Below are 277,322 nucleotides of genomic sequence, written 5' to 3' on the forward strand. Positions count from 1 at the left end.
GCCATGAGGGGTGACTCCTGGCTACATTATCTGCAGGGGGAAGCTCCAAATGACTGCAGGCTGCTGTGCCCGCACGGCCATGAAATAAAACAGACCCCAGCCCTCTTGTGTCAGAGGCAAGAGCAAATGAGCGGGAACCTTCCCTGCCATCACCAGGGTCCCAACACACAGGTGAGGCAGCAGTTTCTGTGAAACCATCGTCACTTCCGACTGGTGCCATCTCCACGCCACTCATGCAATAGATACTGAATATTTTTCCTTTAAAAAAAGATTTTATTTATTTATTTTTAGAGAGAGGGGAAGGGAGAAAGGAAGAGAAACATCAATGTGTGGGTGCCTCATGTGTGCCTTCTACTGGGGACCTGGCCCACAACCCAGGGAGCACCCTGACTGGGAATCGAACCAGCAATGCTTTGGTTTGCAGGCTGGCGCTCAGTCCACTGAGCCACACCAGCGAGGGCTAAATATCTTTCTTTAAATCAATTTTTAATGTAATGCTTTTTTAACTTAGTCTTATCCCAAGTAACACAAATAACAGCCTGGCTTAACATATTTGTTCTACTACACATTCAAAACTATATGACAAGTGAAATAAAAAAATGTTTGTCCATATACTACCTAAAAGCCTTTCTTGCACCAAAGGATTCAATGTAGCAGTTTCGAGAAACTGGAATTAACGTTTGCCTCTGGGGAAGCGCCGTGAGCCACGTGCACCTGTGAGTCCACCGCACAAAGCACTCCCCTCCCTCCTCTTGCTGGAGCGCGGCCTCGCCCAGCGCCCAGCGCGGTGGTGCGCTGAAACCCTGGCGGAATGTCTCCATCTAGTGGCCCTCACTCTCGTTACACCCAGAAGCCTGCTCCTGCGACGGAGCTGGTTACTGGGTTTCCTTTCAGGGGTTTGAAAGCTTTCTGGAACTAGGTGGTGGTGATGGCTGCACACCTCTGTGAAGATGCTAAAACCCACCGAGTTGTGCGCTTTAAAGGAATGCTTTACGTGTCGAATCTATAGCTCAATTTTTAAAAAGGAACGCCTGTGAAAGGATTCAACGTGCCCAGAAAGTGAAAACACCATTTCCGCCTTCTTCAGTGAAATTACCTGACCCGTGGCGAGGGTGCCGTTTTCGTTCCTGCCTGTTGGGGGCGTGACATTTACACCCAGGGACCAGCAGTCTTAAAAAATGAAAACTGCTTCTCTCATTTGCGTGTGTCTGAGCCATGGCTACAGTCCCCATTAAATGCCATTTCCCCAGGATTCATTTATCCGATGTTCTTTTTAAGGCCATTTCCCCCTAAAAAGTGCTTCCAGCGGCGATGACACAGACCTGAACATGCAGTGGTCGCCTTCGCTCCTGTTCACAGTGGAGTCCGTGGGTGACACCAGGAGGCTGAGAAACATCTGTGCTCCCGGAAGCCGCGTGTTACTACAAGACACTTGGCCAGACACGTGCCCAACACGCCCCTCGCGATCACACTCCCCTGCAGCACACCGGCTGCGCACACAGGCCCTGACATCCCATCACACACCCGCTCCAGCGTCTCCCTGGAGCTTGCAGGGATGGATCACTGCAATTACTCTGTAAAGGTCTTTGTCACTGGATGCAGAACACCCAGAAAGAGTAATTGTTATCATGTAGGACTCAAGCATTAATTTTCCAGCTGAGATGCAGCCTCAGCCACACACAGCCACAGGTGTGGGGGAGCAGAAAACAAAGCCCCCTGAGCACAGCACATGTGGGGGGCAGGGGGCTGGAGACAGGGCCCCGACAGGGGCTCTCCTGGTCCCAGGGACACAGGATCCCTCCTGACCCTTAGGTCTGCCACTGCCATGCGTCGCCTGTAAGCCTCAGAGGATGCACCGGTGCTGGCCCCGCAGGGAGGCCCTGCTGCCCAGCTGCAGCCACAGTGGGCGGAGCCCCCCACCTCCATCCTCATCTGCAGAGCTGCGCACAGGCCAAGTTGGCAGCTGGAGGGCCACACGTGCCCCGAGCGCCAGGGGCCAGCTGGGCAGCCAGCGCTGCAGTTCAGCTCCCCTTGCCCGACCTGCATCCTCTCCTCTCCTCTCCTCTCCTCACAGCACTTGGTCCTAAACACACCGAACACCCTGACATTGACCCCAGGTCAGCAGTCTGCAATGCACAGCAGCCATCCTGACAACGTGCCCCAGATGTCAGCCTTTCTGCTGCCCAGGGCTCTGCTACCGGAACCCCCAGAACATGGATCATGACAGTCCTGGCGCCCATTTCCTCTTCTCCTCGTGTCGAAACCCCATGCACCGTCTCCTTCTCCCAGGTCGGGGGGAGAGGCCGGTGCCACATCGCTGCCACTTTGCAGCAGAACTGGGGAAAACGGGCACCTGCGAGCTCTGGAGACAAGGGGGCTGAAAGAAAGAAAACCCCAGAGAAAGAAAAGCTGGCTCTGGGTTTCCTGCCATCAGTGGCCTTTCCTCCCCCAAGGCACTTCTTGAGTGTGGGCCGAGTCTGAGCCTGAGCTTGTCGAAGATGAAGAGACTTGGCCACGGTGAAGACAAGCCCCCTGTGTGGGCTGTGACAGACTGGAGTCAAAGGTTCTCCTCCCAGGACGTTTGCAAGGTGCTAGGGAGGCCTGCAGGGCTTGGGGCTGTGCCCAGGCTTGCAAGGCAGTGTGCAATCCCCTGCCGTTCGAGAGGAGGATAAACAACTTCCCACCAGCAGAAAGGGCCTGCCACAGAGCCCAGGGAGCCTCGCTTTCGAGACGCCTGAAGCCAAGAGGACGGAGCCGTGCCTGACTCCAGGGCAGCCCTGGCAGAGCTGGTTGCTGACTTGAGTGGAGGTGATCAGCCCCGTGCCCTGTGTGGCTACTGAGGGAAGACAGGTGTTCTGAATGCCTGGCATGTTCTGTGGAAGTTCCAGGGACAGCACTGGGCCTGGAAGGGAGGTGGGAGTGAGTCCCGAGACTCACTGAGGGAACAGTGCCTGGGAGAAGTTGAGAGGGCTCTCTGGGGTGCTGCAGAATGGCCTCTGGAGGCGTCTACGACTGTTTGGGGAGGGCGGCAGCTGGAGAACTTGCAGGAGCCGCTGAGCCTGGAAAAGCAGGCTTCTGTGACAGCTGGACTGACCTGGGCTGGTCAGAGGGACTGAGGTCACCTCCTTTTGTCAGGAAAAGGATTCAAGCTTCAGAAAAAAATAAATAAATAAGAGGACCCCCTCTGCAAGGCAGGCTGGACGGTCCGCACGTCACTGTGTGGCTCAAGGACGGGGGAGGCTAAAGTAGGTTACAGCTGTGAGTATGCAGGACAAGTTCATTCGCACAGTTCTTTATTAGTTGTGGTGTGACTAATGATGGTTGCCCATAGGAACAACTGTGTTAGGGTGGGGGACGGCCAACCGCGCCTGCGTGGAGCAATGTGAACGGGGTGTTGCTGTTTTCCAAACAAGGGTCAGTCACTTTAATAGGAAATGTGTGCTTTCACCAAAAGCACTAGCTGCGTTAACTCCAGAGAAGCCGTGTCCCCGAGACGTGCGAGCTTCCCGGAGAACCAGGGACAGAAACACCAGCATCGGCTGCTGCCGGGCAGGGAGGCTCCCTTCAACACCGGCCACCCCCGAGGACCTGGGCCTGCGAGGAGTCCCTAGGGAAGGCCCGGGGCCTCGGGGAGCCTCTCCAGATTGGGGCCAGGACACGGCGCAGAGTAACAGGAGCCGCGGGGCGCCCTCGCCGAGGGCGGGAGTCCCTGAGGCTTTGGTAACATTCGCACAGTGGGGTCAGCGCCAGCGCGGGCTGCAGGCCCGCTCCTCCTTGCCGCTTTCGTTTCCGCACTTCTGCTCCTCCAGGGGTTCACCTACTTCGCCTGACGACTCCGACTCCCCACTCGGCGACACGCGGGCGTCCACGCCATTCCTTCAGAACCCTCTTCAGGCCTGTGGGGTCGGCAGTGCTATTTTCCCTTTCGTTCCTGACTCGAGTAATCCCTTTTTATTTTCTTGTCAATCCAGCTAGTTTGGTCAATTTTAAAAATCTTTTCGAAGAATCAACTTTTGGGTTCATAGGTTTCCTCCACTGATTTTCTATTTCATTTATTTCTTGCCTGCTTGCTTTGGGTTTCGTTTGCTCTTCTTTTTCTGATTTCTTATAATCTAGCCAGAGGCTAGATTATTGCTTTGAGAAATTTCTTCTCCTTTAGCTATAGATATTTTAGCCATACATCCTAAGCTCTGCACTAGCGGCGGCACACAAGTTTTGGTCTATGTTCTTCCTTTCAATCCCATCTTCTTACTGCTCTGTGACTTCTTAGATACACTCGTTACTTAGTACTGTTTAGTTTCCAGCCAACTGCGAATTTCCCACGCAGACTCCTAATTTAACTTCACGGTGGACAGAGAACAAGCTCGGTGTGGTTCACGCACCCTGAGAGACGTTGTTAGTCCCGCCCGAGACCGGGGGACGCGCCTGCGTCCTCGTGTCGGGCACCCAACCTCTGCTGCGGCGGGGACAGGTGCTTCAGTACACAGTTGCCTCAACAGCAGGTGTCTAGTCCCCGCTATGAGGAATGCCCTTCACGGTCACCATCGCGACTTCCAGAAGCTCTCCGTACTAGGAACTGGCGACGGCACCAAGGCATCCCCACGCGGGCACGTAGGCAGAACAGCTCGGACAGCAGCCGAAATACACAACACAAGACGACCTGAGGCGCCCATCGCCCTCTGACCCCTGACGGCGCTCTAGACTGCCGAGACTGAGACTCAGAGGCCCGCGTTGTATGCCGGGACTCGTAGTTCTCAGGACCACAGCCTTAGCGCGGGAAGGGTCAGGACGGCTGGTCGCGTTGCATGCTGGGACTCGCCGCGTCTAATAGAGGTCCGCGGTGAGGTGGCGTGCGGTGCATGCCGGGACTCGTAGTTCCCAGGGCGCACACCTCAGCGGACGAGAGGACGGTAGGTCGGCGGCCCGCGTTGCATGCCGGGACTCGCAGCGCCTCACGGTGACTGAAGTAAGGTAGCGCGCGGTGCACGCTGGGACACACGGTCGGAAAAAGCTCCCAAGTATCAGCGCGTAAAGGGTCCTGTGGGACAGCGGCACGCGTTGCATGCCGGGACCGGTATTCACAGAGTAAAGCGGGCGTAGCAACACTATTCCCGCCAGGGCCAGCCCCACGGGTTTGGTCCAGGGATGCTTCTGGTACATATGGCTGGTGCAGTGCTTGTGGAGCCCCGCGTGGGCTTATGTTTACACACGGGCCCCCTGACGCACGCACGTGGCGTAACGACGTCACACGCTGTCCCGGAAGTCGGCGCGGACCCGGGTGGCGGGTGGAAGCCGGTGCCGGATTGGGAGTTGCAGCGCAGCCACCGCCGCCGCCTGGGCCAGAGTCGCCGGCCTGCCTGTCCGTCCGCGATGGGCGCCGAACCCTGAGCGCCCGCCCGCCCGTCCGCCGCATCTCCGCAGCGACCCTGCCGGCCACGATGGAGGCGCCGCCAGCCGACCGCGTTCCCGCCGAGGGCACCCCGCCGCCGGCGGCCGTGGCGGAGGTGCGCTGCCCGGGCCCCGGGCCGCTGCGCCTGCTCGAGTGGAGGGTGGCGTCGGGCACGACCGTGCGCATCGGCTCGGTGCTGGCCGTGTGCGAGGCCGCCTCCTCCGCGCCGCCCGCCGGCCCAGCCCCTGCCCGTGCCGGCTCCGGGGGCTGCGTGCGCTCTGAGCGCAGGCTGAGGTCGGAGCGCGCCGGCGTGGTGCGAGAGCTGTGTGCGCAGCCGGGCCAGGTGGTGGCTCCCGGGTGAGTGTGTGCAAGGGGAGGGCGGACGGGCATCCTGGGCCAGGAGAGGGGCTAGGGGCTGTGCTCGCGGGGAACTTTCCTAGGTGAGACTCCTCCGCCCAGCTGCGCGTCTGCGTGCCTTTCCAAGGCTGCACGGTGGTCATTGCCTGCGAGTTGTCTTTTGAGGTGGGTTGTGTTCATTTCTTCTCTGTAATAGGAGCCTGTTTTCAAGACACCGCGTTTGTGAATTAGGAAAACTCGGGGGCGACAGCGAGCACAGGACGCATTAGTACGCTGCACACTTGTCATCGTGCTATAAACTCTCGGGGGTGTGCACTTAAGATTCTCGTAAACCTTGTGGAACGCGATCATAAAACCCTCTGTGGTTCTGCGTAGCAGTTCAGGAAGGGGGTGCAGCCGGGCGCGGGTGGTAGTATACCGTCCTAGGTGGAGCCCAGCCGCCAGGGCTTAGTGTTAACCTTGTAAACGGACTGGTTTTCTCTGTTGGGGCGTGTGAACCTATCGGTGTATACTTTGTGTGGTCTTGAGATTGGGTTGAAGTGCGCACAGGTTTGTGTGCCTGAGACTCCTCGATGTTTTTATTGTCAGGAACAGGCTGGGCAGGTGAGCATTCCTTCCTCCCCTTGGAGTGATTGGTGCACAGCCTCTGTCCAGGGGGCCACAGTGCATCCCCTCGCAACTGGTCTCTTTCTGTCCACTCCTGTCTTTCATTGGTGGTGCTGCTCCCTGGTCTGCTCCCTCACCCTGGGGCTTGCACTGACTCTCAGCTGCCAAGCTTATACCCCCTCTCGGAAGCTGATGACCAGGGAGAAATGGGATAAGCCCATCCTTCGTCCCAGTTCTGATAACCTTGCCCTGCGTCCACTCTCCCTGCTCATCCTTTGGAGATGAAACTGGGTACCCAGCCTTCAGCCCAGGCGCCCAGGCCTGCCCAATGCCTGGGGGAGGGGGGGTGCGGCCCCAGGACGGAGCTGGTTTCCTTAGAGGGAGGGGCTCACTGGTGTCCTTGTGACACGTTGTGGAATGCTGTCATCACTGCTTTGAAGTCAGATTTCAGCTGACTTTTGCTTGGGGCCTGATGAGCCTGTAAACCCGCCATCTGTGCCTGATGGAGTTGAAGCCCAGTCCTGGCGTGTGTCCGTGTAGAACACCCCTGAGATGAAGTGCTGTCCACTGCCACTCTGCTCCTCTGTGCGGAGAAGGCCACCACAGCCCAGGCAGGTCAGTGACGGGACACAGCCAGCGACTGGGAAACTCCGTGCACTGTGCTTTGGTGACGTCTGCGGGTCTGGAGTCAGAGTGGCCCAGCGCATCACCCTCCCAGCCAGCCCAGCCGCTGGTCGGAGGGCGAGCTCCCTGCACAGAGGAGTTGTCCGTGTTTCTGCCACTTGAGGCCCTGGAGTGTCTCACTGTGGCGGTTCATCACAGGGCTCTGTGAGAACTGGCGGCTAGAGCATAAGAGGGAGCAAGCACAGGACAGGGCCAGCGCAGGTCCAGCACACCCAGCTGCGTTGTCCTTGTTGCCTTTGTCCCCACTGTCAGCTGTGGTCCTCCTCAGCAACGAGCAGTTGTGGGAGCTGAGGAGCACTGGCCCTCTTCCGGCGGGCCGGCACCTCATCCATGAGGACTCATGGGGCCTTGGTTTACTCAGTGGGTTCTTACTGTTACTTGTCCTGGGGCCCAAAGTATCCCCAGGGGGGTCAGTGGGAGCCCCTTCAAGCTGGCTGCTCTGGCAAGGTCCTGTCGGTCAGAGCACAGCCCTGGCTTCCCACACAAGCAGTGTTTAGTCCCCAGCTCCCCAGGCCCTGCCCTGGAGTCAGCCACTTCTCCGAGAAGTCCTGCTCCGTTCTGGTGGAGAAGGGCATTTAGAAACCAGGATCTGGGTGCAGAGCACCCTTGTTTTTCCTGGACACTCAGAGCTTAGGGGAGGCCCGGTCTGCCCACCCACCATTTCACAGTGCGTGTGCACTCCGCCAGCTGGCGCACCTGTGCCCTCCACCCTCCCCACCAGAGCATGTGCAGAGGCTGAGGACAGCATCCAGGGAAGTTTGGTGTGTGTGTGTTTTGGGGGGAAATACACAAGAATTTTCCTGGGCTTTGTGTGAGTGTCAGTGTGGGGGGGTCCACATGTTAGAGTCCTTTGTGACGGTCACACACCATCACAGGATGATGCACTTGGGCAGTGTCGTCTGTGCTTGTGCCCCATGCGGTCCTGTTCAGCGCTGAGCCCCAGGCCTCCCTCCCCGCCGTCCTCCCCGAACTGCAGAAGCTCTAGAGACTGGGCTCAATGGGTGGACAGGTGTGCAGACCTCAGGCAGGACTTGCTGGGCAGCCTGCAGCAGCCTCAAACTCACCTTTAGCCAAGATGTGTCCCCATCTCTGAACACTTAGCACCCCTCCCCCAGCTTGGTGGTGGTGGCGGTGGCAGCCCGCTGTGCCGACTGGCGTGTGACACATGAGGTGTCCAATGAGCTGTGGGTGCATGGAGCTCTGGGTCCCCCACCAGGAGAGGCTCCGAGCCAACACCTGTCGGTGTGCTATGGGCACCCAGTGTGCCCTGGAGCCCTGACCTGCCTTGTAGAGTGTGCCAGGCAAAACCTCGCGCCACAGCATGGAAAGTGATGTGACTCTTACTGTAACCAGCGAGTGAGAGACTTCAGAGAGAGGCGGGGCTCGGCCCCCCAGCCAGGAGTGTGCGGGGGCCCTGCGCGTGTGTGCTCTCACCTGCAGCCTGCCCACCGCTGGTCTTTGCCCGGGACTTGGAAGCCAGGCAGGGCCAGTGCCCCCCTGCCCTCTTAGGGACTCATGTCCCTTGGGCCCTGAGTTACAGGATGGCAGGAGAGTGTGCCACGTGCCATCCAAGGCAGTGGGAGCTGAGACCTTGGGGAGGAGGTGCGGTTCCGGGTGTTGGGGACACTGGGCAGAGGTGGCCCAGGCAGAGAGAGCCCTGTGCCTGGGGTACTTCCAGCAGTGCTTGGGAGCCTGTCCTCACCCGGCATGTCACCAGTCATGGTGGCCCTGGGGAGGGGCAGTGAGGTTGCGCCTGTAGGGTGACATGCAGGTGGCTGCTGCCCATTCACATGTGTGGGTTCCCGGGCTACTGAGGTTGAGTTGGAAGCCGGCTGGGGGGCAGGTGGTGTGGGGGGAGCCGAGATGGACCTGGGGACTGTGGGCAGGACTCCCCGGGAGTGGCCTGGGCCCCCCTTGTCCTGTCGGAGGCCCTTTCTGAAAACCACCCACAGCCCTCGATTGACCGATCCGGCGGCCTGGGCACGTGTGCCTGTGAGCAGCCGGCACCGTGAATCTTCACAGACGTGCACCTCGGAAACCCCCACCCACGTCCAGACGGGACCTCTCTCTCATCCAGACGTGTGTTTTGACCAGTCTGGTCTCATCCGTCTCAGGGGCCCGGTCAGACAGATTCCCCAGTGACTGCACAGAAAGCTCGGGGAATCGGACTTCCTCAGAACTAAGAGCTCAGTCTTCAGAGGCACTGTTACGAAAACGGAAAAGCAGACCACAGACTGGAAACCCATACCTCGTAAAGCGCTTTGACTGTCACTGGGGGAGCTAGAGACACCCGAGTGTGTCTTCAGGTTAATGTTTCTAGGGGCGATTAATGAAGTCCTGGTACAGTTTTGGGAATTCCTGAAAAAACACCCTCCAAGCCGTAAGTTTTAGGTTAAAAACGAGTGAGGGGAGTAAATGCAAACTTGGGGCGCCCTTCTGTCCCTGGTGGTGTGTGGCCTGCTCGCGCTCGTTGGTCAGCAGGACCGGAGTAAAGTGTCAGCAGTGTTGGCACTGTTGCCCCCGAGGATGATGAGCGGGCTCTCCGCTCTGTCTCTCACACCGCCTGCCGCCAGCACCCAAGGGGCAAATGGCATTCCCCAGGCTCCAGCTGGCCCATTCGCCAGCGATTGAACTCAGCTCTGGCTTTCGGAAATGGCTTGGGGCCCTCTGCTGACTCTGCCACTTGCTGTCGGACGGGCAAGGGAGGAGCCCCAATGGGGAGGGCGCCTGGATCGAGAGCATTGGAAGGGGGTCTAGGAAAGGGGCGGGGCAGAGCTGCAGGCAGGGTGGGTCCTTAATGTGGGAGCTGGGTGCAGGATTGGAGAAGAGGGAGCAGGTGCTCCTGTGGGGTCACTGAGTCTGGGTAACTGGAAGAAGGGGTGCCCGTGTGTGGTTGGGTATGTGTGGGGTGCTATGGAGCCACCTGGCAGAGAGGGGCAGTGGGGCCGGCGTCCCAGGACCAGACCCAAAGGCCGGCTCTGGAGACCAGAGGCACGAAACCTGGCAGTGAGAGCGGAATAAATTCCGGGAGCCCCGAGGGCCCAGGTGGGAACCTGAGGCAGAGGTGTCTGGCCACACTCCATAGGGCAGATAGCTCTGAGGAGCGGTTTGGGGTCCAGTGCGGGGCTGGTCTGTTTCTGTTGTTTGTTCAAGCTGGGAGGTTGGGGCAGTCTCTGTTTAGGTGTTAACAGCAGGGGAGGGTCCGCCCAGGGAGAGGGATGCCCTGCTGGGGACAGAGCACGCTGGGGCTGGCGACTCCTGGGACCGGCTGTGAATGCGGGACGGAAATGGCAATGACCCCTGCGTGCGTGCGTGTATAGGAACTCAAGGTGGGATGGTGGTCCTAGCAGACACGTAGCTGTGTTGCAGCCTCTCTGCCCCACGAACAGGGGAGGCAGGTGTCTGTGGCTTGTTGCTGTTGCTGTTCCTCACCTGTGCGCACCCTGTCACTTCTGCGGATTGTTTCTCAGCAGCTAGAGGGTTTGGGACAGTTTCCACGTTACCCCACGCCTCCTCCCCCGACTCGACGTTCACCGTCCCGCACCTGCCCTGTGTGGTTCGTTGTGTTTCAGGGGAGATGAACCCACAGGTGAAGCGGCCCCCCCCTTCATTTTATGGCCTGAGAGCTGGGCCCTGGAGGGGGAAGACCTGCTGCCCAGGTGCACAGTGGGCCAGGCGTCGTCCTCCCCTCAGTGTTCTCGAGAGGGCGGGGGATGCCAGAGCTCCAGGGCCGCCCTTCCTCATCCCTGCGTTTGCCCCATTCCCAGCGCGGTCCTGGTACGAGTGGAAGGATGCAGCCACCCAGTCGTCATGAAAGGCTTGTGCGCCGAATGTGGCCAAGACCTGACCCAGTAAGTTCCAGTTGGGAGAGAATGCGGTGCCCCTGGTGGGGGCAGGGGGTTGGCATGGGCAGGCTGGGGGCCAGCCACTGCCGGCAGATGCCCTTCCCCACACCCTACACACAAGGCTCAGCCCTCAGGTGACCCGCAGTCGGGGAGGGGTGCCTCTGGTGGGTTCAGATGCATTTCTGACCCCACTGTGCATGGGGGATGCCTGCTGGTCCTGTCTCCACAGGGAGGGCTGGCGTTCAGGAGCGCTTGGGCGGCTAGGACGAGACAGTTGGTCCGGTCGCCCGTGTGCACTAAGTGGGGGGCGTGGAGCGGGTGCCAGCAGCACACGGACCCACACGGAAGGGCATGTGCGCGCTGTGGCCACCTAACATCCCTTGCACTTTCGCAGGCTACAGAGCAAGAACGGCAGGCAACAGGTGCCGCTGTCCACAGCCACCGTGTCGATGGTGCACAGCGTCCCGGAGCTGATGGTGAGCTCCGAGGTGAGTGCCGCCCAAGGGTCCTGGGGCTGCTGGAGGGCAGCTGTGTCACTTCTGTCTCTGAAGTGACCATGGGGGTGGGAGGATGGCACTGGCAGGACTGTGCTGGTCTCTTCCCCAAGTGATTCCACCCGAGGGCCCCTGGCTCCTGCTGTCTGGGGCTGCAGCTCTGGTCCCCTGGTCCCCTGGGCTGGGGGGATTAGCCGAGTGACCACGGGGCTCGGTGAGCGGAGCTGTGAGCCACAGACCTGGTCCCTGGGGCTCAGTGCACAGGGGCTGCAGAGTTCCCTGGGGCCCCTGTGCATCTGCGTGCCGGTGGCCCCCACACCAGAAGTGAAAGGTCTGCACAGGTGGGGTGCCTGGCGCTTTATACCGCTGTTCCTTCCGTACGTCCCAAGAGCCCCAGAGTCCCTGACGCCTAGTGTCTTCATGGTCGGGGTCGCCCGGTGGGCTGGCGAGCGAGTGTCCCCAGGAGAGAGCCCAGGCGCAGAGCGGCTTCAGAGCTGGGCATCCCCGTGGGTCAGCGATGCGTTGTAGCCCCTTCCTAGATTTGTGCTTAAGTGGTTGGTACCGACTTTATTTTCTGTGCAAAAGACAAAATGCCAGACACCCAGCTCTGGTGTCTGGGGATTCCTGAGCTCTAAGCAGATGTGCACATGTGTGTGTGTGCAGTGGAACTAGGGGGTCAGAGGGCAAAGAGAGAAGAAAGTCCCCCACTGTTCCTGCCATTGCAGAGTCACTGTTGGCCCCAACCCCTGCGGGAACAGGCGAGGACGCTGTGCGCCCTAGGAAGTCCAGGCGTTTGTCGACAGTAGCGACTGCATGTCATTCGCAGTGAGAGGCGGTCGTCATGCGGCCCCAAGTCCTTATCGTGGGCTCACGCCATCCCCCCACTCAGCTGAGTGAGGTCGGACCAGGCCCTTCCAGGAGCAGCCGACCTGCGAGGGCAACATCTGTGCTGTGTGTCTCTGGGTCCCCCGGGTCTCTCCCGAGGTGGAGCCTGGTGCTGAGCCAGGACACCTGGGGTGCACCCCACACGTCTGCTGCCTCGAGGCCCATCTCCCCGCTCTCCCTGAAAGCGCTGTGGCTCACAGGCGTCAGGTCACACCGCATCGTCCACCTGAGTTTTTATAGGAACGACCCTTTCCTTCTCTCCTCCTCCGTGGGTTCACACCCTTGATGGAACAGCAGCATCCGGGTCCCTGGCAGAGAGCCGGGTGCAGGCAGAGCTCACACTGCAGGCTCCCGGGCGGACGCAGCCCCGTGCCCCGTACCCCGAGGGCTCTGAATGGTAGCGGTCCGCTGGTGGGCAGTGCAGGGCACGCTCAGCCTCCTCCCGTGAACTGAGTGTTGTCTTGTACCCGAGTGTACTCACCGTGGTTTCGCTTTTGCTGCAGCAAGCCGAGCAGCTCGGGAGGGAAGACCAGCAGCGCCTGCACCGGAACAGGAAGCTGGTGCTCATGGTCGACCTGGACCAGACCCTGATCCACACCACCGAGCAGCACTGCCAGCAGATGTCCAACAAGGTGCGTGTGGCGGTTCACACTGCCCAGGGTCCCCACGGCCAGTGCGCTCCCGGCTCCTCGTCACCCGAGCACGCCATGTGCTGGGCCCATGAGTGGCCATATTCACTGGGGGCTGAGGGCTCAGGAGCAGGCCGGGAGGGGAGAGGAGGGGGCCGGTCTCACGGTCCCTGGGAATGTCTGCCGTGTCAGGGGGCAGTACAGATGGACACCTGGCTACAGTGGAGGCTGGACGCCTTACACAAGTTCTCCAGGACGGGAGAGTGGGGGTTGGGGGCAGAACCCTGCCTCCTGTCTGTAATCTGCTGTGCTTGGCACGGGGCCGAGCAGGTGACTTTCGGGACCCTCCGGGAGGTTTTCAAGCTGCGACGGCCAGTGTTGGCTCCTGCGGTCATTCCCCACAGAGACGCAGCGTTTCTGAGGCTGCCGTGGTTTTAACCTTGTGGCCGCTGGACAGTGACGTGCAGACCTCTGCAACTGCTGGGTTTTTGCTTGCACAGAGCTCAGAGGCCTGGTTAGGACAGCACCGCGGGAAGGTGTCCCTGACAGGCGGGGTCAGGCCAGCTCTCAGACTTGCTGTGCCTTTGAAGTTGGTCAGACGGTTTGAACGGGTTGTAACTTGCCGGTTTCTCAGCCATTGTGGTCCAGAAGACGAAGGTGTGCAGCACCAGCGTGGCCAGGCCTCCGACTGCTGGTGGCTTCCTTGTGCCTCTGCCGCACCTTGCCCATGGGCCGTCCCTCGGCAGGGCCCACCCATGTGCTGCCGCTGGACCTGGGCCCTGCTGGTGACTTCAGGAAGACGCCCTTAACTCCTCACTCGTGCTTTTAAGGACGTTTTCACATGTCAAGGACTCTTAACTGCTGAGTGGGGCAGAGTTTAAAACCTCAGACACCTGAGTCTCTTCACAGAGAAGCCTCATAAGGAGGACTTGGAATACCTTGGACCGAGGAAAAAGTTGACTGAGCCTGAGGTCGTTTACCCTTTTTTTTCTTTAGCTGTAGCTTAGAGTATTTTTACTGAGAAAATTAATGGTAAGCGAGGAGAAGGATGAGAGCGCACGCCCTACGGAGTGTGAGCTCGTTTGCTGGGCGGTGTGCAGGAGCAGGGCGCTGTGGCTGCCCGCACCTGTGTGCTGAGGGACTCAGAACTCTGCTTCGGGGGCCCTGCCGTCAGCGTCTGAAAGCACGGTGTGCGCGGCATCCCTTCCAACACTGGCTCTCATCCATCGTCAGCGAGAGTGGGCATGGCGGGCAGGGAGTGAGCGGGTCTGTGGGCGTCCTCGCCGGCCTTCCGTGACACCGTGGTGTCTGGCACCAGTGGTCTCTCTGCCTTGCCTATCGAAGGTGGTCACTGTGGTTCCCTCAGCAGTTGCCGTGGGTTGCGGCCACGTGGGCCCTGCGGGTAGAGTGCCGAGGCCCCAGGCCCCCCTGCTGACGCCCCCCCCCCCCTACTCCGCAGGGCATCCTGCACTTCCAGCTGGGCCGGGGCGAGCCGATGCTGCACACCCGCCTGCGTCCGCACTGCCGGCAGTTCCTGGAGAAGGTTGCCCGGTTGTATGAGCTGCACGTCTTCACCTTCGGCAGCCGGCTGTACGCACACACGATCGCAGGTGAGCGGGCCGCTCGGGGCCCACGGTGCGCGTCATTGCCTGTGGTGCAGTCCCGAAGGGGGCAGGGCTCCATCACGGGGAGCCAGCGGGTGGGGCAGCCAGGCAGCAGGATGTCGCTACAGCTCCAACCCCTGGTCTCCTGGTCAGCATCTCCTGCCCTGCCAGGTACCCTCAGGCTAGTCCAGCGGGACAGGCTGCTGTCACTCATGTCGGGTGCAGCCACGGGCCAGCGTGGAAGTTGGTGAGTAGCACAGGTGTCTGGAAATGGAAACTTTACGTAAGCACACTTAAAAATCTGGCTTAAGTAATTGGCTTGGAAGTAGGTCTGGAGCCACGCCATTCATGACTCTGCCCTTAACACTTGAGGTGCCGGCAGACGGCTCTCACGTTGGGAGTGAGCAGTGTGGCAGCTGAGCCTCGTCCGGCCGTCTCCGCAGGCGCTGGGCTGTGCGACTGAGCTCGTGCCGTGCGTGAAGGCAGGAGCCCTGGTCCTTGCAGCATTGCCCACGGTGGCCGTGGGGCTGGGGGCAGAGTGTGGGGTGCAGGGTCACCTCCTGCAGACAGGGGCAACTGGGATCCGGTCCCCAACAGCTGGAGGATGTGGCGTCTGTGGTGTGACTCGTCCCAGCTCCCTGGTGTCTGGAGGGAGCTGGTTCGACTCAGCGCAAGAAAATTCAGACCGCTTCCCCGGCTGGGCTTGGTCTTGTCCTGTTGATGGAGAAAGGAGTTGCCCACCCCCGTTCACAGGTGGTGCCTTCAGAGGAGATTTTAGTCTCGAATACGTGAGCGGCATGTTACAGTCGGCCATCTCGCCGCTGAGGTGCAGCACAGGTGCCGTCAGGCGGAGCTGTGGTGGGTCCCCATCTGCTGTGTGGGGACAGCACGTAGGCCCTCTCGGGACAGACCTCAGAGTCCCCGTGCGGCTGCCCCTGCTGGATTCTGGCGTCTCTGTCTCCAGGTGCTAGGCAGTGAGGCATGTGGCCCAGCGTGAAGACAACACCGGCTTCAGTCACAGTGCCTGCGAGAGGCGTCCCCAGGGGTCCGGACGATCATGTGCCCGTCACAGCATGTTTGGGGCTGTGGGTGGTGCAGCTCCCAGAGGCCCTGTGGCAGGCTGCACTTTGTGCTGAGAATTCCCATCTTGCTCTGTGTCTGGACGGGGCGCTCCGAAGAGACCGCAGACCCCATCCCAGTGACAGGGCACAGGGGACCTGCGGTCTCTGTGTGCCACCCCACCCCTACCCATGTTGGCGGGGTTTCAGGACTGATGACGTTTCACACTCTGGGAGGACTTGGGAGGGAGCTCGTCTGGCGAACAGGAAAGCTGTGGGGCCTTCGGGGATGGGAGTTCCCGCCAGGCCAGCTGAGGAGCCTGAGCTGGGTGTCCGCCGAGGTCCTTGGGTTTCGTAGCCAGATGGGGTCAGCAGGTGGCCGGTCCGAACAGTCACTCAGGAGGAGGGGCCCAGGCTTTCGTCCTGACACCTGGAGGCTGTGTTTAACGACGGCATCTGCAGCTTCTTCTTAATTCTCAACTTCTAACTTTGAAGGTTGCCGTTTTCACAGAACGTGCGTTTTCAGTAAAAGTGGGACAGAGATACTGTTGTTAGGTCCTTCCACGTATTTTGCCACAGAGACACTGGGGACCCCCCGGAGCTGCAGGGTCGGGTGCTGAGCGGGGCCGCTGTTGGCGCAGAGCCGTGTGTCCTTTACACCGCGAGAGGTGACACGGCATCCCTCCCGCAGGAACCAGTGCTTTCTGGTGACGACTTGCTAACAACTCGCTGATCCCACGGACGTGGGCCGGGGTGGCGGGTGCCCCTGTTGGTGGGTGGCAAGTCCTCAGGGAGATGGGGCGTCCCAGGGTGGCAGGAGGGGCTTTGAGGGGCTGAGGCAGGGGGTGGGTGGGCTTTGCTGGTGGCAGCGCTCTGAGGACAGGTGACTCGGGCTGAGGATATGTGATGACCCGTGCTTCCGAGTCGGGGTGTGGGCCGCACTGATGGGGTTGCGCCTGTAAAGGTCCCAGAAACCACGGCTGTGCTGTCAGGGTGAGTTCACAGGTGCTTCTGAGGTGCCCAGTCACCCCTTTGCTCACCAGTGACTGGGGTGCGGGAGCCCACACAAGGCAGCTGCCTCGCCCAGGGCGGGCGCTCTGCCGCACGCGGTGGGCCCACGCTTCCTGGGGGGGCGTGGCCGGGTGCCATCTACTGTCTCCTGTCCCGGCGATCCCGGGCGGTGTTAGGGCCAGTGTCTCCGGAACGGTGCCCCAAACACTCGCTCAGTGAGAAGTGGACCGTGAGTGGTGGCGGCCTCACCTGAAAGGGTAGGAGTGGTCGGTGTCCAGGTGTGACGCTCTGTCCGACTCTGACGAAACAGGAGCTCTCCGCCATGCTGTGGAGCCCCTGGGGTCTGGGACACTGGTGACCTCACGCCGTCTCCTTCTCGCAGGCTTTCTAGACCCTGAGAAGAAGCTCTTTTCCCACCGGATCCTGTCGAGGGACGAGTGCATCGACCCGTTTTCCAAGACCGGCAACCTCAGGTGTGTCCCCCCACGCTCCTGCGGGCACACTGCTTGGGCCCACAGTGAGGCCGCATTCGGGGCGACAGAGCAGCGACTCTCTGCTGCTGCTGCCGGGCCGGCCACCATCTTTGCCATCACCCCCTGGGCAGACCCTCCCTCCGCCTTCTCGGTGTGTCCCAGCGGCGAGGGGACCCAGGAGGCCGGGTGGGTGGGAGACATGGCCGGGAACAGGGCAGGGCACAGGAAATGGGGGACAGTGTGGGCAGAGAGCGCAAAGCTTTCCAGGTGCAGGCGGCTGTCCACTCAGTCACACCTTAGGTGTGACGTCGATGGAGCTGGACTGCTGCAGAGGCTGCAAGTGTGAGGGGCCTGGGTCACGCTCCCATCCTCCCTCTGCCATCCCCACCCCTCCTGTCATCCCGCACGCACCCTTCCTGCCCTCTGTCTCTGCCACGGGGCCGCCCTGTCCCAATCACAGGGGCTTGAAGAGACTGCAGGTGGGTTCCCTGGAGCAAGGCTGGGCCCTCCCGCCTCTCTCTGGAGGTCCCCGGCTCTGGCCTGCGGGTGGGTAACTGGTGACTGTCGGCGGTGGTGCCAGGCCACGGCCCCCTGTTTGAGGTCGCCCGTGAGGCGCCCCAGCCTCTGAGGCAGGTGGCTGAATCCTTCTGTGAGAAGCCCCAGAGGCAGCGGGGAAAACCGTCACCATCCACGTTACCTTCTCTGGGAACGGTGTGACCCTGCGCCTGACAGAGGCCCCAGTGTGGTTTGCACCCGTTTGCTGTCAGTTGGCTGTGTGCTGGTCATGTGTAAAAGGTCACCGTGACCTGGAGCGGGTGAGGCTCTTTTGCAAGTTGTGCTGGCAGCTCTGACACGCGTTTACTTGTAGAAACCTCTTCCCGTGTGGAGACTCGATGGTGTGCATCATCGACGACCGGGAAGACGTCTGGAAGTTCGCCCCCAATCTGATCACCGTGAAGAAGTACGTCTACTTCCAGGGCACGGGGGACATCCACGCCCCGCCTGGGTCCCGGGAGCCTCCGGCAAGGAAGAAAGGTGGGCGGCTGCCTTCCGGGACCTGCCCCACAAGGGCTGGGCGTGCACCTGTGTGGTGATCATCCCAGTCTGGGGAGGCTCTGAGTCCAGGAGTCTGTCTGTGTCTCAGGGTCACAGAGGCTGCGGGGTCGCATCAGATTGGAAAGCAGGGTGTTACTCGGGTTCAGTTCTGGGTTTTGTTAGCAGTGCTGACCTGGACGTCTTTGCGGTTGAGTACGGTTAAGTCAAGTCTTGGGAGGTTTACAGTTTCTGCTGCAGCCACTGTGCTGGGACTGCGGGGCCGGGCCAGGAGAGAGTGGGGTGAGGCCGGTGCGCCCTGTGTCTTCCCATCTTGGACATCACAGTGCCCTCTTCTCTGTGTGCACGTGCAGTGAACCACCCTTCCAAAGGGGCCGACGCCGCAGAACGTGCTCCGCCTGTCAAAGACGCCGAGGATGGAAGGCAGGTTGCTGGACTTGAGCAGAGCAACGGCCTTGGGAAGCCTACAAGGGAGCTCAACGGGGACGTGGCCTTGCCTGGCCCGGCGGAGGAAAGGGGCCCCCGGCCTGCCACCCGCACCCCTCCGGCCGACGATAGGGGGCCCCCAGCATGTGCTCAGCAGCAGAGTCGGACCTCGGCAGAAAGGCGGCCTGCCCAGGGCACAGTGGGTAGTGACTTGGACTTTGACTTGTCCAGTGACAGCGAGGGCAGCGGCGAGTCCGAGGGCCCATCCTCGGCTGCCTCTGATGGTGAAAACGGGGAGAAGGGCGGCCAGAGGAGGCCAGAGCCCACGCGGGACGCCGGGCGAGTTGGGCAGCAGGGCGGGCCCCCTGGCCCCGGAGGGGAGCGGCCCCTGGAGGCGAATCACTGTGGGGAGCCTGCGCCTGGCGTCCACCCGGACCTGCAGGAGGAAGGAGAGCGGGACAGCCTCTGTGGGCTGGCAGGCAGCGCCGTGGACAGGAAGGAGGCTGAGACAGAGTCACAAAACAGCGAGCAGTCCGGCATCACGGTGGGCGAGTCCCTGGACCAGAGCGTGGAGGAGGAGGAGGAGGCTGACGAGGACGAGGACGAGGACGACCACCTGGTGCACCTGGAGGAGATCCTTGCCCGTGTGCACTCCGACTACTACGCCCGGTACGACCGTTACTTGCGTGGGGAGACCCCGGAGGCCCCCGACATCCGGAAGATCGTCCCCGAGCTCAAGAGCCGAGTGCTGGCGGACGTGGCCATAATATTCAGCGGGCTGCACCCCACCAATTTCCCGGTGGAGAAGACGCGGGAGCACTACCATGCCACGGCCCTTGGGGCCAGGATCCTCACCCAGCTGGTGCTGGACCCTGACGCCCCAGACAGGGCCACCCACCTGATTGCCGCCCGGGCGGGTGAGTGCCAGCCAGCCTCTGGGCCTCCCCGGGTTGGGGGCGGCTGGGGTGGGCTACCTCCTGGTGGGCCTCTGCAGTCTCTCTCGGAAAGTGGCAGGGCTCCGACCTCATGGGATTTTCGGATGCGTCTTCCTGGTGATTCAGGTGCTGGTGACGCCATAACAGGGCTGGTTCTGTGCCTGTCCGCCTGGGCCTTTGCACGCACGGGGTGGGTGAGGGCCACCTGTGCAAGTGCTGGGCCCCTGGACAGCAGGGTCGCTGCCCCCTCGATGCAGGCACGGAGAAGGTGCGGCAGGCCCAGGCGTGCGGGCGGCTGCACGTGGTGAACCCCGACTGGCTGTGGAGCTGCCTGGAGCGCTGGGACAAGGTGGAGGAGCAGCTCTTCCCGCTGAGCGAGGACTATGGCAAAGCGCCGAGGTGAGCTGCGCACGGACGCGTCCCACCGGCGGGGAGAGGGTGCTGTTCTTCTCAAGACTGTGGCTGGCTGTCGGTGGTGGGCTTCGTCAGTGTGTTTCTTGCACGGCTGCAGGTGGCTGTGTGAGCCATATGGCTGCTGCAGAGCCCGGTGTGGGAGAGGCTGGGCCGTGGCAAGGACACCTGAGTGCCCGTTCTGTCTCTTCTGTCTCCCCCTATCGTTCTGTCTGAGAGACGCTTGGAAAAGGCTTCCCGTTCTCTGTCGGAGTGTGAGTGTGGAACCTACAGGGAAAGCCCCGGGGCGGACGTGAGCGATCGACAACGCAGTCACACGGTCTGCGCTGGGACCTGTGCCTGTGGACGCCCTTCCTCGTCCTGACCCACATAGGCGCCGGGTGTCCGATGGAGAGAGGGCTCAGCTCACGGCCTGCTCGGGGCCCCCGAGTCCACAGTCAGCCCAGCACTGACTCACAGCCAGTTCTCGCCCACAGGGAGGATGGCCCCGCGGCCTTTCCCGACCGGCAGGGTGCGCTCCCAGCTGCCCTGTTCCATCCGACACCGGTGCACCCCAGGGCCCAGCCGGGCCCCGACGTGCGGATCTACGACGCCAGCACGGGCAAGCTCATTCGGAAGGGTGCAGCCGGGCCTGGGCCCCCTGGCTCCCTGCAGGTCCACGCGGAGCACTCCTCCTTCAGGTACATCCAGTTGGGCTCGCCCCAGTGGGCTGGGGTCGGTGTGTGGGGGGGGTTCTGGGCTGCGCCTGGTTCTGGGCTGAACTCGGCTGCCTGGCTATGGGCCCTGGCAGCCAGCATGGAGCTGACCCCCCACCCCCAACTTCCACATCCGTCCTCTACATCTTCTGCCCTGTCGGGTCCCAAACTGGAACAGACAAGCTTGCAGTTCAGCCTGTCCCCAGGTGTTGGGGACCCACTCACACGGGCTCACTGCTGCCTCCACGTGCCGTCTCGGCTGCCTCCCAGTGGGTAACGGGCCTGGGGGCTGGCCTGACCCCTGATGGCATTGTCCTCTGGGTCTGGCCCTTGCACAGGGTAGAGAGGCAGCGTGAGGCAGGTGGGTGCTGGTCCTGGGCCAGACTGTGTGGCCCCAGCTGCTGGTGCAGCCTCCTGGCCACCTGCCCACTTCACTCAGCCCAGCTGGCAGGTAGGGGCATGGTGGTTGTGAGTGGATGTGGAGGAGAGAGACCCAGGGGACCGACACTAGTGCTTCCTCAGGCTCTGATGCACAGAGGTGGCCGGTGGCCGGGGCGGGCCTGTGTCCGCCTGCTTCCATGCAGAGCATGGCCTGTGCTCATTCTCACCAATGAGTCGTCCTTGAGGGGTGGGGCCGTCCTCACGTTTGAGGCCCCCATTTAGAGGAGACCTGGGCAGTGTGTGGGGTGCACTTGGACTTTGTGTTTCTGCCTCTTCCGAGTGTCTGGCTCTGCTTTGCCCTGGGACTGGACACCACGTCCCCACCCCAGTGGCCTCACGGCAGGGGTGATGGTGGTGGTGAAGGGACTTCCCCAGCAGAGGTGTCCGAGGGGCACATGGTGGGGGGCAAGTGCCAGGTGGGGGCTGCGTTCCCCACTCTGACGTGTGCTGATCTCTCTGTGCTTGCACAAGAATGGCGGGGTGGACAACCCTCTGCTGACATGGCCACTGGCCTGCCAGGACAGCCAGAGCCCAGGGGCCGTGGTGGCCCCATGTGGACGTCCCCTGGACCCAGCAGGCCGTTACAGCACCATGGGGTGGCAGTGCAGGTCGGGGCGGGGGGAGAACAGGGGCCCACGCTGAGTCTGGGGCTCGGACTCGGAGAATGGGGGTGACGGGTGGTGGCACAGCTGTGAGGCCGACAGCGCTTCCAGCTCCAGGAAGCCGTCCTGCTCGGACTGAACCTCAGTCCAGCGTCCACACCAGGTACTCGGGGCAGTGCGGGGGAGGGGTGGCCACCCAGTGCAGTCCAAGCTCCGCACGCAGCTCCTGGCTGCCCCGGAATGCGTGTTGGCCCTGGGCACCCACGGAGGGCGCTTGGGTCCCCCTCTGGAACGGTCTAGTTCAGTTTCAGCGCACGTGGTCGGCCCCACCGCGATCAGAAGCCACAGGTGCTGATTGGAGGGAGTCCACGTGTGCGTAGCCCAGGCCGTGCCCACGTCGTTCAAGGGCTGCTGTGTGCTGCTTTGTCCGACTCACGCAGTCCGACCTGGACCTGCCTGGAGTGGTCGCTGGGGAGACTCAGGTGGCCGGCCCTCTGCTGCAGGAGGAGGGCTGTGATGTGTTGGGTTGAACGCAAGGCACAGAGAGGCTGCCACTCCTGTCCCAAACGCTGTGATTCTGTGCTGCTGGGGGAGGGCCGGGCAGGGGTGCTGCACGGCCGGGATTTCTGTTCTAAGCAGGTGCTGTTCTGCGTGGTGTTGGGATTTGTTTCAGAAGTGGGGTGTTAGGAGGGGCCTGTGAGTCGAAGTTTCACAGTGATTTCCAGAATCCACAGCAGTCACACGGCCGCCGCGCTGTCTGGGTGAGTGGTTCTTATGTTTTAAATCTGCGCTTACGCTGTTGGGAGGGAAACCGCAGCGGTTGACTTCTCAGACGTGAAGAGCAAAGGCGCATCGCCTTGAGTTGGTTGGGATAGTTAAAAATGGGGTGCCAGCGTGGGTTTTGGATCCGTCAGCCTTGGTGCGTGCAGGACAGGGCCCCGGCCAGGTGGTGGCGCTCCAGGACAGGGACAGGCCCCCCTGCAGATGCCCCTGGTCAGTTCTGGAGCTGGTGCAGTTCACGTGCAGGACGCACTTGCAGGACCCGGGAACAGACCTGCCACCTGGGCTTGCTTTTCTGAGGGAGACCTACCCCGGGCTGTACTTGACTCTTAAGGCGTTGTCTTTCGATGAAGTTTTCTTCTTTTTTGAGCTTGAACGTGCACTGTCTCCACGGTAAGTCACTGCACTAGCTGATCGTAGGTGTTGCCATGGAGCCGCCCCTTGCATCCTGGGGCCGATCATGGCAGAGGGGCCCCGAGGCGTTTCCAGAACCACCGCTGCGCCTCCTCACTGGTGTCTGCAGGGAACCGTGTTCTCCTGGAGTTCGTGGGCACTGGGGCGCTGTGCGGCGAGTTCTGCGTTCCAGATCGATGGGATGTCTGAGTTCTGTGAGAAAAGACGGGGGTCTGCGGGGACTGGGGGTGTTCTCAAGGGCTTTCCATGTCTGCGTGGATTTGGTGGCACTCCCAGTGAAATCGGGAGTCGAGCTGCTGCCCCCCACCCCGTGCCGGAGGGTGGCACTGTGTCTTACCTCAGCAACACAAAGGGGGGCGCTTTTTCTTGTTAAAGGTTTTATCTTAAGATAGTTGTAGATTCACAGGGAGTGATAAGAATTAACATAGAAAGACCGAGCTGCCCTCAACTGCAGCCCAGCCTCCTAGCCAGGGTGGGGACAGGGACGGGGGCCCACACAGCCGCCTCCTCTCCCCGCTGGCAACCACGCACCTGTCTCCATCCCCAACTCCCAGCATTCTGAGGTTCTCAGGGTAGTCTCTGTCCTCACTGCTGAGCCGTGCTTTGTGGTGACCATTCGCCACCGTGGATGTCGGGGTGTATCCTGTGTGGGGCTGCAGACACAGCCGCCGTCTGTCCCCGGGGGAATGCCTGGCCGTGACTGCCATGCTGGGCACTGGGAGTGTGTGTGGTCTCGTGAGGACCTGCCCGGCTGCCTCAGTGGGGGACCGTCTCGCGCCCCCAGCAGTGACCCTGATACTCGGCGTCCACCCAGCATTGGGGTGTCCCCTGCCGTGTCACTGGCCCTGCAGGTTCAGCCTCACCTCCACACAGTCGGCTGGGCGGGCACCTCGTCTGGCTGTGTTGTGTCTGCTGCTGGCTTTCAGGGTGCGCTCTGCGTGTCCGGCATACGCCTTCTGTCACTCCCGTGGCGGGCAGACACTGTCCCCCCTCTGCCCCTTGTCCGCACCGTCCTGCAGAGTCGGCAGCAGAACAGAGGTCCCCATGCAGACAGGGTTGTCTCTTCCTCCTACGGTTCCGCTTTGGTGTTGGCTGTCAGCTCTGCCTCTTGCAGGCCCTGAGACTGTCCTCTGACCCTCTGCCGGCAGGGCTTGCAGCTCTGCGTTTTGGTCTCTGTGTTGTCCGCTGGGGTCCTGTGTTGAGGCGCTGGGTGGAGTGCCGGGGCTGCCACCCACACCCTGGAGTGCGGGGACCAGTCAGAGCAGGCGGGACCTGGGCTGACACTGAGTGTTTCTCAGCTGCATTCGGGGGGCCCGTCCCCCCATGCCTGGAGCTCCATCTCAAGTGGGTGCTGCTCCGAGGCCTGTCTGCACCAACAGCCGGTGCTCCTCTCGCCTGCCCCTCTCACCTGCCCCTCCCGCCGTGGGGAGCGCCATCGAGAGCCCCGGACAGGAGCGTGGTGCTGGCCGTGGGCAGAAGCGCCTTGGTCTTGGCCACTCGAGCAGACCACAGACATCTGCCGGGAGTGACCTTGTCTGTGCCTTGTGGGCAGGGGCTGTTCTGTCTCTGGACCTCAGCGTCACAGGCTTTCTGTCTTGCAGCCTGGGTAACGTGGGAGTAGTTTCCTTCTTTTAAACCTCCCCCTCTTTGACCTTATTTTGAGGATAAGTAACACTTCCTGCTGGTCTCTGGGAAGTTTTTCGTCTTTGCTCTTCCCATTTGCTCTTCGTTAGGAAATGAGTGAAGCCACGTGGACGCTCCGGGATCGGGGGTGGGAGCTGGCTCCACCAGCTCAGCCCATGTGGCCCCTGCGAGGAGCAGACAGTGTGTGTGTGTGTGTGTGTGTGTGTGTGTGTGCGTACGTGTGTACGCACTCGCGTTTGCGCACCTGCCCCAGGTCAGCAGTCTGATTCAGCACTGGGACGGGGACCTCCAACCGACCGACCTCCCTCACACGGGCCCTCAACTCTTCCTTGTAGGGCTGTTCAGCCGCACCAGCAGCAGATGTTTGGGGAGGAGGCGCCAGGGGCTCCCGACGCAGCGCGGCCAGGCCCTTGTCGGAGACAGCGGCAGCCCAGCATGTCCGAGACCATGCCGCTGTACACGCTGTGCAAGGAGGACTTAGAGAGCATGGACAAGGAGGTGAGTCCCTCGCCATCCCCAGGACCCAGCCGCCCACTGCGCTTCGGGCTGAGTGCTCTTGCTTCCTGGAGGAGTTTGGCCGTGCCAGGAGCCGTGTCGGTGTGTCGGTGGCATAGGCGGTTTGTGTGCTGACACATGGTCCTCAGCCCCTCCCTTTCCCCGGGCACCTCACAGGGTCCGCACATGTCGTTGGTAAGGGGGTGCCCCTGGTGACACGCAGGTGGGGCCAGGGTGTTGCCTGTCCCCAGTTTGTCTTTGAAAACAACAGAAACTCTCACACCAGCCCTTCCCTGGTCCCATGCAGCCCGCGTCCTTGGGGACACCCGTGACCCTTCTGCCGCCCACTGCCTGTCAGGGGCCAGGCCCCTAGGGGAGAGGTCGCGCCCATCGGGGTCTCTGTAGGTCCTCAGAAGGCAGTCCCACCCCCGTGGCATCGGATCCCAGAAGAGGGCAGAGGCCTCCCAGGGTGGCGAGGGGGCCAGTGGCACAAGCCGCGTCTCTTTCCCGCGAGCACCGGGTTCCCCCAGGGCTGGCAGGCTCTGGGGAGAGGGCCACACTCCAGAATATTCCAGAGGGATGCAGAGATGAGGCCGTACTCAGGTCTTACCCGCGTGCAGCCTGCACGGGCGACAGCTGGACCCTGGGCCAGGGTAGCGTGGGGCTGGTCTCTGCCGTGCCCGCGCACGAGCTGTTGGGAGCTGCAGGGGCTGTTGTTGGTTTCCTGAGACCCGAGTCTGTCTGCGTGCGTCTCAACACGGCTGACATGCACATGGCCCGGCCACCCTGTGGTCAGCACAAGGAGTGTGGCCGAGCTGGGAGCTGGGCAGGGATGCCACTCAACGTGCTGAGTGACTCTTTGGGGCAGGTGCTCACGGGCTGGCCAGTGAGCTCTGAGACTCGGGGTTGGTGGTGGCGATTCCCAGCGTTGGAGAGCCTGTGTCTGCACGTGGAGCCTGTGTGTTGGGGGCCAGGAGCCGTGCGGTGCTGTCACCAACGTTCCAGACACCTTGAGTGGTGGACACCTGCGGCCGTCAGCCTGAGGGAGGGTTGCACGTGAAAATGGCATTTCAGCATCCTGGTCGCGGAAGAGGAATGCGTCACGATCCCCTTCTCACGTCTCGGGGCACCCGAGTCTGCAGACTGCTGCCTGGGTCGGCCAGTGCGGGGCAGCACCCAGGCTTGGGGTGAAGTGTGCAGAGCAGGAGGGGGAGAAGGCACGGCCCCTAAAGGGCTCGGGGAACTTGGGGGACCACAGAGGTTGTGTGCGCTGCCTTCTCGCGTAGGAAAAGCTGACTCTCCATGTGTTCGTAAACACTTCCGTCTTGCGAGAGAGGACACAGCACCAGGAAGAGTGGGTGTGTGCTCCTCCGGCCGAGGAGAGGGCTGCGTCCACGCTGGTTCCCGACGCCTTTGTAAAGGTGGCGTCAGGCATCACGGGGATCTGTTCCCTGAGGCCAGAGCCTAGCACCCCTGTCATCGGCTGTCCTGCCTGGGCACCTCTAATCTCAGCCAGCACGTACAGTGTGTTGATTTCTGCGAGGCCCCGGGGGGAGGTGCTTCCTGTCCAGATTCCCTCTCTTTACAGGTTCTCACCAAATATGGGACAGCAGGGGGAGGTGCCAGGACCAGGGGCTGAGAGGGGGCCTGAGGGCACCTGTGCCCCTCCACCCCACCACACCGCCTCCAGGTCGGTTCCGGTGGGTCTGGGGTGCCGCGTCTCACTGGGCCACTGGAGATGGTGCGGCAGCAGCGTGTGTGTAACCAGACGCAGGGGATTTCAGTAGCTAACTCAGTAAAGTGAGTTTCGTTTCTCTTCACATACTTGTTTTCAGATTTCTAAGACTTAACCTATTTACCTTTGCGTCTGTAAAGTAACCTGAAGTGAACAGCTCCCCACAGGTGACTGAGCCTCGGAAAGAGTGAAGTGGCCGTCGCATGCAAAAGGCCCGGGCAGCTGCCAGCGCTCGGGTGCCGTGTGTGAGGGGAGCAGGAGAGGGGTGGACTCGAGCGCGAGGCTCCCGTGGCTTTAGTGTCTCTGACTAGCCGCTTCTCGGGCAGAGCAGCCGGCCCTCTGGCCATGGCCCAAGTGCTGGCGCCGACAAGGAGGTTTGCCCCCGGCCGACACGCTGCGGACCCCAGAGCCACCCCGTGGGCCCTGCACTGATGGGACGGGGACCGAACTGTCAGACTTACAGTAGCTGGTTTTTAGTCCCTTCTTTTCTCTTGAAGACGTGTGATGCAGTTAAAGACCTGAAGTACTTTGGAGCAAAACTTCACATTCTAGCAGGAAGCGTGCTGATGGAAACAGTGACGCGCCTAGTGAAGACACTGGGGAGGGTCGGGCCGGTGCTGTCTCCCCTGGGCCCGGTGCCCCTGCTGAGAGCAGGCAGCGCTGCGGGCGCCGCTGGAAGGTCTGCCCATCGAGGACCTGAGGGTGAAGCCTCCGCTGGCCTGGGTGGTAGCGGTGGTCAGGGCGTGTCGGGGTGTGAGCGTGATGCCAGTGCCTGGCCAGTGCTCTCGGTCAGCGGTCGGTCTGTTTGGAGCTGGAGACTGGGGCCACGAGGGGCTGGCATGGGCGCACTGGGCGGGGCACCCTCCGTTCGATCAGAGCTGGTTCTGGGCTGTCCAGACCTGTTGTGTGGGAGGTTGTGGTCCCGCGTCACTCAGAGGAGCTCCCGTGACCAGAGGGTGGGCGTCCACTGCAAGCACTGCAGACACCGATGCCCGGACCCCCCAGTTGAAGGTGCCCTCCCACGTCAGGTGCCCCAGGTTGTAGCCTCAGTCCTGACAGCCGTCAGGGTTCCCGTGTCCCCAACTCATTCTGCCATCGGCCAAACAGCTCACGTGCACCGGTTTGTCACATGGTGGAGGGTTCACAGGGGAGGCCCGGGACCCCAAGTGTAGGAGCTTCCGTCCCATGAAGCGGGGGACACTGCTACCCAGCATGTGGACGTGCCCTCCCACCTGAAGTGCCCAAACGGCCTGTGCCGGGAGGTGCCAGGGGGCCTCCTCGCAGAGGTGTGACCAGTCGTCCACTCCATCTGCAGCCCCAGCCCCCAGTCCCCAGTCCCCGGAGGCGGCAGGGGGCTGAGAGCTGTGAGCTTATCACCACAGCCTGGTCTTTCTGGTGACCATCCCTGTCCAGGGGGCCACCAGAGTCACGGGACAGAAGTCACTGCTCTCGCCCCAGAAACTCCAGGGGTGTAAGAATCCACGCTGGGAACCAGGACAGAGTCCAGTTAGCAAATGTCACCTGTTTCTCAAAGGAGACCCGCTTGGCCAGTCTTGTCGTCATGGTGACGTGAGGGGTCGTTTGGTGTCAGTGTTTTTTCTGTTTATCTTCCTGGGAAAAGCAGAACCACCATCATAGCTGTCCTGCCTGAGCCCACGGGCGGTGGTGGCATCCCCTCGCCAGTTGAATCCGCTGGCATGGGGTGGCCGGAGTGCCCGGTCACAATGCTGGGTGCCGGGGTTTGGCCTCACTGGGCCCTGTGCGGGAGCACAAAGCTGCATACGACACGCAGGCCACGGGCTGTGCTGCAGGCGTGTCTGCTGGGTAACCAGAGGGGCAGTGCATCAGACCTGCCTGCGGGGACGTGTGGGCGGGCTCTTCCGGGGGTCGCTGGGTAAGGAGCTGACTCTTGCCCCCCCCAGGTGGACGACATCCTAGGGGAAGGCAGTGACGACAGCGACAGCGAGAAGAAGAAGCTGGAGGAGGAAGAGCAGGAGCAGGAGGGCGGAGCTGTGCCCAGGGAGCCTGAGGCCCCAGCAGCCCAGAGGAGGCCCACGCTGGAATCCAGACCACCCAGCGAGAAGAGCGGGGCAGACGGCCGGGGGCCCAGGTGAGGGTGGGCCCTGGGGGGGCGAGGGCAGCCCCCGGCGCTCAGAGTGAACAGAGCGCCGCAGAGCACGCGAGTCGTGTTTCTGTTTGTGGTGAGGTGAAGCATGGCCCGGGTGCTGGTGTTTGCTTGTAGGCCGTCGGCCCAGCCTGTGCTGGCTGAGGTTGCAGTGCCGTTGGCAGCAGACCCTGTGGATTCTGCGCGGCCAGGCTGCGCAGAGGAGGCTGGGCGCCACTGAACGTGATAGTGCGCTGTCCCGGAAGGAGTCGGGTCTGTTTGTTCTTCTCAGCCGAGACCTGACTCACCCCCCGGAGCAGCAGCCAGCAGGTGCCGGCTGTGTGTGTGGTGGCAGACGCCTCATTGCCCGGGGGTCCGCCTGAGACAGACAAGGCGGGAGCGTTTGAGGAGCATTTGCCCTGAGCAGAGGTCTCCTGCGGCCGCAGTCGAGAGAGAGCCTTCCTCCTGGGTGTTCGCAGAGTTGGGGACGAGTGACGACGACAGGTTGGCAGGTTGGGAGAGGTGGCAGCATCCCAGCGTCACCTGCTGACAGTGACAACAGCCAGCATTTCCTGCCCCAAACACCCTGATCTCCGAATTCGGTGCTGGTGCTGCAACCGCCCACCGGCCACCTGGCTCCTGGCTCCCGACCACCTCCCGGCCGTCGACCCCACACACGGGCGTTAAAATGGAGAAGGAGATAAAACTTCCTTCCGAATGTCAGCTCCCCTTGTGGTGCCCCACGGAGCTGGGTGGTTTCGGCGCCCCACCCTGGGCTTCACAGTCATGCGGCCTTCCTCACGTCTGTGCGACCATTGAGCTGTCTCTGGTCTCTCCGTGCTATGAGGACGACCCTGGACTGGCCATTGGCGTACGTGGGAGTTTATGGCTCAGGTGGACTTCTCACGCAGAACTGCCGGTAGGAGGTACATGCACTGTGACCGCCCACCAGGCCCCTTAGGCGGTGACAGCGCCCACTCCCCACCCCCTAGCGTCAGCCCGACAGGCGCCCTGCCACCATCCTGCACCTGTGCTTGTTTGTGGGCTGGGCCCACCAGGACAACACTTTGGGGACAAGTGACTTCACCGAAACAGTTCTGGCTGCCACCAAACAGCAACAGGAACTAGCCTTGAAGAGAGGGAGACCAGGACCCAGGGCTGCTACAACATAGGAACTAAAATGTCTACTTTTCAGCAAACTAAGACGTAGATGAGACAGCAGAGTCTGACCTACGTGGGAAGAGAGCCGGCTAGCAGGCCGCCTCGGAGCTCACAGGCCAAGACTGCAGAGGCACCGTTGTACATGGGGTGTTGACAGGGTCGCAGGTGGACGACGCCTGACGGGCACCCCGCCGTTGGGAAGTGTCACAACTAAGTGAAGGTTCTCCAGGGGCCCAGATTTCATTCAAACCTACGGAAGAACTCACAGACTTGGAGAAGGGTCGATGGAGATTGTGATAGAAAAGAGGAGAAGGGCACAGGCTCAGGGTGGGCAGTGTCCTGCGCACCATTGAGTCGAACTGGGATCCGTGGATCCACACCTGTGCGGGCAGTGGGTGTCCTTGGGGCACCAGGCCTCCGGGCAGAGAATGGAAAGGGGGGGGCCAGGAATTAGATGCGGACACGTGCCCAGGTGCCTCTGCAGGTGCAGGTGGTCCTTCCTCTGCCCCCACACGTGTCCTCCCAGACACGAAGGACAGACCAGGTGACCGCGCGTCACACTTTATAGGGTGCTTCATGGGTCCCGGGTCCTCACCCTCAGGAGGGGCCGGAGCCCCCGCGCACAACGAGGCCTGTGGCATGGCAGACACTTGGGTCCTCCTCTGCCAGGGTGCGCCTCCTCTTTGCAGGCACCGGGCGTGTAGCCCAAACGCCTGCTGGTTAGGCTGATGTGACTCTCCTGTCACACACGTGAGTCACATGGTCTTCGCAACATGGGCAGTGGTGGGTGCAACCTGTGTGTGCGTGTACATGGCGTGTGTCTTGAGCGTGGTACATGGGTGCTGCATAGTTACACGTTGTGTGTGCAGATTTTTATTTTTTTTAGTATGTTTTTTAAAGATTCCACTTATTTTTAAAGAGACGGGAAAGGAAGGAGAAAGGGGAAGAGAAACATCAGTGTGTGGTTGCCTCTTGTGCGCCCCCTACTGGGGACCTGGCCCACAACCCAGGCCTGTGCCCTGACTGGGAATTGAACCAGCTACCTGTTTGCAGGCCGGCACTCAGTCCACTGGGCCACACCAGCCAGGGCTGCGTGCAGATGTGCAGATGTTAACGTGCTGCCTTGTGTGTGCACATGTGTTGCACATATGCTGCGTGTGCCAAGTCCAGTGCCCTGCCTGTCCCGGTGACAACTGTCTCAGCACAGTCTCTGCAGGGGACCCTTCGGGGTTGTGACGTGAGGCTGCCCTGCTTGGTCCTGTGTGGGGGTGCAGTCAGGACAAGGTGGGGTTGCCTGGCACCTGTTATCAAGGTGTGGCCAAGTGTCCCCAGCACAGTGGTACATCGGGGTCTGTGAGGCCTTGGTGGGGACCCCCGCAAGCATCCACACCTGGGACCTCAGCACACCTGTCCCAAGTCTGCAGGGCTTGTGAGGTGGGTGGCAGTGCAGGCTGCTTACGGGATACGCCCATGTGGCTGCAGTTGAGTGTCAGAGTCCCTGGTTTTGCCCGAGGACACCATGGGCCGCAGGCTCCCTGGGCTGGGCCTCTGCTCCGTGTCTGCAAGACTCCTCCATGGTCCACGGGGCTGGGCAATGCACTCATGCGTGGTGGCTCCTTGTAGGCACCGCGCTCAGCAGGTGGCTGTGTGTCGGGAAAGGGGGCGGTGGCTCCAGGGTGGGCTGGACACGCATGTCACTCATCCTGGCCAAGGCCCATTCTGCCTCCTGTTCGCCCACGAGTGGTGCCTCCCGCTCAGCCTAGTGCTCCCATGGGGTGGGGCCTGGCCAGTGCCCTCAGCCTCCGCCCTGGGCTTGCTTCCAAGTGGAGCCTGGACACCCCTGGCGTCTCCAAGTCCCTGCTGACAGCTGCAGGGGCACGTGTGCTGACGTGTCTCAGCGAGTGCTTCTCTTTCAGGGGCCACAAGAGGAAGCTGAGTGAGGAGGACGTGGCCAGCGAGTCCAGCAGGGCGTCCAGCTGTGAGGACGAGGAGGGCAGCAGCTCAGAGGCGGATGAGATGGCCGCGGCACTGGAGGCGGAGCTCGACCTTGTGTGACCCCCCGAGGATTAGAGTGGACCGACCCCGCTGTGCGCTGGCCCGCGCTGGCCCGCACGTGGGGTTTTCTTCTCCAGAAAGATGTGTGTGTTTCGCAAACCTCCACGTACGGAAACACGCTATTTTGCAGAAATGGGTGTTCTGAGAAGTTTTACTACCGGGAAGTGTGGGCCATGCCAAAGATCTCGCAGAACCCGGCTGCACGGGACCGGGGCACGGTTCCTGTCGTGGAGCGAGGGGCTGGGGGTGTTTTCCTGCAAACACCACAGCTGACGGTTCAGAGTACAGGCGGGGACCTGACGGGACGTGGAGATGCGGCAGGAACCCGGCAGCCTGTGCTTTCTCACCCGGAAGCTCCTGGATGTGCAGGGGTTTCTGAGAGGCTGATGTCCACAGTGGACAGGCCTGGGGGCCCCGCAGCCCCCACCACCCTCAGGGCTCATTTCTGAGTGGCACCGGGTCCCTGGCACTTGGCACAGCCCGGCCGTCCACTTCCGCTCCTCAGACCCGATGTAAAGTTTTGTACATTTCCTACCTAATGCGCCACACGGTCGTTCCTCCATTTAATAAAGTCCTTTTTGTAAGTTGTTCTGTCTGATGCGTTGCCACGGCAAGTGGGCCCCTCCTCGGTCAGAGAGCTTGTAGAATGGGACTCCCCGTGCCCAGAGGTCCCCAGGTGAAGGACCCACTGTGGGAGTCTGTTCTCAGCCAACCATGGCTATGGGTCCCTCTGTTATTTGGAGACACATTTCAAAGCTTGTGGTGAGGCACTGAGAATGCAGAGGTCGCTGCCGATGCTGATTATTCCATTCATGAAGACGAAGACGGCAGCCTGCAGAAACACGCGCTGGGCACAGGAGCCCCTCGCTGGCAAGCTGTGAGACAGGGCTCGTCCCACACAGCATGTCAGCCGGAAGTCTGGATCCCCCATTGTCCTGAGACCCCTGGGCCCCTCCTCCAATCCCAGCTCAGCTTTGGCTGTGGGTTGAGGACACAGGAGGCCAGGAGCACCTGTGGCCTGTGAGGCACTGGGTGGAGTCGGGGGCCCCCACCCTATGCCTCGTGTGTTTTGGCCGCTTCAGGTGTGGAGTGTGCCAGCTGCGTGTGGGTTTGCTTCCCCCACCCTGTGCTCCTGCTCCCCGGCGTCAGGAGGAAACTACTTGCCGAGTCCTGCAGATAGTAGAGTGACCCTCTGGGCACACGTGTGTGCACCCGACTGATTGCACACAGGAAGTACACAGCACGTGCATGTGCACAAACGGGCACACACGTGCAACTTGTGTGCGTGCATGTGCCCACGTGGGAACATACACCCACCCTGGAGCTGACGGTTTCCCACTCCATTTCCCATGGTCCTGTCCTCCAATGGCTGGAGACAAAAGCTCTCAGGTGCTTTCAATTCTGGGGTTTTTCCCCCCATTAAGAAGCAGCCTGATTTTTTTAAGCAATGTTTTCCTTAGGCCTCGAGACTGTGTGATCCTTCCCTGGCCCCGTGCGGCATTCTGTGCGGAGAGCACGCTGTGAGCGTTGTTCACGGGCAGCGGGAACGACGGAAACATCACTGGCCTAAATAACCCATCAGGTGCTTTCCACACACCCACAAAAGTCACTTGGTCCAAAAACGCAAAGCTCGGTGTGGCAGCGTTTGGCCCAGCAGGCTGCACTCAGGCCTTCCCGGTAAGCGGTGCTGCTGAGCTCATTCATGCCTTCAGGCGTCAGGCTCGGCGAGGGACAAGGAGGCAACCTCTGGAGCAGTTGGCACCCCCATTCCTGCTGAGCGGGGGGCCTCCTGTCTCTGGAGGGGAACGCAGCTCCTGCCTGGGCAAGTCTGGAATTTACAGCCAGGAGGAAGGGCTCGGCTTTGAGGTCGTTGACTGAGCCCCACAAAGAACACGGCTCCTCAGGGCCCCTGGCAAGGTCAGTGGAGCCAGGTAGGGTGACCATGTGATTCCCTTGCTGGGCGGGGCCAGGCGTCCTGGCCTGAGGCTGCCTGTGCGCATGCGTCCCTGGGCGCGGTAGGACCACGGGCGCGCACCGGACGTGGAGTAGCCTCTCCTCCTCCCTGCGGTTGCGGAGGAGGTCGGGTCTGGCCGTCCCATGAACCTCCGCTGCTTCTGCTCCAGGGTCCAGCCGCGGGCCTCAGGCTGCGTCCGGGCACCTCGGCGCCTCCATCTGTGGTCCCGGCTGTTGGCGGGAACTGGCCCGTATTCCAGGCCGCACCCTGAACGTGGCCTTTTCTCGGGTCGCCTCGCGGTTAGGACCCACCCGGGGGATGGCCCAAGCACTTCGGTCTGCCAGGGGACGGAGGCCCCACTGGACTGAGATGATGTTCGGGGAGCGGCCTGTCTTCACACAGAACTTCCAGGGAGGGACGAAAATCCAACACGGTCAGCAGAGGAGCACAGAGAGCGACAGTGAAGGGCTCGCACCCATTGTTTGAAAAAGAATCAATGTTACTTGAAGCATCTCGCGGAGAGAAAGAGTTTTTCAATGCACTGGTGAGACCACTCACATTTGTGTGTGTCGTCGGGGGTGTTCCGTCCCAGCACCAGAACAGCGTACACGTGAGACCCACATGCAGAGCCCGCTGCATCGATCTCTCCAGCTCTGACAGGCCTGGAGGACTGACCCCTGTGGCTCGCCCTGTCCACGGGGCAGGAGCACAGATGCGGGAGAAGTGACCTGTCCTGGAGGGACCAGGCCCGACGGCAGGGACGAGGCACAGCTCACAGGTGTGATGGCCCAACAGCCAATTTGTCCCGGAGGCTGAAGGCAGCAGGGCTCTGGTGCGTTGACTCAAACATCCTAAGTCCCAGATGCCTGGGGTCTGCGGACCTGGAGCCACCACCCCACAGGGACACCCCACCCTCTGCGGGAAAGGCCCCAGGGGGAGGCCCTGCACCCCCGGGGGAGAAGGACAGCCCTCGGCTCAGAGTGCAGGGGCCGGCCCAGGCAGCCTCCCGGGCAGTTCCAATCACAGGGTTCGAGTCTCCGAGGAAGGACTGCATCAGGTTTTACACATTAAAATCAAGTGCCCAGGTGGAAGGGCACGGAACAGGGTCGGAGACCAGGTGCCCATCGTTGAGACGCAGATTCGACTGTTACGACGCAGGTCCGTCCTGTGGGAGGAGGCCTGCTGTCCTCAGAAGCTCTGGGGCCGGGCCCAGGCCCCTCTGTGGCTGGGGGGCTGTCCTGGTTTCAGCCCCCACTGCGCCTTCCTGGGCCTGTGAGTGCGAATGTCTCCACTGTGGTTCATGCAGCCCAGGCCACTTGTGGCAACGGCAACTGGAGGGCTGGGGCTGAGCGGCTGTGCAGACTGTGAACCAGCCGGGCACAGGCCCTGCTTCTCGCCTGCCCTCGCGTGTGCGGCTGTGGAGTTCCCACCCGCCCAGCTCACCTGAACCAGGAGTCTCCCCACAGTGGTCTCAGGTGAGCCAGTGCACAGACAGACCTGAGCTAGAATTCGTTTGGCAATGAGCAGGCTGGTCCGCTGACCTCCGGTGTGAGTCCCCCGCCTCCGCCCGGCTGGTTTCAGACACGACCGCCTCGCCTTGCCAGCAAAGACAACAAGGAAATGCAGCACTTGGGGACAGGTGAGCTTTGCTCTTTGCTGTGTCTCCATCACGGTTGGTTTATGAAAGTTAATCTCTCATAATGGCTGTGTGGCCACTGCCTCGCTCTCTGGGCCCTGAGGCAGCCCCCACCCCCACCCTTGCCCCGCCCACACTGGCCCCCGGCAACCGCGAGGTGAGTGAGCTTTCTTAATCAACGCTCGCCTGCTCAGCTGGTCCCTTTATAGCCTCTTAAGAGCCTCTGTTCTTTTCATAGAATCAAATAAATGTAGAGCAGGAGCAACCAAACATGGGGGGCCACGCTCTGGAACTTTCTCGATGGATTGTGGGCATCCTGTCGGGGGTCCGGGGTGGGGCCTGAGTCCAAGTCTCCAACAGGCTCCCACAGCTGCATCCACCTCCCCTGACAATGAGGTCAGGGGCTTGCTGCCCAGAGAGGCCCCAGAACACCCCCAAAGTACGTCACTTGCTGGTTACACTGGGCTGTTGTCCCTCCCTCCTCTCACCGGCTTCTGCCAGCCAACTCTCACCTGCCTTCTCACCAAACTTATCACAGACTCAGCTCTTCCAGGACACCCCCCCCAACACACATGTGCACACGTGCACACACCCTCACCTGCAGACACAGGCGTGCACACGTGCACACACACACCCACACCCACACACACCACACAGGCAAGCTGCTGCAAGGCTTGTTGGCAGAGGAGGCCACGCACTCTGTGCAGCCTCTGCTGCGCTGGCAGTCGGCCACATCTGCCAGACCGCCTGGCCCAAGGCCCCCCCACCCTGTGAGTCTCCTCCATGGGTGTCCCCAGCCCTGTGCAGGTCCCCAGGCAGAGGCGAGGTGGCTCTGCTCGGGGGAGGAAGCCGGGACCGTCTGCCCTCCTCCCTCAGGAGACAAGGGCAAAGCTGGTCATGTGCAAACTCACATCCAGCAATTTTAGCTAAAGACGTTTTATCCTGGAGGGCAGCACTTCGGAGGTTTATCTCTGGGCGCACACGGGATGGCCCCGCCACGTTCTGTGCCCCTGGGGGAGTGGACCCCAGGCATGGGGGCCATGGTGACGATGGCAGCGATGCTGGGACGTTTCCAGATCACACGCAGTCACACCTGGACGGGGCGCAGGGCTGGCTCCGCAGATGATGCTCTCCCCTCGGGCAGAGATGTGGAGCGCGACCCGCCGAGACTCTCAAACCAGTCTCACTTCCTTCTAATCTACGTCTTCAGTTTCATACTTGGCCAGAGTCCAATGTGACAGACAAGAAAAATCTAAACCTGGCAGCATTTGGTACTTTTTCTCAGTAGCAACTGTGTCTCTAGCTGCTCTGGGCGCCCAGCGAGCCCGTTCGGTGGAGAGCCGGGCCTCCTGTCAGGCTGGATCTGTCTGAACAGCGTGGGGTCTTTTATCTCTGCCTCTGGCTACTCCGGGGATTTCCCGGCGGTTCCACAGCAAATCCAGGAGGGGTGGGCAGGCTGCACTCATCACCCATAACATCCTGTTTCCAGCTCCACAATCCCCACAGAGGAGGTCTGAGACCTTGGGGATGATGGGGCAGATTGCTATAGGGGGGCTCTTGTATTTGGAGGCATCCTAACCACACCCACAAGATGCCAGTGTCCCTCCAAGCAGCTCCTCCCCCATCCTGGTGAATGACTCCCCCACGCTGACCCACACCGAGCGCCAGGGAGTGGGAACTGCGCCCTGCGTGTCTGCTCTCCCTCCCCGCCCGTGGCACTGCTGCCCTCTTGGATTTCTCCGTCTGCGCTTGGGCCAAGTGTGGCCTTTGGTGGCAGCGGTGGGACAGGTGGAGGTTCAAAGACAGGATGAGACAGCTTCAAACGTCCAGGGGAGAGAAGTGGTCCGGACCGTTCCAGGGCATTTCCATTTATCTGAGAAGAAAGGACTTGGCGGGAACACCACATGAAAGGTGGCAGTGACAGCAGGTGGAGGGGCCTGCGTCACCTGGACCGGGGGCGTGCGCACACCTGCTGCAGCTGGCCTCCCCCTGCTCCCCTCCCTCCCCACCTCCCCGTCCTGCCATCCTGCCCGTGGGAGCTGACGCAACCATCCCCGCTGCAGAGGCAAAGCAGGGCCCTTGCCCCAGCCTCCCGCCAGAGGGGTCCCGTCTTGGGGCCGACAGGAGCCACAGGCTTTGTGCACCACGCACCCACGGTGACTGCGGTAGAGACACAGACAAACTGCAGCGGGTGGGAGTTGCCGGGCACTGCGGCCACGCCCGGGGCTCAGGGTCTAGGGGCCGGGACAGCGTGAGTGGATCTCTTTGGCAGGCAGACCCAAGACAGGTCACATTCTGTCCCCACCCGGCCCAAGGTACATCACCCCCACCGAGGCTCTGCCAGGAAGTTCCCCAAGACCCATCATGACCGCATTGTCTGTGTCCATGGACTCCGATGGTCTTCTGGCCAGGGCCTCGCCTCATGCTCTGCAGTCCCCGTCAGGGCAACCACACTCCTTCCCGGCAGCCGAGTGCCCCTCGAGGCAGGTGCCGCTGGCAGGGCAGCCCCAGGTTGAAGTGCTATCAGCACCTTGTAATTGAAATCGGGCCTCAGTGGGTCGTTAATGTTATTCCTCAGCAAAGAAACACCAAGAGCTGACAGGTGGAGCAGGGAGTTGCTGCCAGGCAAAGTCCAAGCCGACCAGGCCAAGGGAGGGCCCCTTGCCCCCGCACTGTGAGGTGGAGATTGTGTGGGAAACCAGCCCAGAAGGAGTGCCTTTAACAGGAGCCCACCTGCAGGTGTCACCACGTGAACCGATTCACAGTCTCATGACAGGTGCCGGCTCGTGCGCACTTCCATTTCCCACATGGACGCAGTCCGCCCCTGGACCACGCAGACGAGGCGCAGGCCCCAGTGAACTGTGTCGAGAGTATGCGGCAGCCGGAGGACGACTGAATCCGCACACGTCCCCTGTGTGGAGCTCGAATTACGATAGAAAACGGAGTAACGGAAATGCAGGCCCAGGGACGCAGGGCACAGGATGGAAAGTAGTGAACTTTTGAAGGAGGAAACTGGAGAAGACTCAGACAGAGCACTTGCTTTGTGACGGGCCGCGTTTGATCTTTCAAAGTGAATGTCAGGGCAGACGAGAGAGGCGGACCTGGACACCAACCGTGGGCATCCTGGGGAACCGTGAAGCAGCCTGGACAAAAAGGGCTGCGAACCCTCAGGAGAAAGAAAACCGGGGAACAGAAATGCAGGAAGACGCGGTGTTCTGGGGATGCTGGGGTGGCAATTGGTGGGCGGAGCCCACTGTGGAGAGGAAAGAGCTGGCTGCCCCCACCCCCCACCCCATGCCCCGTGCAGAGAGGGTGGGAGACAGAGTCAAAAATGACTCCTTCCACAAGAAGAAGAAAGAACGAAAAAGAAAGCTTAGAACCAGGCAGACAAAAGGAAGCCTGCCCATGTCTGAAGGCACGGAGCCTGTAGGGAGACTGGGGTCACTGCCCACGGGCAGCTGAAGCCCCTGCCGTCTTGCTCTGTGGTGCCCGCAGCCCCAGAGGAGACAGACAGACAGACAGATGGCAGCCGGTCCGTGCTGCAGAGGCTGGGAGGGCTGGGCAGTGGTGAAGGGCCCGGCTCCCCTCATGGGTGGCGAAATGTTCTTTGTGGAGACGGGTGAGCAGCTCTGAGCACCCCAAAATCACTGAACTGCACGTGAGAACATGTGGATTAGGTGGGTCTGAATTCTCAGTCAAGCTGTGACCGAAAAGAGGGAATGTCTCACCTTGTTTTGAAAATCAGCCAAGCAATGAAAACTATAGCTCAACATCCAGACAAAAATCACTAAGTTGGGAAACCCCGGTGAGGGAAGAGTGTAGACGTCTACCTAGGCGCCGTGCCCGCCCTGTTCCTTGCTGGTGCACTCTCGGGCTCTCGGCGACTGCTCGCGGGCACACCTGTGGGTGCCAGACCGGGACCCAAACGCACCTGCCCTGCCCGGGACCTGGCGCTGACTCACCGACGTGCCGCTGTGGTCCGGGCAGTGGCTCAGCTTGAGCCTTGGAGCGTGTAAGGCAGCGCACCTCACAGCGGTGAAAACCAGGAGAACACGCGTCCAGTGGGAGTTCCAGTTGAAGGAGCTAGCACAGGATGGCGTTCAATGCACTCACTGAAAATGATGTGGGAGCCTGCAGACGGGTGAAAGTGCTCATTTCCTGTTAGATGATAAAAATCCGGTGTACAGTGTGATGGTATTTTGGCACATAAACAAACGCAGACGTGGTTTATGTTAAAAAAAAGACCCCAACAGAAGCGGGGAAAACGTTGGGACGATGCAGATGGGAGACACAGGAAGTTCCTTATTTTCTCCTTTGTGTCTGTCACAGAAAGCTCACTAATTTCTACAGGGGCCATTTACTACACACAGCAATGCTTTGTAACGTTTCCTCCTTTCCTAAAATAGACGCTGCGCACAGTGCGGATGCAACCGCCAGACACAGGCCTGGCGTTATTTAGGAGAAACAATAAGGAGTCTGCGGAGGACGACTGCCACCTTCTGCAATCTTGTCCCCGGCTGCCCTGGCCTCGTGACCAGGGTTGGGATCCCAGACGCCTGGCTGCCAGGACCTCCTCGCCTCACTGACGCCTCATAGCTGTGACGTCAGCCTGAAGGAGATGTAGAGTCAAACATCCAGAAACACGGCGATCAAAGCAACCAAGGGAGAGCGTGGCAGCCAGCAAGGGAGTGGACGGGTTGGAGAAGTGAGGGGTGCACACGGGAACAAAGAGGGATTTAAAAGGACGTCAGTCCCCGAGACGCGGGGTGCACGCACCGGCTTGCCGGCTGGGGCTCTGCGGCTGTGACAGCCCCTGGGGACGCAGGCCAAGAAGTCCTTGGGGGCAGGGGGACTGTGTGACGTCTCCAAGGGTGCCCTGGGTCTGCCGTTGCGTTTCAACATCCCTGAAGCACTCCTGGTCATCAGTGTTGTGTGAGCCCCCGAAACAGCCCTGGCTCTTGGTGTGTCCACTGTGGGCCCACAGTGTCCTCGTATTGACTGGCTCAGCTGTGACAAGGAGCAGCGGAGCCTGTTCCTCTCTGGCTCCCGTGGTGCAGACAAGGGGGCCGGGGCGCACAGAGCTAAGGGACTTGGTGAAGGACACAAACCTCAAGTGGTGACCCAGGATTCACACCTGCGGGGGCCACAGGGTCACAACACACCGTTTCAGAAAGAAAGGGGTGAATGTTAGTCCAATGCTGCAAAAAGTCATATAAGACAGACCACATTTGCTGTCTTTTGAGGGGGGGAGGGGGCATATTGGATTCTCAGTTCAGATGCCTGACTGGTTATATTTGATTTCAGAAAGGCCTTTGCCAGTCTCGATGGACAGCCCCCAAACAAAATGGAAACTTCGAGCCTAGAGCGGCCTGGGTCGAGACAGCGCAGCGCCTGATTGGTCGTCGGTCTACACGGAAGCGGGGACCCCACCCCCCAGCCCCAGGCACCCTTCCCTGGGGAACGCTGACTTCAGGATGACTTGGGCTAGGGTGTCCACCCTGCTGCGTGATCGGGTGGAGGTTCTGCAACACCTGGCAAGCTCACCAGAAAGGTTAGTAAAGTCTAATCAGATAAAACTGAATAGGAACAAATATATTGTAATGTACTGCACCTAGAGTTTCAAGACCAAATAGCTGAAACCGACAGATCGGGAAAAATCTAAAAACAGCTGTGCTAGCGCAGACAGAGCGATCTACAGGGTTTTGTTGACTAAAAAGCCAGGGTTAACAGAGAGTGTGACCTGGTGCCAGGAAAGGCTGGATACACCAAGAGGTAGTGTCAGGGTCCGGAAGGGGAGTGGCGTCTGGGTCCACTCTGCAGGGTCACAGCGACCCAGGGACTTGGTACAAGGTGCTCGGCCTGCAGGAGGCAGCCAGGTGGGGCTGGGGCAGGGATGGGGAACACTGAGCAGAGAAACCACACATGCCGACCTACGTAAGTGAGGCCACCACCAGCTGGTCGCACCCTGTGCCAGGCAAGCGCCGGGAGAGCTTCCCATGAAGCATCTTGTTTGCTTGTGTTTCAGGGAGTGTTTCTCCGGGGCGTGGGGGGTGGGGGGGACGGTGTCCTATGTTGAAGGGAATCTTGCCCAGGTCCCTGGGCAGCTACAGATGTCCACTCCGTGGTGGCACATGCAGGGAAGACTGTGAGGGAGGCTTCCTAACCGAGGGAAGTGGCCTTCCAGGGCTTCGGTGGCCCGGCCTCTCCAGCTCTAAATGCAATTAGTGTTTCTATGGAGAAAAAGCCTTCTTTCCGGCCAGGGTATTCAGGCCCAAGCTGCAGAGAACAGTGCCTTCTGGTAAACCAAACGGTGAGATTCCTCACCAGAGCGCGCCTGGTCATCCTGATTCTCTGGCATCACCCGCCCCACACAAACGTCTCCAGACCCCTAGTGGCTTCTCTGGGGCCCTCAGCATAGCGCCCACTTGGCAGCCCCTCCTCTGCCCTTTGCTCGAGGGTTGCTTGGGGTGTGGGAGGCACTGTGTGTATAAGCGCCAGTGCCTGGTGGGCGTGGTGCACACAGTGGATCCCAGGCTCTTGCGCCTGGGGGGTTCGCTCTGGGTGGACTCCTGGCAGCCGCGCTGGGGTCTGCTGGCCCTCGCGACCCGCGGTCAGGCGCGAGGGGGCGCCACGCCACTGCAGCCGTGTGGATCTCCGGGGCCGGGCCGGGGGCGGCGCGCGGGGCGGTGCCGGACTCCACGGGCTGCGGGCTCTGGAGACGCCGCACTCCGCCCGGTGGAGGCCGCTGGCCAGGCGAGAGAAGCGGCAGCCGAGGAGTCCGGTCCCGAGGTAAAGTTGGCCGTCCGGTGGGGCTGGGAGTCTACACCAGGGGGTCCCGGGGAAGAAGCGTGGGCTGGGGAAGTGGTCAGGGATCTACACCGCAGGGTCCGCGCGAGCAGAGCAGGGGGCGTGGGGGGTGGGGTGCAGGCACCTGTCCTAAAGCAGCGATGGTCAGGCGCGCGCAGCTTCTACCCGGTTCCGCGGTGGTGTGGGGACGAAGGAGATTGGGGAGGGACGTTGGAAGCACCCTCCTTCTGCACCCCCCCCCCCCCCCCCGCCCCGGCCCCTGGAGCTGGGGTCCTGGCTGTGCTGGGCACCGCCCCCTCGCGCCCCGCAAGCTCGGCCGCTGGGTGCGCTCTCAGGGAGGTCCGGGCAGCCGGCGGCTGGAGCCTGCCTCCAGCCGCCACCCCATCTGTCCGCGTGGGACCTGCCCAAGCCCAGGTGAGACCAGCGAGAGGAGAGGCAAAGCGGCGTCTGCGATGTGGGGCAGGGGACCTGGGTGGGAGGTCAGTGGGGGCACCCGAGTGGGCTGACAGTGTTCTACCGGCGCACGCCCTGGCTGGGTTGGTGGGAGCACCGGCTCTGCCAAGAGGAGGCAGAATGTGGGCGAGTTCTCCGCGCTGCTCCGGCCTTTTCCTGGCCCTTTCCCGCCCCTCCCTACCGCCCCTGTGGTAGTGAACATCGCCCCCATGCGCGCGCGCGTGCGCGCACTTGCACACACACGCACATGCTTGCACAGGCACACACCAAAATGCACCCAAACACGCGTACACACGCGCACACATGCACGGGGCCCTCTCAGCCTGGCCTTCTCTGGCCGGGGTGTGACCGCGGGTGCGGACCTGAAATCCGAGAATTCTACAAACTCCGACCCTGAGCGGCAGAGCAGCAGGGGGCTTCCACACAGGCCCGCCCCCCCCCCCCCCGCGACCCCACCCCGTGCTGGGGAGGGGGTGCAGGGAGCAGACCAGGGTCAGGACAGTGGGTGGGGCAGGGGCCAGGGACTGTGCAGATGGCAGTGGGTCAGGCAGGGGGAGTTGGGCTCTCTGCTCCCCTGAAACTGCCCCAGCCCACAGTTTCCTGGGGCCCTGCGGTCAGTGTACTCTCCATGTTTGCAGTCCAGCAGTTTCGGGGTAACCAGTGCGGCCCCCCAGCCTGCCTCTGCTCCCCAGTTGGGTTCCAGGGTTTGGCTCTTGGAACAGGCTGCATGGAAGTGGTGGGCTGTGACTCCCTTGTGACCTCTTCCAGAACCACAGCCCAGAGCTCAGCCTGGGATGGACGGATTCCACGTCGTGGCCTTTACAGTTCCAGGAAACCCTCTTCCCCCACCTGGAGGCTCTTCTCTCCTCCCTTCTCTGGGGCTCAAGGCCAAAGTGTGGAGGGGCTGGTCGTAAACTGGATTTTAATGCGGTTCATTGGGATGGCTCCTGGGGAGGGGCCTCTGAGGAGCCCCAACTGCCCAGGCCGGTTCACCCCTCAGCCCCACTCAGGGGCAACTGCTGAAAGGGGGCTATGGTTAGGTGAGCTCCCCAAGGTCACCCTGTCTTCCAGGCCATGGAAGCACAAGGGCCTAAGTGGAGGAGTTTTTATTTCTGCTGAGACGTGCAGCATGGCTCCCCAAATCCCCCCACCCCTGCTCCGGTCTCCGGGATGTACCGTGCACGCAGCTGGCCCGCCCGGCTCCACTTCACTCACGGTTCCCTCTTACTCAATGGGGGGGGAATGGTTCTGGCTTCTCTTACACTGTGAATTTTGGGGGCCACACAAGGGGATTAGGTCCCCTTGGCTGTGGGAGCTGGGTGCACCCAGCCCCACACACTCAGGACTGAGCGGCGCTGCCAAGCACTGTTATATCTGCACCCGAACTGGGGACATGTTATGAAAACAATTTTCAGATTCTTTCTGAGGCCAGTGCCAACTAGTGTTCTGAATCCTTTCCTCTTCAGTTTATATATTCCACTTCGCAGTCATTTTTTTTTATACCTTGAGACTTCCATAATCTGAGAAGAAATTGGGTGTCTTTGTGGGCACGGAGGGAAAGGAGGGAGGCGAGCCCTTCGCTGCTGCGGAGCGGGAGGCTGTGCAGTGTTCTCCTCGGTGCCTGGCAGAGTCCGCGATGCCAGATGCTCCAAAATATGTGCTGGTGGGTCCGCTGAGTTATAGCTGCGAGTTCCTGCGCAGGGCGCGCTGGCACGGCGCCGTCTCCATTACGGGTGTGCGCTGTACTTCACACTTCGGGCTGAGCCCGTGGCTCGGAAGGGATGACATGTTGGGTTGGCCCTGGCCAAGCAGGTGGGCCTGAGCATCCCATGGGCTGGCAGCGGGGTCCTGCAGCCTGGGCCCCCTTAGGCAGGGGCTTGGCTGCCCTCCAAGGAAGCCTGTCACTCAGGCACCGGAGGGCGGGGCCCTGAGGATGCAGGCGGGCGTTGTGGGAGGAGGTTCTCACTTCTGCAGAGTTCGGATGTGTGGGGGCGGCAGTGAAGGGGAGCAGATGGGGCAGCACCCGGGAGCGTGGGCACTGGGGGTCGGGATGCACCAGGAGAGGTGCCCGTGGCTATGGGGTGAGGGCGGTGAGGGTCCTGGGGGTCTGAGAAGAACAGCATGTGTCTGAACATCTGAGCGTGTGTATGGAGGGGCACTTCCATGAGGGAGGGGACAATGGAGGGCTAAAGTCATGGAGGCCCCGCTGCCTGCAAGCCTCCCACTGAGGCACTGGGTGGGGCGTCCCCCAGTAGCCCCGTGCCCAGCACAGTGAGGGGAGCTCGGGCCAGCCAGCCCAGGGCCCCGAGGGACAGGCTCCGGGGCTGGTCAAGGACGCAGTGCTCGGCCTGCTCGGGTGGCTGGTGGGACCTACCATGTGAGCGATCTTCACATCACAGTGAGGACCCTTCAGGACCCACTCGGGCCGCGTCGCCTTCACTGTCCAGCACTTCCCGAGAGCTTCGGCAGTTTGCACAAGGTCAGCTGGAGCGGAGCAGAGGAGAGGGGTGGGTGGCCCCTTGGCTCGGAGGCCCTCTCCCATGGGCTCGCACCTGTGGGCGCCTGCAGCCTGCCCTGGCCTCCGCTCACCCGGCTGGTTCGTTTGTAAAAAAAACCCAAATCAGAAAACTTTGAGGAACAACCAGACCGACTGTCAGGGTGACAAAGACCACCGTGAGGAAGCCGCCGGGCCGCTCAGAGCCACGGAGCTCCCAGGAGGAATTTATAAATGGTCCCGTTCAGCCTGCCCATGTGACCAGGAGGTCAGACTGGCCAGCGACACAGGAACGGGCTGCTCGGAGCTTTGTGGTGACCACACCCTCGGAAACCAATGGACGCGCCCTGTGAGGCCGTCACGCGCATCCCGGGCCTGTGAGACGGGCGGATCTTCTCACACCTCCAATGCCTCCTGAGTCGACGAGGGCTGCCCGCCCGCTGGGCCCTCTGACTTCAGAGGAGGGACTTGTGTCAAAACCAAGGATCAGGAATCTCATGCATTTGCTGTAAATGCAAACGCCCAAGGTTGTAATTTGATTGTGTGTTCAGAAAAGACTTGTGGACGTGTCGTGTAGAAATGGCACAGAAGACCTTTACGTCACTTAATTAAATCAATACAGCAAGACCCTGACAGAATTCACTGAGCCAAAGGCCCCCTAGCCCCACCTCCAGGAACCGCTCTGGGGTCCTGGTGCTCTGTGGGTGGGGGTGGGCCCCCCTTCCTCTCCCCCATCCTCTGCCTCCTCCCCCTCTCCCTCTGAAACTCAGGGCCTGCTTGACTTGGGTCTCTTCCCTTGCCTCGCTGGCGCACCTGCCGGGCTGCTCCCGCTCCGTGCCCAACCTGGGCTCAGCCTGGCTGGGACGCACAGGCTGGGTGAGGAAGGGGGCTTGTGCACGTGTGGCCCGAGCCCCGGGCTGCAGCTCTCAGAATGCAGTGACCATCCTGGATATGTTCAACCTTCTCAGATATATAAGCCATGGTGTTTAGGTCTTAGCATAGACTCGGAGAGTGCTGGGCGCGTGGAAATCAAAGGCTGGGGCTGCAGGACCTGGAAAAGCTTCAAAGCCGCTGGGCTAGTCCGGACGTCGCAGCCGCTCTCACTGACTTCTGGCTTGAAGAGGCAGGTCTTTTTCCGGAAAGGATTCTCTCCCGGCTCCGTTCTCACTGGCCTGTGGAGGTGGGGGCCACAGAGGGTCTGCCTCCAGCTGGCTGGCCTCCCCAGGCATCCCAATCTCCTTCCCCTGAGTCCAGCTGAATGAGGTCTAGAATTTCCCAGAGGGTTAGTCTTGCCCCCAGCCCAACACGTCTGCTCTGGCAGAACCAGGACTCGTGCAGCACCCTCACCCAGCAACTTGGGTTGCCTCCAGAACTCACAGCCAGGATGAGGGTTCCCTTCCTATTTTCTTTCTGTTTTGTGGGGGAAAGGGGTTGGGAGAGGTGTTTCTGTTATTAACAGGGAAAAAAGCACCTGACCGTTTTGCATCGGGGCATTTTATTTAACGGCATAGCAACTAAAGCCACGGACTGGAAGTCTCGGCGAAACCCAATGCATGGAGGCCCATCCTGCAGATCAGCTGGCGAGTCGAAGCCTCGCGTCAGCCCCGGGGACGGGGGCTCGAGGTCACGAGGAGGCAGAGTCCATCTTCCTCATCTCCTGTCGGGCCTGTTCACTGGGTCACGGTCACGACAAGAAAATGACAGTTTCGGACTGTGAACAAATCTCCTTGAACTTCTTTCCACAAAAACAAACAAGGAAAAAGACATCTTTTAGATGAGGAAAGGGGGAAAATCAATATCATTGGCTTCTTTAATACCAAATGAAAATGGAAACTTCTGAAGTCTCGGGAAATGCGGGGGTGGGGGAGCTGCTGGGCAGCACACTCTGGCCGTTTTTCTGAGAACCTGTGACGAGGAGCAGGCTCCCTCGGGCCCAGCCCCGCGAGGAGACCTGGCCTGTGTGTCCTGGCGGGGCCACAGGGGACGCCTGCTAAGTGAGCTGGGAGGAGACTGTCGGACTGGGGGAGGGTGATGTCGAAAACCAGGCACATTTTCCCGACGCAGCGAATGCGATCTCAGCCGCCTGTTGCAGCTCCTCCTCCATTTGAGAGAAGCGCCGGTATTCACAGAGGGCCCAACACATCAATGAAGGAAAACGCACGTTCTTAGCATCTTAGGCAGCAGCACTCTGCGGAGGTAATGGGTCCTAATTTATTGGGAGACTTCCTTCTGTCTCTCTCAGTATTTGTATACGAATTACACACGGACACTCTCACGCCGCCACACCCGCGGTCCCGGTCCAGCCAGACAGTGTGCGCCCCAAACTTTTCCCGTCGCAGGTCCCGCTAAGCCCGTTTCCTGTTGAATCCGAGGGAGGGAGAGGGTCAGGGGACACTGTGCATGAGCCGTGTCCCGGAGCAGCTTGCTGCCTCGGTGGCGTGGCGCCCTTCCTCCATGGCCGCCCCGCCCCCCTGCCTCTCCCTGTGCACCGGGGGCACCCAGGGAAACCACGTGCAGACACCCCGCATGGACGGTGGGTGTCGCAGTGGCAGGCGAGAGGGGTTCCCTTCTGGTTTGTTGTGCTGCCCAATTCTCCACTCTTCCGTGGCCCAGCTGTATAATTGGGGCATTATTTTTTATGACAACGAATGTCTAAGACTCATGCAGGCAAATTAAGGTAGAGAAGAATAAGAAGCAGCCAGACGTCCTCCTCTGAGGTCTAACAGGGTCAGAGGGAAGTGCCACCCGTCCTGGGACTCCCTCCCTGGGCCCCAGTGGCTGACCAGTAGCCTGTGGGTTTTGCTGAATGAACAAGTGAAAACTTCCTAAGTTGGTGGTGGCTGAATCTCGGGGTTCATGTGATGATGCGTTTTGGTTGAATCAATCCCCAAAGTCCTGTCAAGACAGCTGCCTCTGCGGGGTGGGCTGTGGAGACTGAGACACATTTCCTGGGGGGACCAAAGTGCAGAGGGGGAAGTCTAGGCAGAGCCCCCAGCTCCTAGTCAGGTGATGGGCATGCTGGGAGTCACTCGCTTTCAGCCTGTGTGTGGAAAGCCCTAACCGTCATTGACACGCAGCTCAGATGGGCTCAGGGACCCGGTGACACATGGGGAGGTCACGTACCCGAGACCCGGAGACAGCGGAGCATTCGTGGGGACCGCCCAGGAGGTGCCTGTCCATTGGGGTGGCTCCTCCTCCCGCTGCTGTGGGCCGGGCTGCAGGGTGCCCCTCTTCCCGCGTGTTGGGCATGTTATCGCTCAGCATATAGATGGCGTGGGAATGAGCCGCTTAGATTATCCCAAATTCGCTGTGTTTCTTCCAGAAATGGCTGCAGGGCCCATTTCGAATTGAACTCGGGGGATGTTGACGCGTGTACACATGCTAACGACCACGTGTCACCTGCTCTTTCTCACGAATGTTAAATCTCCAGAAACCACATTCTCACAGGCCTGATGGAGCGGGCCTGGGGAAGGTGCTGCTGAGCTTGAGTGATGCTGTCCACGCCCCCGAGGGCACCGGCGGGGAGGGGAGCGGAAGGGCGGCCTGGGCGCTGTGGGGAGAAAGCCAGGACTCTGGGACACGCTTGCTAGCACCGGCGTCTGATTTTGTCCCTGAGCAAAGCCAGTGCAGGGCCTGGTCCTGGAGACGGTGCTGTGAAGCCCCCGGGGCAGGATGTTGGGGCTTCCCAGGGACGAAGCAGGGCCCTACCTCACCTCCTTCCTATGGTGCCTCACCAGTGACCCTGCTGGCCACCACCCCACAGGACAGACAGACCGACAGCCAGCCAGCAGTTAAGGACGCTGGGCCAAGGACAGAGGCTCTGGGCCCGTCCCAGTGGGACTCCAGGGGCTGCAAACCAGTTTGCTGTCCCACGCCAGAGCCACAGGACCGGCCGCCACGGGACGGCCACCTGGAAGAGGACCTGAGGCAGGAGAACAGGGCAACAGCTTCCTGTCATTTTGACGGGGGGGCAGGGGGCGTCCCATGCAGGATGAGCGTCTGCCCCCAGGAGACAGGCCCCGGCAGGCGGCCGCCCGCCCATCTGCCCTCCCCCCTTGCTCCTGAGCCAGGTCTTCGTGCTGGCCGTGACGAATACGCATTTCACCAGACGACACTGTCTCAACTGAAGATTCACCAGACGACACTGTCTCAACTGAAGAGAGCACAGCCCTGAAGCGGGCGACGCAGCTCTTTGCATCTGGAGCCCTGCCTGTTGCCTGTTACAGGCACACGAGGTAGAAAGTGCACGGCCTCCGCGTCCCACCACACAGACTGTCTCCCAATGAACAGATTCTCCGTGGAGCCTCCGCACTGCCGTCGCCTCGTCTGAAGGTGCTCATTCAAGGTGTGTTTCTCTCTGGCCCCAACTGGCCGCGTCCCCACCCCAGCCGGCGTTCCTGGTGGGGCAAGCTCACAGACGTCTGCTCACCAGGACAGAAAAGTAACTTGCTGCTGTCACCACGAAAATAGCTGACTTTGGCCGGAAGACCTTGTGACAGGAGGGACGTCACCTGCAGGCACGGCCTCACCCGTCCTTACGCGGGGGTGCAGCAGTGGGACCCAGGGTGGTTGGCTGACTTGCCAGCGGCGTCCCAGTGCATCACCTGGGTCTCAGCCACCTGGCTGGGGGCAGAAGCCCTCAAGCCTTTGGTGGCCGGGTGTCCCATGGGATTGGGTCCAGGTGTGATACCTCCAGAGGCAGGCTGTTTCCGCAGCTTCATCAGTCCGGCTCCTTGCTATGTGTCCTGAGTAATTATTGCAGGAAAGAGCATGGCTGTGAGGGCCTCGGCACTCCGTGGGCAGTGAGAAGAGGGAGAAGTCGCGTGTTCGCTGCCGGGTCGCCTTTCCGCTACGTTAAGCACCCTGCGTAGGTGGGAGGCTCACCCTGGCCGTCCCCCGCGGGCCTCTGGGCATGGCTGCCCTGGGAGCAGGCGTATGGCAGGGTGAGGAGAGGAGAGGAGGCAGGTGCTGAGGAGGGTGCCAATGGGGGAGCAGAGGGGCTGGAGCCCTCTGCAGGTGAGCTCGTCTAGCCCTTGGCCCAGGCTGCAGATGTGGACCCGGCGGGGCTCCATGGGGACCGTGGCCTCTCAGAGCCGCCTTCACTCTTGAATCTCAATCCCGTCTCCAGGCTCACAGAGGGGACCCCGGGTCCCAGAGCCTCCTGGGAGATAGTGCGGCAGCTTCGTCACAGCCACCACCATGGGCCCCCACCTCAGATGCTGCCGGTCTGAGAGCGCAGCCAGGGGACTGGCCGAGGGCTTGTTGCAGTCCTGATGGGTGCGGTGGGCCGTGTCACTGTGGTTTTCATTGTCATTGCTTTTACAGAGATAATGACATTGAGCGTCTCTTCACGAGTTTGTTGGCTGCCTGTTTATCTTCTTCGGAGAAATGTCTTTTCACGTCCTTTGCCCATCTTTTTAAAACAGAGGGTTTTGTCATTTTTGTAGAAGTCCTCCCCACATACTTGGGGTATTAATCCTTTATCAGAGATGTGGTCTCAAATATTTTTCCCTATAATCTGATCCGTGGGTTGTCTTTTCACTTGGTTGATTTTGGTGCACAAAATTATTTAATGCTAATGAAGTGCAGTTAATCTATTTTTTCTCTTGTTGCCTGTGCCTTTAATATCATATCCAAGAAATCACTGCCAGCTCCCCTGCCCTGGAGCTTTTCCCTTCAGAGTCTCACAGCTTCAGCTCTTATGTTTAGGTTGGGATCCGCTTTGGGCTGATTTTTTTAAAGCGATTTTATTTATTTATTTTAGAGAGAAGGGAAGGGAGGGAGAAAGAGAGGGAGAGAAACATCGATGTGTGGTTGCCTCCCACACACCCCCTACTGGGGACCTGGCCCGCAACCCAGGCATGTGCCCTGACTGGGAATCGAACCGGTGACCCTTTGGTTCCCAGTCCACTGAGCCACACCAGGCAAGGCTGGGCTGACTTTTGTATGTGCTGTTAGGTAAGGGTCCAGCTTCGGTCTTTTGTGTGTAGACATCCAGTTTTCCCAGCACCATGCATTGAAAATACTGCCACTTATCATTCAGTAGTCTTGGCACCGTTGTCAAAACCGCTGGACCACAGCGGTTGTCAAAACCGCTGGACCGCTGTCCATGTCCATGGACAGTCTGGACTGTCCACTCTGTACTGCTGGTCCGTCTGTCTTTACGCCAGGCCCACACTATGGTGTGTGAGTGGAACCTTCAACTCTGTTCTTTCAAAGGTCGCCTTGGCTGTTCAAGGCCCTAGAGATCCCACATGAACTTGAGGATGGGTTTTCTACAACATCTCTGCAAAACCGTGGTGGGGGTTCTGGTGGGTTTTGAATCTGCCCACCACTTTGCGGAGTGTGGAATCGTAACAATATCAAGTCTTCCCGACCGCGACCATGCGTGTATTTCCGATTGTGTGTCTTCTTTCGTTTGTTCCGGCATGAGCTGCTGCTTCCCATTCGGCTGGCATTAGTCCAGTGACGTGTGAGGCAGTGGCGCACACTGGCCACGCCGAGGGCCCTCGGAGAGGTCACGCGGGGCTCCGTCTGCCCCTTCCACGCCTCCCCGCCCCCGCCCCCAGTCTCTTTACTGCCTGGTTTGTCCCCCCTGGATTTCTTCCGCACAGTGTGGCAGACGCCTGCACCGCTCCACGCACCCGCTGTCCCGCCCAGAGGGTCCTTGGAACCCGCTTGTTCAGCTCACGATGCACCTGGAGCCGCCCCACTCAGAGCCCTTCCTTGTCGCTTTTGCCGCTGCAGGCTGCAGTTCTGGTGGTCTGTGTCCCTGGCAGATTACCCATTTTCAGATTTACTCAGTCAGACGACTTCACCGGGTATCTTACGATTTTTGAAATGTCTTCTGTTTCAAAAGTTAAATTTCTGTAGTACAATCATGTGGTTGCAGAAAGGATCATTTTTAAAGTGGAGTGACTGGAAAATCTCATCCTAGAATTTTGAGCTTTATTTCTGCAAAGCAACGCGTTACTGAGTATTGTTGGTCCTGGTGGATACAAAAGTATCTCTTCTGTCCATCTGCTGCTGCTCAGACAGCGCTTGTCGCCTGGGAGTTGCGGGCGCAGGCTCAGCAGCCAAGAGGCTTCGCTGTCAGGGTATTAAATGCCAAAGTGGACTGAACACAAAGGTGTACTCATCACACTGGCATTTCATGGGACTTCCATCTCATCCTGTAAAAGACCCTATGATGGGATTTTCCCTCTAAAATTTGAGTATTTTATTCCTTTTTCTAGATACTAACGTTATTTGTATCTTTTGCTTTAAAAAAAGAAAAGAAAAACAAAACGAAAAAATAGAAATCACCTGAAGTTACCCTGCCCACACCTACGTACTAACAACCTGCTGGTGCCTTTCCTTCCGGAAGCTTCTTTGCGCACCCGCCCACAGGGGCAAACGCTGTGCACGCACACGGTCACCCATCTGTGCTGTGCCGTGCGACCCGATTCTTCCGCCGAGCACCGCGTCCTGGGCGCCTTCCCCAGGCCTGAAGAGGACGTGCGCAGGAGAAGAGGCCGGCCCCGCAGGGGAGCCCCGGCTCTGTCCCGTAGGTCTGCGGCCAGGAGGCGTGGCCCTTGCGTGGGGCGCAGGCATGTCCGGTCCCGCTCTGTCGGCCACGCCACCGTGGCACCGAACGGCAGTTTCTGGAGCAGGCCGCCACGTGCGGCAGCTGCCTCGGACTCCCTGGGAGACTTACTCCTGCAGAGAGTCGGCTGGGGTGTGGGGGGGGTGGGGGGTGTGGGGGGTGTGGGGGGTGTGGGGCTGCCCCGCTGAGGGAGTCGCAGCCACTGGGAGCCGGCTGCTTGCAGGGGCTTCTCCTCGGCCTGTCCCGCACCTGCGCTGCTGGTGGCGGCGGGGTGGCCTCTGGTTCAGCTCCCCTCAAAACTTCATCGTGTGTGATCCGTGCTGTCCCTGCGGGACGCTTGCTCGGTAACGTCGACTTAAGAACTGTCACGATTTAGAAGTAGAAATTCAGCAGCTGGAGCGCTGGCTTTGGCCGGCGCCCCTCTGGGGTCGGGTGATTGAGATATGCCCTCTGGCGCCTGCGAGGTGCTGGCCTGGCCTCTCTGGGGTGGGAAGGCACCTGCTGGTCTTTAATGGGGTGCAGTGGGGGGCCCAGGCCCCTTCTGGGGCCCAACCTGGGGACCCCCATGTAAGGCTCAAAGAATCCTGGGATGGGGGACTGCTCCAGGTGCGGCCCATTCTCCAGGTGCCGGGATACCTGGTGACACAGGGGTGCACTCCCTCCACCCCGTGGTGGTGCACCCAGGAGGGTTTCACAGCACGTCCCCTTTGCGTCCCCTTCAGTCCGGTAGCTCAGTCTCTGTGAGAGTGTCTTCTCAGTGTTGCATCCAGGGCCAGGCTGGACCAGAGCCCTGACCTCTTGGGCGGGGACGCCGAGGGGCCCAGTGAGGGCTCAGGCCCCTCCAGCGGGGAGCAGATTCTCAAGCTTCTCAGTCTCAGGACTAGCGGGCATCAAGGGGCTGTGGGTCAGTGTGATGTATGCACGGTCGTCACCTGTTAGAAACGGGCAAGCTGCTGAGGGCCCAGGCCCTGGAGCCCCCTGACATGCCAATGGCCCATCACCCACTGTCCCCAAGACCATCCTAGAGGACAGATGCTCACTGTGGATGTGGGGATTCTGGAAGGACAGACAGAACCCCTGAGAGTGTTACCCCTCGCTCCAGATCATGGCTCTTTCAAACTGCTGGCAGCACCACCAGTGGGCAGAAGGGTGAGGCCGTCACCCGCCGGCCGGGCACACAGCTCGGACCCTCAGAGGGGTGGGGGATGGAGCCCGTTCTGGGCGTCAGAAGCACAACTGCTTACGCAAAAGGCTACTTGAGGCAGAAATGGGTTAACAGCACATCGCGAACACACATGCCAGCTCCGTTTCTCTTACTTACACACGCGTGAGAGCAGACTCGGGGCTGGCATTGTATAGGAGCATGATGTTCTCCCTCAAGGTCTCAGGAACACAGGCACAGAGAGACATGCTTAACGCCCACATGTGTACGTGCTGGGCGACTGCGGGTGAGGAGACGCCAGGTGACAGACACTGCGACTGACCGGGGAAACTCTGGGAATATAGACTACGTGTTCTAAATGCTCTAAAGTGTGTTCGTATGGAAGCAACGGAGCTAGAGGAGCAGGGCTGGTTTTGAAAAGAGGAGTCACTTTGGAAGAGTCAGTCCACCCAGGCCGGGACCTGCCGTGTGGCCGTGTGAATCGGACACGCGAGACGTTTACACAGATCACCCGGACGGACCAGGAGGTCCAGACACGCACGCAGTCATGCCCGGCGGGTTCTGGCAAAGGTGCGAAGGCGATTCGATGGAGGGAAAGTGGTCTTTTCGGCCCGTGGTGCCGGAACCCTTAGACAGCCGTGGGCCAGAAGCCTTGACCTGAGTCCCACTCCCTCCACAGACACTACTCCAGGTGGGTTAGGGTTGAATGTGAAATGTGAAGCTGTACAGTTTAGAAAACCTTTGGGAAGTCGGACTTAGCAAACTACCCTCGACACCAAAAGTACAGTCAATGAAAGGAGAAACGATAAATTGGACTTTCTCAAAACTAAAACCCTTCGCTTCACTGGGCACTTATCCCAGAGGAAAGGACGCCTTCTGTGGATTTGCTCACAACACTCCAGTCCTGGAAGGAGCTCGGTGTCCTGCTTGTGAATCAGCACCCGGGCCAGGCACACCAGGAGAGATGGCTGAGGGAGTCCGTTTCTATGCCGCCTTGGAACACCAGAGGGTGGAGATGCAGACCAGGCGGTAGTGTGTCTGGCCCGCACCCGTGTGGCATCTGGGCTGGAAAGCAGGGCTGCAGTTTGCAAGATGTGACCACTGGGCAAACTGGGCAGTGGGTACCAGGCTCTCTGCAGCCTCAGAATGAAAAGTGGGATTTAAAAACTTCTTCAGGACTGTACATGCAGCTGGGCTGTGTGCACCTTTCTTTGGGGATGAGAGTCATTAGTTACCACATTTCTGAATTTGGAGATTCCATGTGGCTCTCATAAATCATAACAAAGGAAATCATCAATTTCTGTTAATGGCATGGCTGAGAATAGCTCTAATTAGCGAGCTCTGAGGTCTGCCCATACATGCACTCTAGAAGCCTTTTGTGGTCTGTGTAACTTTGACAGAAAGTAAATCCATTTCAAAACAAAATAATTAAACACAAATGAGTTTAACGATCGGCGAGAAATTATGGAAATGACCCTAAGAGTTCTTTAAGACTCTGCACACCTCCTGAAGAGTCGTGTCTTACAAGAAATCAGGCATTTACATTGGGCTCTTCGTTTTGACCCCGTAGGTAACTTTACTTGTGACTCATATGACGTGTGTCTTGGGAGGACATTAAGAACTGAATACAGCCAGCAGAGGCGGCACATCTTTATTATTTTATTTTTTAATTATTTTTTGTTGTTCAGGTACAGTTGTACACGTCTTTATTTTCACCCCTCGGCCACAGTGGGTCGTGGGAGAAAAGCGAATCTTGCTTAGATTGCGTTTCCTTAATGGGGCACGTCCCGCTTCCTGCGCTTGTGCTTGGACCCCATGTCCAAGGACATGGAGGGTCAGCGTTCCGACCGCAGAGCACAGCCAGCCCACACATCAGCATTGGTGGCCCCAGGGTGGCTGCTGGAGAAAGGAACTGAGGGAAAAGGTAAAGGAGCGAGACCAAATTTACAAAAACCCACAAACCAAGATGGAGGTAGAGAACAGCTCGTTGACACCTGGAACTGCCGGGTGAGTGACCTTGCCACTCCTAGAGCAGATGGCTTTTAAGCTGAGACTGAACCTCGGTCAGCGCCCTCCTCGCTGTGGCCTCCCGCTGGCCTCCACAGCCTTGGGATGCCTCCTGGCCCCACATGGGTTTCCAGCTTCGTCGCTCCCTCCTGCAAATGGCTTCTGGTGAACTGTGTGCTCAGTGGGACATTATTGGAACGGGCGCCCCCAGTACACTGACGATTGCCGTCCTGTGCCCTGTGGGGTGCTGAGCGGCACCCCGACCCTGCCCACTCTGTGCCAGCAGCCCCCGGTCACAACGAGCGGTGTTTGCAGATGGTGCCACACTTAACCAGGCGTCAGGGAGGGGACACAGTGGAGCCCGGTTGAGACCTGGGCCGGACCCTGTGACCATCGTTTCTGAGGAGCCCAAGCGGGGCCGCAGCTCAGCCTGGCCTCAGCCGTCTCCATTCTGGAGGTTCCTGCTGGCTGTGGGGACTGACCCAACTCTGCAGGGCGGTGGCCCACCACTGTGGGGGGGACGCGCCAACCCACTGGGCAGTGAACTGTTTCCAGTGATGTCGTCACCAAGAATGAGCGAAATGTATGAGAGCTACTCAGACCCTTTTGCCACCCGGTGGGTGACTTGGGGCGTCTGGCTCTGCTTTAAGACTCATGGTCCCGTTTGTGGACCATCATTCTAATTATATTAAGAATGATTATTATGAAGAACAGCCGGCTGAGCCAACCACCCTCAGGTAGTAACTGATTCATCAGAAGACAGGAGATGCAGCAGGGGCGGAGCCTATTGCTTCCCAGGTGAATCGGTGTGATTGGAGTGGAAGGCAGGCGGCAATGGATCCTCGCTGTCACTTCCAGGGTGTGGCTGGGGAGTTAACCTCTCTGCGCCTCAGTTTACCAATCTGTAAGATGTCTCTGAGGGTCCCGTGTGTGTGCCGTTGGGTCGGCTCTGAGTCCCGGGGCCCTATGGATGAGTGACGTCCCCAGGGTCCTGTCCCCACAGCCCAGCTGGGCCCTGCAGACTCCGCCGATGGCTTCTTGTGTGGAGTCCATCCATCTCACGTCTGGCCTCCCTCCTGCTGCCCGTGTTCCCAGCATCATTGCGTTTCCCGGGAACCTGCCTCCTCCTGACTTGATGGAGGAGGGCAGACTCATTTGGCTGGTGTTGCCTCCAGCGCCGTCTCGGCCTTGACTTTCTCTCAGCCCCATCTGTCCGTCTATCCAGCAGTCCCGGGTCTCTGTGGGGCTCTCCTCCAATGCCACGTTTCAAGTGGATGCGTTTCCCCGTCAGCCTCCTTCACTGCTGGCCTTCGTGTCCTCACGTAGTAGCCGGGGCGCGGGGTGTGGACGGTCTTGGCCTCACTCTCCAGTGTCGCATCTGTGCTCCCGGTGAGCGTCCCTAGAAGTGTCTTGGCCATGCCACCCAGGGGCTGTGTGCACCTTAAGGACAACAGACTCTCGAAAGTCCTACCCTCAGCAGGTCTCCAAAGAGGCTGTCTGTGCCTCCCCCCATCTGCCACCTCCAGCCCACACTGCTCATTGGGTAGCTGGGGGGGGCCCCAGGGACCCTCTGCTTCTCTCAGTTCCATTTCTGGTGGCTGGGCCAGCAAATGAGCAGGGATGCCTGGAGTCCATGTGGCCTCCCTCCACAAGTGGCCTGAGAGAGCTGTCTCGAGATTGGGTGGGAAACAGACACTCAGCCGCCATGGGCCTGAGGCAATGGCCCAGCCCTTCCCAGAGCGCCTGCCCGGGGCATTGCTGTGGTCCCTCTGCTACCCCTGGCGCACGGCACCCACGGGACCCTGTGTCAGGGTGGTTGTGGGACAGCCCGTGCACTCTGGGGTCCTGGTGTCACTGTTACAAGCTCCCTGTTCCTTCCAAAGAGCGTCCCAGTTTGGACATCAAGTGACAGGAGCTCCCTAAATTGCCTGGGGACAGAAAATGATGGGCAGGGCAGAAAGCTGGGCATTTGGGGGCACACAGGCATATCAAATAGCACCAATTCTTACCAAAGACCCGGTAAAGCAGCCCAAGACAGCATCGTTCGATTCCTTTTTGCTACTATAGGAAGAGGAAGTTCTATTCTGAGTGGCATGATGCCCAGGAGGCCTTGAAAATCGTTAGTTGAGTGAATGAATGAACGAGTGAGTGAGTGAGACCGTGGACGACATTCTCTGTCACACACTTTCTTCCTGCACGTTCCTGTTTCCGGGAAGTCCCAGAATGTGTGGGCTCCAAACTCACCTCCCGACGGTCTGAGTTCAGGTTCCTCCTGAGCAGATTCAGCAAGCTGCTCATTTGGGGAACGATCCCAGCAAAACCGGTGGGGCTGTCAGGAGCTACACAAGGAAGAGAAGGGGGACAGAGCAAGTCAACAAGCAAGGGCCCCCTGGAGACGGGGAGCAGAGGGAAGACCTGGCAGCAGCCGGGAGTCCACTGGTGTGTGCATGGGGGGGCCAGGGGCGGGGGGGTCGGGGGGTCATGGTATGTGGGGGCCAGAAGGATGTGGGGGAGAGGTGGATGTGGGGGGCAGATGGATGTGGGGGACAGGGGGACCCAACAGCCTTGCTCCAGCTCCCAGTCTAATCAGGGTCTCATTTTAAAGATGACCTCCTAGTAGAATGCTGCCTCTTTCTGCAAAGGAAAGAGATTGTTCCTAGAAGAGAATACTTCATGTCTTCTGAGATCTCAGACCTCATGGTCTGCTGGAGAGGTTGGAGTCCCTTCCAGTTCATGTTTTTAAGCCCAAGTTCAGAACAGGAAAGTCAGTCATAGAGTGTTTCCTCCGCTGTGGGCTGGCCTTCCCGTGCCCTGGACCCCATTCCCGATCCGTGCATTCTCCTCCTTTCTCTCCTTCCGCTGAGACGAGGAGGCCCTGCCCGAGCGTGCTCACATATGCTCACACGCACCCACTCACACTCACACATGCCCACACAGGCTCACTCACACTCTGCCAGCTCTGCCTCCGCAGTCCCCCAGGAGGGGCTGCCCCTAGCTGGGCCTCCTCCCTCAGTTTGTGTTCTCTGTTCTCGAGCAGCCTGCTGGTGCTGCGGGCGCTGGTCCCCTGCCAGGGGCTGCTGCTGTTCCCAGGCTTGCGTGGGCAAAGGGCTCACAGCTCCAGGGCCTGGGGGTGAGGCTGCCGGGCAGGACTCCAGGATGGAGACAGCGGGGTAATGGGGAGGACACTTCTCTGCACCTCAGAGTGTGGTTGCCTCGGAAAGGAGTGGACCCAAGCTTTCTGCTGTGACCCTCCAGATGTGTCCCTGCCCCAAGTGCCAAGTGTCCTGGGGTCTCAGGCTAGGAATGGAGCAGCTGAGACAGCGAGGGAGGCCAGCAGCCACAGGCGGTCAGCACTCAGGCCCGTCTTTCCCCTGAGCAAAAGCATGAGAGCTTCCTCCAGGTTAAAAACCATCAGGTTCCACTGCATGCATTTATTTTAGGGCTTAACGCTCCCTGGTCCCCCATAACGCACCAGGCATGGAATTTTCCGCCTGTCTGGCACCCTAACACTGGAGATCATAAACCCTGACGCCTTTGCTCCCTTGGTTGACTGTTGCCTCTTCATCTGGGATTCCTGGTCAACAGATAACATCGCTGTCTCCTCTGTGTGTGACGTCTGCCTCCTGTTGGCTCCTGTGTGCGCCCCTGGGCGAGGGCACTGCCCCCCTACCTCCCCCTCTGACTTCCAGTCTCATCCCCGGACTGTTTGCTCATTTCTGGGAGCTGCGTTCCTTACTGAGGTCCTCCTCAACCTCTCCACGAGGTCATTTTTCCTCTGCGCTTTTAATGCCTTCTGCCATATCTTTATTTTTGATGATTCTTTCTCTGAAGTCCCTAGAAGCCTCATCCTATTAGTTGTGTGTCTGCTGGCATTTACCCACACGTGCTGTTGCCCTGAGTGTTTCATAATTCGGGTTTGGAAGGTTGTTTTGGTTGGGGCTTCATCGGTGAGCGCCCCATGAGGCTTGAGCAGAGGGCGTGTCCCTCTCCCTTTGTCCTGAAGATTTCAGCAGCACCCTGGTTTCTCTCACACCCAGGCCTGACCTTGCCCAGCGCCCCTGGGGCAGAGTCGCCTGTCCAGGAGCCCTGCTCCACACCGAGTGGGAGTCTGGTGATGACCCCTGCCTCAGACAGGCCGCCCACCGGAGACTACTTACGGGGCTTAGCTCTGAGCTTCACAGACCAACATTCCCACCTCCAACCCACTGCGCAGGTAGGAACTAGACACAAACACACTCTGTTTCACCTGGGAGCAGGCAGGGCAACCTTACAGCCTTTCCACAGCCGCAGGCAAGTTTTCTCCTGGACACCATGGGCCTGAGCGTGCAGCCCGGCAGGGTCCCACTTACCGCAGGGCCTGTGCCGACTCTGCTCTGCCTGTCACGGGGGTGCAGCCCACCCTCCATCTCAAACGGGAGCCTCTCAGGGATCCCGCACCCTGGCGCTTTCAGTGGCAAGAGTGTGTGGGGAAATCTGACATGTTTGGTTTTGTCGTCGTGAGTGGAGTCGCCCCTCTTTTCGTAGGTTTCGATGCCACTTTCCCTGCACGGTGAACTTGGTGACGTCTTGCCCGTTGTTTCTATGGAGCTGTCAGTCTCTTAGACTCTTGAAAAGTAGCACATCCGTCACGCTCATGTTCATAGATGTATATTCGGGGGGAAGCGAACTTGACAGCAGGAGTCGCAGCTTCTGCTGGTTACCCACTCTCCTCATTGATTATGGTGAGGAAGATCCCCACTGCAAAGAACTGGGAGCTCGCATTTGATGTGGTTACAAAAGGAGCCGGCCAGCCTGGTCTATGTCGTAGCACGCGGCCCCGCGGGGACATGGAAGGGGAGGAATCAGACCGTGCCGGGCAAGGATGATAGAGTCTCAGTTTGAAAACGCCCTCTTTCCCCCTTGACCTTTACTGGGTGACTGTCAGACAAGGCTGGTGTCCGGTCCCGGCCCAGATTTCCACAGGCAGCCTCTGCAGGGCGGGCTTCCTTGCCTGGCAGGTTAGCCAGGCTCTGGGAGATAAACTGAGGCAGGCCACCACTTAACCTGGGTCTGGGGAAAAGGCTGGGGTCTGCTATTTGGGTCACGTGCAGACGACGGCAGGACTGCCAGAGGGAAGAGGAGAGGGCAGGCCGAAGGGAGTCCCTGGTTCTGCTGGGTCCCCAGGCCCAGGGATCCTGCAGGCCCGGTGGTCAGGTGTCCACCAGCCTAACGCACTCTCCTTTCCTTTCGCAGGCCCAGCCTCCTGACCTCAGCACCACGCATGGGGCCATGGCCCTGCTCCCCGGACCCTTGGAGCCCCCCGGCGGCAGCAGCAGTGGCGGGGCCCGTGCCCGGCATGTCATCATCAACGTGGGCGGCTGCAGGGTGCGCCTAGCCTGGGCCGCGCTGGCCCGCTGTCCCCTCACGCGCCTCGAGCGCCTGCGCACCTGCCGCGGCCACGAGGAGCTGCTGCGCGTGTGTGACGACTACGACGTGAGCCGCGATGAGTTCTTCTTCGACCGCAGCCCGTGCGCGTTCCGCGCCATCGTGGCACTGCTGCGCGCTGACAAGCTGCGGCTGCTACGCGGCCCGTGCGCGCTGGCCTTCCGAGATGAGCTGGCCTACTGGGGCATCGACGAGGCGCGGCTGGAGCGCTGCTGCCTGCGCCGCCTGCGCCGCCGCGAGGAGGAGGCTGCGGAGGCGCGCACGGGGCCAGGACCCGCAGAGCGCACGGTGCCCGGAAGTCCAGGCTGTACCCTGGGGTCCCGTGGGCGGCTGGCACGCGGCCGGCGGCGCCTGCGTGACATGGTGGACAACCCACATTCGGGGCTGGCCGGCAAACTCTTCGCCTGTGTGTCCGTGGCCTTCGTGGCTGTCACAGCAGTCGGCCTCTGCCTGAGTACCATGCCGGACATTCGCGCGGAGGAAGAGCGGGTGAGCATGCGTCAGGGTCGGGCTGGGAGCTAGGGCCCGCTGGGAGCTAGGGCTGGCTGGGGTGGACTGGCACAGGATGCAGCAGGGGAGCCGAGGCCTGGACCTGGGTCTGGATCCCGGGCCTGGAGGCAGCCGGGTTTAGGGAATGCCCACTGAGTGGGGTCTCAGAAACCTTCTGTCGCTGGTGGTGCAACTACAAGCGCTGGACCCCCTTGGCGTGCTCCTTAACGCACCCTGGGCGCCCCCCACCCCACAGGCTGCCATTGCTGCGGGGCTGTGTGCTCACAGGAGACGCTAGGTTTACAGGGATGGCCAGAGCTCAGCCAGGCTGTCAGGGCAGCAGGCCCCTTCTGGAACCATCCCCCACCACAGGCCCTGGACTCTTGGTTAGCAAGGGGCTGAAACACCTAGTGTCATGAAGGCTTGTGCGCTCGTCCTGGACCCAAAGTGTGTGGCCTCTACTTCTTTGTAGGTGTGATAGCCAGGCCAGGTGCGTGCCTCAGGCGACCCAGGTACTGGCTTTGTCCAGAAGGGGGGCAGGGGGGTGTTGTTCTGAGCACAGGATAGGCGTCCCATCACTCCTGTCCTGCAGGAATGCCGGCAGGGGACCGTTGGGGAATGTCGCTCTCGAGCCAGTGGCTATGTGCCCTGGACACGGTCAGGGAGGCCTGGGGTCTGCTCTGTGACGGCAAGAAGAGGGCGGTCTGAGTGCTTGAAGGGCGTTGCTGGGTGCTGCCCTGCCAACATGGCCCTGCGCTTCCTGATGGAGGCGGGGGCAGGGCGAGGGCCCATCTCGCTGCAGGAGCTGGTGCTGGCTCCACGTGGAGCCCTCCCTCAGGCAGGGCCGAGGTGCTGGGGGTCCTGGCAGAGCTCGCCCGGTAAGTCCAGTGAGTCCACTCAGCATGCGGACATTGAGGAGCTGGAGCGGATGGTCCACATGCCCCTGGACCGAGAGCCGTCAGCTGGCCTGGCCTCAAGCGCGGCTGCCCTGGCTGCAGGTTAAATTTAAATGTGAACTGCAGGGGCTGGGCTTGGCACACTTCGGTGTTTGCGTGTCTGCTGCCCAGGCTCCTTCCAGCTGTGTGAACCGGGCCCCAGTGTCAGGTTAAGACGCCCGCCGCGTTCCGGTTTTCAGAGCAGCGACTGCGCCACGCAGTGTGCGGAACTGAAGTCACTTAGACGAGGGTCCAGGACAGGAGGCATCAGGGCTCCTCAGCCAGTGGAGGCCAAGCTGCCCTCACAGAATCCTCGGGGCGTCCACGTCTGTGTGTCCTTGTCATCCTCTGCGCCCTGTCCTGGAGGGCAGCTTGCACAGCCAGTCACAGACGCCAAGGGCCCTCACTGGGGCCTAGGAAGAGCCCCTGCCCACCCTGAGGAGGGCCTGGCCCACCCCAGACAACTCCAGACCAGAGTGCGGAGGGCGGCCCTCCCTGTGCTTGGCTCTCCTGGGTCATCCGTGAGAGTTGGGCTGGGAGCTGAGGTGCCAGAGTCGGCGGGCTGTTTGCTGTGGAAGCTCCAGGGAGGGTCCTCTGCACCCTTCCCACTTGTCCCCACGCCCCTTCTGTCCTTGGAGCCAGCACCATGGTCCTTCTCCATCCCGCCTCCGACCCTCTGGCCTCCCACACATGAGGACCTTGACCGCACTGAGCCCCCCATAGCCAAGGGTCCCCCGGCTCAGGATCCTTACCTTCATCCCACCTTCAGGAACCTCCTGCCAGGGAGGTGACACACTGCAGGTCAGGGGACCAGGGCACGGATGTCCCTCAGGCCTTGCGAGCCACCCCAGTGAGGGAGCTGTTCCCACTGCCTGTCCCACAGGCCCCGTCTGGGTCGCTGTGTGCTGATGCTGCCCCCCAGCCACCGAGTGTGCCTGCCGCCCTGACAGCCCAGGACACTGCCGCGCCCCCACTCCCTGCTCACGAGGCAGACAGGGGACCTTCCTCCCTCCCTCCACACAGGGTCCCTCCCCCCATCGTGGGAGAGGCTCTGAGGGTGAGGAAAGCGCAGTGGGGTTTCAGCGCTGGGACACTGGAGGCTCCAGGACAGCACTGTGGCTTCTATGGGGAGCAGCTGAGACGTTTATGGAGTAAAGGCCTGTTGGCCGCCCCGCTGTGACGGGAGGGCTCGGGAGCAGTGCCCAGAAGACTCGCGGACACTCAGTTCCACATTATCTTTGAGCAAAACACTCGCCGTGTGTCCCCAACAGCTGTCAGCAGAACATCTTCAACAAAACAGAATGTGCTTCCTCTCTGCGGGCACCCAGGGCGCCCCTCAGCCCAGAAAGAGGGGGACAAGGACCTCCACCCCATCTGCACCGCACCCGCACGCCCCCAGCTGCACAAGAGCCTGGGCTGTGGCCTCTACCTCCTGGACCTGCAGGGCCTGCACCGGGGCCCACCCTGCCCCCTCTGAGAAGGTCCTCGCCTCCCAGCGCCAGTCCACGGCAGGACCATCCACGCAGCGGCTATGGCTTCCGAGGAAGGAAAGGCTTAGGGGTCCCCAGACTCAGACCTTAGAGTGACTTGCTCGACGGTCCCCTCTTGTCTGGGGGGTAGCAGCACCAAAACCCTAAGCATCCACAAAAAAATATGAGTTTTCTGATCCCAAAAAACATCCTCTACTCAACAATATCCACGGCAGGTGGGAGCCTTGCTTTGCAGTGATTCTGGGGAGAAGCAGTCACAGCAGCAGCAACAACCGGAGGATTCTCCGTCACCTACGTCGCAGGTTGGAGCCGGCAGACAGGTAGATGTTCTGGTGCCACGTGCGGGGAGGCCTTGGAGAGAACTCAGAGGCAGAGGTGGTGACCTGTCACCTATCTCAGAGCAGGACCAGGCTCAGTAGAAGGGGCCCCTCCGGCTCTCAGACCGCGAGGCACCCCTGTGGTCAGCTAGGGACCCCAGCCTCCTAGCCCTCGTCACTGTGGAAGCCCCAAGCCAGAGGGGACAATGAGACCCCCACTTCCTGTTGCCCCTGTGGTGTCTCTGGCGGGTCTGTGGCCTTCATGGCTCTGTCTGACCCGCTCAAGGCCGGACACCTCGACGGAGGCACCAGCGAGCCTCCAGGTGTGACCGAGCACCCCAGTTTCCACAGAATAGCCTGAAGTGTGGATCCTTCCGAGAGTGTGTGTCTGGAATGAAATTCGTTGACAGCAGCACGGTCATTGGGACCAAGTGCTCTCTCTGTAGCCAGGAGAGGTCAAGGTCATGTCCGGGTGTAGGCCGTGTGGACGGTGCATAGGACCTGGAGGAGAGGCCTGCAGAGCCGGCAGAGGGCGGGGGCAGAAGCCAGTGTCCCAGCAAACGGCTCTGGGGTTCCACTGTGTGGTGGCGGCCAGGGTCCTGCTTGGAGATAGTGCTGAGCACCCCAGGGCCTGGCGGAGGGTGGGGGCAGGCTGTGCACCAGCCTGCAGGGGACCAGGGTGGTCTGGCGGACCTGCAGGGTGGGGCTGTGCTGCGGGGAAGCCACCACACTCTCTTCACTGCTGGAGTCTGGCTCTGGGAGTCGATTTTCTTCCTTTTGGCTCATGTGCTTCAATCAAGACCCGCCTAATTAGTTATAGATTTCACGACCGGATTGCAGCGATCAGATTCACTGAGGGTGTTTGGCAACGGCCCGGGAAGCTGGTGACAGAGTTTCCGCCGCCCGTGGGCACACGTCAAGCTGTGCCCACCGCCTCCCGGAGGCAGGGCTTTGCCGTTCTGAGCAGCATTAGCTAGGTTCCCGAGAGCAGAGCCGGCAGGAGATGTGCGCACAGGGCGGGCAAGAGCAGGTCTGCAGTTGTGAGGACGGGAGAGAGCTCATTCCTGTGCTGTTACTCGTTAGTCTTTGTGCTGTTTTCCACACAAACAACTCTCAGCCCACTCCTGCCCACCCTGTGTGTGTCCGTTTTACGAAGAGCTGGCTCCCACCGTGCTGGAGGCTGAGCACCCCCAGAGGCCTGCAGTTGACTGGCTGGAGACCCAGGAAGGGCCAAAGGGGAGGATGCCCCAGCCTCACACACGGGCTGCAGGTCCCCCCTCTGCAGATACCAGCCCTTCTGTTCTGAGCTGGCCTTCGGCTGCTGGGGCCAGGCCCACCCCACCCCCACGGGACCACTGGCTTCACTGGGGTTTAGCGACGTGAGCGTCAGTCTCACTCAGAAGCTCCCTTGCAGACAGACCCAGAGTCACGTTTGCCCAACTGTCTGGCCCTCATGGCCCTCGCTGTCCTGTGGTCCCAGTGTCCAGCTCGGGTGGGAAGTCCTGTCCACTGACATATTGCACGAGGCGGGGCCCTGAGGGAGGACAAATCACACTTCAGGATCTAGGGGGACCCTTGCTGGGGCCTCCCACGGAGCCACGGCACAAGACTGTCCGCCCCCGTCCTGAACGCAGGCCAGGAAGCAGAGACTCGGGCCTGGGCCCTGGCCAGCGGGGGCTTCTGCACTGAGAACCCATTTCTTAGGCTAAACGTTGTGTCCCCCAGATTCCTAAGTTGAAACTGAACCCCCACTGCGATAGCATCAGGAGGTGGGGCCTTTGGAAGGAGGTGTGGTCACCAGGTAGGAGCCCCCATGAGTGTGATCTTAAGTCCCCTAAGGGCCCTCCCGCCATGTGAGGACACATGGAGCAGACAGCCATCTGGGAACCAGGAAGCAGCCCCGCCAGACCCCAAATCTGCGGCCCCGGAATCAAGGACTTCAGAACCGAGAGAACTAAATGTCTGCTGGCTAAGCGGCCTGCTCTACGGTGTCCTGTTACAGCCACCCTGTGAGTGAACGTCCTGCCCTCCTGGGCAGCCGGGTGCCCAGCCCCAGGCCCTGACTCCACACCCGTCTGTCTCCCCAGCTGCTGAGTGTCAGAGGACAGTGTGCGGCTGAGGGGCCGGTTCTCCAGACACCAGCCCCTCCCCTGAGGCCCAGCCCCCCACCCCGCCCAGAATCCCCTCCCAGGCCTGGTTGACTGTCAGCGCCCACTTCCAAGTGGCCACTGCCTGTTTTCATGGAGACCCCGCTGTGGCTCTCAGGGGCACCGGCAACAGCCGGCTTTGCCAAGGGATAAACATGAACCTCGGGACTTTTTTCCATCTATTCTCTGCACAAATTTGTCAGCCAAAAAATAGGGGATTTGAGTTTTGGATTTGTGCTTATCTGGAAAACAATGACCTGTGCTCAGATGCCTGGAATAGAAGCTGTAAGATCTTTTTTAAGGCTTTATTTTTTGGGAGCAGAACTGGGAGAAAGGTGTTGAGATTTCCCATGTCCGCCCGCCCCACCCGTGCAGCCAGCCCACACTCCACAGCGGCCTCCAGGCAGGACCTGTGCTGCGGCGACAGGCCTGCACCGAAGCCTTGAGGCCACCCCCCTCCATGGCTGACCGCAGGGTTGCTGCCGGGGGCCAGCCCGTGGGAAACATCGCGCCCACCACCACGGTGTCCCACGGACACGTCTCCTGACCGCCCCCAGCCCTGGCACACACAGATCTGCCTCCTGTCTCCACAGTTCAGCCTTTTGCAGAAGGTCATGTACTTGGAACATAACAGCCTTTGCAGACTGAGTCTGTCACTGAGGAGAGTGCACTTCAGGTCTCTCCAAGACTCTTCATGGCTGGACAGCCGTTCCTGTTTATTGTGGACCAGATCTCCACTCTGTGGAAGGGCCCCCGAGTGATGTCTTGGCGATTTCTCGGAGCAGCAGCGTCACCCCTCGCCCTCCCTCCCGGGGCCTTGGGCCAAAGGCAGCTCTGGACGCCGAGTCCGAGCACAGCCCCTGTGGCCCCAGGATGAAGGGGCAGCTCCGCTGGGCAGAGCTCCTGGAAGGCTCCTGGGTTCCGCAGGGCCCTCCCCGCTGCCTCCCTGATGGAGCCTGAGTGCCCAGCACCAGGCCTGAGTCCTGCTGTCCCTGAACAGCCCCCTGAGGGCACAGGGCGCTGATCACACTCCCACAGGCAGCTCGCAGAGTGCCCACTGCCTAGGCCCTGCCCCAAGGGACCCCAAGGGAGCGGGAAAGTGTGGGCAAGAAGGTAAAGCGGCGTCTCTGATAACAAGGCTCCGACAGGGGCCCTGAGCCCCCAACCTTTTGCACAGGAGGTCGCGGTGTGCACCCTTCCTAAGGCACCAGCACTGCCCCCAGTGCTGTGTGGGGACCTGAGCCAGGATGGGGGGCCTGTGATGGGGGCAGGAGGTCCTCAGGCAGCTGCTGCAGGCAGTTTGTGGTGGTGGGAGGGGTCTGTGCGAGGAGCGTGTGGCCCCGATGCATCGCCAGGGCAAGAAGCCTAGGGTAGATGCTGACAGAAGGGGGAAAAAAGTCAAACTATAAATTCGTAGTTAGTGAAATGAGTGAAGTATTTTCCTCTGGGCACTCGGGGAGGCTAAATGACCCTCAGCACACAGTCAGGGTGAGTCAACAAGCCCACAAGCCCAGTGCTATCTGCAGGCTCTGTCTGCACGGCGTCCTGTGGGCCATCGCCCGCTGGTCTGTTTGTCCAGACACACAGTGTCCATGATGGACTGTTGGAGACAAGGGCCTCAGTGTCCAGAAAATGCAGGCAGCAAAGGGATGTGGACACTTTGGGGACAGAGAAGAACAGGAGAGCTCAGGAGCCTCAGGGTCCTAGATGAACCTCAGCTAGGACCTGTGGCCCGGCTGCGGTGGGGGCTCTGCTGGAGCTCTCCCCAGTCGTTGGCTTCCGGGGAAGACTCCCCACTGGCTGCCCCCACCTCCTGCTTCACTGGAACCAGCCGAGTGCTTGGCAGGGCTCACGCCGCTGAATTTTTGGTGTTCTGAAATGAGAGCAAGGCCAGGGTGGGCATGCACCGGGGCCAGGCCTCTCCCCAGAGTCAGCCGCTGACCACCCCACGGCCTCTGTTACTAATGAGACTCAGCTCCGAGCTTTCGTTTATTTTCACTAGAAAATAAAAACAGTGCCAAGTGGACACCATGTGGGAAGGCTGTGCCTTCCAACAGTGGTTTCCAAAATGCTGCTTTTCCAAAAGCTAGCTTGGACCGTTGTCACCATCCCTGGCCAGCCTGTGCCCAGGCCTCCTCGGCCTGGCATGGACGGCTCCCTCTAGGGCTCTGCTGGCGCTCCTCCAGCCCTCTTGCCCTGCCTGCAGCTGGGTCCCGCAGCATGAGGGTTTGGAACGTTCCGAGCCACCTTGTGTTTGGTTGAGTTTTGTAATAGCGGATGACGCCACCACATCGGGCCAGGTACGCACGCACATCCCTCCCCACGGCCGGTAAGGGTGTCTGTGATTAGCTCAAAGTTCACGAGTCCTCGAGCTGCTTCCTTGGGGGCAGCTGACTTTAGTTCTTGAGCCACGAGTCACTGGAGGAGGCCCAGTTCCAACCCTGGAAAGAAACCAAATTATTGGAAAAGGAACTGGAACCCTCTGGCCCCCAGGAGCAGCCAGCTGAGCAGCCGTCAGCAGGATGCTCCGTCCACCCTGGTCGTCAGCCTGATGGGAGCCCGGGAGCAGAGCCGGTGCTGCATAGCGGGCCGAGCAGGCCGAGTTGGCCAAGTTTCAGAGGCGCCCAGCTGGGCTGGGTGGGGCCAGGGGGGCAGCCGCATCTGGTACGCAGGCCTTGATGAATGCATACAGGCACCTGGCCGGAGGCCGGATGCGTGAAAGCTGTGGACATCTGCGAAACACAAGCAAAAGCCAGACTTGTCTAGTTGGGGGAGGGGGTCGTCAAAACCTGGTGAGCCAGCTGAAGGGAAATTTATTTCTGACCCAATTTTGGCCAAATAGGCCAGATGTGTCAAACTATGATAAATCAGGATCTGTTTTCTGGGTTAAAAGTTCCAGAAATAGCTCACTACAACCTGCACAGCTGGTCCTTAAGGAGAGGGCAGGGAAGGGCGGTGGCGGGGCTCCCACAGGCCCATCTCCTCCAGAATCCACCAATGGATCTGGCTGCAGGTCGGCACGCCGGTAGCTCCTCCTGTGTGGGCGAGGGTCCTTCCCGGACCAGCCCTCATGGGACCACAGCCTGCAGCATCCTCTCCCCAAACACGGTGGTCACAACACCCCCATGGGGACTCATGTCGCACCTGGCTGGGCTCTGGGGCTGAGACACGGGGGCCAGACAAGGGGCGTGTCTGGGGCTGTGGGTCGCAGGTCACAGCACCACCACAGGCTCCCTCGGCTGCGGTCATCAGGCTCCTTCTAATCAGACGGAAGCCCGGTGGGTGCGTCACTGCCCTGGTCTGGCGTCGTGCCTGACCTTCACTGGCCTCCCGTCTGCCAGCCACCGTCCCTGAGGATGTGGGCTCCCTCCCCCTCCCTTCCTGGAGCAGGGGTTCCCAACCAGCTCTGTCCCAGTCCCCACGGGCCCCAGCTGTGTCTTCACTGAGAACTTGTGGACCTGGGTTTTCCCCAAGTCCAGTTACATGCCCTGGTCCAGCAGAAAGGCCCTCCTGCTCTGTCCCGAGACGGTCTCTGACCTCTGGGAGTTTAAACCCAACTGGACATAGGCATGGCAAAGTCAGACCCCTCCTGGTGTCCCCCAGGCTCAACGTTGGGGCTCAGAGCCCCTACCTGCTGTCCCATGAGGCCCAGGACCAGAGTCAGCGTTTCCACTGGCCCAGGCAGCCCTAAATATCGATGAGACTTCACTGCCCTCGGGACGAACAGGCACCAGAAATTGCTGGAACAAAACCTGCCTGAAACCTAGAAGCAGCAAGCCGCACTGGGTCCCCCACGGCTGTATGCTCTGCTGGGCCTGGGCCCAGATCCGGGGTCACGCCGGTCCCCATGACCATGGCCACGGAGACCCTTCCTCCGGGCTGCCTCCTGGCTGAGCTCAAACAGAACCGAGAGCCACCGCGCAGTGGGGCTCTTGTTTAGGGATGATGCTGGGTGTGGGGCGAGAGGCCCAGCACACCTCCCACGGGGGGCTGCCGGCCCTGCGCTGGCCCAGAAGGGTCTGGAGTGGTGCTGGACAGCAGAAGCCGGGGGCCTGTCTGGGGCGCCCCCTCATTGTCCAGGAGCCCCTCAGGGAAGCCGGTCCGTGGCCAGGGTCTCCAGGCCTGCCCCAGAGACCATGAGTAGTGTAGCAGGTGTGGTGCTGGACTCCGACAGCTCGTTAATGGGGAGCTCCGCTCAACACACATGCCACCCACCCAGCCATGAGTGTCGGTCCCAGGGAGTTCGTGGGAGCCCCATTTGCCCGGTTCCTGGCCGACCAGTGATACATCGGTGCCTCGCGTGGAGAGATGAGACAGGACTTAGAGAGCAGCCCTGTGGGGCCCCACAGTCTCTGTGCGCTCGAGTTCTCAGGTGTTGGAATGCTGACCGCTGACCCCTGACCTGGTCTCCATTTGATACATCAGTTGGGTCTCGAGCTGCTGTCTCTGGGTGGCAAAAGGTCACTGCTGTTCCCCCGCCCCCACGAATCACCTGCTGAGAGGGCTCAGGGAGCTGGGCAGGTGTTGAGGGTCTGTTCTCAGTGTCCAGAGGGACCTGAGCCAGGTGCAGGGCATTGCGAGGCAGGGAGGCCAAGTGGCCCTGGTGGGGTCCCCAGTGGTCTCACCTCCAGCGTGAGGCGGGCCCGTGGCTCAGAGCACATGGCCTCTGCTGAGCAGCTCTTCTCCACCCCGTCACCTGGGTTGGGCCCAGCAGCATGCAGCTGGGGCAGCCCTGGCTTCTGAAGCCTCTCTCCTGCTTGGACCCTTGGCTACAGCCTCTCGGGTGGGGGATGGAGTCTGTGGTCACACAGGAAACCCCCGCCTGCCTTCGCAAATTTTCGTAGATTTTCTTGTCCGGACGTTTCATTTGCTGCTCACCCTCAGGACCATTTCCAGAAGCTCTGGCTGTTTTTTAAGTGCTTTTCATCAGTTTGCTGGGGAGCAGGTCAGCTGAGCGCCTGTGGAAATATCATCTCCAAATGACTCTTTTATAGGAATCAGGCATTTTTGTGGATACCCGTGGAGCTCCCCCAGTGGCACGCTTGCATGGGCTGGGGTCGGGAGTCAGGTCCCCTCCACCCCAGGGTGACATCCCCCATCCTGGGGAAGCAAGGGTGGGGGCCTCCCAGCCCCCAACACGTGTCCCTCTCCTCCCCAGGGTGAGTGTTCCCGCAAATGCCGCAATCTCTTCGTGCTGGAGACGGTGTGCGTGGCCTGGTTCTCCTTCGAGTTCCTGCTGCGCTCGCTGCAGGCCGAGAGCAAGTGTGCCTTCCTGCGGACGCCACTCAACATCATTGACATCTTGGCCATCCTGCCCTTCTACGTGTCGCTGCTCGTGGGCCTGGCGGCGGGCGGCATGCAGCGGGCAGGTGCGGGCGCGGGCGGCAACAAGCTGCTGGAGCGCGCTGGGCTGGTGCTGCGGCTGCTGCGTGCGCTGCGTGTGCTCTACGTGATGCGCCTGGCGCGTCACTCACTCGGGCTGCGCTCCCTGGGCCTGACGGTGCGCCGCTGCGCACGTGAGTTTGGGCTGCTGCTGCTCTTCCTGTGCGTGGCCATGGCTCTGTTCGCGCCGCTTGTGCACCTGGCTGAGCGTGAGCTGGGCGCGGGCCGTGACTTCTCCAGTGTGCCAGCCAGCTACTGGTGGGCCGTCATCTCCATGACCACTGTGGGCTACGGGGACATGGTGCCGCGCAGCGTGCCCGGGCAGGTGGTGGCACTGAGCAGTATCCTCAGCGGCATCCTGCTCATGGCCTTTCCCGTCACTTCCATCTTCCACACCTTCTCGCGCTCTTACTCCGAGCTCAAGGAGCAGCAGCAGAGGGCCGTCAGCCCTGAGCCATCCCTGCGTGAGGATAGCACGCGCTCTGCTTGCGCCACCGAGGACAGCTCGCAGGGTCCCGACGGTGCCTGCGAGGCCGGGGACTCAGCGGACGGCGCATGGGCACGTGCAGGGCCGGCCTGACCGGGGCGGGGACCCTGCCTGCACCCAGAGGTGGCTGTGGCTGGCCATCACTGGCCATCACTGGAGGCTGCTCCTCTCCAGCTAGAAACAGAACCACAGTCCTTGCCTCCCACCATGCAGGGGGACAGGGACTGCCCTTGGGGACAGCAGCTCCTAATGTCCAGAGGGGCCCCCCCTCTAGTCGGCTGTATGCAGCCCACGAGCATGCTGTGAGGAGCAGGGCCACACAACTAGGCCTAGGCTGGCGCCTGCCTGGAGGTGGCATCAAAAGCTGTCCTGTGCTTTGAGCAGGTTCCCTAGAGGGCACCCAGCCTATCCTCCTTCCTGCTGTTTCCCTTTGAAGTTCTGACTCCTTGGCTAGCTGATAAGAAGTCCCAGGACGTCCCAGCCTGTAGCAATACCAGGTCACACTGCCCCCAGGCCTCTGCCTAACTCTTCCCTGCTCTTCAGCCTGGAGGTCTTTGGAGGTGAGGGGAGGGTGGGGGTGGGACACACTGGGGCACAGTCCTGAAGGAGCAGCCTGGGGGACCGTTCCCAGGGGAAGGGGACAGTCCCTTCCACCTGCCATGTCATCCGGTGGGCTGTGCCCCCTGGGAAGAAGGCCTTCCCTGGGCACCCAGCTCTGCAGAAGTCTACATCCCTGCCAAGCAACAGGCATGGAGGTGTCACATTGATGCTCGGAGTCCACTCAGTTCCTTTGGGGGTGCAGCCCTGACCTCTGACCTCCTTCACTGGCCCTGTCCTGCAGGGATCTCCCTGGGCCGCCTCCTCGCAGATGTCCCCTGAAATGCACCACCCTTTCAGCTGCCAGGGGACCGCGTCCTACCCTCTGGGACCCTTGTCTCCTGCGGGGACACTTCCCTGGAGCTCCAGGCCTGAAGGGGGTTCAGGGAGGAGATGGGGGAAGGGGCCCTGGGCTTGCAGCTGCTAAAAGCCTGTTGTTGTTACTGAGGCCGGAACCTTTTCTCCTTTGGTGAGGGGGGCAGATGGAACCCACCAGTGAGCTGAGCCATGACTCCTGCCAAAGACCCGGCTGCAGGGGACCCTGCACCACTCAAGAGGCCCACAGAGGCAGGGCACCTGCCCGCCACTGCCCCTCCTGCCTTTTGGAGGGGCCCCGGGGGGGCCCTGAGATGGGGCAGGGGCAGCGGGCCAGGAAGCAACAGGCTAGGGAGCAGCCTTCTGTAGAACCTTCCTGCTGGTCCTCTCAGGCAGCACCGGCACCCACTCAGGGTACAGGTGCTGGGGACCAGGAAGGGGTTCCTGTGCTCACAGGGAGTCTGGCCACGCAGAGTGTGGGGCCGTCTACCTGGGGAGCACCCCTGCATGCAGAGCCCGGGTGGCCCTCCTGTTCCAAGAACCCCCAGCCTCTCGCTGGCCCCACCCCTCCCCGCCCCCCAGGATGGGGCTGAGTGCTCCAGGGGACCGGCCAACATGGGAGCGGGTGGCACATCCATGCTCAGTCAGGCTCTGCAGGGACAGGCCAGCTGGGCCACCATGAGGAGCATGGGTTTCCCTGTTGTCTTCCTCCTCACTCCCAGCCACGGGTCAGCCAGCGCAGGAATGCCTGGGCCCCACCGACTGAGTCTTGGTCAGTGTCAGGTGGACAGGGGGCCTGGGAAACAAACAACTTGGTCTTACCAGCGACCGAGAAACTCTCTAGGGGTCATACCGAGCCGAGGGTCCCCAACCATGGGAGGTGAGGCCCGTCCCCCACCGTCCAGGGTGCTTGTGGCAGCTTACACCCAGTGGGGAGATGGGGCTGTCCAGGGTGGACGAGAGAGGGGCTTGGCACCTGGCCTGACACCTGTCACCCTGCCTGTGTACACAGACAGGCCTGCCCAGCTGCCTGGTCAGGTGTCTACCCTGGTCCCTCTGTGTCACTGCCCTTGGGGCTGGTCTGGCGGGCCATCTCACAGGACAGGGGCCAGAGCGGGGCCCCAGGGGATGTGGACATTTCTGGGCAGAGGCCTATGTGGAAGGCTGGCCCTTTCCTGGAGGCCCTCGTGGTGAAATAAGAACATGGGACTGACTGTTCCCTGGGCCCTGGGCGCTCCTTGAACTCCGTTCACGCGGCCACCCTGGATCCTCACACAGTGTATTGATTTAGAGTCTCTGTACTGACAGAACCTCGGGCACTTCAGTCACCACCGTAATCAGTGATATTTTAATTTAGAGGCAATCATTGCTACAGACATCTCCCTTCGTTATTTTTTAAATAAATGTTTTCAAAGCATCTTACAAGCCAAAGGACTAAGCAGGAGTCCCACCCCAACATTCAGGAGCTTTTGAGGAGAACAGGTGGAGGAAACAGCTTCTCACCGGCCACCGCAGATGCCTCGGGTGCAGTGGCCTCAGGCAGTGCTGACAAGGCACAGAGGGCCCCTCCACCCAGCAGAAGGGGAAGTGCTGCCTGTGGGAGCCACACAGAAGCCTCTGGAACACATGGCGTCTGGGGGCCTGGAAGCTGGCGCAGGGCTGGCCCAGTGGAGGTGCCCATGGACGACTGGAAGGTGAACAGCCGTGGGTGACAAGCGTCAGACCAGCGGCCTCACCACCACCGCATGCAGCGAACGTGGAGAGCCATGTGGACAGGAGAGGGTGGGCAGGGACGCCCGCGCCAGGCCACCCTACTGCCCTGGAAGGTCACTTCAGGCCCTGGAGCTCGGAGTGTGGGGTGCGGAGCTGCTCAGCGTGTCCCCATCCTGGCAGATGGGCATCACAGGCTGTGTGCTGGGATGTGCACACTTCCCAAGAAAGAGGGGAACTGCCGCTCATGCGGCTGCCCACCGCGCCTTCAAGGGCTTGTGGAACGCTCCAGGCTCTGGGTCAAAGGCCCCTGAGCTTGCTCTGGCCAACGCCCAGCTGGCACAGACATGGGCGGTCCCCTCACCCCCCCGGGGAGGAAGCCGGCATAGCAACGAGGCCTCCAGGCCCAAGCCGAGCCGAGGGCAAGGGCTGGGTCCCAAGTCCTGTGAGGCAGCAGTGCTGAAGGTGGCCCAGGCAAGGCCACCTGGACAACGAGACTGGGACATGTGTCAAGTGCATCGCTGTGGCTCCCCTTCCACGTGACCACAGCACCTGGGACATGTGCTCTGTGCCGGGCCCACCCCACCTGAGCCCCAAGCCACACGCTGTCCAGCAGCGTGTCTGTTCTGGGCTGCTCTGACCACGGGCCCTGCCTGCTGGGGCCTGAGCTCTCCCTGTGCCGTCTCCACTCTGGGCCTAGGGCTGGGCCGGGGTTTCAGGTCACATCTGGCTGTGGCCACCTACCGGGCCTCCTGATGGCCCGTCCTTCCTGCAGCAGCCTGCTCCACTGTTTCCCAGTTTGTGGGCATCTCCCCAGGTCCCCCAGTGCTCTGAGAGCAAGTGGGTGTGCAACCTGCTTTTCCATCACCTGGGAACGACTGCTGTCCCCAGCGGGGGTGACGCCTGCCACGCCGCCTCCGGCGAGTGAGCGCAGCCATGGCGCCAGGGCCCACTCGGGAGGACAGGTGGCCAGAGGTGCCTGCGGCCAGCAGTCACAAGTCCTCGTTCTCTGGGCCGCCTCAGAGGGCCTTGGCACTGGCGGGGTGCACCGTGTGGGGGCTGGGCTTCGAGGGGTGGCGGGCGAAGGCATAGGCCTGCGCGAGGATGGCCAGGTCCACCAGCACCTGAAGCAGGCCACACACGGAGAACTGCAGCGGGGCGCCGTTCAGCAGGAAGTACGCCGTCTTGAAGGTGTCGCCGCTCGTCCACATGAGCACCATCTTGATGCTGTGGAGACACAGGCCAGGGTCAGGGGGCAGCCAGGCCAGCCCCGCCCTCCCGGCCTCACCCTGGGGTCACTGCCTGGCAACCGCAGAGATAAGAAGGCCCCTCGGCTGGGGACCCTCAGCCTCCAGGGCAGAGACCAGGCCCACATGGGGCAGACCCACCACCTCGCAGAGGCACCGGGTGTGGGCTCCTCGGGGGGTGGGGAAGGGGAGACCTCCACCGGCTCTGGGGTCAGCAGCGCCCGAGAACGTTCACTTTGGGAGAGCGGCCCTGGCCACAGGGACCCCTGGGACTGGCTTCGGAGGTGCTGGCTCCGGCCTGGCTGTGCCCCATGAGCTGCAGGAGGAGCCTGGCCTGGGGTTGGTGGTCCTCTCATCCCATGCCCCTCTCCTCCAGCCCAGGGAGACCCCGCCTGCACCAGGTCCACAGCAGCAGCAGGAAGTGCCTGGAATGACCCCAAAGTACTGCGACAGACACCTCAGAAGGAGCCCACGCAGCTCCCGCCCTTCCCACCTGCTGTGTCCGGTGAATCGGAGTGGAAGGCAGGGGCACAACACCCAGTCCCCACCACGAACCACTATTATGGGGCTCTCCTCCCTGGAAATGCTCCCCCTAACTACCCAGACACTCAGCTGCTGCACCAGGCACACACTTCGCTCCATCGGGAGTTTGTTCCGGAAACGTCAACACAAAGACACGTCTGCGTTCTCTCCCGGGGTCTCCAGCTGACGCTGACTCGTGATTCCTTCCCGAGGTTGGGCTCACACATCCGGCCATATGTGTGCGGCCCTGGGGAGCCCATGGGGCAGTGGGGCCACTTGGCTGCTGGGGCCCCTGGGGGAGGGGCAGGGAAGCTTATCCCACCAACGCAAACACAAGCAGGTGCTGGACTCTCGGCTCCCGAGAGCCCGGGTCGCACTCCTAGTCAGACAGTCAGGGGCCGTAAGGGGACACGCCGTGACAGGAGCTGGAGTTGACAGGTGCAGCGTGGGGTTTACTTGACACCGAGAACTGAGAAACCCATGAAGAAGGCAGCCCCACCATGGCACCCTCACACATGCGTGCCGCCGGCTGTCCTGAAACAAGACGGGGTGGGCCGCCTGGCTCCCGCCTGGAGAGGAAACTGAGGCACAGGTCGGTTTAGCGGCACACCCCAGGACAATCAGCAGGTGCTGCCCAAGGGGCAGGAGGACGGAGGCGGCACGGCCCACCATGGGGCAGGGGCGCTGGGGCCACCTGCCGCTGTGCTGGGGCTGCCTAGCCTCTCGGCCCTGAACACACAGGTGCACTTGTCCCCCGGCCAGTGAAGACACGAGGTCATCGCTGGAGCTTGGCTCTGCCTGACGCTCAGGAACATTTTTAGCTACCCAGACACTTCACCTGGCCTGGGCCCTCGGCCGGTGACGGGGACAGGAACGCAGCAGCCCTTCCAGGGCCCCACGACCGCCGCCTGTGCAAGGGCTCAGGGAGGACGGGGCTCAGCAGCCACTCAGAGAGCCTCGAAGGGGGGCTCTCAGCAAGCCAGGAGCTCCGCCTCTCCCAACATGGGTGTTCGGCAACCCCTGCCCTCCTGAGGGGCAGCCTCAGAGGCCCTGCTCCTGCTGTGTAGCACGCCAGGAGGTCTGGGCAAACACGAAGTCCAGAGCGGCAGGGTCTGGCCTCATCCTGGGAGCAGGAGTCCCGCCCATGGGGGAAGTTCAGCCAGCATGGGGCTCCAACAGGGATACCCCAGCAGCCCACCCCAAGCAAAGAGAACCTTACAGATGGGCAGTTTGAGGAGGAAGGGACACTGTCACCTCCCAGGGCCCAGGCTTCGCTCTCCCAGCCCAGGCTGGTGCCTGGTAGCTGGGCTCCCTTTTCCAGCACCCCTCACCCGGCCCCCAGCTCCAGCTGCTGTGTCCTGCACCTGACCCTACCCCCCATGCCCCCCACCATTTTAATCCTGACCCCAATGACCCCATTCTTGGCTCCAGGGTTTTGCCTCCCCAACTGGGCTGCCAGATCACTATTCCTAAAATACCTCTCACCTCATCCACAGCCTGTCCAGCAGCCAGGAAAGCTCCCAGCCCAGGGCCCTGGAGATGAAATCCCCCCAGCTTCTCCGCAGGAGCTCACATCCCACGCAGCCCAGACCTAGCCCTCCTCCCCACCCAAAGAGAGCTCTCTGCAATTGAAGCTCCGCCCACACGTGCCCCAGAGGCGGTCTCTCGGCCTGGGGACCCTGGGTGCAATCCAAAAAGCATAAGCAACGAAATATATTTGTGATGTCATCCAAAGTAAAAACGTTCCCGCTGCAAAGGAGAATGTCAAGAAAGCACAAAGACGACCTCCAGCAAGGCAGAGAGGGTCGGCAAGTCACGCATGTGACGAGGGTCTGGCACCCAATGTGTGGAACTCTGCAACTAGATAACAAAAAGACAGAAAACAAACTTTAACATAGACCAAGGACCTGCATCGGCCTTTCTCCAGAGAAGACATGCAACTGTCCAATGATCATGTGGCAAGGCGGCAGCATCATTAGTCGTCAGGGAAATGTGAAGGGAAAAGGCAGAACCACCACGAGCCCCACATACTGGACAGACGGTGGTGAGGTCTCTGAGGGTGTGCAGAGATCAGACCTCCACCCACAGCTCGGGGGGGATGTTAGCCGGTGCAGCCGCTGGGGAAATCAGTCTGCAGACCCTCGACCCACAGGGACCATGTGACCCAGCAGTTCCGCTCCCAGGTGTACTCCAAGAGGAAGGAACACACCTGTCCACCCAGGGACTTGTAGACAAATGCTCACAGCAGCGTGATGCACTACGGCCAGCCCGTGGATGCCCCCCGACGTCCCTCATGGAAGACGGACGGACACAGCGCGGCCACCCATACGGTGGAACATCGCGCTCGGCCTCAGGTGGGAACACGGCGTCCACGTGGACGCCAGTGCGCACACTGGGGGCACGGGCACACGACTGAGTGCTGTGTGTCTGCTCGTGCGAAGAGTCCAGGGCAGACAGACCCACACGGGCAGCCGCAGATCCCGGGGGCCCAGCGGGGGGGAGGTTTGGGGGCAAACGAGGCGTGGTCCCTAAGAGTGCAAATTTCCTTTCGAGATGATGGAAATGGCCTAAATTAGACTGTGGTGGCGGCCACGCAGCTCTGAAAATAGTGAAACCCATCCCACTGCAGTGGGTGAGAGTGTGGTGGGCGGTGCCCCGGTAAAGGCGCTTTTTAGAGAGGCCAGCGCTGTTGCTGGACTCTGCTCCAGCCCGTTTGTGGGGCTGCTGACCGGACGGGGTGAGTGGGCGTGTAGTGAGTGTGCACCTGTAACCACATGCATGCCTATAACCACACAGGTGCATAGCACACACCCACTGTTTCCTGGCCCATTTTGGGTCAAAAAGACACCAAGACAGACCCTGGAGACACAGCAGTGAGGTGGCCAGGGTGGGGAGATGCCTCCCAAGCAGCCGAGACCCCAAGCTACTGCCTCCAGGGGTCTGGGTGATGCTGAGCAGGACCAGGTGAGACCGTTTCAGGCTTTGCCATCAGGTATGAACACCAAGTGTCTGGCTGGGGGGGCAGGGCTGCTCAGCAAGTGGGGTTCGAATTCTGCCCACCACTGCCGCAGCAGGGACCTGCACCTTGACCACATCCCACAGTGGCCGAGACACGTGCCACACACACACCAGGGGGCAGCCTCCCGCCCCCTGGTCCCCACCTCCCAGGGCCTGCCGTGGGGACCGGCCACTCTGGTCTGTGCCCCTGAGCCGAGCTGTCCCACAATCCCAGTGCATCCAGCACACCCTCCCCGTGCTTGTCTGAAGCTGCAGCCCCCTCTGCCGTCTCACCGCCCTGGGCTCTCCCGTAATTACGCTGGGGAACAGTCTTAAATCTACAAAACGTGGAGAAAGGAGGAGGCAAAGGGTCCTACAGAATCTGCCTTTCAGAGTTTCCTGTGTTAATTAGTAAAGTTTCTTCAAAAGCTTCATCACTGCTTTACTGGTTCAGAAGCAATGATCACTTAACATTTTTTTAAAGGAAAATCATTTAAAATATCTCTGGCAGTGGCTCCAAGGCAGAAAAAAGTCTATGTGTGTGTACCCAAGTGTGTGTGGGGGGGTGTGCACATTGGCGAGTGTGCATGGGGGCCAGTGTGTGGATGTACACACGTGTGTGTGCTCACGACGTCCCGTGAGGAGCAGGTGCCAGGTGGCTGACAGAGCCTGCCGACCTCAGCAGGCGTCATGGGGCCCAGTGGCCTCCCCGGCACAGAGCAGCTCAGGCCCAGCGCCCTCTGCAGGGAGGGTGCGCATGCGTCCCACAGCGCCGGTGCTGGTGGTTCTCAGGGAGGGAGAGGATACTCCATGCTGCCCGTGTCCAGGTGCATGTGACCTCCTGTTGGTGTGTGTGCACACGGGTGTAGGTGCCCTCGTCCCATGCACACTGTCCTTACGTCACCATGACGGGGAGATTGCTCGCCAGGAAGCACACACGCTCTGCCAGACGCACAGGCATGCTCATTTCTCACTCTGGGTCAGGCAGTGGGATTCCCTGGCCTCTGACTGCCAAGCTATCCTGGCTGCTGGGGACACCGCCGGGCAAGAGAGCTTGGTCCCTGGGCGGGGGAGACAGAAGGACAGCAAGGACAGATGGCCTTAGGCAGTGCCAAGTGCTGCAGTAGACGGAGGCAGGACGGGGCCGGTACTCCAGGCAGGCCGGCGAAGGGCCGGGCGCAGCGAGCTCAGCTGGGAGAAGTCAGTGCGGATGGCCAGACCATTGTCCCCTCCTCAAGGCGAAGCTGGGCTGGTTTGTCTGCGTGTGTGCTCAAAATTGAGTCCGTCACTGGACAGAAACACCTTTAAAGTTCCTCTCACATGGATGTCTTTGAAATGAATACATTTTTGGAGGAAACCAAACTGCGATTGGGCTCCACCAGGCATTGCCCTTCACATCCATACCCACTCTGCGTTTGCCGAGAAGAAGGGTGTTTTATTCTAAACACACAGGCAGAGGACACCTTCCCAGGTCAACTCTAGCACGCACAGTGTCCAGGAAGGAAATGGGACCTTGCCCGCCTGTAATAGAACACCCGTGATCCTCCACGGCCCGGCAAACTGCTCCCTCCACGTCCACCTCATCTCTCTATGAGCTGCGGTGTGCGGCGGCACCGCCAGGCCCCACGCAGGCAGAGGGCAGGGCCACAGGCGAAGGGCTCAAGGCCCTGGGACCCCCACGGCCCGGCCCTGCAGATACAACCACATGAGCCCTGGCCAGGTCCCTTCAAGTGGTGACTCTACCAGGCAGGGGTCCTGTGGCTCATTTAACGTGACAGCCACGTTGAACAAGCGCCTAACCGAGTCACCCCTCCCCCAGGGCCAGGCCCGTGTGGAGGTGTGAGCTGTTTTTCAGTGAGTGTCCCAACAAGGTGATGTGGGTCTCGACGGGCCCTGCCCTGCACCTGACGGACTCGGTGGCTCTGTCCCTGACAGGCCTGCCCCCGCTCCATGGCACAGTTCCATCTCTCCATGGCCTTCTGTGCGGGTCCCCACCCCGGGTCCTCGCACAGACTTACACCCGTCACTGCACCGGCCAAGCCTCATCAAGGTAACCAGTGTGCCCTCCTCACCTGGGCCTTCTGTAAAGGGCAGCGCCCTGCTCCTGCTTCCCTTGCCTTTAGCACCCTCTGGGAGAAGGTGAACGGGGCGGGTGAAGGAGCATTTGGGGGAGGGGGCCTGGCCCCCGTGGCTGAGGGCCACACACATCCTCAGTCTCCCGTGTTAATGTCCTCTACGCCCTGAGTCAGGGTTCCAGGGGACGTGCATGGTCCCTGACCTGTGCAGTGACTGCAGCCTCCCTCTTTTCAAAGCCAAACACTTGCATGCCAGGCCTGCCTTCTGCACGAATCAGCCACAACCACGGGCCACAGAGAATGGAGCTGAATGAACTGCAAGTGGGAGTGGGGGCAGGCCAGCCCACCCGGGGCTCCAGCAGAGCAGCCTACACTCTGGAGAGCCGGCCTGGGCAGCGTCTCCCTCCAGCACTCCCCCTGCTACCAGTTCTTCAAGAATTAGGACAATCGCCCTGGCTGGTGTGGTTCAGTGGATTGAGCACTAGCCTGAGAACCAAAGGGTAGCTGGCTTGATTCCCTGTCAGGGCACATGCCTGGGTTGCTGGCCAGGTCTCCAGTAGGGGGCATGTGAGAGGCAGCCACACATTGATGTTTCTTTCTCCCTTCCTTTCCCTGTCTCTAAATATAAATACATAAAATCTTTAAAAAAAAAGAATTAAGACAATTGGCCAGATGCCTGCAGTGGGAGACCCTCCACATTCATAAATGCCCCCAGCTGTTCTCCCAGCTTCCAAAGGCGATGTAGATGGTTTAGAGAGCCAAGTACTGCATCTTCATTCATTCGTTCAATAAGTATTTTATGAGCTTCTATAATCTTCCCAACACTGTGTCAGGTGATAGGGAGACAGTTGAATGGGACACAACCCCTGCCCTCAGGGCCTTTGGCCCAGTGGCCGAGACACCAAAGTAAAACATCTGGGCACCCGGGCAAGGGCGCGTCTGGAGGTCATGGGCATTCTGGTCAAACACTAATAAGAGGAGTTCCCCAGACAAGAAAAAGCCAAAGGAGTCTGTGGCCACCAAGCCAGTCTTACAAGAAATGTTAAAGGGCCTCCTTCAAGGAGAAGAAGAAGAAGGGAAAAAGAAAAGCAGAGGAAATAGTTAAAAGAATAAAATGCCCATCAATGCAAAAGTCAGTAAGAGGAAGATTGAAAGGCCTGCCTGCGAGACCACAGAGCCGAGGGTTCGCACGGAGACAAAGACTTCAGCTTCCTGGAGGACCGGCTCCTCCTCCCACAGAGCACACCTGGAGCCTGGCGATGAAATCCACACATGGGTAACTGTACTTCTGTGCACAAGCAAGCGCACAGAAATGCAATTTCAGGTGCAACACCAATCACAGGTGCTCACAAGCAAACGAAATATTTTGCTGTGGATTTAACCCGCCATGACCTGGGTTGTGCCCTGAGAGAGCGTCTGGTGACACAGGGGCCCGGAGCTGCGTGCCTGCTGCTGCAGGCAGAGCCTGCTCCCCCCATTCCAACTCCTGGGCTCAACGGCCCGGAAGGAGCAGCTCTCTGATCCCATGACCCGCCACCTCTCCCGAGAGGGTCTCAGCCTCTCCCCACCTGTCACACACAAACACGAGGCTCAGGCATCGCAAGGTCAGTGGACTGGTGTTCACACCTGCACTGCTCTCTAACTGGCTGTTGTACACATGTAAGCGAAAGTAAAGCAGCCAGCTTTGTACCCATCTGAGCTTCACCAAATGTGCATGCACCTGGTGCCAACGAAGGCAGCCACAGCGCCGTGCACCCACCCACCTCATGCCCTCTGTGGACTGGTGGCGGTGGTTGCGGTACAGCTGTGGCACGCCCAGCATGGCCTCTGTCAGCACAGCCAGGAAGCCCAGGGTCTCCACAAACAGCGCTGAGTCGATGGACAGGTACGTGACATAGCCAGCAATGCCCGCGAAGGCCAGCACACACTGCAGGTAGTCGGCAAAGCTGCTCCAGTGCCAGAAGTGGTGAGGGTCAAAGTCTAGGGCGAGAGGGGGAGAGGCCAAGGTCAGCATGAGGAGAGGGACGTGTCCTGGGTGAGGGGGTCAAGGTCAGCATGAGGGAGCCGGATGTGAACTGAGCTCCCACCTGCTCTGCACCAAGGCACTTTGGAGGAAGCCTGAGTTCCTGCAGATAACAGCACAGTGTACCGGGGCTGAGCCCTCCACCCACCCTGGCGCAGCACTGACAGCCGCCCCAGAGCCCCAGGGGTCTCTTTCCCGGGTTAGAGCACCTGCCCCTCCCCTCCTCAACCACAGGGAGGGACCCACAGGATGCTGCGCTGCTTCTGCAGGTGGAGGAGGGGAGGTGCCCTGTCCGGCTGTGTGGCCCTGAGCCCCAGGGGGACAGCGCCCGCCCTGCCCAGGGGCCCCGTAGGGGTCACACTGTCACACAGCACTCAACATAATGCTCACGCACACACCCCGGCCTCTCTGAGGGGCGCAGATGGGCCCTGGGCCCCAGGCCACCCTGTGACCCTGCAGACCCAGGGGGAAGGGGGGAGCCCCCACCCACTGGTGCTCCCCGCTTCCCCAGGGGGTTTTCAGGCAGCACCCCATTGATGGCCTGCTTTTACAACCGCTGGGCTCCAGACCGGGCAGCCCACCAGCACCCCCGTGTGGCCGGCCCCTGTCAGTTCAGGCCGAGCTTTCCCTGCTACCAAAGCAGCGCGAGAACCAGACCCTGGTCCCCCTGGAGGACACAAGACGGCCCCCAGACCCCACGGTGGCAGCTCGCGGTGGCCATGGTGATGCGATAACCTGCTGGAGACAGTGGTGGGAGCCCCACAACAGCCATGGGGCCTCCACATGCCCCACTTTCAGGGGAGAGACCGTCCTCGGGGGTCTCTGCGCTAACAAGACCCCACATGCCCAGAGGGGCGCCGAGTGCAGAGGGCTCAGGCCACCAGCGGCCACTTGTCTCTCTCACAGAAGCTGCCTAGGGCCCCGAGCCCCTGTGCCACACCTCCTCCCAGTGGCGCACCACACCCTCCCCCACCCCCCAGGCTCTGTGAGCGCCCAGCGCTGCCCTGACAAGGCCACCCTGGAAGGGCTTGCACACCAGGGCCCATTGCAATGGTGCCTCAAGGGCCTGGGACCAATCGTTAGGACAGGACAGCTGGTGACCACATAGCCAGCAGCTCCCCCTTAGTCAGGGTCACACCCAAGGGAGGAGGAGAGGGACTCCCATAACTGTCACCTTGACCTCATGCCTGTGTGACATGAGATAAAGGGACAGAAGGCCCGGTGCCAGTGCGGGAGCCAGCCTGCCCCCTGGAGCCCACACCAGCTCTGCGAGTCTGGGGATGCAGAGGAACCTGCCACCAAAGCTCTAGGCAGCCCCCAGTGCCTGGACCCACACAGAGACAAACCACCCCCATGCTGGTCACCCTGGGGCTCCCACACCCACCCTGAACCTACACACCCCCCCGCCATGCAGGCCACCGTCGGAGCTGACTCCAGACCCCGATAAAACCATGGGGAACTGCTGATGACAAGGTATGGGCAGCAGGAGATAACCCAGAGCCACTTCTCTGGGGAATCGAGTGGACGTGCAATGCACAGAGGGAAGAGGGAGCTGGAAAGGCCCCAGTGTGGGGGACAGGGAGGCCCGTGGTAGTTGACGAGGAAGTCACAGCAGACCCGCAGGGGGCAGGGCCCTGCGGTGGCCATGACTGCAGACCCCAAATAACTCATCCCTCCTAGGCAGACAGCAACAGCAAAGCACCCCTGCATTCCCATCTTCTGCACGTTCAAACCATCCGGGAGAGCCAGGCGAACCTCCTCGTCAGGCAGCTCAAGGGACCGTGGCTAGAGGGCCCTGGAGGGTCCTGGCAAAAGGCCATCACAGCCACAGAAATTCACTAAAGTAGGAAAAGGCTGGGCAGCATGAACAGTGTCTCTCCCACAGTCAGGACCCTAGAACCCCCAAAAATCACCTGCCAAAGCAGCAGCCAGGGAAAGTTCCCCAATCAGGCACCAACAAGGGGAAGGTGCTGAGTCCTGGGCTGGGTAGCAGCTGCCCAAGGTGACAGGACCATCCCAAGGTGGCTGGATGCAGAGACACGTCAGAACAAACAGGTGTACTCACTGTATGAAGCAGGCAGCCCTGTGCCCTTGCTGTTGAAAGTAAACATGGGAAATCTGAGGAGGATCTGGCTGCAGATCCTTTCAAAGCGCTTCCCAGAAATAGGGATTAATCTCTGGTGGGAAAATGTGGGACCAGAGGCAGCAGGGGACCAGGACGCCCCTGACGGGGAAAGCTGCCTGGGGCCCGGGACAGTGGGTCTCGAACTGACCCCTGGGAGCCTGGGTCAGGGAACTGCTCCTGAGAACCAGGAAATGCAAGGGCAGGCCTGACTGAATCCTCTCCTCCTGTTAGGAGGAAATGTGACACCTGCTGGGGTCTAGGCAGCAACAGTGGGGGGTCACAAGCGCAAGTCCCTGTTTTTAGGAAACAGATGTATTCGGGTGTCATCAGCACTGAGTCGGAGTAGAAAAACAATCGACAAAATCAACACCACCATTGTTGGTTCTCTGAAAACAAGTCAGTAAAACTGAGAAACACGGAGCTAGAATGACCACAAGAAAAAGGAGAGAGAGAGAGGAGCCTCAAATTACTGAAGTCAACCACAAATGAGGGGCTGTAACTACCAACCTCACAGAAATGAAAAGAAACACAGGGAGCACTAAGAACAACCGTAATCCAACACATTAGATAACGTAGGTGTAATGGACAAATTATAAAACAACTATAAAACTAACTCAGGAAGCAATTGAAAAACTGAATAGACTTATACTAGGAGACTGCGTTAGTAATTTAAACACTTCCCACAAAGAAAAGCCCAGCCCCCCAGATGGCTTCACTGGGTAATTCCACCAACATTCAAAGAATTGATAGATGTGCAAAGCAGTTAATAAGCCCTGGAGAGATCATGTTCGTTACAGTGAACATAGACAACAACATTGTATCACAATCATCACACATGCTCAGAGACTAAAACTAATTATTGCAACCACCAGGAAGAAACAACTATGTAACCTGGGAGACTGCTAGTCATCGCTGTGATGGCAATCATATTGCAACAGAGATAAATGTATACAATTAACACGTGCACCTTAAGTTTACACAATGTTGTATGTCATATTTCAATGTAAAATTTTTTAATTAATAAAGAATGGATGCCAATCCTTCACAAACTTTTTAAAAAAAATAGAAAAGAGAACACTTCATTTTCCCAACTTACTTCATAAAACCAGCACCATCCTAATACTAAAATCAGAGTTATCACAAGGAAAAAAATCAGTATCTCGTATGACTATGAGCACAAAAATCCTCAATACATTGCTAGCAAACAGACTCTAGCAATTTATAAAAAGGACTATACATCTTGATCCAATGGGATTTATCCCAAAAATGCAAGGTTGGTACAAATACAAAAATCAATCCATGCAATACAGTATAATAATGGAATACAGGACGAAAACTATGTGGTCATCTCAACGGACACAGAAAAGCATGTGACAAATGTCAACATGCTTTTATGATAAAAACACTCAACAAACTCAGAAGAGGGGGTTTGCTTAACCCCATAAAACCCATCATACTCAAGGGAGAAAGGCTAACGCCTTCTCGGTAAGGTCAGGAACAAGGAAAGTGCACCCACCCAGGTCACTTCCAGCCAGGCTAATTAGGCGAGGGGAAGAAATATAAAACAACCAGATTGGAAAGGAAGAAGTAAAACTATTTGCAGATGACATAATCTTGTATAAGAAAACCCTCAGGCATCCACTAAACACTGTGAGACCTAACAAATGAGTTCATTGAAGCCACAAGGGTATGAGATCAATACACAAAAACCTATTTTATTTCTACAAAGTAGCAATGAACAATCCAAAATGAAGGAAACAGTTCCATTGACCATAGCATCAAAATTCTAAAGCTTGTCCTCTAATCGTTCCTCTTTTTCTTCCTTCTCTCTCACAGACCCGCACACAGAGAGCACGCGGGCGTCCAGGAGCTGCTTGAAAACAGCAGCCGTGAGCTGGTTAGTCTGTGGGAGACATGGCCACACTGGTAAAACGAGTCACATGCATGGACAAGATGCAGCACAGGTGACAGTGACAACAGAGAGGGACAGAGCTGACGTGAGATGACCCCCTCCGCGTGGGCAGCCCCATGCAGGGTGGTACATACCCAGATATGACCGCCTGGGGGGGGCTTTGGTTTCCTCGTCCTTATTCTCTGCAGCAACATTTAAAAAGGGAGAGAGAGACAGGAAGGAAGAAAAGACAAAACAGACGGGTTTTAACACAGAAAAGCAGCTGCATCTCTCAGCCTTTTCTGCGTTTCTTTTTTTCTTAATGCTTTATATTCTCTTTTTTTTGAAGATTTTATTTATTTATTTTTATAGGCAGGAAGGGAGGGAGAAAGAGAGGGAGAGAAACATCAGTGTGTGGTTGCCTCTCCCGCACCCCCTGCTGGGGACCTGGTCCGCAACCCAGGCATGTGTCCTGACTGGGAATCGAAGCAACAACCCTTTGGTTCACAGGCCGGTGCTCAATCCACTGAGCCATACCAGCCAGGGCTCCATTTCTTTAAAAAAAACAAAAATAAAAACAAAACCATCAGAGCAGAAAAGACCACAGACTTTGGTTTCTGTGCGTTAGGAAATCCACCTTTGAACTATTGTTCTCCAAACCTGCCCTCTTCCAAAATAAGTGCTTAGAAGAGGAGGAGGAAATTTGGACCAAAAATGAAAAGTAGCCGCATTTTCACTTGACTGCTAAGGTCAGAGGTGGCGTCTGACTCAGCAGATTCTACTTCTACCCCCACAAGTCATCAGTCAGCTGCAGTTTAGCCCCAGGGTCAAAACTCTGCAGAAGGCTGCTTGAATAAGCTGTTTTCAGAGGATTCTCCCGGGGAGCTGGTTCAACCCAGGAAGGTGAGAGGCTCGAGGCAATGCTGCAGCCCACCACAGCCGCCCAGCCCAGGAAGCTGCCCAAGACCCTGGAAGACCTAAGACACGGCTGGAGCAGAGAGCCTGCAGGTGGGGACCCTGCAGGTGGGGTCCCACAAGGAAGGTGGTTACACAGGAGAGTGAGCCTCCAAAAATACTGTGAACACCAAGCAGAGGCGGGATCAAAGGTCACCTGCCCCAGGCCATGCAGACTCATCTAAACATGAACATTGGCAAATGAACAGCTAAAAGCAAGTAGCAGCCCCGCTTCCCGGACTTGGGACAGCGTGGGAGGGCCGCACAGCACCACCCTCACGGCGCCCACAGCTGCACCTGCCTCCCTCCGAGTGGCACTCCTGGTGCTTCTGGGCTCTGACTACCCAGGGTCCTGTGGGTCTTCACAGCCTTTTGCTTCTATTTGTTTTTATTTAGACCGATTTCACCATTCACTGGCACCTTGTCTAAAGATCAAGGTCCCAAAAGAGGGAGACGGAGGGGAAGGGGTGTGGGGGGAGGATGCAGGAGAGAACTCAGCTTTGCTCCCAGGCAGGTGCAGTTCAGATGCAAACAGCTGTTTGCTTTCCCCAGTGCGGGCCAGATCACCCTGGTCACAGGACAGAAACGCTCCTTTCAGAAGAATTTACATAGAACACCAGAAATGGAGAGAGATGGTCAGATGTCCACCATCCCACTCACTTCACCGGGAACCCTTCTGAGAGAGGACCCCCTGGGAGGCACATGGCCCTGCTCAGGGTGCCCTGCCTCCTCCCGAGCCAACCTGGAGCCAACCTGGAGACCTGCGGGCAGATCCCGAGGGAAGTGGGTGTGGGGCTGGACGCAGGCAGCCCTCCTGAGAGGTCACACAAATGCTAAATCCCAGATGCCTCAGGGCCTGGAGGCTGCCACACCTGCTATATCTGGCAGCCCACCTCACCACAGGCACTTCAGACAAGGTCACGAACTGCTCTCAGGTTTCAGAGCCGCCACACAGGCGCGCTGTGCCACACACGGCCTCGCCACCCTCCTGGGTACTGATGGAGGCACTGAGAAGCCCCACGGCCCCTCTGAGGTCACAGGAGGTCGGTGCCGAAGGAAAGGTGAGGCTCCCCGGAGCACAGGCGGCGGAGAGAGAGGGCAGAAGCCGCAGGAGCAGAAAGCCTGTGTCCCAGAGAAGTCTAGAGCCCAGTGCCTTTCCCAGGAAGGGCCCGCTCACCATGCCCTGCTTCCTAGGCAAGGCCAGCACCAGCTCTGGGGTGACTTCCTGAGTGACACCAGGGGACAGGGACATATCCCCCAAGGAGAGAATGGCCTCAATGGGGAGAACATGCGAGGAGCAGGGTGGTCACCTTCATCGTGTAAGTGACACTGATTGGCCCAGGCAGCACATCGGCGCTGGAGGCTGACCTACTTTCCACAAAGACTGTGGTGAGCATACACTCCTCTCTCTCAAAACACAGGCACCAACGCGGGAGGCACCGCTCACAGGGAAAGGTGACCATCAGGGACAGACACGGGCAAGGCCTCAAGTCCACAGGCATCCCAAGCTAAACACACTCCGAGAAAACGACACACACATCTGCGGACACATCGAAGTGAGAGCCGTCCCACACTCAGTCATTAGCAGAACCCCAGAAGTAGGCGTTCACCCCTCTGCACCAGCCTGATGTTCAAGTAGAACGCAGCTCGGAAGGAGCTTTCCCGAAGAAGAAGGCAACGGCAGGAAGAAGCATCTTCTGCTCCGTCAGCCAGAACGTCCAGAGGCAGGTGGGCTGCGCCTGGAGTTTGTGCCGCCCAACCACGTGCGCCCAGGCGGCGAGTCACCCACAACCCACACGCTCACGGCCTTGGGAGCATTTCTAACCAGGCACGTGAGGAATGGGGAGAAACAGTTTTATGTCCCAGTCTCACCGAGAGTCAGAGACAAAACTGCCTCCTGACCTGACGTGACAGAAAGGAGCCCAGCAGGCGTGGGCCTCCCATCCAGTGTAGACTCTGCGAGAGGCCAGCCACGAGCAACCCCTTCCCGTCAGGCGACACCCCGCCCAGATTCCACAGAAGAAACTGTTGTCTTGGATCGTCTCACATTCTACAACGTTCAAAGCCATGTACATGCTGGAAACAGCAACGTTGGTTTACCCACCACAGCGCCCCACGGTGAGACAAGCCGCTCAGGTGACGCTGGGCTGAGAGGGCTGCCACTCCACCCACAGGCGCAGACATGTTTGGTGGTGTCGGTGGCTTTGCCCCACGTTGCTGGTCACCCACCTGCAAAGATGCGGCGTTTGACGTTGAGCTCGCTGCCCACACGGACCTCGGTGCACAGCTTCAGCATCAGCAGCATGGTGACGATCATGACGATGCTCTGCCACAGGAGCGGGGACTCGAAGTGCCTTCCAAACCTGGCGGAGGACACCACGGTCAGGAGGGCGCCCCGTGCCAGGCGCCTCGGCCACGTGTCCGGCCGGGGTCTGACCCAGGCCGGACAGCCCCATCTGGTGTGGCCGGAGACGGCCAGGCTCCAGGGTGGGACGGAGCTGGGTGCAGAGAGGCTGGGGCGCCCTGGACAGCAGGACCAGCCCCCTCAGCCGGGGCCCCTCCAAATCACTTTGGGGCTTCTCCAAATGCCGCACCCCACTGACAGGGTGAGCAAGGGCTCTTGAGCCAGGCCTGGATGAGGAGAAGGTGCTATGGGAAGACGGGCTGGTGCCAGGGGCTTTCTCAACCAGGAGCCCAGACAGGGGTGGGGGCTGGGGACCTGCCAGAGGCTGGCTCTTGCTCACCACAGCCCCCAGGCTCTCTAGCCCATGACCCGTGGCTCAAGCCATCTCTTCTATAAAGTGCAGATGCAACCTCTAAGGCTGTTTGGGGACATTTCTAGTCACGTCTAAGAACTGGTCCCCACTGCCTGTCTAGTTGATCCAGGAGGTCGACTCACCCACAGGTGAAGGTAATACAGCCACAGCAAAGGCTCCATGTCAGGCTGAGCAGCCGGCATCGCAGTAAAATATGTCAGATTGGTGCCCCTCCCACACAGCTCACTCCCAGCTATAAGTCTGACAACGTGTAACTTGGGCCACAATGTGGAAAAGGCCAGTTCCATTTTTTAAGTGTTCACAGAAACAATGAGTGACTAGAGAAACTGGGAGGGAAACAGCATTTACGCTTCTCCGTATACAACGCACCAAGAATCAAATCTAGATGAACTCGACGTTCACAGTGAAAATGAGACTGTTTAACATGAGTGACAGGTGGCACCAGTGAGTACTTAACTGATTTGAAGATGCAGGCTGGCTGAGCGAGACACAAAATTCCAAAAAGCACAACTTCCCACAAATGAGGCACAAGGGGCAAAATAAATATGAAACACAGTTCAACACCATTAATAATTTTAAAAGCTAAATAAAAGAGAAAGATACCATTTTTTACTCATGAAATTAGTTAAACTTTTTCTTCCTTAAATAGGAAGAAAAGATGTCAGGACAGCACTTCTTCCTCTCTGCCCAAGAGTGTGGCTTGGCACAGCCTCTTCTATTACGGACGATGGGGACAGCCCGCCAGACAGGCATGGGGCCTGCACTCAGAGAAGCCAGTTGAAGTGGGTTCTCCCCTGCTTGCAGCATGCATTTGTCTTGCCCCTAGGGAAATACACATTGCAGAGGAAGTGCAATGTTCTACAAAGTCCAAGCAAAAGTTTCTACAGGAAACATCTTCTCTACCTCTCAAAGTAACAGAAAAAAATCTTAAGTGGCAGAGAAATTGTGTATCTACTTCTCTCTGTGGCCTGAGAACTATGGCCATTAGTGGTAGAATGTTACCATATCTCAGATACAATGTTGCTACATCTTTCATACAATGTTACTAAAGCTTCAATACAGTGTTACCAGACCTCCAATACAGTGTTGGTGCATTTTCAATACATTACAGTGTTAATGCATCCCTGATACAGTGTTTTCACACAGTAGGGATGGGCCTGAGAGCTGTCTCCATGAAGGCCCCAGACTCTGCAGCACCATCCACCCACCCTGCCTCCCACCTGGTCTCTACAAAATCACAAGCTTGCAAATATTAGGTAGGAGGTATCACTTAGCCCTTGTCCAGGCTTCTAATATCATAAACGCCAAATCCTGTACATCAGCATTTTATGTAGTATGATCTGCTGAATGCTGGTTTTGCAAAAGAATGGTGAGGATGGTAAGAAATAGGGCACAGGAGTTCCCCGAGTTTCCAAAGCCTGGGTTTGTGCAGTGTGGTTGTCCCCTCCGGCAGAGCCACTCACATCCTGGCACCACAGATCTGGCAAGGGGCTTCCCAGGTAGACTGGGGCCCTGAGGACTGAGGTCCCAGCCAGCTGTGGGACAGGCACTCTCCAGTCCTACCTGCCACCCGGTTCTGCTGTGGACCCAGTTTCCGCCTCCCCTGGAGCCTGCCACAGCCGCTGACCCATGCTCTCCTTCCCCACCCCCCACAACCTTTGTGTGTGTGGTACACCTCACACAGAGCTCCCACCAAAGTGCAAACCACAGCATCCAGCCCATGTCCGGCACATGGGAAACCCTCTAACCCTATTAAATCAAACGGACTGCTGGCCCATGGAGCCTGGAGGGGACGCGGGAGTGAGAGAGGAATACAAGGAGCATCTGCGTCGCCCTCTGATCAGTGGGGTCTTGGACCAACTGGGCAGAGAGGTGCACATTAGCACAAACTGCAAACAGAGGCCTGCCCTTCTGCTGGTCTGAGGTGCAGGAAAGTGCACCCCAGGCCAGAGAATCTTGAGAAGGGACCAGCACCCTGCCAGTCCTCCCTTCATTCCACACATCTCTCCAGACTTCCGGAATGCAGGCTGCAGGTAGCCCTGTGGGCTCACACGGGAGCCACAGAACCCCTGAAGTAACCCAGGCCAACTCAGGGTGCTGGCTCCATGGGAAAGGGCCCATCGGATATGCAGAGCTAGACTTGCCAGTGGACCAAGGCTAGAATCCCACAGAGGCCGCCCTGTGCTGCATTAGGGAGGGAGCTCAAGTCCCTCTCAAAGGCTCAGGCCCTGTGGTGGAGAGAGAACATGGGGCCAAAGGTGTCAAATGCCTGTTACACGAGGTGACCTTCAAGAAGCTGGTGTAATTTCTGACTCCTCCAAACGAGATCCTGAGATATAGATTAGATATTCTATTTTCTTTTTGCACTTTTGAATGACAAGCACACTGAGGGGGACGACCTCTAAATGGAACTATTTTCCTGTAAGGTAACCCAACTCTGGTAGTTCCCTCCACTGCTGGGAGAAAACCTGCTCCACAATAAAGGGCTTGCTGTGGACCCCCAGCCCCAGACCCAGTGCCTGGCTGGGGGCTCCAGCACCCTGTCCAGTGGGCTTCGGGTCAACAACAGTGTCAAATTCTTTTCATCCTGCTTCTGTTCAGTCTTAGACTCAAGGCCAGTTTTAAAAAGGAAAGCAAGGTGTTCAGCTTCAGAGGCCCTCAGACAAAGGGAAAGGAGGAGTCTTCAAAATGCTGGTTTTCAAGTTGTGCTAAACAAAAATAAGCCCTCACCAACCTGTCCCTGAGACGTGGGCTCACCACATGACGGACTTGAGATGTGACTGACTCACCTGCGGCCTTTTAAAAGCCCAGACAGGAGCAAAACTAACGCCCAGGGACAGGGACCCAGGGTGAGCCGTGGCCTGGGCTGCACAGAGGAGCAGAGCAGAGGAGCATCAGGGCTCAGGAAATTCCTGTCTTGATTGTGACGGTCACTATGGGGCGTGGGGGGAGAGTTCATCAAAACTCACCGAACTGTGCATGCAGAATGGGCAATTGTATTTAGTGGAAACCACGCCTCAATAAGATCGCTTAAAGTCAATGAGCCAACGAGCGTGATTATGCCACTGGCGCCAGGCCTCCCCCTAAGCAACCTTCCCACTGACGAGCTCCCCGGGGGCCCGGAGGGCGGAAAGTCCAGGTTTGGGGGCCTTAGAGCGAGGATCCGACAACCTCTTCTCATTTCCTCTGAACGCTCGCCCGCCCGGTTTGGTCTGGCTTCAGCAACTGTTAGAATTAATTTCAAGTTCCTTGCCGGAATGTAAATGATAAAAAGAGGAAGTTGGGCTGGGAGGAGCAAGAAAAAAGAGTCTAAGTATTTTCCAGCAAGTTGACTTCCTACTCAAAAATAAACAAAACCCCACACCCCACAGAGAAGGCTGAAGGGGGTGCCCCCGCCCCGCCGGCCAGCGACCCAGCAGAGTAAGATGTCCCCACCTGAGGGGTCCACTGGCCAGCCAGCAAAATGTCCTTCCTACGGGTCACTGCTTTTTGTTACCCGGTCCCATTCACCCAGTCGTTTTCGCTCCCCCATCCCCCCCGCAGGTCCTCTGGGGCCAGGGACACGTCCCAGGGCTAAAGGCCAGGACACGCACCCGACCAATGCCCGAGTGACACGGAATGAGACTAAGACCTGAGACCACGAGTGAGGGGCTCCCCGCCAGGTCCCCAGCCTTCCCTCCGAAAGCATCTCCCCCGGCCCCCCAGCCCCTTCTCGCGGAGCACAGACACCCCCATCCTCGGGCCTCCCTGGAAACCCCCAAAAGAGGAGCACCCCTACAGGAAGAGGGCCCTGACTTACCAGAAGAGAATCCGGAGAATGTTGGCCACCAGGAGCACCAGACACACGTAGGTGGAGAAGCCCTCGGCGTTCTGAGTCCTCCGGATGTCCCGGTACTGCGGGATGTAGGGCACCACCCCTCCGAAGACCATGGCTGCGGCCGCTGCCCAGGACACCAGCTGGTGCAGCGGGACCAAAAGCCAGTCCAAGCCTGGTGCGTCCATCGCCCGCACCTGCGCCGCCCGGCCGGCGGGCTGACGGCCACCTGGCTGAGTCCCCGCGGGCTCCTGGAACGCGCGCTGTCACCCCCACATGGCCGCCACCGGAGCCTGGCAGGAGAGAAGAGGCGCAGAACTGGGTTCGGCGCCTCCGGCAGAGGGAGGCAGGCGCACCGGGAGGCACGGGGGACTCACGGCTGGGGCGCGATCCCCTCCTCGGACACGCGCGGTCAGGGCGCCCTGGGCGCGCGCGCAGGCATCGCTGGGGGACCGGGCGCGGACCCGCGGCCCGGGCAGCGGGAGGCTCGATCCTGGGGCCCGACCACCCCTCCGCCCCTCACCCCGCGCCCGCCCCTCACCCCGCGCCCACGCGCACCGCGGATCCCTCCCCGGCTCTCACCCGCCGTGTGGGCTCCGCCCGTCCGGCCCGCGTCCGTCAGTCTGCCCCGCGGAGCCCGGACCCCGCCTCATCGTGACGTCACAATGTCTGGCCCCGCCCACCGCGGCCGGCGGGGCAGGCGGGGCGCCGGCGGGTCCTAGAGCGCGCGACCGGGCGGGGAGGTGGGGCGCGGGCCTTGCTCCGCTGCGCGCCCTGCCTCGCTGCGCGCCCTGCCCGCGTGAGAGGTACCTGCCCGGCGGGGCCGCCCCTTCGGGGCCAGGTGCGCGCGTGGACCGTCTCCGCGTGTCCCCGGGCGGGCGCCGTGCAGACTCGGCACTCAGCCTCCGGGAGCCGAGGACAGGATCCTGTCTCCGCCGCGCGGGCAGCGCGGGGCCTGGGGACTTCTCTCGGGGCACCGGGCGGGTGTGAGCGGGGGCGTCACCCCGCGTGGGGACCCAGGCAGCGGCCCCAGCTGACTCCCGGGGTCCTCCCACGCGGTCATCCTCTGGCGGAGTCGAGCCCGGGAGTCGGAGACGGACTCCGAAGTCCGGGAGTTTGACCGGGTGGGGCGGGCGGCTCCTCGCGGACAAAGCCCGCAGCCCGCGGCCGGACCCCAGGCCTTAGGGCACGCGCACGAGAGACGCTGTCGCTGCTGCAGCGCAGCCACGCAGTTCTGCGAGGCGCCTCAACAGGGTGCCCTGTGCAGGGGAAGGAAACAGGGACGCCGGAGGGTGCCCCACCGCGGTGCGCCCCCAGGCTCAGGACGCAGAGGCCGGGCTGGGAGTGGCGGCCCCGGCGGGTGGCGGGGCAGGACGACCCTGTGTGCGGCCAGCCAGCCCTGCGCGCCCAGGGCCCTCCGGATTCGGTGTGCAGAGGAGCCCCTCAGCGCTCCCCTCGGCCACTGCAGACCCGAAGCATCCCAAAAGGGAAGTCCTGGAGGGTGAGTGGTGGCCCCGGGGGCACAGGGCGGGCTGCCTGCTCCTACCTGGTAGGTTTTGTGGGAAATAACATTACAGCGTGAGTTAGAGCAACTCCCCAACAAGCCTGGTGGTGTGGGGGCTTGGGGACGGGGGGCTGGAAAGAACACGGGGTGGCTCTCCCTCTTCAGAGGCGGCCCCGGCGCATCTCTGGGTTGTCACAACTCAGAGCGTCCGGGGGAAGCGACCTGGAACACAGCACCGGCTTGAATAGGGAAACAGAAACACCGCGCAGAGAAGGGAGCGGACAGGGCGGGAGAGAAACAGGAGGTGCTTCTACTTAGCCACCACTTTCTCCCCCAACCGCCCTCCCTGGGCCCTGCTGGAAAGCCTCTGGAATGTTCCATCCTCTATTCTGGACGTTGGAGGAAGGATGCAGGCTTTGCTCCGGGCACTGGAGCATCTGGTTCACCCTGCTGGTCCCGTCTTCCCGGCACATGCGGGCAAGTTGGTGGCCAGCCCACAGCCTCCTGCTGCTCTACGTCCACAAGGGGGAGAGAGAGGGAATCAGGGGTCCTGGAATTCTGAGCCTAGAGCTCCAAGGGTGAGCTGGGGAGATGCACTTTGAAAACACATATTGTAGTAAAATACACAGGTCAGGGTACCCATCTCAACCATGTTTAAGGGCCCCATTCGGTAGCGTTAAGTACACCCACGTGGTTGTGGGGTGTCACCACCGTCCTCTCCAGAACGTTCTTTCCCATCTGACACGCTCTCTGTGTCCACTGAACACCGACTGCCCCCTGCCCAGCACCCACCGTCTGCTTTCTTTCATTATGAATTTGACGTTCGAGGTACTTCGTGTAACGAATCGTGCAGTACCAACCCCGCCATTTCACACAGCATGTTGTCTTCAAGGTCCACCCGCATTGTAGCGAGCGTCAGAACTTCTTGCGGCCGCGTGATGCCCCATCGAAGGGACAGACCAGGTTCTGTTTATTCACCTATGGGACTCTTGGCTGTTTCCTCCCCCTTTTGACATGGTTAGTAGCGCTGCTGTGAACGCTCGTGTGCGCCTTTTTGTGTAGAAGAGGCGGTCATTTCTCTTGGGTCGATACATAAAGGTGGAATTGAGGTTTCATGGACTGGCAGGCTATTCCCACACCGGCCGCGCCATTTCCTGTTCCCGCAGCATGGGCCACCAGATGGGCCACCTCCCGTCAGCACTCGCTATTGTCTGTGTTTGACTGTAGCCATCGTGGGTGTGACCTGGGACCTCAGGGTGGCTCTGATTTGCATCCTGCTGATTACTAATGATCTCAGGCGGCTCTGCCTGTGTGGTCGTGTTTCACACACATCCAGCAGCCCGGGTGTCCATGTGCTGTGGCTCAGCTGGGCCCCTGGGACACTGGGGTGACTCAGGCTGACACAGCCCTGCCCCACAGAGCTTCAAACGTAAAGGGTTATAAAACAGGTCACCACCCATGAAGGGACCCAGGAGCTGCCACCATATGGGCTGAAAGGGCACCAGAAGGAGGAGTGAGGGCTGAGGGCTTCCTTCCAGATCTTCGGTGATGTAAGAACCCAGGCGCATGCGTTGCTGATGTGTCAGGAATTGGTTGCAGAACATAGAATTCTTAATTTTATTTTTAAAAATATTTTTAGAGAGAGGAAGGGAGGGAGAAAGAGGGAGAGAAACATCAATGTGTGGTTGCCCCGCGCCCCCCACCCCTAGCAGGGACCTGGCCCAAGACCCAGGCATGTGCCCTGACTGGGAATCAAACCAGCAGCCTTTCAGTGTTTGGAATGACACCCAACCCACTGAGTCACCCAGGGCAGGGCAGGATTCTTCATTGTAAAGTTGGCCGTAGAGTTGGCAGGCATTCAGAGAGCACAGTCTGCTGTATGGGTGACTACAGGGCCAGATCCCCAGGACCCCCGCGACCCCCCATTAGAGAAGTGACAACCCTGTATGAAGGGATGGAACATGGAGACAGCGGGCGCCGGGGGCAGGGGCGGTGAGTGTCCGGTGGGGCAAAGGTTTAGTTTGGGAAGATGAAAGAATTCTGTGGGTGGACGGTGGCCACAGCGACACAACCCTGTGAATGTGCCCAGCACCACTGAGCTGTGCACTGGGAAGTGGTTAACAGGGTGGGTTTTGTAATAATAGTAGTGATGAGGAGGAGGAGCAGGAGGGGAAGGTTGGCTTGCTCCACGGCTACCTCTTTCAGCCCCAGTGTGACGGGAAAAGCAGGCCAGACCCAAGGCCTTGTCCCGGCAGAGGGCTGCAGCTCCCACCCGCAGGACAGTGACCTTCAGGGTGAAGCCGCCCCCTCGCCTGCCAGGCCTTCTCCCAGGACCTGCCGGGCCGCTTCAGCATCTCCGGGTTGGGCCGCATGCCCCGCCCAGGAATTCACCGGGGCACCTGGGTTGGGAGGTGCTGCAACCCAGCCAGGCTCTCAGGTGTTCCCTCGGCAGCCGGAGCCCTGCCCTCGACAGCGGCTGCAGGACCAGAAGGGGCACCGCGGCCCTGACCCGCAGGAGCCGCCTGGCCCCACCGCGACCTCCAGGCCCACCCCCGAAGCCTGGGGTCCACATGGATGCACAGGAACCCGGAGACCTTGGACGCGCGCTGCAGGGCGCGGTGAGTAGGGGCCCCGCCCCTCCCTCTTCGCTCTCCCGCCCCCCTTGAGTGGGGTGGGGACCTGCGGACCCCCGCTGCGCCCCCGCCCACCCTCCGGCAGGCGAAGCTAGAGGAGGACTGACCGGGAAGCACCGCTGTCGGACGCAGTAGGTTCTTAAACCTGCGCGGTCCGAAGGAAGCACGCCTGCTGGGTACGGGACACAGCGGCTGGCCGTGGGCGGTGGCCTTCGCACCGCGAGGCGCCCTGTCTGTGGGGGTAACACTTGTGTGACGAGGGAGTCGCGTCGCGGGTGGTTTGAGGCCGCGTCGGTGAAGCACAAAGCAGCCTGTGCACGTGGCCAGCCTGCCTCCGCAGCAGCAGGCACACTTCTGGGGCGTCCCAGGGGCCGGCCTGCTGATGCCCCAGGCCAGACGCCGAGGCCGCGCCGGCGGCTGTAACCCCCGGGCCAGGCTCTGGGCCCATGGCTGCCCAGGGGCTCCCTGCTGTCCTCACTTAGGTGCAGGGTCTCCTTGGGTTGGTTTCTCTTTGAGGTAGGAGGGAGGGGCCCCCTGATTATTTATTGTCCCCACGCTACTGATTGAAATGACTTGTCAAAAATCAACTGCATACGTGGTTGGTTCTATTCCACCATGTCTGAAATGCCTGACACCAGGAGTAAGTATTATCTTCATTGTCATATGGTTCTTTTTTTTTTCAGGCAGAAAATCTATTTCAGGAACTTGAAGAACATTTTCAAGCTCTGACTGCAACATTAAATCTCAAAAATATCCTTTTCTATTTTATAGCAAAAACTGCGATGCTTTCAACTGTTAAATTATTGTGGAAGAGGTTTTTGGTGGAGAATTTTTGACCTAGGATTTCCTGTTTTCATCTGTGCCTGTAAGTGGCATCCTGATACATTAATTACCAGTCGCAGCTGGTTTCTTCCTGCTTGGCCGGCAGCACAAGGCATTTCTGTGTGGCGATAAAATATGCGGACCCACCACACAGGACTCTGTAGCCACGCCTTCCCACCACACCTTAAATAAACCTGCGGTCTGCTCCGCAGCGTCACACAGGTGCTGCCACGCATTCAGAAACCCACAGACAGAACACAGAAGGCCTCCAACACAGGGTGCTACACCTGGCTCCCCTACCTGTTTTGCTTGTAACTTGAGCAGCTCACCGTTTTGCTGAGACATGAACTCAAACACAATTAGGAGAAAATGTTGCCAGCTCAGCAGATCTGCACAAGGCAACTATTAAATTATTATTATGCCCAGCGTGAGCTCCCTTCTCACAATCAAATCTGCTCCTTAAACACTGTGTGCAAAGGATTTGCACGTAGAACTTGCAATTTCTGTTTCTGTAGGTGGGTTCCCACAGGGAAAAAATCTTAAACATGACAAACTGAGTTAATTTCCAAGGTATCTGCATCCTCATCAGAGTTCGGTTAAGACAGTCAGACACGCCACACTGCCTCCCATCCCTGCACCTGCACCCACGCCTGGGGAGCCGAGCTTTCAGAGCTGAGCTTAGAGACAACACCCAAAGACCTCTGGGAAGCACCTGTACTGACCCCGGGGGTCTCACAGGTGGCAGCCAGGGAGGGCGTTTGTCAGACCAGGGATGAGCAGGTGAAGGCTGAAGCAGGGCTTTCCGGCCAGGGGCTCTGTGCTCCTTGACGTGGAACTGGAAGAAATGGGGAAGCGCCTCCAGCACTTACAGAGGAACGTGGATGAGCTGATGGTGCAAGCCGGGATCACAAAAGCTACTGAGGAACAGATGGTAAGGCCGTGGCTAGGAGACTGTTTTCTTTGTGCAGAGCCTGTGATTGCTTTCATCTTGAAAACACAATCCCATATTCGTTCACTATGGGAGTTCCTGCCTTTGTACCTGAAAAACCTTCAGGAATAACGCGTCATTCACAAATGCTCCTTTCAAAATACACTAGCTGAGCCCTGGCCCGGCACCTCAGTGGGTTAGAGCATCATCCCAATAAGCCAAGGTGTCGGGATCGATCCCTGGTCAGGGTGCATACAAGAAACAACCAATGAATGCACCAGCAAGTGGAACAACAAGTTGATGTTTCTCTTTCTCTGTCAAAATCAGTAAGTAAAAAAAAAAAATTAATAGACCAATTTAACACTCTTTATCATATTCCTTTAGAAGTGCACATTTTAAATGAAAAACTTTATTTAAAAATTGGATTTCATTCAAGTACCTTTTTTACTCCCACCCCTCCAATTAATCTTTAGGCAAAACACAGCCACGATGATTTACACTGGGGATTATAAGTAGCGGTTTCTGTCTGAGACAATATACTCGTGGAACCATTTGAGCAAATGTTGCATTAAGCCCTCAACCCACCCCAGAGTCTGCAGGACGCCACCTGGCCCCAACTGCACAAACACTTCTTTTCCAGTGGAATTTTGCACGGACTCTTGAGATGCAAATAAATGCTTACCTTCAGGTCTTGGACCGAACGTACGTCCATGTGACACGTGTAGAGGCACAACTTCATTAAGAAACATACGTATGTATGTTTTACTGATATCATAGTCTGATTATATGAGCCTATTTTTAATAATTGCATGCCTTTGTTTTCCCATTTCTTTTTAAAAATATGTATTTATTGATTATGCTATTACAGTTGTCCCATTTCCCCCCCTTCACTCCACTCCATCCTGCCCACCCCCTCCCTCCCACATTCCCCCCCTATAGTTCATGTCCATGTCCATGGGTCATACTTATAAGTTCTCTGGCTTCTACATTTCCTATAGTATTCTTACCCTCCCCCTGTCTATTTTCTACCTACCATTTATGCTTCTTATTCTCTGTACCTTTTCTCCCTCTCTCCCCCTCCCACTCCCCTATTGATAACCCTTCACGTGATCTCCATTTCTGTGGTTCTGTTCCTATTTTTGTTTGCCTAGTTTGCTTTTGTTTTAGGTGTGGTCGTTAATAACTGTGAGTTTGCTGTCATTTTTACTGTTCCTATTTTTCATCTTCTTTTTCTTAGGTAACTCCCTTTAACATTTCATATAACAAGGGCTTGGTGATGATGAACTCCTTTAACTTGACCTTATCTGAGAAGCTCTTTATCTGCCCTTCCATTCTAAATGATAGCTTTGCTGGATAGAGTAATCTTGGATATAGGTCCTTGCCTTTCATGACTTGGAATACTTCTTTCCAGCCCCTTCTTGCCTGTAAGGTCTCTTTTGAGAAATCAGCTGACAGTCTTATGGGAACTCCTTTGTAGGTAACTGTGTCCTTTTCTCTTGCTGCTTCTAAGATTCTCTCCTTGTCTTTAATCTTAGGTAATGTAATTATGATGTGCCTTGGTGTGTTCCTCCTTGGGTCCAGCTTCTTTGGGACTCTCTGGGCTTCCTGGACTTCCTGGAAGTCTATTTCCTTTGCCAGACTGGGGAAGTTCTCCTTCATTATTTATTCAAATAAGTTTTCAATTTTTTGTTCTTCCTCTTCTCCTTCTGGCACCCCTATAATTCGGATGTTGGAATGTTTCAAGATGTCCTGGAGGTTCCTAAGCCTCTCCTCATTTTTTGAATTCTTGTTTCTTCATTCTTTTCTGGTTGGATGTTTCTTTCTTCCTTCTGGTCCACACCGTTGATTTGAGTCCCAGTTTTCTTCCCATCACTATTGGTTCCCCGTACATTTTCCCTTGTTTCTCCTAGCATAGCCTTCATTTTTTCATCTAATTTGTGACCAAATTCAACCAATTCTGTGAGCATCCTAATTACCAGTGTTTTGAACTGTGCATCTGATAGGTTGGCTATCTGTTTGCTGCTTAGTGGTATTATTTCTGGAGCTTTGACCTGTTCTTTCATTTGGGCCTTTTTTTTTTTTTTTTTTTTTTTTTTTTGTCTTGGTGCGCCTGTTAGATAAAGGGGCAGAGCCTTAGGTGTTCACCAGTGCGGGGTAACGCTGGTCGCTGTGTTGTGACGCTGTAGGTGGGGGAGGGGCTGAGAGGGAGCAATGGCGCCTGCCCCACTCTCTGCCAGATTTTAGTCACTCCCTTCGCTGTACACAATCAAACTGGGCCCCTCTGGTGCCGATTCCCGAGTGGGTGAGCTTGCGCATGCTCTAGGTCCCTGCGGGTCTCCAACGACCTCTCCTGTGAGGCTGGGAGTTTCTCCTGCTGCCGCCTCAGCCCCCGCGGGTGTTTTCACTCAGAGGTTTGAGGCTTTATTTCCCCGCACTGGAGCCCTGGGTTACAAGGTCTGTTTCGCTCCCCTGCTGTTCCTCCCGGTTTATCTGTGCACGAATGTGGGGCCGCGGGGTCTGCTAGCTGTCGCACTGCCTGCCCTGTTCCTTCCACAATCCGCCACCTCTCTGGGTCCACCAGCTGTGTTGTCGTGAGTCCTCTCCACTCAGGCTCCCCATCTCTGCCCCTCCTACCAGTCTTGATGAATGTTTCTTCTTTATCTCTTTAGTTGTCGGTCTTCCATGCGGTTCGATTTTCTGTCAGTTCTGGTTGTTTTTTGTTTTTAAACTGTTGTTGTCCTTTTGGTTGTGCGAGGAGGCACAGTGTGTCTACCTATGCCTCCGTCTTGGCCGGAAGCTCTATTTTCCCATTTCTTTGACAATTGTTATCCTAAGTCATCTGGCAAATCACACATACATGCCTGCTAAATGAGAGCTAGTCCACTCTCAGCGACACAAACGTCTCCATTGGAGAACACTGGGGACAGCACTCAAACGCTGCTGCCGTGGGTGAAGGCACACCTGTCCCCACTAAGGTTGCATCAGATGGGCCCACCTGCCCTGCAGTCCCTTCTAACCCTCCTGGACACTGGGCCCTTCACCTCATGGCTCGCTGGGGACAAGCCAGTGCCTGAGGGCAGGGACAGTGGCCCAGGTTCTTCGAGATCCCCAGTGGGCACACCCCCAGGCACGGGTTGGCAGTGCGGGAATTTAGTCCCTTCACTCATCACCTAGATTCCAGCAGGGTTTTAAATCTGGTCAAAACCCACTAAACACTGGGCATCGAATTAAATGGTCAAGTGCATATCAAGACCTCACTTTTTGATGCTCACGCAGCCACTCTTCAAAGCAGCAGGGAGGAGCCACCAGGTATCTAAGTCTGTTCAAACACCGTCGATGCCCTTGACATTAAAAGGCCCAAATAAGTTTGGGTCTGTTTGGCTAAATCTGTGCTTGTTGGTGGCCTGTGCCATGGGTTTCAGGGGATTCGGCAAACCCCCAAACTCATGTTCCTGCCGTGGGCATTGTGAATGGGACGAGAGTCCACAGCCCAAAATGTCAGAAACCACTGTCTGCGTTCGGAAAGCCCCGGCTCCTGGTCAGTCTCTGCATTAAACTACACCTGTGACACCTTTACCACGTTTCCTTTGACAGATGGGAGTGGGCTCTCCAGACCCCTGGGACCCCAGCAATGGGAAGTGGATGTGAGGCGCCCTGCTCACTGGCCCTGACAGGGAGTCCTCGTCGACCCCACCCGACTTGACATGAAGGTCACTTGCCATCACGGTTTTCTGCACACTGGACTTGCCCCACGCAAAGGGTGTTCTCGTCATCACAGGGAATGAAGGCACCTTCATCAAAAGCTTGGATTCCGGTTTATTCAACTGGGCACTAATTGGTGTATAAGTAAATCTTTACCTCTTTCCAATTTTACCCTTACACCTGCCGACAGCAGACCAGTCACTTGAAAATGTGATAAAATGAAAACTTCTTAATAATCTACATAATCTGAGTTGAGTTTTAGTATTTGAAAATTCATTTTAGTAAAATAAAAGATTAAAAAAACAAAGACCATGGGATAAGAATGCAACTCCACAGCTGACGAACCACTTAACAAAGAGGCGTGCCAGATGGCCATCCATGCCTAACTTCGGGAATTGTGGGAGAGAAGTGTGAGCTGTGTGGGGTCAAATTCTCTCTGCATTCAATTCTGTGTAGATCTCCAAAGAGCATCAGCAGTTTCCTGGTAGAAGCTGCTTTTTCAATGGCTGCATTACCCAGCATTTCCAGTCACGCTGTCTCAGGAAGACTCACTTTGATCTGTGCGGTCCGAACCGAACCCAACCAAGGAGGCAGGTGAGCCAGGAGCACCGCTGATTCCGAGGTACCCTCGCCTTTTGCCCCCTGGAGGCAGTTGGCAACTAGGTCTCTGTAGGTCATGGAGAGCACTTTCAAACAATTACCCAGTCCCCCTCTCTGGAGCCAGAGTGAAATAAACCTGATCGCCCCCCCAAAAGGGTCAGTTATAGGCTCTCGTAGTAAAAAAAATTATTGCTGCCTATAAATCATGTTCATCATTCAAAATCTACCATAATTGTACAATGTAGATTAACTACTGTCAACATCTTTTTCTTTTTCTTGATTTATTGGTTTTAGAGGTGGGGACGGAAAAAGGGAGAGAAACATTGATCAGTTGCCTCCTGCACACGCCCCACCGAACCACACTGTTCAGGGCTTAACATTTTTTCACCCAACAATTTTATATACTTGATATATTTATATCCTGTTTTCTTTTCATGTCATGAACATTTTTTAAGATTTTACTTTTTTAGAGAGAAGGGAGAGAAACCTCAATGTCATACGCCCCCTACTGGGGACCTGGCCCACAACCCAGGCATGTGCCCTGACTGGGAATCTAACCCGTGACCCTTTGATTTGCTGGCTAGCACTCAACCACTGAGCCACACCAGCCAGGGCATGAACGTTTTTCCTAGATGGTTTCACACACACTTTCTATGGCTGAGAGTCTGTCGTCTCAGACACTGAGGTTCTACCTGGCTTTCTTGCTACTACAAAGAATCTATAATGAGCACTTGTACCCATGACTCCTCTGCCAGAAAAAGGCCAGGTCCTGGGGCACGAAGTCTAAACCAGCTGCAGCAGGTGGAGTTGGTGGGCGTTCACACCTTGTTTGGGAGGTGTAAGTGGTTGTGAAAGAATTTAGCTCCCACACACACTCAGGGATGTGAGTAGCCATCTGTGAGCTGGCCAGCAGCTACTTATTGGGTAGCTGCTCTTGTTGGAACACCACAGGCCTTCTGTCCAATCACTGTTGTCCCCTTCTCACTCGACTTGAGCCACTTGCCCAGGAAGTGACTGGCACCCCCCACTGTGAGACTGGGGAGGGGTGGCGCCTCCAGGTATTCCCCCTACCCCGTGCTTCCCATATACCCACCACCCTGCTCCCGGGAAGCTTGAGGAGAAACTTGAGCCTGATGTGGAAGCTATCAGATTGAGGGTTCGTGGACTCTACAGAGAATACAGTATGTTTAAGTACATTAGATATAATCTTAGGAGGAATAAGAAGCAGTTTACTCTTTATATTTAAAAGAAAGGCCTCCCAAATTATTTTATTGCACCGTTTTTATAACCAGAAGATACTTTTGGATCCTGTTTAACTGCATGCACCCCCCCACCCCCCAATACACGTGTTGGGAACCCTAAACCCAAGACCTGAGAACGTGACCTTAGTGGACATGGGATGATGCAGATGCAACTAGTTAGAATGAGGTCATGTGGAGTCAGGTGGCCCTCATCCAATGCCGGTGTCCTTATAAAAGGGGATGTTTAGCTCTGGCTGGACAGCTCAGTTGTTTAGAGTGTCGTCCCAGTAAGTTAACGTTGTGGGTTCAATCCCCCACCAGGTCAGGGAACAACACAAGACTCAACCAATGAATGCATCAGGAAGTGGGACAACAAATCAATGTTTCTCTCTAAAAATAATTTTTTTTTAAAAAAGGAAATTTGGACACAGACGAAACTCAGGGAGAAGGCCTCGAGAAGATGAGAGCTGAGACTGGGGTAGACTGGGGTGGGCTGGGAGATCCCTGGGGCCCCGGATGTCCAGTCTCCAGGCTGTTGAGACACAAACGTCTGCCAGGAGGCCCAGGTTCTGGCCCTTCACTCCAGCAGCCTGGGAAGCAGAGACCTCACTGCCAAGGGAGCAAAACAGAGCAGCCACAGGGCACCCCCGACCTTCACTGCTGGGCTAGAGAACTAAGCTCTTCCCAAGCCTGTGAGCTACACAAGAAGCCAACCACTGGGATGTCCCCGTCACCGCGCACTTGTTTACTTCAGCTGGGTATTTACAGATGTCTGCAAACATGAAAGTACGGCCGCCAGGCCGCCTCCGGGTTGAGGACACGCAGGCCCGTCCTTCCCAAAACTCCTCCGCGAAGGCTGAGTTCCACGCATCTCCACGGGGACATGGCTGCCCGGCGCACACGCCCGGCCTGTGGCAGGCGCTCAGTATCGGTATTTCGTGGAGTAGTCCTTTGGGGACACGACCAGGCCGCGGCCCTTGCGGGCGCCCCGGTAAACAGTCTCGATGATGTCGATCATCTCCTGCTTGTCCTCCATGGCCCAGTTGATCTTGTTGTTGTTGCCGGTGCCCAGGTCGATCATGATGTGCTTGTTCCTGCAGGGGAGAGGCGTATGCTCACCAGAGCCTCCCAGGGGGCCCCGCAGCCAACCATCTGGCGGAGCCTTGGGGAACCCCCCCAACCGACCTGCCCCAAGAGAACCCGTGGAGCCTGCCCGACTTGGGCCTGCAGGACCCCGAGCTCACAAACGGTGCTGTTTTCAGCCACAAAGCTGTGCTACCTGGTCACACAGACTATGAAGCTGAGGCACGCCCTGCACAGCCCACCTGGACCACGCTCGCCAACAGGGGCTCCACGTGTGGAGCGGACAGGACACTGCTGCCCACCAGCTTGTGTGGTAACAGCAGGAGGGAGACATTTTGGCACGTGTGACGTCGACGGGTGGTTTCTTTCTAATGAAGCCTCCACAACAGTTGTTTCTTTACTCATGGTGTGACTTAACTCCTACACAAATACCATCAAACGTAGGTGGCATCTGCGCCAGACCCCTGTAGCGCTGGCCGGTAACCATTCCCACGGGTTCCTCTGAAGCAAAGCCTGTGAGCTGCGGAACTGAATGCACCCAAGGCAGTTAGAGGAATTCTGTTCTTCAGGCCAATAATTCACAGGCTTGAGCCCACAACAGAATGTCTAAGCTGATAAAACAATCTTAAAAACAAAGAAATTAAGTGCAGGTTTCCTCTTAGGTATCACAAAGAATACTAAATAGAGTCACTGATATCATATTTCAAAAGTGAGTTGTTATTTTTTTTTATAAAGGTAGCACATTTTTAAAAATTTTTTATTTACTTATTTTTAGAGAGAGGGAAAGGGAAGGAGAGAGAGAGGGAGAGAAATATCACTGTGTGGTTGCCTCTCATGTGCCCCTTACTGGGGACCTGGCCTGCAACCCAGGCCTGTGCCCTGACTGGGAATCGAAACTGTGACCCTTTGGTTCACAACCCGTGCTCAGTCCATTGAGCTACACCAGCCAGGGCAAAAAGTGAGTTATTTTAAAAGACGTCTTTCATCAACAGGTTATTTAAAGGTACCTTAAATGTCAGTAAGAATGTCTTCCATTTAATTACACCTCACCTAGGTTTCTGGGCAAAGTTATTTCAAAAGAGTAATTTGTTACTGAGGAAACGCTAAAACTGGAAATGGTGTTACTTTGGAAATTGTTTAAAAGATCGCACTGATTGCCTGGTGATACAATCTGTAAGTGACAAGACTAAGTAACTGAATTCCTTCTGAATAAAAGAATCTGAAGGCACCTTGATCAATCACATGAAACCTCCAGACCAGCCACTCCAATTGAAACAACTTTAAGAAGAGAGGGCGACCTCAGTGGCGACTGTGGGGTGGGGCAGGGCGGGCTGGCAGTGGGGGAGACACACACCTGAAGAAGAACATGACCGTGCATGGGTCGTACAGCTCGTACATCTTGTTGAAGTCAGGCACCTCCGTGATGTCCACAAGATAAATGACTGCAAAGTTTTTAACCTGAAAGTAAAGATTGAAAAAAAATCTAAAATAACAAATGAATCTTTTATTCTGCAAAAGCACATTAAAAATAAAAACAACCATCTGCGCATAATAGAACAATTTCCAAACTCTCCAGCATTTTCCCCAATAGTGTTAACACAGAAAATAATCCAACAAGCTCAGGATTCTGAGCAATTCATTGGCCGTTTACACCTCCCTTTAACATTTTCAGAATGGCAAGTTACAAGAATCTGCAGAAAATGTCCACATGTGTTATTATTCACACTGATCTAGCAATAATCTATACAAACTTCTCAAACTTGTACTTTTATGAATACTTAATCACGTGCACCGAACAACTGCTTTACAACATGCCTTTGGAATTCAATTCCCCATGTACTTAGGTTTCACCTCTTGTAAATACTAAAACTCTAGTATCCCAAATAATACCATATATGTCAAATTTTCTTTAATTGCAAGTTCATCAGAGAAAATTTAGAAAACCCAAAAACGAAAAATAAAATCACCTTCAGTGCCAACACAAAGTTAACTGTTACAAAGGTATTTTTAGTGTATTCTTTCCCTTTTTTCTGGTATTTACATATTTATATTTAAAAAATCTGTTCAGCCCTGGCTGGTACAGCTCAGTGGATTGGACGCCGGCCTGGGAACCAAAAGGTTGCTGGTTCAATTCCCAGTCAGCAATCTCTGCTTCTCCCCAGCTGACACCATCATTTCCCTGCATTCATTAAAGCCAGGAAAAAACCGTCTTTCACAGCCACGTAACATTCCACCCGGGAGGCTGGGCATTTCCAGTTTAAACCCCAGCATCCAAGCCCGGACCGATGACTGCCAGCGCCTGCTCAGGTGCTGTCAGGACCCACGGGAGGGCTCCGGGTCCCACCTGGTGCTGCACTTGGCCCAGTGCCCCCATCACTGGACACTGTGGCTGCTTCTGCTGTCACTGTGAATGACAGCCATGGGCTCCTGGGGCACCAAGCCTCGCCTCCAAGGGCCGAGTGCCGAGAACAGGGTGACTGCTTACCAAGCTCTCCATGCAACACCGGACCCACCACCTGAACATCCCGGCTGGAGCACACCCCACACCTTTTCACCTTTCTGTCTCTGACATACCCAAGAAACAACAGTTCCCTGTTTTAATGTGTTTCTCTGAAGTTTACTGAACCACTAGAATTTCTCCTTTTTTCAAGTTCTTTTCCCGTTTACCCATGGGAATCATCTTTCCAATGGCACTGTGAACTTATTTGCATAAGTCTACCCTATTTAAAATACTTGCCTGCTACATTGTAGTTATCATAACTGGGCGTTGAGTAGTATTTTTTTAACCATGAACTACATGTACAAATTACACTCTTTTATTATCAAGTTATGTTTAATATCCACATTCTTTACATCATTTGCATTAGTAAACATCCTTTCCAGGCCTGCTGCCTGCACACTAGCGAGCAAAGCGTTTTCCTCAGGGAGTCGGTGACCAGCCACTGCTGCACCCCTTGCTCGGAGCCCCCGCACCGGCTAGGAGCCCTCTGACACACCAGGGTCTGCACTGTCCCTTAGCTAATTACTACACTTGTAGGTAATCCATTTCAAGCCCTCGAGAACAATCACACAGTGACTTTGTTTTCTAGAACTGCGAGCCCACTCATTTCCGCTCACGACGACTGCTGCAATCTCCCCATGTGAGATGAATGAGCGAGGGCTGCGGACCGACCGCTCGCTGCGTCACAGGAAGTGCTCTGCGGGCCTGTGTGTCTGCTCTTGCAGCTACTGGTGGGTGTGGCCCTGCTGTCCCTTTCCTACAGACTTCCCGGTCACCCAGGTAGTAGGTGGCAGACTCCAGCTCGGCCTCACCCTTACCCACCGCTCGGAGCGGCTTGCTGCGAGGCTGGCACACCCAGAGCTACAGACCCACGGCAAACACAAGAGTACGCTTTCTGCTGGTTCTGATCAGACTCCTCACTGACTGAGCACCAGCTTCCACCGGTCCCCTCACGTCACACGAGGCTTCAGAAAGCTCCCCAAAGTCACTCCTAAAGAGTCCCACCACTGACCTTGCATTACACACAGTCCCATTTAGGACGTATAATTCCAAGCCAATACAACTGGCGTTCTGCATGTTTTAAACTCTATTTTCTGGGCTTTTAACATAAAAATTAGACATCCCACTTACTGTTACCCCTCATGAGTCTTAGGTAACAGTGGGCTGTAACAAATTGTGTTCCTACCGAACGGCAGAGGGATGTGAGACAGTCTCTCTTCAAAGCTGCACACAGCCCTGGCCACGTGGCTCAGTGGGCATCATCCCGCAGACTGAAAGGTCCTGGGCTTGACTCCCCATCAGGGCACACGCCTGGGGTGAGGGTCTATCCCTGGTCAGGGCACGTGCGGGAGGCAGCCAACTGATGTTTCTCTCTCACATCGATGTTGCTCTCCCTCTCTTCCTCCCTCCCTTCCCCTCTCTCTGGAATCAATCAAAGTAAAAAAAGGGAGGGGGGAAGCTGCACATAAAACCATCTGCTTAACAGAAAACTTTTTTTATTATCATTCTACCGACTTCAGGACATCTGTGAAGAGCATCTCTCCGTCTCAGTACAGCTCAAAATGAATCCACTACGAGGGGCGCACTGTCGGAGCATCCAGTCAATACCCCACATTTCAGCCTCAGCGTGGGAACTGTTACTCACTTTAAAACAGCAGGGATATCCAAACAGGGCCCGTAACAAGATGAGGAAGATCCCCCATTATCTGCCATTTCTGCAGAGGGAGATTTTTAAATACAGTTAAATTGTTCTTTATACTAAAATCTTACATTTCAAAAATTCCTGTTGAGTTTCCCCTAAAGAAATTCCAGAATTATAAATTCATATTTTGCCCTTATACTAAGAAGAAAATAAAACATTAATAGCATTATAATAAATTTCAAGTGTGCATTTTGAATAGCTGTGTAATAGTACAATATTGAAAGTTTACTAAAATAAAAATCCAAATTTTTGGACAAAAGAAAAAGGGTAACTTAAAAGGCCAGAGGAAAATACTCAAAGTGAGTCTAGTTAAACTGTTTGCACCAACAAGTTCACTGCAAGAGGAGTGTGGTCACTGGCGACACCGCGATTCGCTCTAAAACTGACATACAGGTGTCGGAAAAGAACCACTCTGGTCAAAATCCCTAAAAACTTACGTTAACACATAAAATCTGTCTCCTAGCTAAGGGCATCTTGCTGAGCTTTGCTCAGACATGAAGAGCCAACCAACCCTCACGTCTCTAGCCATCCTATCCTGGTGCTGCGGGAGCAGGATCTGCACGTCACCTGGTGATTACACCACCACCTGCAAGGCAGAACCCAGAACACACACCCTAGGTTAGTCGACAGCACGCTAACAACCTGCTTCTCGGGAATGTGCTCAGTAGCGTCTCCACTGAGCTCAGCAGTACCTGCCCTTGACCACTGCAGCCGAAAAAATGAATGAATGAACAACCCACTCGAGGCTCTCTGGGCTCCCCAGGCACCAACTCAAGCCCCTCGGTGTCTTGGGAATGGCTCACAGGTGCCACACTCATACTCAGACCCAGGCCTCTGCTGAGGGGTTTCTGAAAGTCTCGTCACAATTCCCAGGGCAGCTTGTTACAGAAGCCGTTTCTGGTCCTCACACCAGACCCGTGGAATCAGAATCTCGGCGATGCACTTGGTAAGTACTGCCAGTGGCAATGATGATGACTGACATAAAGACCGGTGCCTGACGTCCACAGTGCCACCCCCCACCCCAACTCTGCTTCTCCTATCGAACAGGAGACTATAAAATAAGCTTTCCTTTCCTAAGTACAAGATGTACTTTTATCTGTTACTATTGACTCAAAAGTGTCATTTTAACCTGGCCTGTGTTAGCATCTCCTATTCCCCTGAAAGAAAAGGTGATTTCACCCTGGCTGGTATGGCTCAGTGGATTGAGCCCTGGGCTGCAAACCAAAGGGTCAAGGGTTCAATTCTCAGTCAGGGCACATGCCTGGGTTGTGGGCCAGGCCCTCAGCAGGGGGCGCACAAGAGCTAACCACACACTGATGTTTCTCTCCCTTTCGTCCTCCCTTCCCCTCTCTAAAAATAAATAAAATATTTAAAAAGAAAAGATGGTTTCAATGTGTCCACTTATACTTTTCAATCAAATGAATAACCTCTGAGATCATAAGTTACTAAGAAGTTAATTATTTCATTAACACTCTAATATATTTGCCTTTTGCTCTATTGCTGCAATTGCAAACTTCCAAGTCAGTTGTCTTAAAATCGCCATGAAGAAATTTCAAAACAGAATTGAGGCCCTGGTTACAGAGTAAGCCCTACAACTGCAGGCTTACTGTCTGCAAACAAGCGCCCGAGACAACCCGGTGTATGACGTGAAACGTCAGGAAAACCAGACCTAACAAGGAACAATTCTATGTTCTCTGTTTCCTGCATTTAAATCACTCTAAGTTATACATCCAGTGACAAAGGTAGAGCTCGGTGGCGTTAAAAAAAAAACCCAGCAGGACTTACTGTGCCATTAACATAAACGTTCTGCTTTATAAATACAACAAATAAACGTGGTACCAAAAAAAGGACAAACTTTTTAAACTGAGCTTTTAAAAGTGAACTCCACCGCTCTTTCCAAAGTCTGCAAATGTGTTATGTTTATGGTACTACAGATGCAAATTTTGAAAAACACCCTATCGCTAGGAATTCTTCACTTTATCTAGGGAGAGGGGCCATGAACATTTTCAAAAATTGGAAATCCGGGAAACTTCTCCCAGAAAAAGGCAGAAGCTGTTGTGTACAATTTCAGGGAGCTCGTCACCAGGTCAGTTCTCTTCATTTGGTGGCTTCTGGAAATTAAGGCCTGAAGGACGAGTGCGGACTGCAGCTTTCACCCTCACTTTGAAATTTTCCTGCCCACCGGCAAAGCCAAAGAAAGCAGACATCGAGCGACTGCAGCGCCCCGGCAGCAGGGCTGCGGTACCTTCTCCGCGATGCTGTACAGAACCTCGTCCATTTTCATGCACGTAGGGTCCCAATCGTGCCCGAACCGAATGACGACCACCCGGTCTTCTTCCGAAAGGATGGCCTGGTCCACCTGCCAGCCGTTGTGCAAGTGCGGGAGCATGTACGACATGCTGGCGACTCTGTTGGCCTCTGTGGGAGAGGGACTCGGTGGACGAGCTGCTGCTTTCCGGCTCAAACACGGCACGCGGCGCTGGCGGGGGGCGCTGCCGCCCAGATCACCACTCCCCCTGCCGACCCGGAACCCCCACCTCTGGCAGGCCCTGCTCCCTCTCAGGACCCCACTCCCGAGCCCCAGCCCAACCCCGCTCCCCTCCGGCCCGAAAGCCCGCCGCCCCCTCCCACGATCGGGACCCCAGATACCGGCCCACACGGACCTCCGCAGACTCCCGAACTCCAATACAGCGGCCGCCCCGGGCGTGCAAGTGCGCAGGCGTCAGCGTGTGCGTGCCCGCCGTGCGTCCGCGCGTCCGCGCGTCCGCGCTCGGACTGCCTGCACGGGTGAGTAGTCTGGCTGTCGCAGTGTCCGGTAGCTCTGGGGACGCCCCGGGGTCCGAAGGGCGGGGCTGTGTCGGACTGGACGCGGCTTCACCGCAGAGCCGCCCTGACTGGGGCGGGGCTTGTCTCAGTCACTCCACAGAAGCCCCAAATTAATCATTTTGGCAGTCATGCTTTCCCGACATAAGCACACTCTGCTTTACTTGCCTAAAGCAGTTTATTAACACAAAAGTACTCCAAGCTAATTTATTGGTATTATCTGGAGCACAAGAGTTTCACATTTTGATTAAGTCCAATTTATTTTTTTCTTTTGTTGCTTGTGCTTTTGGTGTCGTACCTAAGAAATCCAGGTCATGAATGTTTACTCCTTTTTTCTCCTAAGAATGTTATACTTTTAATTCTTGCACTTAGGTATATGGCAATTTTGAGTTAACTTTTGTGTACGTTAGGTGTCCAACTTCTTTCTTTTGCATATGTGGCTGGCTATCCAGTTGTCCTACATCGTTTATTGGAAAGGTTGTTCCTTCCCCATCAAATTGCCTTGGCGCCGTTATTGAAAATCAGTCAACTTTAAATGCAAGGATTTATTTCTGTTGTGTCAGTTCTACTCCAGTGATCTTTGTATGTAGCCTTATGTCAGTCTGTCTTGATTCATGAAGCTTTGTAGTAAGTCTTGAAATCAGGAAGTGAATCCCTCGATTTTGTTTCAAGACTGGTTTGGCTCTTCTGCGTCCTTTGCATTCCAGACTGACGTTAGGGTTAGTTTGTCAACTTCAGCAAAAGGTAGCTGGGGATTTTGGTAGGGATTGTGTTGAACCTGTACACCAATTTAGGGAGTGTTACCATTTAAGATTCATTCTTCCAATCCATGCATGTGGGATTCTTTACATTTATTTAAGACTTTTTAAAATTTCTGTGAGTTTCCAGTGTCCACATCTTGCACTTAGTTATATTCCTAGTATTTTATTCTTTTGGTGCTATTTAAATGATTATTTTAAATATTTTTAGACTTCATATCTAGAGTATAGGAACAAAATTGATTTTTGTACCCTGATCTTGCATTGCGCAACCTTTCAGTGTTGGTAGGTGGACCCTGTGGTTTCTCGCTACTGTTCAGAGGGAACGCCGCAAGGGTCTTCGGAGAGATCTTTAGTAGAGTCGCCTCACCCACTCCGAAACTCTCAAATAGTCCTCACAAACTCCCAGTATCTGTAACCTATTGTCCCCTTGCCTAGTGGCCTCTCCACAGGTTCTTTTCGATGAGTCCCGCCCCACCCCAGCAGCTGGGCTGCTGCCCATCACAGACATCAGATGTAGCACGACTTACTTCATTCCTACGTGAAAGCAACATTTTACTTTGTCGTGAGTGTATTAAAACACTTTCACTTGTAAACATGTGGATTTGAAATCATAGTAACCGTACACACAATTTTAAACGTGCTCTTGAAGCCCCTAGATTTCTAGCTCGGAGCGTGCAGTCCCGCCCCAGCCTCCACTCCCGCAGCGCTTTAGCCACGCCCGCCACTTGTCCCACAGACCAGGGCCAGGTCCCTCCCCCGGCTTTGCCTACGTTCTGGAAGGAGGCTCCCTCCCAAGCCCAGCCCCAGCCAACAGGGTCGTCAAGCCCTTCTGAGCCACCGTACCTACGCACGCACGCACGCACGCACGCACGCACGCACGCACGCACGAGCACTCTGGTCGCCCCAGCCAAGGCTTCCTCGACACTCCCGCGGGGAAACTAAAACAGGGGGCGGGGCCTGTTGGTCCAGGTAGAGGCGGGGCCGGTGCTGGGCTGGAGGAATAGGGGGCGGTCCTGCTGATCCCAACACAGGCAGGGGCCGGGGGTGGGGGTGGGGCGAAGCGGAGCAGGGGCGGGGATAGGTGAAGTGAGGAAGACAGGTGCGAGGTCACTGTTCTCTTTGAACCTTAGCGTTCACTGTGAGGTACGTTACTGAGAGGCAGGGTTCTACCGGCGTATCCCTCAAATCTAGGGTCCTTTGAAAAGGTAAGTGTGCCCCTAGTATGTCGTGGCGAGGGCGAAAGACTGGACGGAGTTCTGCCGCATGAGTCTGGCTGTGACACCAGACCTCACCTGGGACAAGTGGGCCGCATTAGAATCCTAAGACCCATCCTGACCCGCATAGGAGGGTCCTCGAGGATTTTACAGGGAAAATGCAAGGTTGCCTCGTTTGAGAGAAGATGAAGCGCTCCAGGGACCCTGCCAGAATTTAAAGGTCAGTTTAGACAGATACTATTTTTCTAAACTGTAGGCAATGGCCCATTAAGCTTTAAATGGGTAAAATTCCAATACCCACATCAGATTTTAGTTCATAGTTTACTTCCTTACATGAATCCAGTTTTTTAGGAGCGTAATACCTGTTTTTGCTGAGACGCAGTATGATAGCCTACTGGTTTTAAATTATATTGTATTTGTTGATATCTGGTGACTCAAGAAAGCTCACATAAAAGGTGCAAACAGTGCAGTTTTCATTAATCTGAAACCAGCAAATAGATCCTCAAGGACTCTGTAAAACCTTTGGTATATATTAATCTCTTAGCTCCCTTCTCTAGTCCTGTACTAATCAGATAATTGTCCTGCAAATCAAGTAGCTCATGCTGCTTTGCTGGACTCTGGGCTGTGATTGCAGATGGTCACAGTCAGGTGCGAGAGAAAGAGACCAAGAAAGGCGTGAGCGCTGCATCTGCCCAGTGCTCCATCACTGGTTCTTCTCTTTCTCCCGATGGGGAATCTCACCCCCTCTTAGCATTTGGAGCAGCCACGAGTCACTTGGAGAGTCTCGGGTCTTTCCCACACAGAACACTGGCAGTGACGGTGTGATGGGTGTTATGTCATTGCTCTTTAACCGACGCTGATGGAAAGTCGAATGCAAAGTGGTCAGGAATCAAGCTTCCTCTCTGCAAAAATAAAGTCATCTTATCGTGAACAAAGTTCTTTTACCCTTTTACTTAAAGTCCAAAAAATATTTTTAAACTAACTATGCTGTAAGCATTAAACATGTTTAGTTAAGTCATGACACAAAGATGTAAAACTTCATTAGCCTCAATTCTCAAAGCACAACGGCTTTTACTTTTGAGGAAGGCCATACAAAGTTAGAACTACCTTATTTTTAATGAGTGACAAGGAACACAAAACATTATTTAATTCATTTGACAGATAACAAAAATATCTTATTTTCACAGTGAAAAATGGTCACTATAACTTCCAAACTTGTAGAGAATTTTAATAAGACTTTATTTGAGCCAAAACTGAAAATTGCCAGGAGGCAAGATCTCAAATGCTCCTCAGCATGACAGTTTTCAGGGTTTTTTAAAAAAAGATTTTATTTATTTATTTTTAGAGAGGGGAGGGAAGGAGAAAGAGAGGGAGAGAAACATCAGTGTGTGGTTGCCTCTCACATGTCCCCCACTGGGGACCTGGCCCGCAACCCAGGCATGTGCCCTGACTGGGAATCAAACCGGAGACCCTTGGTTCATGGGCTGGCACTCAATCCACTGAGCCACACACCAGTACAGGGCAGTTTTCGTGTTTTTTGTTTTTATTTTTGTTTTATTAATGCATTTGGAACCAAGGAGGGATTGTGAGGAAGATGAAATGAAGGTGAGACAGAGCAGGTGGTGACTGGATTACAGGGGGGTTGACAAAACCATGCCTCCTCTGAGGGTGGCCATACTTCAGGGGTCTGAGAAATAGGAGTAACCTGGCATTTCAAAGTTACGTTAACCTAGACACACAAGTACAGTGGGCAGGGCTTTCTCTGGGCAAAGATAAAGCTTTTGCTAAAAAAATTATATGCCCGGGGTGTGATCTGCCAAGTTAGGAATTTATGACCTCACAGATCACCCTGTGAGGTTACTTTTTGCAGAACCATTTTTTTGTCCACAATTTTATTAGTTATTGCTGCATATATAGCAAATTATCCTAAATTTTAGTGGCTGGCAAAACAAACATTTGTTATCTCCTAGGCATCCAGGTCAGAAGTCCAACAGTGGCTTACCTGGGTGGCCCTGGCTCAGGGTCTCTCATGAAACTCTAATGGAGGTGTTGACTGGGGCTGCAGCATCTCAAGGCTCACCTGGTTGAGGGCCAGCCTCTTAGACCTGCTTCTAAGATCACTCTCAGCATCGGCACAGTCTGCCTCCCAGCGTCAGCAGAGCACGGGTGGGCAGCGACCTCCCGCTCTGCCATCTTCTCATCACTGGAACACACCCCAGGGTTGCGGTTCCAGCGAGGCCTGATGACCAGGAAGGTGCCTCCAGAGCTCCGGGTCTGCTGACTTTCAGAGTGAATCCCAGCCGTGCTGTAATTTAGAAAATCTGAAGGGCAGGGGAGCACATGGGTTGTTGTCCTACAGACTCTATTTTGACAGCAGAGATCATGGTTGTCTCCGCAGGCCATGGGGGATCAGGACCTTCCAGGAGTTCTGTTGTCTGCGTTTGAAGGACCATCTGGTGTATGTGAAGATCATGTTGCAGAGCTGCAGAAACACTTTAATCTCATTACCATGCAAGAATTTCTGGACAATAAAGCACAATTGGGTCCAAAGACCCAGGCCGTATACATCTGGGGCGGAAAGCCAGCCATTACTCAGGAACTCCTGCAGGGCCTGCCCGCCTTGAAGATTGTGGCCAACTTAGGAGCTGGTCTAGACCACTTGGACTTTAAGCTCCTCGCCAGCTTTGGCGTGAAGGTGGCCAACACGCCACAGGCTGTTTCGAGCCCCACAGCTGACATGGGGATGGCCTTGCTGCTGGCGGCAGCTCGGAGAGTAGTGGAAGGTAAGCTGTGTTGGAGATGCTGGTTTTCCCAAGAGATCGATGGCAAACACTTATTAACATATGACAAGTATAATTTTACTTTCAAACTTCAAATCTTTGTCTGGCCCTGATTTCTTTACACTATGTCCAGGACTTGGTGGCACCTGGGAATTGGAGTCCCTCCTGGCCATGTGCAGCCTTCTGAGTGCCCAGGCCCTGCTCTGGGTGCAAGTAGTTCAGCAGCCTTTCTGATGGCAGCCATTTCCCACCCCCCACCAAGTGCCACTTACTCGCATACAGGTGGGAAGTATGTGTGTGCGGTACTTTCAGCACCACTCTGGAAGTGCCCTGGGGGTCGTTCATTGGCTGGGCAGCATGCCACCCGAGGGTGAAGGCCTACCTGTGAGTAGGCAGCATCCCACCTGTCCGTGCACTGGACCTCTCTGGGGCGTCCCAGGAAAGGCAGCGTGTCTCCTCAGCTTGCCCATCCTCCTGATGGAGCTCTGGTGTGAAGGGTTGGAGGAGAGAGAAGCAGGAAGTAGTCTCTGTTTCCAGCTGCTGGTTCACGCACATACACATGCAGTCATGCACACATACTCAAAGTCACACACAGTCACACACGTACTCAAAGTCACGGATATAAACATGTACACAGCCACATACATAGTTACACAGACACACCCCCAACTGACTAACCAGGAAGACTTCCCCAGTGCGAAAGGACCTGCTCTTTTACAGCATTTCCCCGGGAAGCGCTGGCTGTGCTATGAGGACATTGCCATCTGTCCCCCTCCTTCCCTTGCAGAAACATTTGTTTGCTGTCACAGAGAATGCACAAGAGCCATGGTCTGCCACCGGCATCCCCTATCCGTGTCACCTTGACAAGAAGGTCTCAGGAAGGGCTGTGGGTTCCTTTGCTGTGCCATCTCTCCACTCCCCTCTGTCTTCTTCTGTACCTTAGGTCACCAGCTGGCCATCTCACTGGACAGAGAATTTTTCCACAAACTGGATGGGTCAGGAAGTGACAGGGGCCACCCTGGGGATTGTGGGCATGGGCAGAATCGGCTACAAGGTGGCTCGGCGGGCCAGGGCGTTTGACATGAGGATTCTGTATCACAGCAGGAAACGCAGGTGAGAGCCAGAGCGGACTCGAAGTGAGCTGAGCAGAACCTACGCCAGCGCTGCCCTGGCTGTGGCTGGGGTGTGTGAGCTCTGCATTTCCCATAAGACTCCCTGCTCTTTCCTCCAGAAAGGGATTGCAGTATTTTTGCCATTACTCAGGAATGTGACTGTGACTTGTTTCCATTAAAAAACTCACCAGGAAGGGATTTTAGCTCACTATAATTGTTCTTTTTTTATTTCTCGAGTGACTTTTGACCATGGGAGGTGCCGTCCACACACACAGAGCAATTTGGCCGGTTTCTTTAGTGCTGAGCTCTGTGCTCGCCCACTCACTCCATCTGAAGGCCATTTCCTCTCCGTGCAATTCCGCCCAACACCAGCCCTAACGATTCTGTCTCCAGACAGCCCTCCAGCCAGACTGTTGTCTCACTCCATTTGCACATCCCCTCAGGGGCTGCCAGCCTGCTCCTGAGCACTCAGGCCCCTCTGCACATCAGCCAGCATGACACTGCTCGCCCCCTTGTGGTGCCTCCCCATGCACATGGAATGGCATGTGGCCGATGAGAAATCCGCGTGGTGTGGTGAGCTGGGGGACTTTAGGTCAGGACCCGCCCACCTTTTCAGTCACTGTTTGCACAGTGGACGGTGGAGACAGCTCTCAGTGTGAGGAGAGGGCAGGGGCAGAGGCCAGCGCTCTCCGGACAGGGTGAGCCACGTGGGCAGAGCATCGTGGAGGGAGCTGGGTGTGCTTTCTTCCAGGTGTGCCCAGTTCATAGAATTTTGTGTTCCACGCTTGCATGGCACTGGCAGCTACCTGCCGTGACCTCCTGGAGCCTGGAATTTCTGTTGAGTGTTCAGCTGTCTGGGGTGGCCAGCGTGGGAGTTCAGATTGGACCAAAACCGAAGCACAACCCTACCTCTGTCAGATGCTTGGATCCTCGCGTCTGTTTAACAGACAGCACTCTGGGGCCCTCTCCTGTTTTGTTCTGTTTGCTGGGAACGGTAATGCGTGTGCCCACACTCCGTGACCTCTGACATGACTGGAAGCGTGACTGAAACACAGTCGGGCTTGTACCAGGCTCTGTGGGTGCAAAGCTGAGTGAGAGGACGGCCCTGGTCTCAAGGAGCGCTGGGTCTGCTGCGAGACCCTGCAGAGAGTCTGGGTGCCCACGGGGTTCCAAGGCTAGTCCTGGACCCACGTGGGGACGGATGGAGTCCCTGACTTCCTTCAGAAACTCCTCCCTGGGGCAATTTAATGAATCACTGACTAGAAAATGTCATTTTTCTTCCTCCATCTCTTCACAGGAAATTGGAGGAGGAGGAAGCTGTTGGGGCCAGTTACTGCGAGAGCCTGGATGACCTGCTTCAGCAATCAGACTTTGTGATGTTGGCTGTGAGCCTGACGCCCCAGAACCAGGGGCTGATCGGAAGGAGGGAGCTGAGGCTGATGAAGCCCACTGCCATCCTTGTCAACATCGGCAGAGGTATGGCCCGTCATCCAAGTGCAGGCCCCATGGCTAGGAGGCCACAGAGCAGGAGTTCCTGCGAGACTCTCGGCATCTGCAGTCAACCTTTTCCCTGAGTGGCTGAAAAATCCACTTCGACGGGTGGGATGCTGAGCTGCTTATTTAGAAATATTTCTGATTTTTGTCTTCACCTCTTTTTGAACCTCAGATCAGTGAGAGAGTTTTCAAATCCAGGTTTGGGCATCCACTCAGGGTAGGGGCATCGCAGTTTGATCTCCTAGGTGTAATTAAGAAAAACTTATAGGGATGAATTTTCTGAGCCTTCACTTCAAAAAATGTTAGTTTGGTTACTTGATATTTCTGTATTGCTGTCTTTGTATGCTGGAGGTAGTGGGCCTGTGCTTTAACCAAAAACTGGGGTGGGCTGGTGTGGCATTCACAAAGAAGGGACACTGAGTCCTCATGACCTCTGCCAGCGACAGCACACGTAAGGGTCAGGGCTGACGCCAAGTATCCAGGCTGCTGGCTTCTGTGTGTCGGTGGCTGAGGACTCAGGTGCGCACTGGCCCACCCCCCGCGGGTTGTCTGTGAACAAACAGTGCTGCCCTGCAGCCCCACTGGCTGCGCCAACCTGCTGGAGCTTCTCTGAGAATTCAGACCCTCCGTGTGGGCACTACGTGCTTTGGGGGATGTCACAGGCCAGTGAGCACAGTAAAGATTCTGGAGAAACAGACACTCCAGGAAGGGGCCTCATACCCGGCTTCTCCCACAGCCACACAGGCAAGCCAGGGGTGCTCTGTGCCCTGACCGGTCCTGACCTGGGCGGCTGATCCTGGCCAGTCAGTGGTGGGCTCCTTGTAGGTCTCTGCTGGAAGGAAAGGGTTTTCTTCTCAGTGTCTGCCCTGCTGTTTTGTGTTGAAGTGACAGTTCTAGGTGGCATTTGTGGCTGCTTAGTTTTTAGTGTGTGTACAAAGTGCATATAAAACTGGTGTCTAGGGGAGGTTTGGGGAGGTGGTGTGAAGAAGTGAGCCAGACCCAGGCTCAGACCTGGGTTGGCGCCTGTCACCTTTGCTGAGCATGTAACCAGGAGCCTTGGCTTCCTCGTCCATCTCACGGACATCGACTGTGGGTGATTGGAGGGTTCGGTGCACCTGTGTCAGGATGTGCTTGGAACAGCGGCTAATGTGACCAAAGCATCTTTCCTGTGAGCTGCCTAACTGTGGTGACTGCAGAGGACTTGTCTTGTTGGCTCAGGTCTGCTGCTTGATCAGGATGCCCTGGTGGAAGCTCTGCAGACTCGGGTCATTACAGCAGCAGCGCTGGACGTGTCTTACCCCGAGCCCCTGCCCAGGTAAGGACACCTGGCAGAACCCACAGCCCTCTATGATGGAGGGGCGGGGCCTGGGCGGGGCCTCAGGCAGTCCCACTCTGGCTTTTGCAGCTAGGTTGTCACTGAAATGTAGGATGTTAGCTGGGAGTGGCCTGCAGGTCTCTGGGGACCTGTCCAGTCCTGCAGACAGTCTGCCCTCCGCTTCAGCACCTCAACGGACAGGGCTCAGTGAACTCAGCAGCTGGCCCTGTGGATGGGCTCTGCACCGGGTTGTCTCACTCCAGGAGTCCTCCCAGAACCCACTGGCCCTGGGTTTCCCTCTGGAGCATCAAAGGATAACTTTGGTTTTCTTCTTTTTTAAAAACCTTCATGTGGTTGAAGACAATTAATATGTTTTATCTTAGTCTTTTTTTTTTTTTTTTGAGGCTAAATATCTGCATGTCCTTCGATTCCAGCCCAAGCAATGGCATTTCCAGACACCTTGCCATCACTGTGGCCTCACAGCGGCCTCACAGCACTCTTCCTTAAGGCCCTCCGGAAGTGTGCTCTCGAGACTGAACACAGTGTTCGTGTTGCAGCCTGACCGCTGGAGAAAGTTACACGAAGTTTGTGTTAGCAGCACTTGGGTCTAGGAGCCTCGTTGCGCCCTTAGCTCATTACGTTTTTAGTCAGCGAAAATTGAAATTGTGAGTCCCACAATTGTTTTTTAAGCATATGCATGGAACTTTATATTTATTTCTATTGCATTTCATTTGTTTTTGTGTTTTGACCCTAAGACCCAGGCTGCTATGGCTACAGCCCCGATTCTGTCATTTACTGTGAAATGTGATGCTGCCGTTCTGTAAGGCTCTGATTCCTTCAGCTTTGGTTTCTCCTAGTCAGCAAATTGCTCTCAGACGGAGGGCATTACAACCAAATTTAATATCTAAATTTATCAAGATTGACCTTAGAACTTACAGGCATTTCTGAGGAAAACAGTAATTTATTTAGAACGGTGGGTTTTTTTTTTTAATATTTTGTTTATTTTTTAGAGAGAGGGGGAGAGAGGGAGAAAGAGGGAGAAAGAGGGAGAGAAACATTGATCAGTTGCCTCTCATGTTCGCCCAACTGGGGATCCAGCCTGCAAACCAGGCATGTGCCCTGATGGGGAACTGAACTGGTGACTTTTCAGTTTGCAGGCTGGCACTCAACTCACTGGGCCACACCAGCCAGGGCAGAACAGTGTCTCTTAAAAGGTGGTCTGGGGACCCTTTCAGGGGGCCTGTGAAGTCACAACTGTACTCATAACACTGTCAGAGGTGGTTTGCTTTCCACTCACGTTTTCTCACAAGTGTACTGATGACGTGTGCTGACCCTCGGACAGTTAAAGAAACATGTGCTTCTGTGTTACTGTGTTAATGGTTTTTGATTTTAATTGCTCACACAGCACATATCGACAGACCCCCATAAACGAATGGGGGTCTCAATCTCTAACAGTATAGAGAGGTCTTGAGAACAAGTGTTTAAGCACCACTAATGGACAACAAAAAATCATTTCAACATATATTAAGAAGCATGAACATTTTAAACAGTTGTCCACTTACTCAGAGACCTAGAAGTCATGTGGCCACCTGTGCTGTCTAGTCTGCTAAAACGAGCGTTTATTAGATTCACTGACAAGATGACACAGGGCAAATACCAGGGTTATCGCCCAAAGTTTATTGTGATAGGTGGCGCATTCCTAGTGCCCCATGGGAAATCATTTTTGTGGCCAGGAGATTCAGCGATTATTTTATGGATAACTTAAATGTACAGATCCATATTAATTTCTAATCTCTATATTATCTTTATCAGACAGACTTGAGTTTTCATGTTGATTTTTTGAAGGGAGAAATTTTGTTGTTGCTTACTGTAAAAAGAGGATATTAGGGATTACTTAGTCATACTACAAAAGTATTCTTTGCCTTACACAAGGATTTACTACAAGATTACTTTGAAAAGGAAAGTTCATTTGTCAATAGTGTAAGGAGTCCCCAAGATCATCTTCGGGCTTAACGATTTGGTAGAAAGACTCACAGAACTCAGAAAAGCTCTCGTACTCAGACTTGTAGTTTATCACAGGGAAAGGATACGGATTAAAATCGGCAAATGTGCACAGTATGGCCGGTAGAGTCCAGGAGACACGTGGCATGAGCTTCCAGTTGTCCTCTCTCAGTGGGTAGTTCACAACACATGCAGTATTTCCCACCAGGGAAGCGCACCCAAGCTTCGGTATCCAGCGGCCACGTAGGCATGGAGTGCCCTTGGTCTGACATCAGATACTCACTCTCCAGCCTCTCCAGAGGTCACAATGACACGCAGTGGGCCAGGGTTCCAGGTGAGCAAAAAAGAGGCATTCACCCCAAATTCCACTGTTAGCACAAACTGCCCGGCTGTGCCCCAGGTCCTAAGGATAAGAAGACACCCCACCAGGCAGTGAACCCCAAGGGCTCAGAGGTCATCTCCCAGAGGTCTGTGTTTGGAATGTGCAGGGTCTGAGCTCTGCAAGCCTGTCTGCTGAGTTAACCCTTTACTTCACAGGTCATCCCCTGACCCCTGACCTAGGCTGTCTTACAGCAAAATGATTGTGTTTATTGGAGCATCTGCGTTTCTTACAGTCATGATACAACAGAGGCAGCCATAGTATCAATAGGACTGTGCCTAACCTTTGGAAGGGCCAGTGCGGGGCAGGGAGAGACCGAAAGCATCAACTAAGCCACCCTATGCAGCACTGCATGCATTCTTGTATTTTTATACTAGCTTGGTTGTTCGCCCACTGCTCTACCACTCTATTCCCTATGATGCTCTTGTGCAGTACTGTGAGTATGTAAATTAGCTACTCTTTAGCTAAGTCTGGTTTTACTTGAGCCAGTCATTGCCCGTTGGTATATTCTGAAGAGACTTTAACTCAATCTCCCAATCCAATTGATCATCAATAGCAGTATTATCTCATGACTTATTTATATGAGGCAGTTAAATTCTACCAACAATGCCAGTGCTACACCATATCGCAATATGATCACGGTTTAATTCGGTTTCATTACAGGACAAATCAGTGACAGTTTCAGAGGTATTTGCCACACTCTCTCAACAGAATTGGCTCTCGCCTCTACACCAGATAATTTGTGGGCAGGTATTACTGTTGGTCGTGATTCAGTTACCTCTGGGTTCCAAGTCATTTGGGACCAAGCCAGTCACCCTGCGGTTTCCAGTGTGTGCTGTCACATAGCAGTGCCCACCAGTGGGGAGGACAAGTGTTTTCAGAAGAGTTCTTATCCCTGCTGGCTGTACTACAGGATATGGCTGAAGTGGACTAGTCCTGCAGACTGGGGCAGCCCGAGTGACAAGTGCCCCCAGGAAACTTCCATAGGTTTTGGGGTCCATAAGATTGCAGAGGTGTGCCCTCAACAGCTAGGAATGTCACATGGCTATTCTGGCCTGTCTGTATTAAAATAGTCAGGAGGCCCTGGTGGGTCAGGTCACAGCCCTTTCCCAGTGCTGGGTTCTAGTGTCACCCATCACCTCACTGAGTCTGCCTGACCCACTGCACTAGGAACCTCCTCTTTCCAGACTGACCCCCATCCTTCGCATTCTTCCTGGAAGAGAACTCCCTTCTAATCTGCTCATTCTAGTTAGGAAATCTTCTTCCTCTGAATGCTACTCCTCCTCAAAGGTGCATTCTGCTGGTCCAATAATGCTGGGACCAGCACCTATGTCCCTAAAGGCCCTTTTAGGTCTTGTGGGCCAGCGTTTAATCCACTAGGCACGTTGTGCTATTGTGTGCTAATGGCCTGGATGCATTTAGGATACGTGTTTTTCACCCAAACATGTAAGGTCCCTTGTACTAGGGTTGGATGAATGGTGGTCACACCCCGGTGTGATTTAGAGTGTGCACAGGCCTCCTGCAGCCTTCCCCTCGCAGGGTGGGGATGTAAAACCAGAATATGCAGCTCAAGGGACGAAACAGCTCTGAATGGGCTTCCCTCAACTAATCTGGATTTCAGAGATCATCCTTTGTTGAAGTTGAAGAATGTCACTCTGACACCTCACAGTGGAAGTGCCACTCGTCAGGCCAGACGACAGATGATGGAAAACTTGGTTGGAAGCATCCTGGCCTCTCTCAGTGGCCTTCCCATTCCTAACGAAGTGCTAGTCACATGATGTGTGTGGGCTGAGGATTCAGAGGGATGAATATGGCAGATTAAATGGAAAAATATCATTTTGTGTGTTGTATTTACGTTAGAGTCCAACATATAGATTGGTTTACTATCATTTTATCTGAAAACCAGGAACAGCATCGACACTGACCGTTCACTGATAGCCCGCTGGGGACCTTACTTCCATTCTCACTCCATCCTCAAGGATGCTGTACGGGAGGTGTCATCATGGTTCGTCGTGACTCTGAGCCCAGTTCATCCTCTAAATTGCAAATATTTGAATTTGGATTAAAAGCCTGGGCTAGGTCTGTGGATTTTCCATCTGCCGTTGCTTTCCATTCTATTAAATTCCCACAGCCCCATGGAGTAGGTAGCCTTCCTTAAACTCGAATCCCTGTGCATGCCTTTCTTTCAATCATTCAAAAAATGACTGTGGAGCACCTTCTAGGTGCCAGAGCTGTTCTCAGTGCTGGGGCTACCGTAGGGAGCAAGTCACCACTGCCGAGGGGTTACTGATTAGTGGGGGACAGGACCGAACAGTACAGCGTCTCTGAGAGCCAGTGACGAGTGAGGGGGAACCCTGGCTGGGCTGCTGCTAGAGGTCCCGGGGTGATGGTGATGACGGGCTGGGCAGCAGTGTGCCTCCTTTCTGCAGTGGTTTTGAACCTGCTGAGGAGTTGGCACAGGAAGGAAACGTTCAGCGTGAGCAAAGGGACTGGCAGTGTCAAGAGTCAGAAATATGAGGGGCTCCACTCCAGGACACCCCCGAACCACAAGCTAAGAGCTCTCACCACCCTCCCGCCCCGATTTCTTCACTTGCTATTTTGTGGCAGGCGAACTGCGACGCAGTCTCATTTGCTAGGTTCGATCGTCGTCAATTGCCGCACTCCCACCCTCACAGCAGTCAGGTGGTGCCATCTGGTCTTGCCCCGCCGCTTCCCTTCCTGTCCACCCCTCCTCTAGGCCCCGCCCCCTACGTCGCCCCGCCCCGCGTTCTCCACAACTGCTCCTCACGCTCCTCACCATCCCCCTGCGTCGCCCCGCCCCGCCTCGCGTCTCCCCGCCTCACGTCGTCCCCACCACTTGGCACGCACCTCGCCCCACAGGCTTGGATCCCCGCCTGGTCGCTTCAGGTTCCGCTCCGCCCTACGTCGCTCCGCCTCACGTTTCCCATCCCGCTGCTTCACGTCCTTCCTAGTTGTCTTCGAGGCCCCTACCCTTCAGTTCACCCCGCCCGGCGTCGCCACGCCTCTTTACGTCCCGCCCTGCCTCTCCTTGCTCAGCGCCGGGGCTCGCTCGACCGGCATGTGGGTGACGGCCCCCCGGCTGTTGGGGGTATCCCTGGGGCTCCGGGCGCTGCTCGGCGGGCGCCACGCGGGGCTTCTTCCCGGCGGCGCCCGAGGCCTGCACGGCTCGCCGGTCTCCTGCGGCAAGAATCTGCTCAAGAAATTTGCCTCGAAAACCAAGTACGGCGCCCTGAGGGCAGTGGGGTACGGGGGTGGAGGGGGTGCCCTCGGGGCGGGAGTGAGGGCCCACCGGATTGCGGTCCGCGGGAGACAGGGCAGGGATGGGGCCCACGGGCACCGCGGCAGCAAGCGTAGCCTTTGCTCGTCAGATTAGTGGTTATTGAACGGTCACCAGCAGTTCCGCTGCTCCGTTAACATTTCGCCGTTTTCGCCGCCCGGCCTTTGTTCTGTTCCGTTACAGCTGAGATGATAGTGTTAAGTTCCCGTAGTTAGGGAACTGCCTCAGATGCCCTGAGAGCTACACGTGTTCGTTGCTACTGGGGTGTCTGTCTTTGAGGCCGTTTCAGCTGACAAAGCAAAAACAGGAGCACACCTGCAAATGCGCTCGCCTGTAAACATTGCTGCGTGTCACCTTGTGGGTCTGTCTAAGTGAAACTGGGGTTCATACAATCTCCAGCTCTGGTCCACTGCCGCACGGACCGTTCTAGCTTCCTTGCCTTGCTCACCGGGCACTTCCTCCTGCACCTGTTCGAGTAGCTGCTCCGCCCGGAGTCAGTCGGGCGCAGTGCCGCGTGCAGTTGGACAGGTGTGTTTGTAAGACGCTCCTTCCCTGCCTTTGAGAGGGAGGAAACTTTGAGTGAAAACAGGAAGAATTAAAGCCTATCCCGTCTCTGCCCACAGCCCCCGCCGTTGTCAGGCGGGTAGCGTCCCAGTCTCATAACATCAACGTCCGAGGTTTGCCCCGTAGAAACAGTTGGGGTATCGCAAGCTTGAGTTAGCTTATGTAACCCTTTCTTCTTTAACTTGCTGTCAGTATCCAGCACAATTTTTATTTTCTCCCCGTAGAAAGAAGTTTTGGTATGAAGGGCCTTCCCTGGGCTCCCACCTGGTGAGTAGAGCGGCCGCGATTGGGCGCGAGGTTCCAGGAGTCTGCAGCCGGGTGGCCCTTCCGTCCCCGCAGTGGGGGCTGCAGGGTCTGTAGGGGCGGGACTGGGTGAGTTGGTACCGTGGGGTTTTGACGTTAAAAATATTATCGACACCGAAGTTTTCCGGAATGTCGTACCTATGATCAAATTCTACCAGAGCACAGGGCACTCGGTTTGCAGTGTGTGTGTATCAAACATGCACATAGACACACTGTGAAAGTCTGTGTAATGAATGACCGTGGTTAGGAAAAAAACACTGTACACCAAAAACCATGGATTTGGATTTTTTTAAATTTATTGATTTTAGAGAGACCGAGGAAGGAAGAGAGAAACATCAGTTTGTTGTTCCGCTTATTCACACATTCACTGGTTGATTCTTGTATGTGACGTGACTGGGGATCAAACCGGCAACCTTGGCGTCAGGACAGTACTCCAACCAACTGAGCTGCCTGGCCCGGGTTGTACTGTACATTTTAAGAGGGAGAATTTTATGAAATGTTGATTATATTTCAGTAAAAGTTTTTCTTGAAAAAAGATGTACTGGCAGTAATTTTTATCTTGGAGGAATGCTAGATAAAATCTGGAAGGATCTAGCTCTGTAAAATTAAGTGTATCTTTTTTTTTTAATCTTCACCTGAGGACATGCCCGTTGATTTTAGAGAGGGGAGAAGGGAGGGAGAGAAACATCCATCAGTCGCCTCCCATACCCACCCCGATCGGGGATGGGACCCATGGCCTTTCGGTGTGCAGGGGATGACACTCCAGCCAAGTGAGCCACACTGGCCAGGGCTAAGCTAAGGTGATGAGCATAACATTGGTTTCTTGTTTACAAGGTGTTTAAGTTCTTCCCAGCGGCCGTTTTTTGGTAAGCCAGTACGAGTTTGTCCGACAGCCCAATGTTAGCCTTTGTGTGTTCTTGTTAATGCAGATGCACAAGCCGTCCCAGCTGCAGTTCCTGACGAAGAGCACCTCGAAGAAAACCAAGAAGGAAGACCATGTGCGCCTGAGGGCCCTGAACGGCCTCCTCTACAAAGCGCTCAGCGAGTTGCTGTGTACCCCCGAAGTGAGCCAGGAGGTCTACGACCTGAACGTGGAGCTGTCCAAGGTAGGCCGAGGGGCCAGACCGAGAAGGAACCTGGGGACTGCTAGCCCGGCTGCCAGGAAAGAGGCTCCGGATCACCCCAGGGTCTTTGGTCTAGGTTGCAGGAGCGTTGCTGAGTGTGGCCATTTGAGCACTAAAGACAGACAGTGGGGTGTGTGTGTTACCAAAGCAGGGGAGGGAGGTGACTCTGACCGGACGGCACCAAGTACGGGGTCAGACACCCAGTCAGTGTGACGCCTGGAGCGTTCGAAGACCTGTGGGTCAGATCGTCACTTTTGTCTCGGAGTAAAGATGAAGGAGGTGGCTTCCTGCCATCGGTCTAGTGAGAGTGAGTGTAGCTGAAGGGAAATAATGAGGAGAATGGTGTCAGTTGGGTGTTTTCTGTGAGTGCCAGGGGATTGGGGTTGGAGAGGGGAGGGTCGGTTTCTAGCCCCCCGCCCTTGGCTGTGAGTGTGGTGCCTGCGGCCGTGCGGCCGGAGCACCAGCTCGGGTGGTGGCTGAAGACAGCTGTCGCACTAGTATTTGGCTCCTGCGTGTTGTCTGTCTGCGGAAAACCCACTGAATCTGAAGGGATGGGGGGCCCCTCAGGTGTCTCTGACCACAGACTTCTCCGCCTGCCGCGTGTACTGGAGGACACCGCTCCCTGCCGAGCAGAACACGCACACCCAGGCCACCCTGCAGAGGCATGCGGCGCACATGAGGTGAGGACACACTGTGGGCCCACTGTGTTTGCTCTTGTAGCGCCTGGAATTTCCCAGCCTGTTTAGTGATGCATTTTTGCTTTTGAGAAAAGTTTTGGAAGCGTTTTTTTTTTAACTTCACAGTATAATTTACATTTTCACACAAGCCATAATCTAGGTGTTACTCAGAGTGTGGTCCTGGATCCCTAGTGGCCCCCGAGATCTTTGGGGGTGTTTGTTAGCTTAAAGCTGCTGTCACAGTGGGATGTTACTTCCTTTCTCACTGTGGGGACGTTTGCACCAAAGCCCCAGTGGGTAGAACGGTGGGCCCAGAGGCCCTGAGCTCATGGTACCTCCGTGCTGCCTGCTCGCAGTAAACACGGGGCCAGTTTTATTTAAGAATGTCCTTGATGGATAAGCAAACACTACTAATGTCATTAAATTCTGACCCTCGGGTACAGATCTGTTTCGATTATGTGTGGTGGGAAGTGTGCGTGGAGCCCTGCTGGGGGCTGGGGCGGAGTGGCTGTCCCTGGGAAGATGCCGTGCACGTGGAAATAGACACTTTTTCACTTGAAGGAGCAAGAGAACAAACCCTGTTTTTCAGACTCGGGTACTTGACAGACGTTTCTGCAAATGAGCCGAGTGAGCCTGTCACTTTAGGGAAAACAATTGGTCGTACTTATTGCCGGTGTTAAAACTCAGGCCTTCAGGTAAAAGTCAGATTTTTAGAAAGTGTATTTACCACTGTGAGTTTGACCGCTTTCCAACGCATGCAGCCTCTTGATGAGACGGGTGATGACAGGTGTCAGTGTCCTGAAAGCGGCAGACCTTGGCGAGCCAGCGTCTACCCATGACCAGTGTGTGAGGTCACAGAGCCACGCAGGAGGAAAGGTCAGCTCAAAGGCAAGAGAGACCAGGGGTTCCCCATGACGGTGTGACGTGTTCATCCATCTAGTTTCTGATTCCACATTGCACCTTTAAAGTCCACCACGTGTGGACTTTTAATCTTTAAAGTCCATCACGTGGTGAGTTTTTGTTTGACACCAGAAAGATCCATGCTTCTCGTAAGTGTGTTCAGATAGCCCTCCGTTTTCCAGTCACAGATCCGTGCGAGGCCAGGTTTCCTTCTTATATTTCAACCAGAATAACATTGGAACAGATTGGATGCAGATGCGAACATGAGAATCCAGATGTCTTCCATTAAGCTGGGCATTAAAGAAATCTGCAACTGTGTACACAGCACCACCCTCTTTGCAATAATTTTTTTTAGAAAAATTATTTTTCATTAAAAATGTCTATGTGAACATTTAGTGGGTTTAAGTGAATTAATAAATACATATATTTTAAATTCCTAGTATTAATTTCTAGTATGGTAAGTATTGCTGGATGTAACCCACATAAACAAAAGCTCTTTGGGGCCCTCAGTAATTTTTTGAGTGTAAAGCAGCCCTGAGGTTTTGAGAACTGCTGAGCTAGGTGACAGTAGAGAAGTTACTCAGTTTCCTTAGGCTTAAAATACCCAGAAACCCAACTTGTCAGCCCTCTCAGAGTTGGAATACCTCCTTCCAACTGCCCTTACTTTCTCGCTGCTCTCACTCCTCCCCCGTGTCCCCTGCCCTGTCAGGAGAAGGGCAGATGCTGAGCAGTTGGAGTCACACAGCTGCCATGCTCATGTCCCCGTTTGGCTCTCCTGCGTTGTGACCCCAGGCATCCACCACAGTGGTCCCTCAGAGTCTGTAAAGTTGCTTACTAGAGGTTGGTGGGTTCATTTCACTGTTACAGTTAACAGAAACAAGAAAGTGAGAAATCTAATAAGTGTCGCCACAACAGTACCATTTCCTGATTAATTTTTAGGTAGCTAGAAAATTCAGTTAAATAGAATGTCCCCTTCCCCTACTCTGGTCACCCCAGGTTTAGTGTGTTCAGTGACCCACTGTTACTGAGCAGATGTGCTGTGTGTCATGGCCACATTGTCACTGGATACTTGCACCCAGAGTCACCTTTTATCTCCTTGTTGCATAACTGAAGACCAGAGATCAGTTCTGTGTGACATCTGGGCTGGGGGGCATTGTGGTGCATGTCCATTGGCTGGAGGATCAAGCGTTGGCAGGTGGTTAGTGACCAGCTGTGGAGCCCATGGCCACCGTGATGCCTGGGTGGGAGCCTCCAGATAGATCTGATTATTTAGACTTTAGAGGGGTGGTTTCCTATCCCTTTTGTGATGTGCAGTTGGCTGAAGACGACATCTGGGCTGACATTTTCATCTTTGAGTAATGCGATAAGCAAATCTTATTTCTTATGTCTTTGTGAAATCATCATAAATTTTTATTTCTGGCACTGTCACACCTCTCCTCTCGATGTCACCTTCCTCTGCACTAATGTGCGTTGTCTCTCTCTAGGCATCTATTGATGTCCCAGCAGACTCTGAGGAACATGCCACCGATAGTGTTTGTTCAGGACAAAGGCCACAAAGCTCTAGCTGAGGTAAGGCCTCTAAATAATGGACTTTGGGACGTAAACTTTTATGTAGGTAGGATTTCTAAGAAGATAATGTATACAGTTTTACAAAGTAATACTTGGAAGGGTACAAATGACAAGTAAGACCCCACATTTGTTCCCAGCAACAGTCACCAGAGGTAACCTTGTTTTCTAACTGTAATTTTTTGATGTTTACCTCTGTAACTCTTAACTAGTAAGTCAGGTCTTGATTTATGAACCTGAGGCGGTCGAAGCCACCTGCCCTCCTCTGCTTGCCGCCTGCCCTCACTTCCCAGGGTTTCAGCCCGGCCACGGCTGTTTTACACCATTGAGGCTCACAAGGTTTACATTCTGCCCTGTGACTATAACTTTTATAATTACCTTGTTTGCTTTAGTTGTAGGTTAATTATAAAGGTTAAAACCTGTAAATATATGTGTGTGTATATTTTATTTATTTTTTAAAGATTTTATTTATTTATTTTTAGAGAGAGGGAAGGGAAGGAGAAAGAGGAGAGAAACATCAATGTGTGGTTGCCTCTCTCCCGCCCCCTGTTGGAGACCTGGCCTGTGACCCAGACGTGTTCAGAGCGCCCTCTGTTTGGGAATCCGACCAGTGACCCTTTGGTTTGCAGCCCATGCTCAATCTACTGAGCTACACCAGCCAGGGCGTGTGTGTGTGTGTATTTTAATCTGGTTGGTGGTTTCCTGGTGGTTATTAAGGTATGTTATACCTTTAAAAAGTTTATCAAAAAAAGCCCTGGCTGGTGTGGCTCAGTGGATGACACATCAAACACATTGATGTTTCTCTCCCTCTTTCTCCCTCCCTTCCCCATCTCTCTAAAAATATATAAATAAAAATTTTAAAGAGAAAAAGCTTATCAAAATAAACCACTAAGTAGCATTTACAATATTAAGATTAAGTGCCTATTATTTACTATAGAACTAAGTATTTGGATCCACAGAGAAAAAATATCTAATTGGACATTATTTGTCTCGTTATTCATTATACAAGTGATACTGCAAGTATTGTATAAATAATAACCTTGACAGATAGAAAAGACAAGACAGGAATGAAGTTACAGTGTCTACCTTAAAGAATCCAGCAAAGCCCCAGCTGGTGTGGCTCAGTGGGTTGGGAACTGTCCCGTGAACTGCAAGGTGGCTGGTTCAATTCCCAGTCAGGGCACGTACCTAGGTTGCAGGTTTAGTTCCATGGGGCAGCGGTCCTCAACCTTTTTGGCACCAGGGACCGGTTTCGTGAAAGATAATTTTTCCATGGACTGGGGTGGGGCAGATGGTTTTGAGGTGATTCAAGGACATCACATTCAAACTCACCTCCTGCTGTGCAGCCTGGTTCCTCCAGGCCACGGACCAGCACCGTCTGGTGGCCTGGAGGTTGGGGACCCCTGCCCTCAGGCACATATGGAAGGCAAACAATCAGTGTTTCTCACATCACTATTTCTCACCTTCTCTCTCTCCCTCCCCTCCCCTTTCTAAAATAAAATAAAATAAAAGAATCCACCCAGGCACATGTTGTCTGGCTGGGAGAAGGAAACCCTGGCCTGGCTGGAGGATGAGCCCTCTGCTCCCTTGCCTGCCCCTCCCCCTGAGGTGGTGGAACCAACAGGCACCAGTCCCTGCCTGACTCTATGGGTCCCTGTCCAGAAGAAGCTACTGGAAGGAGGGCGGTGCGTGAGATGCTTGTTCCAGAGAGGTCCTTTCTCCAGAGGTTGTGCTGGCGGGTGTCTGTGGTCAGGCCTGTGCAGCATCTGTCCCACTGTGTCTGTCCTGCTGTGTCCCACATGTACCCAGAGGAGGTGGTAAAGGGCCCAGCTATGTGCCCCACGGCCAGGGTGGGTCCTGCAGGTGCCTGGAGCCCGGGGGAGCCCGGGTATTGAGCGGAGACAAAGTGAAGGCTTGGTCTCAGCTTGCCTCACTGTCATGAAGTCTGTGTCACCGCAGGTAGATAAAGGCCGGACTAGGAGGGGGTCTTGATTTACACGGATGAGTATTTGAGGGCATGTAATTTCCTGCTTGCCCTTGTATTTGTGATAGGTTGAAGTCAGCCAATGAGAAAGCTTGGATAGACACAAAAATTAAAGTTGGGAGTATGGATGAAACTGAGTCTTCTACCAGTTTATTCAGTGTCTTATGTTGGGTGCACTGTGTTGAAAACTTGCAGGGGGTGCAAATGGTAGTAGTGTGAACAGTTTCGCCTCTTTCCTGTACATTCTCAGGATGGTCTCCAGGTCACTGGCGCGGACATTTGAAAGGGGTAGTGATAAGCTCTGTCCACACTGAGCCCGTTACTGCTGGTAAACCCAGGTGGGGGGCGGGGGCTCAGCATCATGGTCATCAGGAGCCTGGACGTGAAACCACAGAAGTTCCAGTGCACCCCCTGCCCCCGTGCAGCTCAAGGGACAGTAGTGAGGATATTGCAGGTCCCGACCAGAGCAACAGGCCCCGCACTGTCGGGGAGTGGCGTACGGACAGCAGCGCCACCTTGGAGGCTGAGGTTGAACCTGCAGAAGCTGAGTGGAGCACTTCCTGCGCCCCGCCATCCCCTGGGGGTACCCATGGCAGTGGGAGGGCGCCTGCGGAGTTCCCACAAACACTGGGCACGTGTTAGCAGCAGTTGAACATGCTCTGGTGCGAGCCCCCTGTCCTCGTGCACCCCCCAGCTCACACCAGGAGCTGAAGGAGAGGCCGGTGCTGTGATTCTTTTGATAAGAAGTGCAAGGACAGGTGTTCCATGCCTTCGGCTTTGGAAGTTAGAACACTGGCTGTCTTGGGGAGGGCTTGGAGGAGGGTTTGGTCTCCAAACATCCGGCGGGGTGTCCCCTGGGGTAGCAGAACTGCTTGCTGAGCGGCTTGTGTGCTTGCTCTGTGCATTTTACACCTCAACCAGAAGGTGTTTACAGTGGGATTGTTTTCATAACTATAAAGGGAAAACGTCTAAATTTTTAAAGAAAATGCGTGGACTTGGAGGCATTTTGCGGTTTATTCCGTTTGCTTGTTGTCGGGCCGAGAGCAGGTACTGGTCTAGCAGAGTTGGTGGGGTCTGCGTGCGGGATTCCCCGCTGGACGGTCCTGGAGATGCAGTGTGCCGGTGTTCACGTGTCAGAATTGGGGGCTGGCTGCATTTGGTTCTTTGATAACCCTTCTAAAATAAGCTTTATCGATGGGTGATCTCCCATCACGGGGACAGAATGCACACCTCCCCACTCACTCCAAGTAACCAGCTCCCCCGCCCCTGGCGCACCTGATTTCCAAGCCTCGAGGATGGTCACTTTGGGTGGCTGGCTTGGCCAGTGCTTCGAGGCTCATCCCAGTGTTTCCTGTGGGTGTGGCCCCTTTGGGGACAGGTATCCGCACTGGGAACACGGCACAGCGACTCTCCCGTTGGCACCTGGTGGTCCTCTGTCCAAGTGAGGCTGTGGTGGGCAGCTGTCCTGCGCATAGACTAGTGGCATCCGTGGACACCTGCAGGCTGGGAGCACCGGCCTGGTGGGGTCGGCGTGCACCTAGAGCCCTGTGGGTTGTCCCTTCGGTGATGCCTTCAGGTCCCGCTGGTCATCCGGCTGCGCAGCCGTGTGGTCCGGTCCACGTCCCTGGTCACAGCGCACATTGCGAGTCGCCTCCCGGCCTGTCCGTGGTGTGCAGCGTTGCCAGTCCCGTGCGAGGTCACGGTCCCCAGGTCTGCATCCTCGGACGTGACCGTCCCCAGTGTCGTGGTGACTGCAATCTGGCTCCAGGGCACGCGCTCAGCCGGCCTTCCCCTCCCCATTCCCCAAGCACATCCCGTGCGGCTCTGCGTGTTGCATGGCTAATTCGGCTGATGTCCAGCTGTTGGGTCATAACTTTGACTTTTACACATTTCATAAATCCACTTTTATTTTATTTTATTTTTTTATTTTTAAATCTAGTTTTTAAAAACTGTTCATCATCAAAGAAAAGCTGGCTGTTAGAACAACAGGTGTTTGAAAGCACAGGGAGAATACGCTCGGTGCCCGGAAATTGTCGCCACAGGGGTGACATCAAGCAGCGCCGGAAGGAACCCACGGTGGTCGCTTGTCGGAAGGAACCCATGGCGGTCGCACGTCCCTCTGATGTCACTCTGACATGGCGCCCCACGATCTGGCATGCTGAGATCCTTCCGTTCCTTTTCAGGTGGACCGGTTACTGGCAGTCGCTGATCTCGGACCCGCAGATGAAGGCCTCGGACACAGTGACCGCAGGTGATGTGTGTGGACATGCATCCGGGTCTCTGGTGGGTGGCAGTTGCAGGGTTGCGGCTGCTGTGGCGCCCAGCGGTGTCTGCGGGTGGGCGGGCTGCATGGCCCTGGGCCTGTGGGCGTCCACCTGCAGTGCCGGGACCTCTGGCCACTGCAGACACTGGAAAGACTCATAGGTCAGGGCTGCATGCTGGCCCCGTGAGCAAACGCTCGGCCGTGCGTGAGGCCTGCATTTTGTGGGGAGGCTGACTGGCAGCAATGAACATGGAGGTGAGTGCAGTGAGTGAGGCGACGTTGCAGGGGTGGACATTGCAAAGGGTGATGAGGGGTCAGGGGTGTGGAGGGGCCGGTCCAGGTAGGGGAACAGCATGAGCAGACTCACAGCCTGGGGTCCGAGACCGGCTGTACCCACCTCCCCTGGTCTCTGTTAGGACCCCAGCCCGCTGGGCGCTGGGTGCTCCACTTCGGACCACGGGGCTGAGCAGGGGCCCCACGCTGCAGTGATGCCCTGCATCCTGGACCAGTGAGGAGCCCACTTGCGGGGGCGGGGGCAGGTAGGGGCCAATGCTGTGGGTGTGGGGCCTCCGGAGCAGAGAGTTAGAAGGTTTACAGGGGCGACACAGCCGGATTTCGGGTTTGAAGGGTCCTCCCAGTTTGCTGTCGGCATAGATGCTTCTCTGTTGCTTTGGTTCATCGGGTCAGCTGAGTATCGAAGGCCCCACCCACAACTGTTTCACAGGGTGCTGGCCAAGTTTAAATGGGAATGGGGGAAGAGTTAAAAATGTGTTTAATGACGGTATAGATGGCAGCGTCAGAACTGGGATGGCCGGTGCCACAGGCAGGTGCCATCAGTGCCCCGCGAAGTCCTGGGCTGGAGACAGCCCGCACCAGCCCCCACTGCGCCATCCCTGCCACGTGCCGCAGGCATGAGGACGGCTGGTGGGGTGTGGGGAGGTGCAGTGCCAGCCAGCCCAGGTGCCCCACTCAGTTGCTCCGTGCTTCATCTGTACTTCTCCCCTCCAGGGACCTTGAGGCCCCAGAGGCCCCCTCACCATATGACATCCCAGGGCCTGCTGTGCGCTCCAGTATGTGCGGGATTGATCACGAGGCACTCCATAAGCAGATTGTGGAGTACAAGAGGAGGAAGGAGAAAGGGCACGGGGGTGAGAGTGAGAGCCTGGTGTGCCTGGGGCTGGAGCCAGCGGCTGAGCTGCGAAGGCAAATGAAAAGGTGGAAGAAGGCCAGGCCCCGCATGGACGAGGAGCTCTCCCCCAAGAACTACCCATGGGAGCTGGCAGGTGGAGGTGACCTGGAAGATGGCAGGACCCTTCCCGAGGAGCTCACCCCAGCATGCGAGTGGGAGCATGGAGAAGCGGAGCCGGAAGTAAAGGCAGAGAGAGGCGAGGGCAGGAGGACCAAGGCGACTGTCGGGGATCACGATGGGCATGGGTTGTGAGGCTTCCGTGCTACCCCATGGGAATTCTGCTTTGGGAAGCACTGTCAGCTCTAGTGTTTTCGCAGGAAAGCCTTCAGTGACGGGCAGCGGAGGTGCCCACATTGTGTCTCTCTGCCCTGTGCCTGCTGTCTCTGCACAAGGTGAGACAGGTGATGAGGAGCTGGACCCTCATTGTCTGCAGGTTTTCCTCCTCACTGGTGTCCCCGTGACCCCTTGTGCTCATTCTGGGATGTGCCCACAGAGGTGTAGATTCACAGTCCCCCGGTGCTCACGTCCCCACAGAGGTTCAGGCATTCCTGTCCTGCTGTAAACGGCTGCTTTTCATGGTTGGTTTTCTGCCACGTTGTCCACATTTTTATCTTTTTTAAAAATCTTCACCAGAAGATATGTCTGTCCATTTTAGAGACAGAAGAAGGAAAAAGCCTCACTGTGGGGCAGAAACACACCAGACCAGGGTCTGAACCCGCAGCCCAGGGATGTGCACTCACCAGGAGCACAGATGTTCCTAGTATATGTGAAAGTGATTTGGTTTCCGTCTGTTTTTTTAAAAAAACAAACTTTCAGCAACTGAAGGCAGAGCAGAAAAAATTTCAGCCTGCAATATTTCATTTATCTCTGGATAACGCTGAGTTCTGTGGAAGGCATGGCCATGACCCCATTTTTATAAGATTCACTTACGCATAGCACCTCTCAGCAGGGAGCACGAGAGAGTCACGTTCGGCTTTTAAAAGTAAGCTGTTCTGGGAAGAACTTGTGCGGAACTCTCAATAAATGCATGTCCGGTAAAGCCTCTTCACTCCGCCCCGAACAGCATGCCTCCCTGTGCCTCCGCTTGGTGTGCAGGCACTCATGCACTGGGTTTGCCGAGGGGCTCGATGCAGGGGTGAGTCAGACATGTGATGCAGAGATGCCCTGTTTTGGGCGCCCTGCTCTTCCAGCAGAGTGACTGGTGTGACAGTGGCCTCTGTGCTGTGCGGGCTGGTCCTTCCCTCTAGGCAATTGAATTGCTGGCATTGGTCCTTGCTCAGGCCCATGACTTGTAAATTGGCACATGGGCTGGATGCCTGCCTCACACGTCACTGGGGCCGAGAAAGTTTGTGAGCAGTCGGCTGCCACCTTCTGGCTCCCACGCTCCAACACTAGGTCTTCGGAGCGGTTTTACCAGATGTGTTAATCTAGGTGAGAAAGCCAAGAGTAATGGCGAGTGTGTTTTAGTTACCAGAAGAGGAAAAGCCGAGGAAGAATCTCTGAGAAATGACAAAAGAGTCACTGCAGATTTTGCCTGAATTCTATTCATATAAACCAGCAAAGCCTGGATGTGTGCTACATACCACCTCAGAGCACTATCCTAAAGTGTGTGTGTGTGAATGCCCATGTGTGCAAGTGTACACATGTGCGGGCGTGAGTCTGTGTGTGTATGTACCTGTGCACAAGCTTAGGCCTACAAGGTCTTAAGGTACAACAATTGTGACAGGCATTCTCGCCCAGCGTGTGCCACCAACAGGTGTCTTGTGGGTTTGGCTCCATCTGGGGAAGCCCCACACCTGTCAAGGTCAGGGACAAAACCCACAATGAGAGAAAAAAAGGGACAATAAAACAGCAAAAGCTGTGGAAGGGTCCCAATCTGATTTCCAGAGTTACTGCACTATGACAACAAAACTGCAGAAACAGGGAAGTACGGCCCATTCCAATGAAAAAATGCACAGCAGCTCTCCTAAAAAGTTCTGGAGGCAGATTTACTAGACAGAGACTTTAAAACTGTCTTAAAGTGCTCAAAGAGCTAAAAATTAGAGCAAGTCTAGAAAATCATCCATGAACAAACTGAACCTAGCAACAAAGGAAAAACAGAAACCATACAGAAATTTTGGAGCTGAAATGTTCAATAATGAGATGAAATATTCGCTAGAGTGATTCAAAGGCAGATTTGAGCAGGCACAAGAAAGAAACACTGAAACATAAGATAATGGAAATTATAGTCTGGGGAACGGGAAAAAAAAAGTTTGGAGAGACATTAACAGAGCCTTAGGGGCTTGTGGGACACTGTGAAACAGACGAGCATACTGTGGGAGTCCCAGGAAGAGAAGAGAGGAAGGGGTAGAGAGAATATTTGAAGAAATAATGGTTGAAAATTCCCCACATTTGATGAAAGATCAGTGTACTCCAAGAAAGATGAACTACAAGACACATAATTAGACTTTCAAAAGCCAAACAATCAAAAACAGCGAGAGAAGTGAATCATCACATACAAGGGGTCCTCAATTAGATTAACATTTCTCGTCAGAAACTTTGAAGGTCAGGGGGCAGTGGGCTGATATATTCAAAGTGGTAAAAGGGAGAAAAAAAAGTCAACTAAGTCCTATATTTGGCAAAATTGTCCTCAAGTGAGGGAGAAATTAAGGTATTCCCAGATAAAAGCTAGTGGTTTGTGACAGCTGGACCCGCCCTGCAAGAAAGGAGTCTTCCAGGTGAATTGACAGGGTCCTGGAGAGTGACTTGAAGCCTTATGGAGAAATACAGATCTCAGTAAAGGTAAATGCGTGGACAATTAAAAGCTAGTTCTACTGAAGAGCAGTTTGTAACTACTTCTGTTTTTTGTATGATTTAAAAGAGACCAATACATTTTAATAATAGTGTAGCCCTGGTGGTGTGGCTCAGTGGATTGAGTGCCAGCCTGCGAACCAAACTATTGACTGTTCAATTTCCAGTTGGGGCACAGGCCTGGGTTGTGGTCCAGGTCCCCAGTAAGGGGCATGGGAGAGGCAACCACACATTGATGTTTCTCTCCCTTTCCCTCTCTAAAAATAAAATCTTTTAAATGATAATGTAAAAGCTAGTATGAAAATACCTTCACATTTTTGTTTTCTACATAATTTAAAAGACTACAGCATTTAAAAGAATTATAGTTTATGTTCTGGGACACACAATGTACACATACGTATTTTTGTAACAGCAACCAGAGTGTCAGGGATGTATCTGTTAGAGTTTCTATGTGTCCCTGAAATTGAGTTGGAGTAAATTCAGAATGTTACAGCTTTAGGATGCTATATGTAACGCCAATAGTAACAACAAACAAAATAGCTTTAGACTGTATACAAGGAAATATATAAAAGAAGATGAGAAAGGAATTTAAATGTTTAACTACAAAAACCCCACAGTAATGCAGTAAATGAGGGAGAGAAAAAGCTTTACAACAGCAGCAAGACAACAGAAGTCCTGCCTTATCAGTAATTATTTTAACTATAAATGGATTCCAGTCTCCAATGAAAAAAACAGTATGAATAAAAAAAAACACTGTCCAACCATATGCTGTCTAGAATAGATTAACTTTAGATTCAGACATAAATGGACTGAAAGTGAAATGAGGTAAAAAGACTCCCCATGTAAATAGTAGCCAAAAGATACCACAGTCAGCTACACTAACACCAGGCAAAAATGACTTTAAATAGAAAAGGTTATTTGAGACAAGGGAGGACCTATATTAGTAAAAGTTTCAATAAAAGAAGATACATAATAAGCATTTAGGCACTTAATGGTGAGCCATCAAATACTAAGAAAGACTGACAACTGACGGGAGAAATGGTTCTAACATAACAATTGGCGACTTCAGTACCCCTTTCACAGTGATGGACACAGGAGCCAGACAGAAGATGGGAGAGGAAGTGGAGGACTTACAAGCGCACCGCATCCAACAAATCGTGCGTGTGCTCAGGTGCGCATGAGATATTTCACAGGACAGGTCTCAGATTAAGTCCCAGTATATTTTATAACACCTGTCGTGCAATATCTTCTATGCACATAATGGGACGAAGTTAGAAACCAACAAAAATAAAATGGGAATTCAAATCTGGGAATTGAACGACATGCTCCCTTTTTATTTTAATCCTCACCATGGGGATATGTTTTTGTTTTTTCATATTGCTTTTAGAAAGGAAGGGAGAGAGGGAAACATACTAGACAAGCATTGATTGGTTGCCTCCCATATGCACCCAGACTGGGGGTTGAACCCACAACCTGGGTATGTGCCCTGACCTGGAATTAAACCTGCAAACTGTTGGTTACGGGATGATGGTCCAACTATCTTTGCCACATCAGCCAGGACTAATAACACAATCTTAATCAGCAGATAAAATAAGAAACCACAGGGAAATGAGAAAACAGGTGAATGAAAGTGAAACAACAACAGTGAAACTTAACCAGACACGGTGAAAGCAATGCTTCATGGGAAATTTATAGCTATAAATACTTATGTAAGAACAAAAAAAAGATGTAAAATCAACAATGTAACCTTACAATGTAAGGGAATAGAAAAGGAACAAATGAAGTCCAAAGCCAGCAGAAGGAAGTAAGTAAAGATTAGCTCAGAGATAAATGAAATAGAGAATAGAAAAACAGTGCAGAATATCTAAATGCTGTATCTTCAAAAAGGGCAACAAAATTGGCAAATCCTTAGCTAGATGAAGTAAGAAATATTCAAATTACTAAAATCAGAAATGAAAGTGGGGCCAATAATACCTATTTTACAGAAATGAAAAGCATGAGTATAAAAAATTGTATACCAACAAATTGGAAAATGTCCATGAAATGGACAATTCCCTGAAACAAAAGCCTACCAGGACTACCCATGAAAAATCAGAAAGTCTGTAGAGATCTGTAACTAGTAAGAAGTTTGAGTCAGTAGCCAAAAATCTCCCAACGAAAATGACCTGGATCTAATGGCTTCACCTTCTACCCAATGTTTAAAGAAAACAAATACCAATCCTCAAACTTTGACAAAAACTTGAAGAGAAAGAAGCACTTCTTAACTCATCCTAAGAAGCCAGCATAACCCTGATTCCAAAGCCAAAAACACTACAAGAAAAGAAAACTACAGACCAGTATCTTTATGAACATCAATGTAAAAATTCTCAAAAATTCTAGCAAACAGAATTCAACTGCGCATTAAATGCATTACACACCATGACCAAGTGGGATTTATCCCTGGAACACAAGATTCAACACATGAAAAATCACTGTAATATGCCACGTTGACAAAATTAAGGGGGAAAAACACGATCATCTCAATTGACAGAAAAAGCACTTGACAAAATTCAGTACTTTCATGACAAATAACAAAATAGGAATAGAAGAAAACTACCTTAAATAACACAAGCCATGTATGAAAAGCCTACAGCAGACACAATAATGGTGAAAAAATGAAAGCTTTCCTTCTAAGATCAGGAATAAGACAAGTATGTCCACTTTTACCACTTCTGTTCAACATACTGGAAGTTCTAGCCAGACCAGTTAGTCAAGAAAAAGAAATAAAATTACAGCAGATTGGAGAGGAAGAGGTAACATTATCTTTTTGCAGGTTATATGATCATATGTGTAGAAAATCCTGAAGACTTTATGTAGAAACTGTTAGCTCTAATACATGAATTCAGCAAATAGCAGGATATAGAGCAATATTTTTAAAAATCAGATTTCTATACACAATGAACTATCTGAAAAAGAAATTAAAAAACAATTCCACTTACAATAGATTCAACATAATAAAACACTTAGGAATGAACTCAGCCAAGGAGGTGAAAGACTTGTGCAAAGAAAACTACAAAAGAGTTCTGGAAAAAGTAAGAAGACATTGGTAAGTGGAAACACATCCCATGCTCATGGACTGCAAGACTTCATTACCTTGTTTTCATTATTCATCATAAAAACCTAGGAAAGTAATTGTAAAGTGATTTGTATTTTGACTATTACTGTATTCGGGTAGTAGAATGACAAGGTTGAAGTGGCTTCAGAAAGCAACCTCCATCTGCTACACTCCTTTGTTGGGCTCATGATTCTCTCTCATCCACGTTTATGGCTTCAATTATCATCAGTGTTACAGTACCTTTAAATTTGTATTTCTACCCCGGGCTCTCTTATATCCAGACCTGGATTTCCAACTCTATTTGATAATAACACCTAGAGGTCTCAACAGCCACAGTCAACGTGGGTGAAGTGAATCTTGCGACCCCTCAATCCTGTCTCCAGCATCTCCACTTTCTATCCTCAGTGCCGCCATTCTTGACCCTCCACTCACAGCTGAGTGCAGACTATTGTCAGGTCTTGTTCACTTCACCCCACGCATCTCAACCCTGCCTGCGCTTCCTCACCTTCAGTGCCACACACTGCGTTCAGTTCCAGACTGCCATCCTCTCCCGCCCAGACCTCTCCAGCCCTCCCCTCACTCTCACTCCTACATCTGCCCTTCCTCCAGCGCCGTACACATGGCAGCCAGCTGTACTTTTCTTTTTCCCAGATTTTGGAAACTCTAATAAGATTTTTAAAACATCATGACTCAGAACTGGAAAACATACATGTTTAGCACACAAATGTTGTAATATGAATAAACTCCAACTCCATTTGAAAATGTGTGAATCAAATTACAGTTTTAGAAGTTAGTAATTCACATTTAGGCAAGTTAGTGCCTTGCTGAATTCAGCCTTTCTTTAAAAAAAAAAAAAAAGAGACAGACTTACTGCATGTTGCAATGGCATAATGTGCTTCGTACCTTTTTGCTGATGTTCTTCACCTTATTAAAAAGGATCAAGTTCTTGAAAGTTGGTGGATAATGGCTCACTTCCTATGAGGTGATGTTTCCAGTGGTAACAGTTACATTTTGTAGCAGAACACTTTTCTATAGATTTCTTTTTCTATCTTAAAAAAAAAACACAATCATTTGTAAGGATTGCATCAATATCAATTCAGTAAAGGAAGCTCAAGCTTTATTGGAACTGCTTGCATACAGAATATATTGCACTATAACCAAACTGTCAAAATGAATTCCAATCTGTTGTTGCTATATGTATGAAGAATATTGCTCAAGAGTTGTTACATTACAAACTCATTCTACCTTGGTTAATTATCTACCATATTTTAAGGCAAACAGTTTCCAGATGATGTATGCAAGGTACCAATTACTGTTTTCAGATACTATACATTCCCGGGACAAGTAACTAGAAATCAACAGTAATTTTGGGGGATGCTTTTAAAAGACTTTTAAATACTCTTGAAGTCATGTGCAGTTTGTTGCCATTTTTATATGATTATTTGCAAGCAAGGAAAAGTGAGTGTAAGATGGAAGTTCAGAGAAATAAACACTAAATGCATCAGAAGCAGAACTTTAGTTTGTATGGCTCTGTACAGGTTCAGTGGTACCCCAACTTGGAAGTTTGTTTTTTTTTTTTTTTAAGAAAAATGCCAGCCGTACCTTTCAAATGCAGATCTGCTTCTATCAACCCACCCACTAAAAACACTTCATTGGCTTCTCATTGGTCTTACAATGACCAAATGGATGGACTGAATGCAGCAAAATGGTAATTGTAAGATCTGGGAGATGGTGCTCACTGCACAATTATTTCACTTTTCATTATGTTGCAAAATTTTCATGAGATGGTGAAGGCAACTTCATTCAACATTTATTAAAATTTTATATTTATTAAAACATTCATCTCTGTATTAAAGTAGCCTAGGCATCAGGGAGACAGTGACGAATAGGAAGGCGTGGTCCCTGTGGGTGTGGCCTTCCTGAGGGAAGTGCATCAGCAGGGGAAAGTAAAACAGTGTGCGCAGTGAGGGGCACTCACAGAGTGTTCTGGGAATATTCGGGCGGGGTCAGTCTCAGGGGCTAGCGTGCTGTGCTGACCCTCTGGGCTTAGTCCTGTGGGGGACTTGGGGTGGCTGAAGGGACAAAGGGGAGCGACAGGGTCAGGTGTGCTCTTCGCTACCTAGATCACCAGGGTGGCCAGTGGGAGAAGGCCCCTGAGGCGCCGAAGCTGGAGGTCCGTAGGTGCCGGTGCCAGTGTTCCCGCAAGGAGATGGCCCGAATGGCCGCATGGTGTCAGAGCTGCAGCTGAGGGAACCAGCTTGAGGAACATTTAGGATGTGAAACTGGGGAATTGGAAATGAGGGAAGTGAACAATAGGGCAGCACACTGCTTACTGTAAGAGAGGCTGTTGAGGAGGGGGTAGTGGGTATAATGTTAAACATTTTGAATTTGAAGTACCTCTAAAGCACCCAAGTGGGTGCTGCCCAACTGGCAGCCAGGAAAATAAAAGTGAAACTTAGGAAAGAGGTGGAAATACCAATTTTGAAACAGTGAAGTTTGAATACGCGGCTGTGATGGAAAAGGGAGAGTAGGCAGCGTGACACATGAAAGGTGTGGGTTTTCCGTGCCAGGTGCCGTGCCTGGCACTCCGGACATGGCTGATGAATGTGGGGCAAGATTGAACAAACGTGGGCAGGACCCAAAAGTGGGCAAGGACCAGTGAGGAAGGGAAGCTGACAAGGAAGCCAGGAATCATCAGAAAGGCGGAGGTGATTACATGGCCCGTTTAGGAGTCGCCAGAGAGGGAGAGGGGTTACAAACAGATGAGGATGAAAACCTGTTCTTGGGCTCAACAAGGAGGAGGTGACTGGTGACCATGGCGCCGCGCAGAGTGGGGCGGGTGGAGAACTGGCGGAGGGCAGCAGAGGCCCTTTGGGGAAGTGTGCCCAAGTGCTCTAGGCGGACTGCGATGGCTGGGAAGACTTTGACTTGACTTTCCATCAAATTCAGTTTCTCAGAGGAAGGGATAGGGAGGGCTAGCACACCCCCTTACCTCTGTAACTCATTATCAAGTCATAATTCATAAGTATAAAGCTCTCCTTCAGTTATGGTCAACCAGACATTTATTTGGTGCCTGTTACGTTTTTAGTCACTGGACTAAAACTGAGCGGAAAGTACCAGTAGAGCGAGAGGGGGATGACTGGACCATGAGGAGCCTGCAGGGCAGGCACACCAGGCCCAACCACTGACAGGCTGGTCTTGAACGCGGGCAGACACGTGCTCTGAGACTGGCTCCAAGGTCAGGCTGGTTGTTGAGGAAATAGGTGCGCACGTAGGGCTGGAAGGCCCAGGGGGACCAAGTCTGACGGCATTTGGTGTTCTGGAAGGAGGAGAGTGACCTTCCCTCGAAAAGGACGTTGAGGAGGTGCAAGTGTTGCCCAGGGAGCCTCAGTGAAGTGGGGAAGGTCTGGAGCAGTCGTTAAGGGGCGGGACTAGGACAGGGACCGATAAATGAAAGTAAGTGTCGGCACACGCACCGGGCCTCATTAATTGCAAGCTCCCTGCGGGCGGTGCAGTCCCTCTGGTTCCTGTGAGCGCTTGACTGAATGGATGAAGACCCAAAGCCATTTTGAAAGCTACTACTCCATGTTTTCACTCACTTTGAAAAATATATTCTTACTTCACAATATTTAATAAATTTGGGCAAAAGTGAACTTTAAAGCCCTTTAGGAGTTTTTACAAATATATGTGATTCACCTACAAAATACATAGTGGCTCTGACTTAAAAAATCCGAATTCTCAAGCAAAGGTGTGACGTAAGTGTTCGTAGACCAAAGTCAGGAGACCCTATCCACTCAGTTCACCAAGATGTATCACTCAAGGACACACTTGCAAAAGTCCTGATAGCCCAAGTTCTACTCTCCAATGGCATGGCAGGATTCTCCTCATAGCTAGTTTCCTATTGGTCCTGAGATGTGGGCGGGGCCAGCCATTCCTGCTGCAGCCACTAGCTCCACCCCCATTTCATGCAAATGAGGTCAAAACTCTGGTGAGCCCACGTGATTGGCCACGTGGTTGATGACACAATTGCCCCACCCCTTCAATGATGTCATTACCCACTCAAACTCTCACGAGAGTTTGCACAGATGATGGTGAGGGGCTAGCAGGCCAATCCACTGGGGCAAGAGGGTGGTCAGGGTAGGGGGCTCCTGCAGGACACCCCAACTCCCACCCCAGAACCTCCAGTCCAGGTTTAGGCAGGGGCCCCAAGGGGTCTGTGGGGACCGGCCCAGGGGGTCCCATGCACCCACTCTTCCCATTGGCTGGTTGCACTGGTATGCAAATGAGGGTGCGCGTCACTTCCGGAGGCAAATCGAGCGCCATTTTCTCTTTCTGGCAGAGCTGGGAGGAGGGGACAGGGTCGCGCGGGGGTGGGAGCGCGCCGAGGCCGGGGTCCCGCCGCTCGGGGCGGAGGCGGGCGTGGGCCCCGGCGGGGCGAGGCGAGAGGCGGCGGGGGACGTGGTGGCGCTTCAGGCGCCCAGCGGTAGGTACGACCCTGGCCCGGCCCCGCGACGACGCCCCCGGCCCGGCCCGGCCCGCGAAGTCCGGGCGGCGGCCCCGCCCCGCCCCGCCCACACCCGTGGCCGCCTCACGAATCCCGAGGCGTTCTCTAGGCGCGGGTTCGCGGCCCGAACGGTGCCGGTCGTTCCTCCTCGTCACGTGCAGGGGTGGTCGCTGTGGGGCGGGGCCGCGGAGGGGGAGGGGCCGCCGTGGCGGGGGACGAGGGGCCGGGCCTGGGGCGCAGTGGCGGGTGGCGGGGGAGTGGGGGTGGCAGAGAAGGGACAGATCGGGGAAGGGGGGGTGCGGGTCGGGGGAGGGGGGAGGGTGGCTCGGTTCTTCCCCAGCCCGTCCCGGGAGCAGCCTTGAGTGGCGGCGAACGTGGGCCGCGGAGATGCGGTCGCACCTTCGTCGGCTCCGCGGTGTTTCCTTCGAAGGACTGGACTGGACCGTCCGAGCAACGCTGACGGCAGATGCTATTCCTTCGGCCTTGAGCGTTTCATGTGCATGTTGATGATTTAATAGGCAGGTGTTAACATTAAAATTTTAACATTTCATGTGCTAGTGCTGCTTGGGTTGACGTAGATGGTTTGCCAAATTTCTGCTAACATTTGGCTTTGGAATGTCAGAAATTCTAACTGCTAGTTGAGATCGGGCGCAGTTGCAGAATGGCCAATGATGAAATATTTAAAGTATTTTCTTTGCATCTGAAGGAGAGACTTGCCTGTTCGCTGTTAAAATTATGATGAGAGGGTATGCCGATTTCATCAGTGAGTCGGGCTCGGGGTTCTGGGAGGCGCTGGTGGGGGACGACCCCACGTAAAAAAGCAGGAGGGTCGTGAAAGCTGCGCGTTTGTGTCCGGTTGGAGGCAAGCAACGTAGAGGGACTCCGCGCTGCTGCTCGAGGGTGGGGACTAGGGGCCACCTGTGCGAGTCCAAGTCCGAGGGTGGACTTGAGGTGGAGGAGTGATGATGGCTTGTGGGGGGCGTGCCCAGTCTCTAGCCCAAGAGATCTTGGAGCACCTCTTGAATTTGGACCCACGTGCGCAATAGGCTGTCGGTGGATTTATGGCGATGGTCACTTTGCAGGATCAGGTCCCCAGCCTTTTGTGTTCCCTCCACTCTGCTGTCACACACCTGTTAGGGCAGCATGTTTTGTAGGAGGAAGTACGAAGGCCGATAACTTGCTGAAGGCCAACCAAGACCTTGTGAATCATGCTTTCGTGTATGGCACAAATAGGTGTTTTTTGAAGTTTTTTATTTTTTTATTTTAAGCCCCGTATTCCAATGCTTGGGACATTTCATTTAGATTTTTGGAATTAGACCCGTAGCAGACTCATTGTGGATGTTCTAAGTGCTTGTATGTTCCTTGTATGAACTCATTGATCTTCACAACTGCTTCCTGGAGTAGCTTGTCTGTCCCAGTGTCTCAAGCAGCTGAGGCTAGGGGTTAAGGGAATTGCCACAGATGCAGAGCTAAGGAACCGGGTGAACCCAGGCAGTGTGGCTCTGGAACCCTTGCTGGTGCGGTCACGGCGCTGTGGTGCCTCTCAGGTGAAATCCTTTTAGAAGTGAGATTTCAGAGAAACTCTAAAGAGGTTCTGTGGCTTAAAAGTTGTTTATTATCTGATTGACTTTATGTTTTAGATCAGGGGCGTCAAACTCATTGTCACTGGGGGCCACATCAGCCTCGCAGTTGCCTTCAAATGGCCGAATGCAATTTTCAGACTGCATAAATGTAACTACTCCTTAACTAGGGGCAAGATGCTCAGTGCAGCGGCTGGGTGGAAACAAGGTGGAGGGCCGGATTTGGCCCCCGGGCTTTGTGTTTGCCACCTGTGTTTTAGAGTGTATTTTTTCCATAATGGAATGTTCTTAAATGGTCCTGATGCTAGAAAACAACAAAGGAAAACCCTTTAAGTGCCCCTTTGGGAAATAACATTTGCTCGTACCCATCAGTGGACTTTTTGGTAGTTCCAGGTCTGTCCAGCACTTACAGAAAGAAATTAAAGGTAATGTGCTGTGAACTAAGGCTGGAAGGTCCGTGCAGCTACCGTGGCCTGCCGTTGCTGAACGTACCTTAGTTCCAGGTGCACAGATCTGACCGAGTACTAAGGACACATGGAGAGCAGCGTCATTGGAAGATCTATCAGTGTAAGAACACTGAACAGTTTCTTTCCTGGTTAATCCACTGGGCATTTTGTGTGGAATCCTGCATCTTAGACTAGATAAATTACGGTATTTTGGGATGGAAAAATCCTGGTAAAACTTACATGCTTTTCCCCAAAATGACAGCATTAGACCAGGGCTCTTGAAAGGTTATGAAGCTTTTATAATTTACCTGTTTTGCTTTTTGTTACCTTTAAACAGTTAGCAAACTGCTAAAAAAGGGATTGCTGTGCTTGGCTTGGGGGGAACCACAGTAACAATGATGAGGAAATGGAGGCACAATCATTTGAGAATAAAAATTTCCTATTCTCCAAATTTAAGAGAGAAGACAGTTCCTTGACCCTGCTCCTAACCTTGAACGTCAGGTGACTATGGAGCCTGTTTGAAACTTACCCAATCGCAGCCTCTTTTCAGTCGCCTCCTCCGGAGCCAGCCATTCTCTGCAGCCTCCAGGCGCCAGCCCATGAAATCAGCCCGTCCCCAGCCTGCTGCTGGGCAGTCCACTAATCCCTGTTCTTTGTGTTTCTCAAACATGTAAGAAGATCAGGTGCTAGGTAGGGCCAGACTTCTTTGCAAGCAATAAACTTGGCCTCCTTGGGACAGAGAGGATAGTGGAAGTTCAAGGTGGAAATGAAAAGAAGTCTGACTGAGTGGAAAGCATCTAACAGATGATTTTGTAGAGGCCTCGCTCTGCAAAGAAGGCAGTCTGGGCTGGAAAGTGGCCTTGTACGTAGTTTTTTAAGAAAGCCATCATGAGGTTCTGACAGTCCCTCTGTCAGATGATGCTTTTGAAGACTAGAACCCAATTCAGTGTATTTTATTCTGATAATTTTATTACTTTTACCGAGTTCTGCAATACTAAACGATCTTTTCCAGGGCTGTCTAACGTTTTGGCTTCACCGGAAGAAGAAGAGTTGTCTTGGGCCACACATTAAATACACAAACACTAATGAAAACTGATGAGCAAAAAAAAAAAAAGGTTTTAAGTAAATTTACGATTTTGTGTTGGGCTGCATTCATAGCCATCGTTGGCTGTGGGTTGGACACCCCTGCCTATTCCTGAGTCTAAAATACTTTTCACATAGATAACTTGTCTGAAAATTTACCCATTCCAAATCAGCTTTTCAAAAACTTCATGTTTCCTTGTTTTTGACCACAATCCCTTCTTACATGTTCACCCTCCCTGCTCCCCACCCCTTCCCCATTAGGTTCCAGTCTAATTTTTTGGCTTAATTTACCTTTTGCCAAACATATTCAGACTTTTCCTCCTTTACCTCAGTCAGTTTAGCCCTTTCTACGTGTCTCATGATTTTTGCTGTTTTATTTTGCTCCTTTTGCTCATTTATTATAAACATTTGCTATGTTTATGCTCTGTGATAGGCCCAGCCATGCAAATAAAACATGATTCCTACCCTGAAGCTTAGTCCAGTAGGGAAATAGATATAAATAGATAATTACAACACAGTGAGGTGAGTGTGATGAGAGAATTATAAACTTGTCCTCTGGGGATTCCTGGGAGGGGTACTGAATTCATCCTTGGGCGAGGGGGCCCTGGGCAGGTCCATAGTGGAACTGCTAACCCACAGAAACCGTCACTCAAAATCTTGGGAGACACTGCCCAGTTGCCCTCTAGTTGTGTATAAATTATAATTTTTCTACTTTCACTACTAGTGAATATTGTCAATCTTTAAAAGTTATTGTTTTGATAATAAAAATTTGGCATTCGTTATTTTACCTGGCGTTTCTTTAACTCAAATTCTACTGATTTTGTTTCTAGCTTTTATAGTTTATACATTTAAAAACTTTGTTTGAACTAATTGCAGATTTATGGAAAGCTGCAAGTACAAAGAATTTTTGCCCTGATTTATTTGAAAGTGGGTTACCAAATAAGATGCCACATTACCTCCAATATTGTTTATTTCCTATAAATGAGAATATTCTCCAGCCTATCTAGAACACAACCATCAAAGCAGGAAATCAATACATTATTGCCATTAAAGTTTTGCCAGTTCCAATAACATTTACAGTAAAAGCATCAAGATAGAATTGCATGCTATATTTAGTTACGTAGTTTCTTTCAATCTGGAACAGTTCCTTAGTTTTCCCTTCCGTGATCTTTTCTTTTTTAAAGACTTTATTTTTAGACAGAGGGGAAGGGAGGAAGAAAGAGGGAGAGAAACATCAATGTGTGGTTGCCTCTCACATGCCCCCTACTGGGGACCTGGCCCGCAACCCAGGCATGTGCCCTGACTGGGAATTGAACCAGCGACCTTTCTGTTTGCAAGCTGGCACTCAATCCACTGAGCCACACTAACCAGGGCCATGATCTTTTAAGTGTATGATTCATTGATTTTTAAATAAATTCACAGAGTTGTACAACCATCACACAATCCAATGCTAGAACATTCCCAGCACTCCTCCGGCCCCCGTCCCAAACCCGTCCATTCACAGTTAGTACCTGTTCTCATCCTGGCCAACCACTAATCTGCCTTCTGTCTGTAGATTTGTCTTCTCTGGATGTTTCCTATCCGTGGGATCAGACTGAGGACTTCAGCATTTGCCGCCTTTGACCTGGCATCACGTTTCTGAGACCCACTCGTGCTGTGGCACGTGTCAGTCCCTAGTCACTTCCCAGTGCCACATCGTGTCCCGTTGTGTGGCTGTGCCATGTTCAGCTGTTCGCCATTTGATGGACTTGTGGACTGTTTACACATTTTTGCTACTGTGAGAAGTGTTACCTTGTATGATCTGGATACTTTTGACCACTTTAGGCTAGTTTTTTTTACACTGTCTCTTAATTTGGGGTTCTCTGCCAGACTTCTGTGAGCTACTCTTTTTTTTCCTTGGTTATTAAGTATTTTGTCGAGAGATGCTTGGAAATCATGTAAATATCCCATTTCTCATCAAGCTTTCATTTATTTACTTATAGCACCATGGACTTAAGTTTGTATTCTAGTGGGTTATGTTTTAGTTATCATTGCATGCCAAACCACACCAAACCAAAATTGGGTGGAATAAAACATTGCATTTAAAAAGCTCAATAGCTGTTTGGTCAGGAGTTCAGGCAGGAATCTCTACTCCAGACGGCCGGCCCCTGGCCCGCAGAGTCTGGGCTGTGGTCCGCGAACTCGGGCTGTGGTCTGCGAACTCAGACTGTGGCGCACTGGATGGGCTCCCGGTGCTCCTAGTGCAGAGCGTGGAATATATACACCCCGTTATTTTCTGCATGTGGGGGGGTTGAAAGCAGGACGGTGATGCCTGTGCCTTCTTGTCCAGTCAAGTATCACAGGGTTTATTTTAATTTTATGCATTTTCAGATATTTTGAAAACAGATTTACTGAGCTGTAATTTATACACCATACAGTTCACTTGTTTAAAGTGCACAGTTCACTTTTAGTATCTTTGCAGAGCTGTGCTGCATCACCACCGTCAGCTTTAGGACGTTGTCCTTACTCCAAAAAGCAGCTTCCCCTGCCCTGACCCATGTGGCTTTCAGTGGGTTGGGCATTGTCCTGCAAAGCAAAACGTCGCCGGTTTGGTTCCCAGTTGGGGCAGGTGCCTGGGTTGCAGGTTTGGTCCCCAGTTAGGGGTGAGCGAGTGGCAAATGATCGATGTTCCTCACGTTGATGTTTTTCTCCCTCTCTTTCTCCCTCCTTCCTCTCTCTCTAAAAAAATGAAAATAAATAAAATCTAAGAAGAAAAGGAAAAGTAGTTCCCTCGGCTATCGTCTCCTGGTTCTCCTCAGCCCTGGGCAGCCAGTGTTGACCGTCTGCCTCTGTGTGTACCTTGTCTGTTCTGGACACGACACGTCAGTAGATTCAGACAACACGTGGCTTTTGTGTCTGCCTTCTGCCGCTGAGCAACATGTTCCCCAAGGCTCCTCCACACTGTGACGCGTGTCGGTGCTTTATCTCTCTTCAGGGCCAAACAGTACTCACTGTGTGAGTGCGCTCCGCTTTACTCGTCCGCTCGTAGTGGGTGGGTGTTCAGGTGGTTTCTACGTTTTGGCTGTTGGGGACACTGTCGCTGTGACTGCTGCTCTGTGAGTGTTAGTGTGGATGCATGCTGTTCGTTTCTCCCGGTGGAGTTACCGGCTCAGGGTGCCCCGGTTTATTCTGTCGAGGAACGGCCAGGCTGTCCTCCCGCTGGCTGCACCATTGACGGTGCTGCCAGCGAGGTTGGGAGGGAGCCTTCCCGGCATCTTTGCTGACACTTGTTACCTTCTCTTTTCAGAATTATAGCCTGCCTAGTAGGTGTGAAGCAGTGTCACCACACTGTGGTTTCCGTGTGCATCTCCACGTGGCTAATGTCGTGGAGCGTCTTCCGTGTACTGAACAGCCATTGGTGTATTGTCTTCAGAAGTGGGGGTTCAGGTCCTTGGCCCATTTGTAAGTTCAGTTATTTGTCTTTTAGTGATTGAGTTATCAGGATTCTCTTTATATCCCAGGTATAAGTTCCTTATCAGAATAAAATTTGCAAACATTTCTCTCATTTTGTGGATTCTCTTTTGGCTTTTTGCATGGTTTCCTTTGAAGCACAAAAGTTTTAAATTTTCAAGAAGTCCAAGTTACCTGGCTTTTTTTTGTTCTTGGTGCTTTTTGGTGTCATCTAAGAATCCATTGCCAAATCCAGGGTCATGAAGATTTATTCTTACGTTTTTTTTTGCGAGTTTTAAAGTTTTAGCTCTTATGTGGGAGGTGTACGATCTGTTCCGAATAGATTTTCGTGTATGGTGTAGAAAAAGAGTGCGACTTCACTCTTTTGCATGTGGTTAACGAGTTGTCCCAGCCTGGTTTGTTGACAATTAATCTCTTCTTAGTGTTTTACCAACCCTGTTACTTACTACAGTTTTGTTTTCTTCCCTTCCAAGGAAAATTTCAAAAATGTTTCAAATTCCCGTGGAGAATCTTGACAGCATCAGGAAGGCACGAAAAAAGGTGAAAGGCATTCTTGTGGACATTGGGCTTGAGAGCTGCAAGGAGCTGCTGCAGGTAAGAGGACATCAGGGTCAGGCGGAGAGCACCCGACCCTGGAGGTGCCGGGGTCCCAGGGTTGGCCTTTTGGAGCTGAGAGTTGACCTGGGAGTTTTGGAAGAATGGGTAAGACTCCTCAAGGTGGAGATAGTCATTAGTTTTTAGTTATGTCTTTGTGACGTAAACTGGGTTATTTTAAGCTGTTTAAGTTTTTAAAGTGACTTTTATGAGGTTTTTTTATAGTCGTTAGTTTTAAAATGCTGTTGACCCTTGAGCGACGGGTTGAAGCTGCACAGGCCTGGTTGTACACGGTTTTTTCAGTAGATGTGCAGTGGGCTCTCTGTGTCCCTGGGTTTCGCATCTGTGGGTTCACCCGACAGACTGAAAACAGTAGTTCCAGCCTGTGGTCGGGAATTGCAGGTGTGGGGGCCGCCCGAGTGCACTGTTCTAGGCCATTCCACAGATGGGGGGCCGCCCGAGTGCACTGTTCTAGGCCATTCCACAGAGGGGACTTGAAGGTCCCCGGATCCTGGTATTCGTGGCGGGTCCTGGAACTGATCCTCTGTAGCTTCCCAGGCACAACTACACTTCTAGGGTGTTGAAAATTGTATGTGGGTTCCCAGCTGTGGGCAGAGGGCTGGGGTTGGGGGTCGGGACCCCTAACCCCCATGTTGTTCAAGGGTTGACTGTGTATTTGTTTTTGTTCTTTGAGGGGAATGTGTTGAATTATTTATTATTTTAGCAGAAGACCCTAACTTAATCCTGCAGCATTGTTTGAGTAACAAATAAATGGGATACACACGTGATATGATAGGGTCTTGTTTTTTCTGACTTGTGAATGTAATGTGTTCATTCTTACAAAAGTTTAAAAGTTAAGGTCGCAGCCACACTACTGATAAGTTGTATTCACTTATAATTTTATATCCTTTCTTAGAACTTGAGAATACATGGTTGGCATGTCTAGTAAAGAAGTAAAAATGGTTAAACAAGGCACATTGTGTGACCTTATAGCCATTGATAATTCTATACATATTTTATTTGTAACTATTAAAATAGTTATGAAATGTTTGCTTTGATTTTTTTTAACTTATGAAGAATTTGATTCAAAGTATCTTGGCCTGGGAAGAGTTCAGTTTCTTAATTTTCAAATCTCAGACTTCCAACCAGATTGGCTTTACTTATAAACAGGCAGTCTGACACTGCAAGAGTAGTGGTTTCCAGGATTCTCATTAATGGTCAGCAGGTAGACAAATGCTAATTTCTAAAGGACCCCAGAGAGTTCTTCCCGCTCTGATGGGCCCCCACTGTGCTCTGCTCTCCTGCCTGCTCTGCTTCCTTTGTAGCTCCCAGGGTCCTGAAGTGCCTGCATCCTTCTCTGTCTCCCACACCTGAGTGTAGAGAGATGGGGGCCTCACTGTTTTGTTATCAGCTCTCCTACCTGTGGCCAGAATTGCGTCTGGCACATAGATGGTTAACAGATGTGTGTGTGCGTGCGTGTGTGTGTATACACATGTATATATATTTTAACCAAAATTTTTTAATGAATCAGTGGAAGTAACTACTTTTAATAACAGATTGACTGAAAGTTCATTTGGAAATAAAGGGAGACACAGAAGTAGAAGCTCTTAGGCAGACAGGATTTCTCAGGAGCAGTGTTAAAATAACACAACTCCTAGAGTTCTTTGCAGCCCTGTCTGTAAGTCATATCTTGTGACTTCCATGAGGAAGAAAGCAGGGTAATTATTTAGATACAAGATTGAGAAGGGAGACAGTAGACACATAGTCCACTAATAATAAAAAAGTATGTGAATTTAGTATTTGCAGAGAGTGTAAAAACAAGCTAAGAACACAAGTGTGTGTGTAGACTGAGGAAATTTCAACCAATAATAAATGGGAAGCTCCTAGAATGGGCCTTGTGTGTGGCGGATACTAAAAAAGTTAACCTGGAAGGTATAATAGTTCCCTTCGGTGAACAGACTGAGAATATTGCTGAATTATTTGGGGGATAAAGAGATGCGTTTTATTTCAGTCCTGGCTATTGGGAAATGGTGTGACCTTGGACAATGCAGTCCCTCTTTGGGCCTCAGTGTCTTCACTAGGACAGTAACGGAGGAGAGAGACTCAGTCAGACCCTGAGCCCTGGGAGGGAGGTGACAGTCCAGAGGAGCCGAGAGACCAGCTCAAACAGGACTAGACAGAAACCCACAGAAAGGTCACATCTGGCTGGAGGCCCTGGAGCCTTGATGGCGGAGGTGGGGCTGGAACTGTTGGAAGGAATGGGTGCCATTTTCCGTAGGAGAGAGGGAGAGGGGCATTCCGGGGACTTGGGATGGAGGGCCACACCCAGCTGACTGACCTGCATGAAACCAGAACGACTTGATCAAGGTTTCTTTTTTTTAATTGTTTCATTTGGAAATAATTTAAACAGAAATCTTACAATAATAAGAATAGTACAGGGAACACTCATTACCCTTTACCTGGATTTAACACTTGTTAACATTCAATCCCACTTGCTCTAACGTCTCATTCCTTTGCTTGTGCTGGATGTGTGTGTTTGTGTGTGTGATATTTTCCCTGAGCCACTTGAGAGTCAGTTGCACATCTCATGACCCTTACTACCTAAGTGCTTCAAGTGTGTTTTTTAAAAATAAAGGCTTGCCTTGGCTGGCATTGCTCAGGGGATTGAGCGCCAGCTTGTGAACCAAAGGGTGGCTGGTTCAATTCCCAGGCAGGGCACATGCCTGGGTTGCGGGCCAGGTCCCCAGTAGGGGGCGCTTGAGAGGCAACTACACATGGATGGTTTCTCTCCCCCTCTTTCTCCCTCCCTCCCCCTCTCTCTAAAAATAAATAAATAAAATCTTTTTTAAAAATGGAATAGTCTCATCACAGGATGATTACCAAGCTGAGTGAGTTTGACGTTGGTGAGACACCTGTGTCTGGTCTGATGCCTTGGAGCACCTCGTTCTCCATAGTGACGGCCCAGTCCAGCCAGGGTCAGGTGCTTCTGGTTGTCACGTCACTTTAGGCCCTTCGGTGTGAACTCAGTTTTATTTTTATTTTATTTGTTTTTTAAAGAAATGTATTTTTTAAAAGATTTTATTTATTTTTAGAGAGAGAGGAAGAGAGATTGATGTGAGAGAGAAACAGGACCAAACCAGCACCCCAGGCCTGTGCCCCGACTAGGAATCGAACTGGTGACCCTTTGCTTTACTGGACCATACCCAACCAACTGAGCCATACCAGTCAGGGCCGACCTCAGTTTTTAAATGAAATTCTGTTACAAAATTGGTTTTGTTTTATTTTTAAATAAAAGATCAGTAACAACTCAAGTGGAAATTTTTATCCTGGAGTCCTCTTTTAAACATTGGTATAGAACTCAGTAGTCTTCACTGACCTCTGCTTCCTTAGTCAGCCTGATGGGTTTGCTCAAGACTTGACTTTTTCTTCCACGCGCAGCCTGACACAGCTGTGCACACGCCTCACAAGGGCGGGTTAAGAGATCTGAATGGCTTACAAATATCGTTAGGTTAACTATTTATTGGGTTAAATGTTACTAATTCTTTTGTGGGAAATTTTTTGTTTCAACTAATTTGTAGTTGGTTCTATATTTACTAAATTTAAGAAAATTCAAGCAGTGTAAAAGTTTACTGCAGAGCAGTTAGAAAATGCTGTGCACACAGAAATGTAGCAAAGAAGGGAAGACTCGGTCATGTGCCGTTGCCCTGAAGGATCCATTGCTTCTGTTGTGTATCTTCCACATCTGCCCAGACGGGGTTGTGTGGGCCTTGTGTCCACTTTCCACGGACTCTCACAGGAAGAGCGTTCTCCATGTCGAATGCATCACCCTTAATCCGCCATAGTGTTCAGAGCTTCTTGTTTTCAAGCAACAGAAACCCACGCTGACCAACGGATGCAGAAGGGGATTTGTTGGAAGTTGTCTGCTGGGGAGAAGGCGAGCCCTGAAGAAGGGGCACCGTGGACCTCCCCGCGGTCCTCTCTGTGTCTTTCTTCTATTTTGGTCGTAAATGTCTTTGGTTAATCTGGTAGCATTTCAGTGTCCTTGGCTTTCACCTCCCTGGTTAAATTTATGCTTAGGCAGATTATTTTCGATGGTATTGAAAATGGAATTGTTTTCTTTATCTCCTTTTCTGATGGTTTATTGCAGGTTTGTAGAAACACAAGTGACTTGTGTGTGTTGACTTTTAACCTGCAGGCCTACTGAACTTAATTACCTCTGGTAGGTTTTTTGGGGCGCGGGGGTTCGTGTGGATTTTTTGGCATTTTCTACAGGTAGAATTTTGTGATTTGTGAATAGAAATAGTTTTCCTTTTTCTCTTTCTACTTGGATGCCTTTTATTTCTTTTTCTGACCTAATTGCTCTGGCTAGAACTTGAGTACAGCACTGTTGACTAACTGTGGTGAAAGCCAGTGCCCTTGTCTTCTTCCTGATCTTAGGGGAAACCCTCAGCCTCTCCGTGGGGCAGGACGGCTTTGGTAAAACGCCCTGTGTCGTGCCGAGGGAGTCCCGAGTGCGCTTTGTCCTGGGAGGACGTTGGACTCTCGCAGAGGCCTTCTCTGTGTCCCTCCCTTTTCTCGTGACGTGGTGTCGTGCGCCGGTAGATTTTCTCTTGCTGAACATTCTGCCCTTGTGTTTTGGGTATAAATCCCACTTGGATATAGTTTATAATCTTTTTAATATACTCTAGGGTTGTGTTTGCTAGTATTTTGGTGTGGATTTTTCATCTTTACTTGGTAGCTGTCTTTTGAAATTTTCTGTTTCTTCTTGAATCAGTTTAGGTGATCTGTGGGTTTCTGGGATTCTCCCAGTTCATTTAGTTTATCTGTGTGCATGCAGTTGTTGATCGTATTTGTTCTCGTCTAGTCCTTTTACTTCTATGAACTCAGTTGTAATGCCCCCACTTTAATTTCTGATTTTATTTATTTCTGTCTTCTCTCTTTTTTCTGTCAGTGTAGTTAAACATTTATAAATTTTGTTAATTTTTTCAAGTAAGCAACTTTTGGTTTCTTTGATTTTACTTTGTTTATCTTTGCTCAGTTCCCAGGTGATTTTGATTTTACTGTGCAGCTGGAGGTTAAGACCCCTTCTCTCCATGTGTTCTACTCAGGTCAGCTCTGAACACCAGGAAGCTGAAGCATGGAGCACGTGAGCTTCTGCTGAATTATATTTTAATGCTACAAGACAGTCATGTGAAATTTTCTACTGCATTTGCTCTTAACATGTTTTCACTTACATTCGTTATTTTGCTGAGAGTTTCCCATATGAAACATGACAAGAAGTGTCTTTGCAGAACTGCTGTTAGAAGCGTATGTGGCACATGTGAGTGCACCAGACCCAGGTCAGTCCTGCCCCCTTCTGCTGTGAGGTTGCCCCGCCTGGCGTGCCCCCCCCCCCCCCCCCCCCCCCCGCCCCGCACCGCAGATAGTGAGTGACTCTGCTTTGCCGTCATTCAGAGGCAGGGGAGTGTAATGCTGGGTTGGAATAAGAAACATAAATGGGATCAATGGAGAAGTAGGGGAGACATTGGGGGTTCTTTCTGGGTGTGAGGTGTCTCTATATTTACATTGAGAATTTTGTAGACAGCATGTAATTGGGTCTTGTTTTTATACCCAGTCTGATAGTCTGTGTCTCTTAATTTGAGAACTTCAACCAGGTGTAGGCAAACTGTGGCCCAAAGTAGGGGCTAAATCTGGCTGCTGTGTCAGCAAACTTCCCAGAACATCGCGGGCTAGCCGGGGCCTGCGTGTTGTCTCTGGCTGTCCTGTGCGCGACGGTGGGGTTGAGTGTGCCTTCGTCACCCTTTGTGCTGTGCTGCGGTTCTGAAGTGACTCGGTGAGCGGTGTGTTAGCACGGGTGTAAGCAGAGACAGCGATTGCATTAACTCTTTTTCTGGCTTAACCAGTATTTTTAATAAATTAAAAAGACCTTATTATAAAATCAGTAATACAAACTATGGAAGAGAAACTACAGGTAATTATTTCTTTACATAATAAAATTTTAAATGCCACATTTCTACCATTCAGAGATCACCATTACTGACACCTTAGTGTTGAGCCTCGTCTCTGTGTGTGGTCTCTACACAGTGAGCTCTCGTTGATGGCGCTTTTGCTCCTACTTTGCTTTTTTCTGTTACCTTAACCTTTCTGTGTTATTAAATGTCTGTCTTACTTATTACCCCGTTTATATCCAGATTTCTCCAATTCCCCCCCACATATCTTTTACACTTGGTTTGTTGAGCCAGGACTCAGTCTGGGCCAGGCCGCAGCTGGTTGCTGGGTTCTCAGTGATGTCATCCCCTTCCATCTCGTGGCCCTCGCTGTCACAAGTGCCACACCCTGGCCCACGGGGCTTCCTTGTGGCTGATGCCTGGTGTCCTGGTTTGCGTGCAGGTGCAGCTCCCCCTGCACACCCCGGCGCCCGGCAGTCCTTGCTGCTGATGTGGGGGGTGCAGGCTTGGGACTTCTCTCTCCTAGAAACTACTTGTGGGAAGTGCCACTGTTTATTTCTTATAAAACTGTAATTTTAACTTGGATTCTTTCAGCCTTTTCCTCGGTCTCATACTTAGTGGGCGCTCCGTCGCAGTTTGCTGGGGGCTGCAGTTTCATTTCACTTTCCCCATGTAGAGTCGTTCTGTGCCAAGGACTCCCTTCAGGGTCTAATGACTGTTTCTTTATCTGCTGAAATTCCGTAATGATTTCTCTCCTTTCTTCCTTTTTCAAAAAGGACCTTAAAGGCTTTGACCCAGGAGAGAAGTACTTTTATAACACATCATGGGGAGACATTTCTCTCTGGGAACCTTCTGGAAAGAAAGTGGTATGTATTTTTGCATTCGATTTTCATGTTTCCTCCAAAGCTGGGCGTGAGGGCTGGCTCAGTTCTGAGGGCCGGAGGGTGTGTGTGGCGGCAACCGCTGTCCCGCAGCCTATGGCTGTTCCTGTTGGTTTTACGCGGTGGCTCTCACAGAGCGGAAGCTGTCTTACCTTGATGAAGTTTAGTTTATTGTTTTTTCCTTTTATGGATTGTATTTAAGACATTTTCTGCCAACTGAGAGATCTGTTCCACACTGACAGATGATGACATGAAGTTGTCAGTGAGTTCTGTTGGCTTTTTCATTGAGTGCAATTTTTGCTAAGTATCTTCTTTTCCAGTGTAGTGTTTCATTGATATAAGACACTATTTTTTGATGAACCATTGATAAAACTGAATTCATACTTCACTTAAACTGTGTGCAACTGAGCCATCAGTTGTAAAGTATTCCCAGATTTGGGAGACACCGAAGTATGAAAAAGGAGTCTCTCAGCCTCTTTGAGAAATGGAGGCTTTAGTGTGTGGTTGGCTATGGCCCTGGGTTTATTGTCAACCCTACCAGAAAGGCCGGAACTTGGGGCTGGTGACTGCAGAGGAGGCGGGACGTGTCACTGGGCATGTCTGGGTGATCTCTGTGGCCCGTATCCCAAGACGATGAAGTGCCAGAGTAGGAGAGAGACAGGGTGACAGCCATAGAAGGGGCCACTGTGTGTGGTGAGGGGAGACTCAGAGGGCAAGAGCAGGTCCGTGAGGCTGGGGGTGGGGGCGGAGCTGACCTGGGGGTACTGTGCAGCAGGGATCAGGGTCCCTATCCCCGTGTTGGGTGACATCCACACAGCCCGCGGCGGGGTCTCGGGAGAAGCATTGGTCTGTCTAGGTCTCACCAGAGGCAGGTGTTCCGGGGTCCGAGGTTCTGGGGTCTGGAGGCTGCCGAGGCCAGAGGGCCCCTCCTCACACAGCCGCACAGATGAGCGGGTGCCTGCACGGCACTCCCCCACCGGCCAGGGGGCTCAGTGCCTGTTCTTGTGCCTGAACATGTCGAATTCCCCCACAAGGGCCTCAAAGGGAGGGCCTCCATCTTCGTTAGCACTGTCTTCTTCAGCCTGAACCCTGGTGAGACCTAGCTGAGGGTTGTCGGTGGTGACGCGTGCACGGTGTGCTGCGTGGTTTGTCGGGCGCCTACATCTGCTGAGCACGGTCCATCAGCCTCCCCAGGACTAGAAATAGGGGCGGGGGGCAGCAGTGGTGGTGGGTTTCACAGTTTGCAAGTCAGGCTACCTGGGTAAATTCTGGAGGTTTTAGAATATGGAGTAAAAATCAGAAAAATAGGATGGGAAGAAGAGAAAGTAACTATATCTTCACAGAGAACTGAGTTGATTTTCATTGATGCAGTTAGTTTGAAGTATAGGATGAAGGAAAGAGATTTGTGGTCTTAGTGGGTGGTTTGGCAATGGATCATGTTGTGTGTTTTTGTACGCAGTAGAAACTAAGAAGAGTTGTTAAGTTTTTAAATGTTTGAGAAGGAGAAAATGGAAAAGAATAGCATTCTGTACGTGGAAATGATAAAAATTTGAATGAGCACAGTTTTATTGGCACAAAGCCATGCTCACAGGTGTTCATGTGATTTGTTCATTCATCTGTCTTACCAGCCGGGGCTGAGTGGTTGCTGCTGAAGCTGCCGTGTGGCCCAAAAAGTCTAAAATATTTACTCTCTGGCCCTTTTAAGAAAAAGCTTCCCCTGGCTTAAAACTCACATTGTTCCCTGAGAGGTGACAGTGTTAGTTGTCTAGCACAGTACAAGAGAAGAAGTCGTGTAATTGTGAACTGTATACAGTGTAGTTAGCAACACATAGCTTTATTAAAGGATGCTGAACTTTTTCTTTTAACAGAGATACCGAACAAAGCCATACTGTTGTGGCCTCTGTAAATACTCTACAAAAGTGCTTACTTCGTTCAAAAATCATTTACATCGCTACCATGAAGATGAAATTGACCAAGAGCTGGTGATCCCTTGCCCAAACTGTGTATTTTCCTCTCAGCCCAAGGTGGTGGGAAGGCATTTCAGAATGTTCCACGCGCCTGTTCGGAAAGTCCAGAACTACACAGTGAACATCTTAGGTGAGACTAAGTCGTCTAGGAGTGATGTCATCAGCTTTACGTGTTTGAAGTGTAACTTCTCGAACACTTTGTACTACAGCATGAAGAAGCATGTGCTGGTAGCCCACTTTCACTACCTAATTAATTCCTACTTTGGCCTGCGAACGGAGGAAGTGAGTGAGCAACCCAGAACTGACGACTCTTCTTCTACGGAGAAGATGCCACCCTCTGACAAGTATTACTGTAAAAAGTGCAACGCCAATGCCAGCAGCCAGGATGCATTGATGTATCATATTTTGACATCAGACACACACAGGGATTTGGAGAATAAGCTTAGGTCCGTGATTTCGGAGCACATCAAGAAGACTGGACTTTTGAAGCAAATGCACATTGCTCCGAAACCAGTGGCCCACTTGGCCATTCCCCCTAGCAGCAGTGCTCTGGGTGTCCCTGCCACATCCCCTTGCTTTCATCTTGCCTTGCCACCAAGCAGTCAAAGCCAGACTGCCGTCCAGCCAGTTCAGGGCACGGTCCAGCCAGTGACAGTGACCTCGGGCGTTTCCGGAAGTCTCACCCATTCTCCACCCTCCACTGCCCAGTCCCATGTGACTCTGGTCTCTAGTCCCCTGCCTGGGGGCCAGAGTGGCCTCACTCTGCCCCCTGCGCCGCCACAACCCGTCTTCCTGTCTCCTGGAGTCCCGCTTCACCAGCCAGCAAACCCTCCTGTGCTGCCCTTGAGTCGGCCAGTGGGGCCTGTCAAGTCTGTTGGAACTGGTGTCCTGCCCATGAGCCAGACCATCCGCCCAGGGGTGTTACCCCTCAGCCGGCCTGTTGGGCCCGTAAGCCGACCAGTTGGGTCTGGAGTTCTTTCGGTAAACAGGCCTGTTGGGTCAGCTGTCCTTCCTGTCAGCCCCTCTGTCACTCCCGGCGTTCTTCAGGCTGTCTCACCAGGGGTGATTTCTGTGAGTCGGACTGTCCCGTCAGGTGTCCTTCCTGCAGGCCAGATGACCCCTGCTGGGGTTATCCCTTCAGGACAGACAGCAACTTCTGGGGTGCTCCCTGCTGGCCAGATGGTCCAATCTGGGGTTCTCCCCATTGGCCAGACAGCCCCATCAGGGGTCCTTCCTCCTGGGCTGACGGTGCCGCCACGGCCGCTCCCTCCTGGCCAGACTGTCCCACTGCGGGTTCTCCCTGCAGGCCAGGTGGTCCCACCTGGGCTCCTTTCTTCTAACCAGACAGTCTCGTCCAGCCTTCTCCCTGGGAGCCAGGGTGTGAATTCCGGTGTGCTGCATCTCAGCCAGCCGGTTGTGTCAGGGGTTCTTCCAGTGAGCCAGCCGGGGAGGCCTGGGGTCCTGCAGCTCAGTCAGTCTGTGAACACCAACATCCTGCCTGCGAACCAGCCGGTGAGACCTGGCGCTTCACAGAACACAGCCTTCCTGACGTCAGGCTCCATTCTCAGGCAACTGATACCTACAGGGAAGCAGGTGAATGGGATTCCCACATACACACTTGCCCCAGTATCTGTCACTCTGCCTGTGCCCCCTGGAGGCGTCACAGGTGTCACCCCACCCCAGGTGCCCATCCAGCTCCTGCAGTCGGGCACGGCCTCGCAGATGGCTGGTCCCATGGCTGGCATGCCCTCCCCCCCGGTGGTGGTGAACGCAGCTCCAAGTGTGTTCCTGCAGCCCTCCTCCTCTGCGGCAGAGGTGAACCCGGGGCTCAAACCGGCGAAGCAGTGGAAAACCTGCCCGGTGTGCAATGAGCTCTTCCCGTCCAACGTCTACCAGGTCCACATGGAAGTGGCTCACAAGCACAGCGAGTCCAGAGCTGTTGAGAAACTGGAGCCGGAGAAGCTGGCTGCGTGTGCGCCATTTTTAAAGTGGATGAGGGAGAAGACGGTCCGGTGCCTGTCCTGCAAATGCATGGTCTCGGAGGAGGAGCTCATGCACCACCTGCTGACACACGGCCTGGGCTGCCTCTTCTGTCCGCGCACGTTCCACGACATCAAGGGCCTCGCAGAGCATAGCAGGACCACGCACCTGGGGAAGAAGAAGTTACCCGTGGATTACAGTAACAAAGGTTTCCAGCTGGACATCGATGCCAACGGCAACCTGCTCTTTCCCCACCTCGATTTCATTACTGTGTTGCCAAAGGAAGAGCTGGGGGAGCGGGAAGTCTACTTGGCAGTCCTGGCTGGGATATACTCCAAGTCACTCGTGCCTGTGTACATTAAGGTGAGGCCGCAGTTGGAGGGTGTGCCTGGGGGCCCCAGCAAACAGGTGTTGACCTGCCCTTTTTGCTTTGGCACCTTTCTGACAACCGAGGCGTATGAGCTGCACTTGAAGGACAGGCACCACATCACCCCCACAGTCCACACGATTTTGAAGTCTCCAGCTTTCAAATGCATCCACTGCTGTGGGGTTTACACTGGGAACATGACGCTGGCAGCCATCGCCATCCACCTGCTGCGCTGCAGGAGCGCCCCGAAGGACAGCAGCTCAGACCTGCAGGTCCAGCCAGACCTCATCGAGAACAGCGAGCTGCTGCTGGTCAACGGTGAGGTGGTGCACGACTCCAGCTTCGCTGTGAAGAGGAAGCTGCCCGAGGGCCACTCTGGGGCTGAAGACCCGCGGGAAGGGGAGCAGCGGCCTCTGGTCATAAACAGTGAAGCGGCCCCAGCTCCAGAGAAGGTAACAAGTGTCGTGCCTTTTAAACGACAAAGGAATGAGAGCAGGACGGAGGGACCGCTTGTTGTTAGTGAGGACGCTCTTCAGATTTTAGCATTAAATCCCAAAAAGTATGAAGACCGTTCTTATGAAGAAAAAAAGCAATTTCTTAAAGATTATTTCCACAAGAGACCATACCCTAGTAAAAAGGAAATAGAGCTGCTATCCTCACTCTTGTGGGTGTGGAAAATTGATGTGGCTTCATTTTTTGGAAAAAGAAGATATATTTGCATGAAAGCAATAAAAAGTCACAAGCCTTCTGTCCTTTTAGGCTTTGATATGTCTGAACTTAAAAATGTTAAACACAGATTGAACTTTGATTTTGAACCACAAAACGTGTAAAAAAACTAGGAAAGTAGTAGTTTTTTCAATTGAGATTTTTTAAAATGTTATTTTCTTCACTGTATATTGAACTGATCAATTTCAGTGGTCTTTATGCTGCTCTTTAGATGTATTTCAGGTGCTCAGCAAGACTTCCGTGTGAAGAAGTGATAGTTCTTTCAAAGTTACTGTTCCCTGCAGTTGGGTTTTGTCACAGTTATTTTTAGGTTTTTTTCTCTGTCGAGTCAATTAAATTTCTTGATATTCCATGCACGCCTTGCTTTCCCGGTAGTGTCGGGACTGCACGATAAAAACTGAAATCTATACATGTTGTTTTTTTCATTTAAGGAAATCTCAGCTTGTTTCAGAGTACTTAATTAACTGCAAATTAAAGCTTTGATCTCCCTCAGCCTCACGTGTAGCTGCAAGTGATGCAGTGAACGTCCAGTGATGTGAGCGCAGACCCTGTAACCTGTGTGGCTCCTGAGGGTGCACGACCTTCACTCTGCTGACTGCTTCTTTGTAAGATACTTGCTTATTAGGTTATGGTTTTCATTGACAATTTTTTCAGGTTTGTCTTAGCCATTTTTGATTATAACTCATAGAGAACCAAATATTTTCATTGGTTAGAAAATAAATACCTGAAGTCTGGTATTTTAGCTTATAAGTCAAGAGTTATTTTACAAATAAAGTAATTCTGTAGGTGCAGGAATACTTTTCAGTGTAGACTATCCCTCTTTTTGATATGGTGATAAGTCATTTTTCTATTTAAAAGTGAGACAATAAATCTTTAGTGCCTTTAGATTAAACACTGAAAATACACAAACTCTTCTACTAACCTAGCTACTCTTAAACCATGGAAGGGAAGGACAAGGACCATGTTACTCAGGAATAAAGTTTTTACCCTGAGTGTGGATACTGACATGTAAACATACGTTATCAGGGACAAGGGGAGACCAGTAGACTTGGAGCTGAGTTCTGTGGTTGAGCTGTTACTTTCTGACAGTTTCCTAGAAGTCAGCATATCCGTCCTGGGGAAATGGGTGCTCCACAGAGCCCCCTGGCGGCTGGCTGATGGGTCAGGCAGAGCTAAGGAACCCCTTGTGTCGCTGTTCTCTGGACAGTCAGACTTCGGGGTGTTTCACATAATCCCGCAACGTAGAAGGACTTAAAGCACCAGAACCCGTATTGGAGACCAGCCAGGTGAGACCAAGTCATGTTTGTTGCTGGTGACACACAGCAGAGGCACCTGTCCAGTACGTTCGAGGATGTGAGTCTCTGGGAAATAAGGTAATGTCACTATATGGATTTAAAATATAATACTTGCATGCAATTGCTGTAGTGTGCATTTTTTGAGGCAGTTGTGAAACTGGTCTGTGATTATTGGTGTACTCTTGTAAATTCAAAAAGAGGCTGTTGAAGTTTATTATTTTTTTTTACCTATTGTTTTCAGAGTGTCTATTTTGAATTAAAATTTGTTATACCACTACAAATAGAACGGCTTAATTCTTTTAATCGTTAAGATGTCACTATGACTTATAGGAGTAATCTCAGCATGGAAATAGGCACCACACTTATTTTCCAAAAAACACACACACGTCTTGTCATTGTGAAAACAAGCCAGCATGACCCAAGAGGGCTAGTCTGTAACCGGGTTCACCAGAGATACGGCTAGACATTCTTGGCGTGTCTGTGTCCTCATTCAGAAGGGGTGTGCCTGCATGGGGGCCATGCTGCTGAGGGGGGTCCGGGTTGGGAGGGGTCCACGGCTGGCTGTGGTCTCCTGGTTTATCCCACCTTTCTGTAGTCGTTCTGGGCCAGACAGCTCGTTGGGGTGGCTGTCCTGTGCACTGCAGGGCAGCAGCAGCATCCCTGCCTCTACCTCCACCTCTGCCCAGTCCTGACAACCAAAAACGTCATTTCCAAGTGTCCCTGGGGGTGGAATCAGCCCTGACGGGAGTTGCTGTGATAGAGAGATACTGACTTGGAATTGTACATCAGCTGTGGTTTAGCTTAGGGTGCCGAGTCTCATGTTAGGCTAGCCATTGGTCATTAAACCATTTTTCAGGTTCCCAAAGTTAGGCAAAATGTGGTATAAGCTGAGCTTCCGAAAGCCCCTGTAGCTGCAGACGTGGAAAGATGAGTACGCAGGGCAGGGCAGACGTAGGCCCACAGTGTAGCTGGACGGCATGCAGGGGAAGGCGTTCGCAACAGCTTTGCCAGCTCAGAAGAATGTCACAACTGTGAACCTACTTTGCCCACCCCTGTATCATTTGAAAATGGAAAACTGCACTACAGGGTGTAATAGGGGGGGGGGGGGCGGTTATTAAAACTGTCTTAAAAGATGATTAGAAATTGAGAAGGGAAGGAGACTTTTTGATGGTTACAAAAAATTGTGTAAAATATGTATGTAGCATCAGTTTTTAAAATATTACATACTTGAAGTCTTCAGTTAAAATATAGCATACTATTTTAGCTTCTCTGAGTTAAGTGGCATTTAATGATGGTTTTAATAAATAAAAGCCACATCAGTTCCCTCATCATCAGTAAGTGAGCCCAGACAAAACCAGCATGACTCCCGTGAAGCTGCAGGGCACGCACCCTCAGTTGTTCTGTTGCGTGGGCCATGGTGCAAACCTGGGCAGCAGATAAGGATGGCACAGGGACCAGCAGGTGCTGGGCACACTCGCATCCCGGGCACCAGAGTCAGCCAGGATGCGGTCGCCTGAGCCTGGAGCTGATAGTGCTGGTGCTGACGGACCAGGCCAGGGTCTTGGGCCAGGGAAACCCCACCAGGCCCCTCTTCCTCATCCTCCACCTCCATCCCTGAGCACAGCCAAAGCAGCCAGTCAGTGAAGAACCCTCCAGGAGACGTGCATCTGTCTGCCAGCCGATGAAGGCAACGCAGACTCTGCCCAGCTGCTGTGACACCACACTGGGCTCCAACCAAGGCCCGATGTTGGTATTTTGGGCACAGAGGTGCTTCGGGGTGCTGTCTGTGGGAACTGCCAGGCCTCACAGTTGCCAGGAAAGGGCTGCTGCTCATCCAAGACCTGGCACCTGCCCTTGGCACTGGGCACATGGACTCGGGGTCCACATGCTTTTCACTCTTTATGAAGCTCCGACCGAGGGCCTGGACATGTGCTGTGCTGCAGTGGATGCTGTCGAGACTCCCTTTCAGAGGCAGCAACTGGCCGGGCCCCTGGTGCGTGGGTGTCCTCTGAGCTCAGCGTGGCCTTGCTCCCACAAGCAGGTGCCACTGTGCCGTGACCTGGGAGGGGCATCCACTGCACCCTTTTCCCAAGGCCCCTGTCATCCCACGATGGACATGCGCTCCACTGAGCAAAGCAACTTGACCCTGCCCAAGAAAAGGAAACAACTCAGCCCCAAAACTTTAACCTTTTTACCATAGGTTTTAAGCAGGCCTTCCTAGTAATGAATAAACATTTATCAGCCATTGCTAGGAAATAAACCAAATACTTCAATCGTAGTAATAACATCACACTCGGCGTGCTGTGTTCTCTGCACTATTGCAAGGGTGGCATGCCGGTCACCACAGAGCAGGTGGTTGTATTCCATCCCACACACACAGACCCCGAGGCCCAGTTTGCCCCTGGCAGGGGCTAGGAAGGTGGAGAGAACTGGGCCAACAAAGGGGAGGCCTGGCTGCATTGATAAGGCAGCGCCTCTGCTGGTGTGTTACCCACTTAAACCTCAGCAGTCCTGTGATGCAGGTGTTGTTTTGTCTGCATTGTACAGATGAAACGGATTCAGAGGTCAAGTGGCGGACTGCCCTGGTTTGCTCAGGACTTGGATTTTTCGGGACTTTCAGTACGCAGGCTGAAAACATCCAGGCAAGCAGGGGCAAGTTGGTTCCCTACTCAAAGGTCAGTTTCCTCCCCAAAGTGACATGTCACTTGATGATGCAATACTATGTCTGAGACCCTGCTATCTAGACTTGTATGTAGCTCTTCAGTGCTGCGATACACAGGGAAATCTGATCCAAGATGTCCTTTCCAATACCAACATCAACAGGAGCCGCCCGCTGTGCCAGGTGCCAGGCGCCGTAGGGACGTCTTGTGGGTGCAGTGGAGAGGGAGGGACGCTTTGGTTGGGTTAGGGTTAGGGTTCCCACAACAATGGAAGATGCACGGTTTTGCTTTGTAGATGCTTGAGGGTGTTTCCCCATGTTTTCCCCATGTTACTAATAGCTGAACTTTTTTTTCTTTAAATCCTCACCAAGGATAAGTTTTCACCGATTTTAGAGGATGGAAGGCGGGTGGGGAGAGAGCGAGTGAGAAACATCCATTGGTTGCCTCCCGCACGCACCCCCACTGGGGGTGGAACTTGAAACCTTTTTGGTGAACAGGGCGGGTAAGTCGCTTGGCCAGGGCCTTGCCGGACTGTTTATTCACCAAGGAGTAAAAAGTCCATGCGGGAGTCACTTCCAGAAAACTTTTTTTTAGGTTTAAAAACGTGAGCTGAATTGTATTCTGTTATTATAATTTTAGTGTTTTCAAACCAGTTCTCTTCTCCTGGGTGGTCAGAGTAAATACCTAAACGGACATTTCTTACATCCGAAGCTTCACTTCGTAGCACAGCTGCCAACTGACGCTTCCAGAATTTAGGTTTTCCGTTCTGCAGCGATTAGACTTCAGTGTGAGAATTTTTCTAATTTTCAATGATTTGTATTACTTAGTCTTTAAAAGTGGCTACAAGTTTAAAAATCATTTTTGCAGTGGAGATGTTACATAGGGAAACTCCTTATCTTCGGTGGCTGTGCCCCCAGAACGTACTCCGCACAGCGGCTGCCTGCAGTGAGTGCAGTCCTCAACTCCGGTGTTTCGTGGTCCCCGAGCCATCGAGTGAAGATGTAAATATCAACGGAAGTTCAAGTCGAGATCACATTATCAGGTTTTCCACAATGCACAGCTAAATTCACCTGCACCACCAACCTCCCAGGCCTATGATAGGGCACATGAAGACAGCCTAAGCAGTGTGACAGTTTGGGGTCTTCCGTCCAGGGGGGGTGCCTGATAAAACAGATTAAAATCAAAATCTGTTGTATCTGATAGAGGTCTTTAAATCCACCACATTATCAGTTTGAAAACAAATACTAATACTAGTCATTCACACAAATCACACAAATGATCTATTTACACACCTTGAGAAGAAAAAAGTATATAATACTGTTAAATAGTAATTGAAGTTTATTTTTTACAGCCTCTAAAAGAAGGTGCTTCCCTCAGTGGCTAGTGTGGTTCAGTGGGTTGAGCACCAACCAGCCTGCAAACCTCGAGTTCTCTGCTCGGACTTCTGGTCAGGGCGGGTGCTTGGGTTCCAGGCCAGGCCCCCAGCTGGGGGCGTGTGAGAGAGGCAGTGGATCGCTGATTCTCTCCCACATGGATGTTTCTATTCCTCTCTGTCTCCCTCCCTTCCCCTCTCTCTAAAAAATAAAAATAAAATAAAATCTTAATAAAATAAATAAAGAAGGTCCTTCCCAAACCACTTTATCCCACTCATAAAACCATGAGCAGTATGATTGTTTATTTTTAAACAGAGTACATAAAGTCCTTTTCAGAAGGGAAGATTTTCCAATAAAAAGTTAAAATTTTGTTAATATTTAAATTATAAACCCAAATCCAGCAACCATATAGACATGTTTACTATGTATAAACCAAAATCGTGTGCTTATACTTTCCAATACAAATTCAGAATTAGTTGCCAGGAATGATTATATTTTTTCAGAAATTAGTTTCTTGCAGTTTATAACCCACTATATGGAAATTTTAATACAATGGTAAATAATTTACGTAAAAGTAAATGAGAAAGTTGAATAATTAATAGCAGTGAATAATAATAAGGCTTTAATAGGTTCAATAGTTTTTCTTAAGAGGGTTTTCCCTGAAAATACTGGAAGGAGCTTTCAAACAGACTTAGTGATAAGGTTTTCTCCTTACAAGGAAAGTGTCTTTGGCCTAAACAGCAGAGGAGCTTCATCTGCAATTTGCTGCTGTCTTGTGGAAAATGATTTCTGAAAACAATGGGGAATGCGTGAGAATTCATTTTAGAGAGATTATGCATTTTGCAGGGGAGGTAATTTTTGGTTATTTTAAAATGTAACTTTGTCTAGATTTTATAAGTACTTTTTTAAAAAAAAGGTTTTTGTTTATTTTTAGACAGAGGGAGAGAAACATCAACGTGTGGTTGCTTCTCACGCACCCCCTGTGGGGACCTGGCCTGCAACCCAGGCACATGCCCTGAGTGGGAATCAAACTGGTGACCCTTTTGGCACTCAGTCCACTGAGCTACACCAGCCAGGGCTATTAGTGCTTTCAAATAACTAGAGTGAATGTGTAGGCCAGTAAGACAACTTACAGGAAAGAAGGGGACACAGTAGCGGATGCTCTGGTCAAACTCCAAGTTCAGCCCCTGCCTGTGACTGCTCTCCCCTCTAGTCACATGACAAGGATGCTAACAAAGGCCTGCTGCCTGCTCGGTTCTAAGGCGAGTGCTCTTTGGTAACTTACTAGAAAATCAAGAACCTCCATGTAGAACTGCATGTTGCTACTACAGGGGTTCTTTGTGCTGTTTTCTGGTCACTGTTTCACCGTCAACTTGTTTCATTCTCAGGTGGTGGTAGTGAACGTCTTTGTCCAATATGCCACTAATTTAGAAGATAGCAGAATACACATATATCAACACCCAGTACCATACAATTTTCTAGCAATATTCCAGCTATTTCTTGCCAATTTTTTTGTCTTCTATATAACAGTGTTAATGGATTTGACGACTAAAGGTAAACGTTGAGATACTAAAAATAGATGTATTGCTACGGAAATGTTAAACATAGTATCAGTTCAGTATTTTAAAAATGAAAATGACAAACTCGGTAACTTCAATATGAGACATATTCAATAATGAAGTTAGATTATCTGGGGATAATACCATATTTAAAGTTTTTATCATTTTGTGTCCCACTTGGAAATAAGTCCTTAAATACATGTTTAGAGCTGCACAATGTTGTCCAATTGAAACATACTTGTTTCCAGGATCAAAATATTTACCCATAATAGCTGAGGGACTTAGTAATATTTAAACAAAATACCCAATCTAATTTCTCAACACTTAAGAAGTTCTGAATATGAACCGTTTAACCCTATTTTATCATATCTGAGAACCTGCGCCAAGTTCTCGCTGCACCTTGCCTGTGTTGCCACTGCCGGTGTGGCGGGGAGGAGGTGAATTAAGTAATTGCATGAGAAGTGGCCTCAATATCACACGTTCTGCTGTCCCTGCACCAGAAATAGAGAACGGTTTTTGCCGCTTCCTGAACGGTTCGAAGCTGCTGATTTGCCGTGACCTGCACAAGGACAGATTAGTGGGCATCTGTACCGTGCTCTCCTACTGGTTTCTAAAGTGACTGCAAAAAAGTTAGAAAAGATTGTTATCTTCCTAGACAGGAAGATGCAGAGAGGTGAGAACACAGTGTATTCTTGGAGACAACCCCCGGTCTCTGTGCTCTGTCAGTTGAAGTCCGCCTCAACCTCGGTTGTTCGGCTGCATGCCCGTCACTATGGAGATGACCGCACGGGCCTCGAGAGCGAGACTGGCCCTCCCGCCTGGTCTGCATGCTTTGGCCACCAGGTTCCTCTGTCTGTGAGGATGGCACAGTGCAGGAGGGACCTCCAGGAAGACAGGGCCGGAATGGTTAGTGTTTAATTTAAAACTCAGTGTTCATTTATTTAAGAAATTAAGCTGCTAGCTACATTGATTGGGTAATGTTATACTCTCCCAACAGTGTTTCCAACCATTACCACACTGTTTGCTGCATCCAGTCAGGCGGTGCAGTTGTGACTTGTCCCGTGACTAGTGCTCACGTCCATTGCTTGATTAAATGGGGTCTGGCAAGCTTCGCACTGTGAAAGTCCGCTATTTCCCTTTGTAATGAATACCTGTGTGGGCAGGTACTTTGAAATTATGCAAATGTCCTATTCCTCATTAAAACTAAAGCATTAAGTGTGTGCATACTCGAAGATTACCCGCAAAATTATTTTATTTCACTATACGTGGGACAACTATAGTAGAACAACAATTTTAAAAAAAGGAAAAAAACCCCAATGCCCTGAAGGGGGGAAACAAAAAAGTTCTCTATACAGACAATACCTTTCTTGCTCAATCAGTGAAGGATCCTTGGACCAGATTTCCCTGGGAATGTGCTGTGTACATTTGTCTGCCTGTTGAAGCCTATATCAGACTGGATGACGTGTCCAGTATTGGGAAGATGCTAATAAGAATACAAAGGGCAGCTTGAGACCCAATAACACAAGATAAAGTGCTTCAGCTGTTGAAGACATTCCCTGTTTCACGATGCTTTGCAGATACTGCGTTTTTATCATCATCGAGGCAGAACCTCCACAGACAAACAACTCACGTGACTCGCTTTATTGCAACACTTGATTTACTGGGAGACTCGCTTTATTGTGGTGGTCTGGAACCAAACCTGCAGTACCTCCGAGGTGTGTTCGGACATAATTTTGGATAAGTGTGGCCTTCATCACCATATTATAAAGTGCAGGTTTCTAAAGTTGGCCAAAACCTGTCATTAATGTTGGGCCGAAAATGTTCAAATGACTCACTGGAGGCTCCTGGGATTCCCGTAAAGCCTGTGCTACTCTGGTCTGTGTTCAGGCTGCTCCAGACCCTCTTTCTCACATTCTCACAGTCTCCCCTGTGAGTTGGTGTCATGTAGCTACAGACCAAAAGCATGAGCTGCCCTAAATGTTTATTTTATGTTTAATATTTATTGGCTTTAGAGAGAGAGGAAAGTGTTGGGGAGAGAGAGAGGGAGAGACATTGATGCATCACCGGTTGCTTCTTGTGTGAGCCCTACTGGGGATGGAACCCCCAACCTTGGGGTATCGGGTCAACGCTCCGACCACCTGAGCTACCTGGCCAGGTGCCTTGTTTCAGAACTCTGTCTGCAAGTCTGGCCCCCCGGCCAGCCTGGTGTTTCTCTCTTGGACAGGGGCTGTAATTCTGGGCCTCTGTGACTGAATTCTGCACTGAACAGCACATTTAGTGAAATTAAATGAAAATCCAATATTGGGTAGCACAATTTGGCAATCTATATTAAAGGGTTTAGAGACACATGTTCTCTATGGTCTAGTAATTCAATGTTTAGGAGTTGATTCTAATGAAATAATTAGAAATAAGTGAATTCAAGAAACACAGCACTGTATAAAGGCTAAACATTGGAAACATCTTAAATATTCAATAATGGAATTATATCCAAAATTATGGCTGTATTTATCTATGCAGCTTTTGAAAACCATATTTTCTAAGAACACTGAATGAAAATGTCCTTTATATAACACAAGGCAACATCAACAGGCTGCCAAACTGCATCCTCACAATGTTGTAAAATATGTAAGTGTAAATGCAGAAAATAAACACATCGGAATATACCAAAAAGTTAACAAAACTGAATGCTGATTAATGTGATTAGTGGTGATTTTCACTTTTTCCCTTTCATTTCTTCGTATTCTCTACATTTCTTTTACAGTAAGTTTACATATAGTAAATGTATAATTATATAACTTATAAATTATAATTCTTTACAGTATGTTTTGTGAGGATTTTCTCTGGGTAGTAACAATCGATGCCCTCTTTCCGTCAGCGCGTGCTTCTCCATGAGCCTTGGCAGAAGTCTTCCTTTCCCTCTACTTTGGCAGAAGTCTCTCCCTCTAGTCTGGCTGCGCCGGGTGTGCGGTAGGAGTTTGCTGCCTGCATAGCCTTCGTCCTGACCACCCACCACCTGGCAGTTAGTACAGATAGGTGTGGTTCCATGTCAGGCAAGACCAGGCAAAAATCGGCCCAAAGCAGCCCCCTTCCCAGACAAGGTGGTGGGAATGGGGGCGAGGTCGAGGGAGAAAGCGCCGGCGCAGAGTTGGGAGCGAGGCACCAGCGGTGGGGCTTTGCTTCTAGCCTCGGGCTCGGGATGGCGCGGGCAGAAACGCTCACCTTCCGCCACCCGCAGACTCCCAGACAGCCCTCGGAAGACTGGACCCAAGAGTTCTGAGGGCGGGCCCTCGGGGCGGAGAGCGGGGCTTGCAGGAGGGTGTTGTGGGAACCCGGAGAGGGTTTAATGGGTCCGGGGGATCGGGGGCGGGCCCTTGTGGGGCGGGCCCTCCGGGCGCGGGGCAGGGATTGGGGGGAAGATCCTGGGGGCCGGTTTTCGGTTGCAGGGCTAGTCCCGGGGGGCGGGTCCTTGGGGAGCGGGGCGGGGTTGGGGGCGGGTCCTTGGAGCGTGGGGCGGGGATTTACGACCAGTGCCCTGGGTGGCGCGCGCCGGCGTCCTCCGCCCCTCCCGCGCGCGACCGCTGGAGTACCCGAGGCGCGCGGCCAGCCCAGCTCGGGCCGCCGCAGTGCTAGCAGTGCCGTGGCCGGGGACCGCGGGCCGGGGCCGGGGCCGGGGCCGAGGCCGCGGCGGGGGGCGCCGCCCCCAGCGTTTGTCTGCAGACCCTAGAGTGGGGCGAGAGCGAAGACAGGGCTGAGCGGGGCCGGAACCATGAACCGGAGTTTCCACAAGTCTCAGACCCTGCGCTTCTACAGCTGCAGCGCGGTGGAAGTCAAGAGCAAGGTGAGCCCGGCCGGCGGTCTGCGCCCCCGGTGAATGAATGGGTTCTCGGCGGGTACTGCGCGGTGAGGGGGCCTGTGCGGGCGACGGCTTTGGCGCGCGGACGCCGTCTGCGCTGTGCAGGGTCCGGCCGCCCTTCCCGCCCCTGCGCGCACACAAAGCCCGCAGCCCGATGCATCCAGCGGGAGCCCGGGCGCTTGGAAGGCTGAGCTGTGGCCAGGGCCGCGCGGTCTCGGGACCCTCCGCGGGAGCGGCTCTTTTGTTACACGAGCGGGAGGCTCCCGGCACGCCGGAGGGTGCGGGGGCTTCGGGGGCCCGGCCGGGGGAAGGCCCTGACCGTGCCGCCTCCTTAGCTGCGGAGGAACCTCGGAACCCGCGAGGGTGAAACTGCAGATAGCCCCGACCCTTGGACCCGACCCCAGTCTCCCGGCGCGCCCCCGGCCGAACCTCCCCGGGCGCGCCCGCCGCGGCTGCTCCCTCTGCCTGCGCCCAGCCCGAGCGTGCCCGAACTTGTGGGCAGCAGTGTGCGCTTTGGTTCCTAGCTGATAGGATCTGGCGCTTCTGTACTTTGCAGGGGTGGCTCCTTCGCCCTAGACGCTTTTGTCTGCAAGGGTCTAGGTGGGGAACCCCGCGGGCAGAGGAGGAGCTGCAGCTGTTCGGGGTGCTGGAGAAGGGGCCCCCTCGGGCCTTTCGCCGATACTGTCTGGTAGCCGGCCCTCTAGCTTTTCTCTTTGCGCTCCTTCCCTGTGGTCCAGCCGGGCAGAGCAGCCCGGGAGGTGGCTCTGACCCCCACCTGTGCACAGTTTTGGGGCGGGTGCACCCTGGCCAGGTCTCTGGGGAGACGAGTCAGCGGCTCCATACCTGGGCTGCCCCTACCGGAGAAGGGGGTCCTCTGGTGTGGGATTTCCAGGGCATCCGCGGACGAAGGGGCTTGTGAGGGTTTCGAAGCTGCAGTGAGTTGCAGGATTTTATTCTCATCTGCACTCTTACAGACTTTTTATGAACCTTTATTTTCCAATAAAATCAATCCCGTCCCCCCAATGATGATTCTGTGGTCCTCGCTCCCACCCATCCGCTCTTTAGCCGGGCAGTGCCCCGCCCCCCCCATTCAAATGTGCCCCTGAGTCGTGTGGGAGAAAAACCCACAGGCATGAGTGGGAGTTCCAAATAACTGTTGATTTGTTTAGCTCAGAGGGAATGTGGCTTTTTTAGCTTGTTGTCCACTACAATAGCTGAGCAGTGTGGCGTTTCATGTTTTAAACTTTGTTTTGAGATTGTCCTAGATTCCCAGGCAGCTGTAGGATAAAATACAGACTCCTCAAAGGTGACATCTTGTAGACAGTGCCCATCCAGGACCTCAGCAGATGCTTTGGCATGTGCAGCCATGGCCACTTCTGTCGTGTGCACATTCCTGCCACTACCAGCACTGCCACAGGGCCCCTCTTGCTGCCCCTCCACAGTGGCTGCTGGCACTGACACCAATGCTGTTCTGGGTCACACCTGCCACTTTCCCTGTGCTCAGTCCCGTGGGAGCTGGCAGCTGCCTGCTGCACAACTCCTGGGGGTCCGCCGGGAGCAAACACCCTCCCAAAGGCCTCCTCCTGCCAGTCTGGACTGCAGGCTGCAGGGGGCTGGAGAGTGAGGGCCTGCCTCGGCCTCCTGGGGCACTGGGGCACTTGGGCTGTGGGTGCGGGGTGGCCCAGCGGGTACCTCATGCCTCCCAGATCCTGGATTCAAGTTCAAACGCAGTGAACGCTCCCCTGGGGCTGAGTGGCAGAGCCGGAGTTTTGGTTGAATTTGGGAGCACTCCTGGAAGGTCCGACCAACCGGGTGGTTCTACAGCCCCTGTCCCTGCTGCTTGTGCCCAGGCTCCACATGGCTCTTCCCTCTGCTCAGCCTCCCACTGACCCTCTTAGCTGTTCGTGTTTGCTCTCAGTGAGTCCATCTCTGCAGGGAGCCTTTATTTCTGCTGTCAAAATCCAGGAGGAGCCCTGGCTGAAGTGTCTCAGTGGGTTGGAGTGTCCACTGGAGCCGAAGGGTTGCAGTTTTGATTTTGGGTCAGGGCTCATGCCTAGGTTGCTAGTTCAAGCCTCAATTCCTGATCCCAGGTCTAGGTGCATGGGAGGTGATTGATGCTTCTCTCGCATTGATGTTTTTCTCTCACATCGATGATTCTCTTTGCCTTCTTCTGTCTCTAAAATCAATGAGAAAAATAATGTCCTTGGTAAAGATTTAAAAAAAAATACAGAAGGCAGCCCTGGCTGGTGTGGTTCAGTGGATTGAGTGCCAGCCTAAGAACCAAAGGGTCGTTGGTTCGATTCCCAGTCAGGGCACATGCCTGGGTTGCAGGCCAGGTCCCCAGTAGGGGGTGTGTGAGAGGCAACCACACCTTGATCCTTCTCGCCCTCTCTTCCTCCCTCCTTTCCCCTGTCTAAAATATATAAATAAAACATTTTTTAAAAGATACAGGAGGCAGAACTCTGTGACAGGGATGTCTGCATTTGACCATAACTCCTGGGTTTGTGTGTGAGGACAATGGTGCCAGGGGAGCTGAGTCCAGATGGTTCTGACACCTACCAGCCCCGTGAGCTTTCAGGCAAGTTGTTTGGCTTCTCCGAGCCTCAGTGACTCACCTGTGAAACAGGCAGGGGCTCTGTCACCTCTGCAGACCAAATGAGCTGACGGGTGAGAAAGTGCCCTGGAAACTGCTCGGGTCCCACAGTTGTCAGAGTTCAGGCCGCAGGTCAGGGTTCTGTTGCATTTCGGGATATTGGATCTGAAGTCATCTCTGATCCTCTCAGTATAGTTGAGATCAGCCACCTGTCACAGCTGGTCCATTCCCAAAGCTTTGGGGACATTATTTCTTGCCCTGGTGGCTCTCCCGTCATGTAGCCTCTTACGCTTCCCCAGATAGTTTTCCTTAGTACCTGTGATTCCCCAGTCTTGGCTGCAGGCCCCCCATCTTTCCACCTACTTGGGCTTCTGCCTCTCCTCCCGTGAGAGCTGCCGTGCGGGCAGGGGCCCCTGTGCAAGCTTCGGGAAGAAGCCTTGGCCCAGGGAGGGCAGCAGGGAGGGCAGTGCTGGGAGTGTCTGCGGGAGCACAGTGACTGGAGACCACGTGTCATCTGGGGAGAAGGTAGAAAGTGACACACTGCCATCGAGGACTCCTTGGTGTCTTTGACCACATCAGTGCTCCTCAGTCCCACCCATCTCAGGCACCCGTGGGGGCCTGAGAAAGCAAAGGGACACAGGTCTGCCGTCTCAGGAGCGTGCCCTCACTGGCCCCACGCTGGTCTTGTCCATGTTCCCTGGTCCCTTCGGAAATGCGGTCTCTGAGCCTTCCCAGTCATGACGGCCCTCCCGAGAGCCCGTCCCCTGCCTCCACCAGGTGGGCGCCCCTGTCCTCTGGCCCCTTTTCTGTGTTCCCTCATCCTAGGGCCCTTTGTCACATGCTGGCTCTAAGCAGGGACCGGGACATTTGGGGGGAATAACACGATGGAAGCTTTTAACACAGCTTTTTGCTACTTTGTTTAAATAATGTTGGAGGCCTTTCAGACTCTCAACAAATATGTGGTCGTTGTAGATGTGGAAGCCAGATCAGGCAGAGGAGGGGTAATTCTCGCGACCAAAGGGGAGCCACTGCCCGGGCTGCGCACGCTGCTGGCCCTTCCACGCAGAGCAGGTGCCTGCGGCTTCACTTCCCAGAACCCGGACCCGGTATCGCGGGCATGGCGCCCCGTCCGCTGCACCTTCCCTTGCATTGCGAGGGTTTTCTCCTGTCGTAGGTATTTTTAGAAAACATGTTATAAAAATGACTACACAATATCCTATCTTATTTGTGAACTCTAATTAATTTGACCAATATCCTGTCTCAAATTTTTTCTATAATAGTGCTGTAACATCTTTATATTTAAATCTTTATAGAAATATATAAAGTATATATACTTTTATTAAATCAGTGTAGAACTCTTATTTCTTTTATTTTTTGTTGTACAAAGTTTTTGTTTTTTTATTAAAACATTTTTCTATACTTTTGTTATTTCTTGAGGACAAATTCCTAGAAGCCAAATTACTGGGTGAAGGCTTTGGATACATATTGCTGAATTTTCTGACAGAAAGTTTCTCCTAAGGCCCGTGCACCCTGTTTCCGGTCAGTCCGTCCCTCCCGACTGACTGGTTTTCTTACTCGGTCCCCAGCGCTAGATCAGTGCGGTGCTGTCTCTTGGTTCCAGTTAGCGTCTCGGGTTGGTGAGCTGTGCTCTGTGCGCCTGTCTCTCCCCTGCACCCTTTCCTCTTTCCTGCTCTGCCCTCCCTGGGCCGTGAGCTGCTGGGCCAGCCACGGCTGACAGTGCTGGCGTGACCGTGCTCTGAGTCCATGTGTCCCCTGGTCCCCACATCTCGTCTCTGGCTGCCCGCCCGCAGGGACTCGCCCTTCCGTCTGCTGCGCTGGCTCCTGGCCGGGCTCCCCACGGGCGCTGGGCCCTCGCCTTCTGAGGCCCGTTGGGAACTGCCTGACACGGTTTGACTCACCTGTGTGTCGGCTACACCCTTTTAAGGCTCTGGTTTTGTATCTGTGTGTGCCCCACTCAGACAGGTTCGGTGACTTGATTTGTGGTGTGGCACCTAGAGGAGACTCCTAGGGGATGGGGGGGATGCCAGTCTGTGGGCACTGCGGGCGTTGATAGTAAGCCTGCGTGGCAGGGAGCCTTATGAACCTTCCTTGGGGCCCCAGCCAGCTGGGCTCAGGCCCTTCCCTAGCACCCCTGGCATTTCAGACAGCTGGCTCCCCCCACCGCAGGAAGGGAGGAGTGTCGAGGGTTGGAAGAGGCAACCGTGTTCTAGGTGTTGGAATCTCTTGTTTGTGAGTCGGCACCAAGGGGAGGCCCCCTGACGTCTCCCATGATGATGGGCCCTCCTGGGCTTCTAGAAGCCAGCAAGGAAGCAGGCTGGAGTGACTACAGCAGGGGCCTGTGGCTTGGATGCCTAAGGGGTCCTAAGGCTCACTCGTTCCACTGGCTGTTGTCATGGTGACTGGCTCCCCACTTCCTGGCCAAGATTTCTGCTCTCCTGTCAACCCAGAGCACCCCTGATGGCCCAGGCTGGACATTGCCCTCAGTACAGGCTGCGTGCACAAGTATTTCTTCAAATTTATTAACCACCCACCCCAGGTAGATACGTGTTCATGTGCCAGACGCTGTTCAGAAGGCATTGTGATTGCGAAGAATAGCTCACCAGTCCCCACTGCGACCCTGCGGGATGGGTCCTGTGTGCTCTCCCATCCTAACAACACGGAGTCCAGGGCAGTCGTGGAGCTGCCCCAGGTTGGAGTCCACTCGCTCTCCCACCGCTGTCCTCACTCAGGCAGCCCTGAATTCTGGGTCCCTATTGGCGCGGGTGTTCCTGGCTTGTGCTGCGTGGGGCCCCTTGGCTCTGTGGATCTAGAGCCAGGGAGGGTGAGGTCTTGTGCTTTTGGGGGAACAACTTCTGCTTTTCCTGCTTCTCTGCAGCTGCTTCCTGCTATGCGGCCTCGAGGGAAGTCCTCTGCTCCATAGCTGTCCCTAAAGTCTGGTCCCACCATCCACTCATTTGCTCACTCACAACCCCTGTGTGCCAGGCATGGGGCTCATGCTGGGCACCAGGGTAACCCAGCCCGTCGGTATCCCCACCTCAGGTTACGGGCCAGTGAAGGTTCATCTGGCCAGGCCAGTGAGCAGATAGGGGTTCATATCTCCTTCCGACAGGAGGTTTCGGGGCAGCCTGCTGACACCCGCCCACCCAGCAGGACCCTTCAGGAACTGCTCTTTCCTTCTTCCTCTTGTCAGCCTGCCCTCGTTGGGCCCCGGTCCCCACCTGTCCTAACCTGGGAGACTCTTCAGTCCCGTCCACCATCCCCACTGCCCTCCAACTCAGAAAGTTGGCTGCACTTCTCAGCAGTATGCTCCACGGAAAATTCAGCATCTGCAGTGAGAAGGGCAGTGCTTTGCATACAGTAGGCACCCAATAAATGTTGGGTGTGTTGGACTCAGAGGGGGAGTCACTATCTTTTCTTCGTCGCTGCTGGTTCATAAGTGGTGGTTGGGGTGCGTCAGAAGAGTATTACTTTGTGGGGAGAATCGGCAAAGCTTGACTCACTTGCTGGCTGGGCCCCAAGGCATCTCAGAGGGGTCAGCAGCCTATCCCCTCCCTGCTCGTGCCATGAGGGAGCGAGGGGACCAAGTGGGAGAAGATCTGAGCAAACAGGGGCTTTGAAAGCTGAAGGGAAACTGGTGTGGAGGCCGTGGGGATGGTGCTTCAGCACCGGCCTGCGCCCTGTCAGCGCTAGCTCTGCGTCACCACAAGCTGCCCCTGCCTCTGCCTCGTCGGCATAGGCCTTCAGGTGTCCCCTCCAGAGCCACCAGGCAGTCTGTATCACTGTGGGATAGGGCTCGCGGGATGGGCAGGGACCCAGGTTACCTTTGATCCTCAGTCCCCTGTCCCCTAAAGTCCATTCTCCCAGGTTCCTGGCATCCAGGGGTGTGTGTTCTACACCCGCCATCCATCCCTCTGTCTCCCCAAGGCCGTGCTCCACCAAGCTGGTGGCCCAGGCCCCAGCCCCAACCCAGCATCTGGTCTGTGCTCGGGGTGTGTGTGCAGCATTTTACTTGGAAGAAGAAAAAGGGCCTTTGCCACTTAAGAGAGTTGGAAAACCACCCAGGTCCTCCTGCATGGCCCGGCCATTAAATTCTTACTTTGTCCCCACCCACTCCACGGCCGGGTGCCCAGCAACCCAGTCCTTTCCTGCTGTCACCCACAGAAGCTCAGGCTCCGGAAGCTGCTGTGGCCGCCTTCCCTGCGGGGTGGTTGGGGTGGAGCTCGGTGGGGTGTCCAGTGGGCATGACAGCAAGGCGCACTGATCTCAGGCGGGCAGCGTGATCAGGCTTCATGTGCACGCACCCACCCGGTGACCACTGTTCAGGGCAAGGTGTGGAACAGTCCAGCACGTGGGAAGGCTCCTTTGTGCCTGCCTTGTCAGCCCGCAGCCCCACGTTACCCCGGCAGGGGCTCTGTCACCAAGGACGCAGTGTCAGCACGCACTGCTGTGTCCCTGAGGCCTGCCCCCACTGCAGAGGGGAGAGGGCTGGATTCCTCAGGGGTACTGGGGGTCCCTCCGAGTATCGGTCTGTGTTAGGGTCCCGGAGGCCCCCGCAGTTTGCTGTCCTGAGCCTGCACTCCTCTGGAGGCTGTGTGTGAGCTCCTTGTGGGCGCCCTGCGGTCCCCGCAGCCATCTGCACTGCCACGAGCCCCAGTTTCACAGGACGGTGGACCCGCTCAGTCTCACCCACGACTCCAGTGGCTGTTCCCGAATCAGGTGTGTGGATGCGGACCCTGGACCTGGCTGCTGTAGACTCTGAGGACTGGGAGTTCCCAGAGACCTTGAACTGAAGCTTATGGAGCATTGTCCACAAACACAGGAGGCAGAGCCGGAAGACATTCTCTGCCTTACAGAGTGGAAGGGCCCCACTGCCGATGTGCGAAGGGCTCTCCAAGTCCTTCGTTTAATCCTGTGTCTGACTTGTGGCTCTCTTGCCCTTCCAGGCACCCTGTTGTCTGCATCCGCTTCTGCGAGCCGCCCTGTTGGGCCGGGCGTCGGGGAGCATGGGTGGGCCTGGGGGCTCCTCGCAGGTCATGGGGCAGCTCAGGACACAGGCTCTTCAGTGACGGTGGGAAACCAGTTTCCCACGTGGGAGGAAGACCCAGCAGCCACCCGAGGGGTGGAGACCTGTGGAGCCACACATGTAGCTCACACCTGTGCACACCTGAGGAGAGCTGGGGCACTGCGACTGCCTCAGGGGTTTCTCCGCCCCCGGAAGTCCCCTGCCTAGTGAGCAGGTGCATTAACTTTCCACGTCACCTCAGAGTGCCTGTTGGAAGCAGGGTCCCGCGCGGTCACACTACCCAGCAGAGCTCTCTGTGCCTTTGCTTCTGAGACGTGACGTGAGCACTGGTGTGTGGTCCAGAAAGCTCCCCTCCAGTGGCCCCCTTTCGGGGACACATGCTGCTGTGGATGGATGGGCCCTGTGGCCCCTGGGTTGGGGCTGTTGGACAGCTGTGCTGGGAGCGGGACACTGAAGTGATGCTAGTATCCTGTTTTCCACGGCCTGGGGGCCTTAGCCACCGGCTCCCCACCCACAAGTCCTGACCCCACTTCCCTCACTGGTCTAGAATAATAACGGGTGTTGTTATGGCCAAACAAACCTGCGTAGGACACATGGGGGAGGTGGTGGCAGGGGCCCTGGGCAGTGGCCTCCGGCCTGTCAGCCGCCCTGCAGGGGCAGGTGTAGGAAGGCAGGGATCAGACTTCACCAGAGGGTGCTCCTCATGCCTCAAAGGAGGTGCGGGAGGTCTGTGTGCTGCGCGGATGGCAGACAGGCACCCCAGGCGTCAGGGGACACGCTTGTGAGGACGGTGTGCTGAGGAAGCCCCACTCCGTTTCTCACCTTGAGCTCAGAGTGACCAGGCCTGTCCTTACCTGTCCGGGGCTGGGAGCGTTCTGGGGACGTTGTGGCCCCTTGCTTGTCAGTGGTGCCTCTTCTTGGCTCAGGGGGTCGCAGACTCTGGTCGCAGCCTGGCTGAGCACCAGCCCTTGAGAGTGGATGGGCCATGGGGCTGCCCTAAAGTCCTATCTCAGGTGTGTTTCAGGGGTCACTCAGTCTCTGGGTTCCTTCTGGCTGCAGAGAGGAGGCCCTGGGGGCTTGACCTGGCGGTCCACTCACCCAGCCAACCATGGTCCCGGCCGGAAGTGGCAGAGGCAGGTCCTAAATGCTCAGCTGCCACTCCCGGTCCTGTCCAGCTCCCCTGCCCCTGGACCCCACTTCCTGGGAGATGGACAACACCTACCTGCTCCGACATGATCTGAAGTCACAGCTTGTGTCCCAGTACCTCCCTCCCCAGGTGTCCCGGACCCTGGCTGCCTGTGGACCCCCGAGAGCACGGCCTGTGTGTGTGGGGGGGGTGCCTGCGGGAAGTCCCTGGCTGCCTGTCTCACTTCCTCCTGTCCTGCTACATAGGCTCTTTGCAGCTGTCGCCAGAGTGCCCTCAGTGACTTCCCAGGGCCCTGGCACACCTGGACACCTCACTTAGCTGAGGCCCCTTGAATTTCACGGCAGGGTGGGCACACCTGCTGGGCTGAGTTTCTACTTGTGAGCACAGCCCTGAGAGATAATAGCCTGCTCGCAGGGGAGGGACAGACCTAAGAAAGCCATGACCCCGATCAGCACTGAGGAGGCACCTCACAGGGCAGGGGGAGTGCCCGCGACAGGCTTGCTGCTGGGAAGCCACACATGCAGGAGGGCAGCCGTGTGCGTGCCACAGAAGTTCCCTGGGAGGCGTTCGCCCCTGCCCCTGAGCTCGGCCCAGAGGAGGGGGCTCCGCGGAAGCCGGTGGTGTGTTGCTGCAGAGCCACTGCTGTTTGTGGGGTCTCTTTTGGCATGCACACTTGAGTTTGATTCTGATAACCCCACTAGGAATGTGCTTTTGCTCCTCTTTTTGCAAAGTAGGAAATTCACTCAGGTTGAAACGGCCCTGAGTCGCGCAGCCAGCAACGAGCCAGGAGTCTGCACTGGTGTATTTATCCAGGCCTCGCTCGGAGTGGCTCTGCCCCTTGGTTTGAGATGAGGCAGCCCTGGCCAGGCCGCATCCCTCCTCAGCCTGCCTCCTCCGTCTTGAGCTCATGCTGGGATGTGACTCCGCTTCCCTGTGGAGATCAGGGTCCAGGCCCCTCAGCCAAGTGGGTTTCTGGTGTGGGAATGTCCCGGGAACGTGGGACCCATGAGCAGCCCCATCTGCAGCTCATCTCCCAGCACCCAGGTCTCCCCACACCTGCACCCCAGCTCCCCTCCTTGCCTACAGAGTCAGCTGTCCTTTCCTACTGGGTGTCCCTGCCCATAAGGGGCACCCTGGTGCCTGCCTGCCCTTCCCTGTGGAGTTGTCCGCTGCTGTGGGCTCTGCAGGGCTGTCCCCTCCCCTCCAGTGTCAGCCTGGGTGCCTTTGTTCAAGAGCCTGAGGGCGGGCAGGTTCCGAGTCCTGCGGGGCCCCAGGCTGCTGTGTGTGAGTGGAGCGGGGCACTCAGTTGCTGTCAGGATGAGAGAGCGTGCACACAACGCTTGGTGCCGGCCACACCTTCTCCCCCAAACTGGAACTCTCTGCTGGGCAGAGGCCACAGGCTGGGGCCCTGAACCTCTCTGTCCTCCCCGCAGCCCTGCCCAGGCCTGCAGCACAGTGCTGGGTCCCTGGGTGCAGGTGAGACACAGGCCCACAGAGGGGACCGTGGGTGCAGTGGGCCCTCCGTCCCCAGCAGGAGCTGGGCAGCCTCTGCCAGGATGTGAGCTTGTCGGGGCAGGTCTGCCGTGCCGACGGCAGCCCCGTCATCGCCCTGGATTGCGGTGGGCTCGCGCTCAGCCCCACCCTACTGACTCACAGGCCCGTGATAGACTGCCCCAACGGGCCAGGCCAGGAAGCCCTGCCACGGCAGAGTCCTGCGCTTCAGCAGACTCTGGCAGGTGCCGGCTGTGTTTTGTGACCATTCCCCAAAGTGGGGTTTCAGTTTTCTACATGGTCCCTTGGCCCTGTCCCCGAACGGTCCCATCTGTTTGGGTCCAATCCCTGTTGACGACAGAAGCCCTGACCCTGCCCAAGGTGGGAGGCTGTGAGGATCATGGGGAGACCCACTCCCCTGCAGGGATTGGCTGAGAGAGGGGCGTGGGGCACCCCCCGACAGTGTGACAGAGGGTGCTCTTCCTCTGAATGCCGTGTAGGTTGTGACTCCAGGACCCACCTCGATGAGCAGGGGGACACCAGAGATGCCAGCTGCAGAACCATCCTTGCAGCACCTGAAGGTGGCCGCACTGTGCGCCTGCCCTCCCTCTGTCCTTCTAACCCAGCCTGGGCCGTAGTCTCTGAGTTTGCATCTCATCACGTGTAACTGCACGTCGTTCGCCACCGGCTGTCAGACAAACCGTCAGCCCCATAAGGAGCTCAGGGCCAGGCCCCTGTCTGCATTCAGTTGATTTGGTTGAATGAACCAGCCCGTAGCGGGGACTAGCAAGATCCTTACTGGATGTTTCCAACCCCGCGTTTCAGACCAGTGTGCGGTCGGAATGCAGACCTTGCGTCTCCGCCGGCCCAGGTGCGCTGCTGTTGCTGCACCTTCCGGAGCAGGGCTGGCATCTCAGAACCTGGGGGCCGGCCCAGAGACCCCGGCTTGCCGCGGGTGGGCCAGGTGTGAGGGCTCCGGCTCCAGCTGCGAGAACGCCTGCCACAGGTGGGCCCTGCTGCCTGTTCTGTGACTTTTGACCCAACGGGAGCCGCTGCCGATTCAGCTTCCGAATTGTAAGGCTTCCAGGGTCAGTACCCGAAACAGCACTCTGGCGGCTTCTTCGCATCTCATCCCTGGGACGTGCTTCGTCCGTTTGATGAGCTTTTACAGCTTCCATTTTTTACTGTTGTAAATGCTCTGATGAACGTTTTCCATCATCCTCTGTTTCTGATGACCTGCCGTTGCTCACACCTGACAGGCAGGCCCACCTTGGAGCAGCCGGAAAGGGCGGGGCCTCGTTGGGGGCGTGGCCTCGTTGGGGCCTGGCTGCCAGCTCAGCCGCTAGAGGCTCAGGGCCACCGCACACCAGCGTCATCCGTGTGCTCGGTTCAGGTGTGCGCTGTAGGACAGGTATCAGGACTGTCCTCATGTGGAGGGTGTCGTAGCCCCCCGTGCCGGCAGGAGCCTGTGTCCCAGGTGAACATGACCTCTGACACTGGGGAATGACCGAGGGGTCCCGGGCGCCTTAGCCAGGCCCCGGGCACACAGCGCTGTTGGGAGGGAGTGGAGGGGGGGGGGGTCGGAACCGGAGGGTCTGGGGTCCAGGGCCCTTGGTCCCTGCAGATCAGGGCAGTGATTGTATTGGGCCGGAGCGGTCGCAGCCCCAACCTGCTGTGTGTGCGAAGCCCCATAGCCCTCAGGTGCGTAACCGGAGCCCAGAGAGGCTGGAGCAGGACGGCAGGCCAGGACCAGGCCCCGGTGCTGGGATGGCCTGAGCCCGCACATCGTCCCCCGCGGACTGTGAGGTGGACTGGCGGGTCCCTCCCATCTCCTCGTGTCCCCTCGTCTTCCTGTCCCCGCACACTGAACGGCTTACGTGTGTTTGCTACTCTTACTTGGACCCTCTCTCTTCCCATTAGGAGGCGAGTTCTGCAAGGACAGGCGTTTTCTCTGCTTTGCTCACGGCGCTCCCCAGTGTAGGGCAGCCGTGGGCCCCGAGCTGTTTGACAAAGTCTGAGCGTGGTTGAAAGCAGGGCCCACACCTCACTCTCGTCCTTCCTCCGGGTCACTTTTTTATGGTGCAGGGCACTGAAAAGCCCAGTGCAGGCCAGTGTCTGTTCAGTAATTTCCTGCTGGCAGTGTGGAGAAGGGAGTTCAAGTGAAGAGACACATGTCACTTTAAATGACGCTTCTATAAGAGGGTCCTGGTGGTTTGGGCTACCTGGGCCACTCTCCTGGAGGGAGTGGTGCAGGAGGACGATGGCCACTGCGACTTTTCTCAAGAAAGTGCCTCGTGCCTTCAGGTGGCCTCTGGGAGTAATTGAAAGCAGGCGAGAGTTTGTGTCTTTCAAACTGGCATCCAGTGTTGAGGTTTGACGTCTGAATAAAGTCCCAGCCAGCACCCGGCTGGCTCCCTGCAGAGAGCGTGTGTTTGACACGCTGAGAGGATCCCAGCTCGCCGTTCACACGTCCGCTTGCAAATGTGCCCATGAGCCTTCTCTGTGGTGCCTGTGGCCACACCTCCTGCTGAAGCCTGGCCCCTGCTTCAGGTTCCCAGACGAGGCAGGCGCAGGCAGCTCACGCCCGACTCCCTGTCTTGTGACTGTCAGGCAATGCTAAGTTAGTGGAAACCTGTAGAGTTTTACTGAAAGTGGTTAACGGCAGTGTAAGCCGTGAGTGCGACCAAGACTGACCGCCTGCTACAAGCAGGGTGTGCCGGGCTGCCGCAGCCAGACCTGCTCTCACGGGCTTGTGCGTGCGGTGGCTAAACCTCTGTGGCTGCCTGGGCTCTGGGAGGTGTCTCAGAGTGACCCACTTACAGAGCCGACTTAACTGGCAAACACTCTTCCTAATGCCTGGTTCCTGCGGCCTCACCTGGTGAGTCTGACGACACCCAGCGTGCCCTGTGGGCACCTTACAAACCCAGGGCCTGGCGACTTCACCTTTCTCAAGTTCAGAGCTCCTTGAGTCCGAGCTGCCACCCCCACAGGGCCAGTCAGTGTGGGGGTCGGAAGGGCACTTCCAAGTGAGAAGCCTGCCAGCGCCGTGGTGGGCACGCAGACAGCGGCCAGAGTTGAGGTGCCCAGCAAACAAGCCTTTCCTGCTCTGAGTTAAATTGGTTTCTCCTCAAAATGCAGTTGCTTAAACTTATGCGTGAGTGTGGAGACATTAGGTATCAAGAAAAAGAAAATTTTACATTTTTAATGTCTTCAACATGCAAAAAGAATAATCATGGTAATGGATTCCCCTTGGGGTCACAGGACGTTGGGTGATGAAAACAGACTTATACTGCCAGAGCCTTGTGACTTCCGAAACGTCCTTCACGTGAAGCTTTAGTCTCTGAGTCGGAGGAGAGAGACCAACGGCCTTCTGCCATGTGTGGTCAGGGCGGAGAGGGGCGTGTGAGAGAAGGCAGGTTCTGTCCTGCTCGGGTGCCTGGCCTCGATCCTCCTCCCCAGTTCAACTCTGCCGGACCAATTCGAGGTGGAAAAGCCGGCCCTGCCAGCTGGGACCAAGTGTCACCTCTTGCCTCTCTGCTGCAGGGCCTGGCTGTCACTGGGGGCCTTCCCCAAGTTCTTAGGTCTTCACCTTCTAAACTGATGACAGCAGGTGTTTGGACCCCCATCTGTTGGGGCCTGGTCTGTCTGGAGCAAAAGCAGACCCTCCATTTGCACAGGTGTGGTGACACCCCTGGGGTTGCCCTGTTTGTGAGTGTGGTTTTCAGTCACCTTCAACTTTTAAAAAATTGCTCTTCAAGGTGAAATATGTAAACAATTGCCTCTAAGCTATAATTCACACAAAACAGAAACCACAGCTTTAAAGTGTGAGCTCAGTTGTTTTTCGCACACCTACAGCGTTGTGCAGTCGTGCCCACTGACTAACTTCAGAACACTTCTGTCACCGCCTCCCACTGGCCGTCATTCTCAGCACCCCTGACCCCCAGCCCCTGGCGACCCCCTGCCTGCTTTCTCTGCGGGCTTGCCTGCTCTGTGTGTCCTGTGCAAATGGAACCGCGCAACCGGTGGTCTGGTGTCTGCTGTCTCTCACGTGGCGGATGTTGTCGAGGTTCCTCTCTGCCGTGTTGTGGCCGTGTAACAGCTGTAAGGATAGGCCACACTCTCTCCTCCGTTGTCCGTGCAGGCAGCTGGCTTGTTCCCACTCTTGGCTATATTGTGAAGGACGCTGTTGTGGGCGTTCACGGGCAGTTGGTGTGGACGTCTGTGTTCGTCCCTCTGGGGCATACACCTAGGAGTGGGATTTCTGAGCCCTGTGGTCACTCTGTGGTCAACACTCTCCACAGCTTCCAAACTGATTTCCAAAGCAGCTTCGACCACTTTGCCTGAGCTCAGGTTCCTCCACCAGCCTCCCAGCGCATCGCCATCTGTCTCTGTCTCTGTGGTCTGAGTCCTCCTCGGGGTGCAATTGTGCTTCCTTATAGGTTGGTTTGCACCTTTCTAATGAGGAACGATGCTGATGTCTTCTCATGTTTATGCATCTTCTTTGGCAAAATATCTATTCAAGTTTTTTGTCCATTTTTAATGGGGTTGTCTTTTTATTGTTGATTTTTAAGGGTTCTTTATGTATCTTTGGCGCAAGTCCCTTATTATACGTATGAGTTGCAATAGTGTCTCCCATTCTTTTGGTTTTCTGTTCACCTTCTCGATGGTGTCCTTTGAAGCACAGTAGTTCTCAACTTTGATGCAGGCCGGCGTGTCTATTTGTTCTGTTGTTGCTGTGCTTTTAGCGTCACAGCAAAGAACATCGTTGCCCAACCCAAGTAATGAAAATGTAATTCTGTGTCTTCTAAAAGTTTCATAAATGTATCCCATTTTCCTCTGTGTCCAATATGAGCTGATTTTCGCCTGTGCCGTGGGGTAGGAGTCCAGCCCCATTGGTTTGCATGCAGGTGTCTAGCCAGCACCATCTGTCAAAAGGGCTGTTCTTTCCACCACAGAGTTTCCCTGGCATTCTCATCAAAAGCCAGTGGATCACAAATGTGAGGTCGCTCTTTTCTGGACTCCAAATTCTATTCTGTTGAGTGTGTGCCTATTTTTATGCCAGTGCTACACTGTAAGTTTTGAAATTGAAAATGTGAGTCCTCCAACTCTGTTCTTTTTCAAGAATCTTTTGGATTTTGGGGGGTCTCTTGCATTTCTGTATAAATTTTAGGAACAGGTTGCCAATTTCCGCAAAAAAGGCAGCTAGAGTTTTAATATGGATTGAATTGAATCTTTAATCAATGTGGGGGATATTGCTATCTAAAAATATTATCTTCCAATCCTTGAACATCAAATGGCTTTTTTCCCCATTTGTGTAATGCCTTAAGTAACTTTATCTGTTCTCTGAAGGCATCTGCTGATAACTTTGAGCCGAATACCAGGCGGAATGGGAACTCGTTAGAGAACTGTAGTTCGTGTGTCAGAAATGAAGAGCAAGACGACTCATATTTCAAAGAGTCGAACTTCATGAATGAAAGCCTGTTTTCTCTTGCTGGACCCTGTTTAGATGCCCACTAACTTAGCATCTAAATACTATGTAGGTCGCATTTAATTTTTCAACAGTGTTATGTACACCGCAGCTTTCAGTGTCCAAGTCTTTTCACTTCTTTCATTACATTTTTTCCTAGATATTTTCATCCTTTTTGATGACACTTTAAATACTATGTCACCACTCTGGAATTAAGACGCTTCCCTCTTGAGGGTTTGTGGTTGGTGCTGGTGTTTGTGTAGTGACTCTCCTGGGCCAATTCTGTACCGTGCATTCTTTCTCGAGTGTGGCCACTGAAGCGTCTGCTTAGTCAGCTTTGTGGCCACGTGACTGGACAGAGTTCCTTCAGTGACAGGAATGGCGGGCCTTCCAGCCTGTGCTCAGGGGCTCTGTACGTGTGGCAGCGCGCACCTTCTGCCCGCCAGCACTTCCCGCCGTCAGCCTCCTCTCCCTGATGGCGCAGATCCCCACAGTCAGCCAGGCACGAGGGGGGATGGGCTTCTCAGGACGGTCCTGACCCGCACACAGCCTGCACCCGCCTGTGGCCTTCCAGATTTCTAAGTGTCAGGCGTTCCCAAGCTGTCCATGAACATCTCTCTCCGCACCCAGCATATCTTTTTTCCTCTTTTTTGCATTATAGTAAAATACACACAACAAAATGTACTACCTTAAGCATTTCTGAGTGTACAGTTCAGCGTTATTAAGTACTTTTTGCGATGTTACGAGCCATCACCACCGTCTACCTCTTTTTGTCTCGTGAAGCTGAGACTCTGTGCCCCGGAGACAACCGCTTCCCGCCTCCCGTCCTCCCAGCCCTCTCGCTGTGTCTGTGGCTGTGGCCACTCAGTCAGAACGTGGAGTCCAACAGCTGTCGCGTCAGCCGGGACCCCCTTTCTTTTACTGCAGGATAGTGTTCCATCGCAGGGACGGGCCGCACTTCGCTTGTCTGCTCTTCTGTCGATGCTCAGCCGAGTTGCTTCTGCAGTTTGGCGGTTGAGAAGAAGGCCACTGTGGCGTGGCTGTGCAAACATTTCTCTGAGACCCTGCTTTCAGTTTTTCTGGTTATGTACTCAGAAGTGGAATTGCTGGGTCAAAGGGTAATTCTGTTTTTAATTAGGGTTCCGATTTCTTCTTATCTTGACCAAAACTTGCTTTTTGGTGTGAGTCTGTGTTTTCTATACAGTAGTTGTCCCTACATTTCTTTTTACAGTTTGTCCAGTTCTTGTTTGCCGCAGGGGACACCTTGCCTCAGGTATCCTCTCCATGACTCCTTCACCCTGAAAGTCTTCCAACATCACAAACCCCCTGAAAGAATTTTGAGAATTTTATCTATACAGGTGATAACATATGTGGAAGTTGTTGTCTAATTTTCTCCTAGTAAATATAGTCACAAAGCACATAATTTCCACCATGTTGTGAAAATTTCGTTTAAAAATAGAACTTTTATCATATGACCTTTCATCATTAAACAGTTGCCGCTGATTGTCCTTCACAGATGCCCAGAGGAAGGGGGTTTCGCCCCAAGTGAGCTCTGACTCAGGTCCGATACAGACAAGCCCTGTGAGTGGCCCTTTTCCAGGGCCAGTTCCTGGGTGAGGGGCTTTTGGGTGGGCCACACACCGTTCTGCCCTCTCAGGCTATTAGGCGGCTGGTTTTCTAAGGCGAGGAGAAGGAGGTAGGACGTGAAACCTCCACAGAGCTCCCTGCTCTGAGGTTCGGGATAACACGGCTTACATGGTTACAAGCCTTTGGTTAATTCCCACAGTTCTGGGAAAGTGGGTTTTGACCATTGTCGCCAGCGTTCTTGCTGCTTGCAGGAGGCGTGGGGCTGTGCGGACTGTCACTCCGTGTCCCCGAGGGGCTGTGAGTGGGACAGGTAAAACAGCAAAGGCTCGTGCTTCCCAAGTGCTGAGCTGTCTCGGGTCTCTACCACGTCCAGTCTCCTTGCTCCTGGGCCGAGGCAGTGTCTCGTTCTGGGACACAGAACTTTGGCAGTAACCAAGTTCACTCAGTGGTGCTTGTAACCAGTGGTGCTATTCACCCCCAGGAGCACTTGTCACCACCTCCCCGCCTTGAGTGTGACAAGAAATCAGATCAGTGGGTAGGGAGCTAGGTAGATAGCAGAACCTTTCTTTTCTGAGTAGAGTATAATGACCATGTTGCTATTATTTGCTTATTATTTTTAAAGGAAATATAAATGAATTACATTTAGAAGCTGATTGATTCACTTTTGTTTATTGGCCTCCTTTGTGTTTGAGATAATTAAAAAAAAATTTTTAAGATGTAATCCCCCTTTTTATTATTCTGTTGTAGAAATAACAGCTGGGTCTAGCTATAAAATGCAATAATTATTATTAAAATAATAATAGAATGGCAGTTTATTTATCTGTAAGCTCTGGGAAATAAGGAGTTGTATCTCTGTGAGTTTCCTGATAACAAATGATGTTACTTTTGAAAGAGTGCTTGATTCTTTACCAGTTTTCAGAACAGTGTGTTGATTCCTTGGCCTCATTCAAAAAGTGAAGAATACATTTTTGGTTATTATAAACAAATGTATTTATATATACATGCTGTATGTGTTCTAGCCCTTAACAGTTATGATCCTTGGTAATGATCAAATGCACAAATAATCCCATCTTTGGCTGTTGAGGTATTTTTTCTTTTTTGAAGATTTTATTTATTTCTTTTTAGAGAGAGGAAGGGAGGGAGAAAGAGAGGGAGAGGAACATCAATGCTTGGTTGCCTGTCGTGCGCCCCACACTAGGGGCCTGGCCTGTAACCCAGGCATGTGCCCTGACTGGAAATTGAACCAGTGACCCTTTGGTTCACAGGCCGGTGCTCAGTCCACTGAGCCACACCAGCCAGGACTGCTGGGAGATTATTCAAGCTAGTTCCTGAGTTCTTTTGGTTTGACCCTAATAGTCTTCAGGTGACCCGGGTGTTGGCACCGCTGGGCCCTGCAGGACACCTACTACGTAAGGTCACTCTGCCAACACCAGGAGACATAGCAGATCACAAATGCAGGGAATCAGCCAAAGTGAGGGGAAAAAGAAATGTGTCCAAAATGAAAGAACAGGACAAAATTCCAGAAAAAGAAATAAATGAAACGGAGCCAAGCAGTCTACCAAACACAGAGTTCAAAACACTGCTGATAAGGGTGTTCGGTGAATTTATGGGAAGAACAGGTAAGCTCAGTGAGAACTTACATGAAGAGGCAGAAACCATAAAAAAGAACCAGTCAGAAGTGAGGAATACAGTGCCTGACATTAAGAATACATAGATGTATTCTTAGATGGAACCATAGGCTTGATGAAGCAGGGGATCGGATCAGTGATTTGGAAGACAAGGTAGCAGAAAACACCCAATCAAAACAGCAAAAAGAAAAAAAAAATTTTAATGAGGATAGTTGAAGGGACCTCCGGGACAACATCAGACGTACCAGCGTCCACATCATAGGGGTCCCAGAAGGAGAAGAGAGAGAGTGAGGGATCAAGGGCCTGTTGGGAGAAATAGTGACTGAAAACCGTCCTACTGATGAAGGAAATACACACACAAGTGCGGGAAGCACAGAGTCCTGGACAAGATGGACCCAAAGGGCCCCTTCCAAGACACATCATGATTAAAATGCCAAAGATTGGAGACAAAGAATCTTAAAAGCGGCAAGAGAAAGACAGTTACCTGCACAGGAGCTCCCGTAAGAATGTCAGCTGATGTCACAACAGATACTTTGCAGGCCAGGAGGGACTGGCATGAAATATTCAAAGTGATAAAAAGCAGGGACCTACAATCAAGATCACTCCCCCCAGCAAAGCTGTCATTTAGAATCAAAGACAGATGAAGAGCTTCCCAGACAGGGAAGAGCTGAAGGAGTTCACCACCAGCAAATGAGTATTACAAGAAATGTTAAAGGGACGTCTTTAAGAAGAAGAAGAAGAGAAGATAAAAAATATGAATAATAAATTGACAATAAGTACATACCTATGAACAATTTCTTTAAATGTAAATGGAGTAAGTGCTCCAGTCAAAAGACACAGGCGGCTGAGTGGCAAGAAAACAAGACCCTACGCATGCCGCCTCCGAGAGACCCACCTCACATCGAAGACACAGAGAGACTGAAAGCGGAGGGCAGAAACGACGTTCCCTGCAAATGCCTGCACACAGCCAGACGGAAAGGTCGGGGTCGCAGGGTGAGACAGAGCAGACTTTGTGGAACGAGGAGCGTAACAGGACAGAGAAGAACACTGAGTGCACGGTAACCAAGACGCAGACACAGCCCGAGGTCCGTCGATCGGCAGGTGGATGAATGAAGAAGTCGTGGTCCAGAGGTACAATGGAATGTGACTGAGTCGTAAAAAACAACAAAACGTTTCCATTTGCAGCAACATGGATGGACCCACAGTGCATTCTGCTCAGTGAAATAAGGCAGATAGAGAAAGACATATACCAAGTAACTTCCCTTACTTGTGGAATCTAAAAAGCAAAATAAGTAAGACGAGACAGAAACAAACTCGGAGACAGAGAGAACTGACCGATGGTCCCCCGGTGGGAGGGGGTTTGGGGAACTGAGTGAAAAGGCGAAGGGGCTAAGAAGCACAGATTGCACTTTCAGACGAGTCACGAGGACGTAGAGTGCAGCACAGGGGACAGAGTCAGTAATATCGTAACTGTGGGTGGTGCCAGGGGGGCACCAGACTTGCCAGGGGGTCCCTTCGTAAAGTGTGTAAAACATTCCCATGTCACAATTCACACCTCTTCTTTCAGACTTCGTAGCTCGTCTAACAGAGCCAGCCGCATGGTCGAACACAGGTCAGACCTGTGTCCAGGAAAACTGTGCGCGTTTTCACTTTAGATCATTACGTTGTGCCCCTGAACCCAACACAAGTTTGGAGGACAACCGTATTTGAGTTTAAAAAGGTCACAAGTCGACCTGCTAAGACATATTTGAGGAAAGTCATTGAAGCAACTGAGAAACAAAGGGAGATGCGTCTTAGACCACGTGCCACGTGCCGCTGTGACGGCAACGCTGCAGCACTCCGCAGGTCAGCCTGCGGTTTCCGCCACTCCGCATCGCAGGCCCAGCCCGCCCAGGAGGCCGGAGGGGCGTGGGGACGGTCTGTGTGCCTCAGATGAGACGACGTGTTGTGTTCCGTTTGGGGAACATTCAACTGCGGATTATGTGTAGAAGTCGGAAACACTCTTACAGTTTTATTAGACGTGATGAAAGCCTTCCTTTTACGTATTTAGTGAGAAAAAGTGTACACTGATTACAAACTAATCGCTCAGGAAGTTGGCAAACATTAGATGCGTGAGAGGGGAAGACGATGGGTGGCAGGGTAAACACGTCCGGTGTGACTGGAAACCTTACAGTCGTGTCGAGGGCTCCATGTCTTATGTCCTGAGAAGTTCTGGAGCCCCTTGTGGGCCAGCCAGCTGTGCACCCTTAGAATGGACACCGAGGACAGGGGAGGCCTCAGGTTTGCTCCGGCCCGGCCCTCCCCGACCCTCCCCATCCCAGGCACCCCGCCCCCCACCAGGCCCTGCTAAGCCCCCAGCCTTGCCTCCCTGACTCAGCCACGGGAGGAGGACTTTCCCAGACCAGCGCTTTGTGCTGTCCCACTGCCGTGTGCCTGGAAGTCTTTTCGTTCCTGGGGCAGTGCGGGATGCGTGAGGAGTTTGTTTCCCTTGCCTTTTAAAAGGGAAATGCCTCAGGAGACTGGTTCTCCCAGTCGGTGGAAGTTGACGTCTGGACAGTAAACCCCTTAAAACCGGGGGCTTTGTGTGTGGGGTCCCCAGGCCAACAGCCGGCTTTGTCTGGGAACTTGTTAGAAGGGGCCTGCCCAGAAGGTGCACCTGTGTGGTGCGGGCGGGTTTGCCTTGACATGAAGACCAGAGGGGACAGCGACTAGTTTTGTGTAAACATCAGGCATCTCACTTCTGTGTATTTTGGAGCCAGTCTAATGACTTTGCAGTTGTGTTGAGGAGCAGACTGTCCTGCCTGTTGCCAAGTGAGGAAAACAGCTAGACCTCCGTCCAAACAAACAGAGGCGGTGTCTTTGGACCCCTGCACAGGCCACCCGGTGGGAGGTGACCTGGGGTCCTTTCCTGGAGGCGGCCAGGAGCTCTGCCCAGCTGAGGCATGTGAGCCAGGGCCCAGAGGCTGGGAGAGGGGGGCAGGGGCCATTCCCAACGCAGGGAGAGTGAGGAGCATCGTTTTTGAAGAGAGACCAGCTCTGTCCCCCTGTGGTCTGTGCAGCATCCTTTTACCACGTGTTTTCCTTTCATTTGCTTGCACTTCGGGTCCTTTTGAAGTGCCTCTATTTGTTCTTTTTAAAATGCAGATTACATCAAGTCACTTCCTTGCTTAAAATCAAAATTGTTCCAGGACTTCCCATGCCCTTAGGAAAAAATCCAGAAGTTTCAGCTGTGCTTGGCACCCCCCCACCCCCACCATCTGAGCTGCCTCAGGGCTGTGCAGATGGCCGGGGCCTCCAGCTGGTGAGGGATGAACTGTTTCGTTCCATCTGAGGTGTGATGATTCACTTTGACACCACTTTTCCCCTGCAACCTGAGCGATGGCAGCTGTCCCCTTGGGCGCTCCCCGAAGCCCCCTGAAGACCCCCGAGTGCCACTCTGCCCCAGGCCTGCGGAGGCTCAGTGAGCACTTGTTACTGATTTTCAGTGCCCTTTCCCTGCTGCTCATTGACGCCCGTGTCTTGCGTTGTAGTTTGGGGCTGAGTTCCGAAGGTTCTCCTTAGACCGTCAGAAGCCCGGCAAGTTCGAGGACTTCTACCAGCTGGTCGTGCACACCCACCACATCGCCAACACTGAGGTGACCATCGGCTACGCAGACGTGCACGGCGACCTGCTGCCCATCAACAACGACGACAACTTCTGCAAGGCGGTGTCGAGCGCAAACCCCCTGCTCAGGGTCTTCATCCAGAAACGAGGTACTGGGGGCTCAGCGGGCGCCCTGGCCAGGTGCTCGCTTCAGACACAAACACAGAGATGCAGGGTCCTGTGTTCTCGCCAGCGGTGAGAGACGAGAGGAGTTGCATCTGCTTGGCCAACATGACTTTATTAGAAAGGCTTAAAAATGTTTAAACTGCATTTCCCACTTGAAATAGTGTTGCTTTCTGATTTTTAAATGCCGAGGAGAAAATGGTATCGATACTTTTAATATTTGAACTGAAGCAAGTCAATTCAGTAACAAAAAGGCCTTAGTCAGAAACCCAAGCACGAAGCGCGAGTTTGCCGGTGTGTTTTCCATTGTGTTTGGGTTTGGGAGAGGGTGCTCGCTTGCCTTCCGTATCCCTGAGGCTCAGGTACTTCGGGGATGCCTGGCGTTGCTGTGACAACGCACGCCCTCTGAGAAATAGGGCCCCCGGCGGGAGGCAATGGGAGGCTGAGCTGTGTTTCAGATCTGCCTTCTCTTTGCTGCGTTTGGGAGAACCTTGACGGTTCAGGTTAACACGCCGTCCATCCTTGAACAACATGGGGTTCGGGGCGGTACCCTTGAACATGTGCGTATGCTGCTCCCCCGAGCATCGTTGTCTGTGGGCACCCATGTGGGATCGGGGCCCCGGGGCACTTGGGTCCCCTCTGGAACGGCCTGGGCCAGTGCACCTGGTTGGCCCCTGCACCCAAGGCCCCGACGCAGATCCGAAGCAGCGGGTGGTCATTGCAGGAAGCACATGTGTGACTGGACCCACGCAGGCCGTACTGTGGTGTTCAAGGGTCAGCCGTGTTGATGGGGAGAGCTCCCTGAGGTGGCACTCGACATTCTGAAAGTTCTGGAAGTGGCGCTTGTGGTTGACTTGGTCGTTAGGGCCCCTCCTTCCCCACAGGCACCTTCTGTCCCAGGTGAGTGCTGAGCGCCTGCAAGGAGCGGAGGGGCTGGGGCCCCTCGCAGTTCGCCTATGTGCTACTGTGACTTAGGCTCGGCTGGACGGGAAGGGTCCCCATCTCTCAGTGGCGGGAGGCTCCCAGGGCGGAGCCTGAGCACCGGCTAAAAGCAGCAGCCGCAGTGTCCTGGGCGGAGGCCCTTGGGGACTCAGGCAGCCGCTGTGGGCTGGTGCCGCTCTCTGCCCAGGTGGTCCTGAGGCAAGCGGGCAGTGCGTGCAGAGCTCAGAACAAGCTGCCTGGCACGCCAAGGCTGTGAGCCTCTGGGTCCTCTTGTTGTGATGCTGGAGGCAGCAGCAGGAGATGGCCAGCCTCCCTTCGGCCGGCCCTCTGGCAGGAGATCAGAAAGCTCCACATCTGTGCTCTTGCTGAGCCCAGTGTCCTGCTGACAGTCGGAGAAGCCAACACAGCCATCCCTCCTCACCGTGGCTGGGGTGGGGGTGACTGTGGCACCAGGGTCCTCCTCTGGCCCTGCTGTAGCTGCCCCTGTGGCCCCCACTGCACGGCACGCAGGCGGTGCTCATGCCACCCTCTGCCATCAGGGCTGGCTTGTCCCCCAGTTCTGCCCACACAGGTCACGCCAACTGCTCATCAGTGCTGGAGGTGAGCAGAGGGGTGGGGCGCCATGCTCACAGTGATGACTGGGCTTTGCTGCCTGTGGGGCAGTGGGGTGGGGTGTGGACCGGAACCGAGGGCACCCACTGCCCTCTATCAGGCCTGTCCTCGTGACACTTGGCACCTTGCTGCTGGTTCCCTGACGCCTAGTGACGTAGGAAGCTCTGGTCTGAGTCTGCAGGTGGGAACAAGTGAACTTCAATGGCTCTGCCCCTCCCGTGGGATCGAGCTCCTGCATCCTGGCTTCGTTATCTACTTCTCCTCCTTCCTGCGGCCTCAGAAGACAAGCCCGGAGTGTAACTAGGGCCCCCGTTCCAGCCCCTCTTGTTCTTGGCCTGAGCACATCACCCACAGTCCTTGCCCTTCTCTGCAAGGTGCTCCGGAGCCCCGAGTGCTGGCCTTCCCTCTGGCACCTGGTCCCTGGCTGTGACCAGCTGGCCCTCCTGGCCTCATCTGAGCCCCGCGGATTGTTCCAAGGCTGAAACAGGAAGACACTCCAGGGTTCTCAGGAGCATCCGTGTCCTGCCAGGGGGAGCGGGCCTGTGGCCTGGTCACTGCAGGAATCACAGACTCTGTGCTGTCGTGGGTGATAACCAGATGTCTCAAGTATCAGTCACAGTGAATCGTTATTTTAAAACAATGTACAGATTGTTATTTAATGTGTTTGTAGGAAAGCATCTCGACCAGCCCTCCTGGTCTATGGGTTCAGTGTCCATGGAGTCGATTAACCACTGCTCAGAAGCACCCGGGAGACAGCGCTCTTGTTTGTGGTCATGCGCTGCACAGTGAGGCGCGCAGTGAGAGCGCAGTGGCTGCGCCTGCGCTGATCGTGTGCAGACTTTTCCCTCGTCCCCCCCGGACAGTGTGGTGTGACACTGTGCCTGCGGCATTTGCACTGCATTGGGCGTTGTAAGGAACGTAGAGACGATTTAAAGTACACGGGAGGCTGGTTCAGGGTGTACACAAACACGCCACAGTTTTAAAGGAGGGGCTCGAGCACTGTGGATTTTGGTGTCTGGGGGGTTCCTGGAACCAGTACCCACAGACACTGAGGGACGGCGGTCCCATGTGGTCTCGCGTGTGTGCTGCAGTATTTTGATAATTGTCTCCAAAACAACTGTTTCCACTGTGATCCCCTGCATTTCACTTTAGGCCTCGAGGAACGTTGTTCTGAGACTGGCCTCCCAGCGCCACGAGGCTGCTGAGGGGCCTCGTGCCTGCGGTTGCGACCCACAGTCAGCACCCGGGCTCGGAGCACAGGCCAGGACTGACTGGGCTGTCCTGCTGCAGGAGCTGGGCCGGGGCTTTTCCTGAGAGCACGGATGGTGTTTCTGGCCCTGGGGCGCGGTGCATCTGCCGCCGTTTCTGCCCTCCATCTAGGCTGGCTGCTGTCGAAAGCTGTGGCTTTTCCTTGGTTCAGTGACAGATGTTCCTATGCCTTTCGCTGTCTGGCTTTGCCCACTCTAGTGAGAGGATAGAGTGGACATAGTGGCAGAATCTGGGGTCCCATCTGCATCTTTGGGTCACAAGCCCAGCCAGTGTCAGGGAAGCACTTCTGTCTGTGTCCCGCAGGCCCCTGTGCCCCCTGAGGAGCTGGCCCAGGCCAGAGAGCATGCGGGAGGAGACCAGCAGAGACACCGAGTCTCTCTTTCTAATTTTAGCAGGATAAACAGGAAGTGCAAACACCCATCACATAATTACTTCAACTGCCAGTGTGCCTTGGACTCTTGTTATTTGAGAGATGGGCCTTTTCATGCCCTAGGCCGGCCAGGGCGTGGAGGTGGGACCATCCCTGAGTTCTAGCTGCTGTCTGTCCCTGGGACCTGGGCCTCCCAGGGCTCCAGGGGCTGATGAAGCCTTCTGTGTACCGCAGAATTCCAGAACCGTCAGACCACGCAAACCGTTTACTTTTACACCAACCTAAATGTAGCACATTCGTGTGTATTTGTTCACTGTTCTCTGGCACTTGTTTGGGTCTCTAGAATGAGGAAGACACATTTGTAAATTTTTTTTTTATCAGAAGTTACATGATTGGGAGTTGGGGTGAGGGGTGGTCTTTGAGATTTCACTTAAGCGAGTTGCCAGAAAATGCAATGAGGGGTGTTCTTCAAAGTTACCTGCGTGGGACTGTGGAGACTGTGGTGGGGGCATTGGCAGGATCTTAGGGCACTGGGCGTGCCAGTGCCGGACAGGATGGCTCTTCTTGGACTCTTCCTGGAAAGTAGCTGGAGGCATTTTCAGTTGGGGCTCACTGCGGAGCAGGAAGCTCCCCGTGGGTCTGATGCTGCAGCTGCGCCACCTGTCCTTGTCCCCCTGTGCCGTTTTACTCTTTCCTCAGACGCAGACAGGCTGCCGAGGCTGGCTGAGCCGGGGGCAGGGCACTGGCACAGGCTGGCTGGACCGGGCCCCAGTGTCCCCAGGCCCGGGGGCTACACAGCGTCTGCCTCGAAGCTTTCTCTGGAGATGTGTTTGCTTCTTCACTTGTCACTGATTCATGGAAGTGTTTGTATTTGGAGAATTTCTTTCTGTTTTTATTTTTAATTGAAAAAGAGGGCAAAACCTCTCCCACCACCTCCCGTGGGAAGATGCAGGAACAAACGTCTGACCCGCACCCCCCTCCCGCTCCCCCCCCCCCCGCCCCCGCCCCGGAGTGGGAAGGATGCAAGAGGACGTGCTGATGCAGCTCGTGAAGAGGAAAACAAAGCCGCCCACCAGCCGGGGAGTCCAGGGCTCGTCCTGGGCTGCTGGCCGCCCTGAGCGGCCGCCAGCAGAGCCGTCCACCTGTGTCCTGGGCAGCGTCTCCCCTCCAGCCGATTTCACTCTCTAACAGCCCAGCAGCCCCCCTGGTGTGTAAATGGCCAGAGTTTACACAGTGGAATTGGATTCTGTTCTTTTCTTATTTATTTTCTAACTACATGTGCTTTTACATATTCAAGTCCGTAGTATATTTATAGTTTGGATTCATGCATTTAAAAAACTTACCATAACCGTGTCCTATGCCATTAAATTCTTTGTAAAAGTTTTTGTTTTTAAAAGTCCTTTCTGTTTATAGCGTATTTGTAAAAGAAAATCAAAACCATGGAAACAACCGCCACCCTGAGGTGACCACTGTCCCCATTTCGGTGGGGTCTAGTGTCACATGTACAGACCGGGACGTGATGCGTGTACCATAGGGATTATTCTAGCCCACGATGACATTTTTCACTTTCCGTACACGTGTTTAGATGTATACCACCCTTTTAATGGACATGTCGGTCGTGTGAATGTAGCAAAAGGTAACCAATTCCTTATTAACTTGTGTTTCAGCCCTTGCCGTGTCTCATGATCACGGACGGGGCTGCGCATGTGGGGCGCTGTCAGCGCGGGTCAGCTGGCGTGTCCTTGCGGGGCTGAAGTGCATGTGCATTCATGTGTGTTCTGCACCAGGGTGTTTGTGGCCAGGGTGCCTCTCTTCAGCAGGGCGTGAGCGGAAGGACTTCGAATTGGAGACTGCGCCGTGGAAACTTAACCTGTGGAATGAACGCCGTGAGGAAGGCCCGTGAGGCATGGGGTGGGGTCTGCCCTTTCGCTAGGACAGCGCCCAGCATGGGCCGCCACAGGCCCCGCGAGTCTGGGACCCCCGCTGGCGACTGCCCTGCCCCTGACACCTGGTGCTCCAGGTCCTGTCTTCAGAGGGCCCCGTGCATCCTGGCCTTACTGAGTGGCAGAGGACATCGCCGAGGGGGCCCGTGCTGGGGACCAGTGGCTTCCCTGGAGGCCAGAGTGTTGGTGGTTGGACTGGCCACCTCACCATTTCTTCTCTGTCACATCGGAGGGGCTCAGTGTGACAAGGACACATTAATTCAGGCTGGTTTGCAATGAGGACGAGCTTGGGGACTCACACGTTTGATAAGAAATGGGGCCAAGCAGGGTCTGCGGCTCTCTCTCCAGTTAAGCCCGTCACCCTGAGCCGAGTGGCGGATTTGGGCAGGCCGTGCTGAGTCTGAGAGGGACGGGGGTGGGGTGGGGTGGCTTGAGCAGTGGCTGCTGCAGCAGGTGTGCAGTTCGGGAGGGTCCTGCTGTGTCTGCAGAGCATGGGGTTAAACTCTGGTGTCATTAAATGTCGCTGAAGCTGGAAGAACAGGTGCCCCGCCGCCTGCTTTGGGATAGAAGGGGTTAAATTCATGCTGTGTGGCCCTGGTGGGGGGTGGGGGGCCACAGGTGTGGGCTGGCTCCTTCCAAAAGTGAGTCGGGTGCTTTGTTCCCCTTTGACCCGGATGCTGGTGTGCAGCTCAGCCAGCCCCAACAGCAGGCTGACATCTGGACCCCTCCCGAAGGGCGCTGCTTGCGGGCCTCCACCACCGTCCGTGGGCCCTGCTTGGACACAGCGGACTTCCACGGTGCATCAGTGTGAAGTGTTCAGTGGATAGAGGGTTTTGCCTGCACCGGTTTGGAGTCCAGAGATGTAAAACTTTCCACCCTGGCCGCTTCTCTTTTCCAGCAGTGTAAGCAAGATTGGGATTTCCTCCTGCGCAATGGTTTGTCTTCCTGTTTTCTCCCGGTGCCTCTGTGCTCTTCACACTGTCCTGTGGGAAAGTGCCTCAGCACGGGGCTCCGCCTGCCCCCAGGGTCCCGTGCACGGGCTTCAGACAGAGAACTGGGGTGAGGCCGACAGTTGGCCTTGCAGCTGCTCACTCCTGAGCTGCTTTCTGTGGGTGCAGGGCATGCCCCACAGAGCTGCTTGGCCTCCTGGGAACCACGGGGTGCGACGGTGGGTTGGGGGCCTGTGCAGCAGGGCGTTGCTCCCCCATGTACTGGGTGACAACAGAGGCTGGGTGTTACTGGGGCAGAGCACCCGCAGCCTAAAGTTTACCACTGTAGCCGTGTGTAACTGCGTCTCGGCGCCTTGCAGCTCGTTCACGCTGCTGTGTGCCCACCACCCTGTCCCGAAGGGGCTCCTTTTCCCGCCTGGATGGTCGAGGTACCGCAGTGGCTGCCAGGCTGAGTCAGAGTCAGACTCCAAGCAGCCGCCCTGTACCTGTGAGTGTAACTTTCTGTAACTCTGTGTGGACACATTCGCAAGTAAGGTCTGTGCGTAGTCTTGTGAGAAGTTTCAAATCAAAGCAGATCACGGGAAATCATTGTCACTTGTGGGCGGAGTCATGGTATCCCTGCAGAGACGCCAGGCCCTTCCCGCAGGTGCTCACACCTGTTCCTGAGCAGGGGCCGCCTCAGGGCTGCACACAGCAGGTGGTGAGTCTCCAGTGGAATTACCAGGAAGGAGCCCCTCCCAGCTCCTCTGGGCATTGGCCCAGCAGCGACTTGGGGGGTGGTGGGACCGCACTGAGCGGCGAATCTCAAGATGCCAGTGCAGTGCTGTCGGGCTGGCGCAGCAGCAGATGTTGCGGATCTGCGCCCTCCAGACAATTCCGTTTCGCCTCCCAGAGCCAGGTGAGGGGCACCTGGTGATGGCCTGGCCCAGTCCCTTCCTGCAGCTGTGAAGCCCCAGAGGCTGTCTACCAAGAGGGACAGGAGCAGGACAACGGGGAGGCTTGGGCTGGGGACCCTCCTTGCCCAGGGTGACGTGCTGGAGGTGCCTTCCTTTGTGCCCCCTCCCGTCCTTGCGTCTTGGTGTCCCCGGACCCTGGGCCATGCACACTGCAGGCCCACCCGCTGCCCTGGAGTGGCCCTCAGTGGTGTCAGACCTGCCCTCCCCAGGCTGTGGTTCCCCCAGGGCTGTGGTTGGGGTGGGTCTAGGGTGGGTGGGTGGCTGGGGCCTCTCTTGGGCTCCTGTGCAGGTGAGCCCCAAATGGCCCCGCCCACCCCCGTGGGACCTCAGCGCAGAGACCACGGAAAACCAGGGTGTGTTGAGGCCACTAGCCTCTTGGGAACACGTGCCCAAGCAGGGCGCACTCCCATAGAGCGCTGTGTACCCCAGGGGCTGCTTTTGGGGTCGTGAAAAGTTGGAAAGTAGCAGTGGGTGTGCTAGGAACTGTGACTTGTACACATTCACGCATGAGCTCAGTGGCAGGTAAGCCAGGTGCCTCACGACGTCTCAGTCCAACCATCTCAGAGCCTGGTCTCGAACCTTGTGCTCTGCTCCTCCTGTGGGAGGCAGGTCTCACATAACAGAGATGACATGGGGACACCCACCAGGCTGTGTCCCTCTGAGGTCTTCAAGGTCTGCTGAGTGGGAGACACAGGCCAGGCCTCGACCTCAGGTCACTGTGGGGGCCCTTCTCCTGGCCTCTCGCTTGGGAGCTGCAGGTGTGGAGATGGATGCTGAAGTGGGCAGTGCCAGGGGAGGCTCAGAGGGGCAGAGACAGTGGCCTGGTGGCACTCGGGGCTGCCCTGTGGCCCTGGACAAGGAAGGGCCAGTGGCTGGTGGGGCTGGTGCTGCCCGGGGTCTCAGCTGAGCTGGGATGGGATGGGGACCTGGCTGGCACCCCCCCGGGCTTGTAGACTGCTCAGTTTTCCTGCAAAAGGAAAGGAGATGGTGGGTGTGGCACCCCAGCCACGCAGCCACGGCTGCTGCGTGCACGTCACTTGCTGGAGGGTCCGAGCCACGTGTGGGGCTTTCCTGCCAGCAGTTATTTTCAGCTGTTTGATTACAGTCCTCTCGTTTGGTCACTGCCACAGCGTCCTGTAAACATGCTGAATCACAGCCCCCGGCTGTGGAGCCGGCTGGGAGGGGGAGGGGACCAGAGCTGAGCTTGGCCTTCAGCGCGGTGTGCAGGGCTGGAGGGTGGTGGCCCCGCACATGGCTTGTTACCTGGCCGGGCTGCGTGGCTGACTGACCGAAGCTGGTCAGCCCCTGGATCTGCTAGTGTCTCGGTTCTGGGTTTTGGAAGCCAGGTTTCCAGTCAGGGATCAGCACACAGGCCGCCCTCAACAATGCGGGCCACAGGAGGGCCTGTGGTCACCCCCACCCCACTGCTTGAGCCCAAGAGGAAGTTGTGTCTGACTGCACGACTCAGGAACCCTGTTGGGCAAGGGGGCGCTGAGTCCCAGGCACTGGCGTCTGGCGCTGAGCATTTGCAGTGCGTTCTTTTTGTCCTAGACTGTCCCAGCGCCGGCTCGCTCCAGTCCAGCACCTAGAGACCACCAGGGTCTTCTCGCTGCCGTGGCCCCTGGACAGGACCACAGTTCCAGTAACCTGCCTCCTCCACTTACTGGCGTGTGGCCTTGGCAGGTCACTTCGTCTCTCCTGTGCCTCGGTTTCCTCACCTGTTAAAACCCATTTGAGGTGATGAAATATTAGGAACCCCCTCAGAACAGAGCCCACACATCAGGCTGCGCCAAACCTGAGTGTGAGCAGCCGCCCCCCTTCCCGAGGCCCCGGGGGTGTGATGGCGGGTCCTGGCCCCTGAACAGCAGGAGGGAAGGGCTGGGCCTGCCGGCTCCCTCTGTGCCTGAGCCGCCACTGCCCAGCTCCTGTCCCGAGAGTGCAGAGCATCCCCCTTGTAGCTGCTGTTGCCAGGCCCCCAAAGCTGCCTATGGGCACCGGCTGCGGCACCTGGAGCAGAGTGAAAGGACAGTGAAGCCCGGCCTCAAGTGGAGGAGTCGGGTGTGCAGGGCCTGGGTGTCGCCCCTCCCCGCCATACAGAGTCGAGTCTGTGGGAAGAAGCCTCAATGGGCTTCAAGACTGTTACAGCAACTCTTATTGGTCTCTTCCTTGGTTTGTTAAGATGGTTCTGAACCAGAAAAGATGTGAAGACATTGGGTCGTGATGCATATTTTAGGGACCAAGGGCAAAATTTTGTGCGTTACTTTTACAGTGATCTTGTACAAGTTACTGTGTAGCCATATGTGTTCAATTCAGCCTGACAGTTCCTCCTAAGCACTGAGTTAACATGTGACTCAGCAATTCCAACTCCTAGACATAGTTTTACTTTTTCCTTTCCCACCTTGGATGCCTTTGATTTCTTTCTTTTATTTTTTAAAAGATTTTTTAAATTTATTTTTAGAGCGAGGGGGGAAGGTGGGAGAGAAACATCAACACGTGTTTGCCTCTCACGCGCCCCCTACTGGGGACCTGGCCCACAGCCCAGGCCTGTGTCCTGACTGGGAATTGAACCTGCAACCCTTTGGTTCACAGCCCAGCACTCAGTCCACTGAGCCACACCAGCCAGGGCTGGATGCCTTTGATTTCTTTTTCTTTGTTTTCATTTTTTAAATAAAATTCTATCTATTTTTATAGAGGGGAAGGGAGGGGGAAAGAGAGGGAGTGAAACATCGATGTGAGAGGGAAGCATCTCTCCTGGTGTCGCCTCGGCTGAGGACTGGATGTGCAACCCAGGCGTGTGCCCTGACTGGGGATGGGACCGGTGACCTTTCAGTTCGAAGGAAAACCCCCAACCCACTGAGCCACACTGGTCAGAGCTGACTTCTGTTTCTTGCTGAATGCCCTGGCTAGAACCTCCAGTGTAGGTTAAGTAGAAAAGCAGGCGTCCTCGTCCTGTTAAGGGATGGTCGCTGGCACCAATTTGGTACCAAAAGGAATTCCTAGTTTGGGTTGTGGTGAAGGAGGAAGCTTCATTCAGTGCAAACAGCTCAATGATGAAGCAGCACAGCTATGGAGCAGCCCAGGTCTGCTCTGGTTGGCCTTGTGCTGGCAAGATGTCTTCTTTGGCGTTTCAGCTCCGGTTGTTGGGAAATGCAGTCAGCAGTCTATGGTGGGAAAGGAAAGTGCCCTCCCAGAGCCACAGGGCAGCTGGCTCATACAGACAGAAACCCCCTCTCTGGGTCCCTGATGGATCTGTCCTTGTGCAGATGAGGGCTCCAAATCCTCACAGTTTGATTGGTCCAAAAGGCACTGTCATGATTGGTCAGCATGGAGCCACCAGATTGGTTAGTGAGGTGCTGATGCAGCTATGCTGCACAGCTCTGATTGGATGGGGAAAGCCTCAGTCCTATTGGTTGAAGCAGGATCCCAGGAACCCTGCTGTAAGGGCTGCTCTGATGCCCGGAGCCCAGGGCAGGCAGGTCCCTGCAGGCTCCTCCCTGTCGTGTGGTTTGCTGAGAGGCCCTCCCCCCACCCCCCCCCACCCCTTGGGCAGGAACAGCTGCTTCTCAGCCATCAGTTAAGGCACCAGGATCCCCTCTTGGTAGGTCCCTTCTTTCTCAGGGTCCACAGCGCTGCTCCAGACCTGGGGGTGAAAGCACCCAGTCTTCCATCGATGAGCATGAGGTTCTGGTGTTTGTAACTGTCAGGGCAAATGCCTTTGGGGGAGGGCGGTGCTCTTAATTCCATCTTGTTTGGGAACTTTTGAAAAGGATCAAAGAAAGCAGAGCTACCTGACCACTAACATAGTTATAAAAAGAAAGTCCATAAAAACAAGAGTTAAAACACTTTTAGCCGTGTCAACATTCCCTGCACACCCGTCGTTGGAATTACGGTTGCGGTTTGTGTCTGTACGTGTGGTGTCCTGGTGTCCCTGGGCTCTCGGCCCACACCAGGGCGTCTGAGCTGACTTCCTGACTTGGGGAATTTAAACTGTATACCACAGCTCTATTTAGAGGATTGGTTGCATTGTATTTTCCATTCCTTTTTGTTTTCAAAAGTCGTACAAAATGTTGTCAAGGCTGGTTTGGGTAGAGAAGGGTCATTATGATCGGTTTTGCTAAATTCTCATCTTTGTGGTCTGGGGAACAGTGGGGTGCGGAAGCCAGAGGAATGTCTGCAGAAACCAGCGAGGTGTCGCCAGCCTCTGAGCAGTGCTGGTTATTCATAGCACAGACAGGGAGACAGAGACAAATGGGCTCCCGACCCTGGTGCTGGGCGGGGCAGGGTGTGAGAGGCTGGTTCAGCTCCCCGTGAAGGGGGGCCAGCGTGTGCCCTCATGGCCGTGGAGTTTTCGGAATATAAAATAAAGGAAGGAGGAAATGCTGGCAGTTTTCTGTCTTTGGGTTTTTCAGTTTTATTTTGTAGAAGCAGCTTTGGGAAGACCAGCACACTTTCCCACTGACCCTCGTGTGCCTCCCCCACTCCCCCCACCGCTCATCTGTGGCCTGTTGGACGGAGATTGGCTGTCACTGTCACTGTCACTCACTGACTTTCACATGGCCACCTCCCCTTTCTTTCTCAGTTTCCCTTCAGAGCCTCTTTCAGACATGGAGCTCACGAGGCTGGGCTGGGATGCAGTCCCCGAGGGAGGACTCCTGGGCCACACGAGGCTGGAGGAGGGGCCCCTGCTGGCAGATGAGGCGCCTCAGCATTTTGACACGTGGGCTTCAGTGCTGGCCCAGCATGAGAAAGTCAAGCTGTGGCAGAGGACTTGGAAAGGTGTTCATAGATGCCTGTCCCGCCCACATAACACGGCAACTTTCTAAGGAAGCGATCCTCGAGTTGGTGAGCGGTGTGTGCCGGGCCGAGGGCGGCTGGTGCGGCCCAGACTTGGCCCGGTTGCTTCAGGAGGGGACACGGCACGTGTGGCTGCAGGAGGGTCTTCAGTGCCTGGGCAGCCCCCTGCTTCCAGCCTGTTTCCCTGCCAGTGGGGGAAGGGTGCAGTCAGATGCAGGTGCGTGGGATCTCACTGTGGGGCCGGTGCCGGCATTCTGCCGTCCAGCTCAGGGATGGCTGCATGGTCCCACCTGTCCAGCGAGGCCCTGCAGCACCTCACACGCCGGTGGCAGGAGGGCCAGAGCAGCAGGCGGTCCCTGCCACGCAGAATGAGGAACAAGGCCAGGCCTCCTCTCAGCACCTGTGGGGCCCAGGGTCCGACCCCGGGTTGGGGATGCTTGGGGAAAAGGGTCCAGGCATTTTCATGGGAATTCTGTGTGTCTGATAGGCTGGGCTGTGCCTATCCCACCCCCCGCTGGCTGGCTCGTGTGACCCTGTCTTCACTCGGTACTGGCTCTCCAGTTTCAGGCTGGCCTTAGGACAGCCGAGTCTGCAGGTGCTCCTGCTGCTGGGAACGTGGGTGTGGCTGGTGCTCTTGCCCAGAGCTCTCCAGGCGTCCTGAGCACTGCAGGGTGTTTACCTCTAGTCCCACCCATGGGAGCCAGGAGCAACCCCAATCCTGACAGCCATAAACATCTCTGTGGTCACCACCCCGTGCCCTGGGGTTTGGGAGCCTCGGGGTCGGTCATGGTTACTCCCTGGGCTTCAGGCTGAGGCTGGCCTCTTCAGGAAGGCTGCCCCAGGGTCTCGGGTGTGTGGGGTGCGTGGCAGTGATGGGCAGCAGCTGGGCCAGGCCTGCTCCTTACACCGTGCCAAGCACCCTGCCACTGGTGTGATAGAGACAAGTCAGTTTAAAACCGATGGAAACTTCCAGGGCAGCTGCAGGCCCTAGCCATTGGGTGGTTCCCAGCCCTGCTGCAGTTAATGTCACCAGGATTGGGAAGAACAGGGATGCTGCATCCTGGGCTCCACCCTGAGCCTGGTCGGATCTGTCTGGGGAGTGTCTGGGGCAGCCAGGCACATGGCTCAGGGTCCCCTCGCTCTCAGGACGTCCGAGAACCCATGCACAGCGAGTCCACTCCTCCAGGCACAGAGCCAAGAGCTGCCCCATGGGCCACGCTGCCCGTCCCTACCTGCTGTCACCCAATTGTCACTGCCACACCCCACCCAAGCCTCTGGTCAGCAGGGCTGCCAGCACTGAACACCCGGAGCAGGGCACACAGCTGCCTGAAGCCCTCTCTGCGGAGCGCTAGGCTTGCGCTCACAGCCAGAGGCACAGTGGGGCTGCGGGCAGACCTCTGCCTCCAGCAAGGCAGCTGCACAGGCACAGGGGAACCCACAGGGCTGGGCGGGTTGAAGCCACAGCCGTGGGATTGCGGTGCTTAGCTGCTGGCTGCACCCACACCTCCCAGAGCCCCCCACTCTCCAAGGCTGGTGGTAGCAGAACGGGGCCCTGTAAGGAAAGGAATGTTCTCCCCTGCTGTGCTCTGGGGCCTGCCAGCCTGGCTGCAGGTGATTGCCCTGTGTGATGTGCCCTGGCCTTGCAGTGTCTGAGGCTGCCTCACTGAGTGATTCCTGGGTGATTTTGGCTCCCAGGATGAATGATTGAAAATGTCCCCTCTGGTTAAAAAATGTGACAGCAAGCATCTTCCAGGCAGGTGACTGGGCCATACCTCGTGGGCCTGACCCTGGGCACAATGCCAGGAGGTCTGGCAAGAAGTGCCCCCACGTGGGCTCGAGGCGGGAACCCTGAGTTCTGATTGGTGCTTAGTTCTTAGCCTCCCTTTGTGGCTTCTGCAAAAATGTAGGGAATTGGAGGGCTGGCTCTCTTCTGCCCTGGACTCGGCATGTCACCCCACCACTGGCAGCCCAGGTTGGCCCCTCCCCCTTCCCCTCCCACTGTTTCCAGGACTGGTGTGACACCGTGGGCTGTTCTGGAGTCGACATGGTCCGTCCTGTATGTGGGAGGGAGGGCTGGGCTTAGGGAAGGACATTCAGGGGGGTCACATCTTTGGTCCACATACCTTCTGCGTGGCAGGGACCCCACGTGCCCATCGCCAGGGTGGAGCCTGCATCACCCACAGTTGCTGACTGGGTCTTCTGCTGTGTGCGCTGTGGAGATGGGGACTCTTTGGGTTCCCAAAAGAACTGTGATAAGAGGTTTGTGCTGAAGCTGATGCTCCTTCATTCAAAGTCAGTGCCCCACCCGCCCAGCCCCTTGCAAATTGCTGTCCTGGGGTGGTCCAGCCTGAGAGCAAGGGCAACCCATGACTGGCAAGTATGCAGCCAGGGCTGCTGGCCAGCCAGCAGGGCCTGTGCGGAGTTCTCCCAGCAGGTCCTGCAGGCTCTCAGCCTCTGGGCTCCCCTCTGCATCCCGGAGCGCAGAGGGCTCTAGGGAAGGCTCCCACCATGAGTGCCACTGGCTGGGGGTTCAGCGCTGGGGGCTGGGGCCTTGGGGCTGCACCCAGAGGCTCAGCGAGCTCAGGGAGGACTTGGCCCCAAAGGCACCGAGTGTGCAGTGCCTCGGCCAGAGGCAGAAGTTTCTGCCCTTGCGCCCAGTGGATGGGCCCTTGCGAGCTACCCTTTGCTGGGGAGGAATTTTTACGGAGGATGTTTCAGCCTATGGCTGTCGTCAGAAGTAACGCACAGGTCCCTACGACTCCGCCATCGTCCCTAGCAGTGACTGTGTGCAGCACCATCACACAATGTCACACGTGGGTGCATGCCGCCCACCGTGTCTGACTCCCCGGCGTTCTTGCACTTGGTCGCAGCTGTGTGGGCTCGTGAGGTTTTCAGGAGTGGATTGCAGCACTCTGACCAGTAGAACAGGACACAGAACGGCCGGGGCTCCCGCCTGGGGCGGGACATGCTGTCTCCCGGGACGGCAGTCTGTCCAGTGTGTGCCTACTCTGTTTTCAGGGCTGGGAAAGGGCCACTAACGCAGACTAAGGTTTGTGCGGCCCGTCCTCCTGAGGGCATCCCGGCCTGTGGCCGCCCTGGGGTCCAGCGCCCAAAGGGCCGGCTGAGTGTGTGCTGGGCCTCCCCAGGCCGAGGCCCACGAAGCTGAGGTCCTGCAGCAGCCGCTGGTTTTGTTGTTCGGGGCTTTGGGGGGCGGTTTGGTTTCCGTTTTGAAGGGAGTAGGAAATGCACTTTTTAAGTAGGGTGACGGGTTCGGAAAAGTACATCCTAAGGTCAAACTTAACACGGGGGCACGTCCATCAGTCTTTTCTCAGCGTTTCACGCTTTTCAGGTGGAAAGTTAGGGAGATGCTGGTTACGAAGCACAGATGCACGTCCTGTAAGACCAGCCCAGTGTCTGCTCTGTGCTTTGTCCCCGTAGCTGCTAATGCCTCGTGTTTCGCATGCTTCTCTGTCACTAATACTTTCCAGTTAAAACCTGAATTCCGACAGTTTCAAGAAGTGTCCATTCGCCCCCCACCCCTTTGACCTCCTCCCAACTGCCTCCCTTCTCATGACTTCTCCCTCCTCCACGCCTGGGCCGGCCCTCCGCACAGACCCTGGATGCAAATCGACAACCCTCCCTCTCTTTCCAGAGCACCTTCTCCGGGGACCCCCTCGGACTGACTGTCCTCTGAGCAGAATGACCTCGCGGTGGCTGGGGGCTGGTAGGCAGCGGGGTCACCGCCGTTGGAGGAGCCGGCAGGGAACGTCCTGCCCTGGTCCTGCGTGTTGGCTTGAAGCCCAGTGGCCACACTGCAGGGAGAGCCTGTCAGAAGCAGTGTGCTCTTTATGGCGTCGCAGTCCGAGCTCTGTCCTGACACGGGAAGGGGCGAATCAGCTGTGATGGCGAGTGCAGTGCTGGGGCCAGAGTTGTGCCCACAGTGCACGAGGCCAAGCCCCGACGCTGGGGCGAGGTTCCGTAGGGGTCATTAAGGTTACAATAGGTGCGGGCAGGGCCGGGTCGTCACGTGGAGGGAAGAGCCTGTCACTGGCTCACACAGCGAGGACACAGGCCAGGATGTGGCATCACTGACCCAGCCACTGGGGCCTGAGTGCAGCCTCAGCCTCCACAGCCACGCTGGGCGGCAGTCTGCCGTTTGTGCCACCTGCCTGTGCTGTCCGGCTGCAGCAGCTGGAGGTGACTCGTCGGCTCCCAGTTCCGCCCCCAGATGGTTCCTGAGCTGTTGTTCTGCGTGTTATTGCAGGTGTGGGGGTTAGTTTCATGTGTCAGCCTGACTGGCCCGAAGGGTGAATGTTCGGCGGCTGAGATGTGACTTGTTGGTGTGGGGATGGTGCTTTCAGGTGAGGTGGCAGGAGACCGAGTCACGCAGATGGTGGGGGGCCATGCGGCCCGCTAAGGGCTGCAGGCAGCCCAGGTACGGGAGCTGAACTTCCGCCACTTCTGGCCCACGCCAGCGGAGCTCCTGGTCTCCAGTTCTCATGCGGCTCTCTGGGGACCTCTCGGCCTGTACGCCTGCCCGAGCCGTTCCCGGGACAAACCTTTCTTGTGCGTCTGTACCTGTCCCGTTGGTTCCGTGTGTCCGGAGAAACCAGATGGACACACGTGCATCTTGGCTGCACAGGATAGTCGGGGGACCGGCCCTGGGCAGCCTTCCGGAAGGGGCAGGGCGACCGGGGCTGTTCCTTCTAGGTTGCTTGTCCGACCATTTGATCCACTCTTTGCGTTCTGCTCACAGCAGCTGGCTTTCAGCACTTCCTCGCCCCGTGGTGTAGACAAGTGATGAGTGAGCAGAGATAATGTGAGTTTTCCAGTGACATTTTCACCATGACAGAGAAGCACTTGCCTTTTGAGGGGTCCCTCCCGAGTCCAGCACCGTGCAGCTGCCGTAGCACCTGATTGTCCTGTTACCCAACGTGTCCTCTAGCCTCAGTGTCCCCATCTGTTGAAGGAAGACATCATTGACCTCCAGGGCTGTGAGGACCAGGAGGAAAGGGGTGGGAAGCCCCGGCCTGGGCCCTGATTCTAGGACAGGTGAGCTCATCTGACTTGGGCCCTCAGGGGAGTCTCCTGGGTGTGGCTGCTGGGCCCCTGTTCCCCCTGCCTGTGGACCGGGGATGAGGGTGCTGGGCTGGAAGATGGGCACTGGGGTTGCTGCTCAGCACCCAGAGAGGGTTGGAGAGGGTGGGTTGGGTGTGAACTTGCAGCAGGGCTGGCGTTTGCAGGCGTCTTTGCATTTTGTGCTGAGGGAGATTGCCTCAGCTGACACCAGGCTCCTCCCAGCGCCCTGAAGCTGTGCAGCCGAGAGAAGCAGTTTCTGAGACCCTCATTGTCGACCTCAGCAGTCTCGTCAGCAACCTGGACCCTAAGTCTCAGAGGAGAAATTTGGCTGCTGCCCCAGAGTGGTCACTGGGCACTGAGAGTGTCTCGGCAGAGCCTCCAGGAAGCCATCCAAAGCCTCCCAGAGCTCGAGCGCGGCTCCTTTTGCAGAGAAATGTATTTTAGAATTGACTTGATTTTCAGTCTGAGGCGCTTTGAGGAAAGTTCTGTTGTTTGAGGAAACTTGTCACAGAAAAAGTGAAGATCGGTGTGTGCTCTCTCCCCGTCTTCCAGGTGTGTCTGCCAGAGTTGCTGCCCTGCCGGGCAGGTGCCACCGTTGTGCATGTGCATGGTCTCGGCTTGTCTTCTCCGTGACAGACTCCTCAGCACTCGCACAAAATTGGGGAAACTGGTGGTTGAACTCGATGGGACTTAATTTCGTAAATTAGGACTGTCCACCTTGAGTGCTTGGTTTGTTCAATTTTATGTCACGCTGGTCCCAGGCTCCTTCTACTGGTGCCTGGCATTTTGGGCCTTGGCGGCAACTTCTGCAGGGCGGACAGGAGGACCACCTGAGACCAGCCCCCAAGCACAGGGTGTTATTTATGTTTCCATGGTTTTTAAAACAAGGGCCACAACTACTTTTGTTTGCTACTTTACTTAGAATGCACAGGAACATGACCTTGCATGAGGCGATGGTTTCCTAAAGACAACACCAAAAGTACAAGAGCGCAAAAAAAACCCCTAGATAAATAAATTGGATTTCATCAAAATGTAAAATCTTTGGGTGTCAAAGAACACTATACAGAGAATGAAGAGACGACAGAAGAAAATCGTTTCGAGTCATCTGTCCCGTAAGACCTGGTACCTAGACTCTATAAGGAACACTCGGCGCAACGGAACACGGGCGAAGGATCTGAACCCATGCTCCTGCCAAGAGATGCACCAATGGCCAGCGTGCCCAGGCCGACAGGAAGGACGGACAAAAACAAGTACTGGGGATGCGAGGAGCTGGGCCCCCAGGCAGCGCAGGTGGCGATCGCTGGGGATGGGCAGCAGAGAGGCACAGTGTGACCAGCCATGCCACCCCTGGGTGTTTGCCCACGTCCACACATGAGCTTGTTCCCAACTGTCCATGGCAGTGATACAATAGCTGAAAAGCGGAAACAACTTGAGTGTCCACCAAGGACACATGGCCCTGCCCAGTGGGATCCATCCCGCAAGGAGACCATTCCGCACAAAAAGGAACGAAGCCCCGACAGTCGCCGTGACCCACAGGAACCTGGAGAAGACGGTGCTGGGTGAAAGGGCACAGACACAACAGGCTGCACTGCGAGTGACGCCGCTCATGCCAGATGTCCCAGACTGGCCAATCCGTGGAGGAGGCGATCGTATCCACTCAGGGCTGGAGTGAGGCAGCATCGCCAAGGCCTCGGCCCTGGCCGAGTCCATGCTTTGGGAGTGGGCCGAGTTGGTTCAGGGGACCCCGGGGAGACGTCTGAGGGGCTCCGACGGAGCAGCGCCCTCAAGGCCAGAGGGACAGTTTCCAGCCACAAGCTGCTGGTTGCCTGTTTCCATTGTCCCTGGAGCTGCACTACCAGCGGCCGGACACATGTGCTGCCCTCCATCCTCTTCCATAGCCCATTTGCGTCATTTGGTGAAAGCATTTGGTAAAAACATCCATTAAACTTTCTCTGAATCTGGAACTCGCCTGATCAAAGCAGCGCGCAGCCAGTTCCCGAGATGTGGGGGTGGGTTTGCGCAGTGAGGCCGCCCCAGACACCCTCTGACTCCGGCCGCGCCTGAAGGACTGTGCTCCTGCAACGGGCCGGCCTCTGGGCCGCAGCCCAGGCCTCACACCTGCACCCAGGCAGCGGAGGCGCTGTGGCGAGGCGCGCACATGCCCCGCTGGGAGTCTGTTACGAGTGGTACGCGTTGGGGGCTGGAGGGGCCTGTAGAGCAAGGAGACAGCTTAAGGCTTCGGGACAGAGTCTGGGGCGGAGGAAACCGCTAGGAGTCGTGGGTCCCTTTGTGAAATGGGCCACATTTTGTTTGTGGACTTGCGTGGCGGCCTTTCATGGTGTTGACGTTTCCGGAGCCTGTAAGAGTGAAGCTGCGCCCTGACTTGCTCCGATCCGGTGGAGCAGCCCTTCCAGAAGGTGTGCGTGTGTCTGCGTGTTTGCTCAGGCAGGGGAGTGCGCCTGCCCCGGACAAGCTGAGACTAGAGCGGGCGTCCAGTCTTCGTGGGAGCGCTCAGGGCCCCCTGCGTGTGCATCACAGACAGGGGCAACCAGCACCCCCCTTTATTTCTCCGCTTTTCCTGCTTTGTAGCCAACAACCATTTACTGGCTCACTGCCTGTGGTTTTGGCCCCGATGGCTACCGTGGGGGACCAGGTGGGATGGGCTCCCGGAGGCCCATCTTGTGACCTTGACGTCAGGTTCGGCTGACTAGGAAGCTCCTCCCCTTCTCATCCTGAGCTGGCAGGAGGGTCCAGCAATGCGGTGCCAGCCCCGCCGGTGGGAGGGGTGGCCGTGCTGCCCCCCTCCCGCAGCCCAGCCGTCCTCCCTCCCAGGGAGTCCGACCGCTCTCCGCCCTGTGCCTGGGTTGCTGCTCCAAGAAGGAGGCGCAGGCGTGGAGCCCCCACCCCGCCCCTCGCACCCTGACACCCCGCAGGGCGCCTGCTGGGGGCGGGTGCTTCTGGCTTTGGGAACGGTGTCTGCGGAGCATGTGCCGGTTCCTCACGGTCTGACGGTGGCCAGTGTGCGCCCGTCGCCTGCTGTGCGGACGGCACTTGCTCACGGTCCTTCCTGTCCGTCACCCTGGCGCGCGGGTGCGTGATCCGTGTAGGCGGCTGCGGTCACTGCACAGTGATGTCATTGCCCGGTGACGTTGAAGCGCGATGACGTCATTTCACCGCATGGCTGCGAGCCCCTGCGACGCCCTCCCCGCGCAGCACGAGGCTGGGGCGACTTGAACAGGGCAGATGGGCTGGGGGCTTCGTGGGTCTCTGAAAGGATCTCAGCAGAACCTCTGCGAAGCGAACGTTCCTCGTGGGCGGCGTGACAGCGCCCTCGTCCGGGACCTGCGTCCACCGCTGCCTGGCCCTGGGACGGCAGGGTCACCGGCTGTCAAATGGAGGTGGTTCCCAGCAGCACTTTCTTGTGTCGCGGGAGCCCGAGGGCCGAGCCTGCGGCATCTGGTCCTACTCTGGCGGAGTTTCCTGCTGATACGGGACCTGGACGCGGAGGCAGAAATGTCATTTAATTTCAGTGGAAGTGGAAGGAGGTTGGGAAGAGGGCGGGTGGACATTCGCCCAGACGACCCTTATGTGTCTAATTGTGCACTTTGGGGAAAAGACGAGATTTAACAGGCTGCTTGATAAAGAAGCTGTGAGGATTTGGCCTTGTAAAAAGATATTTTAGGAACCCAGGTTGGAATCTTAGGAATGAGGCATGCTTTAGAAGAAATTTTCGTTTTAGGACGGTTGGGAATTTCTGACTAACAGAGTCCACATGCAGAGCTTCCTGTGTAAAGGGGGCGGAGATGGGTCGGGCGCAGCTCCGGGTACAGCTCCGAGTGCGGCATCAGGCTCGGGAGGGACGTCAGGTGCAGGCGCAGGTGGCTCAGATCGGCCGGGCCTCCTTCCAGCGCCCCCGCCTGTGCCTGCGCACCTCACCCGGGGCCCCGTGGCCTGGCCAGGAACAGCTGGAGTCACAGTCACCGTCCCCCTTGGTCCCCCTTGGAGCCTCGTGCTCTGACAGACGCATGGACCTGCTCACCTGTGAGTTTAAACAACTGCTTTCCAACCTATGGAATGTCACTAACCTTTGTCACCAGCTCAAGTGAAGAAACATGCGGTGGTGGAGGCACCCCCCTGGTCCTCCCTCAGTGTCGCCTCCCAGACCTGGGTCAACCAGGGGGGGCATCATCCACGCACATAGCAGGACCGCTCAGGTCCCGAGCCCACCGTCCTGCTCGGTGCTTGCGGGGCCCCCCCTCACTGCTGAGCATCCCTGCCTGCCACCCCAGGCCTGGAGGATGCATGTTCCCAGTGGATGGGAGACCCTGGGGGCAGCTGTCCTTTCTCTGTTGTGACTAACTGGGGTCTTTTGCTGAGAACCAGCAAGCCCCCCGTGCGGGACACTTTGGGTCAGCTTTCCATTTGCTGAGACACCCTTGGAGGCTGGTTAAATGTGCCGGGGTCTCTGGGCTCACAGAAATGATCTTTAGCCCATGTGACAAAGGTCCAACATTAGGGGACCCTGTGTGTTGGGCCTTATGGTGTTTGTGGGTAGGGGCTCCCTAAAGAGGGGAGCGGGAGGTGCAGACAAGGGACTGAGCTGCAGCTCCACCTCCTCTCATCCTCCAGCCCCGCACCTCGGGTGGGCGAGGGTGAGTGACCTGCTGCAGGAACAGAGCCCAGGTCCCTGTCTGGCTGCTGTGCACATGGCTGCTTTCAGCCCCAGTGCCCGTGCACGGGGCCACTGGGCAGATGTTGGCTTGACCTCCGAGAAGCTGGAAAAGCGCTTTATAAACCTCAGGCAACCTGTGGCTGTGAAAACAGGCCGGGATGTGCATGTTTCTCCCCACTTGTCTGAGAGTATCTGCTGAGTACACGTGGTGGAAAATGGGAAACACTGTTTTGTTTTTGAATACTGGGTTGCATGCTGTCTTGTGTGGGAAGGATGGCCCTGGGGTCACGCCCTGTGGGGGGCAGGTGTGAGTTGGGCGGACAGTGATCTTGCTGAAGCATTGGGTTCTGACTAGTGAGGGTCTGTGCGTGGTCAGCCAGGTGGCCGACGCCAGCACGCAGCTCCATGTGCTCATCTGGCGCGGCTGGAAGGTCTCCTCATGCAAAAGCGATGGGCAGTCTGGGTGCTGAAGGACCACAGTGAGCAGTGATGACACGCGAGTCAAAGACAAGTGTCAGAATGAAACTTGCGTACAGAAGACGGAACTCAGAAACTGCCACCTCCGTGCCCATGCGGTTGCTGGAAGGAATTCATGGTGTTTTGAACAAAAAAGTTAGTAGCACAGTGTTTGAAAGTAAGGGCTAGTTTTTATTATAGTTACCATCTAACGTATAAGTAGGCAAATATGAGAAACAGGCAATATTTCTGTGTGTGAATCGCTAGAAAGGAGGGACATTGGGAACTCTGCCGTTTCCCTGACCCACTTGGCCATCCTGGACCGGAACGCCGGCCAGGGCTGGGGGCCCTGAGGCCCTGACCGTTTGCCTGCCTTCAGGGCTCCCTGGCCATCCTGCCAGCTTCCTGCTCTCCTCAGAGAGACCTCAGTCCAGGGCCCTCCACATGGCTGGGGAGGCCGCCAGGACCAGCCTCAGGTGCCCTGGGCTGTGCTGCCGCCCAGGCCAAATGAAGTGGGGGTTGCCGGGACAGGGTGCCAGGAGCCCTGTTGAGAGACGCTCTCTGGCTTCACTTGGGGACAGACAGGTGGCAGGAACACAGTTGCTGGTGTGGTGGCATGTGGCCCTCGCCAGCCTGGCTGGTGGCCTTGGGAGCCAGGCTGCGTGTCAGGTGGCCCTGCAGGTGGCCCTGCCTAGACAAGCAAAGAGCCACAGCATCTGTTTACAGGTCCCGATGGGAACAGAGTGGTCAGTGTGTCACTCAGGAGAGAGGTGGAAATGATAAACGATGACATTTTCTGGTGACTTCCTGGGGGTTAGCGATTCAGCAGCATGTACCACAGCAATTGGGAGAATGGGAAGTAGGCTGGGGTCCCGTGGTGTTGTCAGGTGGGTGCGTGAGGCCCCGACATGCATCCTCTCTGAGGGCCTGAAGAGGCCCAGGGCCCGATGGTCAGCTCTGCTGTGGATGTGACATTCAGACAGGACAGCAGGGACCAGCGGTGCGGACCCCACAGACACGCTGAAATGAGAGCTCTAAGCTATTGCCCTCTAACTTAAAAAAAAAAAATTGATTTTAGAGAGAGGAGAAGGGAGGGAGAAATGGAGAGAAACGCTGGTGTGAGAGAGAAACCTGGATTGGCTGCCTTCCACAGGTGCCCCCACTGGGACCAAACCTGCAACCCAGGCAGGTGTTCGGGCTGGGAGTCCAACGGGTGACCTTTCAGTTTGTGGGATGCCAACCAGCTGAGCCCACCCACGGACTGCGGCGCTCTGGCCCCTTCCACATGAGGAGAACCTGTTGTGGAGGGAATTCCCTTTAAGTGGAAGGGCCTGGACTCCAGGAACAGGACCAGGAACGCTGGCAGTGGTCTGGGCCCGGTGTCCTGAGTGTGTGAGGCAGGCGGGGGCGGCCTGCAGAGCTGGGTCCGGGGTGGGGGGTGCGGCAGAGATGGGCCCGCGTCAGGCTGCAGCAGAAAGACCCCACTGTCAGCGTCTGATTTTCTCTGCTCTTCTCACGTGCTCCGTTTTACCGAGTCACGTTTTGCCCTCCTAATTTCCCTTCTGTGTCTCTCTTGGGCTTATTTTGCTCTTTTTCTAGGTTTCTGAGGTCGGGGCCTACAGCTCCAACCTGACTTTCCCTCTGCGATGTGTGTGGTGCCGCCCAGCCCCGCGTTGGTCAGCTGTGTGGGCTCGGCCTGCGGTCGGGCTCCCACCAGTGAGTGTGGTGGTTTCCTCGGAGTGCCCCCTTTGAGCTGTGGGTCATCTACAAGGGTGTCGGTTGTTTTCGGAGTGTTTGGACACTTTCCTGTCGTCTCCCTCATGTTCATTTCTAGTTTGATCTCATGATTCACAGATACACGGGGTGTGATTGCTGTTTTTAAGACTCGAGGTCGGTTCGCACCGCCCAGGACACCGTCTGTCTCTGCTACATCCCCAGGGGCATGACCGCGTGTCCCACCTTGTGGCTGCGGGTTCCTGCTGGTCAGCTGCACTGTCTAGTGTGTGGCTGATTCTCTGTGAACTTGGCTTATGAGTTGCTGAGAGGAGGGTCGGCGTCTCCACTGTAACTGTGGGTCTCTTTCTTTCTTCAGCTCTTCCAGGATTTTTGCTAGTCTTTTCAGCTTGTTATTTTGCACATAATTTGCATCGCTTGTGGGCTACTGTTTTGTCCTTGTGTGTCCCTCCATGTCCCCGCAGCCCCTTTGCCTGAAGTCTCCTTTACTCGATGCCAGCAGGGTGTTTCCTGCTGTCTTTTAGTTCATGTTCATGTGGGTCTGTGAGCTGGCCTGGCCTCTCTCATTCCGCTTGGCTCCTCCTCCAGGCTGGTCCCGGCCTGAGGTGGCCACCATGTCCTGCGCTCGCTCTTCTCACTGTGTGTACCAGACAGTTTCACTCAGAATTGTGTCTGCGCCTCTCTCTGCCACTAACTTCGCAGTTTCTTCAGGACACACTGCCTCTAACTCATGCCTGTGTCTCGAGGACCCCAGGGCCTGACGCCCATAGGAGCTTGGGGAGCATGTGGGAGCACGCCATCTGGTCACCCACACCGGAAGCAGAGGGGACAAAGGTGCAGGCAGCCGTACAAGTGTCCAGTGAGCGTGTGGAAGGGTCCACATGGCGGTGGACACATCTGCGGGGCAGAGCAGAATATGCTCATGGGTTACAAGTATAATTTTTTAAAAATCACCTTATTTCGAAAGTCCTCCTGGACTTTGCTGTATCAATATGGAATAAAAAATGATGATAATTTGTTTGGTGGTGTAATCAATTCATTGATCAGTCAGCTGAAGGCTGGTCTAGGATCCCGGCTTTGGGCACCGGGCCCTTGGCACACCCAGGTGTGCCGGCATCACCACCTGCAGACCTGTCAGTGGCCTTGGCTCCAAGCTGCCCAACTTCCTGCTCCGCACGTGGGTGCTCTTTTGTCTTCAAAGTCCTTTCCTGGGCTGGACTAACGGTCTGCGGTCCCCAGAAGCAGTCACAAGTGGCGAGCCTGCTTGCTGATGTGTGAAGGCCGTGCTGCCTCCGACCTGGGCAGCACAGGTGTGGGCCGTGGTGGGTGGGTGCCAGGCTGTCAGTTGAGGGAGGTGTGAAGGCCTTTTCAGAGGGAACTAAGTGGGGGGGATGCACTCGTTTACAGGTGTTTGAGGGCCTTCTCCTGGCGGGGCTCATGGTTATTCCCAGTCACTCTCCTCCCATGTCCCCTTGTCTCCGCCCCAGCCGCCCCACCTGTGCCTTCTGCGGGTTATCGCTGTGTGACCGATCTGCGTTTTGTCTCGCAGATGCACGAGGAGGGGGCTGGTGGTGTTTACACGCAGACTGCCCTGGGTGCCGTGCGCGGTCCCTGCTGTGGCTGCTGCGGGGCACCTGTCAGAGGTCGGGGTTGAGGAGCAGCAGCCCCCTTGTCAAGTTCCCATCAGCAAAGCTCGGAGGTGGCTCCTGCCCCAAACAGGCAGGCCCAGGGGTGCAGCATGGACTCCACGCACAAAACTCAGACCTGCATGTGTGGCTGTGCCCTGGGAGGGGCACAGCTCCCGTGTGACTCCTCCTGCCCAGCGGTCCGGTGTGGACGGCCCTCATCTCCCGCCCCCACAAACCACCTCCTTCTGCTCCCAGTGCTTTTCTGAAAGAGCGCCCCTCCAAAATTAACAAACTAGCAAACAGGAACAAAATGGCATAGTATAAAAAAAAGAGGAAGAAACCAAACAGGCTGTTTTTCTGACTGAGGAGATGCTTACCTCAGTTTCCCGCTGTCGGCCTGCCCGACAGCAGCTTCTGTTCACATCACTCCTGCTTGTGGGTGGGAACGCACCTGCTCCCCTGTGCTGACCGGCAGCCTGTGACTTCGCTGACTTCATTTATTAGACCCAAAAACTTTCTGTGGAGTCTTCAGGGTTTTCCACGTGAGGATCATATCTGAAAATAGAGATAATTTTACTTCCTTTTTTCCAATTTGGAGGCCTCTTCTTTCTTTCTTCTTGCCCAACCACTCTGGCTGGGACCTCCCGCGCCGTGTGGAGTGGAAGCGGTGAAGGGGGTCGCCGCTGTCACTGTGCTCCGTACGTTGTGCTAAGTTACGGTTTTATTTTCGCTCTTGCCCACGTGTTTTCTGATTGCCCTGTGATTTCAGCCCTGCGACGCACTGGTTGTCTAGTCGTGTGTTGTGTGGTTTCCACATGTCTGTTAATTTTCCAGTTTTCTTTGTGGAATTGATTTCTAGCTTTGTTCTGTTGTGGCCAGAGAAGATTCTTTTTAAGTCTACTGAGACTTAACCGGAGGCCTGCCGTACACTGTGCCCTGGAACGTGCTGCGCGCACCTGAGGCAGCTCTGGGAGCCGCTGTGAGAGTTGTGCGCCCCTGTGGGAGGTTGGTGGGTCATCGTGCTAGGTTTTCCGTTTCCCTGCCGACCGGCTCTCTGCGTACTCACGACAGATTCCTGTGAGGCATGTACTGAAGTCCAGTCACTATTACAGAGCGCCCTTCCTTCCGTTTTGCCTGTTTTGGCTAATATGTTTTGATGATCTGTCATTAGGTGTATAAATGTTTATAATTGCTATATTTTCTTGTTCTATTAACCTTTTCTTAATGTATAGGGCCCTTCTTTGCCTTGTGTATTTTTTATTTCAAATCCAGTTTGTCTGGCATCAGTGCAGCCTCCCCTGCCCTTGACACCCCCCTTTGCGTGGAATGTCTTCTTCCCCCTTTCACTCTCGGCCTGCAGCGTCTTTGGACCCCAGGCGCGTCCCTGACCGGCAGCATGCAGTTGGATGCTGTGTTTCTATCCATTTTGCCAATCTCTGTCTTTTGATTAGAAAGTTTAATCCATTTACATTTAAAGTAATTACTGATTAAGAACGGAATTACTTGTCATATTTCTGTTTGTTTTCTATGTTGCCTTATAGGTGTTTTGTCTCTTATTTCCTGCATTTGTCTTCTTTTGTGTTTAGTTGATTTTTTTGGTAGTAAAATATCTAATTTCCTTTCTTCTTTTCATGTCTATTCTACCGCTGTTTTCTTTGTGATCGCCACGTAGAGTACATTTATCTTCCTAAAGTTAGAACATTCTAATACCAATTTATAGCTGCTTGCCTTCAACAAGAGACAAAAACCCCGCCCCTTTATGGTTCTAAGCACATTCTAAGTGCTTTGGGTTGCTGACGTCACAATAGCCACGTCTTTATACATGCGTGCCCCAAACATAAACCAACAGTCCTTGTAAATGCTTTAGTCTCTGACGTGTCACAGAAAACAAGATCTGATGTGACAAACCAAAGTAACAGTAGTACTAGCTTTCAGACAAATTATTTTCTCCTTTAAAATTTCCTTTAAGTGTATGAGTCTCTTAAACCACGGAGAAACGAGTGCAGTTTCAGGCCTTGTTGTGGGAATACTAGCGTTTATACCTGCACATGTATCCACCTTTACTGAGATCTGTATTTCTCCATATGGCTTTGAGGTACTGTCTAGGGTCCCTTCATGTCACCCACAGGGCGCCCTGGAGCATTTCTTGTGGGGCGGGCCTTGCGCTCACAAACTCCTCGGCTTGTGTTTGGCTGGGAATGTGTAGATTTCTCACTTACAGTTTTGCTGGATGTAAGATTCTTGGTTGACAGTTCTTTTCCTTTTAGTGATACTTTATATCAGCCCACTGCCTCCTGTCCTCACAGTCTCTGAGGAGAAATACGCAGCTAACCTTACTGAGACCGCCCGCCCCGCCCCTTTGTACCGGCTGTCTTCTCTCCTGCTGCTTTCAAGAGTCTCTCTTGTCTTTGTCTTTTGAAACTTGTATTGTTCTGTGTTTCGGTTTTGGTCTCTTTGACTTCATCTTACTTAGGGTTTGTAGAGCTTCTTGGATGTTTATATTCAAGCATTTCATCAAATTTGGGAAATTTCAGGCATTATTTCTTCAAATATTCTCCCCACCCCTTTCTTTTCATCTGGAACTCCCGATGCACATGTGGGTTGTGTTAACCTAAAAATGAAAGGCCTTTCAAAAAGAGAAGCAAACAAGTGTTTATGTGAGATGGATAAGAATGGCTATTCAGGAAGCACTGATTCAGGCAGAAGCCCGGTAGGGTTCCGGTCAGGAAGCTAGCACAAGGGGTGTTTATAAGAGGGGAGGGGGCGATTGTATCTGTGGAAGGAGGGCGTTTCTGGTGGTGCCGGTGACATGGCATAGTGACGCCAACTCTGAGTGATGTTTTCAGTTTTCAGTCTGGTTGTCATCCGTCTAGTACCCTAACAAATGTTCTCTTGTTATCTTTGCGGTTTTCAGGGGTCAGGTCTGCTGGGGCCCCACCCATTAATTGGTCCTGATTGAACACCCAAAGATTCGAGACCTGAGACGTGCAAGTCGGTCCCTCCGAGGCGGGCAGCTTGGCTCCATGTTAAAGGGACCCTGTTTGTGCTATGACTTACGGTGTGCTTTGTGGGGCCCCGCAGGTCCTGCGGGGCTGTTCATTCACTATTCTTCAACTTTTAAAAGAGATTTTACTTATTTTCAGTGAGAGGGGAAGGGAGGGAGAGAGAGAGGGTGAGAAACATTGATGTGAAGAAAGAACATTGATTGGTTGCCTCTTGTACACACCTGGACCAGGGACTGAAGGTACCACCCAGGCATGAGCCTTGACTGGAAATCAAACTGTTGACCTTTGGCTTTGCAGGATGACCGGTCAGGGCTCAGTTTTATTCTTTTGACTTCTCAGTAACAGTAATTTACATTGAGCTACCTATTGTAAGTTAACCCATTCCTTCTTTTGTTTGTTCAAAGCGACAGCTGAATCCCCCCTGGTGTCAGTTATCGCACCTTTCAATCCAGCTCCAGAATTTCCATTTGTTTTCCTCTTAGGTTTTCTATCACTTACTGATATTTTTGTTTTATTCACACATTGCTTTCTTGTCTTTTCATTGTTTTCAGAGATAATTTCTGGTTTGGGGTTTTTTTCCTTTCGAATGAGACATACTTTCCTGTTGCTTTTAATTTCTTGGGGTTTTTTTTGTTGTTGTTGCTGCTGTTTTTAGTTGAACACTGGACATTTGTATCCAATAACTTAACTTTGGAAATCAGCATGTGCCCCTTCCCCAGGGTGTGTGGGGGTTTTTTGTCATTTAAAAACACTTTGTTGTAGGGTTCTCTCTGTGCCTAGAATCAGCCTGCGGTGTGAACACAACATCTCTTCAGGTCTTTTCTGAGCCATTCCCTGCGGAAGTGTGGTCACTTTCTGACTTTCCTCTGTGTGCAGTTGTTTTTGAATGTTCCAGTCTCTCATGTCTGGCTCCTGCACACTCTCCTTTAAATTTCCTGGAAGCCACGTAAGCCACCAGGGCAGGAGCCTGCTGCAGGGCCGGGCGGGGAGCGGGGGCAGCCACAACCCTGCCCACCTCTTGGTCCTCATCCCCTAACCGGCAGCAGCACTCAGCCCCCAGCATGGATCCTGTGTCTGGAGGACGGACTCTCTTGGCCTCTGTTGGCGCCCACCGACTGGGCACGAGCCGCCCCGTGAGCAGTGCACAATGGCCTGCCCCGGCGGGATGGAGTTCGAGCCGCTATGGCAAGAGTAGGGGGATGTACTAAAACTGACCGCGATTAGATCCAACTCTTCTTCCTGGCGCTGCAGGCCTTCGGTGCCACTCCAGAGTTCCCACATAGTGACCTCAGACGGTCACGCCCCTGCAGCTGCCCTGCTGAGGAGAAGGTCCTGGTGCATCCTCAGCACCATCTTCCAGGGGCCCATCAGGCCCTCATCACCCTTCTGTCCCTTGTTAATTCTCTTCCTTGCAGTGCCTGGTCCCACCTTCTAACCTTCCTTCATTTTATTGGCTGTTGTGGGTCAGTTTAGAGATGTGTAGAAAGTTAATTGCACTAGAACTTGGCCTCAGATGTTTGCCTGGTGAATACTGTTGGGCCAGCTCGGCAGGCCCCAGGATGGCTGTGCACAGGTCATCCCGGGGGCTGTTTGATACTTAACAGAACAGGAAAGTGTGACAAGGGTGACAAAATGAATAGACAGTTCCACTCAGAGGCGTGTGTTCGAGATGTGTGTGTGGGTCCCCAGGGCTGGCGAGTGGGAGAAGTGACTGAGTGGCGAGCACCAGCCGCAGACAGAGCAGAGCTACACGGCAGGAAGCCCGGGCTCCAGGTGTGGCCACGTGGTTTGATTGTGCTTTGTCCCTGTGTGTTCCCTGTTCTGACCGCCCCCTCTGCCCTTCCAGAGGAGGCGGAGCACGGCCTAGCCACTGGGTCGCTGTCACGACGCAGGAAGGCACTGGCGCTGCGGGAGGAGGGACCGCGCCGGCGCCCGCACCTGCACATCGGGCTCCCGCATGACTTCCGCCCCGTGTCCTCCATCATCGACGTGGACATCCTGCCCGAGACGCACCGGCGCGTGAGGCTGTACCGGCACGGCTGCCAGAAGCCCCTGGGCTTCTACATCCGCGACGGCACGAGTGTGCGGGTGGCGCCACAGGGCCTGGAGAAGGTGCCCGGCATCTTCATCTCGCGCCTGGTGCCCGGCGGCCTGGCCGAGAGCACTGGGCTGCTGGCCGTGGACGACGAGGTGCTGGAGGTGAACGGCATTGAGGTGGCGGGCAAGACACTGGACCAGGTCACGGACATGATGATCGCAAACAGCCACAACCTCATCGTCACGGTCAAGCCGGCCAACCAGCGCAACAACGTGCTGCGCGCTGGCCGCGCCTCCGGCAGCTCCGGCCGCTCCTCGGACAGCGTGGCCAGCCGCCACAGCCTGCCGGCCCCCACGCCACCCAGCCTGCACCCCGACGACATGGAGAGTGACGAGGAGCCCGACGTCGTACTCGAGGGTGCCCTGGAGCCCCGGCTGGTACCACGGCCGCCTGGCAGCCTCACCCGGGTCAACGGCGCCGGCCCAGCATCCGGACTGCCCAGCCTGGGGCGTGAGGGCAGCGTCCTCAGGCTGCTCAGCTCGCTACGCTCCGACCCCCGCCACAGCCTGGCACTGCCCCCGGGCGGAGTGGAGGAACACGGGCCGGCCGTGACCCTGTAGCTGGGCAGTGCCCTGCCGCGTCCCAGCCTGGTCCCAGCACCTCCGCCTCTGCCGGGAGGCAGGGGCCAGCAGCCCCACTTCCCAAATGTGCACTCTCATTTTAAAATAAGAAAATAATTGTGTATGTGACCCCTCCTTCTGTGTTTTTATTTATCCCTCCCTTTTCTTCCACAACCCTACTCTTTGTTCCATCTTAAGGACAGAAAGTAACAATACAGTCTATTTTTATGAATTTCTCCACAAACAGAAAGGGCATGCGTGGGCTCCAGGCCGGTACAGGTCCAGGGCTAATTTTTAAATTTCAAAAACTTTATTTTTTAAATGAAGCTTTAAAATTACTTTTTAAAAGGACAAATCATGTCTTTAACTTAAGCCACGCCACTTGTTGGCACCGAGTCTTCTCTGTCCAGTGCAGATCCTGTGCAGGGGCCGACTGTGCTGAAGGTTCAGGCCGGTTTCCCAGAACAGATGTGCCTGTACCTGCGACAGGTGTGGCTGTAGAAGACGAACCTCCAGCTTTCGTTGTTCGTGGTGCTATTTCAAATAGCCAAGTGGACACTGAGCTCCCAGACCTCACGGGGAAAGAGATCGCCCCTGGGTGGCCCTGCTGCGGGGACCGGTGGCGCTGCTCGGAGGTACCGGTTGGGACGAAAGCCAGTGTTTACTCGGAGTGAAAAGCCGGCCTTCCCCACGGCTTTGTGGACTCTGAGTGCAGCTTGTAAAACGTTTCCACGGGACTTCGAAAGCTCAGATATCTGGGCATATAGGTTATCTTCATTTTTAAATAACAAGACATATAAAACATAGTGATTTTTCACACGGATTAAATTTATTGTTATTTCACGTTGGTCTTCTAGCAATATTTACATATTTAGTAATTTTGAATGTTTATTCATGTTTATACCAATGAAATTTTATATGAAGTGTATATTCTGTTTGAATCCGATGTTGAGGAGAAAATGTTACAGTTATATTTTCAAAACTAAACTTTGACCAAATAAAATTTTCTTATAAACGCAGGTAAAAGTATTTTTCTAGATGCCCTTTCAATGCGGCTGCTTCTCCTGTGGCCCAGCACCCCCTGCTGGTGGGCCACATAATTGTCCCGCCCTTGTGGATGTCAGGCTGATAACAGAAAGAAAACTGTATCTCACTGTTTTCATTTTTCCTGAATTTGTTAAGCGAGAAGCAAATTAGTTTTCTTTTGTGCAGAAACTATTTATTGTCCAGAAATAGCTTTGACGGAGGAGTTGTTTCCTGTGCCTATGTTTGACTTTTTCATTTGAATGCCAGGCGCTCTGTCCATTTTGTTCCCAGGCGCAGGGCAGACCAAAGACCCTCCCCCTGTGAGGGCCGAGTGGGAGCGCTCTCACTTCCAGATGCGCTCCACTGATCTGCGCACGTGTGTGGTGGTTTGGTGCACCAGCAGCCCGACATTTTTCTTTTCTTTTTCTTGTTTTTTACTATGACAAGTAGTATATAACCAAAAATGTAATGCTAACTTACTACCACAAAGGAAATGTTCTTTTACTGTTACTGCTGGTTCATGAATATCTTGATGAATAACTGAGTCTGTTACCAAGAAAGGAAGTTATATTTCTAACCATATATTAAGTTGTTAAGCAAATGTGAATAATTTTTCTAAAGAAAAAAAGAGGTGTACTCAAATTTGTGTGCCACTCATAATTTTAGGAGTTAAGAGACTGATCGGATCAGCCGCTTGAGAGTATTTTTCTACCCAGTTCTATCCTTCTGCCATTTTCTTAAAAAAGAAGCAATGTATCACATGTTAATGTGTTCTTGGTCTTATATATCAAAGAATAAAAATGTTTGCTTTGCTTTTAATGGTATTCTTTACTTGTGTTCTGAATAACAGAAAGAACATCAGTGCTGACAGTGAGCAGAGAGGAGCTTCCGCTCAGGTGGGATGCCTGGGACGCTCACCACGTGCCCGGCGCGGGTCATGCTCGCTCACTTAACCCTCTCACATTTTCCCGGAGGCAGGTACTGTCCCCTTTTTACAGATGAGAAAATGGGCCCAAACTCAGGTAGTAGATCATTTTAAATTACCAAATATAGTCATGTTTGGTGGGAGATTGATTTGTCTTAGGCCCAGAACCTTCTTTTGAAGTCCTTTTGAGAAAACTTTTCTGAATACTTACTTATTTACAGCTTTTCCACAATATACTCAGGTTTGCAAAATTTCTATCGACACGCTATTGTTCTGATGTCACTACCTGTGGTCACTACATAGCTGCACGGTCCCCTTACAGAGGGATCACCAATGCTATGGTGACAGAGGGAGCACCAGTGACTCTGGAAGGGTCAGGCACACGTGGCCGTGTGAGCCGGAGGCAGCCCTTGCCCAGTCTCAAGTCAGGGAAGCTCCAGCAGCTGGACATTCACCCTTACAGCCTGATGAGATGGTGCTGGGGCATCACCAAAGAGACAAGAAGTGCTGGCGAGGACGTGGAGGAAAGGGAACCCTGGTGCTCTGTGGGTGGGAATGCACACTGGTGCAGCCACTGTGGGAAACAGCATAGATGGTTGTCAAAAAATTAGAAATAGAACTACCTTATGATCCAGCAATTCCACTTCTAGGTATTAAAAAAAACCCCACTAAGTTAAAAAGACAGGCATTCCTATGTTCATTGCAGCATCTTTGTAATAGCCAAGGTGTGGCAACACCCTCAGTGTCTGTCACTGGATGAACGCATGAAGCTGTGCTGCATCTCTACAATGGAACGTGACTCAGCCCTAAAAGAGAACGAAACCTTGCCAGATGTGACAGCATGGCCGGATGTGATAAGCAAAGTCAGTCTCCCAGGGTCAGAGCCAGCTGTGTGCCTGAGTGCACAGTGGCAGTGTATGTGTGCACACGTGTGAGGAAGTCAACCCCCAGGGCTCTTCTCCACCAGGTTCTGGAAGGACCCATGCACAGGCCCAACACCCCTGCCAAGCCACTGTGCCACTTCCACACCTCTCAGGGCCGCCCTGTGTCCACTGGGCTACAGACCCCTCAGTGCCCGCCCCCAGCTTGGGCTTCTCTGCGCCCGAAATCCTCCTCACTGAACGTGTGGAGACAATGACCATGGTGCTACGCCAAGCCCTGCTTCCTTCCCACCTTGCTGCCCACCCCAGCGCCCCACACCCACATGGCCCCACAGGTGGTTGTCTCTGAGCCTGACTGAGAGGGACGGAGAGGGGAGAGATGGGCTGTTGCTACAGGCACACAGACGTCCTGCCATAGAGTGCTGCCAAGTGCATTTCCTCACCAAAGTTGCAGCAAGAACTTGTCTGCTTCTCGACTCCAATTCCCGCATCACCTGGTGGTGTCCTCCCTGACCCTGCAGCGCAGACTCAGCACAGCTCACGGCTGTGGGCCAGGGGCTCGTCGGTTCCTGCTTCACCCCCAGCATCAGACAGAGACGTGTACGGACCAGAGCCCAGCAGATACGTGGAGAATACTTCATGAAGGTGACATAGTTTCAGGAAAGAGGCAGAAAAAAGTGTCGCCAGCAACCCTGTCTCTGCAGGCAGCTTACAGGGTGGGATGGGCCCAGTAGACAGCCTTATTCAAACTTGCCAGGTGTGGCGATGAGGGTTTTTTCCAACAAGCATTAAACATGTGTCAAGAGCAGAAATTTTTTTTGCTATTTTCTGGCTCCTTGCCTGTCTGCCCTGCAGAGAGTCTCCATCCCTGGGCTCCTGGGCGGGGTGGGGAGCTGTGGGGTGTCCCCAGCTCTGTGAACATCCTGGAGACGGAGCTGCTGTGAAGTGCACACCTGCAGCCCTCGTGCTGCAGGAAAGGAAGCCGTGCAGCAGGGAAAGTTTCAAGAACACGTACGAGGCTGGTTCTGTCAGGAGAACTTGCCCCTCTAAGGCACTGTTTGCTTTCTTGCACTCAGGTTTCAGAGGTAATAAAGACATTTTAATTACTTGTGTGTCCTAGAGCTTTGCTGTTGGGGGTGATCAACAGTCAAGCCAATGACCTGCTTGCTGCCTCTTGAACGCCAAGCATTGAAATGTGTGCACAGTCGGGCAGCCCCTTCACCAAGGACAGCAACAACTGTGAGCATGGACTTCACGGGCCAATTGGATGTAATCACCTTTCCAACCGCAACACTGTTAGATGACACACCACTTATATTTTTAGACAAATAAATACACATTGATTTTGTGTAAAATACAGAAGACACAAAGAAGAAACTCCCTCCTAGCCTCACTACCATGTGTGGCTGGGGACTTACCGCATGTCACTTCTTGTGACACATGCTGCATAGTTGAGCCATACTGGATCTCAGAGTATTAGTTAAAGGCAAATGAGAACAATATTTGCACACCCATGTTCACAGCAGCATTATCCACAATAGCCAAATGTGCAAGGAGCCCAAGTGTCCACAGGCAACGGATGGGTAAGAAAAATGTGGCCCCTCCACACAATGGGACGTTTCTCAGCTTTAGAAAGAAGGAACTCCTGATTCACACTACAACATGGGCGAACCTGGAGGCCATGATGCTCAGTGAAAGGAGCCAGTCCCAAGGAGACAAATGCTGAGAGGCCTCACTCACGTGAGGGACGTGGCATTGTCAAAGTCAGAGACATCTCGGTGCTGTCACAACGGTGCACACAAATGTCCTGGCTGACATGCTTAAAAGTACTAACAATGCTGGAAAAAGAGGCACGTGCCAGGTGTCATAAGCCTGTGTTCCAAAGTCACGGTCTGGTTTCCAGCTCTGCTGATGAAGCATGGTTACATTGGCGAATTCAAGTTCCTGATGACCACAGAGCTGGGAAAATGGTTGTGAACCTCACAGGCAGATTAGATGAGTGTGGAGCTATCAGCCCCAGAGTTGATGAGCAGCTCAAAGATCTAGAAAAATGGCAGCACAAGCTGCTTCCATTCCGTCAGTTTGGTTTCATTGTACTGACAACCTCAGCAGGTGTCATGGACCATGAGGAAGCCAGACAAAAACACACAGGGGGGGAAATCCTGGGATCCTTTCTATAGGGATGTAATGCACATGTGTAAATAATGCCTTAATGGGAAAAAATCAGAGACAGAAAGTAGATGGTGGGTGTGAGGGGGTGGGGAGGAAGAGGGGTAGTGAGTGTTTAAAGGGGACAGAGTATCAGCTTGGGAAGATGAGGTAGTTCTGGGGAGGATGGTGGTGGCGGCTGCACAGCCGTGTGGATGTACTTAATGCCACTGAGCTGTACGCTGAAAAATAGTTAAGATGGTAAATTTTATGTGTATTCCACCACAGTAAAAAAAATGGGAAAAAGAGCAAATGAATACGGCTTCCAGTTGTAAGCACTCTAGGAACAGGTTTATGAATTCTTAGCTGATTTGTCATGGAGATCCCTGCCTCTCTCTTCAGGGTCCCTGTGTACAGTCATTCATTTGTGCACAGCCCCGTTTGCCTGTGGTCTGATAACACTTTAGGACCAAAAAAAGGGAGTGATGTCATTATGTCCTGTGGTTTTAAAGAACAAAGTCTTTCTGCCCTTCCTTGGCACAAGTGCAGTGGACACAGTGGTGAGGGAACTGTCATCGCCTACCTGGGAGAGCAGCCCCAGCTGCACAGAGAAGCTGCTCCAGCCACCTGGCAGGTTGGGGGGGGGGGTGGGGCTCTCCTCAGCACTGGACTGTGCCAGTTGCCAGGTTTTCTTCTACCCTCTACCCAGATTCCAGAGGCCTCCGCAGATGGGGAGGATCCAGCGTTGCATCCATTTGGTTGGGTGTCATCCCACAAAGCGAAGGGTCGCTGGTTTGATTCCCGGTGGAGGCACATGCCTGGGTTGCAGGGTTAGTCCCAGGTCAGGGCATGTGCCAGAGGCAGCCCATTGATGTTTCTCTCACACATCCATGTTTCTCTCTCTCTCTCTCTCTCTCTCCCATGTCCTCTCTCTAAAAATAAATAAATTCTTTAAAAAAATACTTGTATTCATTCTGAGGCAGCATATGCTAGGAAATAAGTCGATCACTCCATTTAGCTCTTGCTTTCCCAGCTACCCACTACGGGCCAAGAAGAGCTGCTTCGCCCTCTGTCAGTTTGCTCATCGGCAAGAAGAAAAGCTTCACGTGCCTCTCCCACAGGATTGGTCTGAGACTCCGATGGGCAGAGACTGCAGGTGCCACACAAATGCAAAGCACCGTCAAGAATCACATTCTGTTGAAACACCAGAGAAAGCACATATTTCTCACAGGAATCTCAGAATTTGCCTTTAAAGAAAGCCTCACTTATCACCAAACAACTTACCAGGTACAATAATCAACCTGCCAGGTATGCTGGCTTTTTTCCTAAATTACCTGCATGTCCCCCATTTCACTGTTGAAATCTAAGACTCTGTTCTTCCATTCTCCAAAATACCCTATATACCCAATATTACCTCATTATGTTTGGTATTCATTTGAATATGAATTCCCCTTGCCCATGTATTAGACATTGAATACCTCTCATTAATCAGATTATGTTAATTTGATTGTTATCCCAGCTCTTAGAACTTAGAAGGTATGACAAAAATAAGTTTTTAATTCCCCACAGGTTTTGTGAGCCGGCCGTGTGACATTCATGGCCAGGACACTGACTTCTGGAAAGTGCAGCCTCTGAGAGATCATGGACATCTCCTGGCAAAAGTAAGCATTAATAATATTTTTTGCTCTGTCAGCCTTTTTGGTCTATTTCTGCAGGGTTTGGTGTGATTTAGTAGTGCAGGGAGTCATTTTCTTCTCTTGTACACTTACATTGGCATGAAAAAATATTTGTGAGGCCAGCTGCTTGGACTTAAAGAGTCAGGAATGTTCTTTATGGGCTCCTGGCTCTGTTTACATTGTGAGGACTTGGTTCCACTCCTGCATCTGGCAACTGTGCTCCATTGTCGAGCTCCAGCTCTGGAGTCTGGCTGTGATGGTTGATTACAGATCTGGGTTCTGCCTCCTGGGTCTGTGGCCTGGGGTTAAATCTCTCTTTGGATGTATGTCTGGGATCTAGAGTCTCTTTGGGTGTGGCTTTGTGTCCTGGGTTGGTGTTTGGGGTCTGTGGGCAGCTCTGGCTCTAGTGTCTGTGTATGGAACCTGGTGTCCAGGGTTCTCTGTCAGTCTCTGGTGTGGGGACAGTTTTTGGATTGGGGCCGAGGTCTGGCGTTCAGCTTTTGGTCCTAGGTCTGCTTTGGGGTCCAGGTTCTTGAGTCCAAGGTCCCAAGTTTGTCTTTGGCATCTGGTGTCTGTGAAGTGATGGTCACTGGCTCCAATCCAATGCCAGCAGGAGTTCCAGAGTTGGGGTGTGGGGAAGAAGGAAACTCTATTTAGTGCCAATAGCTCCATTACCCAGAAATAGTTAAACCTTGAAAGAATATAGGAATAAGTGAAGAAATGTGAGGAGCTAGAAAAATCCTTTTGTTGGTTATAAATATATTAATGACCAAATAAAATAGTAACATCCTTCTTAGCATTTTAAATGAGTTTGGGGCCTGGAAGCATGGAGTCCTAGAGATCAGAAGTATTTTGTTACAGAAAATGTGCCCTGGGTAAGTAATTTGAAACACACAATATAGCAATATCCACATTTTCAAAGAGGAAAACTTGAGATGGCGAAATCTGGAATCTAACAGAGTAAGATTCTTTGTTCTAAGTGCCATTATGAATCAGTTATTACAGTGACATATGAGCAATGGAGAGAAGCAGGGATCCTCAGATGAGTACTGTGTTTAATCACAGTGTGGTTTGGTCTCCTAAGTGGACAAATCTTCCTTTGCCTCCTGATGTATTCCCTAGGACACTTCTCCCCAATATTTGCAAGATGGCCGGCATTTTTTGTTCTCTGAGTTTCAGCTTCCATGCTGCCTGTTCCAAGAAAGGCAGCATTTCAGACATAGGATGCAGAGGGACATGCTGTTTGTATTCTAATGGACTTTTCAGGATACAGAACAGGGTTTGCCATTCTCAGCACTATGGACCTTTTTGGCCACATAATTCATTGTCCTGGGGGATTGTCCTCTGCATTGTAGGTGCTTATTAGCATCCATGACCTCTATTCACTGCCCACACCCTGGCTTCCCTTCCCCTCAGGACAGTCTAAAATGGCTCAGCACATTGCCTAAAGCCCCCTTGGGGGCAGAAATCACCTTTGGTTGAGAACCACTGAGTTTGAAGCCTTTATCATTTTGGAAAACAGAACTTGCTCTGGTATGCAGTGGTTTTATTATTTTTCTATGCTAATTATTTTCCAACTCTGTGATTTATTGTGAACAGTTATTTAAAAGTGTATTTTAAAACACCTAAATGTAGGGACTTTCTAGTTACCTTGTGACTGGTTTCCAGATGAATGGCAAAGAGAGCAATAAACATAGTTTGTGAGACATTTGTTGAAACCTGCTTTCTAGCTAAATATAGTCAGTTTTTAAAAAGTTCCAAGTGTGCTTGAAAAGCATTTTTAATTTACTTTGTTGCTGCTTAGTTAAACAATGAGAAGAAACTTATTCAAAATTGTACACCAAGAGTTAAAAAGAACTGCTATCATTTTATGTATATACACTTGCAGATATGTCAATGTGCATGTTTCTGTCTATTTTCTCAGGATTTAATTTACTATTTTAGGTTTCAAATATGGGTACAAAACTTGTACACTTTCAGCTTTTTTTTTTGATACTGTGAATTTAAGGGTGAAGATGTTTTCCATAAGTTTTGGTATGCAGTATCTTTATCACCATTCAGTTTATTTTGTAACTCAAATTGTTTCATTTTTGAGGTTATTTAGAAGTGTATTCCATAACTACCAAATATAAGGACTTTCCAGTCACTCATGTTTAGTGAATTCTAGCTCAAGTGCATTGACAGCACTTAAGAAACATATTGTATATGATTTCAATGCTCCGATGCTTGTTGAAACTGGCCTTATATTGGCTTGGACAAAAGATAAAAACTTTTGGTAAAATGGAATTATGAAGATGCCTGAAAGATTGCAGAAAGCAGTGGAACAAAATGGTGAATACGTTGTTCAATGAAATTGTTGGTGAAAATGAAAAACGTCTGTTTCATTGTGTCTTTACCTAAAAACCAAATGAACCTTTTGGCCAAGCAAATAGTAGTGTTCCAAGTGTGTGTCTCTGCTGCCATCTCGTGGGCATTTCAGGAATAACATGTTAGTGGCAGGTGAGCAGGAAAAGTGGTTGAGTGTAGTAGAACATCAATGAATGTTGATTGCAATGTTACTGAGACGTGTATTTAGTTACTTTTAAGTATCAGGGCTTACTAGTTACCTTTTGTTCCTGATTTCTATATTAACAGCAATGACAGAAAGAAACATACTGTATATAATTTCAGTCCTTTGAAATTTGTTAAAACTCCCCTTAGCACAGGATGGTCCCTTTGAAAATTGTCCCAAGTGTGTCTCTCTACTTCCATCTCATGTGTCACTTGAGATGACAAATCTCATTGTCCAACCTGTGTGGCCGTGGCTCACCTCTCAGTTGTGGCTTCGCGGTCGCCTGCCTTGCACTCGTGGGACCCACAGCACTCTGCTGGCTGCAGGCAGAGGAGGATGGTCCACACTACATGGGACAGGGACGCTCAGTACTTTGACCCCCTGTGGGCAATGCAAGGCCCTCCTGGCAGCTGGCTGCTCTCTCAGGCTGTGTCTGCTGCTATCACCACAAGATTTAACAATTTAAGCAAAGCAACCTATTCTCAACTGAATGATTACATTGATGAAATTTGGAAGAGTTTATTAATTTACCTCGTGTCCTACAGTTTCTGGGATTGCCTAACAAAAAGAAACATTCCACAGATGCTGCACTTTTCATAAATGTCGTCTATCATCCATCTCACCTCTATAAGACCCTGTTTCCCCATCCTCCCAAATGTCCTTTATCCCTGATATCACCTCATTGTCTGGTCTTCATTTGTACTCATGCACGTATTAAATGTTGAATATCCTGTATTGATCTGCTTATGTTATTTTGATTATTATCCCACAGGTGTTAGAGCCGAGAGGGTTTGTGGAAAATAATTGCTTTGTAATCCCCCACAGTTCTGCAAAGCTGGCAGTGTGGAATGAACGGCAAGGCAATGCTAACTCCTGAACCTGTGGCAGCTGAGAGATCATGGACATCTGCCCTGCAAGGTCAGCATCCTTTTTGTTCGCTCTGTCTTTTGGCCTATCAGTGCTTGGTTTGGTAAAAGGTTGAAGTTTGCATTTGGAGAGACGTGGGTTTCATCTTACTGAATGGCAGCGTCGTTTACAATGGGAGCATCCCGTTCAGCTTCTACCCGTGGCCTCTGGCAACTGGGGCCTGGTGTCTGGCCCCAACTCCAAATTCTGGCCATAATGTCCTGGTTATAGATCTGCATCCTGTGTCCAGGGCCTGTGCTTCAGAGTCAAAATGCATTCAGTTGTGTGTCTGCGGTCTCACACCTCTTAGGTTGTGGCTCTGTGTCCTGGGCTCGAATGTGAGGCCCACGTGCAGATGAAGCTTTTGGTTCTGGTGTAAGGAGTCTGGCATTAAGGGTCTGATGTCAGTTCTTGGCATCTGGTATTTGGCCTTCAGACTTCACGGTCTGGCTCGGATGAGGGCACACCAGCTCTTGGTTTGGGGCTTTGGACCTGGAGTCCCGATTTTGGTTTGGGTCCACTCCAGGGTCCAGGTTTCAGAGTCAAAGGTCTGGGTCCAGGATCCTGAGTTTGGCTCTGGTGTCTGGTGTCTGTCAACGGACGATCATTGTTTCCAATTCAATGCCAGTACGAGTCCCCAAGTGAATGGAGTCGAGGCAGGTTAGTAAAAAAGGTAGGGAAATTCCTTGGTAGTGGAATGGGAAAAGTGAGTTTGATAGCAGAGTAACAACAATGATTTACAGCCCGGTAATAAATATGAGGATTTTATCTTCCCTAACCAAGGATATTTGAGAGTAAATGGTTTACACATTGCAGACCATGCAGGGGAAGACCCACCGCAGTCCCAGCCCTTCTCTGGTGACTTTTCTGAAGGACCGTGTGCTCGTTTTGTGTCATGAGCACATGAAAGGACAGCCCTGGAAGTCAGAGTACTGTGTGCAGATTGGTCTTCTAAGACCTACTGTAAAGTCCTCAATGTTAGAAAACAGGTAAAACCCTTAAAAAAGGACCCAGCATGCACTGTTTGTTGAGCACACGTGAGCCTCCCCTTCTCTTCTTTGCTGCATATCTTCACTCTGTTTCTCCTTCTCTCCAAAGGTCCCCAGGAGACTTGCAGCCAGGGGAGCTGTGGGCAGCAGCAGCTCGTCCTGGGCTCACCCCTGATCCTGTCTCCAAGGGCCTTCTTTGTGTCTAACTTTTCCGTTTCCCAAGAAGCAGTTCCGCCTATGCTCACTCTTGTTGCTGTGATTGTGCCTCTTCTCTCTGAAGCCCTTTCTCTGTTTCACTGTCCTTAGATTTAATGTACGAACTCTCCAAATTCCCTGGCCTTGTGTTGTGCAATTGTGCTGCAGGAAGTCAAGAATCCACGCACATGAGACCTTTCCAGGGCAAACCCCCTTTGGGTCCAGTCCCTTTTAGGTGACAGAATAACCAAATTTTCTCTATCCATTTACCTGTGGATGGACATTTAATACTCTCTACCTTTCAGTTCTTGTTAACAGTGCTGTTATGAATAGCCATGTATAAGTTTGTTATAATGTTTTCAATTTCTGAGCTATGTATTTTGGAGTAGAGTTACTGAATACAGTAGGATAATTTTTTGAGGAAATGTCAAACCATTTTATACAAGGTCTTCAATATTTTACATTTATGAAAGAAATGGTCAATCGTTCTAATTTTTGTTTGTGGTCATAAAAATTTCCCAGTTTTGCTTTCTCATTATTGCCTTTATAGTGTCTGGGAAGGGGGATGGTGCCGTGAAGTAGCCACTGAGCATCTCTGGTATATATATATAACCACTTCTATGAATGTCTTCTCATTAGAAGGGACTATTCAAGTTTTTTAAAAACATAGATGTCTTCCTGGGTGGTGTGGCTAAGTGGACTGAGCATCGTCCTGTGAACCAAAGGGGTCTCCGGTTCAGTTCTCAGTCAGGGCACATGCCTGGGTTGCAGGCCAGGTCCCCACTAGGGGGCGTGTGAGAGGCAACCACACATTGGTGTTCCTCTCCCTCTCTTTCTCCCTCCCCCTCTCTAAAAGTAAATAAATAAAATGTTTAAAATAATATAGGGGTCTGTTCAATGATGAGTCATGAAGTTCTCTGATATGGAAGAAAGAGTCTTATTGAAAGTATAACGTGCAACCTTTTCCTTCAGTTCCGTGGGTGGTCTTCTTGCTCTGAGAAAAGCTTCTCCTGCTGCCCAGAATTTTTTAATCAGGGGCACATCACATTTACTCACTTACTTTAACTGATTTTGGTTTCAAAAAGCAGGCCTGGGTGTGCCAGCAGCAGCCTCGCGCATCTCATGTCTAATGTGCGTCATCATTGCATCATTTGCTTGATTTAAAATAACTTTTTTTATACAGAAACCTGCTTTATGTTTTTAGACATTAGATGTTTAAGTTTCAAGGGTTTACAGGTTTAAATAGGAGGAAAGACTGTTCTCTGGAGTGTGATATCCAGAGTCAGGCATCCGGAGTCAGGGACAGGCTTCAGACACCGGGTCTGGTGTCTGGTGCGTGGCATGGTTCGGGGTTAGGATTAGGGGTTGGGGTTGCAGTTATGGTTGGTAACATGACTTGTCATTAACCTCATTTGAAACCGTCGTGTTAGACCGTATCGTGACAGGTGTCCTATCAGCAAGTGATAAAAATCTCACCACAAGTGGTGAATGTATGGTTGACCATTTTCACAGTGAAGACTCATGAACATAAGCAACATTTTTGGTCCCTTTGGCTTTGTCATTTCAAGAAAGGTACAAGCACAAATGGAAGGCAAGAAAAGATCTGTGGTGCGTGTGGAGAAGATGCTGTGACTGACGGAACGTGTCAGAAGTGGATTGTGAAGTGTCACGGTGGAGATTTGTCCCAGGGGTAGGAAGACCAGGTGCAGGGGACAGCCCTCAGCAGCAGGCGTTCACTGAGGACAGATCACTTCACAGCAGGCAGGAGACAGGCAACATGTTCAAAGTGCCCTAATCAGGTTTTGAAAAGCATTTGCACCAGCTTGGTTACATTAGTCACATTGATGTTTGGGCTCCACGGGAGTTAAGCCAGATAGTGGGGGACGCTTCTAGACCGGATTTCCACAAGTGGTTCTCCACTGAAACGTGAGGAAAATGTTCCATTTCCATAATGTGTGTGTGTGTGGGGGGTGGGTGTGTGTGGAGCATGAATCTTTGCTATCTGAGAATCATGTGGAACGGGAGAGACGGTGGGCAAAGGAAGGAACCACCACTTGCCCCTCCAAAGGGCGGTCTTCATCCAAAGGAGGTGATGATGGCCTTGTGGTGGATTCGGGAGGGAGTCCTGCAGTAGGAGCTCGTTTCAGAAAGCCAGCAGGTTCCTGGCAACACGTATCGTTCCCCATCATACTAACTGCAAACCCCTCCCGAAGGAAAGAGTCTGGAATTTGTCAGCAGAAGATGCGGAAGGTTAGGATTAGGTGAGAGAGCACATTTCTCTTCGGTGACCAGGGAAAACGCTTCCAGCCTGGCTGTGCAGTCCCGATTCCTCCATAGTACTCAGAGACCCTGCTCCTTCCCATGGCCATTTAGTTCGTGTCTCTGAATTTTTATTTATGGAGAGAAATTTCCATTGCCTGGAAGACTGCGTCAGACACCTGGAAGAGTGCTCCGAAAGAGAACCATGTTTTGGGTAGGTGGAATGGTGAAATCACACGAAGGTGGCAGGGGCAGTGGAAGAAAATGGTGAGGACATTGTGTCGTTATGTTGTGGGGGGACAATGAAAAGCGTGCCCGTTATTGCATCTCTGGGTAAGAAGAAGGCAAGGAAGCTTTCCGCCGGGCCAGTAGGAGGATTTCCTTTCCATCTGCCGGTCTCTGCTGACATCTTGTGGCCGTTTTGAGGAATGACACCTTAGTGCAGGTCCTCAGGAAAGGTGGGTATTGTGTATCATCTAGGAATGTGGAATGCAATGTTATTTTGATGTGCATTTCATCACTTTTAAAAATAAGGACTTTTTAGTAACCTTTTGTTACTGATTTCTAGATTGACTGCAGTTAGTGCCAGCAATATGCTTTACATAATTTCAATTTTTTGAAGTTTGTTGAAACTTGCTTTACAGTACAATATGATCACTGAAGTGTTCCAAGTGCGCCTCTCTTCTGCCATCTGGTGTTCACGTTGGGAAAACACCTTGATGCAGACCAGAAGGAAACGTTGCCTATAGTGAGTGGATCTTCCCTAAGGACCCGAGGCTTTTGGGGCCCTTACCCTTGCCTGCTGCCGCCCTTACTTTGCCCTGGCCGGCAGCTTCACCCTTCATGGCGCCTCAGCAAGGCCCGTTCTCTTCCATGAGAACGGATCACTAGTAAACCCTGCTTGCTCACTAATAGTCTGGCTGATCTGTAATTCTTTACTGCATTGGCAAGAAGAACCAAGCTTCTTCCATAAACCGAAAGGTTGTAGTTTAAGCTCTGGTCAGGGCACGTGCCTAGTTTGTGGGTTCGGTCCCCAGTGGGGACACGTGCGAGAGGCAGCCCTTCGGTATTTCTCTCTCACATCGATGTTTCTCTCCCTCTCTCTCTCCCTCCCTTCCCTTCTCTCTGAAATCAATAAGCATGTCCTCAGGTGAGGATTAAAATTTTTTGCTGATATTTTAATCTAAATCACATTACATTAATAGGTAACTGTGGGAAATTGAGATCATTGTATATTTTTCTATCCAAGAACATACTGTTACTTTCCTGTTGTTCAAGTGTCTTTTTGAGAAAAAGATTTTATTTATTTTTAGAGAGAGGGGATGGGAGGGGGGAGAGAGAGAGAGAAACATCAATTAGTTGTGTCTCACACACCCTCAACCCAGGCACGTGCCCCTACCGGAAATCGATCCGGTGACCTTCAGGTCTGCAGCCCGGCACCCAAACGACTGAGCCTCCCCATTCAGTGGTGTTCAGGTGTCTTGTTGGGTACCTAGTTATGAATTGGTTCATACCAATCTTGCACATTCTTGCTAAGTTCATTCCCAGGCTTTTACCAGTTTCGTTGCTATTGGGTGTTTTTAAAAATTGTATCTGTAACTTACTCTTTTGTATATAAAGGATATTTAATTATGCGTGTAATTTCTCCCATACATTATTTAATTCTATTATTTGTAATAATGTAAAAGTTGATTCTAATGAGTTTCAAGGTAAACTACCGTGTAATAATAATAATCAGATTATTTTAGTTATATATAACATAAAAATAGCTAAAGCTTGACAGAAAACATGAAGATATAAGATAATGTGAAGAGTTAGAAAAATTCTTTTTGTTAGTTATACATTATTGATTAAATGAAGTAGTAACGGCATTGTTAGCGTTTTCAATGAGCCAGGGCCTAGATGCGTGGTGCTCCAGTGCTCCGCAATCAGAGGTGTCCTGTAAGCGAGGGTGTGCCCCTTGTGGGTAATCTAAGGAACTTACAATACGGCCCGGCCCGTGTCCACATTTTCAACAGGGAAATTTTAGGTGGTGAATTCTGGGAACTAAAAGGCTAAGATTATTGATTCTTAGTTACACTGTAGAACAGCTATTAACAGCTATTAACGAGTGATGTACGGGCAATGAAAAGAAGCAGCGACCCTCGGATGTGCGCTGTGGCGTATCACAGTGTGGTTCCGTCTCCTAAGGTGTCAGATCTTTTCTGCTTCCTGACTTTTTGAGGGTGTCTTGTCAGCCTAAGACACTCGCCAATCTTTGCAAGATGGCGAGTTTTTTTTTGTTGTTGTTGTTCTTTAGGCCTCAGTCTGCATGCTGTCTGTGCAAAGAGAGAGGCGTTTCAGATCTAGGGAGCGAAGTGACGTGTGGTTTCCAAGAGTCCTGGTGGTCTCTTCACTGAGTTCCACACGGAGCAGGGCTTCCCATTCTCAGCACTGCTAAGCAGGAGAGGTAGCATACCAAGGTGGGGCAGGGGATGGGGCCATGGGGACATGTCCCACCCAGTAATTCAGCAGTCCTCAGCGGGGTCAGGTATGATTTTCAGAGATCACAAGAGAGACCAGCAGCTGGAGGGGAGCCTTTGAAAGTCTGTGTACTGTTTTCTCCATCTGGGAAAGGAAGCCTTTGAGACTGTATGTTAATCCCAAGGCAGGAGAAGGGCTGGCAGAGGAAGCCTACAGGCTTGCTGAAAGCAAGAAAGCCCTGACACCCCAGCAGGCGGGGCACTCAGACTAGCTGGGTGCAGGAGCGCAGGTTCCTGTCCAGTGCATTTCACAAATGACCCTGCTCCCTCACTTGCACTGTGCTTGTTGTCCCTTGCCTGAACCCGTTCTTTCGAGCAGGACAAGAACCGAGGAGGGGAAGGAAGCCTCCTAATTCCCCCAATTTGGGTCTTCCCGGTAACAGTACTGCGGACCTTTTGGGCCAATAATTCTTTCTCCTGGGGGAATTTTTCTGCATTGTAGGTGCTGATCAGCATCCATGACCTCTATTCTCTGCTGGCCAGCAACACCCTCCCTCCCCTCCGCCCTCATGACAATCTGAGTTGTGTCCCTGCTTCCCTAATGTCCCCCCGGGGACAAAACCACTTGTGCTTGACAACCACTGACCTTGATCGTTTGTGGAACCCGAATGATCTGGCCTTGGTACGCAGTATTTTTATTATCACTCAGTTTAAGTTACTTCTGACTCCAATGGTGATTTGTTTTGGGGGGTTATTTAGAAGTGTACTTTATAACATCTAAATAAAAGGAGTTTCTAGTTACCTTCTGTTTCTGATCTCTAGATTATGTTATTAGCATTGAGAGCAAGTAACAGACCTTATATCATTTCATTCAATGGAAATTTGTTGGAACTTGCTTTATGGCACAATATGGTTAATTTTTTTGATTTATGTTATTTATGTTTTTGCTCTTTCTAGTCTGAAATTATAACCTTGGGCATTTAGAGTTATACAAATGATGCTTACAAAGAAAAAACCCAAAATACCAAGACACCCAAGTGAGATGCTTGGCGGAGATAATCCACAGTCAGGGGTGTTGGCAGGGGCAGGGCTGGGAGCCAGGGGTCAGGGGCTGGGTGGCTCCTCACAGGCTCCTAGCTGACAGTCAGCTTCATCCACCTCAAGACCCAGAGTCCCGTCAGACACGGAGCACCGATCCTACCAGCAGGGGCCGAACACCTCGCAGCCCTGGTCCCAGGTGCACCTCTGGCAGTAGGAGGAGGCAGCAGCTGTCAAGACCGTAGACCCTCAGGCCCTGACTGTGGCCCTCAGCCCTGCAGGGCTGGGAGCAGAGCCAGAAGTCAGGTCTGGACTGTCTCTTGCTGCCAGTCCCTCCCCCCACCACCTCCCTGTTACAGCCCCTCTGACTGTGTTTCCAAGGGGAGCAAATTTCACTGTCCTGAGTCAGGCCTGTGCGATCTTTGGTAGGGCCCAGCTGGAATGCCCGACAGCTGCAGGTGAGACCCCAACATCCGCCCGTCACCTTGGGGGCAGTGCTGGGTTTACTGCTGGGGACCAGACATGCCTGCACATTTCCGTCACTGGGAATAAGGGCACAAACCCCTGCCGTTCTCTGTGTCCTGGTGTCTCTGTCTTGGGATCAAAGGACACAAATGGTGGTTCTGTCCAGAGAGGGGAGGGCTTCCCAACTCTAACAAGCCCAGCAGCAGCAGCCCCCCAGTTCAAAAGACACTGGCTCCTGTCCTCCTCCCTCCCGATCTCTGGGACTGGACGAGTGTGATACTGGAAGTGCAGGATCCCCTGGCTACCAGGAGGACAAAACACAGGCCCAGGAAGACGGAGCGGAAGGACAGCCGAAGCTGTGTGCCTGGTGCTGCTGCCGGGCTGCCTGGCAGCCGGGCCTCTAGGCCTGGACTGTGTGCCGGAGCCACAGGCCAGCTGTGCTCTTGAACCGTCTCGCTGACGTTTCCGGGCCAGTGGCTGCAGGCGTTTCTGCCTCGTAGATTTGAGACCATGCAGGTGAAACACGCAGCACACGCTGCTCAGTAACCTGGAACTGACGGTTCTTCCTTGTCAGCCAAGGCCCTGAGCAGAGACCTGAGGACTTGGCTGGTCTGGCTGCTGTCAGGACAAGCACCGACCACAGGGAGGCCCGAGCGTCACAGCGGCTGGACCGTCACAGGAAGGATGCCTGTGCCCGTCCCCAACACCACTGTGCTGGGAACGTGTGGTAGGAGTCAGAGCCCCTCGCCCGACCCCAGAGCAACCACATCCGGACTTCGTCGTGGACTCTGCCCGTTGCCCTTGTCTCCCTATTCGAGTCACTGCCCAGGCCAGAGACGGCTGCCCTTGCCCTGGGACAGAGGGTCGGTCGGTGTATCCCAGGGAGGCCCAGAGGGTTCTAACGAGCCACCTGGATGAGGACCATGGGCCTGGGTGACATTGTGGCTCAACACAGTTCACGAGAACACATTTCACCGGATGCGCGCTGGCCTCTGCTGGACGCGGTCAGCTTGGAGACGGGGGAGGGTGGCTGTTGCTGTCAGTGAGTGTGAGTCTAGCTGTCACTGCAAAACTTAACTCGTCACCTTGAACCATCAGGCTGTACATGGCCACGCTCTGCAGACACACACGCGGTGGGGATCAGAGGCAGGTTTGGCTCGTCCACCCAGTGCCACCGAGAGCAGATGAGGAGCCCTACTTAGAAGGACCATCCTCTCCATTACACAACCAGCTTCGGGGCCAGGGCAAGAGACTCAGAATCCATCAGATTTCAGGCTGCAGTCACTCCTTGGAGCCTCCACTTCCAAACAAGGATAGTGGCTGTCAGCCACTGATGGGTGGGCGGGAGGGGAGTGTAAACACGGGGTAAACACCCAGCTCCCTGCACAAGGTGGTCTGAGACCGTGTGAACTACAGGAGCAAGGCGGAAACAGAAGGGCCTGTTATGACTTAGCTTGGAGAGCCGCACACCATTTTCACAGCACAGATCAGCCTGGTTGTGTGGAGGGGCTGTACAAGGGCAGGGGTGACAGCATGTGGATTTGGGGGACACCTTGGAGGCTGGCAGCTACACTAGGAATGTGGTTTGCTGCTGAAGGGGAGGGAGAGGGAACAGACCTCTCTCTACTCATCTGGGATCGCTAAGCCTTCTGGGAGAACTCCAGGGTCTGTCCTGGTCTGGGGTCATGGTGACCATCACCTGGCAGTCTGTGGTCCCCTCCCCCCTGTATGTCAGTGCAGCCCCTTTGCCAGCGTCACACCAGGACTCTGCCCCTCTCCCATGCCCATGCTGAAAGCCACAGAATATTGAGTTTATGGTGTTCTCTCTGGGCTGCGCTGGTGGGGGGAGAAAAAGGGAAGAGAAACAAGACACACACCTTCCTTTAAAAAAGCAAAAAAGAAAATAGTGGATATTTATTACTGGAATCCACACAGTTCATGTAGACACTCTTCACAAGCCTGGCTCTGGGAGGACAGAAAGGTCATCGTCCAGGTCATGGGACTTGGGTGTCCCCCTTTGGGGAACCCACCCCAGCAGGAACAGGGTGGGTTGTGCTTAGGTCTCCCTCATGCAGGAGAGGGTGTGATGGGGTCCTCACTAATTGTTCGCCATCTCTCTGTATTGAACTTGGCTCTGGTTCTAAGAAAAGTGTGACTGCTGGGAGCTATTAGCACCCTTGCTGATTATGTGGATGGGGATGTTTACCCTGTTCTCACCCTGAGTCTTGCTGGATTCCCAGCCATTGGGTCCACGGGAATTTTGTGCTCTTGGGCCATTGTGGACATCATCTGGGAACGGGTGGCCAGGAATGACCACCATTGTGCATGTCCATCATCCCATCAGACTTCACTTCACAAACAAAAGCTTAAAGATGCAGTAAGTACTAATTTCGAGATGGTGTCAGTGGTGCATGAAGCCCTGTGGGGCCCGGGTACGAGGAAAGTGCATCACAGAAGCTGCCGTGTGTGGGCTTCATGAACGCCATACGCAGATGGGGCAAACCTACCACAGGAGAAACTCGGTTCTTCTTGCCGATGCAGTAAAGGATCAGAGATCGGCAAGTGTACTAGCGTGCAAGCAGGGTGTATTCGTGATACGCTCGCATGGACGAGGACAGGCATTGCCGAGGTGGGGGTGAAAGGCAAGAGCACCAGGTCCTTTGTCCTGAGGACTCATGTATTTGGTGGGATGGGGGCAAAGAAATCACATATTGACTGATGGGTAAAAGTGGTGCCAGCTTCCACAGGGGCGGTGACCACCCACACGTAGGTATGTGTGTTGGGGGCGGGGGGTCTGTTAGCCTGAATCCTTATCTCGCTTCAGACCCCCATTGGTCATCTTGTAAGGCAGATACATGAGAGTTAAAGTTGAGGCAGTTACCCAGTTACCTAAGGGCTCTTTCTGTAAGCACTGGGGACCCTCTCGTAAAGCAGATAGTGGCCAGAGGAAAGCTATTAGCCAAGTTTGTTTTCTGGGTCCTGTCCTTGAGTGCTGTGGACCCCCTCCCATCTTCTAGGCCTTGGATGAATAGTTTGAAAGCCTTTGCCAGATAGTGGACACGATACCTAGAATCTCAGTGTGTTAGCACGGTGTTTCTTGTGATGCTGGAATATCCGGCAATAGAACTGGACCAGGCTCAGTACTGCTGAGTTAGTGGGAGAGACATGACTTCCTCGGCCTCCCTGCCCTGGCTTACCATCTATCCCACCTAACACACCAGTGCAGGGACATGCTGTTCCCAGGGTCAGTCCTCAGCAAGGGGTGGGAAAGGGTCTTGCTTCACAGGTCACTCTCAGTAGAACCTGCCTGTGTTGAGGAGGCTCTGAGGGTGCGTGGGCTCAGTGGGAGGGTGGTGACCCGGAGGGAAGCACATCCCCCACCTCAGGGCCGCTGAGTCTATGTGAGGAAAGCAGTGGGGTCTGCTCAAAGTCTGAATTTGGCTACAGACCCCTACCCTGTCCTTATCTTCCTTTGTCCAGCACTAAAGACTCGGGACCCATGGGCACTGAAGGCTGTTCAGCAGGACTTGTGATCTCAGCGATCCTCTGCGCTGACTCAACTTTGAATGTCAACCCGAAAGGCTGGAGTTCCCATTTCCATTGTACAGACTAGGAAGCAGGCAGAGAGAAGCTGAGAATCTTGCCTTACATCACACAGCTGGAGGAGACAGAGCTGAGACTCACACCCACTACAGACTGATGTGGAATCTATATGCTGTGCACCAGGAAACGCTGACCCTGAAGGGGCAGCAAGGAGAGTGAGGAAGACCAGGTGCCCAGACTGAGCCAGGCTCAGTCCATGCACAAGCATATGTCCCTCCCTGCCAATCACCTGTGAGGCCCGGAGGTTGTAGGAAACCAGGAGAAGAGCCAAGAGAAGCCAAGGGAGAAGGGTGGGGAGCCTATTAGGAGAAAAGGCCCCACTGCCCAGGAATCCGCAGAATTCCCTTCCCTGATGAGTCAAATCCCTCTCTGAGCAGTAACCAAAGTAGACTGACTAGACTTAGGCATTTGTAGGAGTTGAATTTCTGTGGCTGGGAGAATGAGCTCTTGGTGGCTCTTCCCAAACTCTGCTTTCAGTGATGGGGGGAGTGAGGGATGTGGGCTTCATATTTGTATGGAGACAAAACTTGTTAGAATAGGATGTCAAAAAAAACCATGGAGAATGGTGCTGACATCCCCATGTCACTATGGAACTGTTTGTCCATCTCCTCTCTTGTCATGAAATGGAGGGTTTGTTTAACCAGTTACTCCTGTACTAATTACAATCTTGGGGAGAGTACAGGGCCCTAGACTTCCTATGGCTGTTGATATGAGACTTAATGCTAATGACTCACTCAGTCCACCTGCAAACATAGGGCTTCTCCCCTGAGTGTGTCCTCTGGTGTCTTATGAGAACTGACTTGCGTGTAAAGCCTCGCCCACACTCCCTGCAAACATAGGGCTTCTCCCCTGAGTGTGTCCTCTGATGTTTGATGAGATTTGACTTCCAGGAAAATGCTCGCCCACACTCCCTGCAAACATAGGGCTTCTCCCCTGAGTGTATCCTCTGGTGTGTGATGAGATGTGACTTCCAGGTAAAGCCTCGCCCACACTCCCTGCAAACATAGGGCTTCTCCCCTGAGTGTGTCCTCTGATGTTTGATGAGATTTGACTTGCGTGTAAAGCCTCGCCCACACTCCCTGCAAACATAGGGCTTCTCCCCTGAGTGTGTCCTCTGATGTTTGATGAGATTTGACTTCCAGGAAAATGCTCGCCCACACTCCCTGCAAACATAGGGCTTCTCTCCTGAGTGTATCCTCTGGTGTGTGATGAGATGTGACTTCTGTGTAAAGCCTCGCCCACACTCCCTGCAAACATAGGGCTTCTCCCCTGAGTGTGTCCTCTGATGTTTGATGAGATTTGACTTCCAGGAAAATGCTCGCCCACACTCCCTGCAAACATAGGGCTTCTCCCCTGAGTGTATCCTCTGGTGTGTGATGAGATGTGACTTCTGTGTAAAGCCTCGCCCACACTCCCTGCAAACATAGGGCTTCTCCCCTGAGTGTGTCCTCTGATGTTTGATGAGATTTGACTTCCAGGAAAATGCTCGCCCACACTCCCTGCAAACATAGGGCTTCTCCCCTGAGTGTATCCTCTGGTGTGTGATGAGATGTGACTTCTGTGTAAAGCCTCGTCCACACTCCCTGCAAACATAGGGCTTCTCCCCTGAGTGTGTCCTCTGATGTTTGATGAGATGTGACTTCCAGGTAAAGCCTCGCCCACACTCCCTGCAAACATAGGGCTTCTCCCCTGAGTGTGTCTTCTGGCCTCTAATGATATGTGACCCATCATTGAAGCTTTGCGAACACCCTCCATGCTCGATCGTTACAGTTCCTGACATTCCTACTTTCTCAAACAACTTGCCTGTGTCCTCTGGTCTCTCTTTCTGGCCTCTACAGGGCTCTTCCTCCATCATTCTCTCATGCTCGCTGGAGCTCATTTGTTCTTTGGAAGGTTGGAAAAGGGGTCTTGAGATTCTCCTCTGACTGATCCTTTTAAGCAAAGGTTTGGACCTTTCTTTGACCTCCTGACCTTCAGCTTTATCTTTCCAGCTGTGAGTACTAGTTTGTTGCTGCTGCTGATTCTGATCCTCTGGGCAGGGTTCCTCTGCTTGGAGGTGTTTTCCTGCAGATGTTCCCATGAGACTCTGAGAGGGGTGGCTGCGTTTCACGTGTTGGCTGAGGAACTTCTGACTGGAGAAGGCCAGAGGGCAGGAGGGACACGGGTGGACCTCTGGCTTTGGTTCCGCTGAAAGAGAAAGGTTTGGTCAGGGCAGATGTTGACGAGAATGCCTGGGCCGCACGACTTGGCTCCTGGTGAGACCTGCCCCATGAGTCTTTCTTACTGTGGTGACAACGCAAGCACTGTCTCCCACAAAGCGTCCACTCGCACCCTATTTTCCTTTTTATTTTTACGCAGTGCACCTTCTTCAGAAATCCAGAAAGCCCCCATCAAGAGGGTCTGTTCTAATATTGCCCAGACTAGGGGCTTTCGAGGAGCACGAGAGGCCATTTCACTCCCTGTGCGGATGGGACTGCAGTGACCTTTCCCTTCTATAGGCATCTTCTAAGTCGTGTTAAAGAGCAAACCACAGGCCCCAACTAGGAATTGCTTCTGTTTTCCTAAACAGTAAAATAAAATGTCCTCCCTGACCTTGCTTGTGTGGCTCAGTGGGTTGAGTGCCAGCCTGCGAAGCAAAGAGTCGCAAGTTTGATTCCCAGTCAGGGCACATGCCTAGGTAGTGGGCCAGGTCCCCAGTAGGGAGCGTGCGAGAGGCAACCAAACATTGATGTTTCCCTCTCTTTCTCCCTCTTCCCCTCTAAAAATAAATAAATAAAATCTTAAAAAGAAAAGTCCTTCCTCAAGCCTCACACCAGACATTTATGCTTCACTTCATTCGGTGTTAGCCCATTTCAAATACACTGAGAAGTCCTGTTTCAAAATATTTCTCCAACCACACTTCTTCCACGCCCGACTCCTGTTCCTCTCTGACCCACCGCCACGCTCTCTCACTTGGAGATGAAGCAATCTCTGAGGGGATCCCCCACTAGAGTTTATTTTCTAAAAATTAACAAAGCACAATCAGAACAGAGAACACAGCACTCTGCAGCTGACGACTGCACGCTTTCACTCAGGAGAGTCCCCAGTGTCTCAACTCGGATCATCGGCGCCGCATTTCCGGGCTGCGGAGCATCTGTCTGATCTCCGTTCTTACCCTCTGTGCTGACAGGAGACCCAAGTGACCCTCAGCCAATTCAACATCCCACCTCTTTTCTTCCCTGCACTAGCTGCTCCCTCTGCCTGGGACCCTTTGCCCGCAGGTATTGTTGTAAATGTTATCTCCTGAGAGAGCCCTTCCGGGACCACCTGCCACACTGCACCTCCCTTCACGCTGATCCCTAGGCTCTCGTCCTGGATGAGTTTTCTCCAAAGCATTAACCGCTGTGCAGTGTTATGTACATGCAAACACGTGTGCCTGGGCTTCCCTCCTCCACCGTCAGCCCCTCCAGAGCAGTGATTCTCGTCCTGTTAATCTGTACTTCCTGGTCCCAGGACCCTGTGCGCCAGAGTAGGATCTCACCTGACGATTCACTGAAATGACGAACAAACGTGTCCCACCCGAATGGTGTGGCTCGGTGGGTTGGGTGTTGTCCACAAAATGAAAGGCTACAAGTTCGATTCCCAGTCCGGACAAATGCCAGGGTTGTGAGCCAGTTGGGGGTGTGTGAGAAACCACTGAGTAATGTTTCCCTTGCACAGTGATGTTTGTCTCCCTCCTCTCCACTCGCTGTAAAAATAAATCATTTAAAAAATAGATTTTATTTATTTATTTATTTATTTCAGAGAGGGGGAGGGAGGTGAAAAGAGAGGGAGAGAAACATCAATGTGTGGTTGCCTTTCATGTGCCCCTACTGGGGACCTGGCCCGAAACCCAGGCATGTGCCGGTGACCCGTTGGTTCACAGTCCAGCACTCAACCCACTGAGCAACACCAGCCAGGGCGATCTTTCAAAAATAATCAATGCCTATAGAAAAGGTTTTATTTAGAAGTATGGAGGAAAATTAATAAGAAACAGCTATAAAAGTGTCAGAAAAACTGCTTTGGTGAGAGCTGGTTAGTGCTTGAAAACTTTTTCTCTTTTTTTCGCCTCTCAGCCTTTCAGCACTATATGCATTTGTGTATTTTGGGCATGAAATATTTTAAAAAGAAAAAATATAAACATTTTGCCTAAGAGTCAAAGGCATATGAATTGTGAATTTCTGAAGCATCTGATTTGAAACTTTACTGACTTTAGAGTGGATTTTACTCTACTTAGGAATTGGACCATGAATATTTCTATGGAGAATTCTCTCTTCTCTTTCTGTTTTGAAGAACAGTGGTGCCTACCTCTCCCGGCCGCGAGCTCTCTCTTCCACTTGCTGCCCCACTTGCTGCCCAGCTCCTGGCCATACTCGTCCCCGTACCAGACCAGCAGCTCACAGCCCAGCCTGACGACCTGGCAGGTTCGGTAGAAAATCTGCCCGTGGTATTGAAAGGCCACCAGGTTCTGCTCTTCATCATCCCGGGCGCAGTTCACATACCTGGGATTGAGGCAGATAAAGGGAAAGAAAAGCACAGCGATGAGTTCCCACTACCTGAAAAGCCCTTCCCGGACCACCTGCCACACCGCACCGTCCCCTCCAGCAAAGCAAAGTCCATGTCCAGCTCCTCACTGACTCTTACAGCCCTCAGGCTCTGGTGTCACCCACAGCCCCTACTGCTCCCGGGGACCTTCTGTTCAGAATCTGAGGTCTGTCAGTGTGTCATGTGAACTCCTACCTCCAAGTCCTGCTTGCAGTGCTAATGCTGCCTAATACCATTTTGTAAAACCCAGTTCCAGACTTAACCTCCACCCTGACTGGCCATAATATCCAATGATCTCTGGCTTCTCCAAACTCTAAATCAAGTTGTCTCACACCACAGAACCTGGTGCTTGATCTAAGGCCTGCTTCTAAATTAGCTCACTAATTATTCAGTACTCAGCCCACGTCTGTTTTCTCTTGAGAGGCCTTTCTCCAACCCCCCTACACTTTATTTAGGGTACCGGTCACTTGCCTCCCCAAGGTTACCATAGTTGGAGGTCTTTTTGTCTTAGTAGAATAAAACAGAACAATAGTAGTTGGTTCCCATTCTGTTATCCCTGATAAGAGAGGGCCCCTCTCAGGAAAGGGGCCCGTGACCACTCCTCTGCAGGCCTCAGAGCCCAGCTCTAGTTAGAAGTGAGGCTGGGCCGGTTTGCTGCCCCCCAGGTTTAGGCCGTCCTTGGTTTGTGCTATCTTGACACTGTGCACTTCTTGGAAATTATAGTTAAATGTTTCTAAAAGCAATTGTTTTATGTCTGTCTGCAAGAAGTCCTCCATAAGGACATGGGTTGTGTGGTCTGTTCAAGTCATGTATTCCTTCGTCTAAACTGGAATATAGTGAGTGCTTAATTAATGTTCATTTGATAAATTAAAGTGTAATCCAGTGCCCCTGGTGAATCTAGGCTCTTCAAGGTCCTTTCCAGTGCCCAGATTGTGTCTAGCAGAGAGCTTTACATTTTGAGGACATATGCGCTACTTTCTTCCTAAATGTCCCCTGAAATGAAAGAACACTGTATGGAGAAAAAGAGGAAAAAGGATTAAGGGAGACCGCTGAGCGAGGCATGATGAGAGGGAGAGACATATGGGCTTGTGGGGGATGAGTCCCCTCTGGCACCCAGAGACCCGTTGACCTCACCTCATCCAGTTGGCCCAGGATTTGTCCTTTCCATCCACATACTCATAGCAGTTTCTCCCCTTGGCGATCTGTGTTTCAGAAAAGAAGTTAAAGAACTTTTTTTTTTTTGTGGGGAGGTAATAGTCAGAGGAATTATTTTACTCCACTGTCATCAAAGCTCTTGCAGCCTGCATGGGGATTCCACTGCCAGCTGTGACCACACGATATTTTCCTTACTCATCATCTACACATCTGAGTCTGGCTGTCCAATCAGAGCAGGAGCCTCACAAGGGAGGAGCCACTCCTTTGTGTCTGCACCACTTTGCTCCCACTTACGCTCTGATCCTTAAACAGGAGCTCTGTGTTCATGTGAAGTCCCGTCAGTACACACAGCTAACCATGTTGTCCCTCCATGTCTAGCATGTAGGAGGTGAGGTCCCTCCAGGCCTCAGAAGGAATGTGGGAAGCCAGAGGACAGTGGAAGAGGCAAATACTTCTCACCAGCCAGGAGTATCTCCTCTTGGCTGCCTCTTCATCTTCTGTGATGTGTCCTTCATAAGGGCCAAAGTGCAGACCCACTGGCAAATCAGCTGCCTCATTCCACACTCCAAGCCCAGCCTCAGGGATGCCCGATGGCCCGATTCTCAACCCAGGGGGCAGGGTGAGGGCCGAGCGGTTGGGATGCCCCTTGTCCACTGCACTGTCCTTTACAAATGCAGGGGGCCCATGCACAGCGCAGCTGTCGATGAAGAAGTTCTGACACTTCTGACAATCTAGAGGCGAGAGCAACAGGGGTTAGGGAAGGTACAGCGCATGCTCCTGGACACAAAGAGCTTCAGAGGGCGTCCGGCACTGACATCACTGAGACTCAATGCTGTACTCCAGGTCACTAGAGGGAGGGAATGATTTGGGGACCAAAGGACTGGATGAAATTACTGTATCATAACACGCTTCTTCGTGAGGGTCACTTACAGAGGTAGTCATCATCCTGGGGCTCGCCGATCTCTTCTCGTAGGCTGCACATCTTCACTTCAATCTCCTTTCTCCTGAGTTCTAAGTTGGAGAAGTCCAGGTGAGCAAGGTTGGTGGGGTGTGGAGTGTTAGTTCCCATTTTGTCATATAACACACAATCTCCTCCCATCAAATTATTACCCGTCCTTTTGCATATTCTGGTATTTTATTATTAACTATTGGTTCAGAAGACTAAGACTCCACACCAACTACAGATGACTGATGCAGTTTTAGTTCCTAGATCTTCCCATTACCAGGTGTAACCTGCCAACCTGTAACCATACATAAAGTATTCATGGAGTGCACATTATGCGCTAGGCCTTGAGCAAAGGCCTGGGCACCCAACACCAATAAAGTGTGGCTGCTATGATCACAGATGCATTTGTTGGACAACTTGCACGTGTCACTTGTTTTAAATGTAATTTAACCTTTCAAACAATATACGAGCGATGTCTCCTTCTCTTCACTTTACACATTAGCATTCAGGAGCTCAGAGCATTTTCAGGATTTGCCCACAGCTCCAGTGCTAACTTCAGCCTCAGCTTAGCCCAGCTTGGATCCGAGTCCATCCAAAGTCCGCCCCACAGACCCAGGCCATAGTTATCAGCCCTTCTGTAGGACGGAGAGGAACTAACGTTTCCAAACTATGTTCTCTTACCTGATTTTTGTCTAGTGTGCCGTCCAAAGGCACACGCTTCTCCAGGAGGGGACGCTGGATTCTGGGCCTGCTCTGAGTTACTTGCAGTCATCAAATTTGCTGTTCCTGACAATTCCTTCAAACTGTATTCATCGCTTAACGGCACCCTGGATGTTGCCTTCAATATAAGAGTCACATATTAAAAGATAGCATGTATTTAATTTTTTAAGGCCTATGATACATTTTATATGCATGTCTTTAATACTTAAACCCTTGGAAATACCTGGGGAGTATGAACATTAGAGGGGACAGGGCCAATGCGGGTAGTGAATCCACGATTAGAACCCATGCCTTATGGCTCTTTTCTTTCAACTGTCTCTGTGATATTGAGAGTGGAGGATATTGGGAAGAGAATAAAGAAATCGTTGGCAGAAACATATCTAGGCAGTAAATAAAATGGTGGTAAAATCTGCAATACCTTGGAAAGAATATTTGTACTTAGATTAGCTGGTTCCCACCAATTCTGTTTGGATAAGGCTGTATCAGTAGCTAGTTGTCTTCAGTTTCATGATCTATAAAACAAGCTAATTTTTACTGTTATAGTAAACATGAAATAGAATAATGTCCAGTGAAGCATTCTGTGAATTGTGTGATACAGTATGAATGTGAGGTTACAGTCCTGCCATTAATTTACCCCTCAGCTCTCTCCATATTTCAAATCTCACAGAAATTACCTTCCGTGTTCATTGATCATCTTCTAGTTTAATTTGTAATTGTGAAATCATTCATTCGGCAAACATTCGGGGGCCCTGATCTGGGCCTGTGACTTCTGAGAAGTCTCAGGTATGGACCAGCCTCTCAAAGAGCTCACAGTGCAGAGGTAGGCAGGCTGAACAAATGATTCTAAACAGGATGAGAGTGGCCTCATTAGAATTCAGAGAAAGAAGCTGTTACTTCACCTTACAAGAAACGGCATTTGAAATCAGTTCCGGATGGATGAGTTTCTATTGAAAAGTGTGTAACCTACGTGAAGTCCTCAAGTCATGTTATTATTTGTTGTTTCTCAATCACCAAACCTGAAGCTCCTCGGGGGTAGGAGATGCTTTCTTTGATTAGAGTGGGAGGCTGTGATCCTGGACATTTTACATTCTTCTTCATCTGGGCATACACTGTACAAACTGCCTACATATCATACGCTTTCCTTCCTCAGAGGGTCTCAGTGCACCTCTCACTGGAGCAGAGAAGAACTTCGGTTGAAACCATCAGTCAGATGAATGATGTAATGACATATGGATAAGACAATGTAAACTTTAGAAACTATGAGAGTTTATTTTTCTAGTTTTTAAAAAAGATTTTATCTTCTTGAGAGAGGGGAAGGGAGGGAGAAAGAGAGGGAGAGAAACATTGATGTGAGAGAGAAACATTGATCAGTCGCCTTTCACACGCCCCCCAACCGGGAACCTGGCCCACAACCCAGGCATGTGCCCTGACCAGGAATCAAACCGGTGATCTTTCGCTTTGCAAGAAGACACCCAACTGGTCATGCTGGCCAGGGCAAAACCATGAGCGTTGTAATGAGTGTGTAAGTGGTTTAGAGAAGACACTATGGATTAGATTGCATTACCTGATACCGTGATCTTAGACATATAGTCAAACATTTCTGTATCTCTGAAAGCTCACTTTCCTCATCGTAAATGGTGACAGTTATAGTACCTACCTCCTCAGGTTGTTGTAATGTAAGTGAGTTTATTCACGTAGAATTCTTAAAGTCTGAAACCTTGTGAGAATGAAACAACTGGCAGTTACTATTGTTGCTGTCGTTGTTAACTGTTAAGCTGATGATGAGCCCTGGCTGGTGTGGCTCAGTGGATCGAGCGTTGCCCGCAGACTGAAAGGTCACCAGTTCCATTCCCCGTCAGGGCACATGCCTGGGTTGCGGACCAGGCCCCCCAGTTGGCGACGTGCGAGAGGCAACCTATTCATGTTTCTTTCGCACGTGTTTCTCTCCTTTCTGCCTCCATTCCCCCCTCTCTAAACAAATCAATTAAAAAAATCTTTAAAAAAGGATAATGTTGGACAATGTGTTGAAGGGACCAGGAAAGGAAGGCAGAAGTTCCCAGGATACTTTCTGCATTTTCCTACTCTTACCTGCATTCCTGTCTATGAGGAAAGTTTTCTTGTCAACAGGATTTGGGAAATACTCACCTTCTGGTGTTCACTCCGTTCCCTTCTGAAGGCCACCCAAGAAGGTTTCACTGAAAGATGGTGAGAAATCAGTGTTTTGGTTGGTAAATGTCTCCAAAATCTGGAGATCCTTATCAGGGACACAGAATTCTGAATGAGAATAGTCCAAGAACAATCCAGGGTGATTGGAAAATGTTTCCTGAGGTATCGTAAGGCCTAGGCTTCTGTTGGGGCCATCAACTAATTTCATTAGAAAGATAAAGAAAACAGACAGAGTGCCATCCACACTTCATCCGATGTTCATACAGCATCTATCACATTTACTAGAAATAAAGTGGCCTCTCCTGACAAAAATGTAGTAAAAGTGACTGCACAGAAACTCCCTGTCTTTAACACAACCCTTCCTCCGTCCTGCTTTCTTCATTCAAACTGGCCTTGTCGGGGCTACGGCACCACGGCCACCTCGCCTCCTTTCTCTGGTCCCCTCCCACCCGGGCACATACTGGCCGTCCCCGCCCTTCCTGAATCATTAGACTCCGGTCAGCACCCACAGTCTGCTGACCACAGAAACAGGGAATTCCAGTCAAGTGAAAGATCGCACCTTCACTTCAGCTGTGTTTCAACCCCAGACCCATGGAAGTGGACTGGCCCTACCAAGCGAACACTCGTGATGCTGGACAGAATGGCACCAGGGCCGACATCAGGAAAGATACAGTGACCAACCCCTCCCTACCCGGGGCCTCCCCCAAACTCCCGTAATCACCACGGTTAATACCGTGTCCGTCTGTCCCCATGCAGGCCGTGGGCAGCTGGGTGTTGGAACATTCCTCACCGGCTAGACTGCCTCCCTCTCTTCCGATGACAACTATTCTGAATTAGCTATTTCTTACTCACTTGTATGTTCTTATACATTTACTGCTTATTACTGTATCTATAAATACATGTGATTATGTTGCACCTGAAAGTTTACACGAATAGCCCCTCACTGTGCGACACACTGTTTGGCATCTTGCTTGTTCGCTGGACAAGCGAACCTGCTCCCTGGTTAAGTCCCGAGATGCAGCCTGACCTAAACAGGTCCGTGTCGGCAGGGCGGCTCTGGTTCCGCCTGCCCCTCACCTTGCCGCCTTGGAGTCCACTCTTCATCAGAGTCCCCAGGGTCCTCCTCCTGGAGCTCGGCGGCCGGCCTGTGGTGACACATGAAAGCTGGTCGCGGGGCCCTGAGACCTGGAGAGAGACAAGACCTTCATCCTGAAAGCAAAGAGCGTGGAGGAGGAACGAGCCCCAGGAAGCCCGTGTGACTGGCTCCCACGGGATGGGAGAGTCCACGACGACGAGTGGCTGTGGGCCCTGCTCTGACCCGAAGGAGCAAATCCCCCCTTCGGTGTTGATACGGGAGGGAGATGCAGGCGGGAGGGAGGGGGCCGCCCCAGCCGGGCCGCAGCGCAGCCCGTCACCGGGCTCCTCCGCCTGGCGCCTGCGCACTACCTCGGCTGAGGAGCACGTCGAAGTTCCTCTTCAGGTGCCGGCCTTTCTCCCAGTCTCCTGTCGCCGCCCACTCGTCCCCGGAGAAGTACAGGGAAACATCTTTCCAAGCGTCTTCGGCCTGGGGAGGAGAGTGGACGCACCAGTAACTCAGTGATGTGCGTTCGGGCCTGCCCTGCCCCGGGTGCAGGGAGCCGGCGGGGCCTCCGCCACAAGCACCGAGCCCGAGTGTCCCGGGCTGTTCCTCCTGGCCCCGTCCCGGGCGCCCGCCCGCACTCTGCGCCTTCCCCCGCTTCCCTGACCCGGCCCTGCCATGCGGAGCCCCGTCTCTCCCACCAGCGCCCCGCACACGCGCAGCGAGGTCACCCCGAGGGCCGGGCGTCTGCGGAGCCCTGCCCCCCCCTTCCCGCCGACCCCACAGCTCACCTGAGGCTTCCGCCCCGTCCGCCCCGCTTCTCCCTCGGGGCGCTCCTGCGGGCCCCTGTCGGGGTTCATGGCGTCCCAGCTCCGAGTCCGAGGCGCCTGTGGAAGGAGAAGGCGCTGAGAGGACCGAGCGCCTTTCCCGCGCTGGCAGGGCGCAGCGAAAGGGGGACGCGGGGCGCTGCGGGAGGAGGGGCCATACGGGCCGAGCCGCGCTGCTGCAGACCCGCCTGCGGGGGGGGGGGGGCCCTCATTCCCCCCTCCCCCCCCAGCACGCCCCCTCAGCGCAGGCTGGTTGGGGGGGTCTGCAGCCAGGAGGGCCCGTCGGCGGCGGCGCCAGGAAACGCGCTCTTCTCAGGGGAGGGCTCGGAGTCGCACCGGGTTCTGCAGACACCGGCACGAGAGGCGGGCCTGGTGCTCCAGGCTGCGGACACTGACAGTGCCTGGGGGAGGGGGCGGGGCCTCTGAGGTCGAGATTTGGGGCCTGTCGTCGAGCGGCTTCAGGTTCCCCGCCGTTGAGTTAGTTTCCAGGACGACGACATACAGGGTCTCTGAATTGGGGAGATGTGGTCTTCCTGGGCGAGCTGCAGGTAGGGTGCCCGAGCTGAGGGGAACTGGGGTATTCAGGCTGTTTGGGGGTCTAAGCGTTGGGGGTTAGGAGATGTGGGTTCCTCCAGGTTAGCGGACGCGGGCCCCTCGATGCTTAAGGGATCTGGGGCCCCGCGGGATAAGGGCATCTGGGGTCTCTTAGGCTGGACTTTGAAGGTCTCGGGCTAAGGGTTCCACATGGCAAGGTTCCCCCTTACCGGTCAGTCTCCCGGGGCCCCTGGCGCGCTGCCCACCTCGCAGGATAGAACTCTCCCAGCTCCCCAGCTTCCCGCCCTTGGGGAGGTGTGAGGACGAGTGGGGGTGAGGATCCTCCTGCCCGGATAGCCACGTGGGAGCAAGCCGCCAATCAATGCTGTAATCCCAGTGCCCTGCCCACCAATGGGCGGTCAGAAGAAGCTGAGAGGGCGGGGCAGGGGGCGGAGCCAGCCTGTTATTCCAGGGTTTGAGACTGGCAGGAGGAAGGCCCGCCCCACCCCACGGGGATTGGCTGCTCTCCGTCCAGTGAGCTCCTGTCACACAGCCTGCAGCGAGGACAGTGGCTTGGCGGTTTTCGAGGCTTGTTTTCCTGTGGCTGGTGAGGGACCCACCGTGCAGGAGCTGGGAGCCCTTAGCCGGGTGGACGTGGCCCTCCTACCGCCTGACAAAGTGTCTTTGTTCCACCAGACTGTAGTCGGGATCCCCAACTTTCATCTAGGCCTTTCCGTGCCCTCCTTTTTCAAATGCACTTTCAGCAAGAGCTGCATAACCAGTGAGGACGCCGTCAAGACTGCATTGCATTCCGGGAAACTGTTAAGTCAGTAAATTCTGACCACCCAATTGGTAGACACAAAGAAAGTTCCAGAGGGTTCAAAGATTTAAACACAACAAATGACATAAGTGCACTGGAAAACACACTGGGAGAATTTCACATCTCAAAGAAGTGGCGTTATGAGTAATAGATATGTTTAAGTAACTCAGGTCTGAAAACATTTCAGAAATAGGAAGACAAGATAAAACTAAACAAAACTAAGTAAATTAAAAAATATATATATATTTATTGATTATGCTATTACAGTTGTCCCATTTCCCCCCCTTCACTCCACTCCATCCTGCACACCCCCTCCCTCCCACATCCCCCCCTATAGTTCATGTCCATGTGTCATACATATAAGGTCTTTGGCTTCTACATTTCCTATACTATTCTTACCCTCCCCCTGTCTATTTTCTACCTACCATTTATTCTACGTATTCTCTGTACCTTTCCCCCCTCTTTCCCCCTCCCACTCCCCTGATAACCCTCCATGTGTTTTCCATCTCTGTGGTTCTGTCCCTGTTCTAGTTGTTTGCTTAGTTTGCTTTGGTTTTGTTTTAGGTGTGGTTGTCAATAACTGAGTTTGCTGTCATTTTTACGGTTCATATTTTTTATCTCCTTTTTTTAGATAATAAATCCCTTTAACATTTCATATAACAAGGGCTTGGTGATGATGAACTCCTTTAACTTGACCTTATCTGAGAAGCACTTTATCTGCCCTTCCATTCTAAATGATAGCCTTGCTGGATAGAGTAATCTTGGATGTAGGTCCTTGCCTTTCATGACTTGAAATACTTCTTGCCAGCCCCTTCTTGCCTGTAAGGTCTCTTTTGAGAAATCAGCTGACAGTCTTATGGGAACTCCTTTGTAGGTAACTGTCTCCTTTTCTCTTGCTGCTTCTAAGATTCTCTCCTTCTGTTTGATCTTGGGTAATGTAATCATGATGTGCCTTGGTGTGTTCCTCCTTGGGTCCAGCTTCTTTGGGACTCTCTGAGCTTCCTGGACTTCCTGGAAGTCTATTTCTTTTGCCAGATTGGGGAAGTTCTCCTTCATTATTTGTTCAAATAAGTTTTCAATTTTTTGTTCTTCCTCTTCTCCTTCTGGCACCCCTAGAATTCGGATGTTGGAACGCTTAAAGGTGTCCTGGAGGTTCCTAAGCCTCTCCTCATTTTTTTGAATTCTTGTTTCTTCATTCTTTTCTGGTAGGATGTTCTTTCTTCCTTCTGGTCCACACTGTTGATTTGAGTCCCAGTTTCCTTCCCTTCACTCTTGGTTCCCTGTACATTTTCCTTTGTTTCTCTTAGCATAGCCTTCATTTTTTCATCTAATTTGCAACCAAATTCAACCAATTCTGTGAGCTTCCTGATTAACAATGTTTTGAACTGTGCATCTGATAGGTTGGCTATCTCTTCGTTGCTTAGTTGTATTTTTCTAGGGCTTTGATGTGTTCTTTTATTTGGGCCATTTTTTTTTTTTTTTTGTCTTGGCATGTCTGTTACGTAAAGGGGCGGAGCCTTAGGTGTTCCCTGGGGTGGGGTGACGCTGGTCACTGCGCTGTGACGCTGTACGTGGGGGAGGGGCCGAGAGGAAGTAATGGCGCTTGCTCCACTCTTTGTCGGTTTTCAATCACTCCCTCTGTTACCCACAATCAAACTGGGCCCTTCTGGTGCTGATTCCGGAGTGGGTGAGCTTGTGCACACTCTAGCCCCCTGTGGACCTCTCCAACGAACTCTCCTGTGAGGCTGGGAGTTTCTCCTGCTGCCGCCTCAAACCCCATGGGTGTTTTCACTCAGAGGTTTCAGGCTTTATTTCCCCATGCTGGAGCCCTGGGTTGCAAGGTCTGCTTCGCTCCCCCACCTTTCCTCCTGGTTTATCTATGTGCGAATGTGGGGCCGCGGGGTCAGCTAGCTGCAGCCTGGCCCGCCCCGTTCCACAATCCATCGTCTCGCTGGGTCTACCAGCCGCCACCTTGCCGCGAGTCCTCTCCACCCTGGCTGCCTGTCTCCGCCCTGGCTGCCCCTCTCCACCCCTCCTACTGGCCTGGATGAATGTTTCTTCTTTATCTCCTTGGTTGTCAGACTTCCATAGAGTTCGATTTTCTGTCAGTTCTGGTTGTTTTTTATTTTTAAATTGTTGTCCTTCTTTTTGGTTGTGCAAGGAGGCACAGTGAGTCTACCTACGCCTCCATCTGGGCCGGAAGCCTACAAAACTAAATAAATTTAAAAAATACTCAGAAAACCCGCAAGTATTTTGCATAAAAATAAGATACCAAATTTGAGGACGGTTCCACAGAGCAAGGTCAGTGTAACTGCTGCTGACTTTCACGGGATAAAATGGGAAGTGTCTCTGGTCCTTACCTTATTTTGAGCACATAAATATACCTTGATTTCCATGGATTGCAAATAAACCAACTAACTAATTATTACTGTGAAATTGCATAAAGGGAAACCTCACTAAAGTAGAGTTGGGGGTCAGTGGGGGTACTGTCACATAGCACCACCCGGGGTCCATTACAGGAAAAATTGTCTGTCACAGGCCCCAACATGAAGATGTACCTACATGTGCTCCCAGGAGAAAGCGACTCCCCAGCAACTCAGCCAGAGAGAAACCAGGGTCACCCTGAACTGATGCTTTTCTCCTCTGCACTTTCGTTTGAAATGACCCCTCTCAAGTTCCTCCTTTGTCCCTGTAAAGTGACGTACGTCTTCTTTAATTGTGGAGCTTGCCTATGATTTTTGCTACAGCTTGATTGTCCTAAATTGCAATTTTTTACTGTTTCTGAATAAACCCCTTATCTGCTGATAAAATGACTGACTGCTATAGTTTTGAGGTCAACACAGTTTGGTGGCCCGTATGGGGATCTGGAGGACTCCTGGAATCCCTGAGGCTGATGAGCAAGCAGGTGCAGTGACCTTGCTCTGAAAGGCTCGGGGAAGGGTCCTTTGGTGCAGACTCTCCGGTGATCATTTCCAAAATAGCCATCCAGAAATAGCATCCTCATACCCTCTGACCCAGAAATCTCACTTTTCAAAATTTCCCCTGGTAGCCCTGGCCTGGTAGCTCAGTTGGTTAGTGTCCTGCCTATGTGCCAAGATGGCCAGTTCATTCTCCAGTTAGGGCACCTACAAGAAGCAACCAATGAATGAATACATAAGCAGAACAACTCTCTCTTTCAAATTAATAAATGAAATTAAAAGAAAAGCATAAAAAATTTCCCCCCCGTTTTGCTTCCCTGTGTATGAAATGAAGTATGTTTAATATATTTTATCCAACACTTATATAATAACAGGTATAATTTTAGTATATATCTTACTAAATAGTAATATATCCTACATAGTTTAACAAATTCAATAGAAGAGAATTTGTTAAGTTATGGTTTCTAACACTGTGAAATATTATAGAACATTAAAAGTGGGTGAGAATATATGACATTTCATTCAAGAAACAACCTAGTAAGGTGGTTCTAGTAGAATTTAACAGAGAATAATTTTGTAAGTAATGTTGTGATGTGAGAAAAGTATCCTGCAAAACAAATTGTGTTAAAACAAACCAGGCAGAAGACATGTGCTGAAAGGAGACGCAGGGACTAGTCACAGGGGTCAGGGTCTGGGCAACGTGCAGGGGAAACTTGCTTTTCCTTCATGTCATTTGGAATGTTGTGTCATTTCTTTTCTCCTTTACTTAGAATAAACCTATTTATACATATTTTTGTAGATAAAAGAATGGGTGAGAAGTATTTGGTTATATATGTATGCATTTAAAAATGACTCACCAAAAACTCTGCCCACCCTCATTACACCCAGTGGCCCCGGCCGCCTTCCTTATCCGAATAGCGCCCTGACCACCTAAAGTGTCCCATTTGCATCCAGAGCTCTGTTCCAGCAGGAACACTTCCATAGTGCAAAATGTACTGTGTCACGCAGTTACTGTTTGTTTGAGAGATGAAAACCATGTATTATAAAAACAATGAACTTTATATTTAAGTACTGGACCTAAGGTCATTTATAGAAATGCTATGAAGAATATTTCAAGCCCTGACTAGTGTGGTTCAACTTCTGTGTCTGGCATCTGGCAACTAGGGTTCATTGTCCAGCTCCAGCTCTGGAGTCTGGCTGTGGGGTCTTGGTTATGGATCTGGGTCCTGTGTCTGAGGTCTGTGGCCTGGGTTTGAATCTATTGGGCTGTGGGTCTCGGATCTGAGGTCTCTTTGGGTGTGGCGTTGGGGCCTCTGGGTTTGTGTGGGGTCCACGTGCATTTCTATAAATTTATAGTCGTTGGTTCCAAGTCAATGCCAAGAGGAGTCAGTCCCAAGGTTGGGGTGTGGTGATGACCGAAACTTCAGTGCAGATACCTCAATTTAAAGACAGAATGGCTGTGAGCACAGAAGGGGTGTTGAGAAGCTCAGCATTGTCACAGGTGAAGTATGAAGCAGCACACTGTGTGTCGACTCAGCAGTGCTGCTTCTCAGTCACGTAGCAGCAGGGCTGTGCGGAGGCCCCGAAGTGAGGCAGCCCCGGGGCAGACCCCCTCTCCCGCTGTGCTGCTCAGGCTGCTCCGCTCACCTGGCTGACCTTTCATTTCCTCTCTGCTCGGCTGCATTTGCACATGAAGAAGTGAAAGTTGGAAAAGGAGCCCCTCTGAGATCAGGCTGGGCGAGCACAGAAAAGGCCTCTGGTGGTGTCACCACAACAGACTAGATTATTATTATTGTAAAATTATGCCGTGTTTTCCTCTAGATCGTTTTAAGCCCAAACTGAGATGGCCTGTTTTTGTTGTGGTTGCCACTTACTTAAATTATATAGAAGAATAAAAATAGTTGAAAATCCTACCCAAACAGGTAATAACTGCTATTATATTAAGTATATGCGCTTCTAAACAAGGTAGGGGTATGTGGGGTGGGATGGGCGGAGAAGGGCAAAGGGGAAGAATTGGGAAGCTGTAATAGAATAACAGTAAAAAATTATTCAATAAAAAAGTGTATACCCTTCCAGACATCACTACTTGCCCATTTCCATTCTTCCACTAACTCTGGATTTAATTTATTATTCCGGGTTTGTAAACTGATGCAAAATTGAATTTTCAGGCTTTCTCTTTAATGTGTGGATTTATCAATATTTTTTCCAGAGTGTTTTTATGTACTATTTTTATTATCATTCAGTTCAAGTTATTTTTTAACTGCAATTGTAATTTAATTTGCGGGTTATTTAGAAGTGTATTTTATAATTTTTAAATATAAGGACTTTCTAGTTATCTTTTACTACTGATTGCTAGATTAGCTGCAATGAGAGCAAGAAACATACTTTATATAATTTCAATCCTATTATATATATTTTTGAAACTCGCTCCATAGTACAACATGCTCACTGTTAAAAAAAAAAAAAAAAGCAAGCTCGTAGCGTGGTTCTCTGCTGCCATCTCTTGTTCATTTTGGGAATAACACCTTAGTGCCGGTCACAAGAGAAATGGTGGATTCTGGTGGATTGTCAATGATTGTTGATGACAATGGTATTTAGAAATGTATTTTAAAAGGTCTAAATGTAAGTACTGTCCAGTTACCTTGTGACTGGTTTCCAGATTATGGCAAAGGAAGCAATAAATGTGCTTTATGTGCCATTTGTTGGACTTGCTGTATACTGTGATAGAGTCAGATTTTTAGAAGTTCTGAGTGCGCTAGAAAATCATTTGTAGTTTTCCTTGTTTGTTGAGGATTCCTGAAACAATGAAGAAAGTAAAATCTATTTAAAATAAATTTTAAACCAAGAGGCTAAAAAAAATAAAACCGCTATCATTTTATACGTGAAACCAAACCAACCCTTTGGCCAAGACATTAATACTTGTCCCAAGTGTGCATCTCTGCTGCCATCTCGTGGGAAGTTTGGGGAATAACGTCTTAGCACGAGTCAGCAGAAAAACTGGTTGATTATAGTGGAATATCAGTGACCGTTGATTTTTTTAAAGACTGTTTTGAGGTACAAGTATCAGGTCCCAATAGAAGTGGCCAGTAGGAGGAGACTAAAGCCATCCTCTCTGAGCATCCTCTGTTTTTCCAGGCATGAGGAAGTCCCCTTACAGATGGAAAAACAGAGCAATCCTCTCAGTGGTGATGACTGGAGTGCAGAATCCGGGATGATTCCCAGAAGTTAGGCCAGTGATGTGCATCCCAGCCTGCGGAAACGGTGCACTTTGGCAGCAATAGACCAATTGACGCAGACTGGAGAAATCAGGCGGGGGACAAAGGGAGAGCACGGCCACTCTCTACCTGAGAGAGGGCCCTCGGGTCAGAGAGAGCTCCCGGGAAAGCCCGACTCCTGCCCAGACATGCTATTATTGCCTTTCGGGGCACATTACATCCAGAATGGTCCTCATTACTATTCACAGCATACCCGCACTAATTGCATTTACAGAAACGCAGGGAAGAATGCCTCTGATTACTTCACAGAGAAGGATGTTACAACTCCAGGGAGAACATGGTAGAACTGGTTATGCTCTGTACCTGGGTGGTTTAGCACAGGCATTAACGAAAACGATACCCACTGAACACTGGATGCTTCAATGCAGGGCGAGGGATTTTCAGCAAAAGGGAAGTCTCAAAGCCACCCAGGCGGAGCGCAGGACTGACTCCCCACGTTAGAACCCGTCCGCGGGCGAGAGACCCGCCCGCCAGAACCCGCTGCACCAGGCGCGGAACAGTGGCTGGGACCCCATCCCGGCCCAGGTCTCTAGTTCTTCCCTGGACACTCTGCCTCTGCGGGGGTGAGAGACAACCCGGAAGTGTGGTCTCCGGGACAATGCGCGGTCCTCTGGATGGCAGTGAAAGCGGTAAGTTCCACAGACAGGACCCAGGGACCCTGTGAACCAGGCCTGATATCACAAGAGAGGGGCACGTTGCCCTGAGGGAGGCCTCTGTTGGGGGGGCCTACCCTGCGCCTGCCCGGCCTGGCATCACAGCCCCGAACCAGGTAGCCATGCTTCGGACAAAAGCCATCTCCTGGGGGCCTCCCCCCGTTCTTACATCGAAAAGGGGGTCCCCTTTCCGGATGGAAGAACAGGGGGATCTTTGCAGTGGTGGGGACGGGATGGAGGGGTCTGCGGGTTTGCTGCCACGTAGGCCAGTTGCTCGCACCTCGGCCCCATGTGTCGGAGCCCCATGGAGGCAGAGGGCCGCTTATCTCGGGATGCAGGTGTCCTGTGGGGATCAAGGGACGACATGGGCACTCCCCGGGCTAGAGAGGGTGCCTGGGCCCCGAGAGAGCCCCCGGGAAAATCCCCAAGCCTGGCCCCAGTGGCTCCAGTGGCCTCCCAGGCTCCTGCCATGGGGCCTGGTCCTGCTCACCCGGGCCCAGGTTCGCCCCCGGTGAATGCCTTTTGCGGACACCAAGGATGGGATGCCGCCGATGCCTTCCCGGAGAGGGGGTTTGGAACTCTGGGGGACTGAGGTCGCAGCGGTCACAGTCCCTTCTCGAGTAGTTTAGCCCAGACTTTAGAGAGTTGAAGCCGCTCCGTACAGTTTGCTGCCGCGGGGTAGGGTGGGGCAGTTTGAGCCAAAGCAAGAATCTTAGCCGCCCAGGCCGGGCCTAGGCTTGAGTCCCCACAGGAGAACGGGTCCATGGGCTTGCGTCCCGCCTGCCCGGGCCCGCTCCACCTGGCGCAGAACCGTGGCTGGCCCCCCGTCCCGGCCCCAGGTCCCCAGGTCTTCCCTGGGCACTCTGCTTCTGCCGGGGTGGGAGACCCACTGGGAAGTGTGGTCCTCGGGAAAACGTGCAGTCCTCTGGGCGGCAGGGAGGGCTTCCAGTTGCCCAGACACGAGCCCAGGGACCCCGTGAATCTGGCCTGGTATCTCAAGGGTGGGGCACGTTGCCCCGAGGGAGGCTCGTGGTGGTGGGGCCTGCCCTGCGCCTGCCCGGCCCCGCGTCCTGGCCAGAAGCCAGCCAGCCGTGGCTCGGACAGAAGCCATCTCTGGGGGCCTCCCCCCTGTTCTTCCATCCGTAAAGGGAGTCCCCTTTACGGATGGAAGAACAGGGGGATCTTCGCAGTGGGGGGGATGGGACGGAGGGGTCTGCGGGTTTGCCACCACTTAGGCCAGTTGCTTGCACCCCGGCCCCATGTGTCCGAGCCCCATGGAGGCAGAGGGCCGCTTATCGCGGGATGCAGGTTTCCTGCGGGGGTCAAGGGACGACGTGGGCACTCCCCGGGCTAGGGAGGGTGCCTGGGCCCCGAGAGAGCCCCCGGGAAAATCCCCATCCCTGGCCCAGGTGGCTCCAGTGGCCTCCCAGGCTCCTGCCATGGGGCCTGGTCCCGTTCACCCGGGCCCAGGTTTGCTGCAGGTGAATGCCTTTTGCGGACACCAAGGACAGGAGGCCAATGATGCCTTCATGGAGAGGGGCCTTCGAGCTCTGGGGGACCGAGGTCGAGGTGGTCACAGTCCCTTCTCACCTGGTTTAGCCCAGACTTTAGAGAGTTGAAGCCGCTGGGACCAGCTTTGCCGCCTCGGGGCAGGGTGGGGCAGTTTGAGCCAAAGCGAGAATCTTAGCCGCCCAGGCGGGGCCCAGGCCTGAGTCCCCCCCCCCCCCCCCCCCCCCCCCCCCCCCGAGAACGGGTCCAAGGGCGTGCGTCCCGCCCGCCCGGGTCCGCTCCACCTGGTGCGGAACCGTGGCCGTCCCCCCACCCCAGCCCCAAGTCCCCAGGTCTTCCCTGGGCACTCTGCCTCTGCCGGGGTGGGAGACCTGTTGGTAAGTGTGGTCCTCGGGAAATCGCGTGGTGGTCCTCTGTGCGGCAGGGAGGGCTTCCAGTTGCCCGGACACCAGCCCAGGGACCCCGTGAATCTGGCCTGGTATCTCAAGGGCGGGGCACGTTGCCCCTAGGGAGGCTTGTGGTGGGGGGGCCTCCTCTGCGCCTGCCCGTCCCCGTGTCCTGGCCCCGCGTCCTCGGTTTTTATACAGAAAACATATCGCATAGACGTCCAAAGCTGTGATGACGGTTGAAACTTGCTTTAAATGGGGTTGTCCAAAAAGTCAGTTCGGCCCCCCACAACTGCACCGCTGCTGCGCACCCCCAGCATGTCACCTGGTGCTGGTCCCGCATACTTGCCTTTAATGTCATTCGAAACTGTTTTTCAGACAGTATCGTGACAGCTGTCATATCCCCGTGGGATGATAAACCTCATGACAACTGGAGAATGTGT

At 54.2% G+C, this 277,322-nt stretch overlaps 10 protein-coding genes across 35 annotated transcripts; 7 read left to right on the forward strand and 3 right to left on the reverse strand.

Moving 5' to 3' along the window:
• The first annotated feature begins 5,263 nt into the window (after positions 1–5,263).
• CTDP1 (CTD phosphatase subunit 1) lies at positions 5,264–32,573 on the forward strand. Its single transcript, XM_024580440.4, has 13 exons — positions 5,264–5,746; positions 10,804–10,887; positions 11,276–11,369; positions 12,764–12,892; positions 14,349–14,499; positions 16,945–17,035; positions 17,904–18,070; positions 18,442–19,431; positions 19,707–19,848; positions 20,337–20,540; positions 24,772–24,934; positions 28,589–28,776; positions 31,848–32,573. Exons 1-13 carry the CDS (start codon positions 5,439–5,441, stop codon positions 31,984–31,986), a joined length of 2,850 nt encoding a protein of 949 aa, XP_024436208.3. The 5' UTR covers positions 5,264–5,438; the 3' UTR covers positions 31,987–32,573.
• Positions 32,574–34,933: 2,360 nt separating this feature from the next.
• On the forward strand, positions 34,934–74,941 carry KCNG2 (potassium voltage-gated channel modifier subfamily G member 2). Its single transcript, XM_053912797.1, has 4 exons — positions 34,934–35,579; positions 40,881–41,127; positions 61,317–61,997; positions 72,045–74,941. Exons 3-4 carry the CDS (start codon positions 61,353–61,355, stop codon positions 72,846–72,848), a joined length of 1,449 nt encoding a protein of 482 aa, XP_053768772.1. The 5' UTR covers positions 34,934–35,579; positions 40,881–41,127; positions 61,317–61,352; the 3' UTR covers positions 72,849–74,941.
• Positions 74,942–74,992: 51 nt separating this feature from the next.
• SLC66A2 (solute carrier family 66 member 2) lies at positions 74,993–96,482 on the reverse strand. Of its 8 annotated transcripts, XM_053912798.1 has the most exons (7): positions 96,385–96,476; positions 95,788–96,095; positions 94,958–95,273; positions 91,441–91,574; positions 88,413–88,460; positions 83,982–84,198; positions 74,993–76,604 (listed from the first exon to the last, which is right to left on the reverse strand). In XM_053912798.1, the coding sequence occupies exons 1-7, from the start codon at positions 96,453–96,455 to the stop codon at positions 76,397–76,399; spliced, it is 1,302 nt and encodes a 433-aa protein (XP_053768773.1). In that variant the 5' UTR covers positions 96,456–96,476; the 3' UTR covers positions 74,993–76,396. The 8 variants fall into 8 exon arrangements, with proteins under 8 accessions (XP_053768773.1, XP_053768774.1, XP_053768776.1 ...); XM_053912799.1 differs by lacking the exon at positions 94,958–95,273 and having other exon boundaries at positions 96,385–96,482; XM_053912801.1 differs by lacking the exon at positions 94,958–95,273 and having other exon boundaries at positions 96,361–96,420.
• A 682-nt stretch (positions 96,483–97,164) lies between these two features.
• Positions 97,165–112,662, forward strand: HSBP1L1 (heat shock factor binding protein 1 like 1). 9 transcript variants are annotated; one of them, XM_053912745.2, is made up of 7 exons: positions 97,165–97,303; positions 98,199–99,298; positions 99,626–99,924; positions 100,623–100,689; positions 101,598–101,692; positions 105,848–105,985; positions 112,336–112,661. In XM_053912745.2, the coding sequence occupies exons 2-7, from the start codon at positions 99,253–99,255 to the stop codon at positions 112,558–112,560; spliced, it is 870 nt and encodes a 289-aa protein (XP_053768720.1). In that variant the 5' UTR covers positions 97,165–97,303; positions 98,199–99,252; the 3' UTR covers positions 112,561–112,661. The 9 variants fall into 9 exon arrangements, 8 of the variants coding, with proteins under 8 accessions (XP_053768720.1, XP_053768725.1, XP_053768726.1 ...); XM_053912750.1 differs by lacking the exon at positions 98,199–99,298 and having other exon boundaries at positions 97,174–97,303; positions 99,512–99,924; positions 112,336–112,662; XM_053912751.2 differs by lacking the exon at positions 97,165–97,303 and having other exon boundaries at positions 97,314–98,323; positions 99,512–99,924; positions 112,336–112,662.
• Positions 107,957–115,324, reverse strand: TXNL4A (thioredoxin like 4A). 5 transcript variants are annotated; one of them, XR_008425314.1, is made up of 5 exons: positions 115,181–115,324; positions 114,763–114,935; positions 109,670–109,773; positions 108,558–108,843; positions 108,222–108,326 (listed from the first exon to the last, which is right to left on the reverse strand). XR_008425314.1 is itself a non-coding variant. In XM_053912754.1 (4 exons), the coding sequence occupies exons 2-4, from the start codon at positions 114,913–114,915 to the stop codon at positions 108,155–108,157; spliced, it is 429 nt and encodes a 142-aa protein (XP_053768729.1). In that variant the 5' UTR covers positions 114,916–114,935; positions 115,181–115,324; the 3' UTR covers positions 107,957–108,154. The 5 variants fall into 5 exon arrangements, 4 of the variants coding, with proteins under 4 accessions (XP_053768729.1, XP_053768730.1, XP_024436206.1 ...); XM_053912754.1 differs by lacking the exon at positions 108,558–108,843 and having other exon boundaries at positions 107,957–108,326; XM_053912755.2 differs by lacking the exons at positions 108,558–108,843; positions 114,763–114,935 and having other exon boundaries at positions 107,957–108,326; positions 115,181–115,260.
• Positions 115,325–117,178: 1,854 nt separating this feature from the next.
• Positions 117,179–128,214, forward strand: LOC112322834 (probable 2-ketogluconate reductase). Its single transcript, XM_024580496.3, is given in 7 exon segments — positions 117,179–117,535; positions 119,714–120,098; positions 121,039–121,063; positions 121,065–121,208; positions 122,505–122,683; positions 123,920–124,016; positions 128,018–128,214. Coding segments are annotated over 6 exon segments (984 nt in total). The 5' UTR covers positions 117,179–117,535; positions 119,714–119,716; the 3' UTR covers positions 128,175–128,214.
• A 1,065-nt stretch (positions 128,215–129,279) lies between these two features.
• RBFA (ribosome binding factor A) lies at positions 129,280–147,828 on the forward strand. Its single transcript, XM_024580575.4, has 7 exons — positions 129,280–129,636; positions 130,483–130,525; positions 131,491–131,667; positions 132,253–132,365; positions 134,747–134,831; positions 138,996–139,063; positions 140,084–147,828. Exons 1-7 carry the CDS (start codon positions 129,476–129,478, stop codon positions 140,514–140,516), a joined length of 1,080 nt encoding a protein of 359 aa, XP_024436343.1. The 5' UTR covers positions 129,280–129,475; the 3' UTR covers positions 140,517–147,828.
• Positions 147,829–150,488: 2,660 nt separating this feature from the next.
• ADNP2 (ADNP homeobox 2) lies at positions 150,489–171,255 on the forward strand. 7 transcript variants are annotated; one of them, XM_053912889.1, is made up of 6 exons: positions 150,489–150,631; positions 156,510–156,755; positions 157,048–157,202; positions 157,685–157,805; positions 164,530–164,619; positions 166,503–171,255. In XM_053912889.1, the coding sequence occupies exons 4-6, from the start codon at positions 157,698–157,700 to the stop codon at positions 169,776–169,778; spliced, it is 3,474 nt and encodes a 1,157-aa protein (XP_053768864.1). In that variant the 5' UTR covers positions 150,489–150,631; positions 156,510–156,755; positions 157,048–157,202; positions 157,685–157,697; the 3' UTR covers positions 169,779–171,255. The 7 variants fall into 7 exon arrangements, with proteins under 7 accessions (XP_053768864.1, XP_053768860.1, XP_053768866.1 ...); XM_053912885.1 differs by having other exon boundaries at positions 156,513–156,755; XM_053912890.1 differs by lacking the exon at positions 150,489–150,631 and adding an exon at positions 150,975–155,538 and having other exon boundaries at positions 156,513–156,755.
• Positions 171,256–180,132: 8,877 nt separating this feature from the next.
• On the forward strand, positions 180,133–235,985 carry PARD6G (par-6 family cell polarity regulator gamma). The gene is made up of 3 exons (XM_024580711.3): positions 180,133–180,399; positions 202,902–203,124; positions 233,394–235,985. The coding sequence occupies exons 1-3, from the start codon at positions 180,328–180,330 to the stop codon at positions 234,203–234,205; spliced, it is 1,107 nt and encodes a 368-aa protein (XP_024436479.1). The 5' UTR covers positions 180,133–180,327; the 3' UTR covers positions 234,206–235,985.
• Positions 235,986–253,652: 17,667 nt separating this feature from the next.
• LOC128779471 (histone-lysine N-methyltransferase PRDM9-like) lies at positions 253,653–267,604 on the reverse strand. Its single transcript, XM_053913406.1, has 11 exons — positions 267,549–267,604; positions 266,749–266,844; positions 266,326–266,443; positions 265,957–266,064; positions 264,859–264,908; positions 262,675–262,831; positions 261,978–262,058; positions 261,507–261,778; positions 261,027–261,094; positions 259,656–259,849; positions 253,653–257,516 (listed from the first exon to the last, which is right to left on the reverse strand). The coding sequence occupies exons 2-11, from the start codon at positions 266,815–266,817 to the stop codon at positions 256,060–256,062; spliced, it is 2,574 nt and encodes an 857-aa protein (XP_053769381.1). The 5' UTR covers positions 266,818–266,844; positions 267,549–267,604; the 3' UTR covers positions 253,653–256,059.
• Positions 267,605–277,322: the final 9,718 nt, after the last annotated feature.

The sequence above is a fragment of the Desmodus rotundus genome, chromosome 10 (genome assembly GCF_022682495.2).
Source record: "Desmodus rotundus isolate HL8 chromosome 10, HLdesRot8A.1, whole genome shotgun sequence".
Classification (NCBI taxonomy): domain Eukaryota; kingdom Metazoa; phylum Chordata; class Mammalia; order Chiroptera; family Phyllostomidae; genus Desmodus; species Desmodus rotundus.

What these genes read in the sequence shown, in the direction of transcription:
- CTDP1 (XM_024580440.4), top strand. Translation starts at nt 5,439, where the DNA reads ATGGAGGCGCCGCCAGCCGACCGCGTTCCCGCCGAGGGCACCCCGCCG. An exon ending in GCCAGCAGATGTCCAACAAG is followed by an intron (nt 12,893 to 14,348) that starts GTGCGTGTGGCG and finishes CCTACTCCGCAG; the next exon opens with GGCATCCTGCACTTCCAGCT. An exon ending in TCCAAGACCGGCAACCTCAG is followed by an intron (nt 17,036 to 17,903) that starts GTGTGTCCCCCC and finishes GTTTACTTGTAG; the next exon opens with AAACCTCTTCCCGTGTGGAG.
- KCNG2 (XM_053912797.1), top strand. Translation starts at nt 61,353, where the DNA reads ATGGCCCTGCTCCCCGGACCCTTGGAGCCCCCCGGCGGCAGCAGCAGT. An exon ending in TTCGCGCGGAGGAAGAGCGG is followed by an intron (nt 61,998 to 72,044) that starts GTGAGCATGCGT and finishes TCTCCTCCCCAG; the next exon opens with GGTGAGTGTTCCCGCAAATG.
- SLC66A2 (XM_053912798.1), bottom strand. Translation starts at nt 96,455, where the DNA reads ATGAGGCGGGGTCCGGGCTCCGCGGGGCAGACTGACGGACGCGGGCCG. An exon ending in CAAACGCCGCATCTTTGCAG is followed by an intron (nt 88,461 to 91,440) that starts GTGGGTGACCAG and finishes ATGTTGCTGCAG; the next exon opens with AGAATAAGGACGAGGAAACC. An exon ending in CAGTCCACAGAGGGCATGAG is followed by an intron (nt 76,605 to 83,981) that starts GTGGGTGGGTGC and finishes GTGTCTCCACAG; the next exon opens with CATCAAGATGGTGCTCATGT.
- HSBP1L1 (XM_053912745.2), top strand. Translation starts at nt 99,253, where the DNA reads ATGAAGGGATGGAACATGGAGACAGCGGGCGCCGGGGGCAGGGGCG. An exon ending in GGGCGCCGGGGGCAGGGGCG is followed by an intron (nt 99,299 to 99,625) that starts GTGAGTGTCCGG and finishes CTCGCCTGCCAG; the next exon opens with GCCTTCTCCCAGGACCTGCC. An exon ending in GACGCGCGCTGCAGGGCGCG is followed by an intron (nt 99,925 to 100,622) that starts GTGAGTAGGGGC and finishes TTTTTTTTTCAG; the next exon opens with GCAGAAAATCTATTTCAGGA.
- TXNL4A (XM_053912754.1), bottom strand. Translation starts at nt 114,915, where the DNA reads ATGTCGTACATGCTCCCGCACTTGCACAACGGCTGGCAGGTGGACCAG. An exon ending in TGTACAGCATCGCGGAGAAG is followed by an intron (nt 109,774 to 114,762) that starts GTACCGCAGCCC and finishes CTTTACTTTCAG; the next exon opens with GTTAAAAACTTTGCAGTCAT. An exon ending in ACGGTCATGTTCTTCTTCAG is followed by an intron (nt 108,327 to 109,669) that starts GTGTGTGTCTCC and finishes TCTCCCCTGCAG; the next exon opens with GAACAAGCACATCATGATCG.
- RBFA (XM_024580575.4), top strand. Translation starts at nt 129,476, where the DNA reads ATGTGGGTGACGGCCCCCCGGCTGTTGGGGGTATCCCTGGGGCTCCGG. An exon ending in AAATTTGCCTCGAAAACCAA is followed by an intron (nt 129,637 to 130,482) that starts GTACGGCGCCCT and finishes TTCTCCCCGTAG; the next exon opens with AAAGAAGTTTTGGTATGAAG. An exon ending in AGGCATGCGGCGCACATGAG is followed by an intron (nt 132,366 to 134,746) that starts GTGAGGACACAC and finishes GTCTCTCTCTAG; the next exon opens with GCATCTATTGATGTCCCAGC.
- ADNP2 (XM_053912891.1), top strand. Translation starts at nt 157,698, where the DNA reads ATGTTTCAAATTCCCGTGGAGAATCTTGACAGCATCAGGAAGGCACGA. An exon ending in GCTGCAAGGAGCTGCTGCAG is followed by an intron (nt 157,806 to 164,529) that starts GTAAGAGGACAT and finishes TTTTTCAAAAAG; the next exon opens with GACCTTAAAGGCTTTGACCC. An exon ending in AACCTTCTGGAAAGAAAGTG is followed by an intron (nt 164,620 to 166,502) that starts GTATGTATTTTT and finishes TTCTTTTAACAG; the next exon opens with AGATACCGAACAAAGCCATA.
- PARD6G (XM_024580711.3), top strand. Translation starts at nt 180,328, where the DNA reads ATGAACCGGAGTTTCCACAAGTCTCAGACCCTGCGCTTCTACAGCTGC. An exon ending in CGGTGGAAGTCAAGAGCAAG is followed by an intron (nt 180,400 to 202,901) that starts GTGAGCCCGGCC and finishes CTTGCGTTGTAG; the next exon opens with TTTGGGGCTGAGTTCCGAAG. An exon ending in GGTCTTCATCCAGAAACGAG is followed by an intron (nt 203,125 to 233,393) that starts GTACTGGGGGCT and finishes CTGCCCTTCCAG; the next exon opens with AGGAGGCGGAGCACGGCCTA.
- LOC128779471 (XM_053913406.1), bottom strand. Translation starts at nt 266,817, where the DNA reads ATGAACCCCGACAGGGGCCCGCAGGAGCGCCCCGAGGGAGAAGCGGGG. An exon ending in CGACGTGCTCCTCAGCCGAG is followed by an intron (nt 266,065 to 266,325) that starts GTAGTGCGCAGG and finishes GTCTCTCTCCAG; the next exon opens with GTCTCAGGGCCCCGCGACCA. An exon ending in AGAGGAGATACTCCTGGCTG is followed by an intron (nt 261,095 to 261,506) that starts GTGAGAAGTATT and finishes TCTGAAACACAG; the next exon opens with ATCGCCAAGGGGAGAAACTG.